This window comes from Podarcis filfolensis (assembly GCF_964270895.1).
Source record: "Podarcis filfolensis genome assembly, chromosome: 15".
In the NCBI taxonomy this organism is placed as follows: domain Eukaryota; kingdom Metazoa; phylum Chordata; class Lepidosauria; order Squamata; family Lacertidae; genus Podarcis; species Podarcis filfolensis.
This window is the reverse complement of record NC_139618.1, coordinates 16,358,406-16,586,370: the sequence shown is the minus strand read 5'-3', so window position 1 is coordinate 16,586,370 and position 227,965 is coordinate 16,358,406. Positions and strand designations below refer to the sequence as shown.

Below are 227,965 nucleotides of genomic sequence, written 5' to 3'. Positions count from 1 at the left end.
GGATGAACGAATTCCTATGCCCCACAAATAACCCAGAGGTGCATTTTAAATAAAAGCACACATTCTACTCATGTAAAAACACGCTGATTCCCAGATCTTCCGAAGGCTGGATTTAGAAGGCGATTGGGCCGGATCCGGCCCCCGGACCTTAGTTTGCCTACCCATGTTCTAGTCCCTGGCACCTGCCTCAGGATGGGATGTGATGCTTGCAGGTCTGGGTTGATTAGCATACAAATAATCATGCTTCACCAATCTCTCTAGTCTGTCACTTAGCTTGAAATTGAGGTGGGGAGCATGCTATTCAAAAAAGGGGTGCTTAAGGTCACAATTCATTTAGCTGTGATTTCTGCATTGCAGGGGGGTTGGACTAAATGAACATTTGGGACCCTTCCAACTCCATGAATCTATGATTCTATTGTGAAGAAAAAGCAGCTGTGGGGCCCTGATCCAGAAAGTCAGTGGTTTTGTAGTGTGTGTATTTTTCTTTATGGTCTGGTCCATGTATTTTGCCAATACATTTGTTTTTCTTGTTTGATCTTTTTGTCAACCTCTTTGATGGGCTTTTTAACAAACTCAAGCAACGTATAAATTTTATGGAAAAAATAAAATAAAACAAAGAGGCAACAAAAATGAAGACTTACTGAGGCAAAATTAGCATGGCATCTGTGAAGGGAAATCCTCCCCCCATCAAACTTTTCGAGTTCTTTGTGGGTGTCAACAGGCTCATAGCCAAAAGTGATCTGGTAACCTGGTCTGTTTGCTTTTGTTTTTAAAGCGCATCTAAGTACCTTGATAAAACTTAGTAGTGGGAGCAGGCACAAGAGGACAAGTCATTTTATAGATGGGTAACCAGTTAAGGAACAGGAAGCTGAAGGCTGGGGGACATGAATGAACGCTTCTCACAATGAACGGAAGTGAGCAGCAGGGAGGTCTCCCTTTATTCCCAAATAATCTTGAGTCAGGGTGTTTCCTGAGGTAGCCAGGATTATGTATGATACCAAACCGCTCAAGATGTCTGTGCATCGACCCCCCTGCCAAGCCAATTTGTGGCTTCAGTTTGTAAATCTAGATCAGACCCAATCTGGCCTGGCTGGCTGGACCAAACCATATCCAAATCCTCATTGTGATTGGGAAACGACAAATCTCTGTAAATAACACCCTTGGGACTTGAGAGTTGGAGACACAGAAGCCTGTAAACCGCCCCCCCCCCCAAAAAAGCGTTCAGCAAAGCAGCTAAGGGCCAATAGAGTTGCCAAAGCTCAGAATGGAGGAGGGGCCCTGCATTGGACTAGATGACCCCGGGATACTTTCCAACTCGACAGTTCTGTGTTTCCATGACTTAGTCCGTCCACCTGGGCAAGGGGGAAAGGGCAGGCGAATGAGCTATTTTGTTCTGCCCCCACCCCACCCCCGCCGCCCAATATGGCTTCTATCGGAAAGACAGGTTTCATTTGGATGGGCTCCTGGCTTGCATAATTGCATTTGTCGGTGGCACCGCGCCAGGTTTCCCTTGCTGCGCTGCTGCTGGCGGTGCGCGAGCGAGGGCGGGGGAGAGAAAGATGGCTTTATCCAGCTGCCCCTTTGCCTGCTGCGCCCCTGGCCACACCCCTCTTTCCATTTGAAGAGGCGCCTCTGCTAGGAGCATTGTGGTAGCTCCATCCTCTTTAGCCCCAGCCAAGAGGACTCTGCCAGGTAGTTGGATCAGAGTCCCGAGCCAGACGTGGAAAGCAAGAAAACCTCCTCCAGCCGCGCGCAGCATTTTTCTCTCCTCTCTGCCCAGGCAAGTTGCAAAGGAAGCCAGTATAAAACTTTACTTCTTGGTAATTTCTTCCTATTTCTTGCTCTTCCCCCCTCCCCGTTTGGAGGTTGGGAGCACTGATAGCCCACGATGCTTTCTGACCTATGACTCGCTTTTTCTTCCAGCACTCCGTGGGGAAGGGGTTGCAGAGAAGGGAGGGAACGTTGCAATCTGGAGTCAGGCACCCATTCCAACTCCCGCAATGGAGTGGCGCTTGTACAGGTGACGAATAAAAGCAGGGAGGGAAGAACTTTGTTTCTTGGCTCGGTGGCTGGATCTAATTTCTCAAGCTTTGACATTGCTCGGTAGGTGGATATACCGCAGGGTGTCCACAGTTGGGGTGCTAGTTGCTATGGTTTGTGTCCCTACTCAGAGTAGACTCGTTGAAGTTAATGGATATGATGAATTAGTTTCAATGAGTCTCCCCAGGGAAGAACTTTCGATACAACCCTATTTATTAGCAGTAGTGATAATACAAAAATTACCTTTTTAATATTATTTTTTATTAGATTTATTAGGTTTTAACAAATTTACTTCACATGCACTTATATTTTTTCGTTTTGACTTCCTGTCCTTCCAGCCCTGATGTTTTTATTCTTATCCTTAATTGCTGCATTATACAATATTAACATTAATCTTATCAATCATCAACATTGGATGGCGTGCTTTAGGATTCTTATGCAGATATATTTGGTGTCTGTTTTGAAGCATCCTCATTCTCTCCACGCCCGCCCCCCCCTTCCCATTTCCACTCCTTCTCTTACAACTGACAAGAGTAGTAGCAGGAAAATGGAACTTGAATGAAGAAGAGCAAAGCTGTCGGCCTCGGTTGCCTGTGTCAGAAATGGGCCAGTACATCATTTCTGCCGGAAGATAATAGTGCATTATGAAGAACGGTCTCCCAGCATGACCAGTATTTCTGGGAATCATTGTGGGAATTTTTAGCTGCAGCTTATGTTTTCCATTTTGTTTTCTAACCTGGTGCATTGTACGCAACTAGTCCTCAAACTCTTTGAGGCTAAATTCCCAGTTTACTTATGTATTTATTGCATTGATAGTCTACCTTTCCTCCAATGAGCTCCTGTAGTGCGCGTGGTTCTCCCCCCTCCCCATTTTACCTTCCCAACAACCCTGTGGGGTGGGCTAATCTGAGAGCGAGCAACGTATACCTCAGCATGACTGACTGAAGAATCAAGCTGTCCTTTGTTTTTAAAGTACCCACTGGAGAGTTAATAACAAGAACAGCTTCGTCCTACAACATGGAAGCATGAGATAATGTGATTCGTCCAAAAAGAGAGTGAGAAAATTACGCCCAGGCAAACAGTTCTTACCTTCCCCACCACAAGTTCCTAATTGAGACATAATGTGGGATTCTACCACGCTTTTAAAAGCATTGGGCAATACTGTCAAAGGCAGCAATTCCATGGAGGCTTTGAATATCATGCAGGAATCCCTCTCCCCTTGCTTAATGGCTCTTAAGGAGCAATGCATCTGAAGGCCTGCCACTTTCATCTTATAGGTGTCTGCAGACAGATGACTTGTGCGGGTAATTAAAGGTAGGAAACTGATGAGGATCCTAGCCATAACTGGGTCTAACCTCTCCATCGACTCTGGGCCTGGCTGGCCCCTTTGACCTGACTGAAGATATGCATTGCCCCTGGTCTGCAAATGATGTTGTATAGACCACAATTATTTTCGATTCAAGAAGTTCAGAAATGAATACCAAAGGCAAAAGAATGGAGGCCTTTTGTGGACTTTAAAAAAACAAACAAACAAAAAACAATTACAGTCAAATGAAATTGCAGGCAGGATTTGAGATAAAAGCAGAGGAAGAACAGCAATAAAATAATTGTAATAGAGAAACATTTTGTAATACAGTGGTACCTCAGGTTACAGATGCTTCAGGTTACAGACGGTTGAGGTTACAGACTCCGCTAACCCAGAAATAGTACCTCGGGTTAAGAACTTTGCTTCAGGATGAGAACAGAAATTGTGCTCTGGCAGCGCAGCGGCAGCAGGAGGCCCCATTAGCTAAAGTGGTGCTTCAGGTTAAGTACAGTTTCAGGTTAAGAACGGACCTCCGGAATGAATTAAGTTCTTAACCCGAGGTACCACTGTAGATGAATATATAATGCAGGAGAAAAGGTCTGAGTAAAAACTCTGTTGAGGTAAGGGTGGGAAGGCAACGTATGAAACAATGTGTTTGATTGGATGGTTGTTGTGAAAATGTTTGGAAAAATTTAATCTAAAATTTAATAAGTTTTAAATTTATATATATATAATTCTCCAAAGGTGAAGACTGGAAGCAGATATCACGCTGGTCACAGGGGCTGTCATTGAAAACAGCAAGTCACGTTTTTTAAAAAAATCTCCCTTTCCTACAGGGATCTCTCCCCCCCCCCCATTTCAATTTATCCTCAGAACAATCCTGCAAGGTAGGTTAGGCAGAAAGATGGTGACTGGCTGAAAGTCAGCCCAGGAGCAACAATGTGAATCTGAATTATGTCCAGCACACCAACTGCAGCACCCACAAAAGCTCTTCTCTTTTCTCTCCCCAGTCATGTTATACAACTGCATAGTAAATGATGCAATCACTGGGGATGTTTCCTTCCTCATGGTGCCCATTTATTTCTGCCTGTAGCCTAACAGGTCTTCCCCTTCCCACTCCAGTTAATGGGTAGAATCACCAGCTAAACCCTTAATCAATTAATTGCCGAGGGTTCAAGATGTGCACTTGTCTAATTCTATGAGTCTGTCTTTGGTTCTGGTCTGTTACTGTAAGAAGGTGTGGGAAATAAAATCTTAAAGTTGGAGTTTCTTTGCCTAACAATGAGAGGTGGGGTTTTAGACCATGGGTAGGCAAACTAAGGCCTGGGGGCCGGATCTGGCCCAATTGTCTTCTCAATCTGGCCCACGGACGGTCTGGGAATCAGCGTGTTTTTACATGAGTAGAATGTGTCCTTTTATTTAAAATGCATCTCTGGGTTATTTGTGGGGCATAAGAATTTGTTGTTGTTTTTTTTCCTTTCCAAAATATAGTCCAGCCCCCCACAAGGTCTGAGGGACAGTGGACCGGCCCCCTGCTGAAAAAGTTTGCTGACCCCAGTTTTAGACCATATGTTAAGTGTCTTTAAAAAAGCACCTATCTGAGTGATATGCATTCACGATTCCTGCATTGTAAGGGGTTGGACTAGATGACCCTGGATGTACCTTCCAACTCTACGATTCTGTGATTCATTTAAGCTGAGTTAATTAGTTGGTTCAATGGCAAGCAGTTAACGAACAAAAAGCCAAGAAGGTTTAATTGCTTGAGAGTCCTGCTATCCATTGCACCTTTTCAGCCATCCACATCTTCCTTTAATTATCAACGGCTCCTGCACTCTGGGACTGAGACCTAAAGTGGAGCAGCCCTCTGTGGCTTTAATGGTCACCCACAACCTGCAATCTGTTGGGTTCCTCGCAAGTGCCCTTGCCTTGACCTCCTGCCTTGTCAGTTTTACCAACCGCCTCTTCCTTGCTGTTGATTGTGATGTTCGCCAAAACTAATTACGCCTTCATAGCCCCTGCCTCTCATGTTCTCAGAGGCTAATGGTGAGCAGAGGAAGGCAGGATATGGGATTTTATAAGCAGAAAAAGTCCCCCTTCCCCCGCCCGGACCAAATTGAAGAAAGTCAGGACTCGTTCGCATGTGTATAGCTCGAGTGGAGTCTGTACCTGTAGTAGCTCCCCAAATTCACTGGCCAGGATAGATGGCTTGCTTGTTGGAGATGCAGAGTGAAAACTGGCCACTGTGGGCTTATGGAATGATGCCAATTTGGGGGTGTGTATTCCAAAGGGCAAGAGCCCCGTGTTGTCTGGTGGCTGTGAGACTGATGTGATAATTGGGAAGTCTCAGATTCAAATCTTGCCCCTTCTACAGGCTCATTTAAGGCCACCCCTATGAGCTCATGACAAGCCATGTTCCCACTTGCAACATAGAGATAATACGTGGGGATAATAATATTGATTTACCTTACGCGGGTGGCACTGTGGTCTAAACCACAGAGCCTAGGGCTTGCCAATCAGAAGGTTGGCGGTTCGAATCCCTGAGATGGGGTGAGCTCCCGTTGTTCGGTCCCAGCTCCTGCCCACCTAGCAGTTCGAAAGCACGTCAAAGTACAAGTAGATAAATAGGTACCGCTCCGGTGGGAAGGGAAACGCCATTTCTGTGTGCTGCTCTGGTTCACCAGAAGCAGCTTAGTCATGCTGGCCACATGACCCAGAAGCTGTCTGCGGACAAACGCCAGCTCCCTCGGCCTATAGAGCGAGATAAGTGCGCAACCCCAGAGTCATCCGTGACTGGACCTAATGGTTAGGGGTCCCTCTACCTTTACCTTTACCTTTACCTTTACCTTTACCTTTACCTTTACCTTTACCTTTACCTTTACCTTTACCTTACTTGGAGGTTTAAAAGGTAATGTGCTTTGAACACTGTGAAATGCTGCTGCTGTAGTAAGAATAACAGGTTGTAGCCAATGCTAGTCCTGCTCAGAGAAGGTCCATTGAAGTTAATGGATCTGACTAACTTAAGTTCATTAGTTTTGAGTACAACTTCCTTCTATACTACCTGTTGTTTTTAGGATTATTACTACCACCATATCTGATTAGCTGGTCTAAATCCCTGGGATGTGGGTGATCATGTTAGCTCATTTATAAAGATTTCGCTTCACATGCTCCACTTCACTTCACCAGCTCGGCTATCTGTTTGTAATTGTAACTGTGTATTTGTTTACTTGCACCAAGACACCAAAAGGCCAAAGAGTTTTGACAAAGGTCGGCTGCAGAGCAATCCTCATTCTTTGCTACAGCAGCTGGCTTGTTGTTCTAATACAGTGGTACCTCGGGTTAAGTACTTAATTCGTTCTGGAGGTTCGTTCTTAACCTGAAACTGTTCTTAACCTGAAGCACCACTTTAGCTAATGGGGCCTCCTGCTGCTGCCGCACCACGGGAGCCCGATTTCTGTTCTCATCCTGAAGCAAAGTTCTTAACTCGAGGTAATATTTATGGGTTAGCGGAGTCTGTAACCTGAAGCATATGTAACCCGAAGCGTATGTAATCCGAGGTACCACTGTACAGGCTTCCTGAACCTCGGCCCTCCAGATGTTTTAAGATTAAAATTCCCAGCATCCCTGACCACTGATCCTGCTAGCAAGGGATCATTGGAGTTGTAGGCCAAAAACCTCTGGAGGGCTGAGGTTGAGGAAGCCTGTTTTAGTAGTTCGGATCACAGAATGGTAGAAAGCCTACTAGTTATGGTCAGTGTCAGCAAAATGTTTAGAGACCAAGAAGGTCTTGGTGGAGCTGCCCACATTTAGCTCACCTTGCAAATATGGGAGCTCTACTGGTAGATAGGATTCAGTATTAAAGCTTCATACCATCCAAATGTTTTCTATAAAGCTCCAAGAATTGTACTCAACAAACTTATTCAGAGTAGACCTATTTAAATTAATAGACTGGAGTTAGTCATGACCATTAATTTCTGTGGGTCTACCCTGAATAAAAGTCAGTTGAATACAATCCTGGGCATCTTGGTTCAAATGTAAATCCAAAAACCTATCTGGGTTGCAGTCTCATTGAACTCAACTGTTTCCTGTGTTTCGGGGGAGGGCAAAGATGTTAAATCCGGGATGGAAAACATGTAGCCTTCCAGATGTTGTTGGACTTCAACTCCCAACAGCCCTAGCCCATGTGGCCACTGGTCAGGGATCATGGGAGTTGTAGTCCAGACACATCACCACTCTCCCTAGCAGACTGTCATAGCCTGGAATTCACCCCAAACCATCAAAGAACAGCGAGAACCAGAGAAAGACCTTCCCTGGTGGTTGGATTGATCTCAGCGCTGGATCGTCCTGCTGCTGGTTCATCCAAGCAGCCAACTTCAGCCTTCCCTATAACTGAGGAACTAGTTAAAGTGGGCTTTCAATGACCATAGCTTAGCTCTGGGATATTTTGTTTGTGTGTTCTTCTTTCGTAATTTAAATATTTGTTATTTACGTAGATGGTGCACATTTTGCCAGAGCTCTGCATACTTTCATATGTGTTGATTCTATACTATCGCATGTCTCACTGCTCTCTTTATTGCTTGTATAATCTCAGGAATATCCATCCATCCATCCATCAGTGAGAGGAGTCCAAGATGCTTAAATTGAGATATTTCTAGCCCTTCAGAGAAAGAAATGAAACCAGTTTCTGCCTTTCTTGCCAGCTGTTTCATGTCACAATCAACCATAAGGATTTGTTTTCTTTTTTGAACTGCCCCCATCATCCTAATAAATTGAAATCTGCTTTCCCTTTGAGCTTTAAAGAACTCCTCAGTTTCCTTCAGGGCTAAGAGTCTCAAATATTGCTGGGGATGAGGCTTTGAAATGATGAAAAATGACCGTGTTTTGTATGTTCACAAAATATCAAGTTGACACTGCACTCAAACTTCTGCCATTGAGAGAAGGGGAGGAATATAATAGCAGACTCATTCCCTGGATTGTTTAGTATTCTAAGAAACCAGGGAAGTTTTTTAAGGTTCAGTCCGCCATCTTGATTCTGCAGCTTGGGGCCCCCAAACTGCTTTCCTTACGAACTTACCTGAACCCTACATGTGTCTGTGTGTCTCCAGTGAGGGAGCTATGAAGGGTGGCAATGAAAGAAAGGGCCTTTTTAGTGGTAGCTCCCCAATTACAGAACACTCTTTCCAGGGAAACTTACCTGGGCTCAACATCGCCAACATTATCTCCCAGACCTAAACCTTCAGGTGTTTGGATATTCATTTAATCATAATGTAGTATGGCCTGGTTTGGAGTTCAGCTCTTGGTAGAATCAGATTCATTTTATTATTGTTGAGGTACACTTTTATTGTTTTTATATTTTACTCCATGTTATGAATTTTAAATGCTTCAGTTGCTATGCATTTTAATATTTTGTAAGTTGATTTGAGGCGGTCTGTAAAAAGCAATTAAATAATAATAGTACCAGCAACCTCATCTTTTCAGAAGCCTGAGTCCAATGAACACAGGGTTGTCTCTAATTTAGCGCTAAGTTAAAGTCATGTAGCGGGATCCTTGCTCTGTTTTGCACTAGTGGGATGTTGTTGCACAAGAGAATGCATAAGCAGGTTGCTGGCAATTTTGTTGCACAACAGACTTTTGTGCTCAGTTCCTCTGTTGCACAACATTACAACCCAACCGCCCACTCTACGTAAGGGTCTTTGAACCAGCAGACAGAGAACATTGGCTACAGCCTAAAGGCAATGCAGACAAGAGAATCCACCTTCTGCATCATGTCCATCTCTTGGGAATTCGTTTAACAGGTCCTTTCCCATTTCTGCAGGTGCCTCAAAGATGATGAGTTACTATATGGATACGACTATTGGAAGCCCAGCCCCCTATCCTCTGGCCCGCCCTGCTGTGATGGTAAGGAAGGCTCTGCTGGGCACAATATTTGGGTGGGGAGGCAACACAAGGCAGGGAATGAACCGATCTCAGCCAGGGTTCAAGTCAACTGAGTTTAAGCATTCAGAATAAACAGAGGATTCAATTCTGTGAGCGCTTGCTTGGGTGGTTAGAGCATGGCGCTGATAACGCCAAGGTTGCAGGTTCAATCCCTGCATGGGACAGCTGCATATTCCTGCATTGCGGGGGGTTTGACTAGATGATCCTCCTCAGGGTCCCTTCCAACTCTACAGTTCTGTGATTCTATGAAGAAGTTCCACTGAGCTCACTCAGACTTCGGAGTAAGCAGACTTCTGTACAGGCTGGAGATGGGAGAGAAATTTGATTCAATGTGTATTTGAAGGCAGCCCTACATAATCTGTACTTTTGAATCTGCATTGCAAGGGGCTGGGCTGGATGACCCTTTCAACCCTACAATTCTATGAAACAAGATGCAAGGCGGAACACAAATCATCCTTCAATAAGTCAAACTTCCTGGTTTTCTAAGTGAACTTAAAGAAATGGACTTGGAGGTTGGGCTTGGTTCATGCGTGCATTTCACCCCCTTGATATCTCAGCACCTGATAGTCCACTTCACACATGCCTTGGTGTGGTTATAGGCATTCAGGGTATCCTCCCCCTTTTAATTGGTGCTCATGCAGGAAGGATCTCGGGGTGTCGGTCTTGATTCATGTGAAAGGCAAGGGGTGCTGTGAGTTTCACATTCCCTGCTGCCTTCCATTGCGAGCACAGCCTGCTCAGACCGGTGACTCACATCTGAAGATGTGAGCAGCCTCCGTCAAGGAGCAATTCTGAGGAGCATGAGATCTCGGCAGGGTGTGACCCTCACACTGGGAGCTGCCAGTCAACCAGGGTGGGGGGCTGGTTTTCTGATTCCTTTGCTTTGGGCCAGCTGCCAGTGAAGGGAAAGCCTTTCTGCCTCCTCTCAGAAAAGGCTGTCTTCAATGCACAGAGTGCTTTTGTGCTGGGGTCTGTCCCCAGACATGTGCAAAAACATTGGGCTTCACTCCCAATCTGTCCCCAGCCACTGGGCATCACCTCCAGGCTCTGTCATGTACCCTGAAGATCCACCCATCGATGGCATTGGCTATTTCCACAAATACCACCTTTGCAGTTTCAAGAGTTAGCAATCAAGTGGCCATTGCCAAGGAAGAGGAAATGGGTCATGAAACAAAGAGTGCAGGAGAGGAGACAAATTTGTACAAATGTTGCCTCTGCCAATTTACATGGGGTTGCACCCAAGGTTAAAGGCCAGGCATAGGCAAACTCGGCTCTCCAGATGCTTTTGGCCTACAGCTCCCATGATCCCTAGCTAGCAGGACCAGTGGTCAGGGGATGATGGGAATTGTAGTCCCAAAACATCTGGAGAGCCAAGTTTGCCCATGCCTATTAAAGGTCCTTAGTGCAGTGGTTCTCAACCTGTGGGTCCCCAGATGTTGTTGGACTACAACTCCCATCATCCCTGAGCTCTGGCCTTGCTAGCTAGGGGAGATGGGAGTTGTAGTTCAACAACATCTGGGGACCGGCAGGTTGAGAAAGGCTGCCTTAGTGGGATCCTCCTTCTGCCGGTGAAATGTTTTGCACCAGTTGTGCAAGAGGATGAACGAGCAGTTTGCTGGTAACCTCGTCGCACGATAGATTGCACAATTTGTAGCACAATTTCACGCTAGCACACCAGATTTCTACGTTGCAGAACGTGTTAAAACCTTGCTTGTCTGCTGGCTCAACAGCCCCTGAGCTAGTGGACGGAGAACACTAGATACAGCCCTGAGTCTAAATACACACTTCGAAAGAAGGGTCCTGGGAAACTAGTTGGAACCTGGTAGATTCATGAATGCCCCAGGGGACTTTGCAGAGCCTAGAGCTGCGGTCTCACTGTGAGATGGCACTCAAAGAAAATAAGGTCCTCTTTGTATTGAGGTGTTTCTCGTGTGAGGCAGAAGAACCTCAGAAGCCGGGAGAGAATGCAGAACACGTCATTGGCAGAAGGTCTGCTGAGCCTGCTATTATTTTGGGATAACAGGAAAAAGAGTTTCCTTCCCCTGAACTCAGCTGTCCCAAGGTCTGGCCCCATCTAGGCAACTGGCCTCCCCCATTATCACCCCCCACAAGCTGTTTCCTTGTTACACCTTTTCTTTCCATAGATGGCAAACAGGAGTTGTAGCCAGGATTTTTGTTGCGGGGGACGGGACAGGATAGGCCTTTTGTTAGAGGGGGCATAACCTCAGTTTGCTATGTACCTTTATTTAATTTTATTGATCTAGGGGGGCAGCTGCCCCCCCCCCGGCTACGCCCATGTGTGCCATATTATTTCTGAAAGACCTGCTTGTTTTAGCTGGATCTTGGTGGCCAGTGGTGACATTGTCCTGCTTGCTTTTGGGGTTAGCAGTGGGGTGGGGTGGGGGAAACACACTGTGGTGTTTTTTAAGGGCTGTGGTTGATGGTTTTTGCACACACACACCATAGGGTTGCCTCATTCTCGTTTTCTGACACAATCTGTGCATCGAAACCTCCTTTGAGATTTGCACTTCTCTGAATTATGCAGTGCATTTCTGTAGCCAGGCAACGGGTGCAAAAAAACAACCCCACAAACCTTCTACAACATGGGAGTAAGACCCATGGGCTGGTATCCCTCCAATTAAGTTCTACTTAGAGTAGACCCATTGAAATAAATGAACCTAAGTTAGGCATGCCCACTATCTTCTTTATTTATTAAATTTATACACAGTGGTACCTCGGGTTACATACGCTTCAGGTTACAGACTCCGCTAACCCAGAAATAGTGTTTCAGGTTAAGAACTTTGCTTCAGGATGAGAACATAAATTGTGCTCTGGTGGCGCGGCGGCAGCAGGAGGCCCCATTAGCTAAAGTGGTACCTCAGGTTAAGAACAGTTTCAGGTTAAGAACGGACCTCCGGAAGAAATTAAGTACTTAACCCAAGGTACCACTGTACTGCCCTTCAACCGAGGATCACAGGTCAGTTTACAATATAAAAATACAAAAACATGTAGTATAGTAACAAACAAAACAATAATCACCCCCCACCCCAGGGAGTTATCTGTCAGGGATTCTTAAGCAGTGATACCTGCATTACGAGAGTGTTGGGCTAAATGATGCCTCATATAACTTATATAGCCAATGCTCTTTTTTAGGGGATGCTCAGGGGTACACACAACAACTTCATGGTGAGTACCGGCGCCTGTTTTTCTAGGGCGGGGGGTGGTGGGGGAAGCATTGCAGCTCATACAGCACCATATAGCTCAGTTGGTTAGGGCTGATAACGCCAAGGTTGCAGGTTCGATCCCCATGTGGGGCAGCTGCACGTTCCTGCATTGCAGGGGGTTGAACTAGTAGTTGATCCTCCAGCCCCTACACTTCTGTGATTCTACTCTGAGTAGGGCGAGTGCTGGAGGCAACCCTGCAGTGGCCATCTCCCTCCCCTGAGTGCCTCAAAGTTGCCTCTCATGCACTTGGGGCTACTAAGGGCAACTTGGCCGAAGGGTTCCCAACAACGCACATGTCCGTCAATCTCCCCGGTTTGCTTGCGTTGACCCTCCTGGATCATCTTGACGTTTGTGATGGCATCCAGTTACTGGTAGCCATGCTCCATGGTGGAATTCTTCCCAGGCCAGCTTTGGCAGTTTTGTTCTTGAGGATTCTGACTCTGTGGTGAGCTGTAGACAGTCAGTGTTATTTTCCCGCCTGGGGAATGTTGTGGTTGCTCTGATGGAGTCAGAATTTCGCATGTCGCCCTTGCAGGGCTTGATCCTAATAACTTCTGATATCGGTGGAAGCTGAGCCTGCGTGGGAATCCTCTCCTGAAGCATTAGTCAGTTTCTGGATTAATCCTGCTTGGCATTCTGGGCCCATAAAGTGCTCAGAGACATGGCTTGCATGTACTCTTTCCTGAAATGTATAGCCGTGAATATACATACGGAGCCAAAGAAACATCAGAAGATTTTGGAGCAATGCAAATCAATGCATGAAAGTGGGGGAGCGTGATGGTGGGATTGCACCCAGGCGTCTCTGTCACAGCCCTGGCTGCCTCCCCGCACTTGACCTAAGATCTACCCCAAGTATAGGCAAACTCCAGCCCTCCAGATGTTTGGGACTACAATTCCCATCATCCCTAGCTAACAGGACCAGTGGTCAGGGTTAAACACTGACAACTGGAAACACTGGCCTGCAAGTGCTCCAGTTGGAGATCAGCCTTTACCAAAGGTGTCATGGGCTTTGAAGACACTCGAACTCAGGACGCAAGGGAGAAACATGCTAAGAGGAAGGCACATGTGGCAAATCCACACTGTGATCAACTCCTGCCCGGAAACCAATGTCCCCACTGTGGAAGGCAGTGGTTCTCCAGGGTTTCAAGCAAATTTCTCTGCTTGCCTTACATGGAGATACCAGGGATTGAACCTGGAACCTTCTGAATGCAAGGCAAGTTCTCCATCACTGAGCTACAGTCCTACTCACGGTAGATGCAACAAATGGCCAATTCCAAGCCTGGGCTCAAAGGTTGCTCCTTCACCCCCCCAAAAAGCAGCTTCTCTTTGTGACCTAAGATCTGTTCCAAAGGGCAGTCTCGTGTGGCAGCAACTTCCAGGGAGTTTTCTTGTCCATTTTCTTTTTTTCTTTTACTTTAAAAAAGAAACAGAGTTCCTGGCGTTGTTTGTCTAAAATTATTCCTGCCTTCCTGTCGCTTCCTATGGCTGAGCCTCCCCCATCTCCCAGGGGGACAGGGACGTGTGACAGTGCCGCCGCTGTGCTGGTGGAAGGATATGGGTGGGGCAGCAAGGGCTGCAGAAAGCCGCCCTCCGTTTTGAAACAGGCTGCAAGAGTCCAGTCAGAGTGTTAACATTGGGTTGCTTCCAGAGTATTGGAAGGCAGAGATGCCCAAACAGAGATGTGGGCAATGGGGCAGTTTCAGATGCTGGATTTATGGGAAAGGCCATCGCTTTGCATGCAGAAGAGTGCAGGTTTGATCCCTGGTAATGTCTCCCTTTCTGAAAATCCAGGAGAGATGCTACCAGTCAGTGTAGACAGTACTGAGCTAAGTGGACCAATAGTTTGATAAGGCTATAATAGTTCTTACATGGCCCCATCTTTTCAAGTCAGGGATGCAGAATCTGTGGCACTCCAGATGTTGTTGGACTGCACAACCCATTGGTTATACTGGGAGTCCTGCAATATCTGGACATCTGCAGACACCCTCCAAAAAAATCCCTGCTTTATAGAATCATATCATTGCAAGGGACCCCCAAGCGACAGCTAGTCCAATCCCCCTGCAATGCAGGAATCTCAGCTGAAGCATCCCTGACAAACGGCCATCCAACCTCTGCTTAAAAACCTCCAAGGAAGGACAATGGCGACAATGGAGTTGTGTCCATGGATTTCGCAGGGTTTATTCTGAGTAGGACTAACATTGAATACAACCACATGTGCATCACTTCCCTTTCTTCAAACTGTAGGAAGCCGGACCCCTCCCCACTGTTCTTTGGGGGCTCCTCCAGCTCATTCTGCTGAGTGGGCCCCTGGACACCTGCCCTAAAGTCCTGCTCCGATTGCACCACCGGAGTCAGGGCATGTTTCTAATGTCTTCTAAAGACATCTCTTTTTGCCCAGGCGTTCTCTGACCCATGAGACTTGACTTTGTTATTACTGAGTATATGTTTTTATCTGCTCATAGAATAACGGTTGACTGTTTTCATTCATTGAATTTATATTCCTCCCTTCCTCCCAAAGGAGCCCCGGACAGCAAACGCACGCCCAACTTCAAAACAAAAGCACGGCAAAGCATTCTAAAAACAATTTTAGTTAAAAACATCTAAAGTTTCACTTTGCACAGTTTCAATTGAAAAACATTCTAAAGGCAATTCCGATTAAAAATATTCTTCCGTCCAGTGATCTCAAGGTTGCCGGGAATGGTCTTTCCTCAGCCACCAAATGTAAACAGGGACATTTCCAAATTCATCCTGAAAGTTAATAAGGATGGAGAAAGGCACACCTCACTGGGGAGGTGATTCCTCAATCAGGGAGCCACCACTGAAAAGGCCCTGTGGCAGTATTGCCAACATTTATGTTGCAACTGTTTTCTTTTCAGAATCTAATGATTTGCAGCATGTTCAGCCCTTTCTGTCTCTCTTGACTTGTGTGGGAAAGAGAGGGAGAATCACACAAACACTGCAAAGAGCTGGTGTGTGTGTGTTGTCCTTTCTTGGTGTGGAACCTCCTGGGAGCCACATTCAGTAGTAGGTTTTCCCATTGTACTGTCCAGATAGGAGGTTTGTGCACCCCCGGTTCTCTCCATCTCCAGATGGAGCATCTTTCCAGTTCAGGGGCCCAGTCCAGCCGGACAAGAGCACTCAAGGAGGACCTGGATTGACCTGGGAAAGGGATAGCTAAGGGAGAATCCCAAACGCTGCACAGAAAAAGCTGGAGAACCACATGTGCCCTATTCAGCCCTAGGGGTTCCCTATCCCTGCTCTGCAGTTTGATGCACTGAGTGCACCAAACACCCATCAAATGCACCTGTGGACCAGGGTGCACTTTGTAGAAGCATCTGCCAAGGCACCAGTCACTTTCAAAGAATCACAGAACTGTAGAATGGGACAGTTTCTGCAATGCAGAAATAGGCAGCTGTCCCATACAAGGATCGAACCTGCAACCTTGGTGTTATCAGCAGCATGCTCTAACAAACAAAGCTACAGTGGTACCTCGGGTTAAGAACTTAATTCGTTCTGGAGGTCCATTCTTAACCTGAAACTGTTCTTAACCTGAGGTACCACTTTAGCTAATGGAGCCTCCCACTGCCGCCACCACACAATTTCTGTTCTCATCCTGAAGCAAAGTTCTTAACCCGAAGTACTATTTCTGGGTTAGCGGAGTCTGTAACCTGAAGTGTCTGTAACCCAAGGTACCACTGTATCCAGGCTCAAAGAACCATAGAATGGTAGAGTGGGAAGGGACCCCAACGTTCATCTCGTCCAACTCCTTGCAATGAAGAAATCACAACCAAAGCATCCCTGACAAGTGGTCATCTAACCTCTACTTCAAATCCTCCAATTAATCAGAGTCCACCACCTTTTGAGGGAGTCCGTTCCACTGTTAAACAACCCTGACTGCCAGAAAGTTCTTCCTAATGTCTAGTCAGGATCTCCTTTCTTGCAATTTGAGTTCCTTGGTTCAGATCCTACCTTCTGGAGCAGCAGAAAACAAGCTTGCTCCATGTGGCGGCCCTTCAGATATTTGAAAAGATGGCTCTTGTATCTCCTCTTGGACTCCACTTTTCCGGGCTAAGCATCCCTAACTTCCTCAGCTGGTCCTCACAAAGCTTGGACCCTTGATCATCGTAGTCCTCTGCACGCTTCCCAGCTTGCACACTTTGAGGTGACTGCCTTTGGTGTCATTCCTCTGGAAACCTGTGCTCAGCCAGGTGTGCTTCTCTTTCCCACAGAGGCAGGGAGATGTCAACCCTTACGAAGACCCGTGGGCGACCTGTGGGTTCCAGTCCACCTGCTACCAGCAGAGGGCATTCTACCCACTCTGGGACGAAGCGACCATCCAGGAAGTGCCCACGGGGCTTGAATATCACAGCACAGGTAGGCCTCCTCTTGGTTCTAGCAAAGGCATTTTCCTATTTCCCCAACGCAGAATCTTATTTTCCCCTGCCATCATGTCACGCTGTGTAGAGGGAATGTTGATTCTGGAAGCCCGGCTTCGGTTCTTGACCCCGTCACATGATCTCTCTCGCTCAGCCTCAGTTATCTACCCTAACTGTCTGCAAAATGGGAATATTCATTTATCCTTTTCGTGAAATTGACACATTGCTTGTTTGTTTGTTTTTTTAAAAGAAAGGTTTACAAAAAAAAGTGAAACAGTAAAGTAATCAATAGGGAAAGAGTAGCAGCAATTTAAGACTTTCAGAAAGTTAATAGATTGAACCAGATGAAACCCGCCCCCCAACTTTCTAGGCACCTGGACAGGCTTGACGAAACAAGAGTGTGTTTTTCAGCAGGTGCCGAAAAGGATACAGCAAAGGTTCCTGCCTGGTTTCAAGAGGCAGGGAGTTCCAAGGTGCAAGTTGTGCCACTAATGAATTCTTTCAGGTGTTATGTGGCACATGTAATCATTCGAGTTCCGCCAATGTGGTCAAGTAGGTACATCAATATATGATGCTAAGAATAATCATGGCTGCCGGCATATGTGGGGTTGATTTTACAGGGGACGAGCCTAGCGATGGCTCCTGCTTGTGATGGTGAGGCAGAAGGAAACTCCATGTTCTCCTGAGGGCTTTTGCATCAGGGAAGGGAATTAGCTCATTGGCAGAACACCTGCTTTGCATGCAGAAGGCCTCGGGTTCAAGCCCCAGCATCTTCAGCTAGGGCTGGAAATGTGCCCTGCCTGAAACCCCAGAGAGCTGCTGCCTGTCAGTGTCAAGAGTATTGAGCTAGGATGGACCAATGGTCTAGCTCAGTGTAAAGCTGGTTACTAAACGGTCCTGATGCTGAGGACAATTAACTAGGGAAGCAGGCTGCTGCTGCTTCCACCTTCGTGGGCTGCTTTCTGGCAAGTCAGGAACAGTCAGTGTGCTGTGCAGCTCCCCTCGCCCTGTGCTGTTGTTGACTACAACTCTCATCACCCCTAGCTATGGCAGCTTGAGTCCAGCAAATCTTCAGAGCGCCCTGCTTTGGCCAAGCTCAGCTGGACTAGGTGGAACCAGGGCCTGCCTGATCCTGTGTACAGTGCTGGCTGCCTCACCTCAAAAAGGAGATTGTGGACTTGGAAAAGGTTCAGAAAAGGAGGACCAAAAGGATCGAGGGCATGGAGTGACTTCCCTTTGATGAACGGTTGCAGGATTTGGGTTTTGTTTTGTTTTTAGTTTAGAGAAAAAGTGAATAAGAGGAGACATGATAAAGGTCTGTAAAATTATGCATGGTGTGCTGAATGTGGACAGAGAAAAGCTTTTCTCCCTCTCTCATAACACAAGTAGTCATGGACTTCCAAAGAAGGTGACTGCTGGAAGATTCGGGACAGATAGAAGAAAGTCCTTCTTCACACAGTGTATAGTTAAATGGTGGAACTTGCTCCCTCCGGAGGCAGTGATGGTCCCCAACCTAGATAGCTTTAAAAGAGGATCAGAGAAATTCATGGAGGAGGAGAAGGCTATTGATGGCTACTAGTCAGGATGGCTGTGTTCTGCCTCTAAGTTGAGAGGCAGTGATGCTTCTGAATTCCAGCTCCAGGAAACCACAGGAGGGGAGAGGGCTCTTGTGTTCAAATCCTGCCTGTGTGTTTCCTATTGGGGCATCTAGTTGGCCACAGCAAGAACAGGATGCTGGACTAGGTGGGCCGCCCTTTGGCCTGATCCAGATTACTCATCTTATGTTCTTATGACCCAGCAGATGCTCTTCTTCCAACACCCTTCTGTTTCTTAAGGTAAAATGTTGTAACAAGTCCAGAGGTTTCTCCCGCGGCTTCCTCTCTGCAACGACTGTTGTTGACTGTCAAAAGCCTCCTCTCATCATCACTGTGCCACCACCACTTCCTCTGCCTGCATCCACACGCCCTTTTCATGCTGCAAAGCTTTTGCAGGTTGCAACTTTTCTTGTTGGGGGTCCATTTGTTCTTTGTTCCTATCTTTTTGAAAATGCAACTTCAGAAACTCAACGGGATGTACAAACCAATCAAAGGCAAACAAAAAAACCATGGCTGCGACTGAGTGAAGTACAGAGATTGTTTACATCATCTGCTTCACCTTCAGTATTAAAGGTTTAAGAGGATGCTAGTTATATCAAAACACAGTGGTACCTCGAGGTGCAAACGCCTCAGGTTACAAACGCTTCAGGTTACAAACTCCGCTAACCTGGAAGAGTTACCTCGAGTTGAGAACTTTGCCCCAGGATGAGAAGGGAAAGTGTGTGCTGGTGGTGCAGCGGCAGCAAGAGGCCCCATTAGCGAAAGCACGCCTCTAGTTAAGAACATTTTCAGGTTAAGAACGGACCTCCAGAATGAATTAAGTTCATAACTAGAGGTAACACTGCATATCGTGCTTTTAATATTCTGTTGGGAGCCACCCAGAGTGGCTGGGGAAACCCAGCCAGATGGGTGGGGTATAAATAAAATAATAATAATAATAATAATAATTATTATTATTATTATTATTATTATTATTATTATTATTATATAGCTGGACACAAGTGTTTTCTTCTTCAGCCTTACCATGAAGCAGGGCAAGGATTTCTCTGGACCAGGAGTAGGGGATCTCAGGGGTTGGTGCACCTGTTCCTAGCCCTCAGCAGTCTCCTCAGGTCATGCCTCTCCAAGGCCATGCCTCCTCTTCCAGGCCCCACCCCTCACTGCTCTGGCCCCGCCCCCTCCTTACATGCTTTCATCTTGCGGCAGTGTGTCCTTGCATTGTGATAATCCCTCTTGGTTGCCTGGATAGAAGATGTGCCTGTAGGAACCTCTTTGTACTGGTCAGAGCACACCTGGAGTCCTGTGTTCAGTTCTGGGCACCACAATTTAAGAAGGATGTTCACCAGCTGAAACGTGTGCAGATGAGGGCAACCAAGATGATCAAGGGTCTGGAAACCAAGCCTTTATGCAGAACACTTGAAGGAGCTGGGCATGTTTAACCTGGAAAAGAGGACAGGAGTTACAATAGCCATCTTCAAATATCTCAAGGGCTGTCACATGGAGGAGGGAACAAGCTTGTTTTTTCCTGCTCCAGAGGGCAGGACTCAAACAAATGGCTTCAAGCTACAAGAAATGAGATTCTGACTAAACATCAGGAAGATATTCGACTCTCTTGGTGCCACCACAGAAAAGGCCCCGCCTCCAGTCCCCATTGGCCTGATCTCATGAAATGAGGGTGCAGAGACCCAGGCCTGCAATGTCAATCTCAAGGGCCAAATAGGAACATCTGGCAGTAGGCTATTTTAATCCATATTATTTAGTTAGTTGACCTTTCATTTGTGTTTTAAGAGATTTATGCACGATATCCCAACAATTCTCACTACAACCCGGCAAAGTTGGCCATTATTACTGTGTTCTCTTGTTTCAAGCTAACAGAGAAAGCTGGGAGAAAGGACAGTTGCCTCAGGCCACTCAGCATTTGGGGCTGAACTAAAATTTGAATCAAGCCCATTGCTGTCCAGGGCCCATTCTGAGATCTCACATCACACTAGCAGTGTTTACTTAGACAGTATTGACTCCTACCAGTAACCTGCAAGGATTTCCCCCTCTTTGTTCTTTTCCTTTTTTTATTTTAATGGGGTTTAAGGTGGGGGGGTTTTTTCTGTCTGCCTTACGGCTTCACGTAGGCAAGGAAGTCCCATATTTGTGTGTATCTCTAGGTGCTCAGTTTCACTTCTGCTCTGACTGCACATTGTGTGTGCAATTTGTGGGGGCCACTCCCAGGATTTGGCTCTGGCTGTCGCAAAAGACCCCAGCACTTCCAGATGGGAACCGTGAGGGGGTGCTAGTCAGGGGTTTGACACAGGTTCAAGAAATAGGGGTGGCAAAGGATTATTCAGGCTGTTGAAAGAATCTCCATCCTTGCCGGTTGTCTTTATGACTTGGAGATTCGGGACAGATAAAATAAAGTACTTTTTTCATGTCTTCTGTGGCATTAGCTACCCCTCCCAGTTTGGTGTCATCTGCAGATTTGATGAGCAAACCCTCAGTACCTCCATTCAAGTCATCTATAAAGATGTTGAACAACAATGGGCCCAGGCTAGAACCCTGCAGCATCCGACTTGATCCCCCACAGGGATCTGGTTGGCCATTGTGAGAACAGAATGCTGGACTAGAAGGGCCTTTGGTCTGATCCAGTTGGCTATTCTTATGGCTTTATATCTTCCCATATCTCCATCCACAGAGCATGGATGGGGTCTTTTGCTCCCTATTCGGACTTCCTGTGGTGGGGAATAAAACAGCCCAAGATAAGTACAATGCAGGACAAAAATCACTCATGGGGGGAAAACCTTCCTGAATGAACAAGATGGCTGACTGCACAGTTTAGGGCCCACCTGGAAGCACCTACTGCAGCTTACAGAGTATAGTTTTGAATGTTTTTTTAAAATGCCATCCTGTAACTGAATTCGAACATATTTGGTGTGGGGAGTCGTTTTACCTTCCTCAGAAGAATTTGGGCCTTTGGTGCCCAAAGCAAGATTATTCACGTGCTCGATTCACTATTTGTATTCCCCTTTTCCAACAGCAGACGTCGAGCTCAAAGCAGCTCTCAGTAACCGCAATGCCATTAAAAACGCAACAAGCATTGCAATGTCTATGACATCAAAAGCACAGTAGCGTATAGCAACAAATACCTTCGAAACCATCAATGCCGTTCAATAAAGTCATAGTCATTCAAAATATTGGAAAGAGCTGCTGAGTGCCAGCTCTTGTGTTAGGTGAGACCCTCTCTCAGGGAAGAGGCCGCTTCTTTGCTCAGTAAAGCAGGCAGCACAACTCCCAGAAAGGAAAATCTTCCATAGTTTTTTTTTAGATAGATGAGATAAGATTATACGGTGCTGTCGCTGGGCCATAAATCCAAGGCTTTCGGACTTTTGAAAGAGAGATGGTTTTGATGCAAGCATCTGTGCAAGAATGTTATCACTCTCCTGGAGTTCCAAAGATGTTTCTAAGGAGCTATCATATTTTTGCTGCTGATGCTGGGAGAGAATCTTCAGTACAAATGGCATAAAGGGAGCAGGGGATGAGCCACTGTTGCAAAACTTGGAGGAAGACTCCCATTTTGGAAGCCCTTGGAGCCACAACTGATAGCGGCAGGGCAGTCCATCACCAATTGCTTTGATCCTTTCAGGAGAGGCAAAATTAAGAACAGCTGAGGCTGCCAGGTTGCTAGATGCATCTGGTGGAACAAGGCACTTCCAAAAGAACCCACATCCTGAATCAACTATGCAAATCAAATGTATTTCCACATTATTTTTCCTCGTTTGCTAACTTTATTCTAATTTTCATAGGCCTGGGGAATGAACAAGGATTATAAACCCATTATTTGCTGACACAAGTCCTCCTCTGGCTTCCAGGTTTTGTGCGGACATGTCCTTTCCTTAATCATAAGGACTAGAAACCTGCAAGAAATAAATAAATGGAAGGCAGCTGTCACATGAGCCCACTGTAAACTCCCAAGTTTTATGTGAGCCTGGCTTCCTCCTCCCCCCCCCCCGCCCATATTTAGGCAGACTGCCCAATTTTTAAAATGTTTTAAAGTGCTGCATAAACATTCACACATTGATCGGCCAATTCACTGTATTATTGAAATTTTACTTTAAGAGGAAAGCTGCTGCAAGGATTATGGAGGGAGAGAGGTTTCTTAGCAACATTGTGGGCACTAGCCAGTCGGTACTGTGTATAGCAGGGGTGGGGAACCTTTGTCAGCTCAAGGGCCACATTACCTTGTGTGCAGCCTTCCAAGGGCCACCAGCCAGCAGTCAGCTGGATGAGAAACAAAAAAATGAGCGGGTCCAGGACAAAAGCTGATGGAGCAACTGAAGACTCTTATGAATTGCCCTGAGATCTTTGGATGAAGGGGCTATATAAATTTATATGCTGATGGTGCTGATGGTGGTGGTGGTGATGATGATGATGATGGTGGTGTAGGGAGAGGTTGGCTTGGGCAGTCCTCATTTCTCCAAAAGCTCTTGTGAACTTGCATTGCATTTGTCCCAGAGTGGCAGCTTTCAGAGACAACCACATGCTTGTCTACTTCTCAGACTCGACTCTGCAGTCTGACCTTGTCTGAGTTTGTTTTGTGGAAAGGTAGGCCTCAGGTAGGCTTGCCATATGTCAGGAAAATTCCTGACACGTCCTGGTTTTCGGGTGTAAAAATGGCATGGAGGGATTTTGGTGAATTGGCAAAATGTCAGGGAAAACTCGGGTGTATGGCAATGCGATGGTAAAAGCAGCAAAAACAGCTCCGAAAGCAATTTTCGGAGGAGGTTGCCCCCCCAAAAGCTCAACCATTTGGGGGGGGGTATCAAGAATTTTACTTTTTAAAATATGGCAACCCTAGTTTCAGCTTGACGGTCTTGTATATGCAGTGCTTGGGAGCATTCTGCCTCTCTGCATGAGGCCTGAGGCAATAAGAAAAAGCCTCCCTTTCTGGTACTCCTGTGCCCTGGAGGCAACAAGTCAGGGAGGGCATGTTGCAAAGAGATCAGCATCTGACAACATCTCACGTTTTTGCAACCTGAGGCTGAAAGCCACAACTTACCAGAAATAGGTTCTTCTTTCCACATAGTCCTGCTCAGCTGCATTTTTGGTGGGGGTGAGCCCCGCTTTGAAGTTGTACGTTGAGGAGTTATTGTCAAATGTCTTCTGAGACTTACAGCTCTTCTGTTTATTGCTCCTCCCTTCTGATTGTCTGTGGGGAAGTTACATGTCAATGACCTTGCCATCCTGCTTTGCTTGAGGGAGGTTTCTGCGTCTTCCTGCCCATCATTCCTTCATCCTATGCTGTTCAGGACATTTCCCCTTCACTTTCCTAGCTGCAAAATGTTGTTTTCTTTTTCGTTGTTGTTGTGCTGGGGCAGCAGAGCATTTTATTTCATTTTTATCCACACCGTGGCATTCAAAGCTTGCTTTGCCTAAGAGAGCCAGCGTGGTGTAGTGGTTAAGAGCAGGGGACTTGTAATCTGGTGAACCGGGTTCGCTTCCCCGCTCCTCCACATGCAGCTGCTGGGTGACCTTGGGCTAGTCACACTTCTCTGAAGTTTCTCAGCCTCATTCACCTCACAGAGTGTTTGTTGTGAGGGAGGAAAGGAAGGAGGTTGTGAGCTGCTTTGAGACTCCTTCGGGTAGTGATAAAGCGGAATATCAAATCCAAACTCTTCTTTTTCTTCTTCTTCTTCTTCTTCTTCTTCTTCTTCTTCTTCTTCTTCTTCTTCAAACCTTTATTGGGCATTACAAATATAGGCCATCATAAAACATCCATATATAAAATTTTAAAATATATACAGATAAACAGCCATGTAAAAATATTTAATAACTAAGATTTTCATTGGAGTTTCTTCCCACCAAATAGTGCCATTCGCTTCTCTGAGTGATACTGTTGATTAAAAACTCAGCCACCCTTGCAGTTACTACCGGGTTAATGTCAGACAGATAGCATCTGATACCTTCATTGTGCTGTGATGTTAGACTACCCAAAAAAGGATATAGCATGCATTTGCATAGCTGGTTGTACAATGGACAGTAGAAAAGAATATGTTCTACTGTGTCCGGCACATTCAAAAAACATCCGCAATGTCTACCATTTCTGGGGATGTTTAAATATCTGCCCTTGACAAAAGCTGAAGGGGAAAATGTTCAGCTGGGGTAATATAAAAGCCCTTGTTGGACTGGAATTATTAATTTTGAAATATAAGTGACCCTGTTATCTGTTGGATTTAAACCATAAAACTTGGGGGAGCAAATTTTATTTATAGCTGACTCAGTTTTGTTTTTCAATGTCCCTTAATCTGATTTGAATATTACAATAAATATATTGCTCACTTGAATTGTACAAGAGTTCCAAGTCAATACCAATAGATCTGATTTTGCTGTGTGTAAGAGTTGGAACCATCTGCATTCAAAGCACTGTCACACCATTTCAGCAGCTGTTGATTTCCCCAAAGAATTCTGGGAACTGTAGTTTGTGAAGGGTGATGAGGCTTCCTAACAACTCTCAGCGCACCCAGCAAGCTGCAGTTCCCAAGGTTCTGTGGGGGAGGCTACGACTGTTAGTGTGGTATATGAGTGCTTTCATTGTGCCAAAAATACTCACATGTCTGGAAGTAACCTTGCTGAAATGAGCTTCAATACTGTACATGCAAAGCAAACTTTTTGGGGGGCCGCAGACAGAGAAAGGGCAGTCGTTCAGTTGCGGAACAAGCACCCTGCACGCAGAAGGGACATTTGACAGGGTGGGCTGGGAAGGGCCTAGATCAAATGTGGGCAACCTCTGGCCCTTGTGGGTGCCCTGCATGCCCCCCTGGGCATCCCTCACCTTGTACCCTGGATTGCCTGATGCCAAGCTTGCCCATTGCCAGCCCTGCGAAAGGTTTGGCTGCCTCTTCTGCAAAAGGTTTGGCTGCTGCTTCTGCCGCCTTTTTCTGCAGCGCAGTGAGCGCCACTTCCTGTTTCCAACCACAGATTGCACCTGGCAGAGCATCTACGCCGCAGGCGAGGGTGGGGTGTTTGTTCCTTTCAGCTGGAGGGCTGATTTCCTTTCTGTGGCCCTGGTGGGCGGGGCCAAAGGCAAGAGTGGGCGGAGCAAGGGGTACCAGTTTTGCCTTTGAGCTTGCAGGCTGCTTCCTGCACACACTCTCACGTTCTCAGCCTGCAAGAGGCATCAGAAGAGCTCCAGGACCCAGGCGAAAGCCCTCCAGGAGGGTCTAAAGTTAGGCTGGTGAGGGGTGTGTGGTCTGAGGAGAATGCCAAGGGCCACATTTGGCCCCCAGGTTCCCTACCTTTGTTGTAAGCAGTGCTGAACCAGATGGATCATTTGCTCAGACCATAGCATCATAGAATGGTGGAGTTTAAAAACCAAGGTTGCCTCGCTAAAGTTTCACCTCGACCTTAAAAGTCACACAAGGAATTGGAGTGGGGAGACATCCTGGGAAGAGCACAGAGACGCATGAGCAGTCCTCCCCTGACATTGCATAGAATCATAGAATTGGAAGGGACCCTGAGGGTCATCTAGTCCAACCCGCTGCAATGCAGGAATCTCAGCTAAAGCATCCATGGCAGATGGCCATCCAACCTCTGCTTGAAAACCTCCCAGTGTGTGGTTTTCAGAGAGTTATGCTGCCCCTGGATTATTGCAGTTGCTTGCCCGTGATAGACCTGTGCTCCATGAAATGGTCTAATCCTTTTTAAGCACACACACACACAGAGAGAGAGACACCAAGAATATCATGTGCCAGGGAATGTAGAAGTGACTGACATCTGCCTGCCTCCCCTCAGAACCAAACCAAACGGAGTCCTTCAGTCACCTCTTTTCCCATTGAGAGCTAGAGGAAGATGACTAACTAAGAAGGGCATGGACCGCATTTCAAAGATGCTCTCTTCCACAAACCTCTCAAGAAATACAGTCGTACCTCGGGTTACATACGCTTCAGGTTACACATTCCGCTAACCCAGAAATAGTGCTTCAGGTTAAGAACTTTGCTTCAGGATAAGAACAGAAATCGGGCTCCAGCGGCGCGGTGGCAGTAGGAGGCCCCATTAGCTACAGTGGTGCTTCAGGTTAAGAACAGTTTCAGGTTAAGAACAGACCTTCGGAACGAATTAAGTACTTAACCCGAGGTACCACTGTACTGGATACATAACATCCAATGGGTTGGAAGTTTTTCTGGATGTAACATTCTTTGTACTCCGTGTGCCTTTGATGGTTTTTGTTTCTGTGTATCGTGCAGATTGTGTGGCCACGCCGATTTGATCTTACGGCAGTACTTTCATAAAATCATAACATTGTAGAGTCGGAAGGGACTCTTGAGGGCCCTCTAATCCAAGTCCCTGCAATGCAGGAATCATAGCTAATCACTTTCCTCTTACCTGTCTATATCTCATCGCAAATATCCGGAAAGCCAGCTCTGTCATTTCTCCTTGTGAATGTAACATGGATTTGGTTCTGTTTAGGTTTTCTGTGTTTGTCTCATGAAGTTCTGTTTTGTTATTTGGGCTGTATAGATACAATTCAATAAAAAACACTTTCAAAGAGAGAGAGAGAGATGCTTTCAGTGGTGGGTGGCTTGACTTGAGGGGTGGCGGAGGGGCAAGAATACCCCTTTTCTCTCTCCCCCACCCCCCACCCCACTTTCCCCCCCCCTGGAAGTGGTCTATAATCCCCTGCACTTCCCCCATTCATGCTTCTTCCTCCCTCATGGAGTTCCCTGGAGGAAAGTTCTCTTTGTGTGCAGCTTCTGGGCCCAATTCCAGACCCTTTCTGGGAGAGGAGTGTTTGTGTGTGTGTTGTGTGCTGTGTTGTGTGTGTGAAGGCCAAGATGGCTCAGCAGCCGATGGCTTCTCCAGCTGCAGCGCATTTTCAGAGCCACGCTTAAAAGAGAAGGCGCTGCATTTTTTTCCACATTCTTTTATCCTATTTTTAACTGCAGCCTCCCCCCTCCTTTCTCAGCCCCTTCTGACATCCCACTCACACTCCCCCCCCCATTCACGGACGTCCTCTTGACTGCCGCCTCCCCCGCACTGCCTCTCTGGAGGAGATGAATGGGCTCCTTTTCTCAAAGAAGGCACATCTGCTTGAGACGGGCTGGGAGGGAGACCCCAAGAGATTTGGGTAGGGATGGAGGGGGATGCTGGCAAGGGTTCTGCGGGCACACTGGGGGCCCTCTCTCCCCCCCCGATCCACCCCCCCTGATCCACACGCACCCTGTTATATTTCCACAAAGTGGCGGTGGACAGGGAGACACAGTTGGCAGGGTGATGTAGCAGGACAACAGAGGAAGATAAGAAACATGAGAGAAGAGGGAAAGAAAAGAGGCCAGATTCATAGAATCCTAGAATTGTAGAGTTGGGAGGGGTTCCCCAGGGTCATCTAGTCCAACCCCGCCCCACCCACCCCCCGCAATGCAGGAATCACAGCTCAAGAACTTCAACAAGATGGCCGTCCAACCTCTGCTGAAAAACCCAGAGTGAAGGGAAGTCCACCAACTTCTAAGGTAGTTCATTCCACTATCAAACCTTCGGGGATCCTCCCGATATTGAGGAACCACAGTTCCCAACATCTCTGACCACTGGCCCTGCTGGCTGGGGCTGATGGGAGTAAGAGTTCAACAATATCTGGAAAGCCACAAGTTTGCCTGTTTGTTTGTTTATTCATTTATTTTATTACATTTTTATCCCAAGGAGCTCAAGTTGGCATACACAGGTTCTCCCCTTCCCCATTTAATCCCCACAACACTGCAAGGTTGAGAAACAGTGAGCTTCGTGGCCAAGTGGGGATTTGAACCTGGTCCCTCCCAGGTCCTTTTCTGGCATTCAGACTACTACACCACACTGGTTCTTACCAGGTGTCCTGACTTTGGTGCCAAGGAAAGCAAGAGAGGGGGATCCCTATGCATCTCATGGTGCTGGTCCACAGGAAGGCAAAATAATGGAAGGGCAGTTTCATCCTGTGGGCCTTGCAGTTGTCCAATCCGGGGTCCTTCACTTCCTTTCTCCCTCGCTGTCTTTTCATGCCTCCTGCTCAACAATTGCAGTCTGAAATCCTGGGCAGGAGCATGTCAGGATGATGCCCAGGAGCTCAGCGTGAAGGAAGAGGTGCTTTGTGCTTTGGTGCATCAATACAGGCCTTCACAATTCAGCCACTATTCAGTTCCATTTCACATTGATGGGCAAACTGGCCTAATCTGCCCTTTCCGGAGCAATACATGAATTTCTCTGCATTGCATTTCTCTGAATTTTGCAATGCAGTTCTCCCATCGAGTGACACGCACAAAAATGCACACAAATGCATCATGTTCAGGGGAAAGGGCTTTGCAGACAGGCGTACCTGAGGAGAGAGTCGCACTAAAAACACTGATGTGGATGTTTTGCTTTGTTTTAAATTTGCAAACTGATGTGGGAATGTGAAGAAATGAGCTTAGTGGTTGGAAAAATGAGGTAAATGGATATAGTCAGAGCCATTAGATAGTGGAACGCACTACCTCAGAAGGTAGTGGACTCTCTATCATTTTCGGGGGGGGGCGTTGAATGGCCACCTGTCAGTGATTCTTGAGCTGTGATTCCTGCGTTGTGGGGGGTTGGAATAGATGACCCTTGGGGTCCCTTCCAACTCTACAGTTCTAGGTTTCTGTGGGAGATTCGCCCATTCCCTATTCAGGACTCTGCTTCTGTGTGAAAGCTTGCCAGTGTTGCGTTCTGCCCCACTTCTGCTGCCTGGATACAGTCTTGGTTCAGCTTTGCACACATGCACACACACACACAAACAAACACAAACACAAACATGCCTTCAGGCCTAGAGGCAATTGAGTGCAGACAAATGGGACCTGCACGTTTTGCTGTGCCTTGACTTGAGGCCTGCTGCCCTCCATGAGGTTTGCTGGCTGCTCACGAGGTGCAACCTAAGCAGGGACATGCATCGTAGAATCATGGAATTGTAGTGTTGGAAAGGACCTTGAGGGTCATCTAGCCCAACCCCTGCAATGCAGGAATCGCACACAGACCCCTTGATTGAACACAGCTGCCGCCAACTGGGGCATTGGGGGGGGGGAGCCAGTTGCAGTTGCCCTCAGCCCAACAGCAGCGCACCCCACAGGCAACCCAGGAAAACTCAACTGTGGCTGGAGGTGGGAGCTGCAACAGCAGGGAAAAGTTCCTCCACCTCCTGCCTTATTCCATCTTTATTTTTCTTTCTTTTTTTAAAAAAATAGTATTTATTAAAAGTTTAAAGATTACAGAAAGAAGAAAAGAAAAGAAAAGTTAAACAAAACAAATCAATACATTACAATACATAGAAAAAAACAAAAAACAATACAGCAAAGCAAAAAGAAAAGCAAAAACAATTAAAAACACATCCAATATTTCCATATCTTTATCTTTCATTTACTTGTTTCATCGACCTCCTCACACCTCCCTTTTTTGTATTCTAGTTCAATTAGCTATTTCAGCAAATCCTTTCCATCTTTCTCAATTTTTGTTCTATAATTTATCTTAACACAATGTAACGTTAATTTTCCACTTTGGCCCATTAACAATCTATTTTTACTTAATTCTTTATAACATTTCTGCTAAAGCCATATAACTTCATTCCAGCATCCTTCTAACATTCATTAATTTTACAGTATTTCTGTAAATAAACTTTAAATTTTTTCCAATCTTCTTCCACCGACTCTTCTCCCTGGTCTCGGATTCTGCCAGTCATTTCCGCCAGTTCCATGTAGTCCATCAACTTCATCTGCCATTCTTCCCGGGTGGGTAAATCTTGTGTCTTCCAATGCTTTGCGATAAGTATTCTTGCTGCTGTTGTAGCATACATAAAGAAAGTTCTATCCTTCTTTGGCACCAATTGGCCGACCATGCCCAGGAGAAAGGCCTCTGGTTTCTTCAGGAAGGTATATTTAAATACCTTTTTCATTTCATTATAAATCATCTCCCAGAAAGTCTTAATCCTTGGGCATGTCCACCAAAGGTGAAAGAATGTACCTTCAGTCTCATTACATTTCCAACATTTATTATCGGGCAAATGGTAAATTTTTGCAAGCTTGACTGGTGTCATGTACCACCTGTAGATCATTTTCATTAGATTCTCTCTTAAGGCATTACATGCCGTAAACTTCATACCTGTGGTCCATAACTGTTCCCAGTCAGCCATCATAATGTTGTGTCCAACATCTTGTGCCCATTTAATCATAGCAGATTTCACCGTTTCATCCTGAGTGTTCCATTACAACAGCAAGTTATACATTCTTGACAGATTCTTAACTTTGGGATCTAACAATTCTGTTTCCAATTTTGATTTTTCCACCTGGAAGCCAAGTTTTTTGTCCAAATTATATGCCTCCATTATTTGGTAATAATGGAGCCAGTCTCACACTCTATTTTTTAATTTTTCAAAACTCTGCAGTTTTAATCTGTCTCCCTCTTGTTCCAGAATTTCCCAATATTTCGGCCATTTGGCCTCCATATTGAGTTTTTTCTGAGCCTTTGCTTCCATTGGTGACAACCATCTTGGGGTTTTATTTTCTAACAAGTCCTTATATCTTATCCAGACATTAAACAGTGCTTTTCTGACAATGTGGTTTTTAAACGCTTTATGTGCTTTAACCTTATCGTACCACAGATATGCATGCCAACCAAATACATTGTTGAAACCTTCCAAGTCCAACACATCAGTATTTTCAAGAAGCAGCCATTCTCTCAGCCCCATCTTTATTTTTCTTTCCCAACCATCGCTTTGTAAGCTGAAGTGACTTCCTCTCTGGGGTTTATCTATGAATGGGAATCGCTGGGAGGGGGGCAGTGCTGCGTGTCAATCCCAGCCAAGAAGAAAAAAAAAGGGGGGAGCGGGTGGGAACAGAGGGGGGTGGGTCTGAGACCCTGAAAATAGCTTGGGCTTTCTCTCCACCCCCCTGTGCTGCTTGGCAGAAGGGAAGCCTTCTCTTGCCAGATGTTCGTTGTGTTTATAGCTGCTGGAGCAGGAGACAAAACTCTCCCATTAATATATCTCTCTCTCTCTTAACCTGGTGCTGGAGATGTCAGAACTCAGAGGCTGCAGCTGGAAAAGGCCTGTGGGGCGGAGAGGGAGGGAGCAAGACTTGGGGGGGGCAGGAGGAGGAGGAGGAGAGGTGTCTGCCCTATTCAGCCAGTCTCATCACCACACCCACTCCGGCCCCCCTGGCATGCGAAGACAACCCCCCCCCCATCATGTGCTGCATGCACAAATGCAAAAATAGGCGGTGGGGGGGGAGGACAAGAAAGGAGAAAGAAAAACAGCAGCAGATTTTTTCATTTCAGAAAGTAAACACTGGGGCCACGGGGGTCTGGAGGTTATGGGAAAAGAGGAAGCCATCGGCCTAATCGGGCAGCCACACACTTCCCTTCTTGAAATAAACCAGAAATCGTGGCCTTCACAGCCGCCTTCCTCCTCCTCCTCCGTGCTTAACCCTGCGCTTGCCAAGAATGCTGAGCCACGACAAGACTGTGGTGCGGCGGAGGAAGTCCTTTGGTTCTTTGTTCTGAACCCTCTGACTCCCACCCCACACTCATCCCAGTGCCACTTTTTATGGATGGAGGCTCTGTGCTTTGAGGGTCTCCATGACAGGCAGAAAGGTGTGGCAATGGGAGATGCTTTAGCTGCTGGTTTTCTGCTGGGATTGCAGAGATTTTGGGGGGGATTGGGGGGGGAGAGAAACTGCCACCTTAGAGTCCTTGCCTGTATCCCTAGGGAATGCTGAATCAGTGGCTAATTTATTACACATTAATTTGTTCCACCTTTCCCGCCAAAGATCTCAAAGTGTTGCACAGTGGTACCTCGGGTTACATACGCTTCAGGCTACAGATGCTTCAGGTTACCAACTCCGCTAACCCAGAAATAGTACCTCGGGTTAAGAACTTTGCTTCAGGATGAGAACAGAAATCGTGCTCTGGCGGCACAGTGGCAGCGGGAGGCCCCATTAGCTAAAGTGGTGCTTCAGGTTAAGAACAGTTTCAGGTTAAGAACGGACCTCTGGAACGAATTAAGTACTTAACCTGAGGTACCACTGTACATGGTTCTCCCCATCCACATTTAATCCTCACAACAACCATGCGAGGTAGGTTAGGTTGAGCGGCAATGATTGCCCCCCAAGGTCACCTGGCTAGCTTCATGATTTGAGCTCTGGTCTCTCGTGGGTCCCAGTCTCTAACCACTGATGGGGAGGGCGGTTGTTGCATTCAGGTCCTGCTTGTGAGCTTCCCAAACTTTGTAAGATCTGGTTGGCCATTGTGGAGACAGGAAGCTGGACTAAATGGGGCCCCTTGGTTCTGATCCAGCAGGCTGTTCTTATGTTCTCTTCTTCGACCAAGATGTCCGGAGAAGGTCTCTAGAAAGACTCTTTCAGTGCTGGGCCTTTGCTTGCGGTGCTTAAAGAGATCAGCAGCAGCATTGCAGACCTCTTTAGATGTCTCAAGACTGCTGCTCCAATCAGCCTCTGCTGACCGAAAGATTTTGAAACTTAAATGAGGATTGCATGGTGAGCCAAAGTGCATGCAGTGGGCAATTTAGGAACAGTTTGAAGTTGCTTTTTGACTCAGATAGCAGATCAGCCCTTTTATCTGGAACTTATCTGAACTATGTGAATTATTTGTGCCTGCGAAACTAGGCTCGCTACGGTACTAAGAGGAGTCAGCTTAAGACCCCAAGCGCAAGATCAGAGTACCACTGATCCTAACGCTTAGCAGCATTTTTTATTATATTTTAAAATATTTCTATGCCACTTTTCCCAGCAAAGCTTGTCCAAAGCAACTTCCAGCAATTATATACAGGCAGCCCCCCGTTTATGTGGTGGTTACATTCCAAGGCACTGTGTGCATCGCTGCAGTCGCATATAATTGAAACCCATTGAAAAAGCCTGCAAACCCCTTGCTCCACTCCATCCCACCCATTTCATAGATTTGTAATATGTCTGTTGGAAACATTGTCCGGGCAGCAATTGCTGACATTTCCAGGAAATCTGGATCAACAAATTTGGTAAAACTAAAAAATTCAACAACTTTGCCAAAGAAAGATCAACAATTTTTGTGTCCGGATTTTCACTTTTTGAAATATGTCAGTCCTACATTTAGTGACATTTCAGTGAAGTCTTTATGACATTTCTGGGTCACTTCCAATGCACATATACATGGTCGCACACATATTGAATGCGCGTAAACGAGGGGCTTTATTCCCAAAGAATAAAACCCATTCAAATAAACAAGCAGGTCCTTAAGGCTTTCCAAACCCTCAGAAGCGTAGTTGCCTACATACATCTAGTGGAAGGGAGTTCTGGAACCGTGGGGCCATCCCAGCAAAGACCCTGCCTTGAATGGCCATCTACCTCACTGATCTAGGGATCGGGCAGACCCAGAGGGCCTCCAGTTGAGATTGCAGTATGTGAGCAGGCAGGTCTAGGCAAGTAGTTTGAGCCTAAACCATTTAATACTTTAAAGGTTAAAACCAACAGTTTAAGCTTGGCCTGCAAGTGCTCTTGAAGGCGGCACAGCTGAGGGGTGTTATTGAAGCTGATCACTGCTGCAGCATTTTGAATGCTTCCCATATGTTATGTCAATAAGTCTTTATGACGACCCTGTAAGGAAGGCCAGTATTATTATTGCAGATAGGTTGAGTGATAATGGCTTGCATAAGGCTGTTGTTGCAGTGGCAAGGATCTGAACCCAGGGCTTCTGAACTGTCACCCACTGTGGCTTGTGCATGGACAGCATGCATTAAAGCTGTTGCACATCCCCCATTTGTTTTAATGGGGCTCACATAGGAAAAACGTTCGGTGGATCATGCCCTATGTGGCCTGCATTTGGGGAACACACAACCTTTAATCTGGAAGAGAGAGATTACCTCCCAGTGCCTCTTCCACGTGGGAACTGTGTTGGCTGCTTTGGTGACACCCCAGCCACCACCTTTGTCTCTTACCTGTTTGCCTGCCTGGCAAGGAGGGATGCAAGAAGGCGTCAATTTCTGGTCCACCCTTTCATTGCTACCTGCAGTGCTGTTGCCATTCTGCTGCAGTTTAGCTTCTGGCCAAAAGTGATGCCATTCATCTCAGTGTCTGCAGTAGCGGAATTTTGCACAATTAATCATCGAGGTGATGATGATGCTATTCCACCCCATTCATTTCCGTGTAAAGGAAACACAATGTGAACGGGGAGAGGAGTCATAATGTACATACCATTTGTGGACTGAAAACAAAGGCAGTGAGTACCACTCATATTCTTTGGGTGGATTTCCATTCCAGATGCAGGGTGAATAAGTAAACCCCTGCAATTTCTACTCCTGTTTCTGTGGGAATTTTCCAACATCTCTCCTAACAAAAGAAGCAGTTTCCTATGAAGGAAAGCAGCAAAAATGTCCAGTCTTAATGGACTTGGAAACGAGTGGCCAGTAAAGAATGTAGGTTGGATGTGTAATGGTGGAGAAGAGCAAAGAGGCAATTCAGCTATAGAGCTTTGAAGGTCCCACTTCCATATACGCAAGCCCACATATAGGTGTTTTGTTAGCATCCATCAACCTTCACCTTTCTGGTGCTGTCCAGATGTTTTGGACTCCAGTTCCAGCTCTCCGTCAGCATGGCCATTCTCCCTGTGGCTGGTGGGAGCTTTAGTCAAGAACATCTGGAGGGCATGAGATGGATGCAGAGGAGTGTCTCACACTCTTTCAAGTCAGAAATGCATCTTTCTTCTCGGAAACGTTCTTTTTCTACATCGGGGCTCGATCTAGACACATTGTTATGGCTATCGTGTGGTTCCTCATGAGCAATCAGGCAAGGTGCCTCACTGGTCTGTTCTAAAGCTTTATTATTGGTGCTAAAAACCTTTACAATGCAGAGCACCTCTATTCTATGTCTTGCTCACTCACTAGCAGAATCTGAGAGTGGGCGGTCCTTAAATCTTCCCCAGCAGAGTAGTCTCTTGACCCCCAGCCTATGCCTCCCCTCTCTGCACGAAAGCCTTCTGCGCAAGGAAGGCCTGGGTAAAGGGGGACCTCCCTCCTCCCCACTTTGCTCAGGCAAGGTGTCCTGGCACCACCTCACATCCTCCGAGCCCTGCACCTCCTCCCCACTAGAGGCATGGCTTCCTTCCTCCGCAGAGGAGGTGCTGCTTCCCACGATCTTTGGGGGCTCTCTGTAATCCATCCGCCTTTTCCCCCCTTGCCCCTGAGCCGATGGCAGTTCCCTGACACACATCAAAGAAGCGTTTCTGTTAAACTCGTTGTAAACATTGTATGAGAAATTGGGTTGGCAAAAACGGAACTCCACAGCGCCACCTCGTTTCACAGTGTTAGAATGCACAAACAACACATATACAGTGGTACCTTGGTTGAACCTAATCCATTCAGTGAATACGTTTGACTCCCAGAACTGGCCAGCCCAGCTTCCAATTGGCTGCTTGAGCTTCCTGCACTCAATCAGAAGCCATGGAAGCCACGTTGGACATTCGGCTTCCAAAAAACCGGAACACTTACTTCCGGGATTGAGCTGTTCGGGAGCTGATTTGTTCGGGAGCCAAGCTGTTCGACAACCAAGGTACCACTGTAAAGCGCTTTTCCTTTGCCAATGCAGCTGAGACCTGGGTCACCATCTCCGAATGCATTTCTGAAAAAGGAGATTCTCTCCGGGCCACTAATCCACTAAAACACGTGCAAACGTTCTCAGTGCTTCCCTCGTTGCCTTTCACTGTTACAGGACAACCTCTTTCCTGTGGGCTTTAGAAAGCTTCTGCTGCCTGGCGCAATTGTGATGCATTTCTCAGTGAATTAAAGATTTTCCCAAAGCAGGCAGCTGTGCCAGACGAGCGTGGAGGGCACCCCTCTCCGGCAGCAGAGCTGAGAGAGTGGGATTGTGCCTCTACCTTTGGAAAGAGCGTTTCTTTATTGGAAAGTGAATGGGACACGTCTTGGCTGCTCTGCCATCGGGGAGCCACAGAAGAGGCTTTATTTGGGTCTGGGACCATCCTTGGGCGGCAGGGGGCGGGAGCAGGGGGGGGCAGAGCGAATGCTCATGCTTTGCCAAATGCAGCACCAGAAAGGAAGATGTTGCCAAGTTTCATGTGTGGATGCAAATCTAGAAAGGGTAAGTATAATGGCAGTAGGAATGCACTCCCTCTCCCCAGGGTGGCAAATGGGACAGGGCAGGTGCTCATTCTGGTGCTCAGGTGCTGTGAATGGGTAGTGTCAAGGCACCCATTGGTCCCCTTTCTTGTGCCTCCTTACCTCTGAAGTGGACTTGGACCTCAGATCCGTAGAGGCCAGCCCATGAAGACAAATGGCACACACTGCCCCACCAGGCTTATCCTGCCCCATGCCTCCCTTCTTCATAGCATTGTTGCACGGCCCCCCAATCTCCGAGTGGTGCAAGATCCCAGGGTTTCCAGGTGCACTTACTCAGGGTGCATGTTTCCGTTTGTAAATGAGGCACGGAGACTCTGGTGTCTTTATGATAAAGGGTTTGTTTACGCATACATACAACCTGAGCATACAATGGAGAGGCTCAAAGCATAATCACCCCAGAAGGGTCTTGCTTCTCTCATAGCTGCAGCCCTGGATTCAGGCATGGTGTTCTGCCTGCTGCTTTGTGTCCTACTCTAAGCTCTGGCTTTCTCTCTTCAAGGAGAGGCCCCAAACTGAATTACAGTCATACCTCGGGTTACAGATGCTTCAGGTTGCGTTTTTTCGGGTTACAGACCCACCAAAACCCGGAGGTACCAGTACGGGTTACATCCGGGTTTCAGGGGTTGTGCATGCGCAGAAGCGCTAAATTGCACTTTGCGCATGCGCAGAAGCACCGAATCACAACCCGCACATGCACAGATGCACCACTGTGGGTTGCAGACGCTGCAGGTTGTGGTGCATCCCGCACAGATCACGTTCGCAACCCAAGCGTTCGCTGTACTTAGATGTTTTGTTCTCTTAATGGCCCATTACTTCAAGTCCACCCAAAGACAGTTGTGGGCAGGATTTCTGCATTTCAAGGGGCTGGACTAGATGGCCATCGGGTCCCTTCCAACTGTACATTTCTATGATTTTATGATACCCAGGCTATCACCCCAACACAGGAAGCTCAGGCTAACCTAATTAACATTTAACACATGCTGATTCCAGGGGATTAGAAGTATCCAGCACACAACTTCATACACATGGGTCTGGCACCCAATTTTAACACCCCAAGACTTAATTAAATTCTAATACCTATGGGACCAAGGAATTAAGGGCAGTGTGGCATCCATAAACTCATAGCATAATCATAGTATTGTAGAGTTGGACGTTATCCAAAGAGTCTTCTAGAGGTGCAGGAATAACATACAACCTTACAAGCAACCAGTCTGGGGGTGGCACTGCCCATTGGTTTTGCTCTTGTGGAGCTCAGCAGGAAGTGGGGGATGGGGACACAATGAGACTGAGTTGACTCCGCCTCTCTTTGGTTCTGGCTCCGCCTCCTGTTGGCCTCCCTGCCTTCCGCACTAACCATCCCAATGGGCACCAAGACACTCTTAAATAGAGCACTGTCAATGAGAGTAGCAGGTTGCAGGTCAGTTAGCCAGAAATGCAAGGCGCTTAAACAGGGAGGGACTAGAAAAGACCGGCAGGCACTAGTCCATCTTCCATTTCCCCCTCTCAAAGTGGAAACAAACCAGGGACACAGGGAAGGAAGAGCTGGAGAAATTATGCTTGGGTTCTGCAGTAGTTCAGGTGAGGGCCACAAAGACCTGCCCGGTGTTCCTCAACTACTGCAATGCGCTCTACGTGGAGCTACCTTTGAAGGTGACCCGGAAACTGCAATTAATCCAGAATGCGGCAGCTAGACTGGTGACTGGGAGTGACTGCCGGGACCACATAACACCGGTCCTGAGAGATCTGCATTGGCTCCCAGAACGTTTCTGAGCACAACTCAAAATGTTGGTGCTGACCTTTAAAGCCCTAAACGGCCTCAGTCCTGTATACCTGAAGGAGCATCTCCGCCCCCACCATTCAGCCCCGACACTGAGATCCAGCGCCGAGGGCCTTCTGGCGGTTCCCTCATTGAGAGAAGTGAGGTTACAGGGAACCTCAGGTTACAGGGAACCTCAGACAGAGGGCCTTCTCGGTAGTGGCGCCCACCCTGTGGAAGGCCCTCCCTTCAGATGTGAAGGAAATAAGCAGCTAACTTATCTTTAAAAGACATCTGAAGGAAGTTTTTAATATTTAATGCTGTATTGTTTTTAACTCTCGACTGGGAGCCACCTAGAGTGGCTGGGGAAACTCACCCAGATGGGCGGGGTATTAATAAATTATTATTATTATTATTATTATTATTATTATTATTATTACTACACTAACTGAAGGCACACCCAGAATCCTCTTCAGCATGTAGAGAATTCTGCAGTAGATGCTTTGAGGTTCTTGCACGAAGGAGCTGAGACAGAAAGAGTTTGTTATGGAAACTGCCTAACTTGCATTTCTCAAACCAATGCATGAACTGAAACATTGCTATTTTTCAAAATCTCTCTGAAGTTTGCGATGCAGTTCTCCAGCCAAACAATAGCTAGCGAAACGTACCGTATATATTATGGGCAAATAGAAGACAGCACTTTCCGCTCCTGTTTGGAGGTAGAACATCTGACAGCCGCCCTTGTCTACAGAGGCATAGAGAGCAGTTTCTGATAGCCTAGTCCTTCACGCGAGGAAGTCCATCTTCCCCTCCCCAGTTTCCCTGCCTCTCACTTCATTAATGTTTCAGATGTTTATAAATGAGAGCAATGATCTGCTTAGTTTCCAGTTTGGGTCTCCAGGGGAGACGCTCTCTAAAGCACTTAGGAAGTTTGGGAAAAAAGTAGCCCTATATAAATGATGATCTTTCCTCCCCTCTCCCGTGCTTCTGCTGAACAGTTGGCTGTGGAATTTGTTCCCATAACTGTCTCAGGGTAAAGTATGTCAGCTTGGCAGAGAGGAACCCTACGGGGGAGGATGCTGTCTCCCAATTCTCGTCATTTCCCAATAAATTTGGGGCAGATCCCCCAAGCGAGCCAAACAAAGCTCGCCTGTACCTGGATTACAGGCTCACGGCTATTTAAAAGCAAAAGATTTCAGCTTTGCATACTTTGATCCCAGATGAGCGGGGTAGAAATAATAAATTATTATTATTATTATTATTATTATTATTATTATTATTATTATTATTACTATTATTATTTGACATGCAGCCTGGCCAAGGGTTGACTCATTGCAGCCTTGGACCACCTCAGCTCCTGGCAACCAGCACCCCCTAGTCAGCCCCAGAGGCACCATTTGCCTGTGGAGCTTGTAGGCAGGGCTGCTGCAACAAACAGCCACAGGAACCTTTGGGAGGCAGAGATGTGAGGGGGCATCTGAGGAAGGAGGGAGGGAGGAAGGGAAAGAGGGAGAGAGGCCAGTGTTGCCTGTGGCACCCCTGACCATCATTCAAGGCACCCTGGCACACTGGTTGAAAACCACTGGCCTAGGCATTGATGTGTCCAGACAGAGATAATCCCATTAAGGGTTTATGGAAAGAAATCCTGCTAGCTGTGCTGTTTTAGCACCACAGCCCTTTAAGGTCTGAGAGTCGTCTCATTCCCTCAACATGCGCACACATGTTTCTGGGCAATCCCAAACTATTTTGGAATAAGAGCAATATTTCCACCAAGTGGCATTATGTTGAGCAAGCTTATGAGATTTATTCTCTTTGTTTGTTTGTTTGTTTGTTTGTTTAATATTCCAAGGTGGCGTACATGGCTCTCCCCCCATTTAAACCCTACAACAACCCTGTGAGGTAGGTGAGGCTGAGAGGCAGTGATTGGCCCCCCAAGGTCACCCAGTAAGCGTCATGGCTAAGTACCCTGGTCTTTCCAAGGTCCTAGTCCAGTGCTCTCAATACTACACCACACTGTTGAATTCATGCAGCAAAGCAGGCTACCTAGCCAAGCTCTTCTGGCTCATGGTACATTTTGGACGTGTCGGTCGCAGTAGCGAATGCCCTACCTGTCCCGACTAATGGACAAGCTAGACAGCTGGCTTCTTCTGTACTTACGTAATGCAACGAGTTCTTGGCCAAGACAATGGCTTAGATAAGAATAGTTACAGATAGGTAGCCGTGTTGGTCTGCCATAGTCAAAACAAAAAAATTTTTTTCTTTCCAGTAGCACCTTAAAGACCAACTAAGTTAGTTCTTGGTATGAGCTTTCGTGTGCATGCACACTTCGTATCTGACGAAGTGTGCATGCACACGAAAGCTCATACCAAGAACTAACTTAGTTGGTCTTTAAGGTGCTACTGGAAAGAAAAAAAATTTTTTTGTTTAGATAAGAATGAGGGTCCTGAGACCTGGGGAGTAACTGTGACCCACCAGAACTCTCCTCAAACCAAGCTCCTTTCCTTATTTCCCCTTCACTCCAGGTCACTCCATCCCTGCCCACCCTTTCCCATGCCCTACTCGAGACCTTGCTTGGAATTGTCCTTGAACTGTGGCAATGCCTCTTGGCTTGTCTGGATGGAGACATGGGCTTGTACATGCAGGAAACCTTGACTTTTGCATGAAGGCTATTATTTTGGTGGGGTAAGAGTCATGTCTGTTGCTCTGCCAGATTTTGCATCTGACCATATCCACCACTGCTGTGTGCTTGTAGGTCACCCAAGAGGTAATGTGGTCTTAAGGCTAAATAAATTTCTGCCTCCTTGGCTTAGAAGATGATGGTGATGAGAGAGGGGGGAGAGAGAGAGAGAGAGAGAGAGAGAGCAGAGGGGAGGGGACCGTAAAATGTGTTGGGGCCATAGGTCACTGCTGCAGAGAAAAGGCAGATTAAACTGTCAACATGGCCAGCAACTGATGGGTGACAGATGCCCCTTTCATGTGTGGCTTTCTGGCTGCCCAGGATCACCTGAATGGAGGCTGGTCTGCTCCAGAAAAATTCTGCATCACCACTGGTTCTTTTAGGATGTGCTCTGGTTATATTTATCAGTAGTCACTACATTTTCAAGAGGTGAATGGCAGATATCATTGCCTGGAAAATTCTGACATATACCATTAAACCTTGATAAGTAACTAAATTTCATCTTGATATCTATCACTTTCTGGAAAGTGTAAGCCAGGTGTAGAAAAGCTTTATCTATCAAAAGTAGCATTCCCTCAGGTCAAGCCCCTGCCATTCCTTCTGAATATGCTTTTATTTTTAAACCAGAATTTGACTAGATAAATTTTGTGTGAATGATCTAGGAGTCTTTGTAGGCCACAATCTTAACATGAGTCAACAGTGTGATGCTGCTGCAGTAGCAGCAGCAGCAGCAAAAAAAAAAAAAAAGAACTAATGCTATTCTAGGCTGCATCAACAGAAGTCTAGTGTCCAGGTCAAGGGAAGTAATAGTACCCTCAATTCTGCCTTGGTCAGACCTGGAGTCCTGTGTTCAGTTCTGGGCACCACAATTTAAGAAGGATATTGACAAGCTGGAATGTGTGCAGAGGAGGGCCACCAATATGATCAAGGGTCTGGAGACCAAGCCTTATGAGGAACGGTTGAGGCAGCTGGGTATGTTTAGCCTGGAGAAGAGAAGACTGAAAGGTGAGATGAGAACCATCATCAAATATCTGAAGGGCTGCCACATGGAAGATGGAGCAAGCTTGTTTTCTGCTGCTCCAGAGGCCCTAACCAGTGGATTGAAATGACAAGACAGGAGATTCCAACTAAACCTTAGAAAGAACTTTCTGGCAGTAAGAGCTGTTCGACAGTGGAACAAACTCCCTCCAAAGGTGGTGACCTCTCCTTCCTTGGATGTTTTCAAGCAGAGGTTGGCTGGTCTCTCTCAGGGATTCTTGATTCCTGCATCACTGGCGGTTGGACTAGCCTCTTGGGGTCCCTTCCAACGGTACAATTCTGTGATTCTATATGCTTCTGTGATCATACATGCACAAGACCCCAGGTTCAATACCCAATGGCATCTCCAGGTAGGACTGAGAGAGAACCACTGTCTGTGTGAACAGTGCACAACTAGATGGGCCAATGGCCTCATTCAATATAAGGCAGTTTCCTGGGTTGCTCTGGGATTGAAGACTGGGAGAGCTAACCTCTTCTCTACTGATGCTTACTGGATGCCAGGAATGAATGAATGGATTTATCAATGGCTGTGAATGAGCTGAGTCCTGATGGAGAAATTAAAATTCCCTTGTAGCAATAAAAACACATACCAAAGTCTCGGAGATCGTCGCTCAGCAGATGTCCAACAATGAGTTTCGAAATACGAAAATAACTTTCAACACAAACAGAGCATCACCAAGAGTGCTGCTTCCACTGGGCCTGGCGTGGCTGCGTCTGGCTGACCGAGAAAAGCTAATCAGGAGACTGGCATGGGGAGAGAGGCGTGTTATTTAATTAGCCGTACAATGCAATGACTCGGAGGCACGTGGTGGCCCTAATGGAAGGAGATAGATGTCCTTTTAGCCGGGCTAATTGTTCGGAAAGAGCGGGGTCTTTGTTCAGGCCCTGCATGCGGTCTGTGATCTTTCAGAGCCTCAGGGGGCTGCCCCTGCTTATAATTTTTGATGGATCTATTCAGGGCCGCTTTGCAGCGTAACAAGAGAAAAACAAGAGTTGCATTGTTGGGCAGCCAGGATCTCTGTCCAAGAAAACCACCCCAACAAACCCAAACACGTGTGGAGGGAGGAGGCTGCTCCGCTTCGCCAGGAGAGCAGATGGGCCAGGAGGCGGGCTTCCCAAGTCAGAAGGCAGCACTCTTAATGGTCCTTAATGGATGGATGCAGGAAACTGCCTTGCACCCAGTCAGATCATGGATCCATCTGCCTCAGCGTTGTCTACACTGACAGCTCTCGAGGATTTCATAGTCACTTATCTATAAAAAAAGTACTTCCATGCCACTATAGCATACAAGATATCAAAGTGCTTTAGAAAAAGAATATCTACGTACAAGGGAAAGAAACCACACAACAATTTAAATTCAGAGGCGATTTATGAAAATATTTTTCTGCAAGCAAACCAAGGTGGAAACTCAATAACTGGGTCCCTTGGAGGAATACTTCACGTCTCTGTTCTGCTCAGGTGTGCAGGCTCTCAGCCAATGGATGGAGAGGTGTCGTTTTGCCAAAACAAAGCCAAGCAAGAGTTTGAGGCAGCTTTCCCAATGGAGAGAAATGTGGGATTTGGCCTTCTCCGTGCTGATCTTTGCTCCTTCCTGCCACTCCGCGTTCTCGCGCTCTCCCTTCAGGCTTGGCGTCTGGGATTTGCTGGCCATCACTTCCGTGGGAACCTTTTCCTCTTTTTTGGTGGGGAGGGAGTGATGCTGACAGCCCAGGCCAGCCGCTCAGCTGTTCAGAGCAGGCTTCTCTCTCTCTCTCTCTCTCTCTCTCTCTCTCTCTCTCTCTCTCTCTCTCTCTCTCTCTGCTTTGTGCTCCGTTCCAGGAGGTTTTGTGGTTTTGCTGTGGGAGGAGGAAGAGGCTCATCCTGAGAACCGCATGGAGCCTTGAACGCTGCGGAAAGGAAACCGAGGAACAGTCAGGCCCGCTTTCACACTCGGGGGACCACAGATGCATTTGAACAGCCTTGTCCTCCCAGCATCGAAGCTGCAGGTGCTATGTGTGAACCAGGCCCTGCCTCTTTTCCTCATCCATATCCATCATGCGAGGCCTCCCCCCCCCCTTGTGAATTACCCTGTAGGGTGTGTGTGTGTGTGTGTGTGCTTTTGCTCCTCCGTGTCTCTGGAAGTTACAACATTCCAATGCAATGCAGAAAAAAAGAAGAGATTATGGGCTTGTGAAAATTGCATCATCTCTCTCTCTCCATCTGAGCCTGCAATGAGTCGTTTCCAAAGCCAGCTGCTTCTTTTATGCTCGATTTCAAACTCTTTCTTGCATGGCTAGGGTTGCCAACTGACTTGGGGGTGGGGGGTGGCGTCTGTGCTTGTGATGAAGCTGCCTTGCCGTTCTCTGGAGCACCTCGGCCATCGAGTTCAATCTGCAGGAAACATGAGGCGAAGTTTGTCATGGCAAGGAGGCAGGCCTGCAGTTCAAGCTGCCATTAGAAGCATAGGAGCAGGCCTTGGTTGCAGTTGGCAACCTTGCCCAAATTCTCTCCCTTAGCAGTGATTCATCTCAAGATGGACTTGCAGCGAATCTACTCCTGTCATGATGTCCCACTCATTCATTAGTTCCTCTGCCTACCTCCTTCCCCTGATGTTTTATACTGTATATATTAAAAATATATGGCAAAAGAGACGTGGGAAAACTGGAACCTTTCAGCTGGGGGCAGCCCCCTAAATGTCCCCATAGAGCAGAATATGACTGCTTTCTCCTGCCACAGGAAACTGCCTGAGCCTTTGCATTGTTAACCATTATTAGACCAATCCCCACCCACATGTCAGACCTATTTGCATGCCTAGCAACCAATGTACCACATAGTAAGGCAAATACAGCCACACTTAGTAGTTCTGGAAGCAAAGGGTTGAGAAGGTATAGGGACTTCCAGGGGAAAGGAGGAGGCCCCAAGGTGGCAAATCCACACACCATTTGCTGAAAGACTTGATAGTAATGATTGACATAACAGGACACAGCACTCCTCATTCCAGAAGCATGAGCCCCAGCACCTCTTTCCACTTGCAGGCTGCCCCTGAAAGGCTCACACAAGAAACTGCAGCCCCAGGCTGGGTAAGGTCCCCACCTCCCTTTGCAGCAAGCATTCTTGAAAGATATCGCTCACCCATTCTCCACATGCCTCATGATGAAAGCTTGGGGAGGTTCTGTGACATTTGGGGGTTTCTGTTCCCTTATATACATTTGATAACTTCTGGGCTGTAGGATTTCACACAACGATGGTGGATGATCATGAAATTTGTATTGGGGTCTGGAGAAGATGCAACACCTTTTCTGCACATCACACATATGCACCACAGTGCTTCCCAACCTTAGTTCACCATCTGGGTTTTTTTGGACTACAATTCCCATCATCCTGACCACTGGTCTTGCTAGCTAGGGATGATGGGAGTTGTAGTCTAAAAAAAAAAAAAACCCCACAGATGGAGACCCAAGTTTGGTAAACCCTGCTATTTCTCTGCAAACCAACATTATGCATTTGATCCCTGCAGCTGAGCATATGAACTGATCCATCGAAAAGCCCAGCATTTTAGCTGGCATCGGGCAATACGAAAAGGCTGCCTGCTAAATCTGGGTTGACTTGTTCACATGAGTGACTCACCACTTGATGCGGCAAGTCAGTATGGATGTGTCTGCGTGTGAACCAAGTGCGTCTCAAGAAATACATTGCAGTTGCTCACCACGCAACTAAGACTGTTAGGTTTTCTCACAGAAAGAACCACAAGAAACAGGTTGCTAATGACGTTCGTACTCTCTTTTTTTTTGTAATAAAAAAACCTTATAAATATATAGATGTGTATGTATATGTATATACCGGTAAATGGACCTCTGTGAGTCATACACGCCTATCTGTGCTCTGCCGTTTGTGGTCGGGTGTTTTTGCTACAGAAGTTGCAATAAAATACTTTATGTGCAAACCAAGACGCCCTTCCCCCCAGACCTTCATTTAGGCTCACGAGCTCCTGGGGTGATAGAGATCTCGGCATATTTTGTGGCAGGAGAGGTCCCAACCCCGCCTTGCAAAGGGAGGATCCTTGGTTTCAAGTGAAATTGGTGGGGGAAATAAGCAGTCAGCACTTTTGGGTCTTAATCCCCCCCCCTTTTTTTTAACTTCTCACTGATTTGAAATGCAACTTCACACATGCTTAATTTTCTGAAAGGTGGACCCACTGTGGATTCCTCCAGGCTGTCTCTCATCAATGTCCCCTTGTTTTCAGAAAACACATTTGTTACTAAAAGCCCTCCTCTGTTCTTTCTTCTTCTTCTTTTAAAAAACCAACCCTGCAAATATAAAACAAAGAGGTTGTACAAACAGAAAATAGCATCGTGTCCGCCTTTCCATGTGCAAAACAAAACCTCTTCCACCTTCAACGTTTTAACTAAACTGAACCAAGTATTAAAGGCAGAGGGGTTTTGGCCTTGCATGTGGGTGAAACACAAAGCAGTTAAAATGCCGCCATGTACAGTTTTGATCGTCACATGTCAAAAAAAATGATATCAAAGAGCTGGAAAGCTCCCTTACAAGGAAAGGTGACAGTGTCCAAGGCTTTTTACCTGGGGAGGGAAAGGTGAACAGGAATGGTCAGGGTTTACAGAATGATGGACAAGGAGAAAAAGTGTCAGCACTTCATCTGGTGATGCTGAGAGGTGAGCAGTTGACTCCTTCACACAGGGCAGAGTTGAACTATGGAATTCAAGTTTAGATGCCCACCAAACTTAGAAGGCTCTAAAAGGAGGTTAGACAAATTGTTGGAGGATAAAGCTAGCCGTGGCTCCTTGCTACCTCCAGGATCAAGGGCAATCTGGCTCTGGGTATACTACTACTACTACTACTACTACTACTACTACTACAACAACAACAACAACAACAACAACAACAACAACAACAACAACAACATTTTTATTATTTGTACCCGCCCATCTGACTGGGTTGCCCCAGCCACTCAGGTCCATCCAGAGTGGGCTGTTTCCTTCAAGCCCTGCTTGGGGAGGTGGGTGTCTCCCAGCGGCATCTGGCTGGCCACCGAAGGAAAGGATGCAGGAATGGATGGACCTTTGGTTTGATCCAGCAGGACTCTTTTGATGTTCCTGCACCCACTAGCTAATTTGGTAGTATAGCCATAGAGCATGTTTGCCTTGTGGAACTGGACTTCTCCAAGGCAACCCATCTTCTGTAAGCAAGATTCTCCATTTTGCCCAAATTCAAAATGTCTCCCATCCTCTGCTACAAGTGTGGGAGAGTTTGGGCTTTTTCTTGGGAGAGTTTGGGAGCTTTTTCGAGGTTGTGACTCAGAATAAGATGGTCACAAAAGAAGGGCAGCGTCAGGGACCAAACCATATTAACTTGCTCAGCAGCATCCTTCCCATCCACACACACTCCAGAGAACTAATATGAACCTGGGTCTGGTTCTGGGCACCCTAGTCTGTTAAGCCAGATATTGATAAGCAGAACATGTGCAAAGGTCTTCCACCCCTGCATTGCACCACTTGCTCTCTCAGCCCGTCAAATATCCCTTCGCATTCTGTAATGCGGGACTGTGGAGCCTGTAGCCATTCATGTATGGCTGGGCTCCAACTCCTCCCATCAGCCTTGACCATTGGCCATGCTGGCTGGGGGTGGTGGGAGTTGTAGTCCAGCAACATCTGGAGGGGGCCTCCCAGGTTCCCTCATCCCTGCTCCAGTTACAGTGGTACCTCGGGTTAAGAACTTAATTCATTCTGGAGGTCTGTTCTTAACTGAAACTGTTCTTAACCTGAGGTACCACTTTAGCTAATGGGGCCTCCTGCTGCTGCTGCCACGCCACCGCATGATTTCTGTTCTCATCCTGAAGCAAAGTTCTTAACCCGAGGTACTATTTCTGGGTTAGCAGAGCCTGTAACCTGAAGCGTCTGTAACCCGAGGTACCACTGTATTGGGGTAGCATCCCCCAGGAAAGTAGATGTGCAAGATCTGTAATAGCTGACCTCTTGCTCTGTCCTCGCCGTCAAATGCATGCCCTCTCAAGTCACACTCAGTCCATAAAAATGTATCGAACTGTACAGCTATAATGGATGTGAAGAGCTTTGGACACTGTAAATGTGAGTTATTGTGATTCATCATGATTAATGGATATGTAAGAGAGGGAGAATCGTCCTTCTGTAGCATTGCTGGTCACCCTAGTGGCAAAGGAAATCATGAAAAGGGGGCATTAAGGAGGCCTGCCTTAAACCCCCACACCCTGAAAGCACTCTTTTCCCCTCCAGACAATCCTAGGGAACTGTAGTTTCCTCCTAACAGAGCTACAGTTCCCAGCAACCTGCCCCAAATTCCTACCACTGTATGTATGTATGTATGTATGTATGTATGTATGTCTCTCTGTGTGTTGTATTAAACTAGCAAGATTTTTTTTAAAAAAATTCAGTTCTGTGTGTGCAAGAGAGAGGAAACTCACCCCCCTGCAGAACCACCACCTCCCACTTTATGAAGAGGCTGAGGCTGAGTTCTTCTTTTCCTCTTTATAGGCGGTGTGGTATTCATAAAAACAGGGGTTTGTGTGCTGTTCAGGCTGCATGAAGGGCTTCCTAAAGACCCCTCTATTTAAGCAAGCATTCCTGCGCTCATGAGATTCATCACACTGCTTTTTTGTTGATATTTAACTTAATATTTTATTGATGGCTCCTCTGCTTTTACCAATGCATTTCTTTGTGTTTTTGGTTCTAAATGTCACACAGAGCTTTTCCTTTCCGTTATCTTACTGTGTGCTATATAAACTGCTTAGGGATTTGGCATATTAAGTGGTTTGGCGATGCCAGTGGTGATGGTGATTCCTCGGAAGGTGGTGGACTCTCCTTCATGGGAAGGTTTGAAGCAGAGGCAGGATGGTCACTTGTCAAGGATTCTTTAGCTGTCATTTCTGCATTGCAGGGGGCTGGACTAGATGGCCCTTGGGGGTCCCCTCCCACTCTACAATCCCATGACTCTTTGACGATGAAGAAGAAAGCAAAACCAGCACCCATTTTATTTTGCTCCCAAGGGACCAAGTAAAGCGTGAAATCCCATCCCCCTTCTCGCCTTCCCCTTTCAGTGCCTGATTACAGCTCTGGTCCTGAGGGAGGCTTACTCCGGATTAACTAATGCGGAGTAAGGAGAGAGAGAGGGGGGGGGGAGCCCGTCTCCAGAGCGCGGTCCAGAGGCGAAGGCGCTTCGCGGAGGGTCTGGGCGGCGGCGAAGGGGCGGAGGCAGGCGGGTCCCACCCCGGCCGCTGTCACGGAGCGGAGCCCGGCCCCTGCTCCCTCCTCCCGTCGGCGGCAGCCCAGAGAGCTCCGCGCCTACAGCCGCTCCTGGGCTGGGAGAGAAACCCACGGGCAGGCAGGAGGCAGCGGCGGGGCTGGCCGGAGCAGGAACGCCCCGGAGACGAGGCACGGGAAGGCGGAAGGCAGCGCCAGAGCCAGCCAGCGAGCGCGCCACGGACGGAGCCCGTCGGGCTGCCCCGCAGGCGGAGAAGCGGGCGCGGGGCGCACGGCGGCAGACTCGTAGGGCGCAGCTCGGAGTCTCCAACTTCGGGGGCGCGGGCACGGGGCGCTTTCCCGGCCAGAGGGGCCGAAGGATCCGACCCGGAAGGTCCCCCTCCCCCTCGTGGACCATGAAGGCGGCCGTGGACCTCAAGCCCACCCTGACCATCATCAAGACCGAGAAGGTCGACGCCGAGATGTTCCCTTCGCCGGGTAAGTGGGCCGCTGCGCCGCGCTCTCGGTCCTTCCCGTGCCCCGACGGCGCGCGGGGTTATTGGCCGGGACGCGCCTGGCCGGCCCCGCTCTCCCCGGGTCAGGGCCGAAGGGTCCCCGGGCGACGGCTGCGCTCAACTTCGCTCCTCGGTAACTGCGCCTTCCTGGGATGGGCTATCCTGTTTCCACCGTCTTTGGCGACGCCTCTTCTGGGGACCCCCCACTTCCTCTCCGATACCACCGGCTTTCTTCCACCCCTAGACCGTCTGGTTTGTGCCCGGGATCCCATCTCCCGGTGTTTCTTTTCTCCCCCTGAATTGGAGTTCGTGGGGACGCTGTATGGTGCAAGCGAGTGGTTTGGCTTCCCATCTCAAGTCTAGAGAGAGCTCCGGCCGGCTTTCTGGCTGTTTCTTGGGTTAGGGCAGGAGCATCTTCCTGACAGTTGGACCACAGTCCGGGAGCCCTTGCCTGGAAGCTCCAGGAAGTCGGTCCCCCCCCCCTTTGGGTGTAATTGACTCTTCTCTTCTCCTATCTCTCCCTCCTCCCTCTCTCTTCTTCTCCCTCTTCCCCTTTTCCCTCCCTCTCTCTCTCTGTATGTGTTTTGAGCGCGGCTGTACTGTACTCCAGGAGAGCTAATAGGTCTGGCTCGGAGCGCCTGTGTGGGCTGAAATGTCCCGTCCCTTCCCACCCGAACCAGCGCACGAATCACACACCATTTTTACAAGTGAGATTTGCTGAAAGTAGCACATTTTCCTGCTTCCCTTGTATGATCAGCTGGAGCTGGCAAGCGGGGGGGGGGGGGAACGTTGGGGGAAAGCGGGCAAAAATAAGGCTTTCTAATCCCATATTAGAGGGAAGGCTTTCTTTCATTCTTCTCTCTCTTTAAATTAAGAAGTCAGGTTTTTGGGAGGGTTGATTTATTATTATTATTATTATTATTATTATTATTATTATTAAAAATGCTTCTTTCTTTTAACTAATCCTTCTGGGGGTTCCGCTGGAGGAAAAGGGCAGTGTAAATTGACAGGGCGTAAAACTCAGGTGGGGCGAACTTGGGTTCAAACCCCTATTTACACAGGAATCACACTGACAGTGCGTGCCTACTCAAACATAAGTCCCACTGAGTTCCATGGAACTTACTCCCAGGTAAAGTGCACCTAGGACCGTGGCCTGAAGCAGGGTTGGAATGTAATCCATAAATATATGGACACAGAAGACAAAAACAACCCATAGTCTCTTGTTGAGAGAAAATAAAATGGAGGTCTCTTTTGTGACTTTTTTTTAAAAAATACTCTTTAAAAATAATATTCTTAAATGCACACAAACACATTTTTCCCCATCCAGAAATTTAGAGTTTTGTTCCTTTGGTTTTATAAATCCATCGGTTGCAGATTACCAAAAAACAAACAAAAAACACCTTGATTTGGATGCTTTTGCCTTATGATAATCTGCTAACAGCAGTTCTGCATCCTCCAAGGCTTTTTTTTTTAATGCTGTATTTTAAATTCTAGTGGCACCTCAGTGACATATTTATCAATATGTTAAACCAACCTCTGCCAACCTGGAGCCCTGCAGTTGCTGCTGGACTACAAATCCCATCCTCAGCCCCAGGGGCCAGCACAGCCAACGTCCTATCACCTCTTGTGTCCTACAGCCATGGTGAGAACTGTAGTTCAGCAGCACCTGGAGGGCGCCAGGTTGAGAGGAGCTGTGCTAGACAGCTGCTTCAGGGCCGTTTGCACCTCTACCTCCCCCCACACACACACCACAAGAGATGTTGGGGAAACTTTCTGATGGAACAGCAGGGGCAAGGGTGTCCGATGTTATCTGGAGAGATGGTTTCAGCCCTAGTTGCTAAGTTACTGTGTGACCATCAATAATTTTAGCTCTTCTTGTTTGCGGTTAACACTTAGGCCCAGTCTTGGATGCAAAATGCAAAGGCTTGCTAAGTAACCTCCTATGACTAGGTAGCCTGCTAACAATGCAGCCGCTGGGTTCTTGCAAAGGGTGTATATGTGGCCGAGATGCTCTTTTGCGCGGGTAGCAAAACTGAATCTGCAATGTGCGGAAAGGGTTAAGCTCAGTCTGATGATCACCCACAGCTGGACCCTCCTCTTGGCTGACCCTCCACATCTGTACACTCCTGGCATCTGTATTTACGGATGTTAAACTTCTCGCTTTCCCCCAGCCATTTCTGAGCCTTGTTCCTGAGTTTCTGGGAAAAGCAGGCCCAGGTTTCGGCTGGTGGAAACGCCTGGTTAACAGGAAGAAAGAGGTGACAGCTGGCAACCAAAATCCAGCCCGCCCTGCTGATTCCTAAACTTAAGTTCAGAAATGCATCCTATCAGTTTTCAAAAAGGTCACACAGCCTAAAAGAATGGAAAAAGTTCATTGTAAGAGGGTGTCTTTGTTTTGGTTTTTTGCTTCATTTCTGAATGGGGAATTGCAGAATTTTCCATTCATAAAGAAGGATCAGTGACCCCAAATTTTGTCAAAGCAGAATCCTCACTACCCAAATTTCTGAATGCTTTTCATCCACACTGTTTCGCATCCAGAAAATTACCAGGGTGTTGGGCGTGTTGAGCTGAACAACTGAACGATGAAATGAAGACCTCTGTTCAAATCCTGCCTTAAACTTACTAGGCGCTCTCCTCTCAGTCCCAGCCCTACCTTTCAGGGTTGTCGTAAGGATAACTGAGATAATGTAACATCCTTGGGAGGACAACTGAGACAATGTGTGTGAAGGGCTTTGAGAACGCTAAAGCACCACATCAGTGCTAAGCAACTGTTAAACCAAATCTTCTAAACAAAAGCTGCTAGTCCACAATAATTGTGGCTAGCTTGCTTTCCCACTAGTCTGCTTGCCTGTCCTTATCTGTGGTTAGGCATTTATGGCACATCAGCCTCCTGAAAAAGATGTGGTAGGGAAGAGAACCCTCCCCAACATTATTTCAGTTTTCAAAAGCTTCCTGTTCACCTGGAGAGGAGTCCTATTCGCCATAGGTGATCAAGCAAGAGGCTGTTCAAGGGCCTGAATTACATCAAGCTGGTGATGGCTCCTGGCTAAAAGAGGATTTGCCAGATTCACAGAGGACAAGTCTACCTACGGCTATTAGTAATGATAGTTGTGTGTTCAGATGCAGCAATTTCAATTGCAACAGTGGTGAAGCAACAGCAGGGGTGGCCCACTGCCCTCAGCTGCTGCTTGTGGGCTTCCCAGGGGCATCTGGCTGGTGGAAATTGGGGGTGGTGGTCTAGATGGACCTTTGCTCTGACCAAGCAGGACCCTGATTGTGTTCTCGTCACACCAGAGGTCCATTTAGGTCTAAAACAGCGGAGCAGAATGCAACCAAATCCTCAATGTGGTCTTGCTCAGTTTAAAATTGAGCTCTTGCGTTGCACAGGGTTCGACTAGATGGTGCTCCAGCCAACTCTACAATTTTATGAAAGTTTGGTACTTATTCATCTGGAAGTGTATGAATCTGTGTCATTAGCAGCTCTCATTGCCTGAATGTTTAAGAAAGTTTCCCGTGTTCCTTATGATTTTCTACAGCATATTTCAGGGAATGGCAGCTCTTTCTCCAAGCAAGTACTCTCAGGAAAGTACCTTTTAGGTGTGGTTAAATCTGTTACTGTGCCTATGCCAGTCAGGGGCATAGCAGGATCTTCTTAGTTGTGGCTCTGGCGCAATGGAAATCCACGTCTAAGCAAGGTCATCTGCATATGGTAGCCCCACCCACAAAGTTGAAGGCAAACCGTCTGTGTGTATGTTGGCACAGCCAGGGCTCAATAAACCTCTTATTTTTTCTGCCCACCTGGGAATACAAAAATGGGGAGAGATTTCCAAGCACCAGCCACCCTGATATGTGATTTAGAAACTGCATTTGTCTTGAGGGGTCATCTGAGCTGGTATGCAAACTTCTTTCTTTCAATAAAAGCATTTCTATTTATTTCTCAGTCGGTAGAGCATCAGACTTTTTTACTCTTGTTTTCAAGGGGCCATTTGCTGATCTGAATCACTCTTGACTTTATGACTGGCTCTCTCTCCATGGTTCAATCCTTGCTGTTTGCCATAAGCCTTGGTTGAAAGGATGAGGCACAAACTTAATAAGAAGCAGTGTTGTGCAGTGGTTAGAGCATTGGACTAGGACCTGAGAGACCAGGGTTCAAATCCCCACTCAGCCATGAAGATCACTGGATGAGCTTGGGAGCCAGTCACTGCCTCTCAGCCTAACCTACTTCGCAGGGTTTTCGTGATGATAAAATGGGAAGGAACAGAACTATATAAGCCACCCTGAGCTCCTTGGAGGAAAAGTGGGATGCAAATGTTAATAATAATAATAACATGCTTTGGACTGCCTACACAGGGGCTGCCCTGCAGGTCAATTGTGTTCATGCTCCCAGTCCTCGTGTTACTCCTGTATCTCAGGCTTCAGATCTGCTTAGCTTCTACACATCCAGGGATGAGATCCCATACTGGGAACAAACCATATTATAGGCATTCCTTGTACACATGGAAACAGCCATCCTTTCCTAGGGATTCCTCAAGCAACATCATGAAACCAGGAGCCACGCCAGGTGAACATGGCTTTAGGGCTTATAATTTATTGACGAGTTCAGGGATGGAGCACTAGCACAGACTGGTGCGTATGGAGCATGAATCTCTCTGCAGGAGTTCTGTCTCTTTGCATCAAGGTTGGGCGACCTGTAGCCCTCCAAGGTTGCTGGACTACAGCTCTCACTTTCCCTTGGCCTCTGGCTCTGTGGGTCAGGGCTGATGAGAACCAGAGCCCAACAACCTCTGGGGGAGGGCTCCTAGTGCCCCATCCCACAGATGTGGGAGTCCTTTTGGAGCATCCTGGGACTTTGGTCCTTCTCCAGATACAACTCACATCACCAAGTATGCCAGCAAAGTTACTAGTCCTCTTCAGAATGCTGGTTCCTTGGAGGAGACACTGATTCAGGGATGGGGAGCCTGTGGCTCCCAAGATGTTACTGGACCCCAACTCCTGCCAACCTCAACAAGTATGGTCAGTGGCCACGAATTTAGGGAGCTGAAACTCAATAACTTCTGGAAGGCCACCAGAATGGCTCAGAATGGTCTCGGGGAGCGTTGCCTCCTGTTTGCACCCCTCTCACTCCCCTCCATACCAGTGTTTGAAATTTGCCAGGTGTCTTTTGTGACTGGCATGGGTCCAGTTGCAACTACATGGAGATCTCTGGATGTTGGGTTGGTGGCTGGGGAAAGCAAAATGTCACTTAGGGAAGGATCTGAAATATTTCCCTTGGAGCTTGAGTTAGATTTATTCTGGCTTGTTTTATTTGGAGTTTTAATGTGTTGTAAACCACTTTGAGATTTGTTCTTTCAACTATGAAGCGGTGTTGAAATGGAGATGATGATGATGATGATGATGATGATGATGATACAGTAGTAGTAGTAGTAATAATAATAATAATAATAATATCCCATGTGGGGGGGGGATGATGCCTAGACATTCCATTGTGGCAACTGCAGCCTATGTTCAATGTGCCATTTGCAAATTAGATTATATATCTGAGTTTCTAACACTGTTCAGTATGCAGAAATCTTCTGGTAAGGCGCCATCTTTTGCCGGCCTTTCTGTCCTGTGGAATGAACTCTTCCAGGAGGCTTGTTTGGCACAGACATCAGCCTGCTTTTGGGGACAAGTAGGAGCCCAGCAACTTGGTACCATTTCTGTTCTGCCAGGCTTTAGGAAACAAACCCCCTGCTTAGTAATGGGCAGCCAGGATTGCTCTTGTTGGCACTGGATCAGTTTAGAACTTACAGGCTTAGTTCAAGGGTGGGGGTGGTTATTTTTTTAACTCAAGGGCCACATTCTCTTCTTGGCAACCTTCCAAGGGCCACATGCCAGTGGTGTGTGGGCTCACAGACAAAAGTGGATGGAGCAACTGATGTAAATGTTGCCTTTATATGAAGGAGGCTAGTTTCTACACACGCAATCGCACACCCCTCTCTCTATCCTCCATCAGGACAGTCAAGAGGCATGGGCAGAGTTCAAGGACACATCCTAGACAGGCCAAAAACCCTCAAGGCTATGAAGCAGGGCCTGTGAGGGGGTGGCCCCATTGGAGAGATCCAATGACCGAGAAAGAGGTTTTGAGGGCCACATTCCCCACCTGTGGTTCTGTTGTTCTTCAAGAATTGCTCCTAGTTTGTAATGATCCAGACCACATTCTAAGCTAGAGAACTGGAAAACCATTAAGTAGCATTGAAATGGCAAACTCCCCACTGGTGTCAGAGGAGCAACTGTATAGAGATCTGGGAATCAGGGCTGTTCAAAGTGGCAACGCCTTCCTTTGTAGAATTGCTTCCAGCAAAGAGGCTTTTTAACAGGGATTCCTGGGCCTAGATTGGGCCAGGTGATGCTATCTCTCCCAGATGCACTCGAATGAGCCTACGCAGAAGGCGGATTCCTTGAAAGGGGCGGCTGAGCCTGAGGGAGGTTGTTTTGTCTTTCAGACCAAGCCAGGCCTCTCCGCTTAAACTTTAACTTCTTGCGGCAGTCGTGAGCTGCCTAACCTATTTGTAGATGGTGGAGCTGCAGGGACCGGTTGCATGTGCAGTTGCGGCTGGGAATCAAGGACTTTGTGAATTGGAAGAGAGAATTCCCTCCCCCCACCCCCATTCATGCAGAAGGCACCCCTCTTCTCTCCAGCATGTTAACAAGCCCATTAAAGCCTAAATCTGATTCTTCCTGTGCCTTGGAAGACTGTGGGCATTTTAAAGTTGAAGCAAAGTTCAAACTTGGGCAGCAAAGAATGACAGAAACCAAAAAAACCGATCTCGTAGTGAGGACACTCACTCCAGCGGCTTCTGTCTTGGTAGATGAAGCCATGTTAGAAGCCAAGGAGGAGGACCAGACTGTTAAATCATCCAGTTTAATCCCTCCCCACCATTCACTTCTGAAAGAATCCCATAATGAGTTTCAGGACTGAGGATGTTCTTCAGGCAACAGCCAAGCTGGGAGAACATAGCGACAGGGCTTTGCCTCCAAAAGGCTCCTGATGAAATCTCCATCATCCAGGCAAGGCATGGAAAGGCAGAAGCCCTGATGGACCAAGGCTTTAGGCTTGGTATTCCTCAAGCATCCTGGGTTGCCCACCTCTGCAAACCATCCTATAGGCTGTTGTGCAAAAGAGGCAGCAGTGTGAAAAAGAATACCTAAAAAAAAAAATCATAATCAGGTTAAATAGCAAACCGGATTTGAAGCATGAGAAGGAGAAGAAAAATGATAATATTTGAATGAGAAGAATGTGTCTTAGGTGGAATGCTTATTAGAATGTGGTATGTAGTTGACATGAGATTAAGAACAGCAAGGAAGGAAAGGCGGGAAGTTTCAAGAGAAATGTATGACAAACTTAAAAGCTGGAAAGATTTTAAAGTTTAATAAAAATTTCACCCAGAAAAAAAAGACGAGAGTCTACACAAAAGCTGATCTTTCTTCATGTGTGGAATGAGCTGGGGGGGGGGGCATTGATTGCTCGTGTCGTTTTGTTGCTGTGTTGATCTCGTGTCATTTTGTTGCTGTGTTGATCTGAGGCCGCAACCAGGTGTGACATGCAGTCACGAACATCTTCCCCCAGAGAGTTTTGCTTTCGACCAAAAGCTGCTGACTTTTAAGCAGAGGAGTTGCAGATAGCAGGGGGCTGTTTAACCTCTTAAGGGAGAGGCCATGCAGCGTTCGAAACTCTCATTGCTCTAGGCGTGTTTTGCGACAAGGAATTTCATTAGCAGTAGCAGTTTCTGAGCTCTGGGCTCAGTACTGCACCTGATTTCAGTTTAAAATGCAGAGAGGAAGGAGAGGAGGACCCTTTTCAGCCTCCCCACTTCCCGCCACTCTCCGAAGACCAGAGAAGAGACCCTCTTAAGAATATTAGGGCAGGCAAAGCATGGCTTTGTTTTTTGCAGTCTTCAAATGAGGACTAGACCATGTGAAAAATGAATGTAAGATTTTAGCTGCAGTTCATTCATTTTCAGCTTTGTATTCTTGTTATAAAAAAGTGTGCCTAAACATTCTGTTCTTGCGCCCGTAACCTAGGTTTAAGGTTCCATTTAGCTCCTAGCTTTCATATCTCAGTTTCTAGGGCTGTGTCTCAGTGGGAGAGCATCTCTTCTGTATGCAAAAGGGCCCTCCCCCGTCCCATTGAAAAAATATTAGATAGCAGAAGAAATACCTTTGCGGAGCACCGCTGTTAGTCATGGTGGGTTAAAGGAGGGCACAGTAATCTTTCCCAATCTGGGCCCTACCTGTCCCTGAGATGTTTTAGATTATACCTTAATCCCCATAATGGCTGACCATTGGCCAAAACACCTGGAGGGAACTAGGTTGGGGAAGGCTGGCACCTAAAATGACCTGTAAAAGGCAAATTATTGCATTCCTCCTGACAATTCTCAGCTAAAAATTGCCCCCACCCTAAGCTTATTTTTCCCCAGTGAGGAAAAGATACCCAGATTAAAAGGCAGCTGCAGGAGGTGATTTCAAGTGGGAAATGTTGGAGGGGGGGAGGAATCAGCAGGAAGGACTCAAAAGCTTTCCCTTACTTCTTTGGTTCAAACTCAGAGCATCCTGTAGAGTTTAAAAACAGCAGGAGTTGGGGAGGGCTATTACACTGAGAAAGAGAGAGAGGGAGAGAGAAAGCAAGAGAGAGAAGTCCCCCCACCTTAGACTGATGTTTGTGGTAGAGATGTGCAAAAGTTTTATTCTTCTGAGTTTCCTTTCTAATTCCTTCTAACGGGAGACCCAGTATAAACTATCTCCTTATCTGTGTTGTGTTTGAAATGGGAATCTCAAAGCATTTCTGCACAGTAATATATTAATAGATTTCCTGTATTTGATCAATGCAGATTTTCAACCTCAGCTGCTGCACTCTGCTTCTCTTTGCTACCAGGAGGCAAAGAAAAGAACTAATTGGGAGAAAATTAATAGTAGATTTGATAAATTGAGTGCCACAAAGCCAACTCCTCTGTTTATTTCAGCTCCACCAAGGCCACTGTCTTTTTATTATTATCTGGCACTAGGGATGGGGAGAAATTCGATTCATCCCATGTTTTAAAGGTGAACCTACCTAGTTTGCACTTTTCAAGTGTGAATAGGAGATCCAAAATGGGCATCCTTCAGAAATCCCACTTCCCCCAATTCTGCAGTACAGTTCTCCAGCCAAGTAACGTGCACAAAAGTGCAAATATTGTGGGAAAGGTGTTCCCAAAAAGACACACATTTGTGAAAATAGCATACAAAATATTAAAGAAAATTGCTCTGCAAAGATGTCCGTATTAGACAAAATTATGTGCAAAAAAATGTGTACATCAGAAGAGATTCATGCTAAAATGCTGGTGAATTTTCATGAGAACTTCTTTTTAAAAAGTGGTCTGTTTCGGAAATCTGGGGAAAGATAAAACAATAAAATTGGAAGGAATTTGCAACCATACTTTAAAGCATTTGTTGTTGTTGTTTAGTCATTTAGTCGTGTCCGACTCTTCGTGACCCCATGGACCAGAGCACGCCAGTCACTCCTGTCTTCCATCGCCTCCCGCAGTTTAGTCAAAACTTTAAAGCATATGAAATGTTAAAATACTACAACAGGTTAAAATTCGCATCAACTTTCTGAGCATTTTGGCAGAAGGTTCTTAGCAGGTGCAGAAAAGAGTACAGTTATAGGCACCTGCTGGATATCAATAGGCAGGGAGTTCCATGGTGTTTGGTCTCCCAACCCAGGCAGGCACAGACATCAAGACCATGTCTACCTGCTGGAATGGCCATCTCTCCCCCCCCCCCCGCAGCATCTGCCCATGTGGGATGGACCACACAGGATCTGCCACTTGCATCCAGCCCATCATTTGTGCCTGGGGCCCCTGAAGTCCATAGAACTGCCATGGGCATTCCTGTGACTAAACCAAAACATTGTAGTCAGACGTTGTGGTGCACGTGGTTCTCCCACCCACCCCACAACAACCCTGTGAGGTAGGCTAGGCTCAGAGAAGGCAGTGACCGGCCCAAGATTCGTGCTCGAGTGGGGATTCAAACCCGGGTCTTTCCCTGGTCCTAGTCCAACTGCTACACCATACTGGCTCTCAAATCCTACCACGCTTCAACTGCAGAGTGCATGGGGAGGGTTAGAAGAGCAAGCATGGACTTCACCCCCCTAGTTTATGTATTCAGAGTTTTCTCTCATCTTTTTTGATGGAGTTTTGAGCGTCCTGTTGGTTCCCGCCCCAGATAAAATCACTGCCCGTCTTAATGCCAATAATGTTGGGGCATGTTGCTGGTGTCTGTCTGCACATGTACCCTGGAGCAGTGTTGGGGAGAAGGGGAGTGTGGTATGACTGGAGAGTCCCAAGGAACAGATAGAAAGGCTTGAACGGCCACATTTAATTCTCAGACCTGAGCTTCCCCATGCCTTCTCTACATGGAGCTGGGCGTTTTGGACCCAGACCTTGCTGCAATCTTGAGATTGTCTGCTTTGTTCTCCCCCCCCCTTTCCCCCCCGAAAAAAACAGCAGGTTTCTTGACTTTGTAACTGAACTCTTGGAACTGCGTGGGCAGGCATCTGCTCTCGACTCGACAAACAAAATCAACCAAGTGCAGTTTAAATAGCAGTTTCACATGAAAAGCAGGTAGACTTCAGAAGATGTGGTTTCGCCTGCCGCACGTTGCTTTCAGGGCTTTGACTAAAGCAGCTCAGATGCACAGATGCTTCTATATTTGCTTTGCGCTACATCAGGCCTGCAGCGCTCGAGATCCGAGCTGGGTGGCCAGCTTCACTCTTTCGGCTGGCCTCTGCCCCTCTGCAGCCTTAGTTAACAGCAGCTCACTCTGCAGATGTGATCAGGGTGGCAGCAGCAGCAGCATGCTCCTGACTTTCTTGTAAAAAGCTTCTCTTCTTGATCCCTGCTGACCAGCTTGCTTTTAAAGACGTACAAGCAGGCCACGCTGTTTTCATCCTGATCAGTTCATAGAATCATAGAATTGTTGGAAGGGACCATGAGAGTGCTGGTGAAAAATCAATCCATCAATCAATAATAAATCAATAAATAAGATTTAGGAAAAAAATAGTTTCATTGCATGTTCACGTTAGCTATTTCCATTGGTGTTAACAGCTCCATCTTTGAGCCTGACTAGCCAACCCTGTATTATTCCTTTGAATTGATAATAAATCTCATTCATCCGGCAAACAACGTGCAGTTTTCAAACGGAATTGCCCACTGGCAAAGTGTTGGGGTGGCCCTTCAGTTGCAAAGTACAGACACAGAGCCAGTTCCTGCCGCTGCTTCTGTCCTTCGTCATGGCAACAAGGCTGCTTCTCGCCGGCTACTCCTTCCCTACCTTGCTTCGCTTCCCCTTTTCCAAGCAGATATCAAATTAAACAGGCCTGCCTTGCCGGCCAAGAGCTCTCTCCCTCCGCTGGCCTTTGGCCATGCTTACATTCTCCGTCCAAATATTGTGGACTCGGTAATAAATATTTATTGATTCCATCATTTCCCACATTTTTCCCAGGTGTGCTGGATGTTTCTCCAGGGTGGGGGCAAACCACGTCATCCCCCGGTTAGGTTGAGTTGCAGATGACCCATCTGGCTGGAATCTGTTGTTTGGCTTCCAGTTTTTTGGCTCCGCCGGTGACTCAGCGCTCGACCCCAAGGCTCGCAGTTTTTGCATGAGTCGAGGATGCCGCGTTTCCCAGCTAGAGAGGGGCCAGCTGTTTCCATTTGCTCCCAAAAGAGCAGCTTCACCTGCTGAAAGGAAGAAGAGGGGTTTTTCAGCCCAGGCACCGTGTTCCCAACTGGGCTAGCTCAGGTGGTAGAGCGTGAGACTCTTGATCTCAGGGCTGTGGGTTTGAGCCCCATGTTGGGCAAAAGATGCCTGCATTGCAGGGGGTTGGGCGAGATGGCCCTCACATACCCAGCAACATTTCTCTGATAAAAATAGGGACATCCTATTCAGTAGCAGTACAGTGGTACCTTGGGTTACAGACGCTTCAGGTTACAGTCATTTCAGGTTACAGACGCTTCAGGTTACAGACTCTGCTAATCCAGAAATAGTACCTCGGGTTAAGAACTTTGCTTAAGGATGAGAACAGAAATCATGCAGCGGTGGTGTAGCAGCAGCGGGAGGCCCCATTAGCTAAAGTGGTGCTTCAGGTTAAGTACAGTTTCAGGTTAAGAACAGATCTCCAGAACAAATTAAGTTCTTAACCCGAGGTACCACTGTAGTAGTAATATTTTTATTATTTATAACACACACACCCCCATCTGACTGGGTTTCCCCAGCCACTCTGGGCGGCTTCCAACATATATAAAAACATTAAAGCATTAAACATTAAAATATATATATGCAGGGCTGCCTTCATATGTCTTCTTAAGGTTGTTTTACACTCTTAAAGGCTCAGGAACCCTGTCCTCTTTTACCTCAGGTCACCCTGGTGTAGAAGGAACTGCCTGGAGGAACCACTCCCTCTATTTGGCTACCCTGGGAGCTGTTTGGGCCTCTCTCTTTTTTAAAAATATTTTTATTAAGCAATTTCAACATAACAAATTATCAGACCATATAATCACATACGTTATTTCCCCCCCCTTTCCCTACCCCCTTCAATCCCTCCCTCCCCCCCACAAAGGACTTCCCACAGCTCCTCTCTCTGATTTCTCTGCACATATTATTCTCTGCATGTTATAAAATAATACATATCCTTGCCTTATCTATCATGTAATCAACCAGTAAATTTGTGAATGTTCATTCAAAACCTGCCAAGGAGTCCAGTTCATTTTGTTGTTTTTTAGATAATTTGTAAAAGGTTCCCATTCTTCCTTAAAGTCACAGTTGTCCTTATCACGCAGTTTGTATGTCAATTTAGCCAACTCTGCATAACTCATCAATGTTTCTTGCCGCTGTTCTTTCTTTAGGATTTCCTCATTCTTCCATCCTTGTGCTATCAAGACTCTTGCCATTTGGGCCTCTTTTTTAACTTGCGGTCAAGGCAGCTGCCTTATCAGCACAAGCTTCGAGGGAGGGGACCCAGAGAGGAGCAGATCTGATCGCACAGTTCTAGGGGGTTTTTTTGGTTTCCCCCCTAGGGTTATTTTTACCCTTCAGCAAAGAGCAATTGCTAAATGCATTTGCTTCTCTGCCGAGGGTGTAGCTTCCTGGAGGAGCCAATCACAGCCCAGGGACTGCTAATGAAGGCAACCTAAAATTGCCCTCTCTTTACCTGCTGGATTGCAGACTTTTCAGCCATTCACCTCATCAGTAGGGTAAACAGTGTGTTCGCTGTCAGAGGGTTATAAAGAGACCTTGGCATCTGGATGCATTGTTTCAGTTATTCAAGTGTGGAGTTGGATAACAGGTCACTAATAGTAAATGCTTAGAATTCTTCTACCCAACTTCTGGGCTGTGTGAATATCAATTCTCCTGTGTTTTCCAGCATACTCTGAGCTAGTTTGGGTAAATGGCATTGTTGTGCCATTTATATTGGTACACTTTTATCATTTTATCATTGGAATGTTTTAGATAGCATCGCTGCAATTGTTTTTCAGCAGAAATGTGAACAGATAAAATATTATTACCGCCCCTTAGTCTTCTTACAAAGCTGTTTTGGTTTTCAGAGTGGAGAAGGCAAAACCAAGTATTACGTACTGCAGCTAAAGTGTTGCAGTGTGGAGTGCTTGCATTCAGCATTCCTGCCAGCCTCGCCCCTTTCCAGGATATGCCATTCCATTCACCTCTCCTTGGTCTTCTCTCTCCGCCCCCACCTTCCCAACAGCCAATCAGCTTTCCATGGCCATTGGGCATGCTCAAGTAAGGAGGGGGGAGGGAGCAGGGAAGGGGAGAGAAATTCGGTTCAGTTTCACATTTAAAGGCAGACCTCCCTAATCCATACTTTCTGAAAGAATACACAAACTGAAACACAGAATTCTAAACTCTCTAAATTTCGCAATTCAGCTCTTCATCCAATTAACTTGTGCACAAATGAATATACCAGGATAAGGTGTAAATAGAAATGTATATATCAGTGAAAGGAACATAGGAAAGGCATTATATTATGGAAAATTGGTTTGTAGTGTATATATTTAGTTCATAAAATTTAGACACTGCTTGATTGTAAAAACAAAAGCAAAAAACCCCAGTGTCTCCATTAGACGAAATTTGCACTCAAATACAGACGAATTTTCACGAGGATTCATTTTTATTAAAAACAAAGCACAAACTGATATGAAAATCTGGAGATGTGTATTAAAGGTTGGGGAAAATGAGAAATAGAGTGTGAAGTTGTCAGATGCACCCTCTCTTTTCTCAAATTGTCCCTGGTCTGCTTTGTGGGGTTTCCTTACTAGCTTTAAGGCAGGGGGAGCCAACATGTTGTCCTCCAGATGTTGGACTACATCTCCCATCATCCCTCAGACAATTGGCTATGCTGACTGGGGCTGATGGGACTTGTAGTCCAACAGCATCGCTATGTTGGTTTCTCCCACCTGCCCTGTCTTAAGACTTATTTGCGTCCCTCAGAAACCTCCCCTCCCTCCTTCAGATATGCAATTTTGTAATTGGAAGGAAGTGTCTGAAGTTAATTTGACTGCTGGTAAGTTCTCACCGAACTCAAGGGTCTTCAGGGTTCTCACACTTGTTATTGCACTCACCTGATCAAATGAAAGAACGCTTTTCACTGATTTAAACATTTATAACACTGCAGCCCTGTCTTCTACAGATTTTGTGAAATAGGACCGATCCACCAAAAGTTGGGAGAAACTGCTTGTGTAGTGTAGGATCTGGATTAAAGGAGGGATGTCTCCTGAGCCTAGTCTACCTCACAGGGCTGCTGTGTGGATAAAATGGGGTGCCACTCCAATTTATGCCACTCTTGGCTTCTCAGAGACTACAACTCCCATCAGCCCCAGTCGGCACTGGCCAGCTCTCGGGGATGGTGGGAGTTGTAGTTTGACACCGCCTGGAGTAGACCACGCTGTCTTCCCTGTATCTACAGTTCTTGCCACAATCATCACCCCGTGGGGAATGAGAGCCAGGAAGAGATTCTCTTGCCAAGGAACAACCATTGTGCTTTGAGGGGAAATGTTGTGGCTGTCGAGGGCTTCAGGGGAAAGGGCAAGCGATGTTTCCAACCATCACTTGCTTCAGCTTTTTGGTTTTGCAACTTTTGTATCTGCATTGCAGCTATTAAGGAGCCAGCCATATTTTGTTGTTGTTTAATCGTGTCCGGCTCTTCGTGACCCCATGGACCAGAGCACGCCAGGCACTCCTGTCTTCCACTGCCTCCCGCAGTTTGGTTAAACTCATGTTAGTAGCTGTACCTCCTTGGTCAAAGCTACTAGGAAACCTGGTGGTCCCTGAGCTTTTGTAACAAAAGACAGGAATTGGGGATTAAATCTGCTTTATGGATCCTCCATGCCGAGTTCACAATTATTCTGATTTGCTCACACAAGGTATATGTGGTGGTTTGACCATGCCCAGTCTCCATTGAGCATTTGCTCTGATTCATTTGCGGCGAGCTTATATGACAATCCTGCGTTCATCCTGATTTGCTCCCGGGGCAGGCTCAAAATGAGCCAGGGATTAATAGGAAAATCATTTGCCCACCCCACACTTTTCAAGGCATTTCCCCATCACTTTCCAAACTGCAAAAAGTCATTTTTTACAAAAGTAGCATTGTTGTACTGAGCCTGCAGCATGCTTTAAAACACTTTAAATGTGCAGCTCTGAAGTTCTGGGATGTGCTTGCATCCTTCCCACAAAATGGTCAGTCTTGAAGGCTTTTTCTGCTTGGGTAACCTTTGACATGTGCATATCTAATCAACCTATATGGTTACAAATGCAGTATATATTCAGGCCACATACACATGCCATGCATTTAAAGTGCCGCGGTACTTCTTTAAACAGTGATGGTTTCCCCCCAAAGAATCCTGGGAGCTGTAGTTTGTTAAGTGGGTGATGAGAGTTAGTAGGAGACCCCTCTCCTATTCTCCTCTGAGAACTACAGTTCCCAGAGTTCTCTGGGAAGAGGGATTGACTGCTAGGCCATTCTGGGAATTGCAGCTCTGAGAAGGGAACAAGAGGGTCTCCTAAGAACTCTTTTGCATTAGCAAAACAGAAGTATAATAAAGTGTGGTGTGGCAAAGACTGTTGCATGGATGGCGTCATGGAAAATTGAATCCATGCTCATTTTGTGCCTGCCTGTATCTCTCAGCCTTAATGGACCGTGCAGGGTTTTTTGGAGGATAAAGGAAGGAGATGCTCTGTCTTAAGCTCTCCCCAGATCCTCAAAGGAAGGCCGGGATCCAACTGTGAGTAAATAATAACATAGGAGGACAGAGACAACACCTAGGGAGGAATTGCAGGGGGGGAGGGGAGGACCCAGGAGTTCCTTGATGTATTTCAGTGAAATCCTCTCCAGTTACATCCCTGGAAGAGTCCCAAGAGATGCATCCTTTGATGCTTTGATGCTCATCGCGTCATTTCTGCTTCTAGTCTGGTGTCCCTCAGTGTGCCCCAAACTGTTGGGGGGATTTAATTTTGGCACACAGTAATCCTCTCACTAAAAGGGGGGTGAGGAGAGAAATGTACAGGGCAGACTCTGATGTCGCAGGCTGTGGTCATGGCAGGCATTGGTGGTTGGCATTGCTGGGTGTCTGGCTGCCTTTGCCTTGGGAGGGGGCCCAGTGCAGTGAGGCTGAGATAGGTTAATGCGGGGCGACCATAACTCTCCATGAGGCCATATTGCCCAAGAACCCTGCAAAGCCTAGAGCTGACACTGTAGACATTTTTGCGCCTCTTTGACAGGTCCAGAGGTTAAGTACTTGACAAGGCGCCTTTCACCACGTCAGCCTCTTGCTCCATCTGACTTAGTGCTATCTACACCAGAAGTGAGGAACGTTCGCCACTCTGGCCAATCTTGGCCTGCCAGTGGTCCATTTCTCCAAAACCATGGCCACCCGTCAATCACCCGTCAATCTGATAGGGGCTGACATCAGCCACTGGGTGGGGTTCAGTTCTGTGTTGGCTGCATGTGTGAACCCAAAGCTGCAGGATCGAAGCATATAAAATGAGAAGTTCCTGGGTCAAATCTCACCCCAGCCTTGAATTCACTAGCTAGCCTTGGGCAAGACACTCTGCCCAGGCCTCCATCCACTAGCTTAGAAAATGAATGGAGGGTTGCTGTACAGACAGCCTGACATGCCTTGATTTCTTCATATGTCATGTATCGATGCTAAGTAATATGATTATGGATTGAATACATTATTACTTCCAGCCTGCGAATGAAGAAAACCAAAACAGCCCCATGCATATGATGGAGATGGTTTCTCATGATGATGATTTATATTTTGGCAGTGTACACATTCTACATTTAAAGCTCCCCCCCTCCATAAAAAAGAAACCTAGGAACTGTAGTTTGTTATGGATGCTGAGAATTGTTGCTTTGTGAGGGGTAAACTGCAGTTCCCCTGAGGTTTTTTTTGGGGGGGGGGTGCTTTAAATGCACTTTAAATAGGTAGCATTTATCTTGCAGTCTTCTTCCAAGGAGCTGTGGGCATTGTATGAGGTTCTCTTTCTTCTGTTACCCTCCCAACAACCCTGTGAGGTAGGCTAGTTTAAAAGATTGCGACTTCATAGCTGAACTAGGATTTGAACCCGAGCCATCTCTCCCCATTCCTGGGCCACATTGCCTGCAGCTAGGCCTGTCTCTAGCCCTGCTTGAAACGGGGACTCAGTTGCAGAGGCCAGGCTGCTTTTGCACCGGTGTGGCTGCATGCCAGCGTGTGTAAATGTGTGCTTGCTAATCTGGCGGGCCTAATAAGAAGCAGCAGCTGGGAGGGTCTGGCCCAGTCCTGGCTCTCCCCTCCTCTCTGACTAGGCAGCAGCGGAGGAGGCAGGCTGGGCTCTCCTCCCTTTCATCTCCTCCTGCTCAGGCTCCACTCCCCATGTCAGTTGCCTTACTCATCTGGGCTGGCTCTGGAGTCAGCCCCAGCCAGCCAGCCAGCCAGCCAGCAGGAGCCAGGCTGGAGAGATGGAAAGGGAGGAAGGGAACAGGAGGAAGAGGGAGGGAGGGAATCTCATGACATATCTTGGGAAAAGTCTGCGCTTCAAGGAGATGTTTTCTTTCTGGTCATGAAGGGGCCCCCCCTCACTTCCACCTCCTCCACTCCTTTGCCTTCGTCAGAGCCATCTTTTACGAGGCGCGCTCTCTCTCTCTGTTTCTCAACCACGAGGGAACGAAGCCAGCCCAGGCTGCTAGGAGGCCTCTTGGACCAGCCGCCTGCAGCTTGGCAGGGCCTCCAGAGGGCAGGTCGGATGTCCAAGGGGTGGGCGATCCAAGTGGCAACACAGAGTTGGGCTTTGCGGTCGCTGTCTGCCTCTTGGAAAGGGGATAAGAAGCAAAGAGCGCAAGAGGAGCTCTAGTGCACCCAGCCAGTAGCTCTTTTAGTCCAGCATCCTTGGCTCATGGTGGCCATGCAGATGCCACAAGCAGGATTCGAGCACAGGAGCCCTCTTACCTCCTGTGGTTTCCAGCAACTGGCGTTCAGAAGCATTGCTGCCTCTAGCTGTGGAGGCAGAGCAGAGCCATTGTGGCTGGTAGCCATTGATAGCCTTTCATCTCCACAAATTTGTCTAATCCTGTTTTAGAGTCAACTAGAGATGCTGGTTTTCCTGGTGATAAGAAACCTGCCGTTATTGCCATTGTCCTGTGGTCTGAAATGCATCCTTCATACTTGTGGGAGGTTTTTGGTTTGCGGGAGGCAGTGAAAGACAGGAGTGTCTGGCGTGCTCTGGTCCATGGGGTCATGAAGAGTCAGACACGACTAAACGACTAAACAACAACAACATTCTTTGGACACCTTTTCGAACTGTAGTTTTAGCCTCCGCTTCTTTTTTTACTCTCCCCCTCTCACTTGTAGGCGGAGACCACTTTGCCCCTCCTTGAACCCTCCCTCTCTCCCCTTAAAGGTAAAGGGATCCCTGACCATTAGGTCCAGTCGTGACCGACTCTGGGGTTCCGACACTCATCTCACTTTATTGGCCAAGGGAGCCGGCGTAGAGCTTCCAGGTCATGTGGCCAGCATGACTAAGCCGCTTCTGGCGAACCAGAGCAGCACATGGAAACGCCATTTACCTTCCCGCTGGAGTGGTACCTATTTATCTACTTGCACTTTGATGTGCTTTCGAACTGCTAGGTTGGCAGGAGCAGGGACCGAGAAATGGGAGCTCACCCTGTCGCGGGGATTCGAACCACCGACCTTCTGATTGGCAAGTCCTAGGCTCTGTGGTTTAACCCACAGCGCCACCCGCGTCCCCTCTCCCCTTACACCCACCAAACAATTTTCTTCTGTTCTTGGTGGACTTGCTAATAATTAAGCATAGATAACTGAGGCAGGCAATTGCCTCTTGCATTGCAGAGTCTTGCCTGGGTGACCTGAGGTCTCCAGATAAGCAAATCTGTCTAGTTGTCTACCACAATATTCCAATGCTACGAGTCTAAAATAGGGATTCATATTCCCAGAGCAAGCTCCAGTTTTGCAGAGCTCGTGTGATGTCCTGATGGTCAGATTACTGGGCTAAGAATCCACATCATCTCTCAGTCAAGACCTTCCTTACAGGGATGTTGTGAGGACCAAACTGAAAGCAGCCACATAAGCCTGAGCAGCTTCAGCAGAAAGGCTGGATAAAAATGCCACAAATAGTTATATAAATATCTCTTTTCTCCACCCTCTGCCAGCCCTCACATGGGGAGTGAGTGGTGGTTATGACTCCCTTGGGAGATGATGGACTCTCCTTCCTTGGAGGTTTGTAAGCAGAGCTTGGATGTCCATCTGTCCTGGATGCTTTAGTTGAGATTCCTGCAATGAAGGGGGTTGGACTAGATGACCCTTGATTTCCCTTCCAGCTATGATGATTCTGTGACCACAGTATTTGCTGACAGCCCACTTTGGGATACAGAGCCCCCCTACCACTAGTTGCTGACCAGAATCTAAAGTAGAGATATTGTGGACTACAATTCCTGTCATTCATGGCCATTTGTCCGGTAGACTGGCGTGGGTGGGAGTCTGAGTCCCGTGACATCCGCAGGGTCACAGGTTCCCCACCCCTGATCGGTACATGGAGATTCAGATGCAGTGTGCATCTGAACCAACCTTTGTGGCGGGCATCACCCACTTGGGTCTTAGTCACAGGCCTCTGGTTTCTAGCCAGGGAACAGCCGGCCAACTGGAATCTTTTCATAGGAGGGGAAAGCCCGCCTGAAATTTGGAGGAGCTAATGGGGAGGGAAGATGCCAGAGAGTGACTGGGATCAGTGTCATCTTTGTCCTTTGCCATGCGGTTTCCATGTGTCTTGCGTTACACAGTGATTTGCATAAATGAGGGGGCAAGAACTTGATGGAGAGAACTTGACTTGTGGTCAGGCCAGTAGTGGGAATTTCCAGCCTAGGGTGGATGAATGAATGGCTTCGTAAATGCTTATTGTTCCATGCATGCATGTGGGTGTGTAGGGGAGGCCCAGGAATAACATAATAAGAGTCCTGCGCCATCAAGGCCAGTGACCCACCTAGTCTCACAGTGACCAACCAGATGCTCATTATGGGGAATCCTCAAGCAGGACACCTGAGCACAAGAACCCTTTCTCCTCGTAGCACCTTCAATATAGGCCATCATGACTACTAGCCATTAATACCCTTGTCTTCCATGAATTTATCAAGCAATCTGGTTAGCTTTTTTGTGGAGGGGGGTACCTTAGGCTCCCATTGCTTGTTGCCAATCTCATGGAAGCCTTGACCACTTTGGGGCATGCTTATGGACTCCATTTTTAGGTTTGTCAGTGGCTGAGTGGGTGTTACTACTTTGTGGCTCTCTCTCCCAGTAACATCTGGTCCCATTAAGGATGGCAGAGTCGCTTCCTATTTTATTGTCATCCAGCTTGGTGAGCAACGTGCAGGAAATGAGGAGCCCCTGGAAACAAGTGGCTTGGCGCTCGTTGGTTTTTGCTGGCGTGCGTGGTGAAATCTGGCAACCACATTGTGTGATGGCAACGTTTATATGGGAAACTGGTTGTGTCTCGTGACTGCTGGTGCATCGGATTCATCCATATCGTTGCATCAAGGCCACAGCACCGTGCTGTGCTGTTTGGGAGTCCTTCCACCTCTGCAATTTGAACAGTGGTGCTTTGAAGGCTTGTGATTTTGCAACCCATCGACATCCATAAATGCCGGCACTGCGGCAGAAATGGAGATGGTTTGCAATTGCAGGCGTATCAGGTGACTGGAACCAGGAGATGCACATCCATAGTCAGGGAGGCTGCATTGGTGGAAGGTGCAAAGTCTAAAGAAAACGGCTGGTGAGTCGCTGCTGCATAGGAGGACCAGGTGGCAGTGGCAAGAGAGTTGAGTACAAATGCCCTAGCAGAGCCAATCTGATGTTCCTGCTGGCGCCTGTGCACCGCACCACCCTCCTTGTTCAGCCGACCATATGGATGAAGCCTTTGTTTGTGAAACGCCAGAGCTCTGCACGGGGCGGAGGAAGGGGGGTGCGGCGGGTGCGGGCCACCCCAGGTGTCACCAATGACAAAGGGGGGTGACAAAATGCTGGGCGGCACTCACTGCAGGGCCTGCAGTGCGCCCAAGCCACGTGTCTCGTGGTGGCTTGGGCACACGCAGGCACCGCGCTGCCCAAACGGTCCACCTGCTGCCTTCCCCCAAACTGTAGGGCAGCTGAGTGGGAGGAGGCAGGCAAACTCTGGAGGCCCTGCAGTGTGCCCTGCCCCTATGGGTGGCTTGCCGTGCCCCTGGGCATGCCGCCCCCAGTGCCTGAGTGGCTTCCTCCACTGTTGTCCGTGCAACTTGTGAACCAGCCCATTATCTCTACCTGTAGCATCTTATAAGAGAGATCAGTATTGTTGTTACTATTGTGAGAAATGTGAATGAGAAGGCAATTAAGTGTGTATGATTCTGCGGGTTGAGGAAATATGGGAAGTTTGGGCAGCAACCCAGAATGTGAGTGTATCTCAATGCAGAGCTTGCATTGCCCGTTGGGCACTCATGTCTGCAACCCTTTGGCCAGCTCTGCCTTGGCTTTGGTCTTGCACAGGTTGGCTCCTTGCTTTTCCCTCAACCACAAGTGCCTGGAGGCCAGAGAAGCTGGTGTTCTGGCACCCTGAAGCATCTCTTCCTGGAGAGGTCTCTGGCCACTGTGGGAGACCTTTGAGAGCTCCAAGCTGCCAGCAGCCTTCCTGTGAGTCCGTCCAACTGGAAGGCTCCATTCCTGTAGTGGTTTCTCTCTAGTTTCTGGTGAAACAAATCCAGCCTTTTTTCATTTATTTTTTTTAAGGCATCCTAGCAATTAAATCACTTCTGGGCTTTGGCTGTGGGTAAATGGCCATCAAATGAATGAGCGATTCTCCCACTTCCAAGGACTGTGTGGGTCGCCCTGCTTGCTTTCTCTCATTCATTCCCAGCCTTGGCATCTATTACAAGTTGAGCTGACCCCTTCCCCCCTTGTCCTCTTCACTTGATCCTTTGGGGAAGGATTAGAGCTATTTAGCAAAGTGGTTAGTGGGATTAGAGGCGATTATCTCAGGGGAGGCTGGCTGCTTTGAAAGGGGGGGGGGTAGAGAGCCTGACATTGGTATGGAGGGGAATTCCTTGATGTAGAACTGCAAGGGTTTCTAAGAAAACCTGCCCAATTTCTGAGAAGTCTTGAAATTTAGCGTTCTTTCTTTCTTTCTTTCTTTCTTTCTTTCTTTCTTTCTTTCTTTCTTTTTGCAATATTTATACACACTTGACAGATGTCTTCTCTCCCCTTGCACTAACCAATAAGTCTTATTGCAGAAGAAAATGTGGGGATGTTGCTTCCATTAAGCAGAACAGGGTTAGTTACAGAGTGTGTCTGGTTTAGAGTGCTACAAAATGCTGACAATTTGGCCTGTTTCTTAACTGATCATTATTGGGGGGTTTCTGCCTGGGATGTGTGTTTGCCCACATGCGTCTTGGTAAGCCTGAAGGGAGCATGAATGGCTCCAGGAAGCATGAGAGACTTCCTGTGCACCCAGATTTGCTTTGCACTTCTCAAGGCAACAGGTTACTGAGGTGCAAAGAAGCAAAACTCAAAAGGGGGGCAGGACTCACGCATTTAGCTATCAGAATGGGGAGCAGTGGAGGAGTTTCCCAGGGTCAGGTCTGGAAAGACTTTGGCTTCCTGCACTTGGAAAACTAGTGTGGTAATGGGAAGTCTGGACCTAGAATTCATCTCAGAGTTGTGGATTTGAGCCTCATGTTGGGCAAAAGATGCCTTCATTGCAGGGGGTTGGACTAGATGACTCCCGTGCCGCCTTCCAACTCTTCAGGTCTATGACACTATGACTTCTTTTCTGCTGGGAGGCTTTTGTTTTTGGTGTGCTATTTTAATCATGTGACCCTGGAAACCAAAAAAAATCTGCTGTCTGTAATGGTAGTTATTTGACATTTGATCACCTCTTTGTGGGAAATGGTGTCTGGAAAATACAATGGCCCAAAATTATGTAAATTGTGCACATGAAATATAATTTATTGGTCTTGTGTTTGTGGTGGGATTTTTGTGTGGAGACTCTTACTGTATACATATTTTTTTATCTCTGGAAATGCAGTGGAATATTTCCACAGCATGTGGTCCTTTGTGTTGGTCTCCCCAGTGGAGGTCAGGCCACGAGAGATGGACTTGCTCAAAGGCTTGGACAAGGTCTTTGGGTCCTGAGCTTATCAATCCTTGTAGATGGATTGTTGAACAAAGTAGATTTTGAAGGAGAAAGTGGCTGTGGAAATCTCTTTATAGTGTCTCCCTCTGTGTGTGTGTGTGTGTGTGTGTGTGAATACATACATTGTGTTAACTACAAACTCTCAAAACTGGCATCTCCTGTAAATTTATAACCAAACTAGCACAATACTTCAGCATAGACTTTGAGGGGACATGACCATGCTGTTTGCAGGTGTGTGTGTGTGTGTCTGTCTGTCTGATTGTATGTCAATACTCACTGAGAGGTGGTGGCACAAAACTCAGGGTTTGTGGTACAAAACCGGCACTTAAACCTTTACACCAATTTCAAGGGGATACCAGGTTTGGAGGTTTGTGGTTATGCAAGTTACGCATAATGTGGATAGAGGTCCTCAGTGAGAGGGGCCACCCTGTTTCTTTATGGTGCCCTCCAGGTGTTCTTCGGTTGCAACTCTCATCAGACCCAGGCAGCGTTGCCCAATGGTCATGGGAGGGGAGAGCCATATGCTGCTGTCACATAGCACTTCCTTTTGTTTCCCCTGATGATTCCCAAACTGTTAACCTCATTATATTCAAGCGTTCACATGACGTAAAAACCACTTCCTGAAATATAGCAGAATATAGCACAAATTTAGCGCTCACTTTGTTGTTATTTGCTTCCATTAAAAATCTAATGCAGATTTAGAAATTACTACTTTACTTTAAATAGAAACTTTTAAAAACGAAGAGGCAGGGAATCAGCAGCTAATAGTCAGCAGAACCTTCTAGAGCTACGTAAACAACACATGGTTGTTTATATGTATTTGGTGTTTATGAATGAACGTCAGTCACCTCTAAGTTGAATAAGGGCAGTTATTTTTAAATCCTGGGTGTTTTACGTACCTTCCATAAATACTGAAATACCTTATATAGACAGGATGAGTTATCTCTCTGTGTGTTGGTGGTAAGGGATGAAAGTTATATGTGCAATTGGGGGGGTGGAGTGGGTTGCCCCCATGTGCTTGTGTTTGAGTTGTCACTCTTTGCAACTCTCGAGTAGTCCTGGAGGGAAAGTCCCCCTTTGGCAGTGCAGTCCTGAGTCCCAGATGGGTGTGCATGGGATTGCAGTCTCAGCCGTGGTGAATGTGAGGAGGACCAGCTAGTGCTATTTATCTAGAAAGAGAGGTGCTGGAACTCACAATGGATACCTCCCTCCTTGTCTTAGAATGGCAATGGTGTCCACCTGAGAGGTGCCGGAACTGAATTCCAGTGAGTTCCAGGTGAAAAAAGTCCTGGGACCAGGCATTGAAAAGAGGGAAGGAGTACCTTAGTAGACATCTTTCTAGGTGACTTTAAATAATTCCTTTAAGCAGAAGCATCTTGCTGTTGTTGTTTATTGGGAGTGGCCAAGGAGCAGTGAGTCCAGTGTGGTGCAAACACACCAACAGAGTCTGCCTGGCATACCTGCTGGGGCATTTGCTTGCCCTCCCAGGGGAAGCAGCAGCTGACCGCCTGTCAGGAAGTGAGAGAAGGGTCCCCATCCCACCTTACCAGCCACTTCTACCTCTAAGAATCTTACCTTGTTCTCAGTCGTAGGTTGCACCAGGGCAGGGTTTCTATTGATTTATGGTGGGGCAGGAAGTCCTCGCACATGCTGATTCTTCCCAGCATCTAAACAATGCCATTGGCACCATGATTCACCTATTCCTGGAAGGAAAAAATACAGTCCATCCTTATTAAATCTCCAGCCGGCAGCTGGTAGGATGGAAGCAGAGCAGTGAAATAGATGGATCCAGGAAGGCAATAGTTGTTTTTTTTGTTTTTGTTTTTAATTTTTTGTTTTTATTTATTTCTTGATAAGTGATACAGAAAATAAAAGTAAAATAAACAAATACTGATACAAAATCGACCAAAAGAAAAAGAAAACATATACACCCTATACTACAAACATAAACCCTACACCGCCACCCTGTGACTTCCCTCCACCACGACTTGACTTTGTTTAGTTCAAATTTGAATATTGTCATTGCGTTCTTTGGATTCAGCAAGGCAATATTTCTTGTTCTACCACCTGCACCAGAACCCTTGCATGGTGATCTTCTCAAGGCCAATCTGGGCTTTCTGCTTCTTGTTCTTCTCTGCTGCCCAGTGTTGGCTGGGTCCCATTGGGAACTGGGAGGCTAACAGTAGGTGGCACCAGAGCCAATGACGGGCAGAGCCAACTCATCCCTGCTGATGAGGACAAGGGGCAACTCTGAGACTCAGGAGGAGGGAGCTGTTAGGCAGCACTGCCTCCCTGATCTGGTGGATGGGGTGGCTGGGGGCAGATTGAGGTTGGTGGAGCAGTGTGTCTTTCACTCAAATGGGCCAGCCTCTGCTGCTGCCACCTCCTTCAGTTTCAGGGTCTGCAGAACAGCTGGAGCAGAATAGCTCTTTGCCCTCGTGACAATGATGCATCGGGTATCTTTCCCTGACTAGTTTGAGTAAGAAGACGAGGATGGGGAGTGGTGGGGAAGAAAGATGTTTTGCTCCTGCAGAAGACAGCAGTGAGCTTGGTCCCTGACCTCTGGCTCCATCCATCAGATCCTGAGACAGGAGGGGCAGCAGAACGGCTGACCAGGTCAGGCTACTCCTGCTGTGACCAACCGGACATTGATTTCAGCTTGGCTACTGTGTGAGTTAGAGGAGCAAGGAGGCCTCTGATGGAGAACCACACAGATTGGGACACTCATAGTAGAACAATAGGAGCGGGTGATGCCCTTTGTCTTATAGACCCCAGGGAGGAACATGGGTGCTCTTTCTTGCCATTCCAGTTTCTCTCCCTGCGTGGCCTGGGTTTTAAATATAATTAGATTTGCAGCAAAAAAAGACCTACCCTGATTTGGATCCCAACAGAGGCAATATCATTTTAAAGTCCACTTCCTGGATGGTGGCAAAGTTCTTTCTTTTATTTGCTGCTTCACACGTGCAAACCCAACGAGGAGTTATTTTTACTAGCTGCAAGTGGGATGGCAATCCCACATGCCAAATTACATTTTGGAATTCTTCTCTATAAGGAAATTTGGGGGGGGGGAGAGATGCATTTCCATTGATAACTTCTCCTCCCCTACGCTTATTGAAAGGTGTGTTTTGGGACCACTTCACACACGATAATTTTAGGTGTGCAGCTAAGGCTATTAAACACACGCTTAAGACACAGCATGTGGATGTGACAAACATGGTTGTGAATGCAGGAACGCAGTGAGCTGTCTTATGCTGAGAATGACCATTGGTCCATCTAACTCAGCACTGCCTGCACTGACAGGCAGCAGCTGTCCAAGATTTCAAGCAGATGTCTCTCCTAGCCTTACCTGGAGATGCTGCTGGGGACTCATCCTGCAACCTTCTGCGTGCAAAGCAGATGCTCCATCCCTGAGTCCAGCACAACCACATCCTACAGGTGCCCCTGAGTGCCACAGGGAGTGGCTGTGAAGTCAGCCTGCCCAGTGGGATGACACAGAATGGCCTACCACATCACATGTGCAGCGGCCCTCCTGGGTAGCAAACCTGGCCCCTTGATTTCACAAGGGGTGCTTGACCTTTGCTTGCACTCTCAAGGCCGGTATCTAAACTTCTTCAGCTTGTCCTGGAGCTTTGCTTTATCTCAAGTTAGTTACCATCCGTTATCTGCTGCAAGGCTGATGTCGCAATAGCAACTCTGCATTTTGCTGATGGTTGTGGGTGAAAATGCCATTGTGAAATCCGAACGCTTTGCGGGGCGGAGTCGGGTTTCGGTATCTGCTCCTCGAGATCTAGCATTGCGCTCTTGTAAAACTCAAGATTATCCACATATAACTGGAACTTGGATGCAGCCAGGAGGAGCTGGATACTGTTGGCTCTCCTTGTGCCCCTGTGCTATTAGCAGAGATGTTTTAACACGCCTTCCGTCCTGTTCAGTTTCCTCAATGCCTGACTGAAGCAACAGTGTTGCTCCCCACACTCCTTAAAGGCTGCAGACCCAAATAGACTTAATTGTTTGTTTGTTTTTAAGTAATATTTATTAAGAGTTTAAAGATTACAAAAAGAAGAAAAAAAGTTAAACAAAGCAAAAGAATACAATACAATACATGACAAACAAAAAAACACTACTTATCTTGACAAAACAGAAACAAAAACAGAAACCATTAAAAAACACATCCAATATTTCCATATCTTATCTTTCATTTACTTGTTTCAACGACCTCCTCACACCTCCCTTTTTTGTGTTCTAGTTCAGTTAGCTATTTCAGCAAATCCTTTCCATCTTTCTCAATTTTTGTCCTATGATTTATCTTAACACAATCTAACGTTACTTTTTCCCCCTTTGGCCCATTAACAATCTATTTTTACTTAATTCTTTATAACATTTCTGCTAAAGCCATATAACTTCATTCCAGCATCCTTCTAACATTCACCAAATAGACTTAATTGGAAGTACAGTGGTACCTCGGGTTAAATACTTAATTCGTTCTGGAGGTCCGTTCTTAACCTGAAACTGTTCTTAACCTGAAGCACCACTTTAGCTAATGGGGCCTCCTGCTGCTGTGCCGCCGGAGCACGATTTCTGTTCTCATCCTGAAGCAAAGTTCTTAACTTGAAGCACTATTTCCGGGTTAGCGGAGTCTGTAACCTGAAGCGTATGTAACCCGAGGTACCACTGTACACGTCTTTGAAATCAGTAAGGTTTACTTTTGAGCATTCATAGGTTTTGGGTGTAAGACAATGCACACTGCTACATGTTGAGGCTGAAAAACTTCATCCTGTGCATATTTACTTGAAAGTAACTCCCATGAAAAGGGATGTGGGTGGCGCTGTGGGTTAAACCACAGAGCCTAGGACTTGCCGATCAGAAGGTCGGCGGTTCGAATCCCCGCAAAAGGGTGAGCTCCCATTGCTCGGTCCCTGCTCCTGCCAAGTTAGCAGTTCAAAAGCCCGTCAAAGTGCAAGTAGATAAATAGGTACCGCTCCAGCGGGAAGGTAAATGGCGTTTCCGTGCACTGCTCTGGTTCGTCAGAAGCGGCTTAGTCATGCTGGCCACATGACCCGGAAGCTGTATGCCAGCTCCCTCGGCCAATAAAGCAAGATGAGCACCGCAACCCCAGAGTCGGCCACGACTGGACCTAATTATCAGGGGTCGCTTTACCTTTACCTTAACTCCCAAGAAACAAACGTACGGTTGAGTTACCTGGTTTTCTCTCCAGCTCAATAAGGCTGGCATTGTGATTGGCTGTTCAGTGACCTGATGCGTACTATGTTATGTCTCTGAAGGCTCTGATCCCATGTGATCACACTTACTCTCTAGAGAGCCTCGCTGAACTTTACCACCCTTCATCTAAAGATCACAGGATGGTTCACAGCATAAAGCTTAGCGGGCTTCCTTTTGAGTAAGTGTGCATGGCCTCCAGCTGCACACCTATTTCTGGTCCATCTGTTTTTCTCTCTGCTTGAAGAGGGTTAGTCTCCTCCTCCCTCTTCCCCCCGCCTTCCCCTTGCCCCAGGTTGCCTCTGAATCATTCTCCCATAGCCGGGAGAGCAACACAGCTGCCCTCCAAACCAGGCTGCAAAGGTGATAGAGCAGTTTCTGGGTGGTCTCTTGTAACCTCCAAGCTCTCTCAAACCCATCATTAAAAACAAGCGGCTCGAGGGTCAGGGAAAAGTGTCCTGGACACTTTCTCTCGGTGTTATCTCAGAGTGGAAGACGGATGGCAGAGAGCGCTGGGGTGTGTGTTTATTTCTCCAGAGCCTTGGCTAATAAAACCTTCTAAATATCCAAACGACATTATTTAAACAATGCATGGAATCTGTTACTTATTATCCAATGGCCTGATTATCTTTTCCCACACCATACTCTTTAACTGGTGAATGTCTGCCAACCGGTTGCATCTGAAAAATGTTAGCTCTTCTGACCATTGCAGCAAAACCTGTGGTTTATGTCTTCGGTTTCATGTAGAGAGTGGCCAACCTTGACTGTTCTGAACATCGGTGAGAGAGGAGGAACAGAAAAAAGAAACAACAAGATCCTCCCTCATCACTATATCTTAACTTTCATCATCTACAGAGGGGATGTTGTTCTCTGCCAGCTCTCACCTGGGCTCACCCTTCTCTTCTCACAGCCTCTCAACCTGGGACATCTCCCCTTGCCCACCTCTCACATGGGGTCCAAACTGTCCTTCCTCTTCATCTGTAGACAGTTCTTATCAAAGTACAATGAGAGATTAATAATATGCCTGGAAATTGTGGGGGAAAGAGGGCCTATCGGTAGTGGCACCCTCCTGTCAAATGTCAAGGAAATAAACAACTGTCTGACTTTTAGAAGACATCTGAAGGCAGTCCTCTTTAGGGAAGCTTTTAAAGTTTGACGTTTTATTGTATTTTTAATATTTTGTTGGAAGCTGCCCAGAGTGTCTAGGGAAACCCAGCCAGTTGGGCGGGGTATAAATATTTTATTTTTATTGTTTTTATTAATTTATTTATTTATTTATTTATTTATTTTATTATTATTATTATTATTATTATTATTATTATTATTATTATTATTATTATTGATATGCCCTTAGACACTTTCAGTCAATCCCTTTGGAGGCTATTCTAGTGGTCCCATTGCAGCCTGGTGTAGATGGTTTCTCTACTGCATCAGCAAGGGAGTTCTTTTTTGGGGAGGGGGGCTGAAAAAAAGGAGAAAGAAATCACTATGCCTGATGTGGGTTCGTGGCAAGTAAAGTGTGATGTTTCCATCAAGAGAAAAACTGACCCATTTGCCCATCAACCTCTGTAAGATACAAAGTGATGGTGCTGGGCTTGCCCATTCTTGAAACAGGAAGTTTTGGTACCTGGGCAGGACTCTCTGGGTGAAAGATGGATCCCAGAATACTTGTCACTGAGGAGGGGGTTAAGAGTACAAGGATTTTAGCAGGCGGAGTTTATCATAAAAGCACCTGGGGGAAAACAGCTGAGCTGAGCACCCACCCACTTGCTTTTCGGCTGCTGAACCCCAGCCTAGGTGAGGAGTGTAACGGAAAAGTTTGTTTTGCTGGGCAGGTTGGGTCACCAAGTTTTTTAATTTCCTTTTTCCCTGCCAGCAAACAGTTAACGAATGGCAGCCTCTGATTGGCCGGGGTTCCAGGAGACCTAGTTGAAAAGGAGATAGGTGGGGAGACAAGTTGGGAGATAGGGAGTGAGAGTTAGTTCTGGGTAGAAACATCCACTCTGAGGAATATATCAAAAGCTAGAGAAAGGAGTCTCTGCACTTAGTGTGGAAGGACATTGTGTGGTGTCCAGTGAGAGTAATAGGCCAGGAATTAACTGGGAGGCTGAGGCTGAGCCAGGAGAAGTAGAACCTGGAAAGATACAGTCTACTTAGGTCTCACTTAGGTCAGGAGGGGAGAGATTCTTCTACAAAAAGAGAAGACTCCCAAACCAGTTAAGAGGGGTGTGGTGATCCCTTTGGGTCTGTTACGTATAGTACCTCAGGAGTAGGGTTGTCAAAGGGGTGTGTAACTGACAGGAAGTACCACCTTGTTTAAGAACCAAAGTATTAAGCTATGCAACAACTGAGAAAGAACTGAAGGGAAATAACGGGAAATAAGCTGAGCACTTACCCTTTAATCTAAAAACCTGTGACATCTAGCTGAAGCAAAGTAACTGAACATAAGCAACTGAAGTTTAAAGGAAGCTGTGCTTGATTAGAAGTCCATAACACTAGTTAGATTTAGTATAAATATTATTAGGTGAACGGCTACCTGAAATAATATTATAACCTGAAGTATCCTTTGTTTTACCCACTTTGTGTCATAAACTTCCTTTGTTTAATAAAACATTTCTTGTTTATTTGATCAAATCCTGCCTGAGACTCCAAATCATTAATTTTCCCTCACACAAGTCTCCCACAAGATAATCTGGGGTAATTTATAGAAATTTGTATAATTGGTGTACTGTGAGGTGGGTGCACTACACTTAAGTGAGGGCCGGCCCAAAGGAAAAAGTGCCGTTGTGCCGTCCCAAAGAGCTTGTCTAGAATCACAATCCAACAGCAACCTCAGGATTGATTTCCTAAGCAGTTGCACAAAATCACAGATGGATCTGCTAGACTGCATTGGTGGAATAGGAAATGTCCTGCGAAAACAATCAGCCCACAAAAAGCATCCCATTGAATCTCACCTTTCTTTCCAGAACCAAAGAACAGCACAGCAATAGTGGAGTTTGGGAAATCTTATTCAACCTCCTCCTGTTGTCTCTTTGCCTCCTCTTTTAAGATGTGTTGACTCATTTAAATGTGTAGCAAATATAAAACTGCCCGTTGATGAATATTCAGACTGGGAGAAAAAGGTCACGCCAAGGCAGGTGACTTGCGACGACCACTCAGGACTCAGCACCTGGGTCACGATTGCTGCCTCTCCCATTGTCCTGCGTTTTGCAGCTAAACCATCCTCATTTCCCTCCTTTCTCTCTCTTCCAGATATGGAATGTGCCGACGTGCCTTTGTTAACTCCAAGCAGCAAAGAAATGATGTCGCAGGCGCTGAAGGCCACCTTCAGCGGTTTCACGAAAGAGCAGCAGCGGCTGGGAATCCCCAAAGGTACAAGGAGCTCCCCATGAATCCAGCTCTGAACGAACACCGTCTGTTTCACTGAATGAGCTCTCGCATCTGCTTCTTGGTCATTTGGTTGTGCAGATCAGGGTCAAAACTTCCCCTAAAGCGTTTATTACATGGCTGCTGAACATCACCATCCCTGGGGAGCAAAAAGGTGTAAATGTCACATGCATGCAGGACTGGCACTTGATGAAGGAAATCTTAGAAAATTAACCATACAAGCTTTAGTCCATTAATGGGAGGTGTAAGATGGTCCATTAATCAGTCCATTCAAGTTGCACATGAGGAAAATAACAGTTTCCCCAGTGTGGTGATCATTTGCCTAAGATTCTTTTGAGCTCCCCTATAGTTCAGAATAAACGGCGGTGGCTGCTCTATGGGTTCATAGACCACTTTTCGGGAAATGTGCCTGAACAAAGTGAAATCACTCTAAACAGTTAAAGTCCACATGAAAAATCCACAGCACCCAGTAGAAGTAGAAATTCAGACCGCAAGAGAGAAAATTCAGCTAAAGGGGAGAAAGATAAAAGGCTCCAAAGTTTAATATGGTCCCTTCATGGCCTTTAATCTCTCCTTTCCCAGTGTGATGATGTTTCCACCATATATTAGATTAGGTGTGAGGACCCTGAGCTACAACCCCCATCATCATCCCATGCTTGCTGGGGCTGATGGGAGTTGTGGTTCAGCAACATCTGGAAGGCCAAAGGTTCCCCCCACCTGCCTTATGAGATGGTGTGCAGAGCAGCTGCCTTTCAATTCCTCTCTCCTGTGGCTTCTTTGTGCAGACCCTCAGCAATGGACGGAAACCCATGTCCGGGACTGGGTGATGTGGGCGGTGAATGAGTTCAGCCTGAAGGGTGTGGACTTCCAGAAGTTTTGTATGAATGGAGCTGCCCTCTGTGCTCTGGGCAAGGACTGCTTCCTGGAGCTGGCACCGGATTTTGTAGGAGACATCCTCTGGGAACATCTGGAGATCCTGCAGAAAGGTAACACTACGATAGACTTCGGCAAGAGCATGGCCTTTACGGTTGTGGCTCACCACTGCGGGGAATGCTCTTCCCAGGAAGTTCTGCCAGGTGCCACCATTAACCCCCTTTTGGTGCCAGGTAAAAACCTCCCTCCTCCCCCAGGCATCTGACAGATTGTGATCAGCGTCCTGCTGTTTATTGCTAACACTTTTCTGCTGTTGACATTTGCTGTGGGCTGTCGTAATGGTTTTATTGTCATGTATTGTTTTCATTTTTATGCCATGTATTCGGCTCTTAATTTTTTTGGAAGTTGGCTAGAGACTTCTTTTTTTTGTCGTGAGCAACTAATAAATCAAATGATCAAAAACAATTGCAAACAAGCTCAGGAACAAGGTTCCATCGTGTGAGATTCCCTAGATTCGCAAACTCTGTCCTCTGCACTCCATCACTTATTCCTGGCTGTGTCCCTGTCTGCTCTCAGCTCCAGGCTTTCAGACCGGGATCTCCCCCAGATCTCCCTGGAGATCTTCTGAGCTTTGCCACTGTTCACATGCCTTCCCTGCTGCCTAGCCGAGTGATGCTGCACACAGTCTCTTGAGAGAGCTCTTCCGCAGCTTTTCAATCAGTGGGCTGAGAGGATCTCTTAAGAAGAGTAGAAGCTGAATGAGAACAAAGCCACAGCACTAGAAGAGTTTTGCACCTTTTAGCAATGCCTTAATGGCTTGTCTGTTCCCTGTGGCATGGGGATGGCCCTACCATTAGGCAGAAGGAGGCAAGTGCCTCAGGCGGCAGATGCTGAGGGACAGCAGTGGTTGCTCCCTGATGGAAGCATCCATTGGAGTTTGCCACACAGTGCTGACTGGGGGCCCTAAATTAGTCTGCTGCTTCCGATGCATGGAGGACCTGTCCCACCCCCAGTGCTGAGAGCACATTCAACCACCCAGCCAGCCAGTGTCTAGATCAGCCTTTCTCAACCTGTGGGTCCCCAGATGTTGCTGAACTACAACTCCAACAAGGCCAGAGCTCAGGGATGATGGGAGTTGTAGTCCATCAACATCTGGGGACCCACAGGTTGAGAACCGCTGTTCTAGATGAATAGTGGGAAGGGGCTGTCTTTATGTCCTCCCCCTCAGGCAGCAAAATATCAAAGGCCAGCCCTGCTGTGAGATCTCCCACATACAGCCATACTCTCGTCATTTACCTATTTGCCAAAAGCAGGAAAGTTTCATGTTAAATACAGCCCAAGGGAGCCCGTGTGTCTCATACGAAGTCCTGAAGTTTATTGCTGCCAACCTGTGAGTGTTTTGGTGTGTGGGGCTGTAGGATTCATTCCTCATTTACCCAAAGGCATAGGAGGACCTTCAGCTAGTCCTGGGTCGTGCTGGACCAGCATTGAGAAACAGACCCGCATTCATGCTTGAACAATGCAAACAGGCGAGACGAAACCAATTGTAAACAGAGTGTTGCCCACTGAGATGTTTGCAGATCATTTGGGGACCTTCTGCGATAGGTGGAGACAGGTGCTCATTGTGCTGTTTTGGGTGTCAGGAGAGGGAGGGGGCGTTTTTTTCCCTTCCACAAAAGCCACCGGGGAACATGGATTCTGGTACACCCACACGTGTGCACCCCAGACACACATACCTGTGGCTTTCTGAAGGTAAACATGCTCAGTTGTAGGATCTCATGGGGCGGCAGCTGACATTCCCAATTATTTCCATATTTTGCCTCATTGGTTCTGGTGAATGCTTCTCCACAAGAAGAAGTTAAAACCAGGGCACTGAGAATAGGATTTGCATGAGCACCACTGTTTAACTATGCTCTGTGTTATTAAGTGCCATTAAGTCCAGAGTCTACGTGACACAACTGCCCTAACCACAGGACCAATGGGACAGTCCAACTGGCATGGACATTTTTGCAAGAAGGTGGTGACCTTGCTTCCTGACTTTAGAAGGAAAGGCCTCTTTTCTTCTGCTGTGGCCTTTCACGTCTGCATTAATAGTACTGCTCTAGTCTGCCTTGGTCAGACTCTACCTGGAGTCCTGTGTCCAGTTCTGGGCACCACAATTTAAGAAGGACACTAGTAAGCTGGAAGAAATGCAGAGGAGGGTGACTGAAATGATCAAGGGTCTGGAAACTAAGCCTTATGAGGAACAGTTGAGGGAGCTGGGTATGGAGAAGAGAAGTCTGAGAGGTGACGGGATAGCCATCTTCAAACATCTGAAGGGCTGTCAAACAGAAGATGGAGCAAGCTTGTTTTCTCCTGCTCCAGAAGGTAGGACCCAAAACAACGGGTTCAGATGACAAGATAGGAGATTCTTACTAAGCTGTAGGAAGAACTTTCTGGCAGTAAAAGCCATTCGACCGTGGAATGGACTCTCACAGAAGGTGGTGGACCCTCATTTGTTGGTGTTTTTTTAGCAAACGTTGGATGGCCATTTTTCATTGATTCTTTAGCTGTAATTCCTGCATTGCAAAGGGTTTGACTAGATGACCCATTGCATCCCTTCCAGTGCTACGATTCTGTGATCCTATGACCTTACGTATTGGCCAGCAAGGAGGAGAACAACCCAAACAGGGCTTGGCTGCGGCTCTGGTTTGTTTCTGCTGAGCCCAGACAGAGACTCGCCAGAGATAATGTGCCTTCATTCAAAAGGGCCTAATTTTGGCCTCCCTCCTGGGGACGGCAGTGATGAAGGGGGGTGGGCTGAACAAACTGAGGCCTGTGTGAACTGCATCTCCACAGCCTTTGTGCCCCCTCCCCTCCTGGCAAGGCTTGCCAAGCCATGGGGTGTGTGTGACCACAGGGGAAGGCGAGGCCAGGTTGCTGCGGTCAACTTTGCATGGGGGTTGCAGTCAGACAGAGGGCACTGCTGACTGCAGGGAAGTGGAGGCTATTTTGGAAGGGGGAGACAAAATAAAAGTGGAATGTGCCCAAATGGATGAAGCAATCGCAGGCAGCATACTGCTGTTTTTATTCCAGTCATATGGCCTGCGGTAGGTGAGTCACCTCTTGACTGCAAGGTTTTGTAATTGCTGTTGGGCCCTCCCCACACTTCTGAGTGCCCCAGGGTTGGGGGGTCATGTATCCTGGCATGACCCAGTCCACCAAACAGATCAAGAACGTCTCAGATGATGGACATTGTCGGACTCGTTATAATGGAAGGGGAACGTGGTTGCGCAGTTCTGAGTAAAAACCTTGAGACTTTCAGTGCTTGGTGTGTGGAGCTACCTAGATAATATAAAAGATTTTGCTACAGGTCCACGGAATGTTGTGTTGGGTTTGGGTGTGAGAAACTGGTGGTGCCAGCCTGTGCATGTTTACCTAGGAGCATGCCTGCCAACATTCCTCAGGTGCAAATAGGGACATTTCTCATCCCCCCCCAAAAAAAATGACCGTCCTTGACCCTCTATTTTCATTCCTGCCCCCCATGCAGAGCATTTCCTATCAGAAGAAGGGCGAATGCCACTACACCAATGAGACAATGGCACATGCGCCCTCCACTGTCCTGAGGAAACCCTTTAATACAATACAAATATTTTTTATGAATGAATGAATGAATGAATGAAGGCTACTGCTACTGCTGCTACTTACTGGGCATCTTCCCTTTCATTCCTCCCATCCTCGGTGCAGAAGAGATAAAGCCATATCCAGCAAACGGAGTGAACGCAGCCTACCCAGAATCCCGCTATACATCAGACTACTTCATTAGTAAGTCTCCCTTCTTTTTCCCCTGTTGAGTACAAGATTTAGCACCGGGAATCCTTTCAATGTTTAGGCAGCATACGAGGAGCAAAAGCACCGAGGGCCTTCTTGGCAGTTCCCTCATTGTGAGAAGTGAGGTTACAGAGAACCAGGCAGAGAGGGCCTTATTGGTAGTGGCTCCTGCCCTGTGGGTTGCCCTCCCATCAGATGTCAAGGAAACAAACAACTACTTGGCTTTTAGAAGACATCTGGAGGCAGCCCTGTATAGGGAAGTTTTTCATGTTTGAATGTTTTATTATGTTTTTATATCTGTTGGTGGCCACCCAAAGTGGCTGGGGAAACCCAGTCAGATGGGCGGGGTATTATTATTATTATTATTATTATTATTATTATTATTAATGTGACTCCTATGGCTTCTTTCTCTTAATTAACTTAAGGGTGATGGTATTATTACTATTGTCATTATGGATAATAGCTAGAACTGCAATGGTTCTGTGAACTGCCCTGAGACCTCCGGGTATAGGGTGGTATATAAATTCAGTTACCAACAACAACAACAACAACAGTGCTATTTTTCTAGAAAAAGAGGTACTTGAACTCTCCATTAATGCCTCCCTTGTTCTCTTAGAGGGTGCAAGTACAGAGTTCCAGAGAGTTCCAGCTAAATAATAATAATGCCCTGGGTGATAATATTCAGTTTGCGGTCTTCTTTCCGCTCTCAGGTTATGGCATTGAGCACGCTCAGTGTGTTCCTCCCTCGGAATTCTCTGAGCCCAGCTTCATCACAGAGTCCTACCAGACCCTCCATCCCATCAGCTCCGAGGAGCTCCTGTCTCTCAAGTACGAGAACGAGTACCCCTCCTCCGTCATCCTCCGGGACCCCGTGCAGATGGAGTCCCTGCCCACCGACTTCTTCACAATCAAGCAGGAGGTCGTAACGCCGGATAATATGTGCATGGGGCGCACTAGCCGAGGTAATGGAACACCTTGAAAATCACAAGTCGGCAACCCTACCCCACATATAAGAAGGAATGAGATTTTCCCAAGGAAAAGAGCCTTCCACCAAAGGCTCTTTTTTTAGAAATTAAACCAATGGCCTTGTTTGCTGGGGCTGATGGGAGTTGTAGTCCACCAGCATGTAGAGAATGCACAACCTGGGCTCTCTGGTTGAGTTATAGGCCCCTTAAGCTTCCGAAAGTTGCATTGTCTAGTAAGACACCTGAAACCTGGCCCTCGAGCTACCTTGCACAGGTGATCCCTACCACACCTGAATTAGAGAGAGATGTTGAAATAGGACACAGCAAAAATGTGGGCAGGCTTGCCAGCTGTTGAGCCTCCTCGCCTCTTTAGATTTAGTAGCTGGGTCTTCACTGCCAGCATCTCTGCCAGCGGAATTTGCTCTTAAGAGATCTTACACAATCCCAGCAGCTGCTTTCAGTCCGGCTTGGGAAATTAATGAACTTGAGTGATCCTCTTATGCTCCGAGGTTGTCAGTAAAGAAGAAATGATTGAGCAACACTCAAGCTGAGGAATTCTGGAGAATTCTCCGTGTCTCTCCCTTTTAAAAAACAAACAAACAAAAAACAAAACTCTTCTGAATGCATTTGGCTAAATAGGGGCTCATGTCTTCGACTGGTATAAAAAGTCATCATCTGCACAGGGAGGCCACAGTTGGCAGGTTTGGCGTCTGATCAAGTGATCCCTACAAAGACAAGACTAAATAATTATTATGCTTCCTTGGGAAGCACAGAACAGTCGTTAGCAGGAAGAAAAGGTAGAGGTGCTTTGTGCTTCCTGTCCACATTCTGGTGCAACGAAAGGCTTTGGGCATATACTTAACATGTGAAAACATGCTAGAGTAAACCTGACCAGCAAATCATGAAGCCAGAGTTTAAAAGCCACTGGAGATGGTGAGTGCATGTCAGGTTCTGAGAAGTTAGATTTAGTTGTTTGATTTCCCAGTGCGTTTAAACTGACGTGCTGTTTTTATTTCTTTTTTTAATTTGTCATATTTGCCTGCTGCGTTTATTTATTTCGAATGGATCTTCTTTTTACCGCTCTGTACTCACAAAACATCCCGTTGGAGAACATAAAATCTGTTCTGAAAATGCGGGGTATAAATTATATAAGCAATTAAACAAAATGCCCATTGTTGCAATGGAAACATAGGATGCCTCCGCAAATGAACCTCAGGATTTGCCCATTTCCCCCAGTGAATCTCTAGCTTTACAAAAGGGCAGAGGGCTTTCGCATCACCTGCTGCTGGACCACCCAAAGAGGAGGTGACCCTGAGGCCTTCTGCATGCAAGGTGTGCGATCTGCCTCTGTGCTGCTTCGCCTCCTCTGCAGTTCATGGAGGGGGCTGGGAACTGCGTCTCCTTGTGGGGTGGAAGATGCAGCCCCCAGGACTCCCTGGGCAAAGTCGAGTGCTTCCAGTGTGCATTGGGGTGGGCTTTGATTGTATGGGGTTGGATCCGCAGGGCCTGCCCCAAACCAAGCAGGGCTTCCATTGGTCTCCGAATCAGCATCTTCCTCAACCTTCACTCCCCTTTAATAGGGGGAATCCTTTAACCAGCGTGCAAGCAGGTTCTCCACTGCCATTTCTGCTTTGTTATTTATTTATTCCCTGTATATACCACCTCGTCTGAGGAGCAGTTCCCCTTCATTTTATCCTCACAACAGCCCTGCAAGGTAGGCTAGGCTGAGAGGCTGCATCCAGCCTAGGGTCACCCAAGTGGGCCAAGTGGACCTGAATCCTGTGCTCCCTGAGGCCCTAGTCCAGCACTCTGACCACTAGGCCCCACTGCCTCTCCGCCAACCTCGTTTCCTTCTCACCTCACAGGGAAACTCGGGGGCCAGGATTCCTTTGAGAGCATCGAGAGCTACGACAGCTGCGACCGCCTGACTCAGTCATGGAGCAGCCAGTCTTCCTTCCAGAGTCTCCAACGTGTCCCTTCCTATGACAGCTTCGACTCTGAGGACTACCCAGCGGCCCTGCCCAGCCACAAGCCCAAAGGCACCTTCAAGGACTATGTTCGAGACCGAGCGGACATGAACAAGGACAAGCCCGTCATTCCTGCAGCCGCCTTGGCTGGCTACACAGGTGAGGCCCTAGGGGTAGTGCCCTTAGTTATGTTTAGCATGTCTGTAGTAATGTCAGATGTACAAAGTGCTTTGCCTGCACCATATCTGTGCTCTTCAGTATGTTTTTTCTGGGGGGAAAGGTACGAGAACTCACGTTGAAGTTTGTCTGTCTGTCTGTCTGTCTGTCTGTTGCGGGCCCAGTCACAGTACCAACCCCTGAACCCCAGGCAGTGGCTAAATGTAAGATGTGATTAAGAAACTCAAGCAGACAATGATCTGAATTAGAAATGGCCACAACTTCATTGAGTAGAGATATAGGTGGATATTTTGGCTCTGCTAAGGGAACTGAGTTCCCCTGAGTTCCTGCTTTAAAAAATCTCTGGTAATCCTGACAAATAGTCCTACAAAGAAGACTGCTGTTGTTTCCCCCATATTCCAAGTGAAATGAGGGTGAAGGCTTGGAGAGAGCAGTTTGCTTAGTTGCCTAGAGGCGCAAGCGAGATTTGAACTCGGGAAGCTGCAGTTCAGGGGCTGCCTTGTATGCAGAAGGTGCAGTCCACAGCATCTTCAGGCAGGGCTGGAATGGGCAGGTATCTGAAACCCTGGAGAGCTGCTGCCAGTCAGTGTAGGCAGTACTGAGCTATGCGGGTGGACCAGTGGTCTGATTCCAAGATAAGGCAGGGATGGGGACCCTGTCAGGGCTCTGCAGGCACTGCAGGACTGCAATTCCCACAACCCCCTGGCCATTGGGCATGCTGGCTGCAAGGGCTGCTGGGAGTTGGAGTCCAGCCACATCTGGAGGCCACAAGTGAGCCAGCCATGAACTGGAGCCTTCCTGGCTCGTGCTCTTGTGTCTGTAAATAGGCTGAGCCAGAGGAAGGGTGGGAGATGCATGCAGGAACATGTGTATTTATGGACGTTTACACATAACTGAGTAACAAATGAAAATGAATCGAAACCCTGTGACTCAACCCTGGGGAGCCAGCTTGAGATTACTGAAGTTTGAAACAGATCGCTAGGTTAACTTGCCGCCTTTGACTCCCGATGCAAAAGTGATACTTCAGATCCAGATACGAACAGATATGTGACTTTGAATTGGGCGTGCGGAAGCACCTTTTCAGGTTGAAAGAAAATCTAACCGTTTACAAGCACCTATAAACTGGCGAAAATCAGCCTGCAGATGGGATGAGAGGCTGCTTGTCTGTCTCTTGACGGATGGGGCATTGCAGCCCACATCTCTCACACAGATATATGTTTGTGCACTAAATCAGAGGAGAGCAAATTTCAGGTTTTCAGGGTTGTCCTTCTTTGCTAGAACCGCAATGCCTCAGTAGCAACCCTTGACTCCGTGAGTCAGGTGGGACAAAAGGAAAGATTTGGAGATTTGACAAGCTCTCATGCGAGATTCTTCCTCCCCAAGTGCAGCACCTCTACTGGGGCTGGGAACCGGTGTGTGTTTGTGGGGTCGGGAGATCATTTTTAGGAGCTGTGCACAGAAGGAAGTGGCTGGATGCTTCAGCTTCAAGCTGTGACGAGTGCTTTCTGTTTGCAGGAATAGGTGCTGATAAGAAAACTGGGCTGGGAGTGGGGTTCTGGAGACTGGCTCCCTTCAGCAGTGGGAGTATGATGATCTGAGCCAAGGGAGAGGAAATCTTGAATCGTTGCAAAGCTGCTGGAGACTTTGGGAGATTAGTCCACACCCCACATGGTGTGAGCGTCAAAACAATTACATTCAGTTATATTGCAGGGGCAGGGAAACATTTTTGGCCCAAGTGGACTCTCACCTTTGCACAGTGGGCTAGTTTCTCCACATACTCCTCTCTGTCCTCCATCAAGCCAAGCCAAAGGCATCCCAGCCAGGCAAAAACAGTCACAGAGGGTGCAGGGTCAGGCCAGGGAGCAGTATGGCCTGTGGAGAGCAGGGCCTTGTTCAGACTCTGGGCCTGATCGAAATAAACTTGCCAGGAGCTGCTGGCACCAAAGCTGGAAGCTGGCATAAGTGTAGTAGTTAAGAATGGGAGCTGGGAGCTGTGTTCAAATCACCTCCCCTATGAACTCACCAACTGAGTGTAAACAAGTCACTGTAGTCTTGGCCAGAGTTCCTTCATGTCCCCTTCCCTGTAAGGTGGGGAGACGGTTGCCACATTGTCTTGTCTTACAGGACTGTTGTGAAAACGACCGAGAGCATGAGATTCTTAATCTCAGGGTTGCAGGTTCAAGCCCCACCTTGGGCAAAAGATTCCTGCATTTCAGGGGGTTGGACTCGATGACCCTTGTGGTCCCTTCCAACTCTTCTATGATTCTGTGTGTGAATCACTCTGAAGACACAAAACATGGCAGGGAAAAGCGAAGTCAGTATGTGAGAATCCTCTGAGTGAACATGGATGAAAAGCACAGGGCATTTATTTATCTCTGCAATAAGCTAAGAAATGGGGCCCTGGCTGTGCTGCTCCTGCTTGGCTGCTTGCTTGGCTGGCAGAGAGGAACTTTCATTTTTATCGCCAGGGGCCCCAACCCTCCGATGGTATCTGCCTTCGAGCTGCAGAGGTGATGAGGCTCAGCGGAAGCTTGGCCCACGTGGCTTTTGATGTCTCCTGTGGCAAACAGTCAGCCTCCTTGAGCTCCCTTATCTGCCCTCCACATCTTGACCTCATTTCACAAGTTGCCTCCTTTCACAAGTTCACAAGATCCTGCCCTTGGCTTTCTTCTAAAACTACAGAATTCACAGAAAAGCTCTGTGGCCCCTGACTACTAGTTTGCTGCACTCGCTCGGGTGGTCTTGTTAGATTGGGTGACTGAAAAGACACACACACACACACACCCCCTCTGGTGACTGTGCTGGTTGGCTTGGAAAAACAGGGGCGAGAGAGAATGCCACCCTTCAGGCGGAGCTGCTTAATTCAGGTTGGCCCGACTCCATCGAAAGAGGCCAAGGTTGTTGGTGGAAAGGGGACGTGCCCATTTTACAGGCTCTACCATTAGACAGAAAGATGCAGCAGGGACAGGGAGCTGTATGTGCCATGCAGCTGCCTTGTGAGCCCCTAAGCTGGCCTGCTGCCTGCACATGCAACAGTGGGAGCTGCCCCATTGCCAGGGTTAAAGGAAGGGGCAGTTCACATTAGCAGCTTAAAATGCAGCAAGGTCACACACACTGCATTTCAAGTCATGTTTGCATGGGGTTGTTCAAGTCATAAGGGGGTGGGGATGTCTTCACCCAACCCTCGTGGCCTTTGGGGTTTGCCCCTCTCCATAACCACCCAAACGTCTATTCGCGAAACCATGTACACGTTACCACTCACTCATCCAGTTTTCTAGTTGGACTGAAGTGGGTTTGAGACAACAGCACCTCCAACAGCAGTTATTTGTCAAGGAAGTACAGGATCGCTATGGATTATAGCTAACATAGTGCGAACCTAACAATACCCAACAATGGGAGCGGACTGGATGCAGAGTAAGCGGTCATGTGAACGCACCTTCAAAGCCGGAAGTCTGCTTCTGCTCATGGGATGGAGGAGGACTGCTTAGGGTGCCTTTCTTTGAAGGGGTGCCTGGTTTAAAAGCTCTCCTTTGGAGGATGCTCACAGATACAGGGCCACCACCAAAAGGCCCTACTGGTTTTGTTCTCCTCCCAGCATAGTGCCCAGATTTAGGAACAGAGACATGGAAAGATCCAAACTCGCCATCACCTGGGTCAACTCAAACTGCATTGAATTTCCCAGGAGGTTGTGAGCAACCACCTATTCCTTTGACGTTAAAGACAGAATTGCCATTACTTACATACTGCAAAGAACGAGGTGTGTCATAAGGAAGGCTCACAGTTCCTAGCATGAGGTTGCCTTTGAGCCGACAGAGGAACCCAGAAGGCGAGTCCTTGCCCTGCTTCAGTAACTCGGATTCCACCTGCTTGAAGTTTGCAAATGAGAACAAAATTAGCTCTTTGCATTCATGGTTGGCCGGTGTTGCAATTTTGTTTTACAGGCTGTCATTTTACCATCTTGTCCCTTAGGTGATGAAAATTGCAACAAGAATAGTCCTGCCGACTGCATGGGTCTGTAATAATACTAATAATTATAACAATAATAATTTTATTATTTATACCCCACCCATCTGACTCGGTTGCCCCAGCCACTCTAGGTGGCTTCCAACATATAAAAAACATAATAAAACATTAAACATAAATCCAGTTACAGATAGGTAGCCGTGTTGGTCTGCCATAGTCAAAACAAAAAAATATTTTTTTCCTTCCAGTAGCACCTTAAAGACCAACTAAGTTAGTTCTTGGTATGAGCTTTCGTGTGCATGGTATCTGAAGAAGTGTGCATGCACACGAAAGCTCATACCAAGAACTAACTTAGTTGGTCTTTAAGGTGCTACTGGAAGGAAAAAAATATTTTTTTGATTAAACATAAAAAATGCTTCTGATGTAAGCATGGCTTCTGTAAGCTTGGTAACAGCTGCCACAATAACATATGGATGAGATCTCCCTATCCTCCTCCCCAAAAATCAACAGAATCTCAAGAAAAGAAAAGAAAACCCATCTACATGGGACCCTCTTGCTCTCCCCTCAAACTTTAAGGTGGATGCTTTCTGAGTCATCTCTGAAAGAAAAAGTTTCATCACCTTGGCTCTGATCTTGCCCATATCCTGAACTGATGCAGATGCAGCCAAGAGCTGTCTCTGCTGAGGCCTGAGCAGAGAGGGGATAAGCTAGGACTGGCCATGTAGTTCCCACACCAGGCTTCTCCATTTCAAAGCAGACGAAAATCTAAGGGTTGAGGGACTCCTCCTGGCATTTCCACACTCCTGGCTGGGTGTGCTAAAACGAAAGCCTAGAAATCTGCCATGCAAATATGTCCTGGGGGGAAATGAAGCTCTTTCCAAAATGGGCAAAACCTCCCATTATTATTATTATTATTATTATTATTATTATTATTATTATTATTATTATTATTATTTTATTTGGACCCCGCCCATATGACTGGGTTGCCCCAGCTACTCTGGGTGGCTTCCAACATACATAAAACCTAATGAAACATTATATATCACACACCTCAGCCTTGATTGTTGGTCGGGGGTAGGTGAGTAGGGCTGCAGATCATAGCCATGACATGCTCTGCCACACCCTGTGGGTGGGCATGCAAAGTCCCTGGGCAGATGAGACCTTCAAATAACCCCCACCCCCCAAAAAAACACATTACTTTGTACCCCAAAGAATACCTGAACAGAGCTTTCAGAAGGGGTGGGGGGGTCATACCCAGAAGCAGGAATGGGAGAAAACACATAAGCGAATATTTACTTGTTACTAACATGGTTGCTTCTCAGTTATAAAGGTGGGTCCTTTTCCTCTTCTTTCAAGCTGCTGATGTGCAACAAATAAGTAGGTATGTTTAGACAGGCAGGCAGCTTACTTATTTTCTGCCTCGTAGCTTCACAACCTTTGCAAGCAGTTTGGCACGTGACAGGGATGCTGTACACTCTATTCCCTAGTATTTTGTCCCATTGAAATCAGAGCCCAATAAACTGTGGGCGGCTCTCATTCTTTACAGCTGCTTTGCAAAGCGTCACTGGGAGAACGACAAAAGGCATGTTGAGGCCAGATAAAAACCGCAAGCAAGTAAACTTCCCCTAAACCCCAGATGTACAGAAAAGCTACATTTTAGATATGGTTGATATTCACTAGAATTCAACGCTAACTGTATGGTTTGGTTGAGATGGTTGCATCCCAATGTGTCTTGCAATTATAGGGTGGTAATCTTTTGAGTGTGGTTGTTTTCAATGTTGTCTTCCAGGGCAGAATGTGACAAGTTAGAGATATTGATTGGGGGAGTCTGGTAGGTCTTGGTTGAGGTTGGCAGAATCTAGAGCCAGCCCATTGCGTTTCCTTAAACCCCAGTATTGGTTTCATGATGGAACATGGTTCTTCTGACCAGCCTAGGTAATAGTTAGTAGAACCAAGGGGACCCTCAGACCCATGCGATGTAACTGTGGAATGTCAGGCAAATAAAATAGGGGCACAAACGTAACACCCTTATTTTCATGCCCAAAGCCCCTTCCCCACTCCCCATCCTGCCTCATGACACACATACCCAAAGGCTCTACTCTGCCTGCTAGGCATTGCATAAATTGATTCTGCAACATCCATTGAAGATACTGCTTCATAGCCGACTAACCTCTACTCAGAGTAGACCTATTGAAATTAACGGACCTACGTTGGCCATGCCTATTAATTCCATTGGGTCTGCACTGAGTAGAATTGGCATTGAATACAGCCCTTTGAGATGCAATAGAAAAGCATAACTGCCCACCAACAGGCTTCATGGTCTAAACTATTCTGCAGGAGCTGCAGCAGCACAGGTGTCCCTTTGGCATTCAGGTGTCTTCCCTCTCACCTGCGCATGCTGGAGTCGAGGTGCCCCACTCCGTCGCTCCGAAATGTCACTTCTAGGAGACGCGGGAATGGGTCACTCAGGAATGACATAGTTACCAGCTCCCAACACAACTTTAACAAGGCATTCCCAGAAGGCAAAAATAGAGCCAGTGTCTTAGCGGGAGGTGGGGCAGCAGCGCTAAACGGAGTCTATGCATAGTAAACTCTGGCAATGGGAGCATCTGGAAGTGGTGCCTGTAGATGTACATTTGCCGCACACCCACACCCAGAGGGACTTTCTCCTCAAACAGGGTTCCCACTGTAGTCCCCATTTCATAATCCGTTTGACGAGTCATATTTTCCCGGTGATGCCAGAGAATTCCTAGCGTGTGACTGTCTCCCGACGGCTGCTGCTCAAGGGCTCCCTTCACTCCTCTGGGGGCAAGACAAGGCCCTCCTTTGTCAGTTGCATTTAGCATGTGAGCCCCCTCTGGCTGCCTCTATTCTTAGCGCGTGGGGCTCCCTCTCCAGGACAGAGGTCAGCAGGCCGCTGTCAAGGGGCAGGCCGGAACTTTCTCCCTCTTCCTGGTAAGTGGGGAGGGGGTGATGCCTTTTGTGGCGGGCGGGGGGGCAGGTCTTGCCTGTGCAACTGACTGGGCTTGGCGGATCCTGCAATGGGTTGATCTTGCCAGCCTCCGGCTTCCTTCCAAGGGCTTTGAGGATCACGTCACAAAAGGCAGCTTGTCGTCTGCTCCCGCAGCGTCCGTGTCGGAGGGGTCCTCCTGTTTGTAGTGCGCGGACTCTGTGTCTCTAAATGGCATGGAGGAAAGCCCAAGGATCTTTGAGTTCCTGTAGAAATTGAAGTCTGAGGACTCTGCTTCGTTCAAGGTGTTAAGCAGAGGTTAGGTGGCCATCTGTCAGGAACTATTGAGCTATGATTCCTGCATTGCATTAAAAAATATATATCAAGACTTTTTGAGCTCCACTCTCGCTTTCCTCCTGCCCAGAGCAGCCTTGCCCTCTGCCTGCCTCTCTGAACCAGCAGGGTCTCAGTGGTGGCAGCCTCTCCTCCACCTCCTTGCCCGCTGTCCAGCAGCCACTACAAGGTGCCCAAGGGAGGAGGCCAGCAGTGGTGGTCATGGAGAGGCAACAAGATGCTCCTTTGCAGCTGCCACTGCTGCTCAGGACAAGCAACAGCTCATCCTCCTCTCCAAGCTCGATGGCAGCGGTACTGGCGGGGGAAATAGGGACATTCCAGGATCAAATCAGAAGCTGGGATGGTTTTCATAATTCTGACACTGTCCCTAGAAAGTAGGGACACTTGGAGGGTATGCAAGCAGCGTATTATAACAAGGTACAACTGAACTGGGATCTCTAGGCCAGGAAAGACTTCTTCTGCAAGTCCAGGGCTGAGTATAAAGGTGGTCAGAAGCACACAGTGATGGTTTTTCCTTTCTCCTTTTCCTGGTGTTGTGTTGGCTGATCCTCCTTGTGTTTGCTGTTAGCTTGCAGGAAAAGCAGGAGGCAGGTGTGGTCCTCATCCAGCCTTGGCTAAGCCATGAAATCTTGGCTCTTGCTCTAGCTTCGCTTGGCATAAGAGAGGTGCAAACACAGAGCAGGCAGCTCTGGCTAAATCTTGACTTGTTAGGAATGGAAAAGCCCTGTAGCTTGAGACGCAGGACTGAACACTTTTTCCTTCTGGGCAGCCTTCTGGGGGCCACAGGGCAGTGGTAGGCAGGGCCAGAGAACAACAGGTGCAGATTTTACCATCTTAGAATCGGCTAGTTCCTACACACACAGCCCTGCCCGCCCTCCATTCAGTCAAGCCAATAAAGAGGCCTGATCAGAGTTCAAGGACATATTCCCACTCAGGTGAAAACAGGAGAGAATCAGGGCCTGCAATGAGTTCCAAGGGCCAGTTGGTGAGGCTTCAAGGGCCACGTTACACTCCTAGGCCTAGGGCTTCTTGCTTTTGTCCTAGGAAGCGATGGAAATTCGGGGCTGCCAGTGAGGGCTTTGCTCGACGGGACTGTCTGAATTATTGCCGGTTTTGTTTTTAGTTTAGTTTTGCGCTTGCCTCAACATTTCACACCAACTTTGTACCTTCGCAGTGGATTTGTTGGTGGTAAATTAGAAGCATCTGCTGTTACTGTGGTTGCTGGTGTTGTTGAGCGGGCTTGATTCCTGCCCTTCCTTGTTTCATTGTTTGCTTTGCAAAATAGCTTTTTAAAATTATGAATGGAAGGTCATTGATTCATCGTTCACCCACAAGAGGGGTGAGTGCTCTTGCACTTGAGTCCTGCTTGTGGGCTTCCCAAGGTCATCTGATCATCCACTGTGAGAACAGGATGCTGGGCCAAGATGGGCCATTGGCCTGATCCAGCAGGCTCTTCTGATGTTCTTATCAGGAATAATAGATCCATGGCATGGAAAGGCGGGATCTTCAGGAGGCCAGCATGTTCCCCAGGACTGTGGAAAAAAACCAAGGTCATTGCTGTTTTTTTGGAGTTGCATATCCAAGCTAGCTGTGAATTTCTCAGCATCTTGGAAACCCAGCTCATGGGAACTTGGAAGGTTTTCCTGGCTGGCTTTGCCAGGCTGGTTTAGATGTGGTCCACATGGCCACAAAGAACTTGGCAGGCTGAAACCGGCGTTGAAGGGCCGTTGCAGAGGAGGGTCACATTAAGTTTAGGAAGCTGTTTCCTTATACTGAATCGGACCCAAGGTCCGTTTGGCTCAGCAGTGCCTTCACGGACTGGCAGCAATGGCTCTCCAGGGCTGCAAGCAAGGAATCTCTCCGAGCCCTTACCAAGAGATTCCAGGGACCGAACCTAGAACTTTCTGCACTCCAAGCAGATGTTCTGCCCCTGAGCTATGGTGTCCCTTAAGAGGCAGGAGAAAAGGAAGAAGGTAAAGTGTTTGAGGTGCCTGGGTATTAAACATCAGGAAGAACTTTCTGGCAGTAAGAGCTGTTCAACAGTCAAGCAGACCCCCTCGGAAGGTGGGCTCTCCTTGGAGTTTTTTAAGCAGAGGTTGGATGGTCATTTGTCCTGGATGCTTTAGCTGAGGTTCCTGTATTGCAGGGGGTTGTACTAGATGTCCCTCAAGATCCCTTCCAACTCTATGATTCCATGATGCTGGAGGGGAATGGCAAATAATATTGGCATTCCCTGACAACCTGGAAACCACAGCAGACCTCAGGAGAAGTTGCCCGTCTGCTCTTGAGTGCTGCTGAGTCAAAGAGATGAGTGTGGGTGAGGGGTGTGGCCTAGAGAGAGTTCTGAGGGCCGGACACAGAGGGCCGCATTCAACTCCTCCCAGAACCTGAGATTCCCCACCCATGATTCAGTGTGTCTAACCCAGTCAACCAAAGTAGATAGGAGGTGACAGACTGTCAGCCCCTCGGTGTGTTTGTGTGTGGCTAGAGACTGGAAACTGGGGGTGCAGCTGACGCCGGGTGCCCGGAGGTGGGGGATATATAAAGCACAAGCCCCGTGGAAGAGAGGCGAGAGCCAGCCACTCCTGCTGGCCTATTTCTGGGGTCTGCCTCCTCTCACCTGAATAGCCACAGCTCTGACTCACTGGCTCCGAGCATTCTTGCCCGGGGAGTTTTTGCAGCTTGCTCCTGCATCAACATGCCTTGGATGGAGGCCAAATAATTTCCATACCTGCCTCCTCTTTATCACATCTTGGTAAACACTGCCAGGGAACAAAAAGTCAAGGTCAGGGGAGGCGGCTGGCAAGACGCGGGGGCAGGAGCGTGCCGGAGGTCAGGTCTCGGCCAAGGGCCCTTTTTCGGCAGGTGGGAGGGGAGGAGGCCCGTGCATCAGGGAAATGGTGCCTCCTTTGCCCAGATGCAAAAAATAAATAAATGTCATATTGCTTAGGCAACTGGGGAACCGGGCGGCTGAATGTTTGCCCGGGAATCATCCTGCAAATTTTCGCATTCAGTGGCAACACTGAACCTGCCAGGTTTGCCTCTTCCTCTACTGATGCCCTTGGGGTGTGGCAAAGGCTTTTGCAAGAGATGTGCCATGTGGCATGGCATCACCGCGTGTGGCACCTCCCTGCTGCTGCCCCCCACCCACACGCTCACTCACATAACGGACTGGAGACCCCACAGCCCAGGTGTATTGCAACTTGCACTGTTTGGATTAGAGATTGCTCAAAAGACAGCTCACCCTTCTTAGTGGACGCCATTGCATTGCCCTCTGCGATCTGACAGGAGAAGCCCCTTGGACTGTTTCCCGGGCAGCAAAGGGGGTCCTTGGATCGATCCTGCTGCCAGGGAAGCCGATCCTACCCACTCGTTCAATTGACGAATCTTGAGCAGGCATGCGGGCCCCTCTTGAGAGGCGGGTCCAGCCTGCCCCTCTGGTATATAATGAAGGCATATAGCTTGCACTGGAGCCACTTCTCCCTCCCTCCCCATATTGCTGTCAAATGTGGCTCTGCTGGACCTTGCAGTAGCAGAGTCGGCCACCGTATTTGGCGCCAAGTTGGAATTTCCCCCAATTCCAGCATTCTGGTTTTCACCATCCTCAAAGTACTCATCAGAACTTTGGCGGTTTAGGCTTTGAGTAGGTGTAGACTTGGACAGAGGGGAGGTTATGGCCTCTGCCTGCCCCTCTGAGAATGGAGTGTCCTGTTAAAGGGATCCAGAGGAGATGCTTCTGTCCAGACGCCCAGATGGGGGCAAGGAGCCACAGCACCCCCCAGATGCAATCTTGCAGGGGGGTTATTCCTTCATGTAGGTCAGGGACTCCCTCACTTCCGGCTGACCCCAAATGCAAGTCCTTTCAGCTTACTTTTAGCCCACTTTGAGTGGGCCAAAAATGGTGGCTTCTACCCATTGCCTGAGCCAAACCTCTTAATATGTATTCAATAAAATTGTGGCTTGATTTTACCCAAAACGCTAGTTGTCATGCATCTTGTTCTTGAGAGTGGGGTGGTCTGAAGGGCTGGGGGGACACCTTGCCACACAAGGAGAACCAAAATGGCACCAGCTGGGTGTGCCTTTTGTCCTTTTGTAACATCTAGCTGAGGTGTTATGTGCTGAGTTTAATAGGATCCAAAATGCAGCAGTCTGATTGGTAATAGAACAAAGGATTCAGAATGCAGCAGTCTGATTGGTCCTAGAACAATAGAACCCAGAATGCAGCAGTCTGATTGGTCCACAAGAGCCACCCAATCCAGCTCCAGGTGGAAGTGAATCTGCAACCTGATTGGCCCACAGGAGAATCCCTGAATTAGCCAATCACGTGGGGCCCATTGTGTAAATAATGTATATAAAGCAGACATTCTGGGGGAACTTCCATTCCTCCTCACCACTATGAGCTGAATAAAGAGCATGAAATTCACTCTCGACTCCGAGTATATTTCATGAACCCTCCAATATTGCATAATACCCGTGTTTATTAATAGCCACAATATGCAGAGGTGGCTTAAACCCAGGGGGGGTGGAGGACCTTCGATCTGTAGGCCAAATTGAGCTGGCCAAGTCTCCCCATGGTGAGGGTCTTTAGCAAATGGCAAGCAGAGTCCTTTGGGTCACTGGCCTGGCAGGTAGCAGACCACTCAGCCATGAAGGGTTGAAAACTTGGTTGGTCCTAGTTGACAAGGCGCCTTGCTATGGATTCTGTTCTTAATGCTGTTGGGGTCCTTTCCCTTTGCTGTCTTAGGTAGTGGACCAATCCAACTGTGGCAGTTCCTGCTGGAGCTCCTCACAGACAAGTCCTGCCAGTCCTTCATCAGCTGGACAGGCGACGGCTGGGAGTTCAAGCTATCTGATCCGGATGAGGTACGTATGGGCCTAAATCAGGTCTGGAGAGACACTCGTATTGTAAGGGAAGGAATAAATAGATAAGGACCTAGAGCAGGGGTTCTCAAAAGTGAGTGGTACTGCTCCTGGGGGGGCAGCACGAATCCCTAGGGGGGCACTAAGAGGTAAGGGGGCAGCAGGTGGACTTTGGAGATGGAAATGACGATGAAACTTTAAAAAGCTGTTATCACTGGATCAAATTTATAATTTGTGTTGAATTAATTAAACTAAGGGCTTATCTGTACTTACCTCTCTTCTGCTCTTATCCAGGCATGGTCCATGCTTGAGTAAGGGGGGGGGTTGTTGCCCCATGAAAACCTGCTCTTTAAAGCTCAATTGGAGCGAATGGCAATCTAATACCCAAATTGACGTATTTAAAAAGTCCACCTCCTGTCTCTCTTCATCGCCTTTCCATCCCTTCTGCACCCACACCAGATATTTACACTACTACTGAAGGTCTAAGAATCATGGAGTATCCTGGGAACTCTACTTCGTGAAGGATGCCAGGAACTGTAGCTCTGCAAGGTCAGCACCCTTAGCAAACTACAGTTCCCGGGATTCTCCATGACCGCTAAATCTGCCCCAGGGTATTTTGCGCTATTGGCATTGAAGCGTTTATTTCCCTTCCCTTCCGAGCTCGCCAAGGACTTTCCGTGATGTTTCTGGTGTCCTTGCCATTCCCAGGTTGCAAGGAGGTGGGGCAAGAGGAAAAACAAGCCCAAAATGAACTATGAGAAGTTGAGTCGCGGGCTGCGTTACTACTATGACAAGAACATCATCCACAAGACGGCCGGGAAGCGCTACGTCTACCGTTTTGTGTGTGACCTGCAAAGCTTGCTGGGATACACACCCGAAGAGCTGCACGCCATGTTGGATGTGAAGCCAGATGCAGATGAGTGAAGGGATGAGCAGGCAAGACCAGAAGTCCTTGTAGATGGATTCAGGGCATCCATCTAGGCGTTCAATTGAACTTCTGTCATTTGTATTTTTTTTACTGTCATGGTTTTCCTTTTAAAAGAGAGAGAAAGAGAAAGAAACAGAAAGAAACAAGAATTTCCACTGGTTGTAAAGGGGGTGGGGGGACACATCATGCTTTTGGATGAAACTGTGACATATTTTGGCTGGGAGGAGAAATGGGGGAAAAAAATTGAACGTCCTTGGAGAGTTTTATTGGGGGCTGATATTTTAAAAGTCAGTGGGGGAAAGAGCGTAAAAGTTAACCGCCCTGTTAGAATTGCATGATAAATAAAGAACTCCCCGCCCTCCCCCCGAGGTGCCATAAACTGACAATCCATAAGCTCATAAGGCTCCCTTTTGATTTTAAGAGTGAGGAGTGGCCTTTGGGGGGGGGCAGAGCATCCTCTTCTGCAGGGAAGTCACATTGGTGGTCCTAAATAATTTTGCATTTCAAAGAACAAGTTTGCTTCTTAAGAGGGACCAATACCTTTTTTTTTTAATTTGTAAAAAGAATGTTATTTTATTAAAATTTTGTGCCAGTATTTTTCTCTAAAATAGTCTTAAGCTCTAAGATGGTCTCGGTATTGCAATATTGTGTTGTCGTTGGTGTTTTTATTTTTGTTATGCCAGCTGCGAATTCTATCAGCATTTTTTGGGTGGTGGTGGGGAAATACAGAGGCTATGTAGACCCCTCCAGAAACAGAAGCATTTAACTGTTCAGTAGAAAATCAAGATACACCCTAGGAGTGGTGGGTGGGGAGAAATTTGTGGGTGAATGACTGTTTTGCTTTCACACAGGGTCTCCCACACCTTACTCTGTTTTTGCTCTCCCATTCCAACTGATGAATCAGTTTTGTGTCTTGGGGAGGAGGAGAGGGGCTCTTTCCATCAAAAGTTTTATCCGGACTTTCCTCCACTTTCCCTATGCCTTTTCAAGATATATTAAAGAAAGGTTTTTCTTCCAGCGTTGAACTTTAGGATTGTTTCCAATCCCCTAATTGGTGGAAGGACCCAGCCCTGCATGTCTCATTGGTCGTTGGTTCTTCAGCTTACAGGCCCCAGTTCCTCAATATCTCAGGTTGTACTTAGAATGGGGTACTTTGTAAACAGAATAGCTCTTCCTGCGAAGGTCCCCTAACAATTCTCAGGTCACCAGCGTGCATGTAGGAGTCTCGTGGAGGAATCTGCCCGCTGGATCCACTCCTGGTGTGTAGAACCTTTCCACAAAGTCAACTCACTAAGCATCAAGTCAGGGCCAGCAGCCATGAGCCTAATTCATAGACACGCACACCTATTTGCAGTTTCCAAGTAATCTCTATGCCAAACTATGGCCTAGGTAGGAGGGAATGTGGTCTCCTGGAAGTGGGATAGATACCATTTTGTTTCTCCTCCAGTCCTGATGCTCCGCTGTGTTTGCAAAGCCTTGAGCTCCAAACTCAGGCAGCCCCAAAGAAGCAAATGGGAACATTTCCTTCCTAAAAGTGGCTTTTTAAGTTCCTTTTTTATTACAGAAGAAGGCAGTTGAGGTGGTGAAGCGAAATCTACTGATTTCTTGCTTTCTTGCCTTCCTTGCTACTTTTTTAATGTTCATGATTTAGCTGATGGAATGCTGATGCCATTGAGGCATTGTGCGTGTCATTACCCACCCCTCCCCAGCTGTGATTTACAGTGACGACACCTTGGTTTACAGGCCTGGATGTATCCTTGGCAAAGGAGCCACACCAACCCCACCTCCCTGAGTATAACTGCATGGCAGACCTGTTTGTAACTACTACGTGTTTGTCAAATTCACACTTAATAATTTTTACATCAGCCCTTAATGGATCCTAGATCCACATCACTGCAGAAATGTATTGTGTGAATTGGCCAGAGTTCCCTTTAAAACAAAACTGGATAACTTAATCTGTGACCTTAAAGCAGCAAATAGTTGAATGTATTTTAATTTTTGCTTCACGCTGAATCATTTCAATCATGCAGAATTAAAAGAGGGGGAACTCCTGGGTCAATGACGGGCCAGCGGAATTTGAAGCAGATCAGGACTTGAGATAATAACTGGCAGGGCTATAAGAAAAAAGAGCAAACACTGTTGTTGCTGAGGTCCATTTCTCACAAATGTCAGAGGAGGTGGTAAATCTATTTCAAGTTGCAGGCTGCAGCTGGCAAGATGGAAGTCAGTCCAGAACAGTTCCCTGCACACACAAAAAGGAAGACAGAAGGAAGGAGTATAACTGTAATTAATTGAAAAACCAAATTCAAGGTTGTGTCCAACTAGGTTCTACTCAGAGTAGACCCATTGGCAGTAATGAACCTAAGTTAGTCATTTTTGTTTTATGTACTAAAATGTAATTTATGAATCGCTTCCCATGAGATATCCTGAATTGATAAAGAGTAGAAAGCACACCACCAACAACAAAATACCTAACTGCTCTGAGTAGAACATTGGAAAGAACCACTGAACCAGAGATGGGAAACCTTTGGTTCTCCAGGCACTGCTGAACTACAGCTCCTATCATCCCCAAAAAATGTGGCCCAATGGCCAGGAGTGATGGGAATTGTAGTCCAGCAGGCAAAGGTTCCCCCACAGTTGCCCCAAACATTTCATCCCTCTCCTTAGCATGCCAGTCTTTGACGTGCACTGGCTGGGTTGGAGTTTATAGGAGGAGGAGCACTTGATACTTCATGCCTCTGACCACCTGGCTGGGAACAAGTAAGAGCTTCCATGTATTTAGCCATGGCAGATTGGAGATCTTGGTTTTGATTGGTGGGAGATAAAGCTCATCATTTCTCAGGACAACATAGGACATAGTCTCTGAGTCAAGGATATTGATGGCGGATGTTCCTGGAATGGGTGTAATGATGACTGAATCTCCAGTTCAGCTAGATTTGATTCCAGTAGAGAGGAAGAAGAGCCAGAGTAGAAGATGAGAGGAAAGAGGGGGTAGTGGAGGTGGGGAAAGGTTGTATCCATAAAGCCAAAAAAATGGTGCCTTTCAGCCAGTCATTAGGGAGCCTTTGGCTGTCCAGATGTGGCTCAACTACAATTCCCATCAACTCTGACCACTGCCTGTTTGCCAGAGTTGTGGAGCCAGAGTTTGGCAACATCTGGAGGGCCAGAGGTTCCCCATCCAAGCTTCAGAGTTTCCCAAACTTGGGTCTCCAGCTGTTTTTGGAATTACAACTCCCATCATCCCTAACAAGCGGGACCAGCGGTCAGGGGTGATGGGAATTGTAGTCTGAAAACAGCTGGAAACCCAAGTTTGGGGAACACTGCTTTAGATGTAGGCAAAGAGGGGAAACACCTGTGGCCACACACCAGCCAACAGGAGAGATAAGAGAAGCTGACATGAAGCTATAGGAAACAGCCAGTTTTGCAGGTGGCATTTCTGTGTCCCAGAACTACTGAAGCCTGTTCCTGTTTCTAGTTAAGCACCCAACAGGAACAGTTCCACTGGTCTGAAAAGCATAGTCCCAAAATGACCAATTCGCCTGATGAGCTACTCAGGTGTCAGCTGGAAGTTACACTACCCATGTGAAACTGCAGCAGAACCTTTGGAGTGCTCATCTGAGAGCTTTTGAGCACTGAGTTGTCCCATCTGTGACGTAGACTTTGGAAACTTCTCTTTCTGTTTTCGATTAAGCACAGCTCACCATGTTGTCCAGACTTGATGTGGCTTAAGATTAGCTGTGGTTTGTTGAAACAAGCCCATTACAAACCATATTTTAAGAAGCTGGCTTGTTTCAACAAACCACAGTTTAGGTATCAGACTAAGCCCTTCACTGTGGTTGAACTAAAACCAAGTAGAGCCTTCTGATCTCTTTGTGGCCACATTGGAAAGAAGGAAAGGGGGTAGGAGTGGCTCATCCTTGCAGTGCTCAGCTGTACCTTGCAAGTGATTAACTCAGTAACTCCAGGAAATTCAGTTCAGAAAAACAACAAACAGCCATTTTGCAGCCCAGTGGCATAAGTTGTTGGGTTTTCTTTGCAAAAGCAATTCCTTCACTGGGGAGGCAGATTAATAAAGAGTGGGAGAATTGCCCAGTCCAGAGTCCTGCCACTGGCCTGGATGCAATCTAAGGCTAGCAGCTGGAGGGAAACAAATATGGCAAATCCAGGGCTGGGATATTGTCCTCCCTTGTTGGGGCAACAAGAGAACTTTGGGTCCTGTGGGTGCAAGGCCTCTCTCTAGATCCACCCCAAAATGCCCGTTTTCCCTCTTTCCTGACAACAGAGCACTGGTGGGGAACGATGACTGCAGAGGTTCCTGTGGCCACAGTGAAAAGGTCTCCATGGGTGGACCTCCTCTGTACCCTCTAGCCCCCAGGGCACCTTCTCAGGGCCCACAAGATTGTCTCTTTAGACAGTATAGTACAGTGGTACCTCGGGTTACAGACGCTTCAGGTTACAGACTCCGCTAACCCAGAAATAGTACCTCGGGTTAAGAACTTTGCTTCAGGATGAGAACAGAAATCGTGCGATGGCGGCACAGCGGCAGCGGGAGGCCCCATTAGCTAAAGTGGTGCTTCAGGTTAAGAACAGTTTCAGGTTAAGAACGGACCTCCGGAACGAATTAAGTTCTTAACCCGAGGTACCACTGTATTATATTGCAACCTGCTTCCGAATTACCATTGAAAATTCTGTTCTGATGGTTGTTCTAACAAATATGCAGAGGGAACTTGGAAGACACCTTTGCCAAGGATAGCTTTTAATTAATATCTGAAATATAAGGACACCCAATGCTTTTTTTCTGGGGGGACGCAGGGGTACGCATACCCCTAAACATTTTGTGAATCTAAGTCTGGCCTCATTGAGGGGCAGTATTTAAATATCAGTAGGAAAATGAGAGTACCCCTAAACATTTTTTTTTAAGGAAAAAAAGCGCTGAGGACACCTCTCTATGTTTTGGGTGACTTTTGAACCTCACTGTCTTTAGAGAATATATCTGTGGACCAATCCACACATGACAAGGTTTGGATCGTCGGACCTGGAACCGCTGTTCATTGTGGCTTCCTGCTGTGTGTGTCTGCATGTTGGTAGACATTGTTGTCTCGTTCTCACATGGCCTATTTCAGTGTACGTTGTTCAGAAGACCTACGCCTACAAAGTGTTGAGTGTGGAGCATCTCTCTGTGGCACTGTGTTGATGTGCCAATGTGCCTCCTCTTGCATTCATGTGCCTGGAGATTCACCTCCTTTCTTTCTTCCTTCCTCCCTCCCTCCCTCCCTCCCTCCCTCCCTTCCTTCCTTCCTTCCTTCCTTCCTTCCTTCCTCCCTCTGCTCTATTTCTGACGGGGTCTCTGTAGCACCAGTGAACTGTGCACTCCATTCCAAAGAAGTTTGAATAGATGATAACTGATGTATACATATATGTTTATGACAGAAATATCTCCAGGAATTAACTGCCTCAGCGAAACAAGTTATTATTTGAAAAGAAAAATGTATGTTGTTTGTACAATTACTATTTTTTGGTCTTTGTTTTTATACCTGGTTTTTGTTTTGTTTTTTTTTAAGCTGATAATTTTAGAAGAAGAAAAAGATTGTTATATTATGCTGTTCAACTATTTTCCAACTTGTATTTTCATATAATTTATATTTTATAGAACTGAAAGGGAGAAGAAAAAAAAACCTTAAAAAGCAAGATTTTTTTTAATTAAAAAAAGGAGAGAAAAAAGCAGGTGCTTTTTAGGAAAAAGAAAACCAAACTCATCTGAGGTAGCTTAGGGATGTAGCGATGTCTGTATGTATGTGTGTGTGTGTGTGTGTTGTTTTTTAAAAAAAGAATTCCAAAATGCAATTCCCTCCCACACTGAAGACTTAATAGGGAGCGGAGTTGGTTTTGTTTTAATTGCTGATGCTGGCACATCATTCTTCTGGAGAGTCTTTTATATACTGTAGCCTTATTTCATACTGTATTTTAAACCATTTGAAATTTAAAAAAATAAATAAATCACAAAGCTATCCCTTGCCCTGGTCATGGTTGTCAGCATGCTTGGCCTTGTCTTTCGCTGAAGACCACAGGTCACATCAGGGTGGAAAGAGAAACACGTACAGAGTGCCAAAAGGCACATAGGCAACCTGCTTACAGAGCAGTCATCCCCATTTGCTTGCACGGAACTTACATAGATGTTTGATTATATATCCAGTCTCTGTTCCAACATCCACTCAGTAAGGTAAGTAAAAGCTATGTCGGATGAGGTCAACATCCGACATCTAGCTCAGCATCCTGTTCTTGCAACATCCAACCAGATGGCCCAATGGGAAATCCATAAGCAGGATCCGAGCATTGCTGCCTCTGCGCTCCATTGTCTCTCGAGACAGAGGGATACCAGTAACAAAAATAGCTGCCTCCAGCTGTGGAAGCAGAGCACAGCCTCCATCATGACAGGTAGCCAAAGACAGCCCTCTACTCCATGAATTCGTCTAACCCTATTTTAAAACCAAACTGGCAACCATCACAGCCTCCAGTGGGAGTGAGTTCCACAGTTTAACTATGCACCAGGTGAAGAAGTTCTTTCTTGATCTGTCCCGAATGTTTCTTTAAACCACTTAGAGGTTCTGTTATAATTATTTAATTGTTGGCCCTGTTGTTTATTAAATTTATGGGTCACTTCTTCTTGCCAAAGGCAACTCAAAAGCCAAAGAAACAAAAACCCAAATAGATACATTAGAACAAACAAACATATACACTGAAATACATTAAAAACACCCTAGCCACTTTATAAGAGGACACAGATAGAGCCCAAAGACCTGGTTGAAGGGGAAAGGTTTTGCCTGGCACCTAAAGATAATATAACGATGGTGCCAGATGAGCCTCCCTGAAGAGAGTATTCCACAAATGGGGAGCCAACACTGAAAAGGCCCCATTCTTATGTTGCCACCTGCCAATCCTCCCATGGGTGGAGCACAAGATTTCAAGGTCCAAGCTGGTTCACATAATCAAGCGGTATGTAAATTTTCTACAGTAAAACAAACATTCCAATATTGAGCTTCGTTGGCTGTCCCTGAGTTCTGCTGGTATGTGTGACACATTCTGCATTGCTAAATATGACAGCAGCAGCAAAGGAAGAAGATGTGGAGAACGGCAGTTTTCCGCACAGCCTCATTACTGCAATAATGCCGGAGTCTGGTTCCATACCCTCCGCAACATTTTCATCCCCAATATCGGAACGTCAGGACACCTGCAAGTCCAGCGCTCTGGCGATCGCCAGCAGGGTCGCACCAGGGCGCCGGATCAAAAACCAGGACTTTCCAGGATCCAAACCAAAGCCAGGATTGCGTTCTGTGATCTGATATGTCCTGCTTAAACCAGGACACGGGTTGGAGGGAGGTATGTAGTTCTGGCTTTCCTTACAGCAAAACCCAGCAGATTCTCCCCTATCTGCTCTTCCCCACATTTGATCTCAGAACTGGGTGGATGGAAAACAGTCAGTGGGGGTGGGAATGGGAATGCAGGAAAGACCCAGTTGGGGGGACAGGATTCAGTACTGAAGGATTCGGCAGGCGCTTGCATTTTCCTTCAAAAGCCCCCCATGGCACTGCTGTGAAACAAATAGGTGGTTGGGAAAGCTGCTTCTTTTCACAATACATAGTAAGCACATACCATACTGTTGCGTCTATAAGACGCCCCCATGTATAAGACACCCCATGTTTTGGGGGACTCAAATTTAAGAAAATGGGGAATGGCACAGAGTTGTTGAGCTATTTTTGTGGAGGATTGCCCAGAGTTATTGAGCTTTTTTTAGGGGGGGGCTGCCAAAAAACGCTCAATACACGCGTCGCTAAATCCGCCTCCTGTCTATCCCATTGCTGGCAGAAGCTGTAAGTCGCCCGCCCAACTGCCGGAGCATCAGCCAATCAACACCACCCATTGACGCAGCAACCAATAGCACACACAATAGCCACTGACAGCCTTGGCAGCAACCAATCAAACGTTCACCCTATGCACTACCCATGTTATAAGACGACTCCTACTTTTTAGCATGATTTCAAAAGGAAAAAACATAGTCTTATACATGAAAAAGTACGGTATGTTGCAACCACTTCTTGAAAGTTCCAGGACTGTCCCTAATTGTGCAAACCTTTCTTCCTATTTTACAAAGTGTGGGGCGTGGGGGGGGGGTTGCTTGGTTGCGAGTGCCACGAAATTTGCAAAATGGGCTCGCCTTCCCCCAAACGGTAAGTGGGTCTCGTAAACAAAATTGGTTGCGATATATTACAGACTGATGCCTGTAAATGGAAAATAAGAATTTTAAAAGGCTGGCTTGTGCCTACAACACAGACTGTTTCTCCACACCTCCTGGATGCTGATCTTTGTTTCTCATCCAGGAATGAAAATGATTTAGCTGACTCAGCCGTGCTGCTCTGCCCAGCCTCTTGTGGGGGCTTGGAAGTACTGTTTGTGCAATGCTGGGGACTTTGCTGGAAATGCAACAATCCCCCACCCACAAACACCCAGTAAACAGCCAAGACTCAGCTGCCGGGAGATCAGGCAAGCTCTGCCAGTTGGTACTGCCAGTTGGAAAGTGATGTGGCTCAGTGGGCTCCTGGATCAATCTAAGGCAGCAGCTTATAAAATTTATAGGTAAAGGTAAAGGGACCCCTGACCATTAGGTCCAGTCGTGACTGACTCTGGGGTTGCGGTGCTCATCTCGCTTTATTGGCCAAGGGAGCCGGCGTACAGCTTCCGGGTCATGTGGTCAGCATGACTAAGCCGCTTCTGGCGAACCAGAGCAGTGCACGGAAACACCGTTTACCTTCCCGCTGGAGCGGTACCTATTTTTCTACTTGCACTTTGACATGCTTTCGAACTGCTAGGTTGTCAGGAGCAGGGACTGAGCAACGGGAGCTCACCCCGTTGCGGGGATTCGAACCGCCGACCTTCTGATCGGCAAGTCCTAGGCTCTGTGGTTTAACCCACAGCACCACCCGCGTCCCTATACAATTTATACGCTGCTTCATTGAAAAGCAAACAAATCTCAAAGCGGTTTTCAAAAAGATAAAGCAATAAAACCAAGGAAAAAATTACAGCAAAGGATCAGCTTCAAGCAGTAGCATAGCGTGGGTTGCCAGCACCCACAGCAAGGAAAATATTGCATGGGAGATAAGATGGGTAGGGAAGGAGGATTTTATTATTATTAATAATAATATTATTACAACTTCCATTTTTTTTTCTTTTGGATTTTTGTGTCCCTAAGAATTTTGCTCCAGGGCTGCCATCCCTGTGGCCCTGCCCAAGCTAGGCCCCTGGCTTCAAAGCTTCCTGCTTCGCCAGTTAAACTCTGGACAAGCAATCAGGGACAGCCTGTGTGTTTGCAGTTAACAAAATACAAGCAGAAGTGGGATTGTCCACTCTGGGGACCCAGTATCTGTTCATTTGCTTCTGAATACCAGTTGCTGGAAGCTATAGGAGGGGAGAAGGCTCTTGTGCTTGACTATTGCTTGTCGGCTTCCCACTGAAGGATTTGGGTGGTCACTGGGTGAGAACAGGATGCTGAATGAGATGGACCATTGGCCTGATCCAGAAGGGCTCTTCTTATATTCTTGATTTGGGGACCATCTTAACTATTGTGTCCAGGTGGGCTACACGAAAGTCATCAAGTGAATTGTCGCAAGTGTCCCACTGCTGCTGAAGAAAACACTGAGCTAGATGGGCCAGTGGTCTGACTCTGTATAAGACCGTTTCTTCTATTGAGACATGTTGGGAGCTTCCAGTTCATCAATTCTACCTGGCCAGAGAGAGAGAGAGAAAGATGGAACGAGAAAATGGCCATGTTGAGTGAAGGTATACCAATTAGGAGTCCTTGCCCTCTGTCTTCACCTGAATTCCAGCCCTGTCTTTATCTCTCTCTTGGCTTGTTAACAAGTTCTGGACACACAGCCTCAGCCCTCCAAAGAGCTTAAACATGGCAGCTTCATCTGATAAGGTCCTCTAGGGGAGCCTGCTTGTTAGCAGCTGCTTCTGAGCAAGCCCCACTAGATGGAGAGGCCTCAGGATCTGGTTAATGTTTAGGTCGTCCTACCTGCAACAGGGATGGTGTCAGGCCAAGTGTTGATTGAGCATCATTGAGAGGAACAGCAGGCAGTCTCCTTAAGCGGGTCTCTTGAGCCTGACATTTAATGGAGCTCAATGGAACACGGAGTTCAATGGGGACGTGGGTGGTGCTGTGGGTTAAACCACAGAGCCTAGGACTTGCCAATCAGAAGGTCGGCGGTTCGAATCCCCTGCTCTGGTTCGCCAGAAGCGGCTTAGTCATGCTGGCCACATGACCCAGAAGCTGTGTGCTGGCTCCCTCGGCCAATAAAGCGAGATGAGCGCCGCAACCCCAGAGTCGGTCACGACTGGACCTAATGGTCAGGGGTCCTTTTACCTTTTAATGGAACACGGAGCACCATTTCTTCATTCATGTGGGATCCAGCCAACCTCTCTGCTGAAGTTGCAGGCGTTGCGTTCAAGAGTAGGATGCTTGCTCAAGAGACACTTGTTCCATTTCTTCTCTACCCCACTCCTACCCCTGAGGGTTTAAGGGTGGGCAAAAATGTGTCAAATGATAAAACCACAATTACAAATAAATCCTCACTTGGCCCTGAAGCTCAGTCTCAAGCTTTTAGCGAGTGTCCATGAAGATGATTAATTTATGTAAAAGCATTTCTTTCATTTATTTATCATTGCATTTGTCCTGTCTTTTTCTCCTAGGAGCTCAAGTTGGTGTACATGGTTCTCCCCCTCCTCACTCAGTCCACACAACAACCTGTGAGGTAGGTTGTGCTGAGAGGCAGTGGCTTGCCCAAGGTCACCCAGTGAGTTTCGTGGCTGGGGGGAGAGGATTTGAACCCTGGTCTCTCCCAGGCTATGCCACACTGATTCTCCAGGCTGCTTTTTTTAAAAAAAATATTAATAATACAAAATCAACATAAAAGCACTGAAACAGTATAATAATGAACAGTAAGCCAGCATTAGGGATTCAACAGTGGCAGAACAACGCCGAGTGCCTGTATTCCTTTCCCAAGACTCCAGTCCTCATGATTCTAAGCAAAGTTCTGTTTAAATAGAAACAGACAAAATGTCTCCATGCAACCAGGGGAGAAACAGCACAGAGTGCTGCTGCTGCTGCTGCTTTCAGTGGAAACTCTCTTTCTTCCTAAGGTGGGAGTTGCAGCCCTTGGAGTGCGTCAGCTCTGGGGAGGGCGCGGCCTGCCCAGGGCCTGCCCTGTGGAAAACAGCCCAGCTCCTCTTCCAGCTGCAGGTGGCCTCAGTGACCGGCCGACTGGTTGGCTGGCGGCCGATGCCCAGGCTGGCTTTCAGAGTCAGCACTTTCCACGCCTCGCACTGTTTTCTTTCCACGCTGGGTTTTCTCCTGCTGGGCGAAGGCTTCTGAACGGTTTCCAACAGAAACTTTCCAGTCCCTACTTTCTTTCTTTCTTTCTTTCTTTCTTTCTTTCTTTCTTTCTTTCTCTTTTTCTTTCTTTGCCTCCGTCCTCTGGGCTCTGGCTGACTCTTCTGCAAAGGAGCTGGCCTGCCATGAAAGCCGTCCACACAATGGGTGCTTGTGCCAGGCAGCTCCTTCTGAAGGACCCCCCCTTTTCCCCCTTTTTGCTAGGTACAGTGCTTTTTCCTAGGGGACGCAGGGGGACACACACTCCTAAACATTTTGTGAATCTTTGGACTTTTGTCCATTTACTGTATTTATTTTTTCCAGATTTGAACTATAAAATGGTGGTTTTCTAGAGTCAAAATGAGAGCACCCCTAAACATTTTTAAGGGGGGAGCACTGGCTAGGTATAATAAAGAGGGAAAACTTTTTCCTGGAGCAGCTAAAACCTGGTTCTTTCTCCTGTTTGAAGTCCAGTGGGAGAGCGGGGTAGGGTAGATGGAGTAAGGGGTGGGGTGGAATGGCAGGAAATGTGAATGGGGGCTTTGCACCCTGAGCTTCAGGGGACACTTTTCCAGCTGAAGGGCTGCATCTGCTCAGGGGGCATGTCTTGGGGGGGAGGCACATGACAGTGATGGAGGGACTATAAGCAAAAGTGGGTGGGGGAATGGATATGCCTTCAAGCTTAAGAAGAGTCTGCTGGATCAGACCCATGGCCCGTCTAGTCCAGCATCCTGCTCTCACAGTGGCCGAATTGCCTGCAGGAAACCCACAAGTAGGATTTGAGCACAAGTGCCCTCTCCTCTCCTGTGGTTTCCAACAACTGCTATTCAGAAGCATGGCTTCCTCCAACTACGGAGACAGAGAGCATAGCCATCATGGCTTGTAGGCACTGATAGCCCTAATCTACAGGATTGACAAGCCGAATTGCCGGCAGCCCGGAAAGGCTCTGGCAAAATCCCCCATCTCCCCAGGCAAAGAGCCAGAGCATTTCTGAATCCTTGGCCCAGGCCCCACTGCCACCCTCAAGACGAGGCCACAGGGACTGGCATGGGGCCACCCCTCCCTGTTTTTTTAGCCATAAATGTTTTCCCAATAAATCCAGGGCAGGTGATAAGGAACAGTCACACAGACACAGACTCACAAGGGCATTTGGGGACAGCTGTTTCAGATCACCCACCCACCCAACAAGGACTGAGTGGGATGAGCCGAAAAAGCCATCATGGAAACTGTGAGTCATCTAACGCAGCCCCTCGTAGCAGCAGCACCACCACCAAGCTGGGGGTGGGGTGGAATTGAACAGTGGGAAGAGCAGAGAGAGCTGCGTCACTGAGGCAGTGACCCTGAATGCACTTACTAATGAGTAAGACCTGCCGGACTTCAACCCCACATTGAACATTTGTGAGGTTGTGGGATGCGGGTTCCGATCGGATTGGCGCCCGGGTTTCCAACTCGTCTCAATCTCTGCCAGACTTCAGTTCCACAGCTGGGAAATGAAGCCACGCGGCTTTGGGTTGTGCTGCTCCCCACCCCCACCCCCACCCCTCCCCTTCCCCAAGGCACAGGCAGGGGGCTTTACCACCCCACCCCCTTTCTCATTCATAAAGTTGTATGCAGAAGAAGAAGAAACCAACAGATTGCCTGTGTCTCGCAGAGAGTTATAGAAAACAAGTAACAAACGGAGGAAACAAATGTTCCTCTGGTGGCCAAGGGGAAGTCAGAGTAGATTATTCAAGGTGCAAATGAAGAGCACCAATTAAAAGATTGACTTTTTTTGGAATGTCTGTACCCTGGTCATGGATGCATAACCTTGTGTAACCGAATCAGTTGTGGATGTTGTACAGTGGTACCTCGGGTTAAGTACTTAATTCGTTCCAGAGGTCCGTTCTTAACCTGAAACTGTTCTTAACTTGAAGCACCACTTTAGCTAATGGGGCCTCCCGCTGCTGCCGTGCCGCCGGAGCACGAGTTCTGTTCTCATCCTGAAGCAAAGTTCTTAACCCGAGGTACTATTTCTGGGTTAGCAGAGTCTGTAACCTGAAGTGTCTGTAACCCGAGGTACCACTGTATTCTAAGCTGTAACAAACCATAAGCAACTTTTGCAGACTTCTTTGAACAGGAATGGGGAACCTGCAGTGCTCAAGATGCTGTTGGACTACAACTCCCATCATCCCTGACTGCTGGCCGGGGCTGGTGGAGGCTGGTGTCCAATAACATTTGGAAGGCCCCATGTTGGCTATTCCTGGAATAGTTTTATACGGTTATTATGACTACTGTGGTCGCTGGTGTTATCATGACAACAGCAGCCATACAGCTTCTATATGTAGGAGGGATGCACCTCACACAGCAAGATGTCTTCACGGAATTCATTTTTATAAAGACCATCTTAGATTAAGGTCTGGTTAACTGCAGCCACAAATTCTCCCCCTTTTTTTGCAACATGCAGAATATCTTTTTTTTCTGTTTTGTTTTCAACATGGGTACTATTTCTTGTTTCTTCTTCTTTCTCGTGTCTTTTCATATTGTGTGCACTTTTTAATTTTGTACTTCTAATTTTTCAATAGAGAATATAAAATAAAAACACAGCAAAATGTCTTGGGTTGGCGCTGGGACACCAGACAAGCCACTCGATACTTCCAAGAGTTCGGTGCCCAGGATCATGACGCGAATTGACATAAAATAGGCAAAAGCTCATTTATAGCAAATGAAGACTGGCTGGAGGAGGAGAGTATATCTCACATGCACCATGCTCTGCAATGCACCCAGGTGCCTTATAAGCATAGTAATGGGGGGGTAGGTTAAGGTTGCAGGAGATCAGGGGCGTGCTGCAGAAGCCCCACCTCCCTTCAAGGCCCCTCCAGGCATGTTAGCCCCAGAGCTTGTTGGTGGGCCAAAACTGCCTGTTGAGGGGCGATTTTCCGAGCCAGGACTCTGGAAAATGTGGAGGGATCATGATCGGGGAAAGAGAAAAGAGGATCTTTCACTTTGAACAGTGCGTATTTCTCTCACCACTGAGTAAGGGCAGCCAACCCTCATGCAGCTGGGATGGGAGGCCAGCAACTTGCAATTTTGCCACTCCATTGACTGGTCTACAACTAGGGGAAGCAGCTGCAGCTGGAATTAGGAAACAGGAAAGCCAAGCGGACAGGCTCTTCCCTCTGCACTTGGTCTCTCTCTCTCTGTTTCTCTCTCTATTTCTCTCTCTCTCTTTTCGCTTTTATCCATCACAACGCCAGCACAATTCTTGCCACTCTTGCTCTATACATCACTGGCGGGCAAAATATGTGGCCCATGAGCCACATCTGAGTATGGGAAACCCACTGTGAAGGTGGGAATTCAATTCAGTTTGCATTTAAAGACACAGCGATTCAATTCAGTTTGCATTTAAAGAGACAGCGACCTAAACATTCCAAAATGAGATGTGGACCAAAACACAGAACTATTCCATGGCATCTGAAATTCCCTGGATTTGTGCAGAAATGTACTTGCCAGGACAAAGTGTGCATCAAGATGAATGAAAACAACATGCCAAGGTGCATCATAGAATAATAGAATTGTCATACAAGGGGCTTTGCAAAACTGCTTGTTAAACTGCACACACAGTAGTGTGGATATTATTAGGAAAATTTCACCCTAAAATGCTGGTGAGGATGTTTAACGTTTTTTAGGTTCACAAACTGATATGAAAATGTGGAGAACTGACCTTGAGGTTGGAAACATGACAAACTGAGAGGAAAAGAAATTGACAGATCGTCCCGCCCTTAATTTGGATGGGCCATAAATAATGTTCTGGGCAACATTGGCATCCTTTGGGGATTCATCAACCTTGTGAGGCATCCCGTGGGCATCACCATCACCAGGGCAGTAGGACCATGTGTCGTGTGGTCATTAAGCTGCAGCTGGTTCATTGAAGGCTCCCTGAAGGGGCTGCTGGGGCCACGATTGTCTTGCTCACTGATCTCGCTAGCACCAGAAGTGGGTGAGACAAGCAGTGGTAAATTGGCAGATTCCTTGGCAAATAGCTTGAGAAATGGATGGAAAGCACTGCCTGGCTGGATCTGTCTAGGAGGTGTCAGAAGCTCCTGCAGCCAATTGGAAGTTGCAGAACCTGCGTCGGGCGATAGGGTTCCAAAGAATGTTCACAAACCGGAACACTCGCTTCCGGGTTTGCGGCGTAAAGGAGCCAAAATGTTCGACTTGCAAGGCATACACTGTCCACTGCTCTTACAGATGGAGGTTTCATTCACTTCCAGTTGCTAATACCATGTGTCCTCTCCTCTACGAATTTATCTATCGGAATGTGTGCTCTTTAAAAAGAAAAACTGGTGAAGAGGCCCTCTGTAGCCCTGCATCACATTCAGTGCCTCTCGTCCCCCCTGGAGTGCTGTTTTGCTCCAAGAATATTTATAAGGCCTTCCCAGGCCCTTCCTTAATCATTCCTGAACTTTGTCCCTGTGACTCTCTCTTAATCAGCCCCTTCAGCTGCAGAATTATTTGTGTAGCTCCCAAGCTCCTCCAGTTGGCTTCGATCTTCCCCCGTAATGAGGAATTAGTGGCAGCGAGGTTGGCTTTTCACACAGAAACACACACACACAAACAGCCCCCTTTTTTTGGATTGCTGCTTAAAAACGGGAGCCGGGAGTTAGAAGTGCAAATATTATGATAAACAAGTATAATAAACAGAACTTCGGGAGGGGAAACCAGACCTTCTATCCCAAGGCATCTGCCAACCCCTCACAAAGCGACTGCAGAGAAGCTTCTCCCTCGAGGGAGGATTGTGCTGCGACAGACCTGGGGAAGGAGGGGCAAGGGACAAGATTGCTCTGCATCTTAATGGGAGCCCAGCTAATTCACCCTTCCTGAGACAGTGCACAAAGTGAGATGCAGCGACACCTCAAAACTCACACCTTTCCAAATCTTGGCTTTCCAACCAAAGTAAAAAAGCAAGCACATCATATATTAGAATAAAGTGTGCATAAAGGTAAAGGTAAAGGGACCCCTGACCATTAGGTCCAGTCGTGGCCGACTCTGGGGTTGTGGTGTTCATCTCGCTTTATTGGCCAAGGGAGCCGGCGTACAGCTTCCGGGTCATGTGGCCAGCATGACTAAGCCGCTTCTGGCGAACCAGAGCAGCGCACAGAAACGCCGTTTACCTTCCCGCCGGAGCGGTACCTATTTATCTACTTGCACTTTGACGTGCTTTCGAACTGCTAGGTTGGCAGGAGCAGGGACCGAGCAACGGGAGCTCACCCCGTCGCGGGGATTCAAACCGCCAACCTTCTGATCGGCAAGTCCTAGGCTCTGTGGTTTAACCCACAGCGCCACCCGCGACCTATTAGTGAAAGGAATATGCAAATAAGCATTCCATTAGGAGGAATTGCTTGGCCGAAATGTATACATTGAGTTCCATTTCCACAGTGAAGGTCTGTGGGTTTGAATGATGGAGGCAGGAGGCAGGCAGGGAGTTAGGCAACCTCCTGGAAACATGCTAGACTCAATGAGGATCCTTTCCCATCCCCAGACAGAGGGCATTTCGGGCCAACCTCCCTGGACCACTTGGCTCCATCATCTCGGCATGCTGCAGATTTCTGGAGCCCTCAGATGTTGCTACCTCCATGTCTGACTCTGGCAAACCTTTGTCGGCATCCCTCCAGTAGGGTGAACTTCCGAGTCTCACAGGTAGCCAAGGCAGCCCCGTCTATCCCACCAATCTGCCATCTGGCCACTGCACAGGCCTTGACAGAAGGCTCAGCCTAGTCCTTGCAGCAAAGGCCTGGGACATCTGGTTCCAATCGGGCTGCCCGTTTGCAGCTCTCTGGCCTCTCCCCCTCCTCCTGGTCTGCTTGAGCGGAAAGATTTTGTAGGAGCAAAGTTCTCAGTAAATCACCGGGACGGCTGCAGCGGCCGGCATCACTGGAGGCTCATTTTTCATAGGAAAGCTCTGAAAGCAAACAGTGGGCAGTGGGGGAACTTGCTGCGCTCAGCAAGAAATCCCAGCTGCCCCCTGCCAATGCCCAGCCCCTGGGAAAAGTGCCTCACTCAGAGACGCTGGCACAGGATTCTGCGCAGGCCAAGGCTTGGCTTTGCCATGACAAACACTGGTGGAGTTGCAGGTCATTCCCCCTCCATCATTGACAGGCAGGGCTGGCCCCACAAGGCCACTTTCATGACAAGGGGGTCTGCACCCCAGAAAATCAACTAGGAGTCAGTGCATGAATGGAAGGAAAGGGGAAACCCATTGACACTGTTGCCACTTAGCTGTCTATCAGGGATTCTTTATATACGGTATATATTCTTTATACAGTCATACGTTGGATCCTGAACGCCTTGTGAGTCAAACGTTTTGGCTCCCAAATGCCGCAAACCCAGAAGTGACTGCTCCAGTTTGCGAATGTTCTTTGGAACCTGAACGTCTTATGCAACTTCTGCAGCTTCCGATTGGCTGCAGCAGCTTCCTGCAGCCAACTGGGAGCTGCGCCTTGGTTTCCGAAAGTTTTGGAAGTCGAACGGACTTCCAGAATGGATTCCGTTCGACTTCCGAGGTACCACTGTAAACTTATTCAAAGAGATATATATAAATACCCATTACAAAGTATCTTTTTATAATATACTGAGATAAAACAACAACTTTAGTCTAAAGGAGAATAAAGTCAGAAGGAAGAAAAGACAAGGGAAGGAGAAACTTTAAGAAAGAGAGAGTAAGAAAAAAGGAAAAGAAAGGAAAAATAAAGATAAAGAAGAAAATAAAAATAAAAGGACTTCCGGCTCTCTGTCCTGTAGCGACACACGGTATTCATTCTGTAAGATCCAACCATTCTATCTTCTATAAAGCAGAATTTTTTCAATCCTCAAATCCAGATATCACAAGTTCATTTTCTCTTTCACGCAAAAAGTCCGTAAGAAATTTCCAATCCTTAACAAAAGTAATGATTTTTCTCTAATTAAACGTGTTGACTTTGTCATCTCAGCCAAGTCCAATAGTTTTATCAGCCATTCCTCTATAGTAGGTAGCAGTGCCGTCAGCAGCAGCCATGGAGAGACCATGGAGAGACAATGGGATGCTCCCTTGCAGCCACAACTGCCATCACTCCGGACAAGCGCAGGCTCATCCTCCTCCCTGAGCTCAGCAGAAGCAGCTCTGGCAGAGGAAACAGGGACATTCTGGGATGAAACCAGAAGCCAGGATGGCTTTCATAATTCTAGGACTTACCCTGGAAAATCGGGACACTTGGAGGGTTTGGGTTTATTAACTATAGTTAACATTAGACACGGCTTAGTGTTATGCGAAAGCCAGGCCATTGTATCTGTCTTCACCTACAGAGCAAACATTTCCCAACACATTTGGGAGCCAGACCCAGGAAGAGATGACCAGGAGCTGCTTTTGCCCATTTTTGAGCTACCAGGGAAGTTACAAAAAGTGTGGGTTTGTTTTTTTTCTCCCTTTCCCTTCTCAGACTGGAAAAAGGAGTCGGTCAGCATTTCTTCCCCTCTCAAGAAACCAATACCCTTTTTGCGGCACTCTGCCCCTGTTGACCCCCCTCCTTACTCAGCAAAGTTCCCTTTCTGCTTTTGGGTACCTAAGCAATCTGCATCTGTTGGCACACGGCTTACTCGTTCCTCCCAAAGACATCATAACACAATAACATGGAGTGCTGTTCCCAGGCCTCCTCCTCTCCTCTGAACTTTCCAGAATTCCACCAGGCATCATGGGAGGTCCCTCCCCTGGCAAATCAGAGGGGATGGCTGCCAAAAATAACTCCCTTTCGTATGACGGGAAATTATGTGTCCACTCCTGGGCTCCAGCCTCGCTCTTGCCTGTCCCCTCCATGACCATCCGTCGTGCTTCCCTTTTTTCTGAGGCTGCCATGGCCCATCGAGGTCCCTTTGCCCTTTTCTGAGAAGTGCCTGCTGGGATGATTTATGGAACTAGTTTCAGCCGTGCAAAATGATTCCCTTAATTAAAATGCCAATACAATACAAAATACAAAATACACATGAGCAGGCCTACACACACGACCCAAGAGGAGGGGCTGCAGAACTCCACACCCTCTGATATTTCTCTGATGAAAATACAGTGGTACCTCGGGTTACATACGCTTCAGGTTACAGACTCTGCTAACCCAGAAATAGTACCTCGGGTTAAGAACTTTGCTTCAGGATGAGAACAGAAATTGTGTGGCGGGGGCACTGCGGCAGTGGGAGGCCCCATTAGCTAAAGTGGTGCTTCAGGTTAAGAACAGTTTCAGGTTAAGTACGGACCTCTGGAACGAATTAAGTACTTAACCCGAGGTACCACTGTAGGGGAAAGTGGGACATTCCGGGATCAAATCAGAAATAGGGACAGCTTCTGTAAATCCAGGACTGTTCCTGGAAAATAGGGACACTTGGAGGGTCTGGAACGTTGTGTTTCTTCAAGAGGGTCAGCTATGCTGAAGGGGGGTGAATTCATAGCCGAAATCAGGATCTCAGACTCTTACTTGGTTCTCAGCTGATTAATGGAGAAGCCCAAAAAGGCCTGGAAAAACCACATTGATTCATGGCTTGTCTTCGGAAAACCCTGAACGCAAATCTTGCTGTTGTGCTGGCTGAGAGCAGAGCCGTTGAAGGAAGTGGTGGGATTAGACCTGCCAGGGAGCAGCAGATGAGAAGCCTCGTGTGTCCCAGACCATCTCCACAGCCAGGCCCAGGGAGCCGGAGCTTTGGAGAGCATCACGCAGTGAGATAAAACAGTCTCCCATCTGGCCAGTGCTGGGCGGGGAGCAGAGGGGAGCGAAGCAGTGGGAAGGCAAGTGCTATTTATTGTGGGAACCAAGACTCCCCTGGCCCACAGCAAGGTGTGAGGGAGAAGCAGGCCGTAATTCACAAGGCGCATAAGCAGGCGGGTTCCTGTTGTTGGTCTGGCTGGCATCCCATCCTATCAAACTCCCATTGTCTCCCAGTTAAAATCTGTGCTTCGGTCTGCTCCCAAGATGTCTCAGTTTCTTTATCTCTCTCTGGACTTCCTTAAGCCCATGTTTGTTGACAGTGCCAAGACTCGACCTTGTGGTCTGTGAGGGGTTAATTAATGACAGGCGATGGTTTGGATGCAGTGCTCAACTATGGTTTACTGCAGCTTCCCAAACTTAGGTCTCCAGCTGTCAGTGGACTACAATTCCCATCATCCCTGACCACTGGTCTTACTAGCTAGGGATGATGGGAGTTGTCATCCAAAAACTACTTGAGACCCAAGTCTGGGAAACCCTAGAGTAGTGTAACAACTATCTTTCTTTTAGAAGACATCTGAATGCAGCCTTGTATAGGGAAGTTTTTAATGGTTGGTGTTTTCCTGTGGTTTTATAATTTGTTGGAAGCTGCCCAGAGGGGCTGGGGCAATCCAGTCCAATGGGTGGTATATAAATTACTGTATTTTTCGCCCTATAGGATGCACTTTCCCCCCTCCAAAAATGAAGGGGAAATGTTTGTGCGTCCTATGGGGCGAATGCAGCATCGAGCCCTCTCGCTCTCCAGGCTTCAGGAAGCTATCTGCAAGCCGTGGGAGAGCTGCGTGACTTCACGCAGCTCTCCTACAGCTTGCGGAGAGCTGCCTGCACCCAGAAGCCTGGGGGGGCGCTGAGCTCAGCGCCCCCCAGGCTTCAGGCTTCACGCAGCTCTCCGCAAGCCGTGGGAGAGCTGCGGAAGTCGCGCAGCTCTCCCACGGCTTGCGGAGAGCAGCCTGTTCTGGGGGCTGGGGTCGGGGGAAGCTCGGGCTTCCCCCACCCCAGCCCCGCGCCTGGGGGGAAATTAAAAAAAATTCTTTATTTCCCCCCAAAAGAACTAGGTGCGCCCTATGGGGTGAAAAATACGGTATTATTATTATTATTATTATTATTATTATTATTCACACAGGTCTCAGGTTCATGTGCTCCCCCTTCCCCCAAAAAAGACAGTGAGGAGGAGATCAAGAGTATTCTATGAACCACAGTTTAGTGAAACATCCAGACTGTAAACTGTGGTTGAACTGAACCATGGTTTATTGAAATAAGTCAACTTCATAAACCATGGAGTGAAGTTAGCTCTGCCCAGTAAAAAAAAAAAAGTTAACACCACACACAGTTTGTCTAAGAGGGTCATAATGATAAGCTTTTGGAAGTAAAAATCTCTAGCCTCCTTCTTGCGGGTACCTCCTGGAAGTAAAGAGAGTGGAGTGCTTTATAAATTATCACGATGATCGAGGATGAGTAATAATATTGCCCATTGAGATTGGTGGGGTGGAAGGCAGGGAAGCTAACAGGAGGTGGAGCCAGAGCCAGAAATAGGTGGATCCAACTATTTCTAGGGTTGCCTGCCTTCTTGTCCTCCTCTCCCCCATCCCCTGCTGAATTCTACAAGGTCAACAGGGACATTAGAAAGAAGGAAACTGGCAGGCAGTGCTGGCACCTCCTGGGCTGGTTGCAATCATAGAACTGTACAGTTGTAAAGGACCACAAGAGTCATCTAGTCCAACCCCCTGCAATGCAGAAATCACAACTGTAAGTAGGAAGGGAGGGGGGGGCCAGCTGAGGGCTGACTGAGGTTGGTGAAGCAGTACCCCATACTCCTTAATAGACTAGCCTCCAGTACAATTGCCAGCAGAAGCTCTTTCCTTCTGGCCTTGCGGGAAGCCGACATCCCATTTTACAGATGAAGCACACTGATCCTGCCTTGCCTTGTCACTCTCCAGCCAATGGACCACACAGGATGCTAACAGTAGCAGTGACTGGGGGTGGGGGTGGGGAGGCATTATTAATTCCATTTTGTTTATTGTTCCTAGGATTAGCTTTTTGGGACAAAGTCCCACTTCTCCTCTGCATGTTCTAGGACAGCATTTGAGGGTGGAAGAACCAGAAGGCTTTGCCGCTAAATTAAAATCTAATGAGAACGGGGTGGAAGGGGAGGGGTCGTGAATTAAAGCGGCGGCAGCAGCCAGTCGGCCAGTCCCTCCCAGGCATGGAGGCTGCGGTTGCTTTTCAAGACGGTCTTCCAAGAGAGATTTGCTCTCACCCTCCCGGTGTGCGTGGGCTTCAAACCCCTGCCCTGTAACTTGAACCCCCGTGCCCTCGCCTCCTCCCCCAGGCCCCAAACCATTTTATCGGAGTGGGTCCCCAGATTCCCTCGGTCCCTAACCAGCATGTAAACCCTGGGAGCCTAAGCACTGCCCCTGGCATTAATCACCCGTAATAGAAACCAGAACTGGCTCTCAGCCCCGGCTGAGTCAAGGCGACTTTTAAAGAAGGAGAAGAAAATACACTCGCACACTTTGGAAAATATACACATAAGCCTGGAAATGGTGCATGAAAGAAATTCCAGTCAGGCTACTTTGAAAGAATTAGCGCTCTCTCCCTCGCTTTCTCTCTCTCCTTAATGTAACTGGAAAAACATAGAGAAAGCAAAAAATAGGAACGATGATAATCTCCAAGGAAAAACAAAATGCAACTTTTCCAGTCTGTTGTTCAAAACCCAAGACTGGCAGTCTGAACTGGGGGTGGGGACGGGGGCGGGCAGGCAGGCACCCAAGATGTTGGGTAAGAAGACTGATTTCATGGGCACAGCCATAAAATCGACTTGATATCAACCCTTCTCCCAAGATGCGACGCCTTCAGAACAAGTGGCTTCCCACTGTTTTGTTTGCCCACAAACCACTTTTCCTTCAAAGTGGCATAAAAACATGAAATCCAAAATAGCAACAGTGAAATGGATTTTATTTTATTTTTAATGGACATCGAGAAGCAAAACATCTCAGCTGACAAAGAGCAGTGAGGCTGGCGAATAATCAGTGGGCAAGACAGCAAAAGGGTCTTTCGTGGCAAGAGAGCTTTGGCCCAGTGGTTACAACATCTGCTTGGCATGCTAAAGTCGCCCAGTTCCTTCCCAGGGGGAACCAGATGAGAATGACCTTTGCCTGAAGACCCAGAAAGCCTCTGCCAGTCAGTGCAGGCAGAACTGAGGCAGATGGGTCAAGATGTCGGACTAAATTTAAGGCGGGTTCCTGTGTTCTTGAAGAGGCTATTCACCACTAAGTGGGCAGCCTGTTAGTGAAGGGTCTGCAGGAATATCCAATGGGAGGGAGTTCCACCGCTCTGGTGCTGTTACTGAGAAGGCCCCGGCTGCCCTGAGTCCTTGCAAACCACACCTCCAACTGTGACAGCTCCCGAGCAAAGTCCCACATGGAAACCCCAGGGGGTGTAGTCTCTCTGTAAGACCTTTACACATCTAATCTATGCATCATGCCTCAGAAAACCAATGACTTAGGCAGTGGCGTAGCATGGGGGTGCAGGGGGGTGGGCCGCACCGGGCGCAACATCTGGGGTTAGGGCAAATCCACGGGTTAGGGGGCGCAAATCCACGGGTTAGGGGGCGCAAATTACTTGCCTTGCCCCGGGTGCTGACAACCCACGCTACGCCACTGGACTTAGGCTGTTGCCTTCTAGACTTGCTTGTCGAGCAGTAGAATATGGGGCACAAGGTGGACACCATGCTTTCATCGTAAGGTGTGATAGTTTCATGGGTGTAGCCAGGATTGGGGGGGCAGGACTTTGTTAGAGGGGGCAGGGCTTTTGTTGGGGAGCAGAACCAATGTGATTGGTCAGTTAAATGTTTCTATTGTTTTACCTGATCTAGGGGGGCACCTGCCCCCCAGGGGCCCCTCGGCTATGCCCATAGATAGTTCTGTCCTAAAACCTACAGAAAGCCAGTCATCCTCTAAGACAGTTGGCCAACCTGTGACCTGTATGTGGCCCCCGCCTTACTGTATGTGGCCCCCAACACCTTTTTAAGCTGCCCCACTCTTCCGCCCTGCCAGGGTTGCTTCTTCCCTGTTGATTTCCTTCTTTAAAAAACCAGCAACAGGCTTTTAAAAACAGTTTCCCCCTCTTTCTATGGAGTTTCAGAATAATTGGAAGTGTCAGGAGCTTCTTAAAAGAGAATTATAATTGAGTTGTGTGGCTTCGGGAGAACTTTCTGGCTTGGCCAGCTTCTGCTGTGTGTATGGACAAGCCCCCGAACATCGGAAAGGAATTGAATTCACTTTCTTTCTTGTAGCTGTCTTGGTCTGTTGCACTAAGATAAATGCTAGACGTGCTTCAGCAGTGGCGCCTTGGGGTGGGGTGGCAGAGCAGCACTGGCAACCTTTCTGTGGCAGTGGCACGGCAGGCGCCCAGATGTGGAGGGGAAGAAAGACCCAATTGGGGAGGTTTGGGGAGCTCTGGATTGGTCATGGTGGTGGGTGTACCTGAGGGGCTGCAGGTGCCAAGCTGAATCCTTTGCAACCTCCCCTGCTGCCATCCCTTGTCTGTGTCATCCCTTGTCTTCCAGCTGCCATAAGAAAGCTGCAGAGATAGTGCAGGACAGTGCGCACCACGGAAATGATATCTTTCAGCTTCTGCCTTCTGGAAGAAGGTTCAGGGTTATAAAGACTAGGACCAGCCACCTGAGAAACAGTTTCTATCCAAATGCGATTTTGGTTTTAAACACAGTGTAAGATAGTCTTTATGTGAGTATATTGTATTCAATTATGGGGTATCAGAGGTTTTTAGGGTTTAACCAGGCTGGGATAGCTGGGATAGCAGGCTTGTGGGTTTTTGAATGTCTGATATAGGTTTTTTTCAATTTTGTTGTTCTGTATGGGACAATGACAATAAAGATTATCGTATCGTATCGTATTGTCTGGGTAGATAGAGCACCATGACCTCTCTCCCCTCCCCACCGCCCACCCAGTGGTGCTCCTGCTGGTATATGTCTTTGAGGGCAGCCCCATAAACACTTCTGAGTAGGGAAAGAAGGATCTGTCAGTGTTGGTTCCCTGTTTCTCATTTTCCCAATCTTAAATTCAGTCCTTCACGTTTTACTGGAATTTGTGATTGTTGTTGTTTTCCAACTCACACGAAAATTCACCAGCTTTTAAGTGTGAGTTTCTCCTAATGAACACATTTTATATGCATTTTTGACAAATGTACACATTTTTTGCTAGTGGTTTTCTCTAATAGAATGCACTATTGTATGTTATTTTCAATTTTATGCTCATCTCCGTGCACATTAGGTGCATTTTTTGCAAACTTTGAGTGGAGGACTGCATTGCGGAATATGAATAAGTATGACTTTTGAAGGATAGCTGTGGTTTGGTTTGCATTTTGTTTTGAAAAGTTAAAATATGATGTATTGGGTTTTAAATGCATCCTGAATTGAATTTCTCCTCCACCTCTTATTCTGAGTAAACCTGTATAAGACTGGTACTTCTAAACTGAAGTAGCCATGGAGAAAATGGAAGCAGGACCAACTTTATTCCTGATACGTTAATTCAGAACCCTTTTCATAAAATTGCAGTATTATAGAGACAGAAGGGACCTAAGAGGCCATGTACTGTAGTCCAACCCCCTGACTCTGTCCATCAACAGCTCCGGCTGTGTCTCCTTACAGTATGTGGCCCTCAACCAATTATTCATAATGGGATGTGGCCCTCAAAATAAAATTAAAAAGTTTGCCTCCCCTTGCTCTGATGCATCCATCTTGCAGATCTTTGCCATAGGAACAAAGGACAGGGCTGTTTCAAAGTACACAGCACAGCTGAACTGGGGAGAGATGAGTCTGCAGTGGGGCATGGTGAGTGGGAACGCTCTTCTCACACCACAGGATTTTTCCCATCAGAGCAAGAGTTGGAGTGTGATTTAAAAAAAAAAAATATGCCAAGAATGTGATGACAATCCCAGCCATGTCCTTCTAGCCACAATTCTCCCAGGAGAGCTATTCTACTCAAGAGCTTGTCCCAACTATCCCCAAATGTTTCTGGCCCAGGAAAAGAGTTCACAGGCAAGTCTGGGGGACCTGATGAACAGGGCTTCCCTTCGCTTCTGCAGTCCCTGCCTGCTTCATGCCACTTCGATGGCTCAAAATGCTCTGTGAAGAAAGCCAGACAGCCTGCCCCCAAAGCGCTGCAATTATTAATTTCAACACCATATAAGGAAAGTGGGAGGAGTGGGGCTGGACTTTGCTCCTTGACAGCTCCAACTTCCAATCAAGTGCGAGAATCTTCAGGGTCCTCCTCAAAGAACCAAAATCTCAGAGTGGGCACATCTCGTCCCCATGCACCTGGCATCACAGAGTTTGAGTGTGGGAAGTGAACAGGGAGGTCATGTAGTCCAACCCCTGTCTACTTTAAAGATAAAAAGTCACAAGAAGGTGGTCTGTCATGGAGAACATTTGATAACAATGAACAGCAACAAATTTATGTTATTTAGTGGACTTCTTATGTGAATTCTGTCATGTTTGTATATTGATATCTTCCCCCCGACCCCGGTACATTTTTATTGTTATTTTATTCCATTACTCCCCACAATGAAGAGTGAGCTGCAAATACTTGAAAACAAGCAGCTCCCACTGCAAACACTCCTCAGAGTGGCTCACATCGTATGCAAAGAATGTTAAAAACAGCAACAACAGCCCAGCATCAAGCGGACTGTGACAACTGGGCCGCTCCAGCTCAGCTATAGGGAGGCGTTGCCCTCTTTCTCTCCCTGCCACCCCAACACCTTAAACATGAAACCCCAGGACGGTGGGTGTCAGTGGCTCAGGTTGCCCTGTTCATTAATCACCCCAATAGCTGCATTAATGGCTCGGCCCTGTGATGTCTGAATGCCGGCCGCTGGAGTAATGTGACACGATCGAGCTGGGAATTAACCTCCTGAAAATAATAAGCAGGAGGGGAAAGGCCAGTCTTTTCCATGAGAATGGCGCTCCCCCTCTTTCCCACCCAGGCCTCTCCTCTTGGGCCGCTGCCAACAGGCAAGGCTGAGAAGAGCTTCTGTCATAGGAAACATTTTTGTGAATGGCAGTGGAGGATAACAGCAGATGAGGGTGGAGGCCGGTTTTGAACCAGCTGGGAAGGTCCTGGCAGGGGATCAGCTTGAACTGGACATCATCAAATCTGGCTTATCAAAGAGTCACAATGCAAGTTCCAGTAGTTTTTTAGTTTTTTTGAGGGGGGGTGTTCCGTCATAACACCCGCTCCTTCTCATTGTGGCCACTGCCCCAGTCCCACTTGGCCTTTCCCAATCTGGGTGACTTTTAAAGACAATTAAACAAATTCATGGAGGATCAGGCTATCCAATGCTAGCTGTGATGGCTACGCTATACCTCCACTGTCTGAGTTAGGATGCCTCTGTGCACCAGTTCCCGGGAACGGCAAGCAAGGAGAGCACTGTGTCACACAGCTCCTGCTTGGGGGATTCCCACAGACATCTATCTGGCCTGCCACTGTAAGAACTACAGACTGTGGGATGACATGGCTTTATGCACAAGCACTGAGACGGAGCATGCGAAGCAAGCAGCCTCTTCACTGCTGGCATCCTCAGGGGCAGGCAGTTCAGGAGGTCCACAGCAGGGCCTCTTCAGGGATGCCACCAGCCCTGTTGTGGCATATCTTTCATTCTGTACAGGGAGATGTTGCAGCACAAGATTCCTGCAAGTTCTACCTGTGAATGTTCTACTTTGGGGGCGGCCAGAAGTTAGAGAGGCTCCTTCAGGTGACCTGCTATTGAGCATCCATCCTGATCTGTTTGCACACAGTTTACCTGGAGGTTAGACTATGTCTGGTCTTACTGAGCGTTCCTTCCAATCCGCTTCCTGCATTCATCCTGATTTGCTCATCTGATGGTTACATGTCTTCCCGTTCATCATTTATTCCTCCACACTTTTCAATGCATTTCCCCAACACTTTCCTAACTGCAAGAAGTCGTGTTTAAAAAGTGGATTTGTTGCATTGGGGTGACAGAGCACTTGAATCTATTTCAATAATACACACCTAAATTACTGGTAAGGGCTTGAATCCCTCCTGCAAAATACTGACAGGCTGGGAGTGACACATCTCAGGATTTACCAGTGGGTCTCTGGATGATTTGCAGGAGATTGGCAAGGTTTTATTTTTGCTCCCAGTTGTCTAACAATTGTGACAGTTAAAAGGCTTCCCCCTTCCTCAAACTGGGTTGCTGAAAAATGACACTTGGGGGGGCTGGGAACAAAGAGCAGGTTTGCGTGAGAAAGGACTTGTGCGCTGGCTTCTCTTGCAATTTCCATTTGACCTAACTCAAACTCAGTCATCCATTGCAGCTATCAGAACAGCTGCAGGTTCTGTAATGATGACAGAAGCCAGCCACAGCGCCGAGCAAGAGGTAGTGAGGGAGGTCCCCTGTTCTTACTGGTTCTGCATCTTCATCTTGTCACCTTGTTGTGACGTCTTGAGGAAGTCCCTGAATAGTGCTGGTTTGTGCTGGGGGCCTGAGCTTCTCGGATCACTTGCAAACAACTCATATTGGTTGCTCCTCCAAGCAAAGTTTATGGTTCTTCTGCTGGATACAGGAAAGTAATGGCATGATCCACTTCTGACCCAAAACCGGAGGCACCAGGTGAACTGGCCTGATCCAGGGGCTACATATTGGGGCTACAGAGTGGAACCGATGTGGATGGACACACCCTCAATGACAACTGGGCTCCACTTGTTATTGTTTAATGCAAAGGAGGGGAACTTCTTGTCAGACCAGTTGTCACAGAGGTGCAGGGTTGGGGGTCCAGCAAGATCTGACGGGCCACAGGCTCCCTCAAAATCTGAATGAATCTTTGAGGTGGAGGATAATCCCAGGCCTAATAGACGGATATATTTCCACTAGTTGCTTACTGACAGGGGCTTCAGGGAGGCTTTTGGCCCTCAAGGCTGATCCCTCCAGAAACAGCTATGAACAGAGGCAACAGACACAGACACCTTCCTGCCTTGGATGTTTTCACACTGACTAAACTGATTTCCATGGGATTTCAGCTGCTGGCTGTCACTACATTTTCCTCTTTTTTTCCTTTCCCCCCTCTTTTTAATTTTTTGCTTTTCTCAAAGTAACTTTGAAAACAACAGCCGCCGCCACCTCCTGTCAATCCCCTTCCAAGATGGGACGAAGACCAAGGAAGCCGTTTCTCTCTGTGTGTCTGTTTGGATCCTGCATGGGCCCCGCACTCATCCTGATCCCAATGGAAATGCTTTGGTAACATTATGGTGGCCCCCGCCATTCTGTTCCTCCTCTTGTTTTGCTGTCTAACCAGGGGAAATTGGAAAACGGCATTGCTTGCCCAGATTGCCTGGTTGCGTAAATCCCTTCCCTCCCTCCCATCAGAGCCTATTATCACAGCGGCAGGAGAAGTTTAGATAACATCTATCCAGCTCTCAGATTGATTATCCCCTTGTGATTCATAAATCATGGCAGGGTGGCTTACAGCCCTCCCTTTGGGGAGTCAGAGTCACTCTTCCCCCTTCGTAGGTGAAATGCCTCAGAGCTCGGTCTCTCCTGAATATTTGCCACGTACCATTTTCCAGTCCTTTTTGGCGGGGTCGAAATTTCCCCCTGAAAAAAAGCACCATGAATGTGTGTGGACACTGATTGGTTTTCCTAGTTCCATTCTGTGCCTTTGTTTCCCTTTCCTGCTCCTCCTCTGGTGCCATTTCCTCCCTGGCTCCTGCATGGGGAAATCCCACTCAATCAGGGATCCCATAGTGAACGGGAGAAGTTTCCAATAAGTACCTAGCCAGCCAGGCCTTGCTGTGTGACATCGTATCAGATAACAGCAATTTAAAAGAATGAGCAAATGTTTTCACAAAGAGGACCAAGAAAGTCATCAGAGCAGGAATGGGTTTTCCCAGTATTGCTTTAAACATTTACAGTGGACCCTTGGGTAACATAACTCTCGGGCTGCGAACACGGCAAACCCGCAAGTGTATAATTCTGGGTTTCACTGCGCGCGCATGCGCAGAAATGCTCTGTGTGCTATGCGCATGCGCAGAAGCGCTCTATCGCACTGTGTGCATACACAGAAGTGGCACCTCTAGATGCAGACTTTTGGGGGTACATATGGACCCCTAGAATGAATTAAGTTCGTATCCAGAAGGTCCACTGTAATTAAGATTAAGCACTGCAGAGGTATCAGCATGGCTGCAAACCAGCCTGGAAACTACAAGTTCCCCACACCAAGTTCTTTGTCCCACAGGTGGTGTTTACCACAACGCGTGAAGTGCTGCTTCACAATCTGTTGGTACCTAGCACCTTCCTGGACAATGCAGCACTCATGTTGCCATCACACACAGTGTTAAAAACACAACCATCATAGTGACCATCATTGTGGATAAACCTGGACTACAAATCCCATCATCCCTGGCCAATGCCAATGCTGGGCTTGATGGCATTTGTAGGCCTAAACATCTGGAGGACATGTTGGCTACCCCTGACTTAGACCTGGGGCAAGCCTGATGAGAAGCCTCATAAGGGTGAGGAGGGATTACTGACCTGCTCTGACCCATTGCTGTTAAGAAACTGGTCTTCCAGGAGTTTGTTCCTTCAACCAACACTTTGGTGGGGCCACACAGGCTCAATCTCCTGTTGATATATTTCAGGTCTCAGGTTCAGGGCTTTTCTATGGGCTTGAGTTCTGGTAATGCCACATGCATCCTTCCAGAATCATATTCGTCCTTTCCTTTTACTTACCAGCACTGCCCTACCCATTTTGAGATGGGGACAATCAGAAACTTTACCCCTTCTTCTAAACGGGACTGTCCCTGGCCATACCCTGAAACTTAGAAGGTGGCTTTTGGCTACTTGGGGTCTCTCCAGCTCCACTTGCCAGTCCCTTCTGACCATGGAGATGCCCTCACGCCACATGAAGATCTTTCCCAGTGACAAGGTCTCTCTTGCAGGCTCATTTCCTTCAGGGCAGACTCCTGCCGGCCACAGCAACACTGGGAGCTTCTGTTTCACATCTGCTCTTGTTTCTTCAGAGGCCTCCTGGGTCACTGCCTCTGCCCGGTCACTTCCCCTTTGAACCCCTCGGAAAGGTCAGGGGAAAGCCACCCTCCTCCTCCTCCTCCTCCTCCCTGCCTCTGTCCTTTTGCAGCATTCAGAAACACCTTGGATTCCACTCAACCCACTATGTACATGGATTTTCTTCCATGTACTATGGTCAACACCCAGATTTCCTTCAGACAGACCACCAGTTTCATGGAGACATCATCCCTACAACTCACTTTCTACTCATGCTGATCTTGGATACCACCCGCCCCCCAACAATGTCCAGATGAGCCCAGAAAAGAAAACCAACCAAACAGGTTTTTGGGAACAAATGATATAGCCCTGGGTGCGGTGGCAGACACACAATGCATTCTAAAGCACATCCCCCCCACCCATAAAGAATCCTGGGAGCCATAGTTTGTTAAAGGTGCAGGGAACCCTTAGCTTTGTAAGGGGTAGGACTGAGTGATGTCTGGTTTTTGACATGATGTATCACCGTGGCTCCCCCCCCCCCCCCCAGAAAAAGAGGTGCCAGAACTTGCTTGCCCTTCTTAGGGGGGAGCACCAACTGATGATGGAAATAAGGATGGGGTAATGTCCTGGCTGTTAGGGACATGGGTGGCGCTGTGGTCTAAACCACAGAGCCTAGGACTTGCTGATCAGAAGGTCGGCGGTTTGAATCCCCGTGACAGGGTGAGCTCCCATTGTTCAGTCCCATCTCCTGCCCACCTAGCAGTTCAAAAGCACGTCAAGTGCAAGTAGATAAATAGGTAAACAGCATTTCCGTGCGCTGCTCTGGTTCGTCAGAAGCAGCTTAGTCATGCTGGCCACATGACCCGGAAACTGTCTGCAGAACAAACGGCGACTCCCTCGGCCTATAGAGCGAGATGAGCGCCGCAACCCCAGAGTCGTCTGCGACTGGACCTCACGGTAAGGGGTACCCTTTGTTGTTGTTTAGTGGTTTAGTCATGTCCAACTCTTTGTGACCCTATGGACCAGAGCACGCCAGGCACTCCTGTCTTCCACTTACCTTTACCTAATGTCCTGGCCACTGTCACTACTTAGGGATCTAAAACTGATACATTTTTACTTACCATCAACATATTGTTACAACTGTTTTTTTATAGGGCAGAGCAACAGGGGAGGCAGGAATCATGAGAGAAGTGATGACTGGCTTCACAGGTTTTCCTGAGTTGTGATTTTTTACATAGCACACAAACACATCATGATTTGCGATACATCGCCATGTTGAATATTTCAAAACTGTTACCATGATGTGGACTTCAAACTGATTTTGGATGTATTAATACATCACCCAACCCTAATGAGAGGCGAACTACAGTTCCCAGGACTCTTTTGGAAGGTGATTTGAACATATGGTCTGCATGCAGGCGGTATCTCCATTGAAACAAATGACTGGTCAATGAATTGTCTGAAGGAAGGAGGGACCACAGCTGAGTGACAGTGCTTTGCATGCAGAAGGTTTGATCCCCAGAGACCAGAGGGCATGTCAAGTGTTGAGGCAACCCTTCGCTTATGCCTAGCCATGAACCTTAGTGCTCTGACTTCACAGCTGAACTGTGTGCCCTGCAACCTGATTAATGTTTGGGCATTGTAGTGAACTTGGGAATCAAGTCTTCGGGAATCATTGTGCTGAGAGTCCGAGCGCCATGCCCGTGATGGGGAGCCAGACCATTGCCCAGCCCTGACTGGAGGCCTCGATCCCAGGGCAGCTTTTCCAAGGCAAGGCACTAAACAGTCAGGTCTCGAGGTCTGTGAGTCCTGGCTACCCAATGGATAGCTCAATTGGTTAGGGCTTGGTGCTGATAACCCCATAAGGGACAGCCACATATTCCTGCATTTCAGGGGGTTGGACTAGATGGTCCTCAGGGTCCCTTCCAACTCTACAATTCTATGATCTCTCTTGATTCTATGATCTATGATCGTGATTCTATGATTCTATGATCTCTCTTGGATGCCTTCATTTCTCTTTTTTAAAAAAATATGCAAAACATTAACAAAGTACCCTGCTCTATAGCACCTGGCAAAGGCCAGGTGGACGGAAGTGGAAAACCCTAACCCCACCCCACTTCCCCATGCCCATTTCCACAGCATCTGGGCTCTGCATAATCCTCATGGGCGCAGTGCATCCTTTAGAGCCGACTGTGCCCTGGAGTTCACTTTGCTGGTTTCTGAAAGGCAGATGAGACATTGCTTTCAGATCAGGAACATGGTTTTAATTTTCCTCTCAGATCCATAAAGCAGAACAGGAGAAAAGGAAGGGAGATTTATGGCTTCCACATCTCCTCCACACGCAGTTTATGTGTAGCATTTATCAGGTGTTGGGCACGTGGTGGCAGCTCTCGGGGAGTGCCAGAGCCTGATCAAAAGCCGGGCTCGGTCCCCACCCTCCCTCTTTCAACATGCGCAATCTCATGATGTGATCTATAAATGGACACATTAACCTCTCTGGCTCGAACCGGAGATTCATTTGGGGATTTTGCTGTCTGAAGCCTCTGGAATAAGCCCCCTTTGCTTCTGTTTGCCAGGCTTGACTCTCGTCTTCTTTTGATGTCTCCCCTTCTGCCTTCCTGGCCTCAGAAGCCTTAGATTATTGCACTAACTCAGAGAGGGAAGGAGCTTGGTCCAGATTTCGCTTAAAGGAAGGACACCCAGCAGCTCTATGTGGACTTTGGCTGCCATACCTCTGAAGCACACAATGTCTTCACACACACACACACACACACACACACACACAATCCTGTGAACTGTAGTTTGGCAAAGCTGCTGGAAATTGCAGCTCATTGGTAAACTACAGTTTCCAGGAGTCTCTGGGGGAAGCCATGGGCTTTAAATGTATGCTGTACACACAGCTTTTGTTGACATTCGTCTTTGTTCTCTGAGGTGAACTGAAACAGCCAAGAGGCCCTTCTGAAAAGCCTCTGAGAAAGCCTAGACAATGTATACAAAAAGGCATTACTTTCCTCGGGGAAAGTGTCCATAAAAATACACGTATTACTAAAAATTACATACAAAAGTGCATCACAGTAGGGAAAACTGCTTTGCAAAAATGTGTATAATAGGAGAAATTGCCTGCAGAAATATGTATATTAGGGCAAATTTGCAGAGCTGATGGCTGAGGACTTTAAAAAATCACAAACCTATGTGGAAATGTGGAGGGCTGAATTTGAGACTAGAAAAATGGAAAAGTGAGAGAAACCGAAATGGACAGATTTGCTCATCCCAAGTTCCAAATCAGGCTTCAGGAACTGATAAAGAATGAAGTTGTTCACAAACCTTCTAGGTTCACCCTGGTCTCCACCTTTCCTGTGGCTGCCGCAGGAGGGCTCTTGCACTCCATTCCCAGCTGGTGGTGGGCTTCCCAGGGGAGGCATCTGGTTGCCCCCCCCCCCATGGGAAGGGACTGCAGGACTAGGTACACCTTTAGCCTGATCTGTGGGGGCCTCCTGGTCTCCCCTGTGCGACTGTCGGCTTCCATTTGTCTGGCTTTGACAATCTGCTACCATGTTGCATCACCAGAGCTGCTTCTGCAGCACTACAAAAACACCACAGAAGTGACTCTCAGTGACCTCCCGCAGAGTGAAACTAGGCTTTATTTCACCCAGGACAAAGACCCAGTTTGGCATTTGCATGATCACACAAACATAGCTGGGAGCCTCAATGGTGTCCTTCTGGGGCAAAAAAAACAACAACCAGCTAGCCCCCCCCCCAATACCTACAGCTCTTCCTTCCATTTCCTAAACTTAATGAAGAAAGAAAGAAAAAGGTGCAGAGTCCTTAATGGGGATGAAATCATCCTGAAGTCAAGGCTAAGCTTTGAATTAACCCTGCTGAGAGGGACACTTTAACAGCAGCCCCAGGTGGCCCATCATTGGAGCAAGCGATTAGCCATTGATCAAGGAGACGAGAATGCTCTTGATTCCATCTAATGCGCAAAAAACGACCGTGAAAATATTCCTCCAGGGATGTTCTTTTTTCTGCATCCTGAGTTGTCTCTGAAAACCACAAGGGGTGGGGGGTGGGGAAGAAGAATCTGAACAGCAAGTGTCCCCCACTAGATGAAGAACCAACAGTAGTGATAATTAGGTGTTTCTTTTTTCATTAATCCATCTTGCAAATCCAGAAATTACATTTTTGCAAAGTAGGCTCCGAACACAAAGCAGCTGCCTCAAAGGACTCGGGTGGGGAGCATCCTCATAAGACCCCACCCCACCCCCACCCAGCTGCAAATATTTCAAGGGCTGCCATTGTTTGAATGGATGGAGGGGGGTAGGTGGGGAGGGGAAGAGGGCAGATGCGAATGTCGACACTTTTGAGAAACCACAATCTGATCTGGTCCAGCCACTGAGCAAAGCTTAGAAAAATAATTTCACAAGCAATTGATGAACGGTTTCCAGTTCAGAGCAGGCAAGGAAAGAGAAATACAATGTGGTACCTATCAGACCCCAAGAGGGAGAGGCAAAGGCACAGAGATAGGAAGGAGAGGGCATGGAGGGAGCAGGGGGCGTGTGTTCAATATAAGAGATTCATCTGTCTGCAAAGCTAGGGAACAAATCTGCCCAGGGAACATAACCTGCCGTGTCCAGCGAGTTTTCTTATCTTCACATCCAAATTTCACACTTTGAGAGTTTGAAGTGCTGCCCCTGTTGTTTCTTTCCAGAGACAGACGCGGTTTAAGGCTACACAGCCCAATGAATCCCAAGTAAATCACCAGAACACTTTGTGTTCATAAGATGTTCACCTAAGTGGTCTTGAAAGTTCTCAACATTGTACCCTTCACGGCCTAGGACCCTCGTACCTACGGGACCGCCTCTCCCTGTATGCCCCACGGAGGACCTTAAGGTCCATAAATAGCAACACCCTAGTGGTCCCGGGCCCTAAGGAAGTTAGATTAGCTTCAACCAGAGCCAGGGCCTTTTCAACTCTGGCTCTGGCCTGGTGGAACGCTCTGCCTCATGAGACCAGGGCCCTGCGGGATCTGATCTCTTTCCTCAGGGCCTGTAAGACAGAGTTGTTCTGCCCAGCCTTTGGCTTGGAGCCAATTTGATTCCCTTCCCCTCTTTCTTTCTTTCTCCTTCCTCCTCCTGTGATGAGGCTGCATTTTAATATTTTAATGTTTCAATATTTTAATGTTGTATTTTAATCTTGTTTTTAAGTTGTATTCATTCAACTTGTTTTTATTATTGCTTGTTAGCCACCCTGAGCCCAGCCTTGGCTGGGGAGGGTGGGGTATAAATAAAAATTATTATTATTATTATTATTATTATTATTATTATTATTACTCAAACATCAGGCACATGAAAAGGATCTTACTGAAGATTGAATTATATAACATCCACAGCAGGGAGAATTCAGTACGCAATGGAGGTTTGCTGTGCAATTCAAAATGCTGGGTGCTCAAGGCTCTCAACCACGCAGGAAGGCTCCATGAACAGAGATGTCTCCCCACTGCAGACATCATTCTCAGTACAATGGAGAGGGGGGCAGTAGGAGACACAATATTTTGGAAGCAGGACATGGCCTCAACACACCTTTTGAAGAAGATTTGGATTTGATATCCCGCTTTATCACTACCCGAAGGAGTCTCAAAGCGGCTAACATTCTCCTTTCCCTTCCTCCCCCACAACAAACACTCTGTGAGGTGAGTGGGGCTGAGAGACTTCAAAGAAGTGTGACTGGCCCAAGGTCACCCAGCAGCTGCATGTGGAGGAGCAGAGACACAAACCCGGTTCCCCAGATTACAGATCTACCGCTCTTAACCACTACACCACACTGGCTCTCACAGTGGCTCTTGACACACTTGTGTGTGAGCAATGTGTGAAGAAATGGCAGAAATGCCAGAATCTCTTACATAGCAAATAGGCTTTAAATATTGCCGTGGGGTTGTGAGCAGAGAGAGTGATCCTGCAGCTAAGAAATGAGCTGAGTATACTGGAAGATCCCTGAGCAATGTGCAGTAGATCAGCAAAGGATTTCTAATCCCAACCAGTCTAACTGAGGTCTTCTGATGGGGCACTTTTGAGGTTCAGTTGGCCTTTACTAGCTGGCGTTTAGTGTGGTAGGCCCTGCCCTGTGGAACTCCTTGCCAATAGAAGTTTGGCAGGAACCATCCCTGCTCGTTTTTAGACGTCGTCTAAAAAGTGTATGATTCAGACAGGCCTTCCAGGATGGAGATTCTTGCTGATGTGTTTGATGTTTTCATTGTTTTCATTGTAATACTGTGGTTTAGCCTTGTGATATTTTATATGTACGGGTGGTTTATAAATATCTTTTAAAATAAATAAAACTCCCCCGTTTTAATTTAGACAGCTAAGCTGAAGAAATATTTGTGGGTCAGCAGAAATGGGTCTTTGTGTGAAATGACTCCAAACAAGTCTCTTTGCTTACCCTCATCTCACGCACACCAGACTTGCGACATCTTTTGCACCCATCTGGCTCCACTTGGTGGATATGTGGGTTGTAGATCAGCACAAAATGGACCCACAAAAAGTCTGGATTCTGCCTTCTCTGCTCTTTTATTTTGCAACTCTTTTATCTCTTTGAAGGCTGCATAGCATCTTAACATTCAATGGCAAAATTAGTATTTTCTTGTACGCGACAACAGCAGCGAGAATGTTGATAGCCAATAATTGGAAAGGAAATTTTGTTCCAACCAAAGAAGAATGGTTGAATAAATTATGCAAATACTTGGAATTAGTAAAGTTGACTGATTTTATAAGACAAAAACCAAAAAGTATAATCCAGAAACAATGGAAATGTCTAAATGATTATTTATGTAGACAAGGATTAAATGTAAGGTATTGGTTGTGTTTGGAATAGATTTATGAAAGATTTAGAAAACTTATTGATTAGAATATTTGTGTGAGATTGCATGGGAAAAGTACGAAATAACAGATACGATCTTGCTTAAAATGTATATAGGAAGTGCAGTGTAAGCGATGGAAGTCAATCAATAAATTTTTATTATTATTTTCATATTGAGATATTTGTAGAATAAATTTGGAAGAAATTCTTCCAACTTTTCTTCTTTATTTTTTCTTCTTTATTTTTTCTTCTTTCTTCTTTTCTTCTTTTTTCTCTTTTGTTCTTTTTTTCAAGTATATGTGCTTATTTGAAGTGTATATGTGTGTATGTATTTGCAGTGTTCTGCTTATATTTTGTAACAATTAAGTTAAATAAAATTTATTTATTAAAAAAAAACATTCAAGGTATGGCCCTTCTGGTGAGCAAGTCTAGCAGCTGCAAATGAAGGTGAAGTAGGGAACTATCCGTGGTGCTTGAAGTCCAATGGATTTGATGGTTCTGCAAAGGACTCAATGCCAATGAAACTTACTACTGGGAAACATTGCAGAGGTGCACTGTGCAGGGGACATAAAAAGCTCATTGGGAAAGCAGAAATTAAGACATCAAGTCAAATATTGATGCCTTCTACGAAGGCAACCTTATTGATCTATATCCTTCTTGAAGTTAAGCATAAAAACATAAGAAGAGCCTTTGCTGGATCAGGCCCAGGGCCCATCTGGCCCAGCATCCTGTTCTCACAGTGGCCAACCATATACCTCAAGGATTGGGTTGTGTTAGGGGGAGGGATGTACCGAGCCCAAGAAACCAACATGTTTCATTGCCCATTTATAAGTCATAGTATTTGGGGGCTTCTTAATTTCCAGAGCATCATCATCATCATCATTTATTTACACCCCACCCATCTAGCTGGGTTTCCCCTGCCACTCTGGGCAGCTCCCAACAGAATATTAAAAGCACAATAAAACATCAAACATTAAAAGCTTCCCTAAACAGGGCTGCTTTCAGATGTCTTCTAAAAGTCAGATAGTTGTTTATTTCCAACTGATGGGAGGGCATTCCACAAGGCAGCTGCCACTACCGAGAAGGCCCTTTGCCTGGTTCCCTGTAACCTCACTTCTCACAAGGATGGAACTGCCAGTACCAAGGGCCTTCTCAGTAGTGGCACCCGCCCTGTGGAACGCACTCCCTTCAGATGTGAATGAAATAAGCAGCTATCTTCTTTTTAAAAGACATCTGAAGGCAACCCTGTTTAGGGAAGCTTTTAATATTTAATGCTGTATTGTTTTTAACACTTGATTGGAAGCCGCCCAGAGTGGCTGGGGAAACTCAGCCAGATGGGCGAGGTATAAATAATAAATTATTATTATTATTATTATTATTATTATTATTATTATTATAGCTCATCTGTATATATTTTGGTAAGTTGCTTGGCTGCAGTGTATTTGAACACCTCTTAAGACAGTGCAACCAAATTTTGCTTGATGGTTCCTGAAATCAAGGAACAGCCTTTTGCCAAACTGGGGCGCCATTTTGAATCCAGATGGCGAACTGAACTTTCAAAATGCTTTCAACCACTGAACCCATTTGCTTTGGGGTTTCTTCGAATTCCCAAGCGGAACTGAGTGACGAGGCTGCTAGCCCTATAGATGGCGAATCCCTGAAAAGCTTCCCAAAGTGGCTGAGACTAAGATCACTTGCCTCTGCTTCTCATTTTGTATTGTATTATGTTGTGCACTGTGGTTTGCTGTTGCTTTATTGATTGGAGTTTAGAAATTACTTATTGTAACTGTTGAGTGGATTTCTGTTTAATTTTGAAATGCTGATATTTAATATTATTCTATATTGTTTTAATGAATGTTGAATGTTATTTTATTTGCATATTGTATATTGTATTATGCATATTGTCTTATTTATATGATGTTAGCCGCTCTGAGCCTGGCTTTGGCTGGGGAGAGCGGGATACAAAAAAATTTTATTTATTCATTTATTTATTTATTGACTCTGGGCATATTACATTTATTGGGGAAGGGCCTGAACGCTTCGGCAGAGTGATCCAGTGAAGAGAAACAGCTGTCTGAAGAAGACAGAGAGGATGAGGACAAGTCAAGGAGGCACCTTATTCAGATTGGCTTCCTCTGGCCTTTGAAGCTGCTCCCCCTCCCCTGTTTCCCAAGATGTGCCGGGTTTTGGAAGAGGCTGGTGTTCTCTCCAGCACTATCTATATATAGAAACTCTATACGGCTTTGATGGGTTTCCATAGACCCACATGATCCCATTCATGCTTTCCATTCTCTTAAATATTTATAAAGGTTACAAGGGCAGAAATGTTTTTTTTAAAAAAAGAAAAGAAACAGAAAGCTCTTAGATATAAAGCCAACTGAAAAAGAAAGAGAGAACGAGAGAGAGAGAGAGAAGCGTTTCTGTTCTTTGCCAGGAAATCTGGCATTAATCAAAGACACTGGAAAGAGGCTACGTAAAGAAAAAGAGGAGCTGATAACCTTTTATTTCTCCGGTCATCATTCACCGTTATTAATAACTTATCGGCATTGACAGACTTGATGCCTCCCAGCTGGATTTGGGTTTGTTTGGCTGGAGATAAATTGTGCTGGCTGCTTTTTTTTTCCCCAACCAGCATGTGGGTGAAGAAGGCCTGGTTCCAGGCTGGATTAAATAATCATAATAATAGGAAAGATCCAGCAGCAGCTACCTAGATGGAAAATTAGACAAGGGATTAGTGCCTTGTATCTGTTAAAGCTTGGAAGCCGCTTCCAAGTGGCTGACCTTTTCTCAAGGAACTCTGAATGGGAAGAGAAAAATAAGCTCAGCTCAGCTCTCCTGCATCAATTTGTCAGCTGGATGACAGTGGTAAGAGGCCTTTCTTGGGATTACCTCACTAGGGGGTGCCCACAGCACAAGGGCAGGAGCAAGGACCTTGTCTGTGTTGGCCCCTCGGGCTTGGTGTGTCCCCTTGCATGGATTGATGGATATCGTCGTCATCGAATATCTTCATCATAAGGTCGCAGGCCAGATTACAATGATACAAAAATGCAATATTAAAATCAATTTAAATACAGTGGTAAGGTAAAGGTAAAGGGACCCCTGACCATTAGGTCCAGTCGTGGCCAACTCTGGGGTTGCGGCGCTCATCTCGCTTTATTGGCCGAAGGAGCCGCCGTACAGCTTCCGGGTCATGGGCCAGCATGACTAAGCCGCTTCTGGAGAACCAGAGCAGTGCACGGAAACGCCATTTACCTTCCCGCCGGAGCGGTACCTATTTATCTACTTGCACTTTGACGTGCTTTTGAACTGCTAGGTTGGCAGGAGCAGGGACTGAGCAACGGGAGCTCACCCCGTCACAGGGATTTGAACTGCCGACCTTCTAATCGGCAAGTCCTAGGCTCTGTGGTTTAACCCACAGTGCCACCCGCGTCAGTGGGTACAGTGGTACCTCAGGTTAAGTACTTAATTCATTCCGGAGGTCCGTTCTTAACCTGAAACTGTTCTTAACCTGAAGCACCACTTTAGCTAATGGGGCTTCCCACTGTCGCCCTGCCGCCGGAGCATGATTTCTGTTCTCATCCTGAAGCAAAGTTCTTAACCCGAGGTACTATTTCTGGGTTAGCGGAGTCTGTATGTTACCTGAGGTACCACTGTAATTTACAGCTAGAAGTCCTGAGTCCTAAAAATGTTTCAAAGCATATGATGGAAAGCTCTGCTGTGAAAGAGCCCAACACACCACTCTAGAGAAGGCTTTCCAGAATCTGGGTACTGCCCCAGAGAATTCCCTTGTCCAGGCCACCAGCAGCCAAACCTCTGAAGGCAGCAGAAGTACTAGGCCGCTCTGCTTATCTCGGTGCTCAAAGAAGGCCTGTAGCAGGGATGGGGGAGAGATTGGATTCAGTTCACATTTATAGGCGAGCCGACCTAATTCACGCTTTCTAGAACAAGATGAGAACTGGAACACAGAACCGTCTTCCGAAATTCGCACTTCCCCGGATTTTGCAATGCAATTCTCCAGCCAAGAAAGGAGCCCGAAAATGCATATATTGGGGTCAAGCGTCCATAAAAGTGCTTATTTTTCTGAAAATTGCATATGAACATGCATTATCTTTGGGAAAACATCTTTGCAATAATGTGCATATTAAGGAAAATTGCATACAAAAATTGTGTACAGTGGTACCTCGGGTTAAGAACTTAATTCGTTCTGGAGGTCCGTTCTTAACCTGAAACTGTTCTTAACCTGAGGTACCACTTTAGCTAATGCTGCTGCCACGCCGCCACAGTGCAATTTCTGTTTTCATCCTGAAGCAAAGTTCTTAACCTGAGGTACTATTTCTGGGTTAGCGGAGTCTGTAACCTGAAGCGTCTGTAACCTGAGGTATCACTGTATATCAGGAGAAATTTGCACTATGATGCTGATGAAATTCTCTTGAGGACTTTTAAAAATATATGTAAATAAAAAAATGGCAAGCTTTTTTGGAAATGCAGAAAACGGAACTTAAGGTGGGAAAAATGAGAAACTGAGAGAAGTGGAAAATGATAAATTTGCCCACCCTTTTAACTTGCTGGGAAGGATGCGGCCTTTCAGATATCTGGGGGCCAGACAAGACTTCTGGTGGTGCAGCTCTGAAACACCTCAGAACATCAGGTGCAGGGGGTGGAGAGGGGGTTGAACTCTCCCCTCCCCCCCCCCCGACATGCCATTTCGGAAAGCAAAAAGCATTTCCCTCTTCCCAGCCTCCTTGTCTCCTTTGCGTCCTGAGAAAGAGCCCCTCTCTCAATATGCTGAGAGCGGCATTCTGCTCTGGAAGGCGCTGAGCTCGCAGGCCCAGCTGTGTCTGCTGGCACGTCCTCTTGCGAGCTTTTGGTTTCCTGACTCAGAAGTGCAAAGGAGGCTTCTGGAGGGAGCATGTGGGCGGCCGAGAGGCCGCTGACGCAGTTTGGGAGGGGTCACCGGGCTGATTCTGAGGCCTGCGGTGCCGTTTTAGGTAAACCAGCAGACTTCAGAGCACTCGTTTCATTTGCGCTCGCTTATTGCAGCGTTTCTGTGTTGACTTTCTCGAGCCAAGTCCTAGCCAGAGGTCATTTACACCGAGATGAAATAACTGTGCAATGTCAAAAAGCAAACAAAACAAAGGGCAGGGGTGGGACACAACGAAAACTTCATTGGGTAAAAGCAACCAAGGAACCAATTGTGAGGAAGAATCCTTAAAGGGGGAAAAGGGAAAGGTTTTATAAATAGTTGGTTTTTTTAACCAGTGCAGCAGACTCTGCCTCATCGCTAGAGAAGTTCCTCTTGAGAAGCTCCTTTGAAAACACTCTATAACAGCAAAGGGACTTGGTAAGTCCTAGGCATCAAGCAATTGTCAAATCTTGCCAAGCCCCTTTCAAAGTGCTCCTTTTTGCAGCACTGGTTATCAGCTGATTGCTGACTCCTGACGCAAAGCACTGTTCCAAAGTGCTGTATAATGGGGGCAGGAGTGAGGGGTGTTTTGGCTTCACAGGACAGATCCTCAAGGGCCAAATTTGACAGGTCAGCAGGGTTACCCCCTGGTCAGTTACCTGACATCAGGTGACTCGAAAGAACTTTGCAAGGTGCTGCACACTAGGGCTGGGTGATATCTTGTTTTCAACATCGCAACATATCACCAGCTAAACATTGCAATATATCAATATATCACGATGTCTGAAATAAGGATGGAGTTATGTAGAGGCATAGGCTGGCTTCACGGTTTTCCCTACATTGCGATTTTTGCATAACACACACACACAAACACACACATCATGATTCGCAATATATTGCCAGGTCAAAAATTATGAAACCGATATCACGATATGGACTTCAAACCGGTTTCGGATGATATATCAATACATCACCTAGCGCTAGTGTACACAGCCAAACAGAGCAGGATTTAACCCCTGAAGTTTGGGGGTGGGTCCCCCTGTTCCTATCAGGGAACAGGCATTCACAGCCAATGCAGGATATCATCCCATTTCTGTTGAAGCTGGCTTCATGGCCATTATCTGTTTTGTGGACACTGAGGTCCAGCGCCGAGGGCCTTCTGGCAGTTCCCTCATTGCGAGAAGCAAAGCTACAGGGAACCAGGCAGAGGGCCTTCTCGGTAGTGGCGCCCACCCTGTGGAACGCCCTCCCATCAGATGTCAAAGAGATAAACAACTACCTGACATTCAGAAGACATCTGAAGGCAGCCCTGTTCAGGGAAGTTTTTAATGTGTGACATTTTTGTGTATTTTGGGTCTTTGTTGGAAGCCGCCCAGAGTGGCTGGGGAAACCCAGCCAGATGGTGGGCGGGGTACAAATAAATTATTATTATTATTATTATTATTATTATTATTATTATTATTATCATCATCATCATCATCATCATCATCATCATTATGGCCTTGTAATTATTTGAACTCCGTTTTGTTGTTGTATGGAAAGTGTTGTATTACTGCACACCAGGATGAAATGTGGCTAAGAATTTCAACAAACAAATAAATAGCAGGGTCTTGCCACCCACCTGTTCAACATCAGCTCCTTCAGGCATGCGTCCCATTCTGCCCAATGGTAGGGCCAACCCTATCCATGGCCTCTCCTTGGTTGAACCCAATTGACTTACAATGTGATTCTATATATGTCTACTCAGAAACACATCCCTTAAGTTCAATGGGGCTTGCGCCCAGGTAAGTGGATATCTGATTGCAGCCTGAGGGTCCGAAAAGACAGAACATGCATGTCTGTCACAGGATAAATGCAATACCAAATGGTGACGTGCCAAATATATGCACAATCACAGATCAGAGATATTCTAGACAAGATGTAGGATGAGGAGGCAGGTGGCTGGCTGGAGGTTTGGACTGCAGATGAGAGGTAATATTTTAACATTTCCTGCTACTGTTTTTAAAAGTTCCCTCCATGTAGAAAGCTAGCAATCACAGAAAAAGGTTTCACTCAGCCCTCTCGTTGTGCTGACTTATTGCACCTGGGGAGCTGTTTGGGTGAGTGAGGGCATCACAAATTTTGCCCCACCTGCATTCTTTAATTTGATGATTTGATGATCTCCTTCTACCCGTCCACAATAAAAAGTGTCCTTTCATACTCCATCACGGTGTGGTACGCTGATTTGACATCTTCTGATAGGAAGTGCCTACAGAGGGTGGTGAATACAGCACAATATATTATGGGCTGTCCCGTGATTCCGCTGGATGAAATAGCGGAAGAACGTTGCCTCAGGAGAGTGAGGAAAATTCTCAGGGATGATTCACACCCTGGCCAGCACTTTCTTGATCTCCTGCCCTCAGGCAGAAGATATAGAAGCATGATTAGTCGCACCAACAGGGTAAAGAACAGCTTCTATCCATGGGCTGTTGGCTGCTGAATGAGAAGATAACAACAGGGCAACTGACTTTCGGGTTTGGTGGGTGTGCGTCAGTAAACGAGGGGAATTAAGACTAAGAGAGCTGAGTGGGGGGTGCTCGTGTAATCTCACTGTATACAAGTTGTACAAGTGACAATAAAGTATTTCAATTTCAATTCAATTTCAATTCTGAAATGCTAGCTCAGTCTACCACCTCCTTTTGGCTTAATGTGCAGAGTTGAATCTATCTCACCACAGAGACCTCAGTTTCACATCACCTGATACAGCCGGTAGTTTAAAGTTTCGGGTCTGCCCTTCACAATTCTTGTCAGAAGCTTGAAAACATGTTCTGCATTTAATAGAAAAAAGAAAACACAATTTGGGAGGGCGTTTAACTTTGGTTTCTTTGGGGTGGCGGGGTTAAATACCAGTTAGAGTTGTGATTTCTGAGAATCTGACTCATATTGTTTGAGTCAAGAGAAGCAGAGAAAGGTGCATAGAAAATTGATGCCTGACACAAAATGAGTTGCTGAAGTCAGTTTTGAATTGAAGGCAAAGCTGCCTCTGTTAGGGTGATTTTCCACTTCTTCTATGGCGATCACTTGTAGCCGAGTAAGATTGTCTTCCATAAACACGGTTTTAACAATGAGTCCGTAAGTGACTGTGGAGGACAATTCTGGATCCACACGTCCTCCACAGTGGGGACTTTGGTTTCTGGGCGGGAGTTGATCACGGTGTGGATTTGCCAAGCGTGCCTTCCTCTTAGCACATTTCTCCCTTGCATCATGAGTTCGAGTGTCTTCAAAGCCCATGACACCTTTGGTAAAGGCTATTCTCCAATTAGAGTGCTCGCAAGCCAGTGTTTCCAAGTTGTCAGTGTTTACACTACATTTTTTTAAGATTTGCCTTGAGACAGTCTTTAAACCTCTTTTGTTGACCATCAGCATTATGCTTTCCATTTTTAAGTTCGGAATAGAGTAGCTGATTTGGAAGACGATCATCAGGCATCCGCACAACATGACCAGTTGATGTTGAAGAATCACTGCTTCAACATTGGTGATCTTTGCTTCTTCCAGTACACTGAAATTAGTTCACCTGCCTTCCCAAGTGTTGTGTAAAATTTTTCAGAGACACCGTTGATGGAATCTTTCAAGGACTTGGAGATGGTGTTTATAAGTGGTCCACGTTTCACAAGCATGCAGTAAGGTTGGTAGTACAATAGCTTTGTAAACAAGCATTTTGGTTTCCCTGTGAATGTCCCGGTCCTCAAACACATGAACAGAGTTGGGGCAATAACACAACCCTGTTTAACACCTGATCCCACTGTGAATGGTTCACTTTGAGAGCCATTGTTATCTGTGATTGTTGCTGTCATATTATCATGGAGGAGTTGAATGATGTTTACAAATTTATCTGGGCAACCAATTTTCAGAAGGACAGTCCACAGGGCATTACGATTTACAGTGTTGAAAGCCTTAGACAGGTCAATAAATGCCATATACAGGGGTTGGTTTTGCTCTCTGCATTTTCCTTGAAGCTGTCAAGCAGTGAAAATCCTGTCCACTGTCCCCCTAAAAGGCCGAAAACCATTTTGGGATTCAGGAAGGGTCACCTCGGATATTGTTAAGAGACAGTTTGCTAAAATCCTTACAAGAATTTTGCCGGCCGCAGCAAATAGAGAGATGTCTCCATAGTTTCCACAATCAGTTCTGTCACCTTTTTAAAAGAGATTGGTAATTTTGGCATCCCTAAAGTCTGTTGGGAACTCTTCTCTTTCCCAGATGTTTTTCGATGAGCTTATGAAGTTGTTGTGTAAGTTCAATTCCACCCACTTTGAAAATTTCGGCAGGCATTCCATCAGGTCCACTGGCTTTGTTGTTTTTCTTTTGGATAATAGCTGTACACAACTCTCCCAGATTTTGAGATACTGCAAGCTCATCTCTAACTTGTCTTGAGATGATTTCTGAGAATCTGACTCATATTGTTTGAGTCAAGGGCAGCAGAGATAGGTGCATAGAAAATTGATGCCTGACACAAAACAAGTTGATGAAGTCGGTTTTGAATTGAAGGCAGAGGGTGGTTTTCCACTACACTCAGTATCAAAGAAGAACTTGAAATGTGTTGACTTTTCCGTGTATCTTGGTGAAATATGCATTACCAGAAGACCTGTTATAGTCACCTTTGGATCCTGTTTGGATGGCATCCTTTCTTTTGGAGCTTTTTCGTGAAATTTGAGTGGATTAAGCTGAAAGCTGAGGCCCTTCAGATGTTGCTAGACTCCAGCTCTCTCTCGCTCTCTCTCGTGAGGGCAGTTAAGGTTGCCATATTTCAAAGAGTGAAAATCCAGACACAAAAGGTGTTGAGCTTTTTTGTTTTGTTTTTCCCAAAATTGTTGAGCTTTTCCCCCAATAACTCAAAAAATGGTTTTCCAGCAATTTTTAATGAATTTTGCAAGAAAAACTACACTTCCGGCACTGTTTCCAACAGCTATGTCTGGACATATGGAAGCAGGTGGTGGGGTACTTTGGGTAGGGTCATAGGAGCCAACTCCCAGAGGACATGGGGTCTTCGGCCTTCCCAAAATATTTAAGGGGGCCAGACACCCCCCCAAAGTTGCTGGGCATTGCCATTCAAATGCTGTGCATGCACCACATCATGTGATTGATTATGTAGAACAGGGCTTACCTGCCCCCCAAAATTTTTTATTGAAGTTGGTACCTCCGGGCAGGGTGGTAGCACATTCTGGCTACCTGATGCCAGTGATGGAGGAAGGGGGTGTGGTGGCGGTGGTCTGCCCCAGGTGTCATCCTGAGGGGGTGATATTCAGCACGCCACCTGTCCACTACTCTCAACTTCCCAAGCCTATCCCAAGCTGTTGGGGAAAGGGGGGAGCTGCGCTGCTATTGGACAACTCCCCCCCCTGCACCCTTGCCCCCATGGCTTTTCGGAAATTGGCAACCTCTAGCGGCCAAGGCACTCCGTAGGGAGCTCGCTTTCCCCTCCAGAACCAGCCTGACCACCCAGCCCAGAAAGGTGGGGAAAGCGCTGGATGCGCCCAGGGTGCAGGACAAGGGAACTCCCAAGGTCCTGCGGCCACAGCTGTTGCTCGCTTGGCCAGACATTGCTGGCAAGGTGTAAAGATGCCTTTGGAGACTGGGCCAGCTCCGCTGGGGGGGGGAGGTGACAAAAAAATTCTGCACCGGGTACCACCTGACCTTGCTATGCCTCTGCCTGGTGCCAAATGTTGTCGCTGCTCACTGGGAGGGGAAGAGGCTAATCTCAGTGAGGGGGAGAGATGAGCAGGAAAGGAGAGGAGAGGCATAGTGGTGAAGTCCTCTTCCCCAAATTCCTGCCTTTTGACAGAGGAAACATGCATACCTTTAGCAATTGACAGTACAGTGGTACCTCGGGTTAAGTACTTAATTTGTTCCGGAGGTGCGTTCTTAACCTAAAACTGTTCTTAACCTGAAGCACCACTTTAGCTAATGGGGCCTCCTGCTGCAGCCGCGCCGCTGGAGCACAATTTCTGTTCTCATCCTGAAGCAAAGTTCTTAACCCAAGGTACTATTTCTGGGTTAGCGGAGTCTGTAACCTGAAGCATATGTAACCTGAAGTGTATGTAACCCGAGTTACCACTGTGCAGTCATACCTCGGGTTGAAGTAACTTCGGGTTAAGTATTTTCGGGTTGCGTGCTGCGATGACCCAGAAGTAACAGAGCGCGTTACTTCCGGGTTTCACTGCTCGTGGGTTTCACATCAAAATGACATCACGCGCATGTGCAGAAGCGACGAATCGCGACCCGCGCATCTGCAGACCCGCAGACACAGGTTGCGTTCACTTCTGGATGCGAACGGGGCTACGGAACAGATCCCGTTCGCATCCAGAGGTACCACTGTATCTATATATACAGAGTTGAGCAGTGAAAGATTGCCACCCGACCCTTTGACATCCTTCATTGTAAATCCGATCCTTTGTGAAACATGTCCTCACTGAAAACATTTGAAAGGGAAACCGAATCTCTCTTTGACGCTTTCCTTTAATTTTCTGCCTGAGCAAAACAGTTTTCGCTTCTGTGTCCCTGGAATGGCAGGTTGTTGTCCAAAACCGTTGACAAATTTCTTTTTCTATCAGACTCAGCAGAAATATATCCCCAACTCCCCTCCCCCCCGGTGTGCTTTATTTATACCAAGAACTGTAGTAGGCCTCAAAAGGAGCCTAATATGGATTAGGAAACATCTGGAAATGCGTTTGTGTCGGCTGCCATAGCAAGATAAAGAATACATGTCAACTGACAGCCCCAGAGGCCGCAGCCCTGAAAACATCTGAAGGCTCAGCCGTGGCTCCAGGTGGGGCTTTTGGCCCATGGCTTTCTATCAGCAGTTTGGTGGAGGGAAACAAACATTTGGTTTTGCAAGTCACTAGGGAGGGGGGGCCACCGGCCTCTCCCAGCTGGCTCACATTTGACGTAAGGCTATTGTTCGCTACCCGGGTGTTTTGATCTGAGTGGGGGCAGAGATGTCTTTCTAGTGATGCCTGGGCGTGACAATGGACACCCCCACCTGGACTGATGGGCTGTATTCTGTAGGGACACCATCCAACGACAAAGCGAATTATTATTTGAACAGTGTTTGACTAACGAATGACTTGAGAGGAGGCACTTCCTGCTGTTTGCCAGAAGACTGCTGTGCATGGGGTGTGAAGGGAAGAGTCCGAGGGAAGGATTTAAAAAAATAAAAATAAAAATTATTGGCTGTAATTTATAATAGGTCTGATTGTTTTAAAAAAAAAGAAAGAAAAGTTTGCGCATCTTCACCTAGAAATGTGATGGGGAAATTTTCACCTGAGGGATAATGTGTGAGCCCCGCATGGAAATTGCATTTATATCAGCAGCCTCAGAGAAACTGGGACATCTCATTTTTCCTGGAAAAGCACGGCAGCCATTTTGGGCACCTTGATCTCACACAATTTCAGGCCAAGGTCTTTCCCTGAAAAAGGCATTGTGGGGGTCCTTGATCTTGTGCTGCACCCCAAAACATGTGTTGGCCTATGCTTTGGCCCAATCCTTCATGGCTCTTCTTATGTCTTCTCGGGGGGCTGTGTTTGGTAAAACCCACTTTCAACTATGCCAGGAAAACTGCATGCCTGGAATCTCCCTTCACCTTCATCCTCAGTCACCAAAGATCCAATGATGTTTCCTTCTCTCAGGGGCCCAAGGATGAAACTGGGCAAGTGTAACCTGCAGGAAACATGACAGTGTGGCTTGTTGAGACTGAGAGGAGAGAGAACATTGTCTAGCAGACGAACGAGGCACTGGGCAGGAAAGGGCTCCAGCTTTTGCCAAGACAAGCAGCCGACTCACGCAGCATCTGTCAAGACAGCAACTGAAACTTCAGATGTGATTAAAAAAGACCAAACTTCCAATGACATCTGTACGGCGGCATCAAGTCTGTAGGGGGCAATGCTTTCAGATTATGTTGAATGCTGGGATCAATCGGAAGCTCATCAGATTCCTGGCGACCTTATGGGGAAGGATCAGGCTGTGTATGCAGATGAACAGCAGGCTGGACTTTTTCCCTACTGTCAATCAATGAGAGGAGAAATTGCACTTGGACAAATATCAAAAGGGAAGGAATTTTTGGATGACTTTCCCTTGGGTGTGTTTTGTTTTGTTTTGTTTTCCAATGCTGCTTTTGAGGTGGCCAAGGGGATATTTTGAGGGTGTACAGTGGTACCTCTCGTTACGAACTTAATTCGTTCCGGAAGTCCATTCTTAACCTGAAACTGCTCTTAACCTGAGGTACCACTTTAGCTAATGGGGCCTCCCACTGCCACCGCGCCACCGGCGCATGATTTCTGTTCTCATCCTGAGGTAAAGTTCTTAACCCGAGGTACTACTTCCAGGTTAGCGGAGTCTGTAAACCGAGGCGTTTGTAACCTGAGGTACCACTGTACTCTCTTTCGTTCTACAAACCCTCTCTCCACTGTTCTGCCCTCTGATGCCTTCTGGGTGTCCATGTTTCCTGAAAGCCCAACAATGTCCTCCAATGGACTTTCCTGAAAGCAAGGGAAGGTAGGAAACCTAATACTGACACCTGCGCTCAAGGAAAGTTCAGAGAAGGATCATTGTCAGGTGTAGCCTGGAGAGATTCCCAAGAGCTGGATAAAGAGGCCTGGAAGGCTACTTTAGAGCTCAGAGTGGCATGGGTGAAACTGACCCTGAAGTTGCTCCTTCCCTGGTGTAAGATGTGCGTTCCATACATGGCATTGAAGCTGGCAGCCACATAAGCAATGCCTTTACACAATAGAGAGGTTAAATATATATATAGTGCAGCTATCTTTTCCATAGTACAGGGAGGGAGTTGGTTCCCTCCCCAAAAAGTCCAAGGTGGCTCAAATCAACATGAATATTTCTGTCCGTCCATCCACACACGCAAAATTATAGGGAATGCAGCCAAAGGATGTTCAAAGCGATGAATGTAAAAGCAAGCCAAAGGCCACCAAGGACAATTCCATTGTTCCCTCTTGGAAATTTCTGATGGAACCCCCTGAGGAGGGGCCACCGCAAGCCCCTCCCAAAGCTGTGTAAACAGGAAGCAGAGGAAGTGAGGAGTCAAGCCCAGGCTGATGCCCATCAGGAAGCGGAGCTCACGTCGTGTGACGGCTAAGCACACAATGATACGGCGGGAAATGGCTTTTATAAATACACCGGGGTCAAGGACAGGCTTGGTGAACAATGAGGGAAACAAGGAAGGTGGGTGTTGGGAAGGACAATGTGAGCAGACAATGGTTGGAGCTGCAGGGAAGAGCTGCAGAACTGGAGCAATCGATCCTTTGCTCCAGCTGGTTGTGATTCAGGGGACATTCAGTGGGGAGGTGGCAAAGGAAACGTGTCCTTTATCCTCTCCCAGGAGTGTCCAGGTTCTTAGTGACAGAGCCACAGGCTCACCAGATCCATACTTGCTACTGTCACGTCAGGATGCCTAGATTTCAACCACATCTGACAGATGCCCATCTCATTTTAATAGATATTAATATTATCTATAGTGATATATCTAAATAAAGTAAACAAAGAGCAACAAATAAATAAATAGAGCTTTGTGGCCTGTGGCTTCTCAGACAAGAGTGCTTCTTTATCCAATGTGAAAAATAAATTTTCTGGGCTTCTGAAATGTGCAGGGAACCTCCATAATGATTACTGGAGGGGGGGACACACATTCATTGCACAAGGTTGCAATGGAACAGAGGACCTTGAATCCCCATTTTCCTGCTCCCCCTGAAACATTTGAATTTAAGAAACAATCTGAACACCCAAGGAGGACTGATGTTGTGCTTTTAACATGGGAAGGGGGTGAGTAGGTGTTATCCATCCTGAGACTCTGGGAATGTAGCAAACTAGGGATTTTATTTTAAAGTTATCTTTTTTAATAAAACAACACACTAATGAACCTTTGAGTTCGCCATCAATTAGCGTTGTTTTTGACACGGCAGCTAGGAAGCTGCACGGACCTCTCAAAGCTGCCTTTCAGTGACGTCAAAGGAAGCAAACTTGACTCAAGGAGATAGAGGAGGAAGGCGAAAGGCTGCTGCCCAGGCTGGCTCAGGGTGATTTGCACTTGGGAGGTCAGAAACAAGTTGTACACACATCGCAAGAGGCATCCCGGCTGCCAGCCGCTCTCTTGATATGGCAAATGAGGTCAAATCAGTCACCCTCTGCCGAAGAATTGCAGGAAGCTTCTTCCTCAGTGTGTGGCTCTTTAAAGGAGCTGGTTTCAAGGGGCAGAGCTGGGGCAGTCAAGGGCAGGGTGGGGGCAAGGAGAAGGAAGGAGACCTCCTTCCTGAAAAGTTTTCTGAGAACACAGTTCCAAGACAGATGGGTGACAGAATCCTCGAAGAAATCCCCGTCGCTGTCAGCATTGTCCTGGCGAATGGATTTGATTTGTAAGCACATATTTTAGAAGCTGACAAGAGAAACCTTGGGAAGCTTGTTTACTTGGGGAAAGGTCCTCAAGAAGACAATTATGACGCCTGACCCACAGTTGAGCCTATGTGCAAGAACAAAACAAACACACGCACCCTTATATATTAATAAAGTATTGCCGAGGCTGCAAATTCTGCAGCAGTTTGTGACTCACGTGCCCCAGAGATCCAGCCGGTCGGGACTTTCTGGAGCAAGAGTACTGATACCACCTGTCTGCTAAGGTATTTATTCAGTACCATCAATGTACCCGGTGATGGTTAAGAAAGCTTACAGTCTAAAGCAGAGCTTTCCAAACTTTTCTCTTTTTTATGCTTTTTATTGATTTTCTTGCATGGTAAAAATTATACATTCCAAATAAAGTACAAGGGAAACAACAGATTACCAAATAAATCCTTAAATTCCTAAAGAAGATTTGTATTTTAAAAATATTTTTCTTAAAGGTGAAATGACGCCATCAAAAGAGGAGTGGCAGGAGAAACTGTTAGAATATCTTGAATTAGCAAAAATGACTGAGACAGTTAGGGGACAGCCAACCCAAAGGGATAAAAAAGAATGGGGAATTTATAAAGAATATTTAATTAAACATTGTCCACAAGTGAAAACCTGGATGTGCTTTGACTAAACTCTACAATCTGTAAGTTAGATAAATAATACATGAGATAAAACAAAGAAAGAAATGGAGATAAGGAATATTGAAGCCGTGATTATAAAAAGGGGGAAAGAGGATGAACCCTCCATGACGAGGTTGGAAGTCATGCGGAGAAATTAAGTAATTGTGAATTAAGTTTTCCAAACTTTTCATGCATCATTTCGTGACACGGTAACTCAGTTTTACTAGCAAACCAGAGGTTAAACCAACCCCTTTCCAGTCCTGGGAAGAGTGCGGGGAGCGTTCCCACAACACACCTACACACTGCAACCGACACACAAACGAGTCACAGCACAGTTTGGAAAGCTCTGGTGTAAGGTGTGGACTCCATTGCATACGCCATGTTAATAAATCAGTAGCTGTTTCTCCCAGCAGAGGGTGGCGGATGTATGCAGGACTCCATGCAAAAAATCAGGACTCCACCATTAACTCTAAAGTTGAAGAAAGGAAGGACTCTTCTCTTCCCTGTTGCCTTCTAAGAATATTTTTAAACTCATGCTGGTAGTTTCGAGAACACTATCCAACCATCTCGTCCTCTGTGTCCCCTTCTCCTTGTGCCCTCAATCTTTCCCAACATCAGGATCTTTTCCAAGGAGTCTTCTCTTCTCATGAGGTGGCCAAAGTATTGGAGCCTCAGCTTTAGGATCTGTCCTTCCAGTGAGCAGTCAGGGCTGATTTCCTTCAGAATGGATAGGTTTGATCTTCTTGCAGTCCATGGGACTCTCAAGAGTCTCCTCCAGCACCATAATTCAAAAGCATCAATTCTTCGGCGATCAGCCTTCTTTATGGCTGATATATTCATTCATTAGAAGGCCCCTATTCCCCTCACAAAGCTAAGATTTCCAGAGTTCTCATGGGGCAAGAATTGATTGTTAAACCACTCTGGGAACTGAAGAATCCCAGAATTCTTTGGGGGAAGCCATGGCTGTTTAAAGTGGTTCAATGCACAGCATGAATGTGGCTCTAGTCAAATATTGGTTGTTATGTTAAAAACTCTCCAGATTTGAAAAGCTGACTTTCAGTGTTTACTGATTATACTTCACCCATGGCCAGTGGTGTAGTATGGGTTGCCAGTTCCCGAGGTCACACGGAAGGGGTGGGTGGGTAGGAGGAAAATGGTCAGAGTACACATGACCGTTCAGCTGCCTACTGGTGTCCCACATCACCCAGGAGATCGCAGCCACAGAGATAAGAACAGTTGTTCCAGTGTCTGGAGAGGTCACTTCCTGGTTCGCACAGAGAAGCCATTTTCAATGGAGCCTTGCAACAGAAGCATGCAGCTGTATTGAGGCAACACCATGAGTTGAAATTTTGCACCCCTAACAATTTTGTGCCTGGGGCAACCACCCCTGTGCCCCTGCCACTACACCACTGTCCATGCTGTATTGACAGAGGAGGATTGGGGATTTGTTTCTGTGCAGTCCTAGATGTAGTATATTGACAGCAACACCCCAAAAGGAGACTTCTCCAGGTCTAATATAGGGCAAAACCACTTTGGGATTCTGCTGGTCTTCCCCTCCTTTTTGTGCACGTCAAGATTCTTCAGCTGGGCTGTGGGGGTTGTAGATGCTTTGCTTCTGGGGCTTTGGGTGGATTCTAAACCTCTTTCCAAAATCAAAATACCAAGGACTTCAGTGGCCAAACGACTTTTGTGTGGAACCATGGGAATCTCCAAAATCATACCTCCCCAAGGTTATGGAATATTGCCAACGTTTCCCCCATTTGCCATTTCACAGCCTAAGGAAATTCTTCTCTTATTTTCTCTTCTCTTTGTATCTAGATTGCAAAAAGGAATTTGCTTCCTACGACCAGCATGAGGAGTGGAGGAGATTGATACAAAATTGCAGAAATCTCCCCCTCTCTCACTGAAGCTCCCATTGTCCTTCCTCTCTAAAGGTCTTTTCTCATTACTGCCCCTATTGAATATTGCATTTCCCATCACATTTGCTTAATGGTGTCCCTGACAACAAGTTGCCAGCTGTAAACGCCTCTCACCTTTGGGGAATGAGCAGAGTGATCGGGTTAATTTCCAAGAGGGCATCAGGGGACTGGAGGGCGGAGCCCAGGGCCACAGGGGAGGATGCATCAATTAGTCCTGACAGGCTGGAAGGGGCTTGGTTTGTGCCTTGAATAATACTTATCTGCAGTAAAGCCATGGTCAGTTAACCCTTGCAGGTCTGGAGCAGGAAGAACATAAGAAGAGCCTGCTGGATCAGGCCAATGGCCCATCTAGTCCAGCATCCTGCTCTCACAATGGCCAACCAGATGCCTGTGAGAAACCTGCAAGCAGGATCTCTCCCCTCCTGTGCTTTCCAGCAACCGGTATTTGGAGGCAGCGCTGCAAGAAGCCCTCAGGCACCCTCTCCTCCATGAATATGTCTAATCCTCTTCTAAAGCCATCCAGGTGGGTGGCCATCCCTGCCTCCTGTGGCAGCGAGTTCCACAGTTTAACTGTGCACTGTGTGAAAAGGGGCTTTCTTTCCTCTGTCCTGAATGTGCACATTTTTGCAATATAAAAGCCCTTTAAAGCCCTATACTGCCCAGGACCCTCGTACCTACTGGACCGCCTCTCCTGGTATGTCCCACAGAGGAACTTACGGTCTTCAAACAAAAACATCTTGAAGGTCCCAGGCCACAGAGAGGTTACGCTGGCCTCAACTAGAGCCAGGGCTTTTTCGGCTGTGGCTCCGATCTGGTGAAACGCTCTGTCACAAGAGACTAGGGCCCTGTGGGACTTGACATCTTTCCGCAGGGCCTGCAAGACAGAGCTGTTCCACCAGGCCTTTGGCCAGGGCACAGCCTGACTCCCTCCTTTGACAATCTTCACAGAACTCTAGCCCAATGGTTGCCATCAATTTGATTTGAATTAATTTTATAATGAAATGATTTTAGAATGTTGTATTATTTTATTGTTGTTAGCCACCCTGAGCCTGGCTTAGGCTGGGGAGGGCAGGATATAAATAAAATGTATTATTATTATTATTATTATTATTATTATTATTATTATTATTATATAATGCACTTTTTAATGATGTCTTCATGGGTGCATGCATTTTTCTACAACTTTTACCCTAGCAAATGCATTTTTTGCATGCACTTGGCTGCAGAGCTTCACTGCAAAATCCAGAGAAGGCTGGCTGAGTGAGTTTGTGTCCTGTTTTGGGAAGTGTGAATTGGGGACGTTTGCCTTTCGAGGCAAGTGGAATCAAATTCTCTCCTATCCCTATTTGTAACCAAAGCACCAAAGGCTTTCCTCCGTAATCCTGGCATCATCCACTCTCTTTATTACAGCTTCAGCAGTTAAACCATTACTGCCATCGGTGATAAACTTCTGGGGTATAATTCCCAGGAGCTGCCATTCCCTTTAATTTCACAGCTCCTTTTTTTTTTTTTTTTTTTTTGACTGGCTGCAATATTTAGAGTCGCATGACTTAGAACATACTGAGTGACAAGTCTCTGTGTGATGCGACACTGTTATTTTTGGATTCTGTTACAAATCTCTCGCCCCATGGAAAATCTCTGCTCCCCGGGGAGCAATCGAGAGAAGAAAAGAAAGGTCACAACCTTTTCAGGATGGTGGTTACTGTGTCCCTCCGAGGGAAAGCCTTTCTCAAGGCCTGAAAGGGGAAGGTTTTGACAAAAGGAAGGTGGCACTGGGAATGAGCAGCCAACACCGTAGATGTAGGAGTTGCCAAGTACGTGTAGTGGCAAAGCCCCAGTTCAGCCTCTGGGCAGCTTCCAACATATAGTGGTACCTCAGGTTACATACGCTTCAGGTTACGGACTCCGCTAACCCAGAAATATTACCTCGGGTTAACAACTTTGCTTCAGGATGAGAACAGAAATCATGCTCCAGCGGCGCAGCAGCAGCGGGAGGCCCCATTAGCTAAAGTGGTGCTTCAGGTTAAGAACAGTTTCAGGTTAAGAACAGACCTCCGGAACGAATTAAGTACTTAACCTGAGGTACCACTGTATTTAGAGTTGCCAACTATCCAGAACTGAACGTTTTTCTCCTAACCAGTTTCCAGATCAGGAAGACGGAAGGTCAAAATAAAATTGTATGGTCAGCTGAACTTTCATTATGGTTTGTATTTAGTTCAGGTGCTCTAAAACAGCCTCCCATACCCTCCAACATTTCTCCAATGAAAATAGGGACGTCCTATTCCATAATGATAAAAGAAATATTTTTATTATTTATAACCCACCCATCTGCCTGGGTTGCCCCAGCCACCCTTTGCGGCTTCCAACATATAGTAAAACATAATAAAACATTAAGCATTTTAAAACTTCCCTATGCAGAGCTGCCTTTAGATGTCTTCTAAAGGTTGTGTAGTGACTTATCTCCTTGGCTCGGGGGGTCGCATAACTCCATACCCTCCAACATTTCTCTGATGAAAATAGGGACGTCCTAAGGGAAAGCGGGACATTCCAGGATCAAATCAGAAACCAGGACGGCTTCTGTAAATCCAGGACTGTCCCTGAAAAATAGGGACACTTGGAGAGTCTGGCATCCACCAGCCCATGTCCTCTGCTTAGCCAATCAAAATAATCACTACCAGCAGTTCCCATGCCTGCCTCCAGCATCTCTCTTCCACAGAAATGTCTTCTGTGGGGCGGTGGGTTCTTTTGCTCATTCCCCTCCCCCTTTTCTCTGTAAGAGGCCATGGCGGGGATGGGGGACAAGCTAAGGGATATAGGGCACAGGTGGGCCACTGATAGCTGTCCCACCAGGTCCAAGGGCTACCAGCCACCACCGCTAATACCTGAAACCCACTGCATGCCAGTTGTCAAATGTTTTCAAATAAATACCCAATATTTAAATATCACTGAATGTCATGCACAGATCCTGTTCACATCTACCTGCCTCAGACTGTCTCGCCAGAGTGGTGCAAGCTCTGGTTATCTCTTGCTTGGACTACTGCAATGCACTCTACGTGGGGCTACCTTTGAAGGTGACCCGGAAACTACAACTAATCCAGAACGCGGCAGCCAGACTGGTGACTGGAAGCGGCCGCCAAGACCACATAACACCGGTCTTGAAAGATCTACATTGGCTCCCAGTACGTTTCCGAGCACAATTCAAAGTGTTAGTGCTGACCTTTGAAGCCCTAAACGGCCTCGGTCCAGTATATCTGAAGCAGCGTCTCCACCCCCATCATTCTACCCGGACACTGAGGTCCAGCACCGAGGGCCTTCTGGCAGTTCCCTCACTGCAAGAAATGAGGTTACAGGGAACCAGGCAAAGGGCCTTCTCAGTAGTGGCGCCCACCCTGTGGAACGCCCTCCCATCAGATGTCAAGGAAATAAACAACTATCTGACTTTTAGAAGACATTTGAAGGCAGCTCTGTTTAGGGAAGTTTTTAATGTTTGATGTTTTCTTGTGTTTTTTAATATTCTGTTGGGTACCGCCCAGAGCGGCTGGGGAAATCCAGCCAGATGAGCGGGCTATAAATTATTATATTATATTATATTATATTATATTATATTATATTATATTAATGTTGTTATTATCATTATTATCATTATTATCATTATTATCATTATTACTATTATTATTCATCAGCGTGCAGAGGATGGTGCATGGCTGTTGCTTTGTCCAACGTGAGCTCATGCAAAAACCTGAACATTTTCACAGAAGGAGGCTTTGTTGGTGTTCTGGACCCTCTTCGATGTACTTTGCGCTACTTGTTTAACGATGCAGCAGCAGAAAGCTACGCCTCTGCCTTCATTTTTCCTGCCATCTTCTTCAATTGACCCACAGCCAATGCGCCCTAAAGGTGTCTATTTTTAAAGTGCAGTGCTAGGCATTTACTAGAACGATGACACAACTTTTTGAACAGAAGTGGAAACAGGACGATGTTTCCCACTCAAATGCTGGTTGAAGCATGGGGCGGGCGGGGGGGGGGGAGAGAGAAAGACTGTTTATAAAAAGGGTGTACGGATTAATTGCAGTGGGACTTGGTTCTAAACCAATATTTAGTCTAAAACACTCCACTCTGTCAGTTCCCATGTCCGCAAGCTCGTTTCCACCCGTAAATAGCTCCATTTATACTGAGGCTGTTAGAATTATGGCTGGCAACATCTATTTCATGAAGACAGGCAGGGGCAGAGCAGGAGAGGGTCATGGGTGGTGTGTTTGCGGCCTGGGCAAGAGGGGCACCTTTGTTTACTCACGCTAAAAAGAGACAGAGAGAGAGAATATTTTTTACACTTTCAGCCCTTTAACCGTTAGAGCTTCCTTGAGTTATTAAACCCTGTCAAAACCTCAGGAGTTATGAAGTGGTTTAGCTTGAGGAGCTTTCACACATGCAAACTTCAGGAGGAAAAGCAGGCCTAGAAGAGGACTTGACCTGACCTCACAGCTCAGCCAAACAGAGCCCTCCGAATGTCCCTTGGGGTGGCAGAGCATCAGGTCAAGGAGATAGTGAAGGGAGGAGATTAACCCTTTCCCATCTGCTGTGGTCCTGATGAAAATTGCTCCCCATTGCCAAGGTTGCCATTTGCCCCTCCCTTGGCTTTGGGTGGAGGCTTCTGTCTTGATGCAAGGGGGCCACAACATCTTTCAGGGCTACTGCAGGGGGCTGAGAGGGTTTAAGAAACCCTCACCACTCTCCATGATCCCAATGCTGCTCAGATAGATGGATGGATAGATATGGATTCACACAATTAAAATATGTATAGTTCGGCCCCTGTATGCACCTTGCAGGGTTGCTTTGCAGGTAAATGGTAGTGGTTTTGTGACACAGTTTTCCAGGTATAATAGCAGGAGACAGGTCATTACAGTCTCCTTTAGAAGATTTGTCTGGTGCAGAAGAGGAGAAGAAACTATAGCTGTCTATGCTGAAATTCCCTCTTCTGCACAACTACTAGGAACCTAGGAAGCTCCCTGCCACCAAGTCAGACCATTGGCTCATCTAGCTCAGTATTGTCTGCACTGACTGGCAGCTGCGGCTCTTCAGGGTTTCAGACAGGACAACCTGGGACCTTCTGCATGCAAGGCAAATGCTCTGGCCGGTGAGCTACACCTCCTCCCCCAAGGCAAATAAGACCTGCCCTCTTGCACCTGGACCCCCTAGGCAATAGGGCAGATGTAGGGCATACATCTTGCCAACAAAGACATCACCTTGGCAACAAAGGTCCGTATAAGCTCTGGTTTTCCCAGTAGTGATGTATGGAAGTGAGAGCTGGACCATAAAGAAGGCTGATTGCCGAAGAATTGATGCTTTTGAATTATGGTGCTGGAGGAGACTCTTGAGAGTCCCATGGACTGCAAGAAGATCAAACGTATCCATTCTTAAGGAAATCAGCCCTGAGTGGTCACTGGAAGGACAGATCGTGAAGCTGAGGCTCCAATACTTTGGCCACCTCATGAGAAGAGAAGACTCCCTGGAAAAGACCCTGACGTTGGGAAAGATGGAGGGCACAAGGAGAAGGGGACGACAGAGGATGAGATGGCTGGACAGTGTTCTTGAAGCTACCAGCATGAGTTTGACCCAACTGCGGGAGGCAGTGGAAGACAGGAGTGCCTGGCGTGCTCTGGTCCATGGGGTCACAAAGAGTCGGACACGACTAAATGACTAAACAGCAACAACGGGGCATACATGCCTCTGGACTACAGCTCCCATCCTCCCTGGCAACTGGCCATCTTGGCAGGGGCTGATAGGAATCCAAATCCATAAGGAGGGCCACCAGGTCCCCATCCTTGCAGCAGGGAGTAGGGCAAAGAGGTGGATATAGACCAGGGTTTCCCAAACTGTTTTTTGGACTGCAGTTCTCATCATCCCTGACCACTGGTCTTGCCAGCTAGGGATGATGGGAGTTGTAGTCCAAAAACAGCTGGAGACCCAAGTTTGGGAAACACTGATAGAGACGAACTAACCAGATGCTTGTGCTTTTAATTGCTTTCCCAGCTAAATAAGCAGTGGAGAGGAGCAAGTTGCCACCTAGTCCAACCCTCTCCCTTCCCCCCCCACCCCCACCCCTCAACGGCTGCACCTCTCCACCCACTCACTGCACAATGATCAAACCTGTGAGCTCGCAAACCACAGCGACAGGTGCGCTCTGCAAGCTGCCCACGCAAGAGCAGCACAACATGACTCAAAGCGAAAGAGCGCTCCACCCCCCTCAAGTGCTAGGATGGCACACTGGGTGGATCAAGGAGGGGGGAAATCTTTGGACCTCCAGATGTTGTTGGACCTCAACTTCCATTACCCCTGAGCTTCAGCCACGCTGACTGATGGAGCGCAACAACATCTGAAGGACTAGAGACATAGCTGTCAACTTACAGATTTGAAAATAAGGGACCAGCAGCCTCGAAAATAAGGGATCAGCAGCCAAAATAAGGGATCAACAATTACTTTGATAAAATACATATTCTGTTGCGTCCAAATGGCTTTAGATACCTATTAGGTCCATAAATTGCCATATAACATATATTCAACACAAAAAAAACAGCAAAAATTTGTTGTTGACAAAGCACAGCTGGACATAGAAAGGGCCCCATTACCTTCAGTAGCTTATTTAAGGGACATCATCAATAAGGGACAGCAGTGGGACATGGCGCTGGGATAAGGGACTGTCCCGCCAAATAAGGGACGCTTGACAGCTATGACTAGAGAACCCGCCCACCCTGTGTAGATAATTGATAAAAGAAATACTGCAATCTTTGCCTCTTCCTCATTGCCCTCGAGCTTATGCTAGAATTTGGAGCCACACAATGAAGCTGGTTGGCCGTAGATTCAGGACGGAGGAGAGGAGCAGGATGCCGTCTTCCCTATCCACTTATTTCCCCATCCATAAAATATTAAGAAAAAAGGAAAATCGGTACGCTAGGTTGTAAGAAAGTATTAGAAAGTATATTAAATGTAAGGTAATAATTATAAGTACATTCAAAATCATAAATGTCAACTATATCAGGAAATGATGGGAAGTCTATATTTATTTTACTTTAGTTTGTTTTGTTGTTTTGTTTTGTTTTATGTACCATTATATGATTTTAGCTTAGCTGATATCTAAGTGGAATTAGAAGGTCAAATTAACATTCTAAGTTAAAGTAATTTAAGAATATATATATATATATATATATATATATATATATATATATATATATATAATGTATGTGTATGTGTGAAGTTAAATCTGTAATGACATTAATGAATTTCAATAAATAATTTTTTCATCCCCCCCCCCCAAAAAAAATTCCCCATCCACTTACAGAATCAACTGCTACAAACTAGCACATAGTAGTGAAGAATTTGGCACCCAACTGCATGTGCTGCTATTGTGCGATTTCTGCATTTATTATTATTTGTTTGTTAAAAAAACAAACATAGGTTTGCAAAAAAAAGATAAAACAATAAAATCACCCTTGAGAAAAATTAGCAACAAAGCTTAAGACTATCAAAAAGTAAAAAATAGCAACAGACTAAGGACAGATTAAAGCTCCCATCAACCTTCTAAACACCTGAGTAGGTTCGTCTAAACAAAAATGTTTTTAGCAGGCTCCGAAAACAATACAGTGAAAGCAGCTGCCTGATATCAATAGGCAGAGAGTTCCAAAGTGTAGTGCTGCGTCGCTGAAAAATCGAGTTCTTACAAACGTTCTTACCAAAACAAAAGAAGCAAATTCATCTGTCCCCAGACTACTCCCTTTCTTCCCTGTCAGGCCTTTAGAGTGGGGCGCAGCCATCTTCATCATGGAGAGACAACCTCACGGACCTGAATTAGGGGTAAACTTTTCCTTTCAAGCCACAAAGATTCATAAGCAGCTTTTGTGGAGTCGTTAAGGGAGGGGCACAGAACCCAGACGGCCTTGCAGATGTTGCTGAGCTCCAACTCCCACCATCTCTGACTATTGGTCACGCTGGCTGGGGCTGGTAGTCCTGCAATCTCTCCCTGTCCATTGGGGCCTGTGGGATAGTGCAGTTGGTACAGCATGAGACTCTTAATCTCAGGGTCAAGGGTTCAAGCCCCACATTGGGCAAAAAGATTCCTGCATTGCAAGGAGTTGGACCAAGTGACCCTCATGGTCCCTTCCAACTCTGGGATTTTAGGAGTCTATTATAATTACAGTGGTACCTCGGGTTACAGACGCTTCAGGCTACAGACGCTTCAGGTTGCAGACTCCGCTAACCCAGAAATAGTACCTCAGGTTAAGAACTTTGCTTCAGGATGAGAACAGAAATCGCGTGGCGGCAGCAGGAGGCCCCATTAGCTAACGTGGTGCTTCAGGTTAAGAACAGTTTCAGGTTAAGAACGGACCTCCAGAATGAATTAAGTTCTTAACCCGAGGTACCACTGTATTACATTATCCCACCCTATTCATTGCAAAGGAAACACAAAGAGTGGCTGGGGAGGCCCAGCCAGATGGGCGGGGTATAAATAATAAATTATTATTATTATAAATTATTATTATTACAGGGCCAATGGGGGGTGGGTTCCATCAATTATTTGTGGACTGAAAACAACAGCAGCAGCAAATGCCAATTTGGTTTGCTGGTCTGATTTCCATTCCGGACACATTTAAGTTTGCTCAAAAATGTGGGCCAAGTGAAACCTTTGAGCCTCCTTAGTCAGAAATGATGGCGTGAAACAGGCCCCTAATGCCTTGGCCAGGGTTCCGGGGGCTTGAGGAGCGAGCGCCATCTCCAAGCTCTTGGTTCTCAACGGAGAGGCCGCGGAGAAGAGGCAGCCCTCCAGTCATGTCAGCATGTAAACGTGCAGGGCTGGAGTCGTGCTCGGGATCGGGGTTCTGTTTATTGGCAGGGCCATGACCTCTCCTGTTTATGACCCTCACGAGACCTCGGTATGGAAACGGGATTTGTAATGTAACGCTAACAATAACACACGGGAGACAGCTGTGACAGGGTCGTTTCCATCCTACACGCTGCAGCTGGTTCCCAAGGATGGAGACGCAGAGGGGGAAGGCAGAAGCTGGGGGGAGCGGGAGGGAGGCAGCGGAGACCGTGTGTTCCCTGTCAGGCGGGCCCTTCATGAGGTGTGAGCTGCCTGAGCCTTAAGGTAGCGAAGGGAGGAGAGAGAGAGAGAGAGGAGGCTTCCCCATCTAACGATGGCATCCTAGGTTCTGCTGCAAAGGATTCTGGGATGAATTGCAACAGAAGGAGGGACCTGAAGGCTTCCTCTGGTCCTCATACATCACTGGGCTGTGCAACCCCTAAGCCCCTCTCCTGCTGTCGAAGAAGAAGAAGAAGAGGAGGAGGAGGAGGAGGAGGAGGAGGAGGAGGAGGAGTTTGGATTTGATATCCCGCTTTATCACTACCCTAGGGAGTCTCAAAGCGGCTAACATTCTCCTTTCCCTTCCTCCCTCACAACAAACACTCTGTGAGGTGAGTGAGGCTGAGAGACTTCAGAGAAGTATGACTAGCCCAAAGTCACCCAGCAGCTGCATGTGGAGGAGCGGGGAATCGAACCCAGTTCACCAGATTACGAGTCCACCGCTCTTAACCACTACACCACACTGGCTCTCATAGGTTGGAACACAGTTAAGGGGGAGAGTGGGCCACCCTGCTCTCAGGCAGCCTCTCCATTACCAGCCTTCCATTGGACTCCAAATCCCATTCGCTGCAGCCAACATGGCCAATGGTTAGGAAAGATGGGGGTGCCAACTTGAATAAAATATGAGGGGAGGCAGGTAAGCCCCCACCCACATAATCGATCGCAGGGTGGGGCACACCCACACCATTTGAATGGCAATGCCCATCACCTGGGGGAGGCTCAGCCCCTCGATTTTTTATGGGGTGGGGGCAAAGGGACCCCCAGGAGTTGGCTCCTATGAAAGAGATGCATTTTAAGAAACAGAAACAAGCTGTAAAGAAAGGCTGATGCTCTTTCACACATCTTTACAGAGTAATAATAATAATAATAATAATAATAATAATAATAATAATAATTATTATTATTATTATTTTTATTTATACCCCGCCCTCCCCAGCCAAGGCCGGGCTCAGAGCAGCTTACAAGCAATAATAAAAACAAGATTAATGATTACAACTTAAAAACAAAAATAAAATACAACATTAAAATAATGGAACATTAAAATATTAAAATGTAGCCTCATCGCAGGAGGAGAAGGAAAAGAAAAAAGAGACACGTGTCCCGAATGGATGTTCATTTTGTTTCATTCCTCGAGTATTTCATATCATAATGTATCGTAGAACACAATGGGAACCAAATTAGCTGGTCCCTTGGCCAATAAAATCTGTTTGTTTCATGAGATCAGACTCCCTCTTGTGGAGCTGAAATGCAAAGCCGATACAACGGTCTAGGAAACTCCGAGACTTGGAAGAGGAAAGTGTTGTAGAATTAAGACTATCCTGAGAAATGGGTCATAGGAAGCTCAGTTCTGCCTACAGTGGCAGGCAGTAGCACTACTCCAGCATTTCAGACTGGAGACATTCCCAACTCTTCTTGGAGATGCTGGAAACTGAGCCTGGGACCTTCTGCATGCGAAGGAGATGCTCCACCACTGAGCCTCTTCCCCTCTTGACGGGAAACATCAAGTGGAAGAATTCAATATGTATGTGTTTAATGTGTGTGTAATGGGACGCGGGTGGTGCTGTGGGTTAAACCACAGAGCCTAGGACTTGCCGATCAGAAGGTCGGTGGTTTGAATCCCTGTGACAGGGTGAGCTCTCGTTGCTCGGTCCCAGCTCCTGCCAACCTAGCAGTTCGAAAGCACGTCAAAGTGCAAGTAGATAAATAGGTACCACTCCGGCGGGAAGGTAAACGGCGTTTCCGTGCGGTGCTCTGGTTCGCCAGAAGCGGCTTAGTCATGCTGGCCACATGACCCGGAAGCTCCCTCGGCCAATAAAGCGAGATGAGCGCCCCAACCCCAGAGTCGGTCACGACTGGACCTAATGGTCAGAGGTCCCTTTACCTTTATCTAATGTGTGTGTAATGAGAGGCTCATCCACATTTCGGCTTGTCCTGTGCCCAGAAAGCACTGGTCCAAGTGGTTTTCCGCTTGCCACAGAAAACCTGCCCTTCAGTGATATATCAGAACAAATGGCAATATGCAGAAACTCAGCGCTAAACCACAGAAGTGTGGGTGAGCTTTAACACATGTATTAAATACTACCGCCCCAAAGTGAATTTCCGTAACAAAATTCCACAGATCCTGTGGCCATGAACTCACTCATCAGGCAGCCTTTCCTCACATGGTACCCTCCAAATGTTGGTCTATCAAAGACCCAGCCTAGCCGGGAAGCTCTTTACAGCCCTTCCTGTCTAGAAGGGTCCAATAGCCAACCTGGGTGGGCAGGCCTAGCCCAGAACCTGAAATTATTTCACTGCCAGGAAGACAGAATCATAAAATTGTAGAATTGGAAGGGACCACAAAGGGTCATCTAGTCCGACCCCCTTCAATGCAGGAATCACTGCTAAGGAATCTGTTTAAAAACAAAGACAGCTTGCCTGACTCTACTTTCAAGTCTGCCAGGGGCTCAGACCATTGGCCCATCTAGCCCAGAACTGTTGCCTTGGGCTGTCTGCCACACAAGTGTTGGTGCTGACCTTTAAAGCCCTAAACAGCCTCGGCCCAGAATACCTGAAGAAGCGTCTCCACCCCCATCTTTCTGCCCGGACACTGAGGTCCAGCTCTGAGGGCCTTTTGGTGGTTCCCTCACTGTGAGAAGTAAAGCTACAGGGAACCAGGCAGAGGGCCTTCTCGGCAGTGGCGCCAGCCCTGTGGAACACCCTCCCATCAGATGTCAAGGAAATAAACAACTGTCTGACTTTTAGAAGACATTTGAAAGCAGCCCTGTTTGGGGAAGTTTTTAATGTTTTATGTTTTTTAATATTCTGTTGGAAGCTGCCCAGAGTGGCTGGGGAAACCCAGACAGTTGGGCGGGGTATAAATAAATTATTATTGTTATTGTTATTGTTATTGTTATTGTTATTGTTATTGTTATTGTTATTGTTATTGTTATGTTCCATCTCCTCTGGCTACTGGCTCTGCCGGCTGGAGCCAATGGGAGTTGGAGTTCAGCAAGATCTAAAGAGCCATGGGATCCCCATCATTGTCCTGAGCGATGACCTGAATCATTGCAGACACACACACACACACACACACACACCTCGTGTGTCATTTATTGAAAGAGCAGGGCACCCAGAGTGTCATTTTAATGCCTTCCTTGTGCAAGAAAGGCAAAGTCTATGCACCACTATCCTCATACAATGGGAACTGAGTTGCTTTCAAAAGCAGAAATCAATTGTAGATGTGAAGAGGGCAGATGATGGATTTGCAACGTCTGGCACAGATAAACAATCACAAGTGTTGCAAAATGTATATTAAAAAAAAATTACCCAACAAAGCTTTTTTTCTGTGTTTGGGCTTTCTTCCCCTCTCTTCTCGTTTCAAAAGAATCTCTCTGGATCTCTCAGGGGTTGACATCATAGCAAGCAGTTTCGAGGAATGGGGCTCCTTCTAGGAATTGCATGTGAACTGGAAACAAGCAGACAATATCGTTGCCCGATGAAATGTGCAGGAATCAGGGGGCAGGTGGTTCCTGAGAATGAGGTGGGACGACTGGGGAATTTTGAAAACAGGGCTGTCGGTTCTAGTCTGGTTTTATTTGTTTCACCGCTCTGCCGCCACTGAGCTCTGCTCCCTCCCCTGAATTCGCTTCTCTGCAGTGCAAATTCCCACTCCAGCATTCCTTGATTCCTCTCCACATTGGTCCTTTCCAATCCACCTGACGCACACTGCCATTCTAGAAGGACACTGTGCTTTGTAGACCCTGTTCGTAGGTCACAAAACTAACACTATAGTGTAACAGCCCATGCTGCACATTTAAAGCAGCATCATACCGGTTTAAATAGCTGAAATATACTCGGAGTCGAGGGTAGATTTCATGCTCTTTATTCAGCTCATAGTAGTGAGGAGGAAAGGAAGTTCCCCCGAAATGTCTGCTATATATACATTATTTACACAATGGGCCCCACGTGATTGGCTAATTCCGGTATTCTCCTGTAGGCCAATCAGGTTGCGGATTCACTTCCACCTGGAATTGGATTGGGTGGCTCCTGTGGACCAATCAGACTGCTGCATTCTGGAGCCTATTGTTCTAGGACCAATCAGACTGCTGCATTCTGAATCCTATTGTTCTAGGGCCAGTCAGACTGCTGCATTCTGAATCCTATTGTTCTAGGACCAATCAGACTGCTGCAATTTGGATCCTATTCAACTCAGTACATAACAATAGCTATGGCTTCCCCAGACAAATTCTGGGATGTGTGGTTTGTTAAGGGTGCTGTGAGTTCTTAGGGGACCTCCTTTTCCCCCTCCCAGAACTACAGATCCCAGAGTTCCCTGGGAAAAGGGGTTGATTGCTAAACCACTCTGAGAATTGTAGCTCCTTAAGGGCACTCTTAACAAATGGCATTTCCCAGGGTTCTTCTGGGAAGTGGCATCATAGTGCTTTCAATATGTCGGGCTGGATGCGGCCTCAGTCAGGGCTCAGTGAGCTTTTCCTTCTGCCGCAGGATCTTGCCAGCAGCGAGCGTCACCCTGGTTAGCAATAGTGCGGCTTCAGTGAAACCACAGACAGCAGAAGCAAAACAACACCTTAGCGCTGGCAGAGATGGGTGTGATTCTGCATACGTGAAACACCCAGCCGTGCTCTCGCTCCACACCTAGTGCGGCTCCGATTTCAAAGCCTGCCTTGTTTTTTTCGTCTGGCAAGTGGCTGTTTTGCAAGAGTGAAAAAGCCCATAGCATGGCTGAAATGGGTGTTGTTCCAAGGCAGAAAAACCGTGAAAGTTTGTTGGATGAGAAAAGAAATGGTGACGTGAGGGCCTCACCCTTATCAGATACAAGGATTCCCCTCAAATGCCATGGGGCATTTTGGAGTCAGGTATGGTCAGGTATAGCTGGTAGAATGGCTACTTACTTTTTAAAAGTTGAAATACATTGCCAAAACAAGAGGATACAGATTTGGATAAAAAAAACCACGTGTGAATGTACTGTATATTGTTACAAATGCCCCAGCAAGGTCACAATATGTATAGGTGCTAATTTAGAAATAAGTAGCATCATTTAAATAGATGTACAACACCAGAATGGGAAAGGCTGTGACCAAGTATCTGTGTGTCTGCTGACCCTGCTGCCCGGGGGCCAAGTCTGGTTAGGGAAGCCCTCCCTCAAGAAGCTACTTTAACACGTATTTGGACCTAAGATAGGAGGCTCCTTCAAAGAGCCCTCTGGAAAGTAAAATACATACCTCTCTCCTGCTCTTATAGCAAGGGAACCCCAAGCAAGAGCTGTTGACCATGTTATACTCCAGCAGCAGTGGCGTAGCGTGGGTTGTCAGCACCCGGGGCAAGGCAAGTAATTTGCACCCCCTAACCCGTGGATTTGCGCCCCCTAACCCGTGGATTTGCGCCCCCTAACCCGTGGATTTGCCCTAACCCCAGATGTTGCGCCCGGTGCGGCCGGCCCCCCCTGCACCCCCCACGCTACGCCACTGTCCAGCAGCTTCTTCTGCCAGGGTCAATACAGAGATGTTATGATTGACTCTCCTCCGGGGGTGAATCTAGACACAGGGGGAAAACCACTATAAATAAGTCAGAAATTAGATCGTCATAACAAAAGAAAGAAATCCCTATGGAAAACCACATTTTAAAAATCTCCTGCTCTCTGGCGCCATCTGCTGTTGCATGCTTATAGCGCATTCAAATCACTGTTTCTTTACTAATGTTGCTAAGACCCGAGACCCCACATGACCAGGCTCACACCTGGCTTTGCAATTTTTTCTGGAGCAGAGGCCTGAGAAGCTCCATCTAGTCCTTGTGCTTTATCAGCAAAGAAATTAACAAACAAATAAACATGTCGGGCTTCCATACAGAAATCCGTCCAACTTTCAGGTGAAGGTGAGAGTTTCTTTAGCTGCAAACTGTTTCACACCCAGCTCGGCTTCAGGGAGCTCTTATCTGTTGACAGATCTTTACAATCACCCAAGATAGAATCTGACTTTTGTGTTGCATGTGTGCAAGACTGCTGAGGTTTTTTTTCTTTTTCTTTTTAATGAACAGCAGCTTCATTTCTGGCTTTTTGGGTTCAGCTGCGGGTCCACCCACAAGAGTTCTGCAAAAGGAACGTTCAGAACTGAGAAGGCAGCAGTTCTCTGGAGCAGGGTCAGGACTGGGGTGGCAAAGTCAGGGCCATGCAGAAGGAGGCTTTTGCCAGTCCTGGGAAGCAGCATTTACTAGGAGCAGCTGCATTTACTAGCTGTCTGTCTGTCTGTCACTCCCACAGGAGCAGGGGGGCAGGGAAGGAAAAGAGCCAGGGGTGGAGGAAGCCTCTTAGGCACCTGGCGCAGGGGACATGGGGTGAACCACCCATAGGGGTGGGGCGTGGCACCCATAGGGACAGAATGGGGCGCACGGTGCCCTTAGAGAGGGGTGGGGCAGGGCGCACAGGGCCCTTAGGGACGGGGCACGCCACAGGGCCTCAGCCACCCTACAGCTGGGGGAGGAAGGCAGCGGGCGGACAGTGTGGAGCCTGCGGGTGCCAAGGCATGTGGCTTGTGCCTTTTTGTCACACATCCCCGTCAGGGTGGCACCCAGGGCGTATTGCACCCTCCGCACCCCCCTTCGTACGCCCCTGAGAAGAGCAACTCTGCCTGGGTTTCTGTCATCCCTGTATAGATTGCAATCCACTGTAGACATGAATACATGAGGTTGGGTATGTGTTTGAGCTCATAGGCAGCACTGGTTCTCCATTTGATGGCCAGATCCCATTTGTTCCTGGGTTTACCTGCACTCTTCAAAAATGGAAAGTGCATTTTGTGGGTGCATGAAGGCCTGCTTATCTGGGACACACACACACACCCTCTCTCTTGCACACAGAGGAGCAAAGCAGGTGTCAATCTGCTCCTTAGGCCTGTCTATCATTCTTTCTCTCCCTCTCCCCTGTCTCTAAGTGAGCAGCAAGGATCCCTTGCTGGGCCTGAGCTGCTTCAGCAACGCCCACACACCCCTAAAAAAGTCCCTGGGAAGGAAGCTGGCAGAGATAATCTCTTTCTAATGAGCCTGCTTTGCTAAGTGCCCTTTTATTGGAGGTCTCTGTTTCTCTCTCTCCACCCCACCCCCTTCTCTATTAAAGTGAAATATGGGTTCAATATAATCACACCTGGTGGAAATGTGCTGGCTGCATGAATTCCAAATCTCGAGGGCCGCCTGCAGGAGAGGAAGGTTCTTAGCATTTAGCAGGAGTGGGCCATCCCCTTCATGACAATGAAATTTGCCTCCTTTCCGGCTGCTGTCACTTAAGGATACCTTCCAGGGCTTTTAGAAAAACCTCTCCTTCTCTTCCTCTCTGAGGTTCACAATTCTGTATAACCAGAAGTGGTGTCTCTTGCCCTTAAAGATGCCGTAGTGTGTCCACTCCTCAGAAAGCTTACTCCAGACCAAGCTGACTGTAATAACTGCAAACCGGTTGCCAACACGTCTTTCCGGGCCAAAGTGGGGTAGAGGGGAGTTGTGGAGTAACTGCAGATATTCCGGGATGAGACTGATTGTCCAGATCCACTACAATCTGGGTTCAGACTCAGTTTCAGAACTGAATCAGTCTATTGCAGATATTAATTTTGCACAGCTTGAATCAGTTGGGATGCATAAAAACTGGATCCTTTTGGAATAAAAATTGTCCACACCCATAAATATCATTCAAAGCCTTACTAACAAGGACGTCTTCAAAACAGGAGTTATGCACTCCTCGAGAGGAATCATTATCACATCCTTTTGTTCTCTGTGGCTTTCAGAGAAAGACTGAACAGTCAAATCTCTTCAAGATAGAGATTTGCAATTGAATACCTTAGTCACATGATCTAAGGTTAAACACTCACGTGAAAGAGCAGAGACCAACAGTGGTTAATTACCAACCTGTTAGAGCTCAGAGAGCTTCAGTAAGCTTCAGTGGAATTTTCCACTTTTAGCTGCAGTACACATACAATTTCACATGTCCATTTCAGTGTGGAATTAAACAATTATACTTAACATAGCCTTGGTCACCCTGATGGATGCCCTTTGTCATAGGAGGGACAGATCAATGGTTCATCTCTACCTTAGTATTGTCTATAGAACTTGTGGTCCTCTAGTGTTGTTGGACTCCAACTCCCATCAGCTCCTGATAGCATAGCTGACTGTGGAGGCAGAGCATAATCATCAGGGCTAATAGCCATTGATCGACTTACCCCTCCATGAATTTGTATAATCCTCTTCTAAAGCCATCCAATTTGGTGACCAGATGTTTTGACTAGCCAAGCTGTGACGAGGGAGCCTAGCTGAACCCCTAAAAAAATGCAACTGGGGCCACGGCCCCTCAGACCCCCATGCTACGCCACTGCTGCCAAGGACTCCCTGGTGGGGCAATACCACATTTAATGCCACATGCAATTTGTCCCTCCTTTAAGAACCTCTGCCAAGCTTTCAGGGGACCCAGGAAGACGTGAAAATCATTGCTGTAGAGCAGGAGAATAGCTGGCCATCACTGGTCGCCTAAGGATGACCCTAGAAGATTTCCCAAAAGTTCTAATCATTTTTCTCCTCAGAACAAGCTGGCAAATTTGAACTGAAGAGGCCATTTAAGAAAATAAATGATAACCGTAATTACTGCTTGGATTGTAAAATAAGAAACAAATGTGGAACCATACACACTCTAGAGTTCAGAACAGGGGAGGGGATCTACAAATCTCTCCGCAGCCTCCTCTGCTTATCATTGCAGTTAATCCCACTTGGGGTCTCCCTTACGCAGCCTTGAAAGGAAGACAAATTAGGTGCATCAAGATGCTCACCTGATTAGTTGGGCTAATCCCCCAATTTTCCCCTCTTCCAAGATCAGCTGGGAAGGGATCTGCAGTGTTTATGAATACCAGGCTGCAGACTCAGAGGCACCATTGACAAAATGTGTGTGTGTGTTTTGCAGGAGGGCACAATATGTAATTTGTAATTGTTTATTTATTACCTGCTTTTCGTCCTGTGGTAAGTTGCAACAGTTAAAACACAAAATTGGAAAGTTTAAAACAACTTACAAACACAGAAATAGGGTGGATCCCAAAAATAAACGCCTCAAGTGTCAAAATCCTGGGGAAATAGGGGTGTATTCAGCATTTACTGGAAGAGTGCATTGAAGGTGTCAGATGCACACACACACACACACACACACACACACAAACACGTGTGTGTGTGTGTGTGTGTGTGAGAGAGAGAGAGAGAGAGAGAGAGAGAGAGAGAGAGAGAGAGAGAAATCTCTCAGTGAGTTCTGTCCCAAAGACCCCGGTCTGGAAAGAAGCTTCGCCTGCAAATGTAATCATTTTGCCTGCATAATTTTTACTGCTGGCATTGCTGTGAACCAATGCAAGATCATAAATAAAATTATATTTTTCAAATTACTTCCCAGGTTGCTGCCTGCTTACTAAGCAAGGTAAGAAAGAGAGAGCCAGCTTATTTCATACCTAGAGTTGCTCAAAACAAAGCTTTACAGCCTAATTCCTATGTTCTCAATTTTGCTGCCAAGGATGGGATTTTGAAAATCTGTTCAGCTCACACATGTGGGCACCTGGAAGGAGAAATTGCAATTAATATATCCTCTCCTACCTATTAAAACCGATCCCACAGGACTCTCCTTTCTTGCAGGTTTTTAACCAGAGGTTGGATTGCCATCTGTCATGGATGCTTTCATTGAAATTCCTGCATTGCAGGGGGTTGGACTAGATGACCCCCATGGTTCCTTCCAGCTCTGCTGAAAATCAGTGCCGCTTCTCTGCCACTAGCAAAGGCAACAGGGCAGGTGGGGAACCTATAGGCATGCTGCTTGGGGTGGGGGGCTTCTGCTGCCTGAAGCAGCAACGTCACCCTATCCACTGGTTGGGCCGGCTCTGCCCGAAGCAGGCATCGGACATCTGATCCCCCTTTCCAAAGTCTGAGCAACCTCTCTGCACTTTGAGATGGAGATCCAATTATTCCTCTGGCCCCCGGCAAAACAACAACAAACCGGTCCTGTAGGATTGCAGGGACTCTTTGGGATTCTGTTCCGCTAACTTCTTCTGTTAGAGCCAAGGTTAAGGGTAAAGGTAAAGGGGATCCCTGACCATTAGGTCCAGTCATGGCCAACTCTGGGGTTATGGTGCTCATCTTGCTTTATTGGCCGAGGGAGCCGGCTTACAGCTTCCGGGTCATGTGGCCAGCATGATTAAGCCACTTCTGGCGAGCCAGAACAGCGCACAGAAACACCATTTATCTTCCCGCCGGAGCGGTACCTATTTATCTACCTGCACTTTGATGTGCTTTTGAACTGCTAGGTTGGCAGGAGCAGGGACTGAGCAACGGGAGCTCACCCCGTCACGGGGATTCGAACCTCCAACCTTCTGATCGGCAAGTCCTAGGCTCTGTGGTTTAACCCACGTCCCAAGGTTAGCCACAGGGATATTTTAGGAAGCTGCGAACAGAGGCATAATAAATAGCACAGCTTCTGATCAGCTCTCCTTTCCCCAGTAGTTCACCCCTCTCCAATCTCCTCTTCCTCCTCAACCATGAATGCACATATATATATTTCATCAACTTCACTCGGTGTCTCTACGCAGTTTCCCTTCTCCCAGCAAACCACCTCCAGCCCCAATCTGGTTTTGGTTAGGAGTTTATTCCCACCCCCCAGAGTCCTTTATAAGTCCGAGCCCCCCACGAGGGACGGGGTCGCCATTTGGCCCCAGTGACATGGTGCACAGCTTCCCTCCTGCCATAATAAGCCCCTTGTCTGTGCCCCTCCTCCACCATCACCTCTCTGCACAATAAGAACATCCTTGGTCCATCTGCTTTTAATTGATGTGCTCATTTGACCAGGGCTGGGAAATGGGAGCATCCACTGCAACACAGGCCCTTTTTTTGGGGGGGGGGAGTGTTTGTGTGGGAGGAATTCCAGGAACTTTTCTGTTGTTGACACGCTATTATGTGGGACAAATCTCCATTTTTCAAGATGAAAGAAATCTCCTATTTGGGGTTCCTGGCTAGAAATCCCATGTCAAGACCATTTCTTTCTCTCTCTCTCTCTTTTAATATTGTGATTTGATGTAAAAAGAACACCAAAATAAGCAACGGATTTTTGTTGATGTTGTTAAGATGCCCATTGCTTTTGTTTTGTCTTTTTCTCTCACTTTAAAACAAGAGTTCTCCCTCTTAAAAACATCCCCTCGTGCAGCAAAGAGCTACAATTTCCAGAGTGGCTTAACAATCAATCCTTCTTCTCAGGGAACTCCAGAATTGTAGCTCTTAGGGGGTGGAGAATAGGGGTCTCCTAGCAAATACACACAAAAAATGCTTCTGTTTTACAGGGCTGCCTTCAGATGTCTTCTAAAGGTTGTATAGTTACTTATTTCCTTGGCTTGGGGGTCGCATAACTCCATAGCCTCCAGTATTTCTTCGATGAGAATAGGGACATCCTAAGGAAAAGCGGGACATTCCAGGATCAAATTAGAAACTGGGATGGCTTCTGTAAATCTGGGACTTTCTCTGGAAAATAGGGTGTTACAGAGTTAGGGTAGACCCTACAAATTAATAAATGCTAGGTAGGGTTTGGATCGTTTGTGATATGAAAGGAGAATGCAAGCTGCAAAGGAATTCCTAGGCTGACTTATGCAAACCTAGGCTGGTTTAGGTAAAGGTAAAGGGACCCCTGACCATTAGGTCTAGTCGTGACCGACTCTGGGGTTACGGCACTCATCTCGCTTTATTGGCCGAGGGAGCCAGCATACAGCTTCCAGATCATGTGGCCAGCATGACTAAGCTGCTTCTGGCGAACCAGAGCAGTGCACGGAAACGCCGTTTACCTTCCCGCCGGAGCGGTACCTATTTATCTACGTGCACTTTGACATGCTTTCGAACTGCTAGGTTGGCAGGACCAGGGACCAAGCAACGGGAGCTCACCCCGCCGTGGGGATTTGAACCGCCAACCTTCTGATCGGCAAGTCCTAGGCTCTGTGGTTTAACCCACAGCTTTAGTGAAAAGCAAAACCTAACATGACACAAGGTGTTGTTGGACCATTGAGGAGATGAATCCTTTAGCCTAGGGGGTGAGATGTTATACCAAGGTATATGTTTGAGGGGACAGGAAAAGGGAGTTTTCAAGCAAGGGGTTTTCTGGGAGAAAGGAGGAGGAAGAAGGGCTGAGATTCATCTTGGAGAGGGAGACAAAAGGTTCCCTGCACTGCTGTAAGATCTGGTCTTCCTCCATGCGGACTGAAGGTGTAAATAGGTAAATAAACCATATTTCTTAAAGCATGGCAGTCTTCTATTCTCCAAAGGGACACAGACCCTGTGTGGGTGCCTTGGAACCCATGGGCTCTCACCACAGCTTGGCAGAGAGAGGGGCAGGCACCCGGCTTTTGCAACAAGGGACACTTGGAAGGTCTGAGTCATGACTGTTTAAAGTGGTATTATGGTGCTTTAACTATACAGGGTGAATTATAATGAAGTATACAGTTTCCAGATGCTGTAAGACAGTAACAGGAGATGACATGGACCACAACTGTTAACCGTGAGGTAGATGTCCTCATAAAGTTTGTGTTCCGCTACTGAGGGAAGTGACGTAGGCGATAGCGCACGTGTCACGTGACTAGTCAGGCAAAATGGCTGTGTCTGCAGTGGAGAAGGCGTTTTGTGTTCTTGAATTGAGCAAAATGGAATCTGTAACTGTTGTGCGACGGCATTTTCAATCACGATTTGGAAAAAAAAACCCTCCAAGCAGAAAATGTATCTACAATTGGCATTAAAAAAACTGAAACTACAGACTGTTTGTGCAAACTTAGAAGTCCTGGATGACCGTGTGTATCAGAAGAAGTTGATAGTGTTTGCACCACCATTCAATAATACCCAGGAAAATCAATGCATAGGGTGAGTTGCGTTTGGGCAGAAATGGATTACCGGTTCGATGTGTGTCATGTGACAAAGGGTGCACACATAGAACATCTGTGACTGTTTCTAAAAAAAACTTTAAACATTCCCCTACAATTCTGTGTGTGTGTGTGTGTGTGTGTGTGTAATGGGCAATGCGGAAATGCACATTCATTTCCACACCTAGGCTGGATCTAGACACACCAAAGAAGCGTTTTAGTTTAAAGCATTGTAAATTTAAACAAGGAAAACAGGTAGGGAAAAACAGGACTCCACAATGCCATCTGGTGGCACAATGTTATATCACACCTACAACGCACGTACAGTACATCGCTTTTTCATTCCCAGTCTAGCTGAATCCCTACTCTTGCATTTGCCTTGCCCATCAATGGCATGTGGCCCTCAGAAGATCTCCCAGTAAGAAATGTGGCCCTCAAATGGGAAACGGTTCCCTACTCTGCGATGTTGGTGCAGTGGCTGGTTGCAATGTGGATTTCACAAGGGCAAACCGCCTCTACCATAACAGAAAAGGAGTTTAAAACAGACCGTGAGGCAAGCAGTTCACAGCGACTGTTTCCTAGAACTGCCCACACTGTGTAATTAAAATCAGGAGAGAAAGAATTGGACAAGGCAGCATCACCCACACTGACAAACTGCGTAACTGATGGAATGGAAGCCAAGCGGCATCCGGGGTCATTCTCTGTCTGGCACTGAGCTATAAATCCTCCTCAAAAGAGGATAATACTGAGATTTGGAGAACTGGTCCTTAGTGGAGCAGGAGGACCTTGGACTTGGGCTACATACAGGGATTTAAAATCTGGAACCAGTTTTTCGTAAAAGTATCTTGTCTAAAACATTCAAGATGTATTTAGAATTTGGCCAGAGGAAGGCTGTGAAATCAGAGCAGCGCTGTGCTCAGGAGAGGATGTGAGGAACATCTCTCTCTGTCTCCCTCTCTTTCTTTGGAAGGATTCACAGTGAAAACCTGGAAACATGAGCATTGTGGGAAAAGGAATTACAGCATCTCCACCTTCGTCAGGGAGGGCTCCGTGTTTTTATGGGCCCACAGTGTGGCCTCATGGTTGGAGAAGTTCCCAAGGCCAAGTAGAGAGACCTGGAGTGCCACATTTGAACCTCGGGTCTGAATTCACCCCACTTTATGCCACGCTTGCAAAAAAACAACAACACATGGCCATCTGTTGTTTCGGTTGAACGAAAGCTTCTAGAGCAGATTTTTATTTGCTTAAACAAAAGGAAACCTTGCAAAAGCTGGCTATTATTTCTTTCAAGTGGTGTCCTCTGGATGTTCTATGGACAACAACTCCCATCTTTCCTGAACATTGGCCATGATGCTTAGCGGCAGCAAGAAACAACTCAAGTACTGAATAGATAGCTCAGCTGGTAGAGGATGAGACTCTTAATCTCGGGCTCATGAGTTCAAGCCCCATGTTGGCCAAAAGGTTCCTGCATTGAAGGGTTAGACTAGTGGTCCCTTCCAACTCTCCAATTCTGCAATCTGCCCAATCTCTCTGTCTGTCTCTCTCTCTGTGTGTGTTTTTCTTGCCACTCCCGTTGCCTTACGACTGTGGCCCTGGCCAACAGCAGAGCCTGAGGTGCCAAAAGATTGGTTACCTGTCAGACAAGGGGAACCAACTATCACTGAGTTATCCACATAAAGGGCACATTTTTAAAATAAAAGCAAAAACGAATTGCCCAATTAACACACACGCACACACAGAATCCCTGGCTGAGCTAATAGCAACCAGATACGGCTTCTCTCCTTGGTGCCAGAGGATTTTTCAACAACCGCTGTCCCTTCAAAATGCCCCATCCTCTCCCGAACACGCTGGGTAATGAGGAAAAGTTATGAATGGCTTTCTTCCCTCAGCACCACCACCCTGCTTTCCACTGATGTTTCCAGACTCCCCCCTCCCTGCCCAGCAGCTGTTTCCTGTTCCCCAGAAGGGCTGACAAGGTGCAGGCCTGGAGCGGAGGCTCCTCTGGCAGGTAATTTTGACGAGGCGCAGAGGGCGAGAGCCGCCGGGTGTCTCTGATGGGTTTCCGGCCCTGTTATCAGGTTCGCTTAGCCCTCCCTCCTGCCCAGACGGATCAGCCCCCGTCTGTAGGCCAAGTCCATTTCTGAGACAGCAGGGAGGGAGGAGAGCATCATGTCTGGCACATTTCTTCAGGCGAAGGGTGGCAGTGAAGACACGGCAGGGTTCCCACCAGCAAAATAAACAATGTGCCCCTCTTTTCTTTTGGGTGGGAAGTTTTTCTTCTGTTCAGGTAAAAGCAGGCCCATAGAGTCAGAGCGCCCCATGTCCAAACTCTCCAACGTCCCACAAATTAAGAAAAGCAGATGTCAGGACATAGTTATAACCGTTTGGGGGGCTTTTTCTGGTCTGTGCTTTTATTTGGCCCATCAGTATCTACAAATCCTGAGTCGCGTCTCAAGATTACCTCCCCTCCCCACGTGCCCCCTCCCCTGAAGAGATGTCGCTACAGTTCCTGCCTTCGCTCAATCTTCGGCAGCTCAACTTCAAAGATTAAGGTTGCGCCACCTGGGATTTTGGGTGGTGCTCCGCAGTCCCCATAACCCAGCTCAGAGGGGATGACCAGCTTTCTCTTCTCACCCTTGCACATCCCAAGCAGGCCCTGATCCCAGCCTTTAATGACTTGTCCAGTCCGCAAGGAGAAGATAAAAGGCTGATGACAAGTCAGGCTGCTGTCGAACTCTGTCCCATCCTCCAACTTGCCCGTATAATGCATGTGGAGCACACCTCCCTTGCTGGACTTTTTTTTTTAATTACTTTTTTATTCAAAATTAAAACAAAACATATTATCTAGAAACATATCATCCTTATTTCCCCCCTTTTTTTCCTCCCTCCCCCTCCCTCCCCCCACAGAACCCACCCCCCCACCCCCCGACTTCCCTCAGTTCCAGTCTTTGATTTCTCTAAAAATGCTGCTTTCTGCATGTTACACAGTTGTATAGATCCTCAAACTATTTAAGTAATAATTATCAATAAAAAGTTTGTGAATGTTTATTCAAAACCAGCCAAGGAGTCCAGTTCGCTTTGTTGCATCTTCAAATACTTTCTAAAGGGTTCCCATTCTTCTTTAAAGTCACAGTTATCCTTGTCCCATAGCTTGTATGTCAGTTTTGCCAGTTCTGCATAGTCCATCAATTTTTCTTGCCATAATTCTTTAGTCGGGGTTTCTTCAGTCTACCATCCTTGTGCTACTAAAACTCTTGCAACTGTTGTCGCATACATGAAGATGTTTTTCAGCTTTTTTGGCAGACCTTGCGGGACTTGATGGGGCAGTTGTCCACCCGCTTCTTGACCCCAATCTGGAGCTTCTGTTTGCCTTCCATGCTCAGCACTAGCGAGAAGACTGCACACAGTGCCAGAGTGAGTAATGTTGCTCCCTGGCTCACCTGCATCGCATAAGCTCCTCTCCTTTCCTCAGCGAATACCACCCCAACCGTTTGGTTTTCTAAACATGGATCACTGCCACATCCAACCAACCTTCCATCAGGACACATTGCTGAAGGATCTCCATAGCCTAGCATCATCACCTATGCTGAAGCCTTGAGGGAACTTACATTAAAATATTCTATCTAAACTAGGGCTGTGCACAGCCCTCCCCCTGCATCTGTCCTGTGGCCTAGACACATCAGTTAAATGCACTGTAAACTTCATACAGGGAAATCCCGTTGGCGAGAGATGGGACTCCACAGCACCATCTGGTGTCATGGTGTTATGACTCATATAAAGTGCTTTATCTTTACAAATGTAGCTGAGTCCTAGGTCAACAGTCCTTTCTGCTTCAAACTATAGTTACAAAACTATAGTTACAAAATCACAGGCTTGATTGGAACCCATGGGCATCATTCAAAGCAACACCCTCCTCCTATAACAATTGTAAAATGGATGCTAGGGGAGCTTTTTTGCAGAAAGTATTCCATAGGTGGTAGGCTACCTGTCTACATTTGGCCTCTTCATATACATTTGGCCTTGTACCTCGGAAGTCAAACGGAATCCGTTCCGGAAATCCATTCGACTTCCGAAACGTTCAACTTCCAAAGCGGAAACTCCTGCAGCCAATCAGAAGGCACAGAAGCCCTGTCAGACATTTGGCTTCCAAAAGAACATTTGAAAACTGGAACACTCACTTCCGGTTTTCGAATGTTGGGGGGCCAAAACGTACAAGTTCCAGGGCATTCGAGAACCAAGGTACGACTGTATATTCATTATTCAATACATTGCCCAACATTTCACATTGACTTCAATGGCTGCAATATAAGAAACGGCAGGCTGCCTGGCCTAGCACTCTCACAAGCCTTACCCGGGCAGTTGCCAGGGCCTAAGCGCCCTGGCAGGATAAGTTTGCAGGCCACCACTTCTGGTTAGGTGGGCTGCTTGCAGCCTGCTGGATTGAGACTCACAAGTTGTTCAGGCCTTACCATATTTCCTCTGTGGAAATATGGTGCTCCTGTAGGCCTCAGCTGGGAGGGTTAACATTTTTTTTTTAAGGCAATGGATTCTTTGTGGTGATTCCAAACGAAAACAAAGATTACCATCTCCTCCAGTTTGGAGGATTGAATTCCAGGTGAACCGTCTGAAATGGAACTTTTACACTGAACGCTCTTTGTGAGGCTTGCCTTGACCTGCCAGTGATCTAGGGAATTTTCATATGCATGCAGCCTGGGAATTTGCTGAGTGTCAGGTTCAATCACGAGGAGAGCTCAGAAATATTCTTTTCCTCATGCAAGGCGAGATGGTATCAATTCTTGATAAACAATTCGTGGGAAAGAGATGGGCTTTCCAAATGGGATCACGTCTACAATGTATGCAGAAGAAGAGAGATATTGTTATTTTGGCAACACACACTACACTGTGCAAACATTCCCATTCATTCATCGGCAAAGTGGTTCTGTTGGGCTGGTCCTTAATTCGCCCACCTCAATTCACCAGGGCCATCCAGCTCTAAGCACAAGGTTCACCAGTGAGAGCCAGTGGGGTGTAGTGGTTAAGAGCGGTGGACTCGTAATCTGGTGAACCGGGTTTGCTTCCCCACTCCTCCACATGCAGCTGCTGGGTGACCTTGGGCTAGTCACACTTCTCTGAAGTCTCTCAGCCCCACCCACCTCACAGAGTGTTTGTTGTGGGGAAGGAAGGGAAAGGAGAATGTTAGCCGCTTTGAGACTCCTTTGGGTAGTGATGAAGCGGGATATCAAATCCAAACTCCCCTCCTTCTTCTTCTTCTTCTTCTTCTTCTTCTTCTTCTTCTTCTTCTTCTTCTTCTTCTTCTTCACCACTGAGTCCAGAGCTGTCAACCGGAGTCAGGATTGGGGGTCAGCATCAAAGGGCTCCCAACCAAGGCTACACAGAAGCAAGGGGCCGATTGCTGACTCCTCAAAGCCTGTTGCTCCTCCTCCTCCTCTAATTAAACCTATGTAAGACCATTTCTATACCACTTTCTAAGCAAATGAAAATGCCCCCCCTCACAAATATTGCATATATATATATATATATATATATATATATATATATATATATACCATCAGCACAAACTAGGAAGAGAAGCAACAAAAAGTACAGGAATGCAAGAAAGCACTGTGACGTGCAAAGGACACAATCCACCTTTTGTGTTCAGGGAAAACCTGGAGTGGAGGTGGGGAAAGGTGTGTTTGGAGCAGGTAACCAATGGTAATGTCAGAGACGGATCTTGAACCTGTAATACCTGGACATGAAGCTAAGGCAAGCAAGGGAGGGAGGGAGGGAGGGGAACCTCTTCCTTCCCCCAGCCAAGATAGAAGGAGTCTTCTGCCAGGAGGAGTGAGCTCCTCTGTGCCATCTCTGCCTCGGGGATGTTTCTGCCTGCTCTCTTGCCCTTTTGGAATATGAAGCAGTGGCAAGACTGACAATGGAGGACATTTGCCTGGTGCCCTCCTCTGTCCTGGAGACGGGGTCCAAGGGGGAGAGGACAGGCGGATGGGCAGCAGAGAGGAGGGAGCAACTTACGGAGGGACCACTGAGAGAATATTGCCCACTTCCCTCCCACTGGAGCCAGTGCTGACATTGACTTCAACTCCAGTCCATGAACAAGGGTGGAAACTGAGGCCTGTGGGCCAAATGTAGTCCTCCAAGCCTCTCAACCTGGCCGTCAGGTCTGTCCCTGCCCGAACCCCGACCCCTCTCCCCAGGCCCCACCCCTAACTGGTTCTGCTTTACACATCTCCTTGGATCTTTTTGCCTTGCAGAAAAAGCCTAGCACCACCACTCCAATACCCCTAGAGATTTCCTACTGCTGTAACTCTGTTGAGCACATGAAACTGAGATGAGAATCCAATTCCTCCTGGGTTGCCCCATCCCCTTGTTACTTAAGTGGCCTTGATCCCTTCAAAACAAACGTAACTTTGAAGGGCTTCTATTTCCCACCACCATTCCTGCAATAGATGTGAGGCTTAAGGGTTTTAGCATAATATTTTATACTGCTATTGTCTCCATTTGTCAAATGTTTTACAAATGATACAAATCCACTGCTGAAATTTGGCCTCCTTAGGTGTGGTCCATCGCAGAGAAGCTGTTCCTTAATTAGAGGATTGCCTGACATGTATATGTGTACAGTATGTGTTTATATGCACATTTAGAAATTCTTGCTGTCATTTAACCAGAAATATAATACATCTCACCATAGACGGAATGAGTGACTGGGTGATTTCTGCATGTCCCTGCTAAGTCTGCTGCCAGTTTGCTAAGTGTTGATGGGCACCTTGGCAATCCCCCTCGTTCTCCATTCTTATAGTTCTTCTTTATCTCTAAAAAGCACTTGGATGCCTTCAAACAGAGGACACATTTAAATAGGGGGCTATTCTTCAATGACCCTTTAACTCAATGGTGACCAAGCTTGGCCCTCCAGCAGTTTTTGGACTACAACTCCCATCATCCCTAGCTAACAGGACCAGTGGCCAGGGGTGATGGGAATTGTAGTCCTGAAACAGCTGGAGGGCCATGTTTGGCCACCACTGCTTTAAAAGGATGTTTGCCCTTTATAAAGTAGGACACATGGCCACCTCATCAGAACTGAGTTCAAAGTCATTTCACACTAAAGGCTATTCCCAGCAAGTTTTCATTTCAGCAGCCCAAATTAGATTAAAACGGTGGTGTTGCTGTTGTTAAATAGTTGAGAGGCAGGCAAGGTTGTCCCAACAATACCCACAGTGATTTCTAGATATTCCTTAATATATTCATGAAATTGTTTTGATTCCTTTGGTTGCTCCAGAATAGGGGGTGGGCTGAAGGTGGATGTGGGATCTGCTGTAGTTCTCTGGGGATTTTAAACAGATTGATGGAGGTTTCTGGCTCCCAGCTGACCTGTTGCCGTCACCTGGTGATCTACAGTGCATTCTCTCAGAGGAATTTGCCAGATTATTCAGTCAACATCACAGCTGAGAGGGGATTTGAACCTGTGTTTCTCTCTGGCCATCATCCCGCTCCCTGGTCCTAGTCCAGTGCTCTAACCACTACAACACACTGCCTCAATTTCCAATACAACCAAAGTGCAAATTTTAATCCTGTTTAAACCTTGAGATCAACTGTCATTCAGTTTTAAGGAGAGATAAAATAAAAATTTAAAGAATGCCAAGACCTTCTTGGATTCTCAGAAAACAAACCCTCCCAGACATTTCATCCATCCACACACAGAAAACTGCTTGTGCATGAAGGTGAGATATAGAAGACCAACTTTCTGTGGCTTGTTTTCCCAGCACCTTGAGACATTTGCACATATGACATCTGAGTCCACCTCAGCTTGGGCTTTCATTCGATTCTCTTAATGTTTAAAATAAACACAATCAAACAAAAATTGGCGCCCTTCATTGGCTCCAGCTAAGCTGGAAAATGGCTCTGGGTCATCTGCTAATAAGCCAGCGCTATCCATTTCCAAGGGTTGCTTCACCAGTTAATTGTATGGACTCATTGCCCAGCAGTTCACTCCTCTTTTGCCTTTAGCTTGCTTGGGTTAAGAGAAGTGATATAGGAACGGAAGAGGGACAATTCAAACATGTTAGTTTTCTTCCATGGGAACTGAATTTTAGAGTGGATTCCTATGGAGCTTGGGAAACATGGTGCCCAAACTGCAAATTGTTTCTCTTAGAATAGTGCTTCTGAAAACTCCCTTATAATTCCCTATGATCACTCTTTGCAAAGTTCAGTTCAGTTCGCTTTATTTCTACATCAGTTTGCGAGTCTCGGTCAGCATTTTAATATTCATTTCTCCTCATATACATTTATTTGGAAGCCATTTGATATGTATTTTGTGTGTTATTTTCACTGATAGATGCATTTTGTGGCTGAAGAACTGTGTTGCAAAATTCAGAGAAGTTTTAATTTCGAAGGTCGGATACATTCCGTTTTGTGTATTGTTTTGGGAAGTGCAAACTTGGTGGGTGCACATTAACACATGAACCAAATCATTTTTTTCCTCCATACCTATCACCCCTGTGAGGGGTTAACGCGCCATCTTCTACCTATAACTGGAATCTGGGGGGAGTCAAAGGCAGCACAAAGTAACCAGAGACAAGACAAGAGGATTGAAAGGGGCAGGGGGAACCCCCTCCTCCTCAACACTAGCAATTCTCCTGACACACCATTTGAAAATTAGTATGCAAGAGGCAGTGTGGCTTAGTGGGCGCAGAGCTGAACGAGGTGCTGAGGGACCTGGCTTCAGGATCCACGGGTGCTTTGCTCCTGAGCCACCCTCGCCCCAGGAACGCTGGCCTCAAGCTCTTCCCACCAAGGCTGCGTTCAATCCCAAGCACCCTGTGTTGATGGAGATGAAGTCAGACATGTCATAACCTGATGTTTATGGAAGTATTAGCATTGTGGTGACCCAGAAAAATGTAGTGTTTGTGTAGTATCCGTTACACAGCTTCCCTGGCCCTGTGATTGATAGCGGCTCTTGCTCGGCTGCGAGACAGTTGGAAATCATTAGCCGTGTCACAGATGGAGCCCTCCTGAATAATCCCACTCTCCCCTTTCTTTCCCAGATTTATTATTTTATTATGAGAAAGGCTGGGCTGCGGGGGGAGCCCTTTCCAAAGCTTTGATTGGCAGGAACCACCGACGGAACCCGTATTTGGGACTCACCTGCCGGTTGACACAGAAAGCGGGGTGCAAAGCTCTCTTGCCAACTGCTCAATTTCACAATTTGGTTGGGCATTTTTGCACCCCGTTTCAAGTTAGGGGGAGACGAATTTGATCCCGGAAACTGCATCACTGTTCGGTAACTTTAATATCCATTTAGCCGGGGAGTACGATCTGCTGAACTCAATGGGATTTCCTTTAAGAGTAGAGATGGATGGATGGATCCATTCTGTGTCAATTCCTTCCTGTGTTACAAGCAGCTGTAGCCAACGGCATGCTGGGGCTGCACCGTTCACCTGACCTCCCAACAACTGAGTTGCTGCTGCAGACCACGGTGGAGAGGAGGAGGAACGAGGTGATGCTGTGGCTGGCACAGAACCAATGTAGGGCTTTCTAATGTGCTGCCTCACCATTGCTTTGCCTCACTCCATCCTGGTAGGCAGAGGTGACTCAGCCAGAGGGAGGTCAGGTGTGTGGCAGGGCCCCATGACCCTGTCCACTACTGAAAAGTAGACATACAGAGATGTAGGAGGTTGCCTTGTGGCAAGTCAGATTATTGGTCCATGTCAGGGGCCAGAGTCAGGAGTAGGTCAACAATAAAAAAACACCAGTATCAGTGATGTTAACTCTTTGTTCAAACCAAAACAACACAGGTCTAGTAATCCCAGCAACACTTCCTAGTAGGGGAATGAGATGGTTGCCCCAATGAGGCAGTTGTGAGGACTGAAGATCCCTGCCTTCCCATAGCTACCTAAACCCCACTCCTCTCCATTAACCAGAGACTACATCTGCACACAGCCCATCTCCCCTCTTCCCTTTTCCTTTCTCTGCATGTTCTAGGAGACCAGGGGGGAGGAGAGCTGGTTGCAGCAGGAGGGGTAGACTCCCTGGATTCTTCAGCAGCCTGCCTCATCTCTGTCTCCTGGCATCCTCCTCTCCAGTCTCTGAATCTGTACTGCTTTCTGCCCCAGACTCTTCCTGCTCACTAAACCCTGTTGCCTCTTCCGCTTCAACCTCCTCCTTCCAGTCTGCTCCCTCTGACCACCCTTTGGCATCCCGTCGCCAGTCCCCTGGCTCTGAGCCTTCTTCTCCAGGGGGTTCCCTTGGGGTTGCCCAGGTGGTGCCTCCCACAATTCCTCGGCATCCAGGCAGTCCAAGACAGTCCATCTTGCTCGGTATTATTCCTGTGGACCAGCCATAGCTCTCCATGTTTTCAGGCAAGAGACATTCCCAGCCCTTCCTGGAGATGTTTGAGATTGAACCTGGGAGCTTCCAAAGCAGATGATCTCCAGCAGCCCTTCCCTGTAACGATATCTATAGGATTGCACTGTCAGATTGTGGCCAGACTGGCCAGTTCCCTCCTGCAATCCAGTTTGAAACCATCTCACTTCCTGGATAGCTCAGCTGGTTAGAGCATGCTGCTGCTAACACCAAGGTTGCAGGTTTGATCCCCATACAGGACAGCTGCATATTCCTGCATTGCAGTAGGTTAGACTAGATCAGGCATAGGCAAACTCCAGCCCTCCAGATGTTTGGGACTACAATTCCCATCATCCCTAGCTAAAAGGACCAGTGGTCAGGGATGATGGGAATTGTAGCCCCAAACATCTGGAGGTCCAGAGTTTGCCTATGCCTGGACTAGATGATCCTCAGGTCCCCTTCCAACTCCACAAGTCTATGATTCTATGGCTTCATCTCTTCTCTCAATTCAGGCAGTGGACACAGATGTGATCCATGAACCTACTGGATCCTCCTCTCAATGGGATTGGCAGCATATTACACCGATCCTGGTCCGACTGCACTGGCTACCAATTAGTTTCCGGGTCCAATTCAAAGTGCTGGTTTTGACCTATAAATGGCTCAGGACCGCAATACCTCTAGGACCACCTCTTTCCATATGAGCCTACCCAGACCCTGAGATCATCTTCTGAGGCCCTCCTTCGTGTGCCTCCTCCTTGAGAGATCCAGAGGGTGGCAAACTGAGAACGGGGCCTTCTCTGCAGTGACTCCCCATCTGTGGAATGCTCTCCCCAGGCAAGTTCGCCTGGTGCCTTCATTATACCCCTTTAAGCGCCAGGCAAAAATGTTCCTTTTTAACCAGGCCTTTGGTTGATCTGATTTGCATCCTATACCCTTTTTAAATGTGTGTGTTTTGGGGGGGGGCTATTGGGTTGTTGTTTTTATTTTTATGTATTTTGTGGTTTTGTATCTTGATTTTATTTTGTGAACCGCCCTGAGACCCCCAGGTATAGGGTGGTATATAAATTCAATAATAATAATAATAATAATGTCAAGAATGATCTTTCAGAGCCAATAAATCCTATACCCTGAGCCTTTTCCCCCTAACGAAAACAAGCCGAGGGGGAGCTGGGACCCAGGCCAGTCACTCTGGCCTCATCCTCTCTGGAAATTCTTTCCAAAGCTGAGGCTGCAGCCAAGACTAACAGCTAGTGGGGAAATTATAAATAAACATGCTCATAGGACTAGAGTCTCAACCTGGTTAGGACTTCTGAGAAAGTCCACATGGCCTTTGAGTCAGAGGGAATTGATCAGAAGCATTATCCCATTAGATTGGGGAGGCTCTCAGGGAGGAAGAGAGAGACCACGGTGGAATGGGAGAATGGGATTAACATGAGAAATTCCCAGATAATTTATCAGCCTCCGTGTCCCCAAAGTGATTCTGAGCGCAATGTGCTCAGGCTAAAAGCTCTCAAACAGAAGCCTGGATATCAGACCAGAAGCTGGAATCAAATCTTCATACTAAACAGTCTTCTATCACCAAAGGGTTGATTGCCTTGCTGGTTACCACAACAGCTTTTGAGGCGGACCATTTATTTTTCACAGAGCACCTGGGGATTTAAAGATCTCATCCCTGACCAGCTGTTCTCACACTTTTCTTCCAGCCCTGGGTGGACTTCCCACATTTTGAAAAAAAAGTGTAATTTAATACACAAGTGTTACCCATAGAGTCTCAAGAAGGAAACCAACTGACAATGTAATGCCTTGTTTGTTTTTATACAACAAAACGATGAAAAGGTTGAATCCAGTTGCAGAGGAACTGTCGTGTATGACGTGTCATTGCTATTCTTGAAGGAGGAACCAGGTGACATGTGGAGATGCGGGAGAGATTGAGTTTCGCTGGGATTTTAACGCAAACCTACCTGATTCACACTTTCTGAAACAATATGCAAAGCAAAATCCAGCTTGCCTTTGAAATTTGTGCTTCTCTAAATTTTGTGGTGCAGTTTCTCCAAACTGACAGTGTGTGCAAAAATGTGTGTATTACAGGAAAGTGTACATGAAAAATGCAAATAAGTGGGGGGGGGGAACTTGCATTATATTAGAGGAAATTGCTTGCCAAAGGGTTTCTGTCAGAGAAAATCACATAAGCAAATGTGTCTGGCAAAAGTTTGCAATAAAATGCTAACAAATTTTCCTGAGGGGGAAAATGCAGAAATGTGGAGAACTGAATTTGAGACTAGAAAAATGATAACTGCATGGAAATGAAAACAGACTGTTTTGTCCATCCCTGAGTGGCAGGGGGGTGCTTTATCTCATTGGGTGGTGTTGGTAGATGAACATTTAATGTTATTATGAACATTCAATGTATAAAGAAAAAGTATGTGAAATATTGTTTTAGCTGTTTCTATGTATCCCATCATTTGATATATGAGATGCCTCATAGGAAGCAATTCATAAATTTTACTGTTCTTGTCATTGTTTTCATGGGTTTGTATTATACATCTTGAATGACAAGAACAGTAAAATTTACTGAGCCTAGGACTTGCCGATCAGAAGGTCAGCGGTTCGAATCCCCACAATAGGGTGAGCTCCCGTTGCTCGGTCCCTGCTCCTGCCAACCTAGCAGTTCGAAAGAACATCAAAGTGCAAGTTGATAAATAGGTTCCGCTCCAGCGGGAAGGTAAATGGCGTTTCCGTGCGCTGCTCTGGTTCGCCAGAAGCGGCTAAGTCATGCTGGCCACATGACCCGGAAGCTGCATGCTGGCTCCCTCCTGGGGCCACATGACCCGGAAGCTCCCTCAGCCAATAAAGCGAGATGAGCGCCGTAACCCCAGAGTCGGTCACGACTGGACCTAATGGTCAGGGGTCCCTTTACCTTTACCTATTATACATATTGCAGGTTGTCCCTGCAAATCGCCTCAGGGACTGCTTCTGGCTGCGAGAACGAAGACATAAATGGAATGGAATGGAACAGTGAAAAGAAGTTACCTTTTCACACCCCCTTGGCAACATATTTCATTTCATTTTAGACCCCCCTTCTACAGCTCCAAACACCCTGTCCCAGCACCACCTTTGGATTTGTGATTCAAGGGAAGGCAGGAGCAACGTGAATGGGTGGGTCCTGGATTTGGCTGGCAACCATCTATCCAGCAGCCACAAGCCCAAGGATTCCTGCTGACTCTGTCCACGGCCTGCTGGTTCACACATTACATTTCCCTCAGTGTCCTTGCCCTGGTTGCACAGTTTTCTGTGCATGGCTTAGAGAACACCCAGGCAAGCAAGATGCCTGGTCAGAGTTCAAGGAGAGAGCGAGGCCTGGAGGGTGTGAAGTGGGGCTCACTTTTGAGGGGCATTGCCTGGGAATAAGAGGAGGAGGTTACAGCCAGGGGAGAGTCCCAGGGGCCAGACAGAGGCTGCATTTGGCCCTGACACCAGCCTGACACTCTTTGCACTTGAAACTTCCCAATTCGTATGTTTTTTATCCACCATGCAAAATGGTTGTATATCAGTTTCCAGTGCGCCTTATCTTAAAGACTCCCTCCAAATTATTAATAGCTTAAATCTCCCCAAAGCCCAAATTTGACCCTGGCTTTATCAAGTCTCTTTAACGCAAAGTCGCTAAAGTAATCTAAGAGCTAAGCGCGGCTCTGAGAGTCCTGCGCCTGCACAGTGTAAGATGGAGACTAACAATAAGCTCTTCCATTTGTAATTATGTCAAACAAAGCTCTGGAGAGAAATTGGATAAAATAAATGTTTTTTTATGTTTTTTTAATGCTCCCTGACTCACAGCCAACAGCTTAGCAAGTCTTCCTAAGAATTGCCTTCTGTTATTTGTTAAGAGGTTGGGACAGGAATACATTCCCTTTCTCTAAGAACTTATGGGCTGGCAAATGCCACCCATCAGAGGCCGCTTAGCTCAAATGCTCCCCAGGGTCACTTGAAACAATCCTTGCAGTTTCTATGGTTCATGGTTGCCTTCAATAATGCCGGTAGGTCAATGGTTCTTCGGTTGTGGTTATGGGACCCTAAGACACTGAGGAAGAGAATACGGAAGAACTGTGCAAGCCTATACATGTCGACTCAAAAGTAAGCCCCCACTAAGTTCATTTGGGCATATTCCTCAGGTAAGCTGGCCCAGGATTGCTGCCTTGGAAGCTTCTTCCAAAAGAGGAAAGCTTTGGCATCAACAGAAGCAGGGCTTTTTTTCATCCAGAACTCACCAAAACTCAGTTCCAGCACCTCTCATGTGGGCACCATTGCCATTATTAGACAACCTCTTTTTCTAGAAAAATAGCACTGGACAGAAGTATAGTGTCGAGATCAAGGGAAGTAATAGTACCACTCCATTCTGCCTTGGTCAGACCACACCTGGAATACTGTTATGGGCACCACAACTTAAGAAGGATGTTGACAAGCTGGGATGTGTGCAGGGGAGGGCAACCAAGATGATCAAGCGTCTGGAAACCAAGCCTGATGAGCAATGATTGAAGGAGCCAAGTATGTTTACCCTGGAAAAGAGGGGACTGAGAGGAGATAGGATAGCCATCTTCCAATATCTCAAGGGCTATCACATGGAAGAGGGAACAAGCTTGTTTTCTCCTGCTCTGGAGGGTGGGACTCGAACCAATGGCTTCAAGTTACAAGAAAGGGGATTCCGACTAAACATCAGGTAGAACTTTCTGGCAGTGAGGGCTGTTCGACAGTGGAACCGTCTCCCTTGGAAGGTTGTGGACTCTGCTTCCTTGGAGAATTTTAAGCAGAGGTTGAATGGCCATCTGCATACCCTCCAACATTTCTCTGATGGAAATAGGGACGTCCCATTCCATAATGATTATTTTACTATTTAGACCCCACACATCTTACTCGGTTGCCCCAGCCACTCAGGGCAGCTTCCAACAGATATAAAAACATAGTAAAACATTTTTTTAAACATCCTTATACAGGATTGCCTTTAGACGGCTTAGGGGGTCAAATAACTCCATATCCTCCAATATTTCTCCAATGAAAATAGGGACACCCTAAGGAAAAGTGGAACATTCCGGGATCAAATCAGAAACTGGGACAGCTTCTCTAAGTCAGGGATGTCCCTGGAATATAGGGACACTTGGAGGGTCTGCATCTGTCATGGATGCTTTAGCTGAGATTCCTGCATTGCAGAGGGTTGGATTGGGTCCGTTCCAACTCTACAATTCTGTGATTTGGTGAAAGAGAACAACAGCCTGCCTCTTCAGCCAAGCATTGGGGTGCATTAGACGTTCCCCGTGTGTGGAAGGAATATGAATGAAGGCAGATGGGAATGATGAAATTCTGCAGTAGAGCTATTTCAGGTTTAATGGGCCTTCCTGTACATTCTTTCTATAAATCAGTGGGACTTACTTCTGAGTAAATGTGCTCAGTATTGTCCACATCCTCCCACCCAGGGTGGAAGAAGGCAATGCAGACGATCCCAAAGCCTCTGCAGATGACAGCAGCATCCTCAAGGCAACCATCTCTGAAAAGCAACTGATGGGAATAAGTCATGCCATAGAGGGAACGCAAGTAAGGAACTTACAATGCAAGCCTGTAGACTGTGGCAGATTGCATGGCGGTGGGGTGTCACTGCCTCACTCCTTTCTCTACCTCCTGGTAAGCAGCAGCGAAGGGGCCGACTGGGATGAGGTGAGCAGCAGCACCTCACTGCACCCTCCCGACTGGAAGCCCATTGCAATGCAGTTCCTAGCAAACTGATTGCAAATATCTGCATTGAGAGGTATTTGCCTTGAGAGTCTGGATGTCATAATGCAAGGGTAGGGGGGCTGTTTCAGCCTAAAGGCTGCTTTCCCCTATGTGCAATGTCCCAGGGATCAGATGTGACACTTGGCTTTGTTGACCAGGCTGCATCCGACCACTGGCAGTGGTCCTGGGGGCCAGAGAGTGAGCCCCGGAAGGCCACATTTGCCAAAAGAAAAGGGAAACCATGTGTGAGGCTCCCCGCCCCTGTCATATCGGCACTGAGTCAGCACACACAGGATTCCTGATGGACATAAGCCAGCAGGAGTCTTGTGCAGATTCCCACAGCTATAATTCCATGAAGGCTGGAGCCCCATGTGCAGGTCATTTCCAAAGCCTGTGGGTGGAGGGTGGGGAATGTTCCCGTGGACATTTCTGGGCTCTCTGTTGGGGGTGGGTTGGAGGTTGTCACTGTGTTAAACAATACATGATGGTTTTGTATATCTATGATGTAAAGTTCTGTCTGGGAATTAGCTGGAGCCAAACTCACCCACTCAGACTATTTCCCAGAGAGAAGAGGCTGCCCATATTCTTTAGAACACATGAGGAACCCTGTGAACTGATCACGTTGTCTCATTCTCCATCTTTTTCCCCTTGCTTGCCTTGCTGTTCTGGGAAAAACATTCTACACACTTCCCCAACCCACCTTGTCAGGACTATTGGGTGGCTTGGAGGAATTAGACGAACTAAGTTCATTTTTTGTTCATTTTGAACATCTTGTTCATTTTGGGCAATCCAGCTTCTTCAGTCTTGGGGACAAGCAAAGAAGACACAGCAAAGCACAACCCTGCAAGCATCTACTCGGAAGTAAGTCCCATTGAATTCAGTAGGGCCTGCCCTACCATTAGGCAAATTAAGGCAGATGCTGGAGGTGACAGCAGCTCCGACCATTCCCCCTTGATCGCCTGCTCTGTGCCCCTAGGCTTGCTTCCTGCCCACAGGTACAGTAGAGGGCTTTCTCCCACCCAGTGCCACCCATTCAGCCTCCTACCTGGTCTGATGTTGTGTATGCAATGGTGGGATACCAGCCTCAGGTAGCAAAATTCCTTGGGCCAACACTGGGCAGGGGACTTTCCCAGCCCCAGGGGCTGAATCTTTTTGCATATTATGATCTGATATCATAATAAGAGCCCTGTGGATAGCTCAGGCCAAAGGGAGCCTACCTAGTCTGGCATCCTGTCCTCACAGTGGCCATCCAGATGCCCATTAGCAAGCCCCCAAAGGGATGCGGGTGGCGCTGTGGTCTAAACCACTGAGCCTCTTGGGCTTGCTGATCGGAAGGTTAGCGGTTCGAATCCCTGCGATGGGGTGAGCTCCCATTGCTCTGTCCCAGCTCCTGCCCACCTAGCAGTTCGAAAGCACACCAGTGCAAGTAGATAAATAGGTACTGCTCCGGTGGGAAGGTAAACGGCGATTCCGTGCGCTCTGGCTTCTGTCACGGTGCTCCATTGAGCCAGAATTGGTTTAGTCATGCTGGCCACATGACCCAGAAAGCTGTCTGTGGACAAACGCCAACTCCCTTAGCCTGAAAGCGAGACAAGCGGCACAACCCCGTAGTCACCTTTGACTGGCCTTAACAATCCAGGGGTCCTTTACCTTTTTCTACCTTTAGCAATCTCCCACCCACATCATCTTTCAGTGACTGTGGTGTCATCCTGGCTCCCATCTGCCTCATCTGCTCCTGTGATGGGTGGAGGGAATAGGGAGGTAGACTGAGACACAGTCCTAGGTAAGACAAGAAGCTCCAACTATCCAGCCCTCTATGAAGTTTTCCTAATACCTTTTTGGCCTATCTGCGCCCATTAGTCATGATAACTTTGGCCTCCGCAGCGGTTAATCCAAGTTCTTTGGCATCCCATTCAGCGGGACATTTCTCTCCCCCAACTCTACATCTTTAACAAGTACCTGGTCTGTGTCAGAGGCTGCTGGGTGTAATCTCCAGAGCGGCCTCTGGCATGCCTGCCATTCGAAGATGCAAACAACAGTTAATGGGAACAGCTGGGCCTTTTTGGACTAGCCAAGGATGAGTCTGACTGGCCTGAGCATCCTGTGAGCCCAGCTGGAACCAGACAACAGCGGCGCGAGGGTTTGGCAAGAGTTTTATCACCTCGGCGCATCTCTGAGGCTAGCTTCCAAAGGGGTCAAGTATTTGGGGAATTAAAGAGAGAGGTGGATGCTGCATCCGTAAGAATTTCCCATCGCATCATAGAGCCACAATTTCACTCGCCTGTTTCACTTTACACCTGGGTAGAGCATGACCGGCTTTCTGCTGGCAGGCAGGCTTCCCTTCGATTGCCAAGACCGTTATACATACAGAGAGCCGGCGCACGATAAATTGCTCCAGCCTACAGATTTGTGGAGTGTGCAGAGTCTCTCTCTCTCTCTCTCCCAGCTTCCTTCCCTCCCACTCGCAAAGGCAGGAGCTGAAATTTATTCCAGCTGGGGGCAGAAACTCAGATCCAGAATTCGCCCTTATCTGTAAGCCAATGGAATGCCTCAGCTAATGAATTCTGCCCAAGTGATGGTGACAACTCACAGAAGGGTCTCTCTCCATAACAAACATGGGCAAATGCTGACTAAGAGAGAAACACACACTCGCCAAAAAACAAACACCCTTTTGTGTGTGCCTTACATATAATTTATTTTATTTTATTTATTAAATTTATATACCACCCTTCGTCCGCAGATCTCAGGGTGGTTCATAACATAAAATTACGATATAGAAAACACAAAATACGTAATAAAAACAAGAGCAAAAACAAACCAATCATCTCCCCTCCCAGGGTCTATGGGAATCCCCAAAGGAGCTGGCAAGGCAGACAGAGTCAAGTAACACCTTTCATTTTCCATTTTTCTTTCTAAAGACACACAAACAAGGCATGGCTGAACTTCAGTCATACCTAACACTTCTGATCGCCATGTCTCCCTCCACTGAGAATGATTTTGCAGACTTCACCCCAAGCTGACATGCCTTTGTTTAAGGCCTGGGTGAAGGATGTCAGGACGAATGTTTGTTAGCCAGCCAAGGGGGCACAGCTGGAGAAGAGAAATGAACTGGGAGTGCCGGTGGATGTTGAGTTAGCCCCAGCCAGGCCTTCTCCCCCGCCCCCCACAATTTGGGGAGTTTGGAGAGGCGCTTGCTACCGCCAACCCCTCTCTGGCATCTTCTCACCGTCCCTGTCATTTCCCATGTGTTGCAGGGGAACGTCCACAGAGAGAAGGGAGCCTGTGTTTGCGGAGACTTTCCCCATTCAGTCTAGAACCCAGATGGTTCAAGGTTCTAATCTGTGTGAGAGTATAATCCAGGGGTGAAGAACGTCAGCCCCAGGGAACAACTGCGGCTCTGTCTGGCCCTCGGGACTCTTCCTGCATTACACCATTGTCCAGCCCTGCTTGGCATCCTCCGTGAGTGCTTTTGCCTTTGCATGGCTGGGAATGGGTAAAAAAGGGGCAAATCTTCCCATTAATCCCATCTCCAGCATGAAAGAACTGTGACTCATCTGCTAGCCTGACTTGTAAATAATACTATTAAATAAACCAAATATTTTGTCTTGATTTTTTTGTTGTTTTTGTTTTCTGCAAAGAGCAGCAAATATTCAAGTACGGCATATTCCTGGGCTCCCGATCGTCTGCGAGTATTTAGCTGATGGAATGTTTCTCTAAATTACTCCTAAAAATATTCACGAGAGATTTTCCAGCCCCTGCAGAGAGAGATAACAATGGCATGTAAACAAAATAATGGGCAACTTCTGGCAATGGTGGGAGTGGCAGGGGAGACAGCTTGTTTAATGTCACCCAGCCTGTATTCTGATACAGGCTAACTTGGAAGTACATCCTACTGAACTTTCAAGTCAACACACATAGATTTGGGTTGTGCACAAAGGGAGTGTGAGCTCCAAACAGGACTTTGGATGGTAGACCCATGGCTGGATTGCTTCCTACTTTATATTTTGAGACAGCTACAGTGAGCGCTGCATTTGATCTGAACAGGAACATGCAGAGGGGGTGACTTGATCCTTCTATTTTACCCATCTAAAGTGCACCTGCCAAGCTGTTATTGGCTATGGAGGGGTATAGGGTGCGTGGGAGATATGGACTAATTGCCTTTTGAAATCATAAGGAAATCCAACAGGCCTCCTGGGTAACATGTTCTATGGCTGATGAAGCTTTTCTGAACTCATCAGCATTAAGGTTGCACCCAAATCGAAAATGGGCAACCTAGGAAGCGGTAATGAGTTTGGGGGTGCCAGACTCAGTGGTGTAGCGTGGGTTGCCAGCACCCAGAGCCAAGTGGAGGGCGGGGGTGGGAGAGAGGGTAACATCTGAGTACTCATGCGCATTCAACTGCCTAATGGCATCCGCGTCACCCAGGACATCACAGCCACAGAGATGAGAAAAGAAGAGGAGTTCCGTTGTCTGGTGAGGTCACTTCCTGGTTCTCTTGGAGAAGCCATTTTCAACCGTGTCTAGTGATGGTAGTGTGTAACTGTATTGAGGCAGCACTGGGTGTTGAAATTTTGCTCTGCTAACAATTTTGTGCCGGGGGAAACTGCCCCTGTGCCCCTGTTAGCTCCCTCACATTACGCCACTGGCCAGACCCCTTCAAACTCCTGGATCCAGCAAGTGTCAAAATTTAATCAAGCCTTCTGAGTCCCTAGGTCCAGAAAGCGTTAAAATATAGACCAGGCTAGCTTCCTGATGAGATAATCCCTGGAGGTGATGCGCCATTAAGGGAACAAAGGAAAGGGGGCTCTGTGCCAGACAGCAAATGGGTCCCTCAATTCAAAGTTAGTTTGAAGACAAAGCCAGACTTGAGTTTGCAGTAGAGGGACCTAGAAGTAAAGCAGCAAGCAGGGTTTGAGAGCAATGTTTGATATCTTTTTTTTGCCTCCAAGGTTGTGGCTGTGGGGAGAAACAAGACCCTTTTTGGGGGGTGTTAATGCTGTGAACCCCTCATCGCAGACTCAGGTTGCATATGTGTGTTGTTGTTGTTTAGTCATGTCCGACTCTTCGTGACCCCATGGACCAGAGCACGCCAGGCACTCCTGTCTTCCACTGCCTCCCGCAGTTTGGTCAGACTCATGTTTGTAGCTTCGAGAACACTGTCCAACCATCTCGTCCTCTGTCGCCCCCTTCTCCTTGTGCCCTCCATCTTTCCCAACATAAGGGTCTTTTCCAGGGAGTCTTCTCTTCTCAGGAGGTGGCCAAAGTATTGGAGCCTCAGCTTCAGGATCTGTCCTTCCAGTGAGCACTCAGGGCTGATTTCCTTAAGAATGGAGAGGTTTGATCTTGCAGTCCATGGGACTCTCAAGAGTCTCCTCCAGCACCATAATTCAAAAGCATCAATTCTTCGGCGATCAGCCTTCTTTATAGTCCAGCTCTCGCTTCCATACATCACTACTGGGAAAACCGTAGCTTTAACTATACGGACCTTTGTTGGCAAGGTGTATATGTGTAAATAAACCATATATCCTAAGGACAACACAGTCTCTGCTGTGCCTAAATTCCGAAAGGTAACATAAAGCTTGGGTAAGCACCTGGAACCCTCAGAATCTTGCACCGCTCAGAGATTGGGGTGCCGTGCAACAGAGCAAAAGCATGCGTGGAGTCCTGGGATGCTGAGAGCATGCACAGGGCCAGACTTTGTTACAGCCTCACAGGCCCAGCAAAGTTCTTGGCAGGCCAGCAGCCACCACCTAGCAGCACATTCCAGGGTGGCCAAGTGACTACACTGCCATGTCATGTGAGTCTCCCTGGAAGCGCTGCTGAGCTGGATGTGGGCATGAGAGTTCTGCACTGCTGCAGGCAAACCGAGCCCTTTGACTGCATAGCATTTAAAGAAAAATAAAGACACACATGCAAACATCTTGCTCCCTCATACAGTAGAATGAGGTCAGCCCCTTAGCCCACCACACCTCTGAAGTGTGGCAAGTGGGGTGCTCCTGGAGGGAGGCACCTGGTTGAGGGTCTTGCCAATCCTGAAGGAACCCACCCTGCCTTGACCCCAGCCTACAAGCCCTCGATAGTTCCCAGATAGAAGCTATGCTTGTCTCCCAGTTCTGACACACACATAAGTCCCTCTGAAGGGAGGAAATTATATCATTTCTCAAGAATTGCTCGGCTAATGAATGAAATGAAGGTATGTGGCTGTCGGAATTGTCTTTGGCACCGATCCAGTGTCGCTGGGCATTTTATCAATTGTACTTCTGTCATCGTTTCTGCCTCTCGGTCTTATCGCTGCTCCAGAGGGCAGGACGTTATTCAGACCCCAAAGAGCGAGGCCCAGAAATATTGGCTCGATTGAGCTAGCCGCTCCACGTGAGATGGGCTTTCCCAGCCAACACTATCATCATGCGCAGACATTGAAACGCTCTTGTCTTATGCAGATGGCCAAAAATAGCTGGTGGATGAGACATTATTCAGAGTCTATTTGTTGCATCATAAGCATACAAGAGTCAGATGAAGAAACTGTGCAGTGTAGGAAGTATTACCAATATTGGGATCTCTCTCTCTTTCTGTGTGTGTGTGAGTGAGAGTGAGAGAGAGAGAGAGAAGGTCAGTTGGCAGAGCTTGAGACGCTTAATCTCAGGGTTGTGGGTTCAAACCCCGCATTGGGCAAAAGATTCCTGCATTTCAGGTCGTTGGGCTTAATGAGAGCCAATGTGCTGTAGTGGTTAAGAGCAGTGGACTCGTAATCTGGTGAACCGGGTTCGATTCCCCGCTCCTCCACATGCAGATGCTGGGTGACCTTGGGCCAGTCACACTTCTCTGGAGTCTCTCAGCCCCACTCACCTCACAGAGTGTTTGTGGTGAGGGAGGAAGGGAAAGGAGAATGTTAGCCACTTTGAGACTCCTTAAGGGGAGTGAAGGCGGGATATCAAATCCAAACTCTTCTCTTCTTCTCTTCTTCTTCTCCTTGTTGTACCATCCAACTCTGCAATTCTACGATTCTATGATTCTATGAATGATCTGGATTTCATAGTGCGAATTTCAGAAATTGCCAGTGTTTAAAATACTTCACTGAGATGGCGAAATTGACATGTTTAACCAGAGAAAAGTCATTGCTAACATTTGTTAAAGGCTGGAAACCTCTCGTAGACTTTTTGCGTGAAAAAGAAAATGAAACCATGACATCTGGATTTGAGGACTGAAGATAATGTTTGTTTATAGAATGTGGTTTTGTGGGGTGTTATACTGAATTGGACAAAGTGAATATGAAGAATCAGATGAAGAATCAGAAGTTCTTTACTTTCTGAATCTTATCTTTCTATTTTAACCTCTTTCCTATTTTAAAAAAAATATTTTTCCTCTATTTCTCCCGTCCCCACTTTCCGTGTTTTTATTGTATCTACTGAAAAGTCTTGGTTTGGTTTGAAAATGGGGAAATATATCAAGTTTTGTATTTTTCTCTATAAACCTGTCGGGGAACTGCCATCAGCTCAGAGGCGAGAGATGGAAGGGCAGTTGTGTTAAAGGGAGCCTCCAAAAATCTTGTGAAGCAGTTCCTCCTCTGGCAAGGAGGGAAGCCCCACCTCCAGTGAAGAAGAGGTGCAGGGAGCAGGGGATGCTAGGGAGAGCCTCGACACCGACCCTGCGCAAACCGGAGAGGCGGGAAATGCGCCCTTGCCAGCACCCATTCTGCGCAGTAGGCTTCGGCGCAGGGAGGGGCGGAAAAGGCTGGGGGGTCACGCAACTTTTATGCTGGGGAAGGTACAAAGAGAGCCAGTGTGGTGTAGTGGTTAAGAGCGGTGGACTCGTAATCTGGTGAACCGGGTTCGATTCCCCGCTCCTCCACATGCAGCTGCTGGTTGACCTTGGGCCAGTCACACTTCTCTGAAGTCTCTCAGCCTCACTCAACTCACAGAGTGCTTGTTGTGGGGGAGGAAGGGAAAGGAGAATGTTAGCCGCTTTGAGGCTCCTTAGGGTAGTGATAAAGCGGGATATCAAATCCAAATCCAAACAAAGACCGACCACTCCCAGATTCTGCTAGCGATTGAGCCAGACATGAAGTTATGACACTCTTCACTGTAAATAGGTTGCACCAGGAATAAAGCCTGGAAAAGACAGTCTTGCCTGTTTACTCACGAGCAACCACACCACTTTCTGACAAACCTTAATAAAATTTATTTTTTAAAAAATATATCATTTAACACAGTCAACCAATAATTTAAAACAACAACAACAACAGCAACACAGACAGACACCATGCGGTGTGGTAGCAGTTAAAATGTTGAACTTACGCCAGGATCAGATACCTTATCAGCCACACAGCTTACTGGTGTCACATCCAAACTATACATTTAAAGCACTCCAGAGCTGGCCCACCCATGAGGCTGGGTGAAACGACTGCCTCAGGCGGCTCTCCTCAAGGGGTGGGGTGCCCATTCCATCGTCCATCTCTACCGCCGGTTTCCTCGGCCTCTAGGGGCAGAGAGGGATTCGTGACAAGGATCTGTGGATCACCTCTCCTCCTGGTGAGTCAGCACGAAGGGAGGAGCTCGGGCAAAGCCCCTGCTGGGCCAAGCAGGAGGAGATCTGGAAAGGATCTCTTCCCTCCTGCCTGGCCCAGCAGGGGAAACACCTTGCAGAATTTGCACCCCCATCGTGGGGGCAGAAGCAAGGCATTTCGTCTCTGGTGACAAAAAACTTTGGGTCACCCTAAAGCAATTTGACAGCCCTTTTTGTTGACTGTTTTGTGTTGTTGTTTTTAAAATCAGTAAAGCATTAAAATAAAAGAAAATGCTGACATTGAATATTCCTCAGATAAACTCAGGATGCTTGCCAGATTTTTGCTGAATGTTTGGCATCTTCATCATAGCCTGATAATATTTGCAAACTGGATTCCATACATTGAAACCCAGCACTATTGTTCCCTGCCCCACCCTGTCTCTGAGTAAGCCAGGGGATCGAACACACAATCATTTCTTGCCCCTTCAGCAGTTGAGAAGGGAGATCCAGTAAAGGAAGCTGGCTTCGAGTGTTGCTTTCACCCATGAAAAGGGCTTCTCTTTCGCTGCTTCATTTGCAGGGAAATTCCGGATTTACTTAGGTTTCAGGGCATGCAGGATTGAGCACATCTTAACAGAGAAGCGTGGCTGAGGGTTGCGTGTTTTTCTGGCAGTGTTGTGCAGTCTCCCTCGCTGCCCACATTTCTGGATCTGAAAAAGTTCCGCATGAGGAATTGCTAAATGACATCTTCTCCTTGGCTTAAATTGAAGTGTGGGGAGCCAAGGAGGCTGGAGATTGAGTGTCTGAGAACATTATGCTCAGGAGGGAGGGAGGGAGGGAGGGATCTGTCATTTTTTGGTTCTCTTGGTTTACCATTTTTCCAGTCTTAAATTCATTTCACCACATTTCAGCAGCAATTTGCAATTCTTAGAACAAAAACCCTCATGGACATTCGTCAGTATCTCAGTGCAGATTTTTCTTATCACATTTTTGGATGCAGTTTTGGCTAATGTACTGTACATATTTGTGCAAGCAATTTCCCCTGTTCTAATGCATTTTTATACATTCAGTTCACTAAAATATTCATTTTTAGGCGCATTTCCCTCTAAAATAGGCACTTTTACAAGCATTTTTTAGTTGGACAACTGCATTGCAGAATTCGGAGAAGTGCAAATTCTGGAGGGTGTTGGTGTTTTGGTTTGCAGAGTGTTTCAGAAAGTGTGAGTTAAATGCAAATGGAATCTAAATTCTCCCCCATCCCTCATGCACCCTGATTTTGTTTTTAAGGAGCATCCGTCCTCTTATCTTAAAATAAATATTTCTGCACTGATGGAGAGACTCCATCAGGCAAGGCCGCCTTCCACCTGCCTTGCTCTACCCTCTGCTTCTCAATGTGTATTGTATTGTTTTATGTGCTGTGGCTTGCCGTTGTCTATTGATTATAGTTTAGATATTATTGTAACTGTTGAGTGGATTTCTGTTTAACTTTTCTATGTTGATATTATTATTTTATACTATTCTAATGATTGTTGAATGTTACTTTTTTGGTGGAGGTTGCCTATTTTAAAGTTATGTTTTATTATCACATTTTAGTATTGCCTTAGATTGTTATAAGATGTACATTTTTTGTTTCTTCAGCTTGTAAACCGCCTTGAGTATTGTAAGATGGAAAGGCGGTATAAAAATTAAATACGATGATGATGATAAAAAAGTAAAAGCACTTTAAAAAATATACAGTTGGCTGCCTGGACCATGTGGGGCAGTCTCTCACACTCTCAATGTATTAAGTCTATCGGGTGGTTGCTCGAGAGCAATCAGGCAAGATGCCTCACTAGTCTGTTCTAGAGCTTTATTATTGGTGCTAAAAACCTTTACAATGCAGAGCGCCTCTATTCCACGTCTTGCTTATTCACTAGCAGAATCTGAGAGTGGGCGGTCCTTAAATCTTCCCCAGCAGAGTAGTCTCTTGACCCCCAGCCTACGCCTCCCCTCTCTGCACAAAAGCCTTCTGCGCAAGGAAGGCCTGGGTAAAGGGGGACCTCCCTCCTCCCCGCTTTGCTCAGGCAAGGTGTCCTGGCACCGCCTCACATCCTCCGAGCCCTGCATCTCCTCCCCACTAGAGGCGTGGCTTCCTTCCTCCGCTGAGGAAGTGCTGCTTCCCACGATCTTTGGGGGCTCTCTGTAATCCATCTGCCTTCCCCCCCCCCCTCGCCCTTGAGCCGATGGCAGTTCCCTGACACCATGCTTGCAGGAAAGCCCAGACAAGGACATGTGAAGTCTTAGGAACCACAGGTACTCAAGAAAGTGGCAGAATGCTGTGTGCCAGAGGGATGGTTCATAGAATGGAAGGAAGGGCTCACGAAAGCCCTTGAGCACCTCAACAGGAAAGTAAGTGCAACTAAAATCTCACCTCCTTCCTGCCCATGAGAATTTTGCCAAAGCTTTCCGTTCTCTTTGAAAATTTTGGAACACAATTTCTTTTCTCATTAACTGATGGAGTCTGGCAGGAAGGGGGGAAATGCAGAAGAAATTATCGGCACGGCACTCATTGATTTCATAACTTCACGTGAATTCCATTAGACAGCTGGACTCCGCAAAGTCTGAGAAACTCCACTTTGTCCCCAGCCACTGCTTCCCTTTCCCGATTTTTTTCTTTCTTTCTAAGAGTAAATGTCTGCCGTTCTGGCTCATTTCCTGAGCCCAGTCTGCTCCAGCCAAAATAACATGAAGGTAAAACAATGCATTTTTTAAAAAAAAAATAATGCATGCACGCGCACATACGCACACAGAACAGGCAAAATGCAACCCCAGCCTCCAAAATCACACACTATTGATTCTCCGGCTTAGCACAGACATTACAGCAGCTTTAGCAGGGGGGAAAAAATAAGTGCTGCGTTGATTTAACATAATTGAGTTAAGACAGCTCAGCACATGGCAGAGAGAATTAGAAGTCATGTGCCATGCACCGCCACATGTTACAAGAAGGGGCTGGTTTCCTGTCTCTTTGGGGAATCGGTTGTCTGTGCCAGAAGAAAAGAAAACTTGAGGGGATTATCGCATATGAGGATTCAAAGCCAGTTTTGAGTGCACAGAGATAAGGGCTGGAGATATCCCAGGCTGCAATGCATGTGCTTCTTCCTTTCTGTCCTGTAGAAGCGCACATTCTTGCCATCCCCATGTGCCAGCAACACCGTGTGGTTTCTTTCCCACAGTCCTGCAGTCAAAGAGCACCATCTCTTGGTCCTTATCATGAGCTACAGCCAGCCTCCTCCGAAGCTGCTCTGATGAGTCTCTGAGACACCCTCCTCCCCGTTTTATATGAGCCAGCTTCCTTGGTTATTCCTTGACATAATTTCCCCGTAGAGGTCATGTTTGGGGTATGATAATATACCTTCGGTCTGCAAAGCATTAAGGGGAGGATATTGTCAGATATATGATCCAGCCAGGAATACAGCCCAGATGCATCTGTCGCTGGCAGAAGAACCTCTTCTTGCCCTGGAACATTTTTAACCTGCTTGGTCTTTATTGGTATCTATCAGCACCTTCAGAATGGCTTGGTTAATTTGGCTCCTTCTGACCTCCTTGACTTCCTGCAGCAACACCAACCTCTAGGTGGTCATGTCTTCTGAGTCAAGAGGAAAGCTGGTGGGGTGGGTTTTTTACTTTATTATTTTTTTAAAATCCCCTTTCTGTTCATGTCTGTCTCCCACCCCCATCCCGCCACAGCAACCTGGTGAGTGATTCTGCCTATGAATAAAAAGTCTTCTCCATTTCCTGCCCTTTCACTATTTGAGAAAAGTATCTCCTGCTGATAAGATAAAAGCAAGTATAGCCCACCAGAGATGCAAGAAGATTCGTCAGGAACGCAACAGCGGGACTGCATTTAATAACTGTGGCATATAGTCCGAAAAGGCAAAGAGTAGCAAAAGTGCTATACCCTCCAACAATTCTCTGATCAACAGATCAGACTATTATTATTATTATTATTATTATTATTATTATTATTATTATACCACACCCATCTGCCTAGGCTGCCCTAGCCACTCTGGGGAGCTTCCAACATACAATATATAAAAACATAATAAAACATTAAACATTAAGAAAACTTCCCTATACAGGGCTGCCTTCATATGTCTGCTAAAGGTTGTATGTAACTTATCTCCTTGGCTTGGAGGGGTCACATAACTCCATACCCTCCAACATTTCACTGATGAAAATAGGGACATCCTAAGGAAAAGCAGGACATCCTTGAATCTAATCAGAAACTAGGATGGCTTCTGTAAATCCATGAATGTCCCTGGAAAATAGGGACACTTGGAAGGTCTGGAGTGGTGCATTTCTACATTACAAGCATCAGTGAGTTGGGCATCATGGTCCAGCGCAGAGGTGGGGATGGTGGTCCTCTGCTCAAGGGATGAATCCGGCCCCCAGGTCTCTTTCTGGCCCTTGAGACTCTCCCCAGGCCCATAGCTGTCAACTTTTCCCTTTTCTTGCAAGGAATCCTATTCGGAATAAGGGAATTTCCCTTTAAAAAAGGGAAACGACAGCTATGCCCAGGCCACACCTCTCATTGGTTCTGCTGGATACCCCAGGTAGCTTTTCCTGGCTGAGACGTGCCTTTGGACTTGAACATGGCCTCTTTCTTGAGTGTGGATGGAGGGTCGAGAGGGGTGGGTGTGTCGAAACAGCACCTGTCCACATTTCACCAGCCTTAGGCCGCTGCTTTGCATGCCACTACAATGCAACAAACTGGTTCTGAGAATCATAGAGGTGGAAGGGACCCCAAGGGTCATTTAGTCAAACACCCTGCAATCCAATAACCTTACCTCCTTATTGGCTGGGATATCACTGTATGCGTTTGGGCTGAAAACACTTTGGATGAGCCTTCTGAAGGCATGTTTTTTTTCCATTGCAAACATGCAGTTTTATACGCCTTCTAACTTCAAAGAACCCTGGAACTTGTCGCTGGTTGAGAGCACTGCTTGTTTTCCCTAGGAAATAAGAACTACATTTATGAGAAGTCCCAGAGGGGGAAGGAATTGCCGTTAAAAGTGTTGGGGGAAATTTCTCAGCCTTTGCTTTCCTTGGACAATTTTTCTCTGTTTTCTTTCCACTCCCGACACCTCAGATTTCAAGCCTGAATCCTGGCAGCAGAATCAAAATTTAGATTATTGTTCAGAGCCCTCTTGGGATTTCTTTAAAAATGTTTTCCCCACCCCCTTCTTCTTTGCCTGTAACAAGATATGTGAGATGTCCTGGAATGCTCAAAAGAGCCAATCTGATCCAAATGCTTATGACACTTTTTCCTTCTCTCCAGAGCAGCAGTGAACAGCTATTTGCTCAATGGAAGTATGAGAGGGAGGAAGCAGCAGCAAGGCCTTCTGGGTAATGTAGTTGCTTACTGTGGCCAACTCCATTCTACCAGCCTGCAGTGCCACAGAGCATCCTTGATGTGTTGTGTTGCGGGGTGAGGGTGAATCTGCCAATTTTTGTCTCTCTCCGTTTCCAGTCTTAAACTTAGTTCGCTACATATCTGCACCAGTTTGTGATTTGTTTTTAAAGTCCTCATCAGCATTTTAGTATGCGTCTTTCCTAATGTACATATTTTTGCAAGGAATGCCCCCTAATATAATATATTTTTGCACATTCTTTCCGCTACTCTATCCATTTGTATGCATACTTTCCTAAAAATATGCACTTTTTAATATATTTTGGTTGGAGCACGGCATTGCAAAATTCAGAGATGTGTTTATTAATTTTTGAGAATGTAATTGTAAAAAATCAATAAGATGTACAAATTAATCAAAGGGGGAGGGACATAGCCATAACCGTGACAGTGACTGAGTGAAGTTACATCATCTTTATTTGCCATATTAAGAAATAAATAGGGAGTAGTAGGTCATAATGTACATTAGAATGAAATCATATCAAAAGCCATCAAGTGGGGAAACCAGTTGGTTGGGGAAGGGGGCAGTCTAGCCCAGGCAATAGGAGAATCCTGTGCTTTTCAAAAGGTAGCTAGTTCACATATTGTTTCAGGCAGCGCCAACATCTTTTTTTTCTAGAAGAAAAGCACTGATTGTGGGAAGTGTGAATTACGTAGGTTTGCATTAAAATCGGACTTCAACTGAATATCTTTCCCATTACTAATGGTGTTACACAGTTGTAGTGTTTTCCATGTAAATTTGACACAGTCCTGCACAGTCTGGACTTGCCAAGCCAAATGCCAACTCTCAACTCCTTAGGGGACCCAATATTGGCTCAATAAACCAATGGTGTTGGTGGTGTTTTGGTTAATATTTCTCTCCTTAGGATCAGAAAGGCAGGGACTACCAAGTACTGGGCACGCCATAGCCCAATTGTGAAGGCCCAGTTTAATGCCTTTGTTGTACAGAGCTTCATACGTAAACTGGGACCCAACTAGCTACAGTTCCCAGAGTTCTGTGGTAGAAGCCATGACTGCTTACAGGGGTATCAGAGTGCTTTAAATGCAGGGTGTGAATGTGGCCATTGCCAAAGCAATTCAGTTTGATGAAACAGGCAGCTGTCCTTGTCAGGGCTGGCCCCTGAGGGAATCCACAAAATGGCCGCTGCCTCCCACACCGGGGAAAAAGGAATGAGTGAAGATCTGCTTTAGGAACAAGAGTGGAATAAAGATCTACATCAGAAACAAGTTTAGGAAGAGACCAGCAGTGATTCCTATTTGCCCAGAGGCTGCATGGGGGGGGGGCTGCCAAGGCAGTGAAGGATCTGGCCTCCAAGGAACACACCACAACCGTTGCTGTCACCGTGGGAGCAGCAACGGGCGATGCATTCCTTGGAGGCCAGATCTGCAGCCCCTGTGAATCCTGCTGCCAGAGGCAGTCGCCTCACCTTGCCTCATGGGTGAGCCAGCCCTGGTCCTAGTTGCTGCGCCCTAGTGGTGAGACACGTGGGCTAGCAGTAGGAGTGATTATCCTCTGAGCCAGAAAGACTACAATGAATGAAGATCAGGCTGGGATTTGACTAGCCAACATCTGCCTCCACTGCGTCCAGTTCCTTCGGACTCCTAGGTGGAATCTAGGCATATATATAAAAATGCTGCGAAAATGCTTTTATTTAAAGCTTTTTGAAAAATACAGCAGTACCTCAAGTTACAGACGCTTCAGGTTACAAAAGCTTCAGCTTACAGACTCCGCTAACCCAGAAATATTACCTCAGGTTAAGAACTTTGCTTCAGGATGAGAACACAAATCGTGTGGTGGCAGTGCAGCGGCAGAGGGAGCCCCCATTAGCTAAAGTGGTACCTCAGGTTAAGAACAGTTTCAGGTTAAGAACAGACCTCCAGAACAAATTAAGTTCTTAACACGAGGTACCACTGTACATTGAATTTGCCATCAGCTCACCATCGCCATCTAGTGTCACATTTGTATAATGCACTTAAAGCGCACTTAAAATGTCATATTTGCAGTTGTATAGCTGAGTCCCTACTTCCTGGCGCTGCAGCTTACAGTGGCCTTGAGCATATCCCAGAATCCTTTGCAATACGCACAAGATTCATGACAGACAGAGCTACTTTGACAGATACACTGGTGTGGAAAGAGGTTTCTAGGGGTTGGAAATCTGAAACCACTGTTCCCTATGTCACCAAACGTTGCCGGAACCAGCAGGATGTCTATGGGGCAGACTTGTTCCCCTTCAGTCCCCTCTCAGCCCCTGTGAAATGCAAGGGGCAGCCTTCCTCTTGGCTCCGAGCTAGAGCAGCATCGCCAACTATAAAACTCTCCCCCACACACACACAAACACCCTTTGAAAACTAACTAGATGTGATCAGGGGCAAATGAGGAACATATTTTAATAATTCGAGACTGGCAGCGGGGAACAGGGGACGGCAGGGGAGCACAGCTTCTCCCACTCCCCATCTTTCCCTTCAGCTGAGAGCAGGAAATTTTCCTAGCAGCCGGCCTGAGGCACTTGGAATCAATTAGAGGCGAGGAAGCTTTGCCAAGTTCCCGGCACGGTTTGCAGTGGGAAAAGCCTGTGTGTGAGTGCCTGTGTGCGTGGAGGTCACTTCCTTCCACTTTCTATTTTGGACTCTTGGAAGCACGTCTGGAAGGCCTTGGGGTTTGCGCATTGGGAAGGGAAACAAATGCACAGGTTATGGCCAGGCGTCTCGGGCACAGCAGCTGGAGCTGGAGGGGCGGGTGGGCGAGGAATTAGCTTTCCGTGGTGCTTACAATTTCTTGACTTGCTCGTGAGTATCGTGGTTTCTGTTGGGAGCCCAGAAAGGGCTCCTTATTGGCTGGAGTCAGACCTGTGTTGACTCGAGAAGTTTCTCCTCCTCCTGCATCTCTCTCTCTCTCTCTCTCTCTCTCTCTCTCTCTCTCTCTCTCTGTGTGTGTGCAGCTGGCTTTTGCTTCCCATCTTGTGGCTCCCTGCATGTGAAAAATGAAGCCGGCAAGTAGATTTCCCCCCTCAGAGATCTCGTTTCTGCTTCTCGTCACTGGAGGGTTTCAGAAGAAAGCCAGAAAAGGCCAAAAGGCCTGGCACACGGACTCCTTGCCCTGAGTTCAGGTGAACAGCCTCTGCTAGATGAAACTAGGTTACACAAACCCACCAGGATCTACCACCAGAGCACAGGTGCAATGAGCTAGGGCAGGGTGGATAAAGCTGATCATTTCAACTTCTCTCTCTGTGTCGTTTTTTCCAGTCTTTCAGATTCCATTTGCCACATTTCCTCAAACATTTGCAGAGTCCCCATGAAATTTCACCAGCATTTTATTGCAAATTTCTTCGGATATACATTATTGCACTGTGCACACTCTTTTCAAGCCATTTCCCTCTAACATAATGCATTTTTGTATGCTGTTTTCATTAATATATGCATTTTTTACATATTAATAGGTGCATATTCATACATGCATTTTTGCTAATGCACTTTTTTTTTGTCCACATGTTTTGGTTAGAGAACTTCGTCACAGTATTTGAAGAACTGCACATTCCTGAGGGTGACTGGGTCTCAGATCACATATAGTTTCTGGAAGTGCGAGCTGGGTAGGTTTTCTCCCCCAACTTTTCTACTGAAAAGCCATGTGCTGCAATGGCAATGGCTTTTGAGAACTATCTAATTTGTGGTCAAGCTGAAAGAATTTGGTCTGGAGGATACAGTTCTGCTGGTCCTAAGGGGTACCATGAGAATCTGGGGAAAGGGAGTGATCACCTATGTATGCATCTGGATTTCTGGTGAGTAGAACGGAGCTGGCCACATCAAACCAGCCATCTGTTTTGCAACAAGTTCCCCACTGTGTAACTGTTGCATTGAGTCCTTCTGTTGCTTGACATTAAAATGCCACTCTGATGCTGACATCAGAGCCCTTGCACCAGCAGACCAAGAATGCGGGATACAGTAAAGTGAAGATGATTTTGATAGGAATGGGGTGGCTCTTCCACCACAAAAAGGCTCATCAGAATTAACTTTGAGTATTTTGTTTAAACTGTTGCACGCCACCCTAACTTCTGAGCGGTGCAGGACTCCAGGGGATTGGGGAGTGCTTATTCAAGGCCTGTGTTTCCTTTTGGGAATGAGGCACAGCGGAGACTGTGGTGTCTTTATGATATATGGTTTATTTACACATATATCCAACCTGAATCTAGATCAGGGCTTCCCAACCTGGGTCTCCAGCTGCTTTTGGACTACAGTTCCCATCATCCCTGCTAGCTAGGGATGATGGGAGTTGAGGTCCAGCAACAGCTGGGGACCTATGTTTGGGAAACCCAGGTCTAGATGGAAGGGGTGCCCAGCATTATACTCCAAGAGGGTATATTGTTTCTCTCATAGGCAGAGCAACAGCTCTCTTGTCGTTCTCATGGCTGCCATGTTGGATCCAAAACAGGCACGCTGGGAGGGGGCTGAGGGCTCTTTAGTCCCCCCAAATTTTTCAAGGAGGGGGCTGGGCTCTCCCAAAATCCTGTGGCCCCACTCCACCTCCTCCTGCCCACCCGATGTCATGCAGGGAAGAGGAGGCTGAGCCCCATTCCCCACCCAACATGTGAGTGCCAGCATCGCAACGGCGGGACACCTGCAAGTCCCAGCCCGACACACAATCACTCACACGCTAGGCGAGGATGGGACATGTGATGTGTAACATGATGTGTCACGCGATGCACCCCCGCAATGTGGGGGGCAAGTCGGCGCCCTTGATCCAAAAACTTCCAGCAATCTTTCTGCTTTGCCCCCCCCCCCAACCCTTCCCTGCTTGCAAAAAAATGCAACTATTTTTCCTTCCGCCTACCTCATCGGCCACTGCAATTCTGCCTCTCCCTCCTGAAACTCTGGCCTTTTCTCTCTGCTATAACTCGCCTCAGGGAGAAACTTTCCCCCTTTGCTGTCCAACCCAGAGAGTCTCTGTCAAGGGCCTTTTCCTGGGTTGTCCCCCATTTGTTGGTGCCCTTTTAATGGTTCATCTCTCCAGGCAATTACTTTATCAAGATGCCAGCCCAGCTTGTTTCTTTTAAACATGGCTTATATTTTAACATGCTAAATTCAATATCTGGCACCCTGGAATTAGAAGGGGGGTCCAGAATTAGAAAGAGGAGCCCAGGCACCTCACAAACTGGTAACAAGACATATATATTCTTTCTCCCAGTTCAAGGGGGCTAAAGGTTCCTTCTAAGTGCAGAGAATCCAAAACCTCATGTAGCAGCTGCATTTACTAGCCTGACAGTTAATACTTTTGACAGGAGAAAGGCCATCTGGGTTTAAAAAGCACAGAGAAGGGTTTTGAGGCAGATTGGAAGAAAATGATTTCGTATAGTGGCCTAGGTTTGTGTAAGAATCAAACTGAAAAATACTCAAAAGGTCAGGGCTTCAGTCCACCAGGGAATGCGGTTATGAATGAGCCCTGCTCTTAAAGCAACACAGCCAGAGCAATTTAGAATAACCCAAAGCATTCTGTGAGGAGAACTCAGTTGACCCAACAGGCAGAATTGCTATTAATAACGCGCCAGATGATAAACAGTGTCCAGGAGAACTGGAGCAAACGCTCCCCAAGGAAAACATGAGAGATGTTATTACTACGCTGACAAAAGGAGAACACGTTTAAAAAGGAGAAATGGAAGCCACTGCTGTGAAAAACTATAGTGATGTATAGGATCTTCTCAAAGCACAGGCTGCTCTTGAAAAAGGAGGGTGGACCAGGAACAAGAGTTCCCTGGAAAGAGGGATTGATTCTTGAACCACTCTGGCAACTGTAACTCTGGGAGGGGAACCCTCAGCACCCTTCACAAACTACAGTTCCCAGGATTCTTGGGGGGGGGATCCATTATTGTTTGAAGTGGTATGATGCTAGTGAACCAGTGTGGTGTAGGGTATCATACTAGGATCTGGGAGACCAGGGTTTAAATCCCCACTTGGCCAGGAAGCGCAACCTACCTCGCAAGGTTGTTGTAGGGATTGCATAAGGATTGGAAGAACCTTGTATGCCACCTTTGAGCTCCTTGGAGGAAAAAGTGGGATATTAATGCAATAAATAAATAAATGTATAGCGCATGTATATATTGCACATTTTAAAGTGCTACGTCTTTCTTTATGTGTGAGCAATGCCAGGAACACATACATGGAAACATAAGCAGACCCAGTTGAACTGCCTGTCTAGTTCTGTTCATTTTGCAAAGGGGATTCACACACAGGTTGGCAGCTGAGCACACTCCTGGCCCCTGCTTGGAGAATAGAGCAACTTCTGAGAATACAGAGACTTTGGTGGGTCCCTGTTATGTCTATTTTTGGAAGGCCTCTGCTTTGTGATTTCCATACGTAAAACAATTTTATATAGATTGTGTCTTTATCTTATGCTTTCCCTCTGGGCTCACAGGCAATGGGGTTATGACCATGTAAAAAGAAAAGGGAGGGGAGGGAGAGACTCCACCTTTAATGCCTGATATTATATCATCCTTGCTCAAAGTCCACATCCTGTTGTCCTTTTAAAAGAAAAAATCATTCCACCACCCCCCACTTCTCAAGCTTTCTCTCTCTCTCTCTCTCTCTCTCCCCATCCCAGTTACTTGTAAAACTGTTCCAACCAATAACCCGCATCAGCAGGAATACACGGAGCAACATCTTGGATTAGTTAGGCACTTTTCGGATGAGCTCGAAGTCATATTTCACTTGCTTCTCCAAGTCATAAGGTTTTGAGCTTGTCACATTTCCTGCCATGAAAAGCAGCAACCACGTTTTATTCATTATCTGTCCTCCTCTGCGAAAAGGAGCACCTGCAAAGCATCTCAGAGCCAGGCTGCCTCAGCCAGGCTTCATTCGCTTTGACACTTTCTCCCTTGCTTATATCAGGAAGTGGAACTCAGAACCTCAGACATGGCTGCTCTGAATTGCGGTGGGATCATCACCTTGTAAGCATTCGGCCTCCTAAGTCCTAACATGAGCTGGGAAGACAAACACACACACACACACACACACACACACACACACACACACACAGCCTGCTGCCTCTCATTCTCTCTTCTCTACTAACCTTCAGCCTCCATCCTTGAAACCGCTCAGATTCTTCCCAGCTCTGGTCTTGGTGGTGATCAATTATTTCTCAGAACGTCAGCACAACTCAGCTCAAACTGTGCTCTGGGGAGTCCTCAAAGAGACCAGTAAACCCAGCAGCAGATGGCATGGTAAGGCAACTGTGCCAACCTGACCTCCCAACAGGTAAGTCACTGCTACCTACCTGAAGGAAGAGAGGCAGGGTGAGGCAACAGGGGGGCTTCTGATAGTGTGTTTGCGCCATGCCAACCTCCCCACCGCCTTGCACCTCCCTCCCTCCCTCCTGGTAAGAAGCAGCAACTCAGCTTCTGGGAGGTCAGGTAAATGCTGCTTCTCCACCATGCCATGGGTAAACCATAAATGATTCAAACCAAAACTAACTGAAGCATCACATTCTCCCATATATACCTGCCTGGACTTGAGGTCTTCTTTGGAGGTCCTTCTCTGAGTTGCCTCACCAATGAAGTGTGTTTGGTGGCTACCAGGGGATCTTTAAGGTGATGGTGACCCACTTGCCTCAAGAGGCTCACCCGACCCCTAAATGGTGGTATTTTCACTCTAGGTGAAGAAATTATTGTTTGCCAAGCCCTATCATTGTGGCAAAAACTTTGCTCCAGCTGATCGTGTTTTTTGCTTAAGAACACTCCAAAGGTTGTGTTGGGCAAAAGTGGCAAAATTCTGTGCACCAGCTTGCATTGCTAGGAACTGGGGACGTCCTTGACAACTGTACTCAGCAATCCAGTCTAAACAGGACAGTGAAAGTGTAGCAATGCACACACCTATAACCCTAGTCCTTTGCTGTTAATTCCTAAAAGTCTGCTGCTGCCTTGCTAATTGCAAACTCTGTTTGTTTGACTGTAACTTAGTGACTTGGTGATCGTAATGAAGATTGCTTTTTAACCAAAATCTATTGGTTGCTTTAGATTTTGATTAAAAAGCAACCTTTACACAATTGCAGATGAATCACTAAAGATTGCTTTTTAATCAAAATCTAAAGCAACAAATGTGAGCTTCATGGTCAAGTGTGGGGAGATATGAACGCTAGTCTCCCAGGTCCTAGTCCAACACTCTAACCACTATACCACACTGACTCCTAAAGCTGAAAAGACAGGGTTTTAGAGACATGCTATATTCAACAGCAGAGGCAGAGAATAACTGTGATGAATAGCAGTTGATGACAATGTTTTTGCTAAAACTTGGAAAATTAATAAAAAAACAATTTGGCCAAAAGAAGTAGTCAATGGCAGTGTTATCCGTCCTGAATTTGCCTAAACCTGTTTTATTGCCATCCAAGTTGCCCTTGTGGGAGCAAATACCAAGAAGAAGATGACTTCGTAAGAGTTGCAAGTTAGGCCAATCTCCTTCATTTAGCAAAGGCTAGCAGGCCAAGCGACCTTCAGCTTTTGGCTCCTCCCCTTGTTGCTCCTAACCTGCCCATCCGCCATGGGCTTCCTTTCCCCCTCCATCTTCAAAGAGAACTTCCAAACCAGAATGCTATGTGCCAACTCAGCAGCCGGCCTCTGATTAAAGATGTCTCTCAGGGACCATTACAAGCCTTCGCTCTTAACCCTTCTCCACCCTCAGATTCCAGGCCTCCCTGCCTTTTCCTGTTATTGTGAGGCCAGCACCAGATAAGATTACATCTGTCCCCCTTCAAAACTATGTATGTGTGTGCATTATAGATATATATTGGGCTTTATTGTTCTTCAAAGGGATTTGCAAGACAAGAGCGTGATCTCAGCTCTTGCTGAGGAAAAGCTACAAATTACAGGAACAAATAAATAACCAAGGGCCTCCACACAGTGCCTGGAACTGGAAGGCCCATAACTGTGCCCCATAACTGAAAGGCACGGGGAGATAAACTTTGGGTCTTTCTGCAGCTTGGTCCACTCTCACACACCACCACATTGGACCAGAGATCTGCAGGCAGCCTGGTCCTTATTTGATCTACAACATCTTTTGATTCCAGTGAGGCCAAAAGTTTATGGCAACTCCTGGGGTTCCATTTTGTTGCATTTCCCTGTAAGGGGAAAGTATGTCTGAGTTTAGAAAACACTCACCTCCAAGAGGCTGGAGGCGCTTTGGATTTTCAATACAATATTGTTAATTTTCAGTGAGATGTTTCTAGAAAAGGAGGTGCCAGGACTCACCATGAATACCTCCCTCATTCTCTTAGGATGGCAATGGTGCTCACCTGAGAGGTGCCAGAACTGAGTTCCAGCAAGTTCCAGCTGAGAAAAAAATTCCCTATTTATTCCTTTGCTCTCCTGCCATTGCCCCCACCCAGAGGAGCCCAGGGTGGCAAACACATCACCATTAAAATGTGTTAAAATAAACAAGCCAGCCCATAAATAAATAAATATAAAAACAGTTGGAAACATTCTCTCGTCCAGTGATCTCAGGGTTGCTGGGAACAGTACTGCTGTAGAGCCACCAAATGCATGAGTAAATAGGAATGTTTTCACATTCTTCCTGAAAGTCAATAATGATGGAGAAAGACACCCCTCACCAAGGGAGGGCATTTCACAAGCAGAGAACCACCACCACTGAAAAGACCCTGTCATGGGTCAACATCAACCTGGCAGCCTCCAGGGATGGCATAACCTTACCTGCTGGTAGTGGGGATGTGTTCTTTTATATCCCTGGGTTCCAAGCTGTTTAGGACTTTATACACTGGTACTAAGACTTTGAATTGTCCCGATAGCTCACTGGCAGCCCATGCAGTGCTTTTAGGATCAATGACCCATGGTCCCACTGGACTGCCCCCTTACCACTCAAGCAGCTGCCTTCCGCACTAACTCCAACCCCCAAACTGTCTTCAAGGGTAGGCTTACTGACAGCACATTGCAGTAGTCCAGATAGGAGCTCACCAGCCCATGAAATCTGCCAGTCAGTGAGCACCTGGTACAGATACAAGAATGTACCCAACAATCTCACTGCGCAAGTGGGATTACTTTCGTTCATGTAACTGAACTTCCCCTCCAACTACTCATCCTGCAGGTCCTCAAATCTGAGCAGAAAGCATATTCCACTGGTGTAATGACTTTGTCGTATTCAACACATAGCTTTTGAACTCCACAGACACATCCATGAACCACTTGACATGCCAACTGTTGTGTGCGAGGTCATTTTGGATCGGAAATACTAATTCCTCCCTCTCAGGAAAAGCTCCCCTTTAGTTCATTTCTACCCTGTCACTTCCTGGTCCCTTCCAACTCTTATTGTCCTAAGTGGATAGCATCAGTTGCCAGGTTGGACACTTGCAATGTGGAATGCTAGCTTCAGTTGCACAATTGCATCAGTTGCGTAGACTCCATGTGTTAACAGACAACTCCGGGGCTTAGGCTCGCCCACGCCACTCTGCCATGGATGGTGGTGAAGCTGCAACTAACAAGACACTATACCTTATCCATCTGTTAAGGGATTGGCTCTCAGCAGCTGCAATTTCCTAGCATTTTGGAGCTTAAGTGAATATGGAAAGCCCTGGACACAACGAGGAAAGCCCTTGTTTTTATATATGTTTTTTATTGTTAATTCACTTCTGGGGGCCTCTGGGAAGCAATTCATACACAAAGTAAATCAGTCTCAAACTGAAAGGTACATCCTCTCCAGCAATTCTGATTCCAATTATATTTTCCATTATTTCCATGGACCTGATTTTAGTGGCCACTTCTTCCAAATTGCAGACTATTGGCAATCCTTCGTTTTCCCACCTGTATGCCTAAGGCCAAAGTAGAGCAGAGCTCTCCCAAGATTCTGAACCCCCCCCCTCAAAAAAAAGCCCACCTCCAAAGCCACAGTCCAGTTTGTCCCCCATTACCCACAATCCTAATTACTACACTGACTGAGAGGCTTCTTGGATGCTTCTGCCCATCTTCTCAGCTCAGCCAATCACAATAATCACAACCAACAGGTCCCGCCCCTGTCTCCAGCATCTCTCTCCCACAGAAATGGCTTGGGGGGGATTCTTTTGCTCATTCACACACCCACACACACCCCTTTTAACTCTGTAAGAAGCCATGGAGAGGGTGTGTGTACAAAGATTTATAATGAGGGGTGAGATACTCGTAACCTTCTGTGTCAATCAACCCATCCAAAGCCAATCAGAACCATGTGCTCTCCTGTGTGTGTTCTATTCTCATACTGTTTCAGAAAGTGTGAATTGGATAAATTCCACTATAGAAGAAAACTGAATTGAATCTCTGGACTTCTTTACGCTCCCTCCTCTCCAGCGATTGTGGAGCAAAAGGATGGAGGGGCAGAACCCCACCGAGCATTGTTGAACATGTAAGCACCCAAACAAATGGGAGAGTCCAAACCAAATTAAGGTTTTTCAACTACCACTGGTGTATTTTAGTTGGATGAGGAAGGGTGGAGGGGTGTGTGCATTTCCCTTCTTATCATGTTGGTGGAGAAACACTTTTGTACAGTGGTACCTCGGGTTACATACGCTTCAGGTTACATACGCTTCAGGTTACAGACTCCCCTAACCCAGAAATATTACCTCAGGTTAAGAACTTTGCTTCAGGATGAGAACAGAAATCGCGCGACAGCGGCGCAGCAGCAGCGGGAGGCCCCATTAGCTAAAGTGCTGCTTCAGGTTAAGAACAGTTTCAGGTTAAGAACAGACCTCCGGAACGAATTAAGTACATAACCATAGGTACCACTGTAATCTTAGCCACAGCATTTAGCATTTACTTCTGCTGCGGGAGCTGGGGCAAATCTCCCAGGGGCGAATGATGAACGAGAAAGGCTGAGCTGGGGAATTCAAGGATCCAGCACACAAAGCGACAGATGGGATATATATTTTGGTATTTCACTTGCCGTTTTGAAATGCAAGGAAGTCACAGACCTGTGAGGAGCAAATCTCCCTTCCTAACAACCACCCGAAGCCAAATTTCCACCTCTGCTTGCCGTCCCTTTGGAGTGAGACGGCTGCTCAGCCAACATCTAATATCCCCCAGAGCCAGCTTCAAGCCTGATAGCCTTCAGTGGGCTAATTTTTCAAAGCAGTAAGCTGATATTTCTGTATAAAAAGCACATCTGCAGGGTAACTGCCATTAAGTGTTGGTGAATTATGGTCCCAGCTTATGGATCACTTGAGCTTTAATGCTGCAAGCACCTTAATGCTTTCCCCCGCTTTTCTTTCTTAACAAAGTTTTGACTAATTGCTTCCATATGATTGGCTTAAAAAAAAAAATCCAAATGCTAGTGCTCCAGCCCACACAAGCCTGTGAATAATGAGCTATGAAATTGTAGCTTTTTGATTGGCCTTGATTTAGTGAACAAATGCCGGGTGCTCTTCATGTTTCCTTTGCATCTAGGCAGCCTTTGGGTCACAACTCTGAAAGCACCACTTCCTCACGAGAATGGGCTCCACGCTGCAGCAATCTGGCACAGGGATATGGAGAAGGGGCTTGGCTAGCATTTAGCCCAGAGGAGCAGGATGCAGCCACCTTTGGGGCTTGCATTTACAAGATCTGGGCTTTTTAAAGGTAGAGGTAAAGGGACCCCTGACCATTAGGTCTAGTCATGGCCGACTCTGGGGTTGTGGCGCTCATCTCGCTTTATTGGCCGAGGGAGCCGGCGTACAGCTTCCAGGTCATGTGGCCAGCATGACAAAGCCGCTTCTGGCAAACCAGAGCAGCGCGCGGAAACGCCCTTTACCTTCCCGCCGGAGCGGTACCTATTTATCTACTTGCACTTTGACGTGCTTTGGAACTGCTAGGTTGGCAGGAGCAGGGACCGAGCAACAGGAGCTCACCCCGTCATGGGGATTCAAACCGCCAACCTTCTGATCTGCAAGCCCTAGGCTCTGTGGTTTAACCCACAGCGCCACCCACGTCCCTTTCTGGGCTTTTTAGCTTACAGAAAAGGCAAGTCAGAGGGGATGTGATAGAAGTGCATAAAAGGATGCTGAGCATGGAGAAAGAAGGCAAAGGGGTTTTTTTTGTTTGTTTGTTTTCCTCCCTTTCACATAACATTAGAACTCATGGACATCCAATAAACCTGAATGTTGGAAGATTCAGGACAGACAAAATAATTCTTTCACGCAGCACAGTTAAACTATGGAACTCTCTCCCACAGGGGACAGAGGTGGTGACCAACTTGGATGGCTTTAAAGGAGGACTGGGCAAATTCAAGGAGGAGGGCTATTGATGGCTACTAGCCAGGGTGGCTATGCTCTGTCTCTAGTCGGAGGCAGCAATGCTGCTGAACGCCAGTTGTTGGAAAACTGCAGGAAGGGAAAGCACTGTTGCACTCAGGTCCTGTTCGTGGGTTTCCATTGTTTGGCCACTGAGAGAACAGGATGCTGGACTAGATGGGCCACTGGCCTGAACCAGCAGGCTCTGATTATGTTCTTACATATGTTGAGATCCACCCTCAGGTGGCATGAAAGGCAAGTACACCATAGAAAGTGCACATCACTCAACCACAGATGTACACCGCAAGGGAGGAACTGTAGGAATGAGGCGGTCTTTCCTTAATTCCTGGTCTTCTCGTTGAGGAATGCTTAATAATTGTGGAAGGAACTGCACGGTATCCTGGAGCACATTTTCAAAAGCACTGCTTAGTCTTTGCTAATTCCTCCCCCTCGTTCCCGGCCCTGCAAAGTTGTAAAAATTCTTGTTCTTCTTAGCAGGCTTCCTTGACTGTATCCTGTTTTGGTTTCTTAGGCCAAGTGAGCCTAGTCAATCATTTTCACCTTCTTTGTACAGCAAAGGACGCCGTCGTGAGGTATTAACTTTGGCCCTTAGGTGCACATATAATATTTTTATCAGATAGGTGTGCCACAGGAACCGAGAAAGTTAGGTAAAAATATCCACCGATTCATATGGCTTCTGAGTGCAGGAATATCAGACCTCACAAGTGGAATGTGGTCTGAACGCAAAGCAGGATCTGGGCTTTCCCCCAGCAGATAGTCTTACACTTCCACTGAATGTACGGCTGCCTGCATAATCTCCAGAGAAAATTCCAGGGTCTTAACAGCATATCTTGCTACTTATTTGTGTTGGCTCGACTTAGGGGTTCAACTCGCAATGCAACTTAACAAGATAAGGGGCATTTCACACATCCACTTGGGGGTGGGAGGTTCCTACCTTTCTAGTGACCTTTTCTCGTTTCCCACAGACATAAAATAGGTCACCATATACGTAGCTAAATCCTTCAACATGTGCCCCAAGGATCACACCACCTTAAAGCTGTATTTGTGAAGCACTGCTCAATGCACCCATGGGTGCCAATGTAAATAAAATATGGAGGGGGGAGGTAAGCCCCACCCCACATAATCAATAACAATACATGGCGTGCACACACACACACACAGTTTGAATGGCAATGCCTGTCAACTTTGGGGGCCCAGCCCCCTTTAATATTTTATTGGGGAGCCAAAGGGACCTTGGCCCCTAGGAGTTGGCTCCTACAGCACCCTAATGCACCAGCTTCCATTGCCCTGGAGGATCCCACCCCAGAAATCTGGTGCCGTTGAGAGTAATGTTAACAGGCCAGAGGTGGACAAAGAGTCTTGCCTGCTTTAAGTTAGCTTCTCATGTCCCTAAGTGACACATATCATGCATATGTGAGCTAGCCTTCCTGTCCCACTCTTCTTCATTTTGCTTATATATTCCACCACAGAGTTCCATCTTTAAAAGAAGTAGTTCTGGGCCTGGTTCAAATTAAGCCCTACGTCCAGAGAAATGCAAGTTCTTCGTCGCAGAGCTGAGGCATTGATCTTGAAGGACCTTAGCTGCTGACAGGCCATGGATGCAGAAGAATATGAGGTCGGGCGGCTGCAGACCTTGTTTTCTCAAACTCCCAAAGGACAGCGATGCATCAACATGCCGCTCGCATTACATCACGCTTTTCTCATGGCTGTGGAACTATAAGTTTCCTTCTTGAACATTTCTCCTCTGCCACCGTGAAACCCGATTCTCGTTTTGCAGCCCGATGTGGCCAGTTCGCCTCTTGTGCAAACACACTGAAACATTTAACAAGGACCTGGCTTGTGACCTGCTTTGACCCTCTGGGCTTTGACATGCGCCCTCCTGCCTGCTATAGCATTCTCTGCCCCTGCTGCACCCTTTTTCCCTGCTCCAAACCTCAGCACTAATGAGGGAGATATTTATGACAGAGAAAACAGCACAATAAATATTGCACCTTATAATGTGCCTGCAGCCAGTCGTATTCATTTTGGAGATATGAATGCGGCTGTACAGAAATAAATAAACAGTTGTTTCTTGTTTGATTTGTTAAGGAACTTTGACAAGCTACAAGTAAAAGAAAAAAATGAGGGGAGAGATACCAACCTTTCACATATACAGTGGTACCTTGGTTCCCAAACAAATCGGCTCCCGAATGCCACAAACCCGGAAGTGCTCTGGTTTGCAAACGTTTTTTGGAAGCCGGATGTCTGTTTCGGCTGTCGGCACTGTTTGCGGGGCCAATCAGAAGCCGTGCCTTGGTTTGTGACCGTTTTGGATGTCGGACTTCCAGATCAGATTGAGTTCGAGAACCAAGGTAGCACTGTATTACAACAGATACAGTTTGTCAAAACATTGCTGAAATCTTCAGAGTAAGCAGTTTGATTTGTTGTGTGAAAATCCCAGGGCAGGGGAGTTGGCAGTGGGTGACAGGCAGGTGGCAAGTGACAGCAGGCAGGTTGTTGTTTTAAGCTTTGCGTTGTGCATACAAGCTGTAGCAAGGCAACAAGTGCAACTGCAGATGTAACATTTCATTAGCAACAATGGTGCATCTTTGAACCATCTCATTCCCCCTAATTGTGGGTTCAGGACTAGGACAATCGAGAAAACGAAAGGGAGGTGTGCAAATGCTTGGGCCAATCTTGAGATATGCAGAAGCAAAAGGGGGGAGTTCCAGCCCCCCCAAAAAAACACATAAGCAGAGTCCAGTAATAACTCAGCCTGTTCAGTTATTTCCAGAAGCTATAAAGTGCTGAGTGTCTGCTGCAAAAGAAAAAAACAGAAAACGCAGGGTGGGGAGAAAGAGTAGATTAGTTTGTTTGAACCCCAACAACTCATGGTATCTTCACTCCTATTGGGGCAAGGAGAGGTAGAGATAATGCAACATGTTGTAACTGATAAAACTGTGATATAACCCTTTTTGAAGGCCCAGACCATAACTAGAGCTGAGCCAAAGGTCAATGGTGGAGCATCTGCTTTGCACACAAAAAGTTCCAGTTTCAATCTCCAGTAGGACTGGGAATTATCGCTTGCTTGAAACTCTGGAGAGCTGCTGCCAGTCAGTGTAGACAATATGGAACGAGAGGGACAAAGGGTGTGACTGGGTCAGCCTCCTATGCTCCTAAAATGGCCCCCAGTTTGCCGCCGCTCTTTCCGCACCTCTGCTCCTTCACCTTGAGCCCCGTCCTTCGTTCCCCTTTCCGGAGAGCCAAACCCAAGCGCTGGCGTTATGTTTCAGAGCTGCTAATAGCCAGACTATGAAATCATCCAGAAAATAATCCCCGGGCCATTTGAACAGATCGTGACAAATTTCCTCCATATTTCTAACCCTGGAGTTGGGGTGAGACAGCCTGGGACTAATACCTGCCCAGGTCCCTTTCCCCTGAGCCTCCAGGCGACTGAAGTCGAAGGGGCCCAGAACAGGTCAGGTTCGGGGCCTGAGCAAGGCCTACCTGGAAGGACAGGCCTCATGCGGGATTGATTAGGGGGCAGGAAGTAAAACTTGACATCGCTGACACTTAACACCCTCTCCACATCCTGTCTCCTAGACGATGAGAATAAAGATATTGTATTTTCAGTGGCACTGACATTTTTATACCTTTTAATGAAAGGAGGAAGCTGGCTGCACCCCCCCCCCTTCTCCTTTTCTTGGGAAACAGACCTGCGAGGTGGAG

The 227,965-nt window shown here is 47.0% G+C and overlaps 2 protein-coding genes across 3 annotated transcripts; one reads left to right on the top strand and one right to left on the bottom strand.

Annotated features, from left to right (window-relative positions):
• The first annotated feature begins 1,644 nt into the window (after positions 1 to 1,644).
• On the top strand, positions 1,645 to 109,004 carry ETS1 (ETS proto-oncogene 1, transcription factor). Of its 2 annotated transcripts, XM_083588776.1 has the most exons (10): positions 1,645 to 1,780; positions 9,159 to 9,241; positions 16,735 to 16,879; positions 82,015 to 82,134; positions 82,935 to 83,135; positions 86,749 to 86,826; positions 87,543 to 87,794; positions 89,663 to 89,923; positions 101,953 to 102,071; positions 102,777 to 109,004. In XM_083588776.1, exons 2-10 carry the CDS (start codon positions 9,170 to 9,172, stop codon positions 102,990 to 102,992), a joined length of 1,464 nt encoding a protein of 487 aa, XP_083444902.1. In that variant the 5' UTR covers positions 1,645 to 1,780; positions 9,159 to 9,169; the 3' UTR covers positions 102,993 to 109,004. The 2 variants fall into 2 exon arrangements, with proteins under 2 accessions (XP_083444902.1, XP_083444903.1); XM_083588777.1 differs by lacking the exons at positions 1,645 to 1,780; positions 9,159 to 9,241; positions 16,735 to 16,879 and adding an exon at positions 49,357 to 49,786.
• A 74,345-nt stretch (positions 109,005 to 183,349) lies between these two features.
• LOC310750859 (peptidyl-prolyl cis-trans isomerase FKBP2-like) lies at positions 183,350 to 184,435 on the bottom strand. The gene is made up of 2 exons (XM_083589271.1): positions 184,262 to 184,435; positions 183,350 to 183,741 (listed from the first exon to the last, which is right to left on the bottom strand). The coding sequence occupies exons 1-2, from the start codon at positions 184,400 to 184,402 to the stop codon at positions 183,457 to 183,459; spliced, it is 426 nt and encodes a 141-aa protein (XP_083445397.1). The 5' UTR covers positions 184,403 to 184,435; the 3' UTR covers positions 183,350 to 183,456.
• Between the last annotated feature and the right edge of the window lie 43,530 nt (positions 184,436 to 227,965).

What these genes read in the sequence shown, in the direction of transcription:
- LOC310750859 (XM_083589271.1), bottom strand. Translation starts at nt 184,402, where the DNA reads ATGCAGGTGAGCCAGGGAGCAACATTACTCACTCTGGCACTGTGTGCA. An exon ending in GCCCCATCAAGTCCCGCAAG is followed by an intron (nt 183,742 to 184,261) that starts GTCTGCCAAAAA and finishes AAGTCCAGCAAG; the next exon opens with GGAGGTGTGCTCCACATGCA.
- ETS1 (XM_083588776.1), top strand. Translation starts at nt 9,170, where the DNA reads ATGATGAGTTACTATATGGATACGACTATTGGAAGCCCAGCCCCCTAT. An exon ending in GCGGCTGGGAATCCCCAAAG is followed by an intron (nt 82,135 to 82,934) that starts GTACAAGGAGCT and finishes TTCTTTGTGCAG; the next exon opens with ACCCTCAGCAATGGACGGAA. An exon ending in AGCTATCTGATCCGGATGAG is followed by an intron (nt 102,072 to 102,776) that starts GTACGTATGGGC and finishes TGCCATTCCCAG; the next exon opens with GTTGCAAGGAGGTGGGGCAA.